General features: G+C 41.0%; 2 protein-coding genes across 7 annotated transcripts; one reads left to right on the top strand and one right to left on the bottom strand.

The window, feature by feature from the left end:
- Nucleotides 1-86853: 86853 nt before the first annotated feature.
- LOC137283766 (nucleolin-like) lies at nucleotides 86854-210611 on the bottom strand. Of its 5 annotated transcripts, XM_067815444.1 has the most exons (13): nucleotides 210464-210581; nucleotides 174006-174107; nucleotides 171258-171308; nucleotides 164504-164792; nucleotides 163750-163893; nucleotides 157891-158008; nucleotides 157352-157503; nucleotides 152377-152509; nucleotides 115743-115900; nucleotides 107021-107150; nucleotides 104907-105064; nucleotides 87548-87676; nucleotides 86854-87275 (listed from the first exon to the last, which is right to left on the bottom strand). In XM_067815444.1, the coding sequence occupies exons 1-12, from the start codon at nucleotides 210500-210502 to the stop codon at nucleotides 87582-87584; spliced, it is 1569 nt and encodes a 522-aa protein (XP_067671545.1). In that variant the 5' UTR covers nucleotides 210503-210581; the 3' UTR covers nucleotides 86854-87275; nucleotides 87548-87581. The 5 variants fall into 5 exon arrangements, with proteins under 5 accessions (XP_067671545.1, XP_067671544.1, XP_067671546.1 ...); XM_067815443.1 differs by lacking the exon at nucleotides 86854-87275 and having other exon boundaries at nucleotides 87513-87676; nucleotides 210464-210611; XM_067815445.1 differs by lacking the exon at nucleotides 86854-87275 and having other exon boundaries at nucleotides 87513-87676; nucleotides 210488-210558.
- A 25556-nt stretch (nucleotides 210612-236167) lies between these two features.
- On the top strand, nucleotides 236168-286906 carry LOC137283767 (nucleolin-like). 2 transcript variants are annotated; one of them, XM_067815448.1, is made up of 11 exons: nucleotides 236168-236526; nucleotides 244441-244542; nucleotides 251339-251624; nucleotides 263826-263900; nucleotides 269246-269357; nucleotides 271523-271650; nucleotides 273882-274020; nucleotides 274996-275171; nucleotides 275287-275419; nucleotides 276921-277057; nucleotides 283743-286906. In XM_067815448.1, exons 1-11 carry the CDS (start codon nucleotides 236497-236499, stop codon nucleotides 283847-283849), a joined length of 1425 nt encoding a protein of 474 aa, XP_067671549.1. In that variant the 5' UTR covers nucleotides 236168-236496; the 3' UTR covers nucleotides 283850-286906. The 2 variants fall into 2 exon arrangements, with proteins under 2 accessions (XP_067671549.1, XP_067671550.1); XM_067815449.1 differs by lacking the exon at nucleotides 236168-236526 and adding an exon at nucleotides 242138-242272.
- The last annotated feature ends 1452 nt before the right edge of the window (nucleotides 286907-288358 follow it).

Raw genomic sequence — 288358 nt, 5'->3', positions numbered from 1 at the left:
CATGGGGTGGCAACACCGGCATACATGAGCTGCCACCATCACATCCAACAAAGCATGGCAAACCGCCATTGGAATAGGGCTCCACCAACGGTATACATGAGTACACCACAACATCCAACAATACATGGCTCACCGCCTTCATACATGAACCACCACCATGACATCCACCAATGCATGGCTCAACGCCACTGGCATAGTTCACCACTAGCAGTATACATGAGTCCATCACAACATCCACCAATGCATGGGGCACCACTAGCGTTATACATGAGTGCATCACAACATCCACCAATGCATGGGGTGGCACCACCGGGACACATGAGCCACCACCATCACATCCATCAGTGCATGGCACACCACCACAGGCATACATGAGCCACCACCATCACATCCATCAATGCATGGCGAACCACCATTGGTATAGGGCACCATCACAGGTATACATGAGTACACCACAACATCCAACAATACATGGCGCACCGCCACAGACATACATGAGCCACCACCATCACATTCACCAATCCATGGCACACCGCCACTGGCATGTAGCACCACCACCAGTATACATAAGTGCATCACAACATCCACCAATGCATGGGGCAACTCCACCGGTATACATGAGTGCATCATAACATCCGCCAATGCATTGGGTGGCACCACCGGCATACATGAGCCACCACCATCACATCCACCAAAGCATGGCGAACCGCCATTGGTATAGGGCTCCACCAACGGTATACATGAGTACACCACAACATCCACCAATGCATGGGGTGGCACCACCGGCATACATGAGCTGTCACCATCACATCCATCAATGCATGGCGCACCGCCACAGGCATACATGAGCCACCACCATCAGATCTGGCAATACATGGCACACCGCCACCGGCATGAGGCACAACCACCGGTACACATGACTCCACCACAAGATCCAACAATGAATGGTTCACCACCACCGGCATACATGAGCCACCACTATTACATCCATGAATGCATGGTGAACCGCCATTGGTATAGGGCACCACCACCGGTATACATGAGTACACCACAACATCCAACAATACATGGAGCACCGCCACCGGCATACATGAACCAACACCATGACATCCACTAATGCATGGCACAATGCCACTAGCATAGGGCACCACTAGCGGTTTACATGAGTGCATCACAACATCCACCAATGCATGGGGCACCACTAGCGGTATACATGAGTGCATCACAACATCCACCGATGCATGGGGTGGCACCACCGGCATACATGAGCTACCACCATCACATCCATCAATGCATGGCGCACCGCCACAGGCATACATGAGCCACCACCATCACATTCACGAATCCATGGGACACCGCCTCTGGTATGTAGCACAACCACCGGTATACATAAGTGGATCACAAGATCCACCAATGCATGGGGCACAACTAGCGGAATACATGAGTGCATCACAACATCCGCCAATGCATCGGATGGTACCACCGGCATACATGAGCTACCACCATCACATCCATCAATGCATGGCGCACCGCCACCGGCATACATGAGCCACCACCATCACATTCACCAATCCATGGCACACCGCCACCGGCATGAGGCACAACCACCGGTACACATGAGTGCACCACAAGACTCACCAATGCATGGTTCACCACCACCGGCATACATCAGCCACCACCGTCACATCCACCATTGCATGGCGAACCGCCAATGGTATAGGGCACCACCACCGGTATACATAAGTACACCACAGCATTAAAAAAATACATGGCGCACTGCCACCGGCATACATGAGCCACCACCATGACATCCACTAATGCATGGCACACTGCCACTGGCATGGGGCACCTCCACCGGTACACATAAGTGCATCATAACATCCACCAATGGATGGGGTGACAGCACCGGCATACATGAGCCACCACCATCACATCCATCAATGAATGTCGCACCGCCACAGGCATACATGACCCACCACAATCAGATCCACCAATGCATAGCACACCGACACCGGCATGAGGCACAACCACCGGTACACATGAGTGCACCACAGGATCCACCAATGCATGGGGCACCACCACCGGCATACATGAGCCACCACTATCACATCCACCAATCCATGGCACACCGCCACTGGCGTGGGGCACCCCCATCGGTATAAATGACTGCATCACAAGATCCACCAATGCATGGGGCACCACCACCGGCATAAATGAGCCACCACCATCACATCCACCATTGCATGGCGCACCGCCACCGGCATACATGAAACACCACCATCACATCCACTAATGCATGGCACACATCCATTGGCATGGGCACCACCACCGGTATACCTGAGTGCATCACAACATCCACCTATGCATAGTTCACCACCAACGGTATACATGAGCCACCACCATTACATCAACCAATGCATGCAACAGCGCCACCAGCATGGGGCAAAACCACCGGTAGACTTGAGTGCATCACAACATCCACCAATGCATGGGGCACCTCCACCGGTATACATGAGTGCATCATAACATCCGCCAATGCATTTGGTGGCACCACCGGCATACATGAGCCACCACCATCAGATCCACCAAAGCATGGCGAACCGCCATTGGTATAGGGCACCACCACCGGTATACATGAGTACACCACAACATCCAACAATACATGGCGCACCGCCACCGGCATACATGAACCACCACCATGACATCCACTAATGCATGGCACAACGCCACTAACATAAGACACCACTAGCAGTATACATGAGTGCATCACAACATCCACCAATGCATGGGGTGGCACCACAGGCATACATGAGCTACCACCATCACATCCATCAATGCATGGCGCACCGCCACAGGCATACATGAGCCACCACCATCACATTCACCAATCCATGGCACATCGCCACTGGCATGTAGCACCACCACCAGTATACATAAGTGCATCACAACATCCACCAATGCATGGGGCATCTCCACTGGTATACATGAGTGCATCATAACATCCGCCAATGCATGGGGTGGCACCACTGGCATACATGAGCTGCCACCATCACATCCACCAAAGCATGGCGAACCGCCATTGGTATAGGGCTCCACCAACGGTATACATGAGTACACCACAACATCCAACAATAGATGGCGCACCGCCACCGGCATACATGAGCCACCACCATGACATCCACCAATGCATGGCACAACGCCACTGGTATAGGGCACCACTAGCAGTATACATGAGTGCATCACAACATCCACGAATGCATGGCCCAGCTGAAATAAGCATGAAAAAACCATGGTATACCATGGTATACCATGGTTCACAGACCATGGTTTCCATGGTCTAGCATGGCTTACCACATCCGGTAAATGGCACCACAGTTTACCATGGTAAAATAAGACCATGGTCTACCATGGTCAACCACGGCAGAATTAGACCATGGTAAGCCATGGTCTACCATGGTAGCAAGACCATGGTGGCGTTAAATGGCACCACAGTTCACCATGGTAAAATAACACCATGGTCTACCATGGTAAAAAGTGACTATGATGTACCATGGTAAACCATGGTAAAAGAAAAACCATGGCGTACCATGGTCTACCATCGTAAACCAGAATAAAATATGTCCATGGTGGACCATGATCATCCATGGCAAAAATAGGCCATGGTTAACCATGGTCTACCATGGTAACAAAACACCATGGTGGTAGTAAATGGCACCACAGTTTACCATGGTTGAGTAAAACCATGGTCTACCATTGCAGAAAGAGACCATGGTGTACCATGGTTTGCCATGGTAAAAAAAGGAGACCATGGTGTACCATGGATTACTACTGAAAAAATGAGACCATAGTAAGTACAGCATGTTCATTAGATTGCACAACAGTTTACCATCAGAATAACCTTTGGCTATTGAGACCATGTTGAAAACCAACCATATCACACAACCTACATAGAAAATTGATATAGCACAAACACCATGGCATAGAAATCAATTAGAATATCAAATATTGAAGAATTAACATAAAAAAGACCCATGCACTGAAAACAAACTGTTTACATTACGAAGACAAAGTTTATTACGAACATTGCCTCATATTTAAATGAAAGACAATTTGACAATAGCTGTTGGAAAGCTCACAGGGATTGTGGGATATCCTGTGCAGCTAGAATTATAAATCCAGTTACACTGCTGAGGACAAATGGTATGTGGACATGTTCATCTTTTTTCAGAAGACATTATTATTTATTATTTTAAAACAGAAATGGGATGTCCTTCAGTCTGTATCCAGGAAAATGAACTCTTTCGGGACAACATTTCAAGCAGTAATATACAACTTCAGAAATCCCATTAGACTATATGATTTAAAAGTAGACACAATGAGAGTCACGACCAACACAGAATTTACACGAGTGCCCCAAATCATCTACCTGGAAGTTGTACAGGGGGCATCACAATTTCTCTCAGAGGAGACAGGATTATACACACGTTGGAAGAACCTTCAGGAAGAGCTGTGGGGACATCACAGAAGATACTCACATTGCTTCAGGGATAGTGCGTGAGTGAGTGAGTGACTGAGTTTAGTTTTGCTCCACTTTTAGCAATGCTCCAGCAATAGCACGGCGACAGACACCAGAAAGGGGCTACACACACTGTACCCAGGAGAGGAATCGAATCTAAGTCTTCAGTTTGAAGAGCAAATGGCTCTGGAACATAACTTAATCTTCAGTGTTTCAACATTAGTACCATTTCTTCAGAACTGTCCAGTGGAAATCTGAAAAACACACAAACAACATTTAATAACAGTGTTTCCCCATTTCAAAGGTTCTTGTGTTGTTTAATTGTATATTTATAACTGCTGAAAAAATGTTAAGTATTTTCCCATACTTCGGATATTTTTTCACCTGAGTATTATACTAAATCATGTTATTTAAAAACATTTCTATACATTAATGACTTTGAATCACTTTCTTTTAATGTGAAGAGTGTATGCCAGTAGCAAAACATGCAATAGAAGTTAAAACACAAAACTGGCTTCCAAATCACTTGTCTACATTCATAACCAAATACAATATTCTGAAATGATACATAAAGTTTCATAATACTTATAATAATCAGCACTATCATAATATTGATAAACACGTATCTCAAAGTATTTGAACCTATTTCCACGTTAAATGAATGGCAAAATGTACTGACACATTCAGTATTGGTTTACAAACAGCAGTTATTACAAAGCTGAATACAAATTTATACGATAGAAAGAAAATGGAATGTCCATAAACGTGCCTATAGCAATTACCTCCCTTTTATGATCATTTGAGTGTATTTTATTGTGTGTGTAATCTGAGAACAAACGGAATCTTTCAGGCTGACCTTACAGGCACCGTGAACTTTGACACCTTGTGCTACACAATTTTTTAAGTCATAACGGTTTTTAAAGTACCGTTAGATACTGATCGTGCCTTAACATAAATGAATGGGAACATATTACATAAAAGCTCAAATTAACGTTCATCACACATAACTCCTTCCGTTTGAGAGATATTCACTGAGAATGTACGACATAAACACTTCATACATTGCTATATATGTTATTGTTACATTGTCTTACGTCATTCTAATCAAAGAGTGTTGCTTACCCCTTTACCTATGTTCGTATGCGAACCTTAAGGTACTCAAAACAAGTTAAATATCGGGGCACTCAAAACGATTTCAATATTGCTTTTGTTTACTTACCGCTCGTGCTCATCTCCATTGGAAATCAACCTTAGACGTATCCATCGGCATAAATCTAGTCTATTCCTTCTTCACGTATCCAGCATTGGATTATCCTCGAAATCCGTGAATCGCTAATACGTTAGGGTATTCTTCGCTTAGATCGTTGTCTGTTGGCAAAAGTTGTGTTTGGCGCCTCTCGCTCGCTTTGCGCGCTCACACAGGTCTACGTGTCACACAGCACTAGCAGCAATGGCATCGTGCCGCGAAGAGATCGTCCCCAATCGGCTTGTCCCGGAATGGTGCGAGTTAGAAGTGGAAACGTATTTTCTGAGAAAGAAATTAAAGCCAACACGTTTTCATAGATATATACACATAGATCTACTACGACCAGGAATATAATCGTAACTGCATGCGTAATAAATAAGCTGTACGGTTAGCGCTCATGAAGTCGCAATAGATTACGTAAGAGCGAAGGGCGTGGCCGTGTTTGGCGCGAAAATCGGAGCCATGTACCGCGCGATCGTGTTACTTCACAACAGTGGATAATTTCTAATCTTACGATGTAATAATGGCTAGAATTACAGTATTTCGGCATAAACATCGAAATTTGAATAAATATATATGTCGTATTATTTTCGACGGTGGGAATTGCGAAAACTTGATGTTCTGTGTGCACACGTCCCTTGATCGATTTGATCGATCTGTGGAAGGACAGTTTATGTACATATCCCCGCCCATAAATTTAATTTCATTAGTCAAAATTGACCTAATTTCTTCATGGTCGTATTTGCACGTGGTGAACAGAATGTGACAGTGAAATGTGTTCAAAAGTGGAGAGCACTGATTTTTTTTTCAACGGGTAGATCGACGTACGGGTTTGGAAAGCTGTAAAAAAACACATCGATATCAAAATACTTTTCAACATTTCTTTCTGTTTATAGTACCAAGTGAATTGTTTGTTGTTTTTACTGTTTTATGTTTTTGCTTCACCATAAACACTACGAAAGACGTACTTATAAGTATCTGCTCACTTGCGATCGAGAAAATCACGGGAGAAATTCAATGAAATGAGACGAATTTGACAGCGTACTTCAAAGTTTTACTTTATGGATGACTAACAACTAGTCTCTGAAATGAACATATTTTACTGAAAAAAGTTCGTATTGAAAATACTATAGTATAATACTATAATAATATAATGAAATAGAGCGCTGAGACTTTCTTCATTTGCAGCCTGAAGTTAAGTGAATCTACAATCCATATTTTCTAGACTTACATGGGTATTCTTGGATATATTTGCGTCAGGGTCTGTACTTTATGGATTAAATATCAATATTCAGGGCAATTAGAAAACCTCTACAGTATCAACTAGTTGCGTAGCTATTAACAAAAGGTGAGTTTTTCTTTGAACTGTCTATATTGCTGAGACAACTCGTGTTAGACAGAGCATTGTTTAGTTTTTCTGTGGTACAATGTTTGTTGTGTTTATTTTAAAACAAGAAGAAAAAGGCACCCACACACAAAAACTAGTATTAGAGAGAGACGAGATTTACACAGTTTAATGGACAACTTTAACAAAGGGATCGGGAGAAATAAACCATGCCTATTATATTTTCAGATGAACACAGGGTTAGTTTTGTTTTGCTTTTCCAGAGTATAAGACGTCAGTTGTTTTGTTTGTGTATCTCTGCAGCAATTATTAGTAAGTAAAATCAGTGAATAGTTCCGCTTATGAGTATTTTTATGACATCGTGTTCTATTTTTTTTTATTAAATCACACTACATTTTAACACTCACTGAGGTGTTAAGATTTAGTTGTTTAATGCACACAAATGTAAGAACAAGGACCTACAAGATTTGTTATTCATAAATGAAACACAGAGTCATGAAACCATCAGGTTTCCCCTTTTAAATTTTTTATTCATCACAGTTTAAAATGTAAAATTTTTCTGTGATGACCATGGTCTACCATGGACTTTCATGAGATGACCATGGTCAACCACTGCTTTGAACGAGAACACCATGTTTTACCATGGTTTTGTCTAGGATGACCATGGTAGGCCATGGCAAAAGGACAATGACCATGGTCTACCATGGTTTCTGGTGATCAAGAGTTGTGATGACCATGGTCTACCATGGCAAAATGGAAAAGACCATGGTCTACCATGGCTACTAGTGACCATGGTCTATAATGACCATGGTCTGCCATGATGACCATGTTACACCATGGTCTACCATGGTCTAGATATGTTGGTGACCACGGTTTAGCACGGTAAACCATGGTAATACCATGGTTTACTGTGGTAAGCCGTGGTGAACCATGGTCAACCATGGTGCCGTTTCAGCTGGGACATGAGCCACCACCATCAGATCTGCCAATACATGGCACACCGCCACCGGCATCAGGCACAACCACCGGTATACATGAGTACACCACAACATCCAACAATACATGGCGCACCACCACCAGCATACATGAGCCACCACCATCACATCAACCAATGCATGGAACACTGCCACTGTCATGGGGCACCACCACAGGTATACATAAGTGCATCACAAGATTCACCAATGCATGGGGCACCACTACCACTATGCATGAGCGCATCACAACATTCACCAATGCATGGTTCAGCACCACCGGCATAAATGAGCCATCACCATCACATCCACCAATGCATGGCGCACCTCCACCGGCATACATGAGCCACCACAATCACATCCACCAATGCATGGCACACCGCCACTGGCGTGGAGCACCACCAAAAGTATACATAAGTGCATCACATCATCCAGCAATACATTGGGCCACTGGCATGGGGCACCACCACCGGTATACATAAGTGCATGACAACATCCAGCAATGCAAGGGGCACCACCACCGGTATACATAAGGGTATCACAACATCCACCAATGCATGGGGCACCACCAAAGGTATACATTAGTGCATCACAACATCCACCAATGCATTAGGCACCACTACCGGTATACATGAGGGCATCACCATCACATTTACCAATGCATGGCGCACCGCCACCGCCATACATGAGACACCACCATGACATTAACCAATGCATGGCACACCTCCACTGGCATGGGGCACCACCACTAGTATACATGAGCCACCACCATGACATCCACCACTGCAAGGCGCACCGCCACTGACATGAGGCACCACCACCGTTATACATGAGTGCATCACAACATCCACCAATTCATGGGGCACCACCACCGGGATAAATGAGCCACTACCATAACATCCACGAATGCATAGCGCACCGCCACCGGCATACATGAAAAACCACCATCACATTGACCAATGCATGGTACACCGCCACTGACGTGGGGCACCGCCACTGGTATACATGAGTGCATCACAACATCCAAAAATGCATGGTTCAAACCCACCGCCATAAATGAGACATCACCATCACATCCACCAATGAATAGCACACTGCCAGTGGCATGGGGAACAACCACCGGCATACATGAGCCACCACCACCACATCCACCAATGCATGGCGCACCACCACCGGCATACATGAAACACCACCATCACATCCATTAATGCATGACACACTGCCAGTGGCATGGGGCTCCACCATCGGTATACATAAGTGCATCACAACATCCACCAGTGCATGGTTCACCACCACCGGCATACATGAGCCACAACCACTACATCCACCAATTCATGTAACACTGCCACTGGCATGGGGCACAACCACCGATAGACATGAGTACACCGCAAGATCCACCAATGCATGGCGCACCACCACCGCGCATACATGAGCACACCACAAGATCAACCAATGGATGGTCCACCAGCACCGGCATACATGAGCCTCAACCATCACATCTGCCAATGCATGGGGCACCATCACCAGTATACATGAGTGCATGACAACATCCACCAATGCATTCGGCACCACCACCGGCATATAAGAGCCACCACCATCAGATCCACCACTGCATGGCGCACTGCCACCAACATACATGAGACACCACTATCACATCAACCAATCCATGGCGCACCGCCATTGGTATGGGGCACCACCACCGGTACACAAAAGTACACCACAACATCCATCAATGCATGGCGCACCACCACCGGTATACATGAGTACACCACAAGATCAACCAATGGATGGTTCACCACCACCGGCATACATGAGCCTCAACCATCACATCTACCAATGCATGGGGCACCATCACCGGTATACATGAGTGCATGACAACATCCACCAATGCATTCGGCACCACCACCGGCATATAAGAGCCACTACCATCAGAACCACCACTGCATGGCGCACTGCCACTGATATACATGAGACAACACAATCACAACACAGCTTACATAAGTGCATGACAACATCCACAAATCCATGGGGCACCATCACCGGTATACATGAGTGCATCACAACATTCACCAATGCATGGAGCAGCACCACCTTCATACATGAACCACCACCATCACATCCTCCAATGGAAGGCACAAAGCGACTGGGATGGGGCACAACCACCGGTATAAAAGAGTGCATCACAAGATCCACCAATGCATGGTTCACCACCACCGGCATACATGAGCCACGACCATCACATCCAGCAATGCATGGCACACCGACACTGGCATGGGGCACACCCACAGGTATACATAAGTGCATCACAAGATCCACCAATGCATGGGGCACCACTACCGCTATACATCAGCGCATCACAACATTCACCAATGCATGGGGCAGCACCACCGTCAAACATGAGTGCATCACAACATCCACCAATGCATGGGGCAGCACCACCGGCATACATGAGCCACCATCACATTGACCAATGCATGGAGCACCGCCACCGGTATACATGAGTCACCAGCTTCACATCATCAATGCATGAAACACCGCCACTGGCAAAGAGTACCACAACCGGTATACATGAGTGCATCACAACATCCACCAATGCATGGGTCACCACCAGCGGTATACAACATCAACCAATGCATGGTGCACCTCCATTGGTATGGGGCACCACCACCGGTACACATAAGTACACCACAACATCCAACAATGCATAGCGCACCACCACCGGTATACATGAGTCCACCACAACATCCTCCAATCCATGGCGCACCGCAACAGGCATACATGAGTGCACAACAAGATCAACCAATGGATGGTTCACCACCACCGGCATACATGAGCCACAACCATCACATCTACCAATGCATGCGGCACCACCACCAGTCTACATAAGTGCATCACAACATCCACTAATGCATGGAGCACCATCACCGGTATACATGAGTGCATGACAACATCCACCAATCCATGGGACACCACCAGCGGCATACATGAAGCACCACCATGACATACACCAATACATGGCACAACGCCACTGGCATGGGGCACCACTACCAGTATACATGAGTGCATCACAACATCCACCAATGCAATGTTCAGCACTACCTGCATACATGAGCCAACACTATCACATCGACCAATACATGGCGCACCACCACTGGAATGGGGACCACCACAGGTATACATAAGTGCATAACAAGATCCACCAAATCATGGGGCACCACAACCGGTATACATGAGTGCATCACAACATCCACCAATGCATGAGGCGGTACTACCGGCATACATGAACCACCACCATCAAATCCACCAACACATGTCGCACCACCACCGGAAAACATGAGTCACCATCATCACATCAACCAATGCATGGGGCACCACTACCGCTATCCATGAGCGAATCACAACATTCACCAATGCATGGTTCTGCACCACCGGCATACATGAGCCATCACCATCACATCTACCAATGCATGGCGCACTGCCACCGGCATACATGAGCCACCACAATCACATCGACCAATGCATGGCACACCGCCACTGGCGTGGGGTACCACCAAAGGTATACATAAGTGCATCACAACATCCACCAATGCATGGGGCCAATATCATTTGGCACCACCACCGGTATACATAAGTGCATCACAACATCCACCAATGCATAGGGCACCACCACTGGTATACATAAGTGCATCACAAGATTCACCAATGCATGGGGCACCACCAAAGGTTTACATAAGTGCATCACAACATCCACCAATGCATTAGGCACCACTACCGGCATACATGAAACACCACCATCACATCCACCAATGCATGGTGCAACACCACCGGCATACATGAGACACCACCATGACATCCACCAATGCATGGAACACCTCCACTGGCATGGGGCACCCCCACACGCATACATGAGTGCATCACAAGATCCACCAATGCATAGGGCACCACTACCGCTATACATGAGCGAATCACAACATTCACCAATGCATGGGGCACCACCACCGGCATACATGAGCCACAACCATCACATCCACCAATGCATGGAGCACAGCCACCGGCACACATGAGACACCACCATGACATCATCCAATGCATAGCACACCGCCACTGAGATGGGGCACCACCAAAGGTATACATAAGTGCATTACAACATCCACTAATGCATGGGGCACCACTACCGGTATACATGAGGGCATCACATCATCCACCAATGCTTGGCTGAGCACCACCGACACACATGACCCACAACCGTCACATCCACCAATGCATGGAGCAACGCAACCGGCATACATGAAGCACCACCATTACATACACCAATGCATGGCACAACGCCACTGGCATGGGGCACCACTACCGGTATACATGAGTGCATCACAACATCCACCAACGCAATGTTCAGCACCACCTGCATACATGAGCCACCACTATCACATCGACCAATGCATGGCGCACCGCCACTGGAATGGGGACCACCACAGGTATAGATAAGTGCATCACAAGATCCACCAATGCATGGGTCACCACTTTCGGTATATATGAGTGCATCACAACATCCACCAATGCATGAGGCGGTACTACCGGCATACATGAACCACCACCATCAAATCCACAAACACATGGCGCACCACCACCAGCATACATGAGTCACCACCATCACATCAACCAATGCATGGAACACTGCCACTGTCATGGGGCACCACCACAGGTATACATAAGTGCATCACAAGATTCACCAATGCATGGGGCACCACTACCACTATGCATGAGCGCATCACAACATTCACCAATGCATGGTTCAGCACCACCGGCATAAATGAGCCATCACCATCACATCCACCAATGCATGGCGCACCGCCACCGGCATACATGAGCCACCACAATCACATCCTCCAATGCATGGCACACCGCCACTGGCATGGAGCACCACCAAAAGTATACATAAGTGCATCACATCATCCAGCAATACATTGGGCCACTGGCATGGGGCACCACCACCGGTATACATAAGGGTATCACAACATCCACCAATGCATGGGGCACCACCAAAGGTATACATTAGTGCATCACAACATCCACCAATGCACTAGGCACCACTACCGGTGTACATGATGGCATCACCATCACATTTACCAATGCATAGCGCACCGCCACCGCCATACATGAGACACCACCATGACATTAACCAATGCATGGCACACCTCCACTGGCATGGGGCACCACCACAGGTATACATAAGTGCATCACAACATCCACCAATGCATGGGGCACCACTACCGCTATGCATGAGCGCATCACAACATTCACCAATGCATGGTTCACACCACCGGCATAAATGAGCCATCACCATCACATCCACCAATGCATGGCGCACCGCCACCGGCATACATGAGCCAGCACAATAACATACACCAATGCATGGCACACCGCCACTGGCGTGGGGCACCACCAAAGGTATACATATGTGCATCACAACATCAACCAATGCATGGGGCCACTATCATGGGGCACCACCACCGGTATACATAAGTGCATCACAACATCCACCAATTCTTGGGGCACCACCACCGGTATACATAAGTGCATCACAAGATTCACAAATGCATGGGGCACCACCAAAGGTATACATAAGTGCATCACAACGTCCACCAATGCATTAGTCACCACTACCGGCATACATGAGACACCACCATCACATCCACCAATGCATGGTGCAACGCCACCGGCATACATGAGACACCACCATGACATCAACCAATGCATGGAACACCTCCACTGGCATGGGGCACCACCACAGGTATACATAAGTGCATCACAAGATCCACCAATGCATGGGGCATCACTATCGCTATGCATGAGGGCATCACAACATTCACCAATGCATGGTTCAGGACCACGGACATACATGAGCCACCACCATCACATCCACCAATGCATGGCACACCGACACTGGCATGGGGCACACCCACAGGTATACATAAGTGCATCACAACATCCACCAATGACATTAACCAATCCATGGAACACCTCCACTGGCATGGGGCACCACCACAGGTATACATAAGTGCAACACAAGATCCACCAATGCATGGGGCACCACAACCGCTATACATGAGCGCATCACAACATTAACCAATGCATGGGGCACCACCACCGGTAGACATGAGCCACAACCACCACATCCACCAATGCATGGCGCACCGCCACTGTCATGGGGCACCACTACTGGAACACATCATAACATCCACCAATGCATGGGGCATCATCACCTGCATACATGAGCAAAAACCATCACATCCATCAATGCATCTAGCACTGCCACCGGCATACATGAGACACCACCATGACATCAACCAATGCATACCACACCGCCACTGAGATGGTGCACCACCAAAGGTATGCATAAGTGCATCACAACATCCACCAATACATGGGGCACCACTTCCGTTATAGATGAGTGGATCACAACATCCACCAATGCATGGTTGAGCACCACCGACACACATGAACCACAACCGTCACATCCACCAATGCTCGGTGCACCGCCACCGGCATACATGAAGCACCACCATGACATACACCAATGCATGGCACAACGCCACTGGCATGGGGCACCACTACCGGTATACATGAGTGCATCACAAGATCCACCAATGCAATGTTCAGCACCACCTGCATACAAGAGCCACCACTATCACATCGACCAATGCATGGCGCACCACCACTGGAATGGGGACCACCACAGGTATACATAAGTGCATCACAAGATCAACCAATGCATGGGGCACCACTACCGCCATGCATGAGCGCATCACAACATTGGCCAATGCATAGTTCTGCACCACCGACATACAAGAGGCATCACCATCACATACACCAATGCATGGCACACCGCCACTGGCGTGGGGGACCACCAAAGGTATACATATGTGCATCACAACATCCACCAATGCATTAGGCACCACTACCGGCATACATGAGACACCACCATCACATCCACCAATACATGGCGCAACACCACCGGCATACATGAGACACCACCATGACATCAACCAATGCATGGAACACCACAGCTGGCGTGGGACACCCCCACAGGTATACATAAGTGCATCACAACATCCACCAATGAATGGGGCACCACTACCGCTATGCATGAGCTAATCACAACATTCACCAATGCATGGTTCAGCACCACCGGCATACATGAGCCACCACCATCACATCCACCAATGCATGGCACACCGACACTGGTATGGGGCACCCCCACAGGTATACATAAGTGCACCACAAGATCCACCAATGCATGGGGCACCACTACCGCTATACATGAGCGCATCACAACATTCACCAATGCATGGGGCAGCACCACCGGCATACATGAGCCTCAACCACCACATCCACCAATGCATGGCACAACGCCACTGGCATGGGGCACCACTACCGGTATACATGAGTGCATCACAACATCCACCAATGCATGGAGCACCGCCACCGGCACACATGAGTCACCACCATCACATCAACCAATGCATGGAACACCGCCACTGGGCATCACAACATCCACCAATGCATGGTTGAAAACCACCGGCATACATGAGACACCACCATCACATTCACCAATGCATGGCACACCGCCACTGGCATTGGACACCACCAAAGGTATGCATAAGTGCATCACAACATCCACCAATACATGGGGCACCACTACCGTTATAGATGAGTGGATCACAACATCCACCAATGCATGGGGCAGCACCACCAGCATACATGAGCCACCACCATCACATTCACCAATGCTCGGTGCACCGCCACCATGTACATGAGTCACCAGCATCACATCAACCAACGCAAGGATCACTGCCACTGGAATGATGCACCATTACCGGTATACATGAGTGCATCACAACATCCACCAATGCATGGGGCAGCACCACCGGCATACATGAGCCACAGCCATCACATCCACTATTGCATGGCGCACCGCCACTGTCATGCGGCACCACTACCGGTATTCATGAGTGCATCACAACATCTACCAATGCATGGGGCATCACCACCGGTATACATGAGTCACCAGCAGCACGTCAACCAATGCATGGCACACCGCCACTGGCATTGGGCACCACCAAAGGCATGCATGAGTCCATCACAACATTCACCAATTCATGTTCACCACTACCGGTATACATGAGGGCATCACAACATCCGCCAATGCATGGTTGAAAACCATCGGCATACATGAGACACCAACATCACATTCACCAATGCATGGCACACGGCCACTGGCATTGGGCACAACCAAAGGTATGCATAAGTGCATCACAACATGCACCAATGCATGGGGCACCACTACCGATATACATGAGTGGATCACAACATCCAACAATCCATGGGGTGGTAATACCGGCATACATGAGCAACCACCATCACATCCACCATTGCATGGCGCAACACCACCGGTATACATCAGACACCACCATCACATCCACCAATCTATGGCACAAAGCCACTGGTGTGGGCCACTACCACCGGTATACATGAGCGCATCACAAGATCCACCAATGCATGGGGCAGTACCACCGGCATACATCAACCACAACCATTACATCCACCAATGTATGTAACACCGCCACCGTCATGGGGCACTACCACCGGTATACTTGACTGTATCACAACATAACCAAATGCATGGGGCAGCACAACCGGCATACATGTGTGCATCACAACATCCACCACTGCATTTTTGAGCATGAGCATGGTAACACCGCCACCGGCATGGGGCACTACCATCGGTATACTTGACTGCATCACACCATCTACCAATGCATGGAGCACCACTACCGGTATACATGAGTGCATCACAACATGCACCAATGCAATGCTCAGCACCACCTGCATACATGAGCCACAACCACAACATCCACCAATGCATGGTGCATCGCCACCGGCATACATGAGACACCACCATCACATACACCAATGCATGGCACAACACCACTGGCATGGGGCACCACCACCGGCTTACATGAATCACCACCATGACATTCACTAATGCATGGCGCACCGCCACCGACATGGGGCACCACCACTAGTATGCATAAGTGCATCACAGGATCCTCCAATGCATGGAGCAGCACCACCTGCATACATGAGCCACCACCATCACATCCACCAATGCATGGCGCACCGCCACCGGCATGGGGCACCACCACAGGTATACATAAGTGCATCACAACATCCACCAATGCATGGGGCACCACAACCGGTATACATGAATGCATCACAACATCCACCAATGAATGGGGCGGTACTACCAGCATACATGAGCCACCACCATCACATCAACCAAAGCGTGACGCACCGCCACCGGTATACATGAGTGCATCACAACATCCACCAATGCATGAGGCGGTACTACCGGCATACATGAACCACCACCATCAAATCCACCAACACATGGCGCACCGTCACCGGCATACATGAATCACCACCATCACATCAACCAATGCATGGAACACCTCCACTGGGCATCACAACATCCACCAATGTATGGTTGAAAACCACCGGCATACATGAGCCACCACCATCACATTCACCAATGCATGGCACACCGCCACTGGAATTGGGCACCACCAAAGGTATGCATAAGTGCATCACAACATCCACCAATGCATGGGGCACCACAACCGGTATACATGAGTGCATCACAACATCCAACAATGCATGGGGCGGTACTACCGGCATACATGAACCACCACCATCACATCCACCGAAGCGTGACGCACCGCCACCGGTATATATGAGTGCATCACAACATCCACCAATGCATGAGGCGGTACTACCGGCATACATGAACCACCACCATCAAATCCACCAACACATGGCGCACCGTCACCGGCATACATGAGTCACCACCATCACATCAATCAATGCATGGAACACCACCACTGGGCATCACAACATCCACCAATGCATGGTTGAAAACCATCGGCATACATGAGACACCACCATCACATTCACCAATGCATGGCACACCGCCACTGGCATTGGGCACCACCAAAGGTATACATAAGTGCATCACAACAGCCAGCAATGCATGGGGCACCACTACCGATATACATGAGTGGATCACAACATCCACCAATGCATGGGGCAGCACCACCAGCATACATGAGCCACCACCATCACATTCACGAATGCTCGGCACACCGCCACCGTGTACATGAGTCACCAGTATCACATCAACCAATGCATGGAACACTGCCACTGGAATGGGGCACCATTACAGGCATACATGAGTGCATCACAACATCCACCAACGCATGGGGCAGCACCACCGGCATACATGAGCCACCACCATCACATCCACTATTGCATGGCGCACCGCCACTGTCATGCGGCACCACTACCAGTATATATGAGTGCATCACAACATCTACCAATGCATGGGCCCTCACCATCAGCATACATGAGCCACCACCATCACATCCACCAATGCATGGCGCACCACCACCGTATACATGAGTCACCACCATCACATCCACCAATGCATGGCGCACCGCCACCGGCATGGGGCACCACCACAGGTATACATAAGTGCATCACAACATCCACCAATGCATGGGGCACCACTACCGGTATACATGAATGCATCACAACATCCACCAATGCATGGGGCGGTACTACCAGCATACATGAGCCACCACCATCACATCAACCAAAGCGTGATGCACCGCCACCGGTATACATGAGTGCATCACAACATCCACCAATGCATGAGGCGGTACTACCGGCATACATGAACCACCACCATCAAATCCACCAACACATGGCGCACTGTCACCGGCATACATGAATCACCACCATCACATCAACCAATGCATGGAACACTGCCACTGGGCATCACAACATCCACCAATGTATGGTTGAAAACCACCGGCATACATGAGACACCACCATCACATTCACCAATGCATGGCACACGGCCACTGGCATTGGGCACCACCAAAGGCATACATAAGTGCATCACAACATCCACCATTGCATGGGGCACCACAACCGGTATACATGAGTGCATCACAACATCCAACAATGCATGGGGCGGTACTACCGGCATACATGAACCACCACCATCACATCCACTGAAGCGTGACGCACCGCCACCGGTATATATGAGTGCATCACAACATCCACCAATGCATGAGGCGGTACTACTGGCATACATGAACCACCACCATCAAATCCACCAACACATGGCGCACTGTCACCGGCATACATGAATCACCACCATCACATCAACCAATGCATGGAACACCGCCACTGGGCATCACAACATCCACCTATGCATGGTTGAAAACCACCGGCATACATGAGCCACCACCATCACATTCACCAATGCTCGGCGCACCGCCACCGTGTACATGAGTCACCAGCATCACATTAACCAATGCAAGGAACACTGCCACTGGAATGGGGCACCATTACCGGTATACATGAGTGCATCACAACATCCACTAATGCATGGGGCAGCACCACCGGCATACATGAGTCACCACCATCACATATATTAATGCATGGGGCAGCACCACCAGCATACATGAGCCACCACCATCACATACACCAACACATGGCACACCACCACCGGCATACATGAGTTACCAGCATCACATCAAGCAATGCATGGAACACCACCACTGTCATGGGGCACCAGTACCGGCATACATGAGTGCATCACAATATCCACCAATGCGTGGGTCATCACCACCGGCATACATGAGCCACCACCATCACATCCCCCAACACATGGCACACCGCCACCGTATACATTAGTCACCAGCATCACATCAACCAATGCATGGCACACCGCCACTGACATCGGGCACCACCAAAGGTATACATAAGTGCATCACAACATCCACCAATGCATGGGGCACCACTACCGATATACATGAGTGGATCACAACATCCACCAATGGATGGGGTGGTAATACCGGCATACATGAGCCACCACCATCACATCCACCATTGCAAAGCGCACCGCCACCGACATACATAAGAACACCACAGGATCCATCAATGCGTGGCGCACCACCACAAACATGCATGAGTACACTACAGCATCCACCAATGCATGGTGCACAACCAGCGTCATACATGAGTACATCACAACATCCACAAATGTATGGCGCACCAAAACCACCTTGATATATGAGTACACAACAACATCTACCAATGCATGGGGCACCACCACAGGTATACATAAGCAACAACCATCACATCCACAAATGCATGACACACCGGAACCGGCATACATGAGTACACCACATTATATACAAAATGCATGGGTCACCACCACAATGTTTTAAACAGATACTACCATCCCCCAATGCATGTCGCACCGCAACCGGCATATATGAGTACACAATAACATCCATCAATCCATGGTGCACTGCCACCTGCATATATGAGCACACCACTACATCCACCAATGCATGGTTCACCACCACCGGTATACATCAGCCACTACCATTACATCCACCAATGCATGGCGTCCCACTAATGGCATACATGAGTACACCTTAACATCCACCATTGCATGGGGTACCACCACCCTCATACAACAGACACTACGATCACATCCACCAATGAATGGCGCACCGCCATCAGCATACATGAGTACACCACAACATCCACCAATGCATGAGGCACCACCACCGACATACATAAGCCACCACCATCACATCCACCAATGCATGTCACACCACCAATGGCATACATGAGTACACCACAGCATGTCCCATGCATTGGTGGATGTTGTGGTGTACTCATGCATCCCAGTGGCGGTACACGATGCAATGGTGAATGCTGTTGTGTACTCATGTATGCCAGTGGTCATGGTGCGCCATACGTTTCTGGATGTTGTGGTGTACACATGTATACCATTGGCGGTGCGCCATGCATTGGTGGATGTGATGGTGGAGGCTTATGGATGCCTGTGGTGGTTCCGCATACATTGGTGGATGTTGTAGTGTGCTCATGTATGACGGTGTCGGTGTGCCCCGTCCATTGGTGAATGGTGTGGTGTACTGATATATGGCGGTGGCGGTGCGCCATGCATTCGTGTATGTGATCTTGGTGTCTCATGTATGAGGGTGGTGGTGCACCATTTATTGGTGGATGTTGTTTTGTGTTCATGTATGTGGATGGCGGAGGACGATGGATTGGTTGATGTTGTGGTGTACTCCTGTATATGCCAGTGGCTGTGCGCCATGTATTGGTGGAGGTGATGACGGTGTCTCATGTATTAAGGTGGTGGTGCCCCATGCATTGGTGGATGTTGTGGTGTACTCATGTGTACCGTTGCCGGTGCATCATGCATGGGTGGATGTGATGGTGGTGGCTTTTGGATGCCTGTGGTGGTGCCCCATTCATTGGTGGATGTTTTGGTGTCCTCATGTATGCTGTTGGCGGTGTACCATCCGTTGGTGAATGTTGTGGTGTACCTATGTATGACGGTATCCGTGTGACATGCTTTGGTGTATGTCATGGTGGTGCACCATGCATTGGTCAATATGATGGTTGTAGCTCATGTATGTCGGTGGTGGTGCCCCATGCATTGGTGGATGTTGTGATGCACTCATGTATACTGGTGGCGATGCCCCATGCCAGTGGCGGTGTGCCAGGCATTGATGGATGTGATGGTGGTGGCTCATGTATGTCGGTGGTGGTGCGCCATGCATTGGTGGATGTTGTGATGGACTCATGTATACTGGTGGCGATGCCCCATGCCATTGGCGGTGCGCAATGCATTGGTGGATGTGATGGTGGTTTCTCATGTATGCCTGTGGTGGTGCCCCATCCATTGGTGTATGTTGTGGTGTACTTATGTATGCGGGTGGCGGTGCCTCATGCAGTAGTGGTTGTGATGGTGGTGCCTCAGTAGGACGGTGGTAGTGCGCCATGCATTGGTTAATGTTGTGGTGTACTCATGTATGCCAGTTTTGGTGTTCCATGCATTGGTGGATGTAATGGTGGTGTCTCATGTATATGTATGAGGGTGGTGGTGACCATTGCATTGGTGGATGTTGTGGTCTACTCATGTATGAGGGTGGTGGTGCCCCATGCATTGGTGGATGTGATGGTGGTGCCTCATGTATGCCGGTGATGGTGCGCCATGCATTGGTGGATAAGGTAGTGTACTCATGTATCCCGGTGGTGGTGCCCCATGCATTGGTAGATGTGATGGTGGTGGCTTATTTATTCCGGTCGTTGTTCCCTATGCATTGTTGGATGTTGTGGTCTACTCATGTATCCCGGTGGTGGTGCCCCATGCATTGGTGGATGTGATGGTGGTGGCTCATGTATGCCGGTGATGGTGCGCCATGCATTGGTGGATAAGGTAGTGTACTCATGTATCCCGGTGGTGGTGCCCCATGCATTGGTAGATGTGATGGTGGTGGCTTATTTATGCCGGTCGTTGTTCCCTATGCATTGTTGGATGTTGTGGTGTACTCATGTATGCCGGTGGTGGTGCGCCATGCATTGGTGAATATGATGGTGGTGTCTCATTTACATGTATTGTGGTGTACGATATTGAGATGATTTTTTTTACTTCAAACAAAACGTAAACCAGACATAGTGAAATTAATATTTCGAATCCACGTCATTTTATCTTGCAGCTGAAAATTTAAATCTTAGAATTTTATCTAACTTAGGATAAAAGTTGTTTAACAAACGATTGTAGATTCAAATCGTTATTACTTTTTTGTATTGCAAGGAGGTAAGCGCAGCAGTTAGAACAGTGAAACAAGTGCACGCGCGGTACGTGATGAGCGTTAACTTAGACCAACCCAACTTCTCGACGTTTTATTTAATGTGCATCCCAAACCCCCTGTAATACAAACAAAGAAAGTGATTTGAAATTATGATCGTTTGTTTAACAACTTTCATCTTAATTTGAATAAAATTCTGAGAATTAAATGTTCAATTGGCAAGGTATAAAATTATAAGAACTTTGCCATCGTAATTTCATTTTATTCGATTTACGTTTTTGTTTAAAGAGACATTCATCGGTACGCTTTCACAGCAAACGGACTGTAATCGCAGAATAACACGAAGGAGTCACGATAGCGATGAGCAGTGATAAGCACATCACAATTTACAACATTCCCACCCACGGACGACAGTTTGTTTTAATTCATTTACATTGAATGTTCCATACACCTATGTCACTTTGGATTTAACTTGTAATTTTAAATTTACAATGGGTTATACCTGTATTGTATTAGCCGTTGATTATGTTTTAGCTATATTGTCTTACATAAATAAATCTGTAATTAATGAAAGAAAATTTTCTTTCGTTATGTTTGAATAATGAATATTAGCAGGTCTTACTTGGCTCACGCTAAGTAAGAAAACATGCCTCTGTGCAAACATTTGTGATTGATTGAGGTGCTTTCAATAGCTCTAATCCTTTGTTTCGGGTTCGGCGACTGGGATTAGGTTGCGTAAGCGAGCGACCCGAAGCGAGCGACTGAAGCCCGCTTGGAGTTTGAGCACCCACCTATTGACGTGAAATATTCGTCGTGGGTGCAGAAAGTCTTGAAATCCTCTAGAGGTAGGACGACTTCAAGGATTCTTCGGAAGGGCGACAGAGGACCAGACAGGTAGGTGTTTCCATATCTATTTGGAAGAAAATATGCATCTTCATGGATATTTGTTTAATATACAGTGCACACTCATTCTCTCATAGTACACAGCCATTTAGGTATAGATGGGAAAGGTTGATACTGGTTTCTGCATGTAAACGGAGTGGTAGTGTAGACTAGTTGTTCAAGTGTTGGCACGTCACGTTCAGTGTCAGTGTTCGAGTCCTTACTTAAATATTATGTCCTACGCCTACTTATGAGGCCCGTCGTTGGAATATTGCCCAAAGCGGCAGAAAACCACACTTACTCGCTGTTGTTAATCCAATCTACATCCGACAGAAATGTGATTACTGATGCTTATGCATGACTCATTTCTTTCAGACGAAGGAACCCTGGCACACTCTGGATTTGGTGTTGTGTCACTCTAAACCCTTCCACCTGGACTTTAGTACACTGACTTTCCGAGGGTCCGATGGGATGAGCTTTTGTCTCATGGTGGCTCCATTGTGCGTCTGCTCTCCGCGTAGCCCCCTGCCGAGCGTACATGGAGTAGGTTCGGTGCTAGGGCCTGACTGTACAGTCAGGATGGTTGCTACAGCAATCCAGCTAGTTTAGGGTTGGCACACTCTGTGGCCCCAGTCTTTTCAGCATCCCCAGTAGACCCAATGCTGACTGCACTTGACTGGTAGATTAGGGGTTAGTGTAGATAGGGCCCCCTTCGTGCATGCCCTGTACGATGCTATCTATAGATAGTATAACTTAGTGTTAACCCACCATTCCGTCCTTCAATAGGTAGTTCGAGACAAAGCAAGTCCCGGATGGTCACTTTGAAAGTCAGTGTACTGGCCACCTGCTGGTAAAGCATTCACTATTTCAGTTTAAAACTTAGATGAAATTTTGTTTTTCACGTCCCGATATATTTGCTTTCTATTTAAATGTAAGGGGATCGTCGAATAACCGAATGGTTAAAGCGTTCGCTCATGACGCTCCAAACAACCCTATTTCGATTTTCCATATCTGAATGATGTGTGAACCATCTATTTGTTGTTTCTCACCGTGATATAGCTAGTATATTGCTGAAAGCGGTGTAAAAGTACACTCATGCAGTCATAATCTGTGTGAGAAGCATCAATTATGTAAAGTGTTCTTTGCCTTTTGAAGTAGAACCGTTGCTTACGCATGCAACTGTTCCTTTCAAACAATCTTTTGAATAAACCATAACATGCCATGCATCCTTGTTTATCATGACGTCTACTGCAAAATTACAACTTGAGTTTCATGTTTGAGATTTTACGTGTAGGCATATAAGTTGCATTTATGCACACGGTAAGTGCCAGGGATGTAAACTATATTCTCTCTACTGTTATGAGCAGGGATGCCATCTACCTGGGGGCGGAAATGGACCCTGAAGTCCCCCAGAGGCAGGACGACTGCCAAGAAGATATTCCATGGATAGACGTGGACCATGGATTCTTCGGAAGGGTGACAGAGGACCAGACAGGCAGGTGTTTTCAACTCATTTTGGAAGAAAATATTTGTTTCATATATAGTGCACACTAATTCTCTCATAGTATACAGCCATTTAGGAGTGAGTGAGTTTAGATTTACGCCGCACTCAGCAATATTCAGCTATAAGGTGACGGTCTGTAAATAATCGAGTCTGGACAAGACAATCCAGTGATCAACAACACGAGCATCGATCTGCGCAAATGGGAACCGATGACATGTTTCAACCAAGAAGTCAGCGAGTCTGACCACCCGATCCCGTTAGTCGCCTCTTACGACAAGCATAGTCACAGCCATTTAGGTATAGATGGGAAAGGTTGATACTGGTTTCTGCATGTAAACGGAGTGGTAGTGTAGACTAGTTGTTCAAGTGTTGGCACGTCATGTTCAGTGCCAGTGTTCGAGTCCTCACTTAAATACTATGCCCCACGCCTACTTATGAGGCCCGTCGTTGGAAAATTGTCCAAAGCGGCAGAAAACATCCGAGAGAAATGTGATTACTGATGCTTATGCATGACTCATTTCTTTCAGACGCAGGAACCCTGGCACACTCTGGATTTGGTGTTGTGTCACTCTAAACCCTTCCACCTGGACTTTAGTACACTGACTTTCCGAGGGTCCGATGGGATGAGCTTTTGTCTCATGGTGGCTCCATTGTGCGTCTGCTCTCCGCGTAGCCCCCTGCCGAGCGTACATGGAGTAGGTTCGGTGCTAGGGCCTGACTGTACAGTCAGGATGGTTGCTACAGCAATCCAGCTAGCTGAGGGTTGGCACACTCTGTGGCCCCAGTCTTTTCAGCACCCCCAGTAGACCCAATGCTGACTGCACTTGACTGGTAGATTAGGGGTTAGTGTAGATAGGGCCCCCTTCGTGCATGCCCTGTACGATGCTATCTATAGATAGTATAACTTAGTGTTAACCCACCATTCCGTCCTTCAATAGGTAGTTCGAGACAAAGCAAGTCCCGGATGGTCACTTTGAAAGTCAGTGTACTGGCCACCTGCTGGTAAAGCATTCACTATTTCAGTTTAAAACTTAAATTAAATTTTGTTTTTCACGTCCCGACATATTTGCTTTGTATTTAAATGTAAGGGGATCGTCGAATGACCGAATGGTTAAAGCCTTCGCTCATGACGCTCCAAACAACCTATTTCGATTTCCCATATCTGAATGATGTGTGAAGCATCTATTTGTTTTTCTCACCTTGATATAGCTAGTATATTGCTGAAAGCGGTGTAAAAGTACACTCATGCAGTCATAATCTGTGTGAGAAGCATAAATTATGTAAAATGTTCTTTGCCTTTTGAAGTAGAACCGTTGCTTACGCATGCAACTGTTCCTTTCAAACAATCTTTTGAATAAACCATAACATGCCATGCATCCTTGTTTATCATGACGTCTACTGCAAAATTACAACTAGAGTTTCATGTTTGAGATTTTACGTGTAGGCATATAAGTTGCATTTATGCACACGGTAAGTGCCAGGGATGTAAACTATATTCTCTGTACTGTTATGAGCAGGGATGCCATCTACCTGGGGGCGGAAACGGACCCTGAAGTCCCCCAGGGGCAGGACGACTGCCAAGAAGATATTCCGTGGACAGAAGTGGATCAAGGTCTCTTCTGGCAGCAGGACAACGACCACGAAGCCGCCAGACTACCAGGAAGGCAAGTTCTCCAAACTATCTTTTGAAGACAACATACAATGCATTCCTGTTGACAATGACGTCATGAGCAAGTTACAACTTGTGTTTCAGGTTACAGCGTTTTCCTGACCAAAAAGCATATGCTTTTAATATTTATTATCTATGTAGTAAGTATCAGTGATATGAAACATTAACCTATTCGTTATCGTTACTATTAGGAACGTGGATGCCATCGTCCTGGGGGCGGAAATGGACCCTGAAGTCCCCCAGAGGCAGGACGACTGCCAAGAAGATATTCCATGGATAGACGTGGACCATGGATTCTTCGGAAAGGCGACAGAGGACCAGACAGGCAGGTGTTTTCAACTCATTTTGGAAGAAAATATTTGTTTCATATATAGTGCACACTAATTCTCTCATAGTATACAGTCATTTAGGAGTGAGTGAGTTTAGATTTACGCCGCACGCAGCAATATTCAGCTATAAGGTGACGGTCTGTAAATAATCGAGTCTGGACAAGACAATCCAGTGATCAACAACACGAGCATTGATCTGCGCAAATGGGAACCGATGACATGTTTCAACCAAGAAGTCAGCGAGTCTGACCACCCGATCCCGTTAGTCGCCTCTTACGACAAGCATAGTCACAGCCATTTAGGTATAGATGGGAAAGGTTGATACTGGTTTCTGCATGTAAACAGAGTGGTAGTGTAGCCTCGTTGTTCAAGTGTTGGCACGTCATGTTCAGTACCATTGTTCGAGTCCTCACTTAAATACTATGTCCCACGCCTACTTATGAGGCCCGTCGTTGGAAAATTGCCAAAAGCAGCAGAAAACCACACTTTCTCGCTGTTGTTAATCCAATCTACATCCGAGAGAAATGTGATTACTGATGCTTATGCATGACTCATTTCTTTCAGACGCAGGAACCCTGGAACACTCTGGATTTGGTGTTGTGTCACTCTAAACTCTTCCACCTGGACTTTAGTACACTGACTTTCCGAGGGTCCGATGGGATGAGCTTTTGTCTCATGGTGGCTCCATTGTGCGTCTGCTCTCCGCGTAGCCCCCTGCCGAGCGTACATGGAGTAGGTTCGGTGCTAGGGCCTGACTGTACAGTCAGGATGGTTGCTACAGCAACCCAGCTAGTTTAGGGTTGGCACACTCTGTGGCCCCAGTCTTTTCAGCACCCCCAGTAGACCCAATGCTGACTGCACTTGACTGGTAGAATAGGGGTTAGTGTAGATAGGGCCCCCTTCGTGCATGCCCTGTACGATGCTATCTATAGATAGTATAACTTAGTGTTAACCCACCATTCCGTCCTTCAATAGGTAGTTCGAGACAAAGCAAGTCCCGGATGATCACTTTGAAAGTCAGTGTACTGGCCACCTGCTGGTAAAGCATTCACTATTTCAGTTTAAAACTTAAATTAAATTTTGTTTTTCACGTCCCGACATATTTGCTTTGTATTTAAATGTAAGGGGATCGTCGAATGACCGAATGGTTAAAGCATTCGCTCATGACGCTCCAAACAACCTATTTCGATTTTCCATATCTGAATGATGTGTGGAGCCGATATTTGTTGTTTCTCCTCGTGATATAGCTGGTATGCTGGTAAAAGCAGTGTGAAAACGACTCTCATGCAGTCTTAATATGTACTGGAAGTATAAATTATGATACAGAATACTGTTTACTTTTATTAGCAGAAGCCACTGTGTTTTTCCAAACGATCTTTTAAAGAAAACATGAAGTGCCTCCTTGTGTACGATGACGTCTACTGCCAAGTCACAACTTGATTTTCGTGTTCGTGTTTCGAGATATGTTCTTGTGGAATCATATATTTTGCATTTATGCACACAGTACAAATGATGTAAAATCTGTTTACCTTTATTATCAGGAGCGTGGATGCCATCGTCCTGGGGGCGGAAATGGACTCTGAAGTTCCCCAGAGGCAGGACGACTGCCAAGAAGACATTCCATGGACAGAAGTGGATCAAGGTCTCTTCTGGAGCAGCATGTGGATGTTTTACTGTTCGGACATTTTGTGACAATGTACTCTGCGTGTCTACTACTGTAAACCCTCCAGTAGAATAGGTAGCGTTGCATACGTTGAGGGAACACGGTTCCGGAGTTTTTTTCTCAAAAATGTGTTTTATCTCTGGTTTTACGTGTCGGGCTTCAGTTACCTTTGACCTTGTTCAAATCTCAAATTTGATCAAGATCAATTTAGACACACATTCTGGGACAACAATGTTGGTGTTTATGTTCGAGGATTTGGTACTGTTCCATGTTGGGAATGATGACATTAATAAATCATAATCCGCACAGCTGGTCTAATTGTACTTGTTTGTTTTGCTGTTTTGTTTGTGAAACTTGTGAACTCGAGGAGAATTGTGTTTGTCCATGGAAATCGGATGTGCACGACTTTATCGCCTTGTAGGAGTGCTTGTTTTTAGCCATACACTGCCATGCACTGCTAAACACCGCCAACACAGAAACACATCATGAAACAAGTCCAACATTCAAACAATAGATCAATACACGGGGGTATTCTAATGTCTACAAACCAGAACTTACAATACAAAAGCCTATCAACATTACTAGATCACATCGCACAGACCTTTAGTTCAATGTATGTACTAAACAATCCAGTGGTGTCTGTAGATGAGACAAGACATTAAATGAAAAGCTCCCACCAACATCCAACAGTCTAGAATATTACATTGCGCAAGTAAACAACCAAGTGCATGTTTGCCAATCATATTCCTTAACCAGTTGACCATGGTTGGAGCATTTGTGATGGTCAGCGTATCCCTATTCTGGTGTTCTGATGTCGAGAGATGCTGCTCCCCATGGTTTGGTTGAACTGACACAGAGTAAATGCAATAAAGTCAGTATGCCATCAGACAGAGAGATCTATATCAAAGCAGATAAACTGAACAAATTGTAAGCTTGTGAATGTATCCAAAGTGAGTAACAGTTATCTGACAGACCATTTGAATAGCTACTACGAGAGCTTAGAAGCAGTTATCGATCGTGAAGCATAATTTTCTAATACTTTGGATACTGCTATTTCATCAAATAGTTTAGGAATGTATAGCTTTTATTAACCATAACATTGAAGTTTTTTTTTTCTAAACTGTGTTAAACATGTGACACCAAATGAATTGTTTCTTAGTTCTCTGCTATGTATAGGCACTAAAACTACAATGGTGGCCACCTTGGCAGCCATTTTTGAATTCTGGATAATATCAAGGTATTCCATGTAACATGTTGTCACTCTAGAAGTAAACAGGAAACAAAATCTCGTCTCAAAGAGTAAGCTGTAAAACATTATATTATCACGACCTGACCATACAAATTCACCTGTTTTGTGCCGGAGTCACCACTCTAGAAGATACAAGTGTCAAAAAACATAAAAACAAGTATCAACATTGGCCGTAAATGGACACATTCGGTGTTAATTTTTATGTAAATGTAACTGCCGAGAAGACAATTCAAAGTGGCGGTCATTTTCATTATTTTCCAAACCAAATATATGTCAAAAAATATATACACCCTTTAGCAATACACAAAAGTCAAAATGACAGTGATCAGATTGATATTAATAAAACTATCCATGATTAACTTTGAGATGTTGTCGGCCAGCAAACCAAATGTCATGAAAATGCTCACAGACCTCCACCACATAAAATGGCCTGTGAAAACCTGAGTATTAAAGGCCTTTTCATGCGCCAAAGACATCATACTAACTGAAGATAGTGTCAAACAAACTCAGTACTGGGGAGGCTACGACATCAGATTTTTCAGCTGCCTCCTCCTGTACTACTTCAATACCCTTGGATACAGCAAAGAGGGTCACCTTTTACGGTGTCTTGTCAGGAGTCTCGATCACAAGGAAAAGCGGCCAATACTCAATCGATGCAGAGGGTCTGTGATCAGTATCAATAGGGTCAATTTCAAGTGGACATTTTAGGCTTTTGGGTGGAATTTCATAGGTGTAAGCCATGGTTAGTATAATATGGTTCATCATCCGAGCCACCCACCCACCACGGAGTATCACAAGGACAACGCTAAAAGCAAGTAGGTCTCCAACTCACAGCACTAAGGATACCTGGATGATCTACTCCAGCAGAAGAATTAATATTAATATTTCTACCAGATTGGCCCGTGAGCTACGAGATCGAAAGTATCGGGGCTCATATTTTTCATACGATGACCTAGGGGAAAATATTACTTTGTCATGGTGAGGTGATGTCGTGAGCAATGCAAGGACGCCATTTAAATGTATGGGGATCGTCGAATAACCGAATGGTTAAAGCGTTCGCTCATGACGCTCAAAAAAGAAACTTTTTCGATTTTCCATATCTGAATGATGTGTGGAGCCGATATTTGTTGTTTCTCCCCGTGATATAACTGGTATGCTGGTAAAAGCAGTGTGAAAACGACACTCACGCAGTCTTAATATGTACTGGAAGTATAAATTATGATACAGAATACTGTTTACCCTTATTAGCAGAAGCCACTGTGTTTGTCGAAACGATCTTTTAAAGAAAACATGAAGTGCCTCCTTGTGTACGATGACGTCTACTGCCAAGTCACAACTTGATTTTCGTGTTTGAGATATGTTCTCGTGGAATCATATATTTTGCATTTATACACACAGTACAAATGATGTAAAATCTGTTTACCTTTATTATCAGGAGCGTGGATGCCATCGTCCTGGGGCGGAAATGGACTGAAGTCCCCAAGAAGCAGGACGACTGCCAAGAAGACATTCCATAGACAGAAGTGCATCAAGGTCTCTTCTGGAGCAGCATGTGGATGTTTTACTGTTCGGACATTTTGTGACAATGTACTCTGCGTGTCTACTACTGTAAACCCTCCAGTAGAATAGGTAGCGTTGCATACGTTGAGGGAACACGGTTTCAGAGTTTTTTTTCTCAAAAATGTGTTTTATCTCTGGTTTTACGTGTCGGGCTTCAGTTACCTTTGACCTTGTTCAAATCTCAAATTTGATCAAGATCAATTTAAACACACATTCTGGGACAACAATGTTGGTGTTTATGTTCGAGGATTTGGTACTGTTCCATGTTGGGAATGATGACATTAATAAAACATAATCCGCACAGCTGGTCCAATTGTACTTGTTTGTTTTGCTGTTTTGTTTGTGAAACTTGTGAACTCGAGAAGAATTGTTTTTGTCCATGGAAATCGGATGTGCACGACTTTATCGCCTTGTAGGAGTGCTTGTTTTTAGCCATACACTGCCATGCACTGCTAAACACCGCCAACACAGAAACACATCACGAAACAAGTCCAACATTCAAACAATAGATCAATACACGGGGGTATTCTAATGTCTACAAACCAGAACTTACAATACAAAAGCCTATCAACATTACTAGATCACATCGCACAGACCTTTAGTTCAATGTATGTACTAAACAATCCAGTGGTGTCTGTAGATGAGACAAGACATTAAATGAAAAGCTCCCACCAACATCCAACAGTCTAGAATATTACATTGCGCAAGTAAACAACCAAGTGCGTGTTTGCCAATCATATTCCTTAACCAGTTGACCATGGTTGGAGCATTTGTGATGGTCAGCGTATCCCTATTCTGGTGTTCTGATGTCGAGAGATGCTGCTCCCCATGGTTTGGTTGAACTGACACAGAGTAAATGCAATAAAGTCAGTATGCCATCAGACAGAGAGATCTATATCAAAGCAGATAAACTGAACAAATTGTAAGCTTGTGAATGTATCCAAAGTGAGTAACAGTTATCTGACAGACCATTTGAATAGCTACTACGAGAGCTTAGAGGCAGTTATCGATCGTGAAGCATAATTTTCTAATACTTTGGATACTGCTATTTCATCAAATAGTTTAGGAATGTACAGCTTTTATTAACCATAACATTGAAGTTTTTTTTTTCTAAACTGTGTTAAACATGTGACACCAAATGAATTGTTTCTTAGTTCTCTGCTATGTATAGGCACTAAAACTACAATGGTGGCCACCTTGGCAGCCATTTTTGAATTCTGGATAATATCAAGGTATTCCATGTAACATGTTGTCACTCTAGAAGTAAACAGGAAACAAAATCTCGTCTCAAAGAGTAAGCTGTAAAACATTATATTATCACGACCTGACCATACAAATTCACCTGTTTTGTGCCGGAGTCACCACTCTAGAAGATACAAGTGTCAAAAAACATAAAAACAAGTATCAACATTGGCCGTAAATGGACACATTCGTTGTTAATTTTTATGTACATGGAACTGCCGAGAAGACAATTCAAAATGGCGGTCATTTTCATTATTTTCCAAACCAAATATATGTCAAAAAACATATACACCCTTTAGCAATACACAAAAGTCAAAATGACAGTGATCAGATTGATATTAATAAAACTATCCATGATTAACTTTGAGATGTTGTCGGCCAGCAAACCAAATGTCATGAAAATGCTCACAGACCTCCACCATATACAATGGCCTGTGAAAACCTGAGTATTAAAGACCTTTTCATGAGCCAAAGACATCATACTAACTGAAGATAGTGTCAAACAAACTCAGTACTGGGGAGGCTACGACATCAGATTTTTCAGCTGCCTCCTCCTGTACTACTTCAATACCCTTGGATACAGCAAAGAGGGTCACCTTTTACGGTGTCTTGTCAGGAGTCTCGATCACAAGGAAAAGCGGCCAATACTCAATCGATACAGAAGGTCTGTGGTCGGTATCAATAGGGTCAATTTCAAGTGGACATTTTAGGCTTTTGGGTGGAATTTCATAGGTGTAAGCTATGGTTAGTGAAAGATGGTTCATCATCCGAGCCACCCACCCACCACGGAGTATCACAAGGACAGTGCTAAAAGCAAGTGGGTCTCCAACTTACAGCACTAAGGATACCTGGATGATCTACTCCAGCAGAAGAATTAATATTAATATTTCTACCAGATTGGCCCGTGAGCTACGAGATCGAAAATATCGGGGCTCATATTTTTCATACGATGACCTAGGGGAAAATATTACTTTGTCATGGTGAGGTGATGTCGTGAGCAATGCAAGGACGCCACGTCACCAATCCATGGGGCACCACCACAGGCATACATGAGACACCACAATCGCATCCACCAATGGATGGCACACCGCCACCGGCATAGGGCACCACCACCGGCATACATGAGTACACCACAACATCTACCAATGCATTTGGCACCACCATCGGCATACATGAGCCACCACCATCACATCCACCAATGCATGGCACACCGCCACTGGCATGGGGCACGGCCACCAGTATACATGAGTGCATCATAACATCCACCAATGCATGGGGCACCACCACCGGCATACATGAGCCACCACCATCACATCCACCAATGCATGTGGCACCGCCACTGTCATGGGACACCACCACCGGTATACATGAGTGCATCACAACATCCACCAATGCATGGGGCACCACCACCGGCATACATGAGTACACCACAACATCCACCAATGCATGGTTCAACACCACCGGCATACATGAGTTACAACCATCATATTCACCAATGCATGGCGCACCGCCACTGACTGGAAACATCCGGGTTCTTATTGACAGCATGGATCGACATTGTCAAGCCGTCACTGATGCAAGGGGAGGCCATATCCGGTATTGACACTTCATCGACTAAGTGTACTGATGGACTATCCCCCCAAAAAACTGTGTAATTCTTTCTCTGGTTTGCCGTTAACATTTTGTAATGAAATGTCTTTTGGTGTTGTTATCATATTTCAAGCATTCTGTATTGATAAAAGTTCATACCGTTCATGAATTTTCATTCATAACCTGAGTAAACACGTTTCTGAGTCAAACTTTTGTCTTTTGTTATGTTAGTGATAGATTACACACATATAACCTAGTGATCTTTATCAAATTTTGAGTAGCAGTTAAAATTATATTTTCATTAATATATATCATGTCTGAGGGAAAAACATTCATTGACGATGCATACCACTCATTAGTGGTTTCTTGATTAGCAGTAGGATACGCTCAGTTGCCTAAAATGATTATAAAATAACAGACTACAAAACTCGACTTCGACCTGCAAGAGTGAGTGAGTGAGTTAATATTTAACGTGACATCGGCAATATTTCAGCCATATCGTGACGGGAACAAAACACTGAAATGGAATGCATATGTAGTATAGAAACCTGTCAATAAAGGACAGTAAAACAACTAGAATATCACAGAAAAGAATGTAAAACTAGTAACTATGCCTAAAACAATTTATCTATAGAGGACAATAGTATATAAAAATGGGCAATAGATTGCTAACAACTGAAGGTAGATCACCATACTAGGGACCATGGGGACTTACAGTACTGTTGCTACCTGCATGGACCTAGCTGGATTTACATCATCCCCTCAGCCGTCAGCAGTTTGGGAAATCTACTCATACAATAAAAACACACTTATTCTCTGATTAAAAACCTGGAAATTTAGAATTTACTTTGAATGTTTGTGGACCTATGTACCCTCTCAGGAGGATACAGTACTTCAACCCCCTTTGAGGGTACAGTCACTAACAATTCTAGTTGCTAATCTAAACTACCAGTTATTAAAATACATCTATTTACAGAACCATAGTGCTCAAAATTCTACCATGAAATCGATTTCCTTTAAAACCCCAATGATTTAAATGAGAACTAACAGTTGTAAAAAAGATCCTAGATAGTTTTGACATTGAAATATTTATCCCATGTGATGGAGAATTCAACACAGTCAAGCAGGATATGCTTGACCGTGACTCTCTCATCACAAGGGATGCAGAATGGAGGATCATCACCTTTCAATAAGTATTCATGAGTATATCTTGTATGGCCAATACGACATTATCGCATGATGACCTCTTCAAATCGGGACTGACAGCCCAAGTAGGTGTAACCAATGTTGGGTTTTATTTCATGTAGTTTATTGATACCTACTTGGGTGTCCCACTTCTTCTGCATGAGATCACGGATGTAAGTTCTAATGCTACCCTTGTAATCAGAGTATGGAATAAGAAGTGGTGTCACAGATTTGTGCCGCCTTGGCAGCAAGATCGGCCATCATGTTACCAGAAATGCCTACCTGGCTGGTTAACCAACAAAAGACAATGTCGTACTGCCAGTAGCAAGATCATTATACAGTTCAATAATTTCTACTAAAAGTCGATGTTCATATGATAAATTTTTAATCGCCTGAACACAGGAATGAGACTCTGAATAGATTATGTATTGTTTACATTTAGGGTGTCTTTGAATATATTTAAGAGCTGTTAATATGGCGTTAGCTTCCACTGTAAAAAATAGAGCTGCTATCCGGTAGTGTAGAAGATATTGTTCTGGATCCATTGACCGTGGCACAAGTTACTGTGCCTCGACCTGCAAGATATTTTGATGCTTACTATGAACATTGGTATGGTGATGGCCACCAAAGGCCTTCTGGTAAAGCAAGGTATTATACCTGAAAATATTTAATATTTAATATATATAATATGGCCACGATAGCAATGATGGTTGGTGGAGCTCTTGTGAATGCCCTTGCACTTTCCAGGAGTAATTTTTTCTTTAATTAAGAGAGTCAAACGTGGCTGAGGTAGAAGCGGCGCGAAAACGACAAAATACAGCTGTAGAAAAACTACAGGTTGCACAGGCTGAATGCCCTATGAGACGAATGAAGAGACTAGATTTTATCAATGATCAACTCCAACGCGAAAATTATTCTGTTAGAACTTTCAAGGACGTTGATGAAGCAATGAAACAACTAGAACCATTAGGTAATGCACCAACGATGTCTCAGTATTACACTCCTTCAGAGGGTCAGAAAGATCGTGGGATGGCTTTCGTGGCACGTAGTTTAGCAGTGACAGTGTTAATTGTTAAACAATTAGACTAATTTCTCAAATTATTATATCGAAAATGAGATCAGCACCGTATATTTGTAAATGGGTTTTATGGGGAAAACTGAAATTTGTGGTAAAAAAGCCACATTGAGGGTTATTGTTTTCACCGTTAAGGTTATACTAACTATACATGCTCAGTGTGTGGTATAGGAGTTAAAGGACATTACTGACTATGTAAAGACCATGGCACAGATAAAGTACGATTTCAGCTAATTTGTGAGAAGAAGAAAGACTACATCTGCAAAGTTAAACATTTCTTAAAGATAAAGATATGAATTTTTTATCCCTGTGGTATGATTTGAAAATCCTCACGTATGAAGCCTCTATGTGGTCCATTTTCCAAGAAGTATAGGTTAGGTTCCCCGTCTTTGATATCCACTCGTTTGATATTGTATGTTTTCATAGACCAGATAGGATCTGTAGCACATTTACGGGTGTCTCATATTGTGTTTGGCTAGCAGTTGTGATGTGGATGAATTCCTGCCCTGGATTGACTTGCAGCTTCGAGGGCCACGTCAGCAGACTGCGTTTGTATATACGTTCGAATCTGTGGGCTACTTGAGTTGCATTATTTGCGGTCAAGGGTTCAGGGTGTACCGGCTGGCTATGCCAACAACTGTCAGAACGTACTTTTTCACCTCTGACCGTGTCCTGTGGAAGAAACAACAAGTCAGCCTGGTGAACTTGACTAGGTATATGAATACCAAATTTTCTCCTGGATATATATTTTGGTGCCAATAAGTATATTTGCCATATAGCTTGTTTTGTAACCAGGCTTTGGCTTTTTCTTCTGATATACGTGCAGTTTTAGCAAATTTTTTATTAGTGGCTACACCTTTCCAATATCCTCACCGGCTGTAGTAAATTTTCCCCATTATATATATATGTAATTTAAATATTTTTATGGCCTTAGGCAAACGTATTGACACCATCCGAAGCTATCTATTGTTTTGTATTATTGGTGATAGAGCCGTCTTATTCATAGTCAGCCCGTACATCTTATGCCCATCACTAAGAAGTGTGTTTATCTGGTGTTTGACCATTTTCTTCTCACGGTCTGTTTGTAGAGGGTATGCTTAATATGTCGTTTCACCTTGGTTCTTTTTTACACCTTTAGCCTTTCTTATTTCAGCGTCGTCTGTTCTTTGATAGAATACATCTTAGGTCTCAATCCAACGTATTCAGTGATTGGTATGCCCGCACATTCATCCTTCATCTTACCCAACACCTTTTTGTTGACTTCGCTATACATGGAGTGGTCTTTTGGGTAATCACTGGTATCATGTATTGTTTTTCATATCCTCGTACACGTCCTCAGTTTGAATATCCATCAGCAGGGAATCCATATCCGAGTACAACACTTCACACCTGTTGCCGTACTGTTTCTTGAGGTTGTTGTAGGAAAAATCATACATGAGGTGTTTAGGTAGGTCTAGAATGCTCATACCAACGTAGATTGGTTGATTTAGTTTAATGTGACTCTTTTTCATATGTATCGCTGCCAAGCCATCATGAAATATGGTACTTCTATTGTATGCAGGGCTCGCTCACCCTTACTAGCTTCATGTTAACACGTTTTTGTAAATCCTCTATAGTTTTGCTAAATACAGAGTTGTTCATTAATTTGTACAGATTTTTCTCGAAGTCATAAGTGGCCAGCATTCTCAGGTCCGTGTTCATCCTGATGTATAGCTCCATCCAGGGGCTTTGATCGAACTTCAGTATTCTATGTACTTTAGTCAGCTTCATACCCACTGATAGATAAAGCTGTAAATTATGATAGTGAATGATATACTTTGTTTTGTTCATCAAATTCGGTACCAGTTTTTCAACGGCGGGGGATACCCCCACACCTCTAAGCAAGTTACGCTGGTACTCGGACATTCAGTCTTGGGTAACCCTCAAATGTTTGGGGGCCAGGGGGTAGCTGTTGTGCGATGCGTGCCACTCCTCCGGATACTTTAAATCAACTTCGAGTATATAACCCTTGTTCTAATCTGGAGCTATGCTCATGACGTCCTCCAGACGGCCATCCCCAAACCTACACGTTTCGTGCTCTTGTACTTTTTGGTGAAACTTTTATCAGTGGATTGAGCTACTGTATCGATTGGTTTAATGATAGCTTCTAAGACAGCGTAGATAATGTATGATACTGGCATTTGATTTTTGTAGTTGATAAATTTCAAGATGTTGTTTTCTTTCGGTATATCTATTCGGACAGCTGTCTCACCTACACCTAGGCAATCATCCCTGTGCGAATCAAGGAGATCGGACCTAGAAAACATGTGAAGGCACCTTTCACAAAAGGGTTTCTTTTCCCTGTGTTTTGATTGATTGTACAACAGTCGGCTTAAATACTTTATCCATGTGTAGTGATATTTCTCACCTTGTTGTACCATAAATATAGTATATTGATCATTTTTCGGTCATCCTTATACAATAAAGGACTTATCCTGTGTACTATTACTTTTTTACCTTCATGTCCGAATAGGTTTATGGCTAAGTCTGGATTCTGTTTTTCTATTTTTTTAATCTGAGAGATGGGGATGGGTCCATCTATACCTTCCCAGCTGATTCCATCATCTTCTGGATAACTGGAAAGTCTATCAGAATTTTTTTCAGCTGGAAATTTATCAGGTCTTATCACTATCCTCATACAATTGTTGCCACGGTTTTTACCAGGCGTCTAATGAGGGGGGATATAGTCGACGCCTCGTCTGTCCATCTGTCCATCCGTCCGTTCATAATCATTTTGTTTCTGGGGCATAACTCAGAATAATATTGGTCAGTATTTTTATTGACCAAACTTGATACAGTAAGTACAAGGGACCACTGAAATTAGTTCGTTATACCCGTAGTTCGCTATTCACGAAAATCCACTGAAAGAACAACAAAATACACTCTACAGTACAATACATTCCTACTCAGTTTATTCATACATTCATTCATTTATATTACGTTCTTTTCACTAGAAAGTCAGTAATCTTACACAGGTCACTCGTCACTACGCACTCGTCATTGAATATATGGTGTTTTAAAAGTCTCACGAGTATCAAAAGCTTCTGTCCACATTTCCAATGTGTGTGGGAGGGATACACACAGGCTTTTCGAGGGGATTCACTTGTTGGTTTCTATTAAATCGCCAAAGACCGAGTTGATGTGCTGGAAGTATACAAAACTAGGTCGTCAGTGACTAGGTCATCAGCGACGGGCTTTAGGGTCTCTGGCAATCTGATTGGTTAATAATGCAAACTACAACTTCAAGTGGGTGTAAAAACTGGAGTGTGTTTTGTACACAAAGTCTCAGCCAATCAGATTGCCGGAGATCGGAAATCTCGGACACTCCTTTCAATTCATTCCACATACTCCTCAAGTCAACACAAGGGGCAAGTGTTGTATCCCACCATTTACATCTAACTTATTGGTCAGATTTCAAAGTGAGGGACGCTAACTGACACTGATTGAGTTTGCTCAATTGACTATTCACACCATTAATTAGTGTTACCTGCGACTCGCGGGGATTGCAAATCAGTTCGCTATAGTCGGTAAGTTCGTTATATCCGTGTTCGTCATGAAAGTATTCTATTGTATAATGATCTCAGCCGATACTTGCGCCTTTCGCTATTTAGAGAGCTTTGGCATTTTTATTATTGTTTTTTGTTTTTCCATGGAACATTTTGGTGTTAGTCTAATGGTGGGGTGTACAGGTTTTTGTGATTTATTATTTTCTCGGTTTCCATGGAAACGTCTCGGACATAGTCTCAGGAGTGAGGTGTGTGTTTCGTTTCCGGAGCAGAACTCAAAAACCGTTCAATATTTTTTGGCAAAACTTTGTAGATACATCAGTGAGAAGCTGAAGTGGTGCCTTTTGCTATGTGCAGGTTTTTGTGATTTATTATTTTCTTAGTTTCCATGGAAACGTTTTGGACTTAGTCTCAAAATGAAAGGATGGGCTTCGTTTCTGGAGCAGAACTAAAAAAAACATTCAATATTTTTCTTCAAAACTTCGTAGATATATCAATCTGAACCTATGGTGTTGCCTTTTGGTGTTTACAGTTTTTTGTGATTTATTATTTTCTCGGTTTCCATGGAAATGTTTCAGACATAATCTCAAAATTGACTGGTGTGTTTCATTTCCGGAGCAGAACTCCAAAATCGTTTAATACTTTTCTGCCAAATTTGGTAGATATATCAGTCAGAAGCTGAAGTGGTGCCTTTTGCTATTTACAAATGTTTGTGATTTATTGTTTTCTTGGTCTCCATGGAAACGTTTTGGACATAGTCTCAAAAGTGAGAGGTGTGTTTCGTTTCCGGAGCAGAACTCCAAAACCGTTTTATATTATTTTGCAAAACTTGGTAGATATTTCAATCAGAAGCTGAAGTGGTGCTTTTTGCTTTGTACAGGTTTTTGTGATTTCTTATTTTCTTGGTGTCCATGGAAACGTTTTGGACTTAGTCTCAAAATAGAGGGATGGGCCTCGTTTCCAGAGCACAAGTGGAAAACTTTATAATATCTTACAGTAACAGCTGGCAGATATTTGAGGCAGACCACAAAGTGGTGCCTTTTTGTCCCCCCGACATATAATGTCTGTGATCATGGATTCATGGAACATTTTGGTGTTAGTTTTATGGTGGGGTGGGCTTCATTTCCGGAGCAGAACTCAAAAACCGTTCAATATGCTGCTGCAAAACTTGGTAGATATATCAATCAGAATTTACAGGCTTTTGTGATTTATTATTTTCTTGGGTTCCATGGAAAGTTTTCGGACTTAGTCTCAAAATGGAAGGATGGGCTTCGTTTCAGGTGCAGAACTCGAAAACCGTTCAATATTTTTCTGCAAAACTTGGCAGATATTTGAGGCAGACTACAGAGTCATGCCTTTTGCTATTTGTAAAGTTTTGGCATATTTATCTTTCCTGGTTTCCATGGAAACAATTCAGACTTAGTCTCAAAATTGACGGATGGGTTTCATTTCTAAAAAGACATTAAGTGACTGTCAGATGATTTGCCCTTTCAAATATGTGGAGGCAGGGGGGATATGTCATCTTATGACTCTTGTTAATGTTAATCATGGATTGTTTTTTCTTAAAATACTCAGGTAGGGGTAAGTACGTTCCACCTCTCAGTTGTACATAGTTTACTATGTCCAGGTAGACCATATTAATCTTATCAACAACCCAACCAGACCACATAGTAGTGTAACGTTCTCGTGTTTCTCGAATTTTTTCTAGTGATCTGTCTGTAGAAGAGTTGATAGTATCTGGTTGTGTTGTAACTTCTTGATTACCTCTGAAGTAAACATTGGTGTATTCAGTTGCTCCATTTGCCTGTTGTTTCTCTAGTGCTGTCTTTAACATTAGTTGAAATTTAATACCTCTTAAAACTTTCAGTTCTTCGTTCACATTATCAAATACCAATTGTTTTACATCTCCAACATCTATATTTCTTTGAACTTCCATCTTCCCCAACCTCTCAAATATTTTCCTATAGCACGCTAAGTAGGGGTGCATTGTAATTCTATAGGTTTTTGTTCCTTTAGTAATTCGATTAGCTCAGATTTCCTCATACGAGAATAACCTTGCATTCCTTGTTCACGAGCTTCCTTTATAAGCTCTTTCACAGTAGGTGTTTTTAGATATTTTAAACCTAATAAATCTAGTAACTCATGTTTCCTCATATGAGAATAACCTCGCATTCCATGTTCATGTGCTTGCTTTTTCAACTCATGTACTGTAATCATGTTACCATGTTAATACTATATGTTAAACAATTCTCTAAATGTATGTAATAGGATTGTGTAATCTCAGAATATACCCGCTTCGGTCCTATGTAACTCAGTCGGTTGAGGCGCAGGCTTATCGAGTACAGATCAGCTGTGCATTGTGAGATCGTATCTGCCAGTCGTATCTGCTAGGGTATGCCAGTCGTATGATACTAGGGGAACTAGAAAAATACAACAAAATGAAAGAAGAGATTCAATCAAAGGTTCATAAAAAAAGTTCTTCTATAAGTGAGGATGAGAAAAAAATATATAAAACAAGAGATACAGCCGTACCACCATTGTTTATACTACTTATACTTTTCAAGCAAGAGTAAAGCAACACAGCACAGAACCAGCTTTTATACATATCATAACAGGGATTAAGTAAGACAACATAAAGGAATGTATGAAAGGGAGTAATAATAACAAGAATAAAAATACAGTAACAATGCGAGGAGGCCAATATTGAGGAGGCGGAGCAAGGTATACATCGGGGATACAGTAGGTAATAATGCAGTAACAATTGTGAGGCGTGGTCAGTAATACAATGATAATAGGAGGAGCCTGGGTATACATAACATGTGGGATGAAGCCATGCTATACAGAGCAGATAGGGATTAATTAGCAATGATGGCTGGAGTGTCCTGTCCTGTTGTTTTTATGAGTTCATTGTAAACGAAGGGAATGAGGTATCCTTGGTCTCTGTTGATTGAAGGCTTGTGTCGGCAGATTTGGACTGCTTCTGTCAGTTTTCTTTTGGTAAAGTCGCTGGGGTTTTTTGATAATATTTCCACATTGTACCATTCAATGTTGTGACCAGGGGAGCTGATTATGTGTTCTGAGGTGGCTGATGTTTGGTCTGATTTCCTGGTTGATATCTGGTGTTCCTTAATTCTGAGGATTATCGGGCGGGAAGTAAAACAAACATACGCCTCACCACAGTCACAAGTGATCTTGTAGATAACTCCTCTGGGTTTTAGGTGTTTGGAAGTGTTCCTGCCATTGGTTTGGAGTAGAGTTTTCAGTGGGGTGGAGCTGGTGAAAAGGGTTTCTATGCGTTTTAGGAGACGGGTGGTGTGGCAGGAGGTCTTTCCAATGAAGGGGAGAGAGAGATGCGGATGGGTGCTGGATCAGAATCGGTTGTGTATGATTTTCATGCTGGATGGACAGTGGTGCTGATGATTTTGTCAACTAGCTTGGGTGGGTAGTGGTTGAACAGGGTGGAGACATGGCGAAGGTGCTGGATTTCTGTATTGTCGGTAGAGCAAAGATTGATGATCGTTTGGTGAGGGTGGAGATGATGCCAGTTTTAATTCTCAGGGGGTGATTTGAGTCACAGTGTATGTACTGATCGGAGTGGGTGGGCTTTCTGTAGACACTGGTTTGGATGATGTTGGGTTCTAGTTAGGAAGAAAGACATCTAGAAAGGGAAGTTGGCCATTGGTCTCTTTGTCTGTGGTGAACTTGATGCGAGGACGCTGTTGGTTGAAGTGATGCAGGAGAGTTTCAGGATCTTGGTCTTGTTGTAGGATGACGAAGGTATCATCGACTTTCCTGGACCAGCAGATGGGTTTGGTTGGAGAAGTGCTGTTGTTCAAAGGCAGTCATGTAAATTTCGGTGAGGATTGGGGACAGAGGGAAGCCCATGGGCAGGCCGTGGATCTGCTCATAATAGTCTTCTCCTCAGGTGAAGTAGGTGGAGGTAATGCAGGCAGAGGTCAGGTTAGTGATGGAATCAGTGGAGAGGTTGGTATCAAGAGTGGTTTCTTGGTCGTCGATACGGCGGAGGATTTGGAGGGTTTCATCAAATGGGACGCTGGTGAAGAGGTCCACTACATAATAGCTAAGGATGTGGTCTGCTTCTGTGGTTTTCATGAGTTTGGTGCAGAAATCAGTGGAGTCAGAGATGAAGGAGTCATCTGTTTTCCCAAGTGGGACAAGGATTTTTGTGGGGTACTGAACGGTGCTGTAGAGCACTGTCTATGGAGCACACGAGCGGTCTGGCTTTGGGAGGGGTCTTGTGGATTTTTATTGTGGCTCTGGCATATGATGGCTGTGGGTTGGGAGTGGATAGCTTGTTATAGAGTTACTGGCTGATTTCACATTTGTCTTTTAATAGTTTTAGGTTGGTTTTATGTTGTCGGTTGAGTTTGGCAGTCGGATCTTTCTTGATCTTACGGTAGGTGGTAGGGTTGTGGGGTATCTTGTTGACCATGCTGTGAAAGTCTGATGTGTATAGGATTCCATCATAAACCTGGCCTGTGTTGTAGATTATCCCTGGTTTAAGCTGCTTTTGAGAGCCCGGACCCAGCCGGACCGAAAGCTAGTGATACCGTGTCTTTGTTGAGAATGTATAGAAAATAGAAAATAAATTTATCTGTTTAAATACGGTTCAAGATACATTTGAGAGATGTAAGGTGCTTCTGACGGAGCGTGCCATGCCGGACGGAACGCTTGTGATGCTGTGTCTCTGTTAAGAGTGTTGCACTTTGAGCAAACATGTTTGCACAGGAAAACTGCGTGACTTGGGCTCTACTAAGTGTTACATAGGTAGATATAATTTCATTTTGTTTGTCATGTGTACCAATAAATTTAGACATTTGCATACGCACACGCTGTCGGATTTGGGCTGGTGTCATATTTCAAAATACAATGGAAACACATTCGAATTTTTGTGTGTGGTTTAAACATATTTATTTCCAGAAGAGGAATCGGATTGGTAAACAAGCAATATATTGCTTATGTTAATACCGTTCCAGGATACAAATAACCTAAATACAACAGTCGTAACAAGACTGCATGCAAATATGAAACAATAAACAATAGCTCACTGAGAATGTAACAATCAAAACTTGATAACATACCCACCTATAACGTTACGATCATTAGTGTCGGAAGTGCAATTTCGTTTTACTATTACAACACAAATCTGCCTGAGAGTACAATGAAAGAATAGATAGATTCTAATAGTGCATTTTATGTCTTATGTCAGACTAATTAATGCACCAAAAGAAATAGCGAAATGGATAATCTGACAGAATCTTGTTCCAGTGTTTAAATTAAAGTAGTTTTGATTATTAGTATTTGACACATTATGTTTTTTCTTAAAACCACCCAAAGTAGCCGATTCTCTATGATCAGTAGACAAAGAATTCCACAATCTTACAGTATATGTATAACAGTTAACAGTTGCAAAATGTGTATATTTTTATCTAAAATTATTTAGATATTTCTCACTGAGGTCAATGCTATATTTCATACATTTTGTTAAAGCATTCATGCTGTAGCAGACTTGTTATCGGCAACTTGCGTAAGTGACAGCTGTATATGCTACTGGCATCGCCTAATGCCGCTAAAAGCCTCACTGAGCATACACTCCAGTGTTTGTAGTGACCTCTCCGACCACAACTTAATGGTCAAATATTCACGCCTGTACACGATGTAAAATTAGACAGATGCTTAACCACGTGCATTACTGGTTATTACTCAAGCTTTCCGACACGGTCAAAGCAATTATAATCTCTAAAGCTATCTGCCAAAATTGAATAATATCTCGATGCCACAACTTTTCAACAAATAGGCAAAACGCCGTCTCCGTTTTAGGGAAACTGGTTATACCATTCAAGCAGAGGGATCAGCTATATGAGCACCAGGGTCTGAAACACTTCAGTCTGACCCTGGAACCCTTCTGTTTGTATTAAAGGGGCACTGATGCGGAGCAATTTCCGTGGACTGGTTGTTTCTTTTGTTATCGCTTTTCTCCCTTCTCCCTTTCTTTCCCCCCTGGTGTATACATAAACTCTCTGGTCACCCAGGACAGCACACCTTTTCAACTAACTGTAGGATGCCCGTCATTAGTTAGCCAATAATGAGCAACAGTCAATCAGTCAAGGCAGTGGCAGTTAATTCTTTGTAGGAAGGCTGTTGTTTTTACACTTGTACTTTACGACAGGGTGTATTCAGTATAGATTAGTAAATCTACACTCATAAACACTGCCTTCTTGACAAATACGCTGTGGAAGTAATTAATCAATCAGTGTGTTATCGGTTAATCCTTTGATCGATGTTTGTTTTTGTAACGGAGCTGATAAACCCTCTTGTATCACTTACATGTACATATTACATAACATGCAATACATTTGCCACTACAGACCTTAATTTATAATGTTGAGTATTTACTCCAGACAGGAGAAATGCTAAATGAGAACCTTTGTCAAGTAATCTTAGTGGTGTTACCATTATTTATACCCGTTATACATTCATTAACTGACCATCAAGTGAATGATGACACATAACACGTGTAGGTTTATACAATTAAACATGAGTTACAGCAAGGAAGATGTAATCTCTGTGTCGCATGCAGCCTGAAAACACTTTTGAGCCGAAACTGTTTTGAGGATACCAACGGAACTTCGTTGTTACATAACAAATACACATAGGTATTTGCTGTGAACTTGGGTAAATGGGTATAATCAGTTTTTTTTACGTAAGAAACTTTTCAGATTTCTCTACCAATGGCAAAGTCGTTGTTTTTAGTTTACGAATTCAAATAAATTGCGTGTGATGGGCGTCCGGCCTCCTCTTTTTCCCAGGGTGAAGAAATTTTGCTAATGTGGACGGGAGCCCAGTCCCCGTGTCCGTCACGGTCGAGGGAGCGGGTGTTGACCAATTTGCTGCTTGGTTTCGTAATTAGACTGTTGGTGAGAAACATTATTCACTCCGCATCGGTCAGTGCCCCTTTAAGGTAAGCCATAGTTACTTAAAGAACGAATAAACTCATATTTTTTTGAAAAAAAAACAACAACTTGTGGTTAATTAATACCAAGCGCCCAAAAGTTGCTAAAAAGCCACCTGCTTGTGGAAGCATGTGGTGTATACTAAATCGGATATTTCTCCCCCTACCACACTTCCAGGATTGAAAATGGAGTTTAAGTTTCATCGAGTTTATAAAATCAAGACTGCTCACTACACGTTGCTGACAAAAGGATTTTGCATTAATATAAAGCTTTCTTCCTCGGAAGCAAGGTTATTGTCGAAGTGACAATATTATCGTAAGTAATATTATATCGACCCCAGCCTCGATTCCAAGAGTAAAATTGTTATGGTATAGGCAATGTCATGTAAAATCCTAATGTCCATCAGTAAAATACATATTTTACTACCAGTGAAAAGTAATTTTGATTTTGTAAGTTGGTGATAACAAACTTTTAACTAGTAGTTAAATATGTATTTGAATCATTGCCAAAAGGATTTTGCATGACACAACTTGTAACATAACGACTTCTTCCACGGAAGCAAGGAGGGGGTCGAAGTGACATTCATATTGCAAGTAATATTATATTGCCCTCCACCTCGCTTCCAAGAGTGAAATTGTAATGCTACAAGCAATGTCATGTAAAATCCTAATGTCCATCAATAAAATACCAGTGAAAAGTAATTTTGATTTTGTTAATCGGTGAAACCAAACTTAAACTGCATTCATTCTCAGACAGGGCGCCTCCATTTTGGAAAATCGTGAAGTCACGGGCTAAAAGTCCGTTAGAATTATTGAGATTATGGTTTGTTTTCATCAAGATAGAAAATCAAAACTACTTTCTACTAGTACTTAAACACGTATTTGAATCATGACCAAAAGGAGTTTGCATGACACAACTTGTAAGCGATCTGCGAATGTATAACAGGAATGTAATGTCTAGACATTTTATAGTTTGCCTATATGAATCATAATTCGCATGTATGTCGTCTGTATCATTACGTCATGACGAAAACAATGATTCTGTTGAAAGCTAAGACAACTTAATAAAAACACAATGCAAATATTAAAATTAAAACAAATTAAAGTTATAGGAGCAATGTCAGGCTCTTACCTTGTTCGAGGAATGTATCCATCAATATCCACAAAAACGAGTGATTTCCCAAGTGATGTGTCTTTTAACAAATATACGAAATGCAACATATGTGATATTTGGGATTTCACTTTCCCAGTAAAGTACAAATTCTAGTACTTTTTTGGTTGAGTCCCATCCGCGATTGGAGCCCGCACTCTCAGAGTCAGGCACCTAATCGGCAGCACACAAAGTCAGCCGCCTAACCCGCTCAGCCACCGAGACTCAACCAAAAAAAAGTACTAGAATGATGACAACTAACATGTAGATTTACAACCTAGCGACATCAAGTGATTTTGACAAAATCGTCCATGAAAACAAGGGTTTAACTCGGAAACTAGGCAAAGCAGGAGACAAAACTAAATGATAGTATATTTTGAGGACATAGAGCTTTCAGTTTTCACAACAGCTGTCGCGATTTCAGGCTTGTACAAGCCTGTAAACGAAATAGTTTACCCCCTGAAATGTAGATGAATTCTGCATAGACCTTCATATCTATACGTACTATTACGTCACGGAGACGCGCCGCTCTGATTCGTTGAAATTTCGTTTTCGGCTGAGAATTGTGCACTGTTGTCAAAAAGGTCGATTTCAGCAAAGATCATATTATATGGTCTCTGATTTAAGGTGATCGAATTGAGTAGTTTTAATGACGGGGTTTCATTTATAACGATGTCAATTAGTGATTTATGCATTTGCATCCCCTGGAGTATATGTGATCTTTAACTCTCTGTTCGGTCTGACTTGGCCCGGGTTCTAAAAACACTTAAACCTAACACACGTATACTGTTTTGCGTTTACAGTTACAGATTACTATTCTATCTACCTAAATACCTCTTTATTGAGTCTCAAAACGTAGTATTTGAAGCAAGCACGTTCCTTTACGTCATTTTCAACAAAGACACAGTATCACAAGCTTTCGGTCCGACTTGGTCCGAGATATCAAAAGCAGCTTAAACCTAACTCATGTATGTAGAAATGTATTTAAATCCTTAGATTGGTATCTTTACTTTATAATGTTATGCAACGCAAGATATAAAGAAATCTGGCCCCATAAATTGAAGCCCTTTTCTCACTCCATTCTCAACATAGGCTCAATCAAAAGTGTTAGGCCCGGGCTCTCAAACGCAACTTAAACCTGGCACATGTATGAAGAAATATGGTAAAATCTATCGATTGGTATAACATCTACCTAAATACAACTTTGTAATGCAATAAAATACGACATGTAAAGAAATTGATCCCTTAAAGTGAAATACATTTTTACGTTAAATGGTACAATTACTGACATTTCAAATGAATGTCTGTATCTTGGTGTACTTTTCACTGGTAATGGTCGGTCCCTAAGAGCTAATGAGGTAACGTTTGTTATCTTCAAAAGCATTCGTCAACTTGAAGTTCCGATAGACTGCCAATTGAAATCGTTTGATATTCTTGTTAAACCAATTCTTCTCTATGGCGCCAAAGTGTGAGGGTTTGAACATGTTGCCATCATCGAACGTGTCCATCTGAAATTTTGTAAATATATACACCTGGAAATTAATCAAGCAACACCCCAATTTTTTCTATTGGAGCAACTTTGAAGTGTTCTGACAATCAAAATATGCCGGGTTGATATAGTTTGACACTTTTTTATTCAACAGACGATCTCTGACAAACAACTTAAAGGGAAAAAGTATCAAGACTTTGCTTTATTGCAACGAAATCCAAATTCTTAAAACTGTCTTAAATTCATGAAAAAATGGACACAATTTACTATTCATCCACAGACGTTGTTGTCAGGTGTATTAACACAAATGTCACATGGAAAGAAAGAACAGTCATCTGAGAGTCTGCACACCGACTTTCATCAATATCTAGTGTGTCCTCCCTGCGCACGCACCACCGATTCCAGACGCCTCCTCATTCCTTGGATGAGTCTCCGGATCTGATTCTGGGGGATCCTGTTCCACTCCTCATGCAGGGCAGCCGTCAATTCGTTGAGATTATGGACTGGTGGGTCTCTCTGCCTCACACGACGGCCAATAAAGTCCCACAAATGTTCAATGGGGTTGAGGTCAGGGCTCATGGCAGGCCATGGAATTCTGTCAATTGCATTTTGCCGCAAAAAATCATTTACAGCATGCGCCCTGTGAGGTCTAGCATTGTCGTCCATAAATATGGGTCTCGTTGCCAGAGGATGGTTCTCAAAATGAGGTACCACAGCCCTGTCAAGAACCTCCTGTTGGTAACGAACACCGTTAAGGTTGCCACGGATGGTAATGATATCCAACTTGCAGTTCATGGAAATGCACCCCCATACCATAACGGAACCTCCCCCAAAGGCCACAGTCTCCTGGATGTTCCGTGGAGCCATTGCTGTGTTCCTCTGCCTCCAGACCCGAGTACGACCGTCCACCATGTGCAGCAAGAACCGGCTCTCATCTGAGAAATGGACCTTCCTCCAAGAGGCAATGTTCCAGTGCAAACGGTCATTACACCAGGCCAGTCGGGCTGCCTTATGGGCTGGAGACAGTCTGGGTCGCTTGATTGGCCTCCTTGCCCGGTATCCTGCAGCTTTCAGACGATTCCGAACAGTCCTGTTCGAGATGGGTCTCCCTGGAAGCCACTCCTGTCTCAACCGAGAGCTCGAGTCGAAGGACCTGCGCCGTACAAGTCTCAGTAAAGCTCTGTCCTCCCGGACTGTGGTCTTCCTGGGTCTTCCTGGTCTAGGCAGGTCTTTAACTTCATTAGTGGCCCGGTATTTTTTCAAAAGTTTTGAAATTATGGAATGATGTCGTCCGATTTGAGTCCCGATTTGTCTTAGAGACATACCAGCATTCCTCATGCCGATTATTTGCCAACGAGTGGCCTCTGATAATTTCCTACGTGCCATGACATTGAAATGAATGAAAAACCGAATGCAATCGACAACCTGCGCTTGTAAACACCCCAGGGAAAAAGTGCATTTTTCGAAAGTTGAGGTTAAAGCAATGCACGTGCGCTGTGCAAGCTTCACGCGCGTCATATCAACCCATGAAAAGCTCATGCTGTATGTCAATACATCAAAATTGAATAATCAATCATCAAAATTACTTCGTTAAACTTTGTTAAGTTTTTATGTGTCTTTGAATTTGGTGTTGCTTAATTAATTTCCATATGTATATTTTGAATGTGAAACAATCAACTCCAGATTTTATGATATAAGGTAGATACCCCATCAGTATCCCGTTAAAGCTAGAATTATATCAAACTGGGTCAAAATGTTATGTCGTAATGACAAATTAAATACCATTTTTTATAATGGCATGTACAATTTTTATTCTTCGAATGCTGATTTTAATTTTCCATTGTTATCAAGTGTCAAGCATATCATCCACGATACAGGATTGTATTATATTTGACTTAGCCAATCTGTACCTGGCATTGTTTGGCTTAAAAACGATTCTAGGACAAAATCCCTGGTGGACAATACCCCCAGGGACAAAAATCCCTAGGAAGACAATACCCCTGATGGTCTCGAAGATCTCGTCAATTACTTTGATGCGACATATGTAACTGGGACCTTCAAAAGAGTCCAGCCCCCACCATGCTCCCCTGATGCACCCCCACAACCCATGATAATGAGAAGAGTGCCTGAGGGGAGAAAGCAAAACCAATAATATCTGTGAATCATGGAATTGAGGTTTCAAGAAGCTAGTTGACCATGACAATCCATGGGTGTGGTCTGTTGTCCAGGGTTTCCTGAGAGACGAGTGCTTGGTATCAACTCTCCTCCACTAGTATGTCCGAGGAATACGCCCAATGAAGAAAATCATCAAGTCAAGAGACCATAGGGCTTCAAGGTTGTTGAAGCTATGTTCCGATCGAAGGAATGCTACGATCTCCATTAAAGACTTTCTCATCGGTGTCGGGCATAACATCAGGTTATGTTGAGAGTCAGTCATTGTTACTTACCATTGGTTTGCTAAGATCTCAATTATGCCAAATTACTGCATAGGTTTGTTTGATAAGTTTGTGCTACTGACCATATTAAAGACTCGGTGTCAAACTAGTGCTGGCTGAATAAATATGTGCTAAACAATCTTCATTATTCAATTGAAGTTTTGGGGGTTTTGTCCTACAAAGTAGGGGTATTGTCTTAGGGGTTTTTGTCCCAGGAGGTATTGTCCACAAGGGGTTTTGTCCGCACACCCTTACAAATAACGTACTTTTCAACTCTAATTCATCGGTTTATGCAGTTTTGGTGGCACTCTGTTGTCTACTCATCGAAGGGTTATTACTGTGTAATGTATTTGCATTCTTTATTTTTGATTTTATTACAATTACCTTAATACTACAGACGCTGCTTAACTAAATTTAGAACTTCAAACCACAGGTTGCCTAGTGAAACAGATCGTTGATACGGCATCGAACGATGTAATAGAACTTGCCAGCTTTGTACATCATCTGCCTGTGGTGAACTTCACTTTCTATTACACTGCCCAGCACTCAATGCCCTCAAACATCAGTTTCTTCCCTAATATTTCAGTAAGCATCCTACTATTGAAACATTTGTGTATGTAATGAAATGTGACTATTCACCACTTAACGCTGAAATTGCCAAATTCATCAAAATAATGCTCATTGTTTTAACATATATCAAATTGCTGTTTGTTCTGTGTGTCACGATATGTGATATTTGAGAATGAAATTTCAGCTCTGCCCAGTTCTTTGATGCTTCTAGTATCTGTATGTGTTCAGGTAAACAGGATTATCTGAAAGGCTTGAAGTTTAAAACACCAGGAAAAAGCATCTCCGAGTAGCCTTTTCGTGACAAAACTCATATTGTGAAAACAAATGTCTCCCGAACCTGTGCTGGACAACCCAGTAACATTGTCGTGGACGGGTTTTCACACGTATGTTCAAATTATGCAACCACAACATGTCATACGCCATTTCCGTAAGATGTCTCGTATTAGCTAACATCTTCTGATATTTGTTAAGATACTGATATGTTTAAATCATACCATGAATAACGCCAGTCGATTATCTTTATCTGTACTAGTAATCATTGAAGTCTATGCTATAGAAAATTGTACGGAAAACATCCTATTTTTGAACAACTACAAAAAAACAAAAATATCTCTTTCAAGTATTTCATGTAAATGGGTATAATATGTTCTGATACTTCTTATGTTCATTATATGTGTATATTATTTATACATTATTTATATATTCATTGCATGTCCATCTGTGGAGAAACTGTGGAGTTATCAATAACACTGAAGGCCCCTGACAGGTAAGGGGCACTGATGCGGAGCGAATGTTTCTTGCCAACGGTCGGAGAAAACGTGTTATGCTGAGCTCCCGACTTATGTCCAAAAATCTACGAAAATCTCAGCAATCCTGCTACTCAGGTACGGTATATTGAGTTTATTGTGATACTTGTGACACAAAAATCACACATTGGAAGGTATTGTGACGAACCTGTGTGAATTTCATTGACTTTGATAAGCTGAACATGTCAACATCTGAAAAACATCCACTCATGGATTCAGCCAATTATGCTGATGAAGTAATGTCACAAAACAATGTCACTAAACACACTGATGTCTCCTGTAAGCCTAGTGCGGCTAAAAAGGCAAAAACAGATAATGAACTTGACTTGGACTTGTCACACGATAATCCTCAGACACAAATTATTCTGGCGGCAGTAGAAAAACTGCAATGCTCATTCTCTGACAAACTAGACTACTTGGAGGCGCGGATAACCCGAAATGTAGACAATACTTTCAGAATGGGAATGTAAGAACTCAGGAAAGAGTTTGACGCACAACTGCACGGCTTAACTTCGAAAATTAAGCAGATCGAACAATCCTAAAAACTAGAATCTGAAAAATGCATAAGTTCAAATGATGAAATGAACAAGCAAATATTGAACCTGAAATCCAGAATGTCTGATGCCAAAAAAAGCAATGGGCAGTGCTAACGATCTCAGTAGCGAGGTAGTTGTACGCAGTCTCCCTGTTGTAAGGCGTGAAAAAGATGATAAGAACGTCATATGTAACCGTGTGAACCAGATGCTACGTGATGGTTAGAGGCAGCATTAATCGACGAGCAAAACGAGGATCTGGAGGTATGGGGGTGCTCATCAAACAATTAATATGTGATATGTATGACACTGAAGTGATAGATCGGGAAGTGGAAGACATAATCTGGCTATCCCTATCACCACGCGTCTCTTCATCAGATAACATCGTCCTGTGTGTCTGTTACCTTCCCCCATCGGCCTCATCTCGCCCTAACGACGCAGAGCACTTCGTTAACCTCTTGGAGAGAATTGGTGACACATGTGACACAGTCCAAGGAGTGGATATACTGTCCAAACGTGAGGTTATCGACTATAAAGAGAACTCACATGGACGGTCGTTCGTGGATTTTCTAATCGATGGAAGTATGTGCATTGTCAGTGGACGAAAAGGTAAGCAGGACTTCACTTACGTCAAAAATGGCAGCTCAGTTGTGGACTATGTAATCACCATTCATGAAAACCTGTATAACGTGACTGACTTCAATGTTCTTCGTATGTCATCTCTAATTGATGGGAATAATGTTCCGGAACATATCCCAGATCACTCCATCCTCTCCTGGGATATACAGGTCGGTAATGTTGCACCTAATGTAACTGATTCAAGGCTCCATAACGACATAGAATCTAACCTTGTAATTAAAAAGTTTAATAATAACATCATTGTCAACAACTGTCTTAAAGACGATGATTCTGTGGCTAAAATGAACAACCTCATTCAAAAGATTGAGATTGACACTCAACTCCAAACTGATGTGAATCAAATGTATGATGAATTTGTAACTGTAATGCATCAAGAGCTTGAAACCGTTGCTCCAGTGAAACATGCCATAAATATCAAGAAATCTAAACCATCTTACAAACCATATTGGTGTCAAAATCTGCAAAACCTGTGGATAAAAGTTTGTGAATCTGAAAAGTGTTGGCTTTCCTGTAAATCGGGTCGCAGAACAATATTAAAACAAAGGTTCTGTTCCTTGAGAAAAGACTTCGATAAGTCATTATCAGCGTAAGGAACAACCGCGCTTGCTCACTGACCACGACACAAACTCTTCACCTTGTTTGGTGAAGTAGAATCTCCCGAATACAACGAATCGCACTACAATCAACTCCGTGCTGACCTAGATACTGTCAACACAAACTGTGACCCGGATGTGGACACGACTGACCTACATTCCCCTATCACAGGTGCTGAGGTCGAAAGAGCTGTCACACGTGCTAAATGTGGCAAGGCGATGGGCCCCGACTTTATACCTGCTGAGGCTCTGGAGCATAGAAAATCTATAGACATTTTATATAAACTGTTTGCCTATTGTATTGAAAACGGTACATGCCCTGATGTTTGGTGTTCTAGTTTTATTTCTCCCATAAGAAAAGCAGATGGTGACGCTTGTGACCCCTTTGGGCCTTTGGGTATAGAGGTATATGTCTGCTCTCCATACCTTGTAAGATATATGCAAATATTGTAAATCTAAGGTTAAGTACTTGGCTTGAAACAAACAATATTTTGGCCGATGAGCAGAACAGCTTTCGTTCAAAACGTAGTACCAGTGAACATATCTATAGCCTTTTTTCGGAGTAGTATAGGGAATGGGGGTTTTAAAACACTTTCAAGAAAAGTCTCTACAAAGCCTTATTTACTAAATAAGGCTTTGGTTGGGTCCTTAGCTCTTGCTACTATTACCCCTACTACTTAACGTGTGTTGGAGGTAACACTGTGCCGTACGGTACGATCAATAATTCTTCTCTTACCCGGCCTATGTCACGTTTATATCGATGAAACAGTTTAACGTGAACCGCCTACGATCACTTTGGTGTTCGTAATAAAGGCTTGCTGGGCTTTTTGTATCCCCTGTTCTATGTACTTTTTTTTCTCGTCCTCGCTGATAGCAGACTTACGAGACTTGGACCGAATATCTTGTTTCATTCCGTTATATTTTGTGAGTTCAGAGAGGATTGAACGAAACTCCTCTTCTGAGATCTTACTATCAGAGAGTGCCGTGGAAATACGCTCACTCACTGTGTTCAGCTTTGCTTCGGCCAGAACCCTGATCTCGTCGTGTTTCAATGCCTTACGATGCAGTCTGCGTGATACTAACTTAAGCGCCAACCCTAACACCCCTGCCACCCCTGCCGTTATTTCAATACCTAGCACTATAGGTGCAGCCACGATGGTAGCCAACAACCCAACACCTGCCGCCCCTAGTCCCATGCTGGTTGCCATAAGGGTAGTGTCAGCCCCGTCCACGATATTGAAAGCTCTATGGTACTTTTTATATAGTGCTTTCCGCGTGTCACGGTCTTGTTCTAGTTGGCGTTTCACATCACATAACTGCCTCAAGTGGAACCCATCTACGGTTTCCAGCGTCTTCGCTACTTCCTCTACGACTGGGTACAGACCCATCCTATAATATATATTATGAAAGATATTTTAATTGGGGTTCAGTTAATAGTCTTTCAATGTATTTGAAGCTTACAAGGTGTAGATTATTATTCATGGTAATAGGTGAGAGTCTAATAGGATTTTTTGTTATAATAGAAACCCCACGGAGGCTTATTAAGTGGTTTATAGAACCCAGGGGGCCTATACCCGTGAGGGTTTTAGGGGGGGATTCCGTTGTATAACAATACGACAATATTTGCGTACGTGTTCGGTTTGCCAACGTATTGTCAACCCGGGTAAAATTTGGTGTCCTCTTGAGGTGTTTACCTTGTAGTCTGAAGACGCAAAGAAGACTTCTATGATGAGTGTGAAAGGGGAGGATATTCTATCATCATGATTTATGCCAAAAGGATTATTGCTGCTAAATGTTAATTTATTGTCTCCTTCAGATATTAAATTATTTTTTTTTGCGATATAAAAACCTGTATTGGCTGCTAATTTATTTAGCTCCGGAATGAAATCCCCGACCCAGATACCGTTGTTCCTAATCTTAGAGATCCACGCATCTGCGTCCATTGTGATATAAGGTGAGGCGAGTGTTAAGTTGATCAGCCATTTGGCTCTTTAAAACCTGATAACGACACCCGTCTGTACACGTTGTCTTTCAAGTGCAGGATGTATAATTCATCTTCCTCACCAGGCTGATCGAATCCCTCCGTATCTCCTAGGTCGTTAAGCGTCATGTTGGGACGATGACTGGTCATTATTATACTATTACGATATAATTTCCAACTGGTTTTCTGATAATAGTTCAGGGGTGAACTTCATACCCATGAAGTGTATGTTGTCAGGCAGGAAGATCTTGGTTAGTGATATCTTGTTTTCCACGATCACGTTGACCCCCTGCAGACTGGTGTTGGAGCCGACACCCACCCGCACGTAAACGTTGCAAACTTGATACTGGTGTCGTTTCACCCACCCGAGTTTGATCCCCTTCACGATCTCGACATCATTCACCGATGGTTCCCCTAGGTAGACTTTGATGATTAGTGTTGAGTTTGCCGGTAGACTCTCTAGTATCTTGACCACGCCTTCGAATTCAGACACCAACTGCAATGTCACGTTTTGTATGGCCGGTTTACTCGATAGCATGTGGGCTGCCATAGTGTCGAGTGGGCTGACGACTACGCTACGTCTCTGAGTTGGGACGTAAGCCACGAGTATGGTTCCATTGTTCACGACTTTGTTTAGGTGGTTGTCTTTGTTATCCGTGAACACGTAGGGGGAGCAGAGCCTAATATTGAGAAACCAGTCGTTATCGGGTAACAACACCCACTTGTCATCTTCGGTAAAGACGAGCATATATGGCTTGTTTCGGACGACGGTAGTGCTCTCAACATCGTCTAAGTCGAACAGTTTACCCCCGAACGATGGGTATATTATCCAGTTATTACCGGTGTTGACAAGGGCGTACTTAGTGTTGACTTTTGCTCTTGTGGTATCTACTATATCACTTAGGGTTCCACCGGAGGTGACTTCAACGCGTTTGTAAATGTTGTTTTTCAGTTGCAAGGCGTACGATTTACCATCTACTCCGGGAGCGTCGAAACCGCGCGTGTCTCCGAGGTCGGAGAGCCCGATATTGACGCATTTTTTCACTCCGGGCCCTTGTGCGCTGGTCATTTTACGTGAAGCGTTAAGCTGAGGTATCCTATATTTACAGGATTATGATTTATATCTAACACCGATATTATCAGCTCAGGTATGTTGCCCTGGGTTAATCTCTTATACTGCCGTGGTGAAAACGACTCGGTTCTACCGTCGTTGTATTTCTCAGTTTTCACCGGCACTGCTCTCAGTATAGTGGAAGGGTGACCTCCTTGAATGTTGTACGTTGTGCTCACCTGACCGAGATGAATGTACAGCTCTCGGTACGGTACTAGGTCGGGTAACTTCGTGCCTGTGACGGTTGTTGTTGGTTTTATCTCGTCAGGAGACATACCGAGTATCCTCGCTAATGGTCGGCCGAGCCTCAAGGAGGTTCTTCCGTTGTTGATTAACACCACTGTGCCGTTTGAGTCGTTCATCTTGAGTTCGGCTCCCAGGGGTTTGAAGACCTCGTCGTTTAGAGAGCACACGCTGTAGTAGCCGTCAGTTATCTGACTGCGAGCCCCACTGACGAACAGCTTATTGTTGCTGGCGTTGATGTTAGTCCATTGCGGTAGGTAGGTGATATCGCAGAGTGCGACTTCGAGTTGGCCTGACGTGTTATCGATCGCGTGCGTCAGCTGAACGACCTCACCGCTCGTTATTCCTGGAAGTGTTATGTACATGTTAGAGTATATATGCTCATTATATAATAGTTTTAAAATGTATTCCCCTGGTGTGTTTTACCCTAAACTGGACGTAGATTTCTCCCCCATGAAGATCGTGGTTGCTCCTGGGTTGTATTTCAATGCCCAGCTTTTAGATGTGTTCGATAAGTATAAGCTTTCGGTGACTAACGTCAAGGCAGTCCACGCTTGGTTCAACAACCCTATGCAGTTCTGGCAGAATCAATTCAACTTTGCCGTGTGGTGCGCTACAACGGGGTGTGGTGTGACATTGACCGACACTCGGCGTGGACCGCTGAGTCAGTCTGTGTTCAAGTTCCACGTGTACTACCAGGTCAGACGTATCCTTAAAGAGATCAGCGCCCCCCTCCCACAGGACAAAGCGTGGGACGCAACAAACAACCCGTACGATAGACGGGCCTACGAACGTATTTGCAATGAATTCGAAATAAACCCGAAGACGGATTGGCGTTTACCGGGCCAGAACCACGGGTTGGGTATTCCTTATGATGGGGGCCGACCAGTGAAAGAAGTCAGTGATGATTTACTGAAACGAGATATACTACGTCAGGATTTTGCTTTGTCGAGTAATGAATGGAGGGATGATCGTATGAATTTTAAAGGTGGTGTTGCTTTCACAGTCCAGAAAGTGGAGCAGTCAACCGCAGACGGGTGGAAAATGTTCATGCTGGACACGTCGAAAGGGTTTACTAATGCCGGGGTAGTCAGGTTGAACGACTCGATTCGAACGTACGTGTGGGCGCTGTTGGGTGCGCAGTCGATGATGCGTTCCAACATCATCGGTAAGGGAACTGCTTACGACGCTCAGAAACAGTTCGGTGTCAACGTTGAGGATGCTATCAATTCTCCAGTTGATCTCCCGCGGGCCATCGAACGCTACCAAAACGTGTTAGAATACGCCAGATCGAAAGTCAACTACGTGTTCGCCGTGGGGCTGTACATGGCTCCGAGTGATATGCAACTGAGAGTAAAAAAAGTGGTGGGTTATAACAACAAAATAGTCATAGCCACGGCGGATCAAAAGTTGGGTATCAACCCCGATATTAACAACCCATATATCCCACCACCCACGACCGGTGAAACGGGTATAGTGGCGCCACCCCCGGAGTCTAAAGTTCAATCAACACCACAGGAGGTGGTCCCCCATATTCAGGCCTCCAATCAGCAGTATATTGATAGTAAAACGGCCCTGGTGGTTGGTGGGGTAGCTTTGGGACTTATTTGGTTAAAAATTTCTTAGCCGCTACGTACACCAGACCCGCCACGGCGACGATGGCTGCCCACAGGTTTTGACTGAGCCACGTGGCAGTTTTAGCCAGAGCACCCAACAACCACGAGACGATGCTACCAAGGATGCCGGGAAGGACTTCGGCGGCTTTACCAGCCAGTTTAGCTAGGCCTTTCCCGAGTTTTTTTATCCAGTCTTTAACACCGCCGCCGCCGGCAGGTGTGGGGGGTGTGGGAGTTCCCCCCACAGTACCCCCTGTCAGTGACACCACCAGGGTTGATATGATGAAACCCAATGCAGTCAGAATGCTGGCGATGGTGATCCCTTGCTCCCGGAACAATATCCGAATCCTGTCTGCTAACGTGGTGTCTCGGTAGAGGACTTGATTGATGGTTTCCCGTATACGGCTGACCTGGGATCGAAGTTTTTCTTTGAAGGAGGATGCTGTCTCCAGCCAGGTCTGCCTTTCCTCTTCCAAATTACGTATTCGTTCCTCGATGGTGGCTTTCATAGACTCGTCCTCAGTTTCACCGAGTTTGGTCTTTTCATGGGCGATGTGGTCGTCTATCTCACCAATTTTGGCCGTGCTTTTCCAGAGCTGTCCATGAAGGGTTTGCATCAACCGGTCCAACCCCCGCAGTTCCCGAACGGTAAATTCGAGCCCCGGGAAGGGCTCGTTCTCGTAGTCGACCAACAACTTATTAATATCATAAGTCATGTTTTGATCTGATGTGGCGTCCCTGATGCCTTCCAGACTTTGAACTAACTTCGGAGGATACTGCTTAGGTCGCGCGCCACCGTAATCTATGAAGCCTAGTTCATCGCGGACAAAGTCACTCCCATGTTTACTACCCAATGTTGATAAGGCAAGCGGTTCTCTCGTGCATTTATTCATGAGATCGATCTCCGGGCGAGTCTTCAAACGCAGCGTGCCATTGCTATCGAGGGTAAACCTGTAATAGTCCCTTCCCAACGGCTTGAGTTTGGATTTATTTTCAACTGCGTTGTAATACTCGTTGACAGCCTGCTGTAGAAGGCCAGTACTGAATGAGGTCTCCTGGCCATCATTGGATGCCTGGGCACTATCGCCCCGCGTCTCCATAGGTATGTCTTCATCCATTAGTATTAAAAATATATTTCATTTATATAACAATGTACGGCAGAAAATTAGATCCTTTCAGAAGATTGAGAGAGCCATTAGGAGCCAGAGCCGTGCGCCAGTCGGTGACCATCACCAACAATCCCAGCAAGATAGACCAGAATCAAACTCTGCTGGTTAGATTTCCAAACCTTGGTGAGAATGACCTCATTGTACCAGGCACTGTTCGACTGGCGTTCAATATCACGTTGACCTCCGACAACAACAAACGCGAGCTAGTGCGGAACGTGGGTCGAGCTATCATCAAGAAAACGACCGTCAAGATCAGCGGTAACGAGGTGCTGAGCATTTGTGGGACTTTATTGGCCGTCGTGTGAGGCAGAGAGACCCACCAGTCCATAATCTCAACGAATTGACGGCTGCCCTGCATGAGGAGTGGAACAGGATCCCCCAGAATCAGATCCGGAGACTCATCCAAGGAATGAGGAGGCGTCTGGAATCGGTGGTGCGTGCGCAGGGAGGACACACTAGATATTGATGAAAGTCGGTGTGCAGACTCTCAGATGACTGTTCTTTCTTTCCATGTGACATTTGTGTTAATACACCTGACAACAACGTCTGTGGATGAATAGTAAATTGTGTCCATTTTTTCATGAATTTAAGACAGTTTTAAGAATTTGGATTTCGTTGCAATAAAGCAAAGTCTTGATACTTTTTCCCTTTAAGTTGTTTGTCAGAGATCGTCTGTTGAATAAAAAAGTGTCAAACTATATCAACCCGGCATATTTTGATTGTCAGAACACTTCAAAGTTGCTCCAATAGAAAAAATTGGGGTGTTGCTTGATTAATTTCCAGGTGTATAGTTAAAACTAAATCTTACTTGTTATATTATAAGATAGAGTGTGAGGAATTGCTCGAACAATTGTTGGTACCTGTGGATGATGACAAGCGAGAGAAACTGGTGGCGTTGGCTGTTGGCGGCAAAGCCAAACATTACTTTGGAGACTACACTCCGGATAAAATTCACAAAATGTCAGCCGAAGAAATCGATAAGCTGTACGCTAGATACGAGTCCCGGCTCGGAGCAGAAATGACAAAGACAATAGGATCGGCTATGACCCAGATATACACCGGTATTGTATCATACTTCCTTCCCATTCCACCAGAGCGCCGACTTTACCTGTGGGAGGACCTCGAGAAAGACCCTTTTATCGAACACGCCGTGAGCTCTATCAGCTGCGGGCTGTACCACAAATATGGCATGTTGTTGGCTCCAGTGACGGCAGCGATTATCATGGCAAAGCATTGTCAATTTGAGAGAAAAAATGATAATAATAATAGTATAGATGGATGCTGCTCCCGAGGTGACGGTGGGGGTACCCCCCACAGTGAGGGAAACCCCTCCCGAGGTGACGGTGGAGACCAGGGAACCAGTGGGGGAAGTGACCCCTTCACAGGAACCCCCAACAGTAACCAGGCAGAAGAATCCTAAGAGAGTAGCTGCCGGTAAAAAACGGTGGTGTAACCAACATAAAATTATTACAGTGACCAACCCAACCCGACTGTTGTTAGCTGTAGGCGTAACTGCTGCCGTGGTTATAACATGGTTATATCGTGGGGGTGTGGGAAACCCTGAGGGTACCCCCACTGTGGGAAACCCTGGGACCCCCACTGTGGGGGGTACCCCCACTGTCGACCCGCATATCATGTTATAATTTTAATATTTTTATATCATATACATAATGTCTGAGGGGAAAACGTTCGTCAACGACGCATACCACGCCACAGTGGTCGCCAGTCTAGCCGTAGGGTACGCTCGGTTGACTAAAATGGTGCTTAAACAACCAACTATCAAGCTAGATTTCAACCTGCAGGATATGGGTATGCTCATAATGAACCTTGGTATGGCGATGGCTACAAAAGACATCCTAGTAAAACAAGGGATAATACCTGAAAATATAATGAAATAAATATAGGGATGGCCACGATAGCTATGATGGTCGGTGGGGCGTTAGTGAATGCCCTGGCATTTTCCGGGAGTAATTTCCTCTTCTCGAAACTACGAGATGACCACGCGGCTGAAATACAGGAAGAAAGGAAGCGGCACGATCTCGCTACTGAGAAATTACAAAAGGCACAGGCCGAGTACGCTAAAAAACGCCTCGAGAGGAGAGATTTTATTAACGAACAACTCCAGCGTGAAAACCATGCCGTTCAAACATTCAACGATGTCGATGAAGCAATGAAAGAATACTACCTAATAACTGGTAAACGATTTGAACCGCTCAATAAACCCACACTCGCTCAGTTCTACACACCATCCAAGGGACAAATGAATCGTGAACTGGGCTTCATAGTGTTGGGTATAGCAGCTACTGCGTTGGTTGCGAAGCAATTAAATTAAATACCTATATAAGTAAACATGAGACCCGCTCCATACCGATGCGAATACATACTTATGGGGAAGACCGAGGCCTGTGGTAGGAAATGCAGGAATCAGGGATTCTGTTGTTTCCATATGGGAAGTCCTAACTACACGTCTTCTGTGTGTGGTATCGGGGTTAAAGGGCACTACTGTCTATGTAAAGCTCACGGAGCGAACGTAGTCAGACATCAACTCATCTACGAGAATAAAAAGGGCTACATAAAAGAACGTAGGCGACTGCTCAAGATAGACTCCAATTAGACATTGGTTCTCTTAGGTGTAAACACAACTATGACTACTGTACGCAAGCTTAAGCATATCGCAAAACAGAGAGGTGTGACCGGGTATTCTCGAATGCGGAACTTGAGATTACTAGGTTTAGAAGCTCAAGCGAAACAGCTTGGATACACGGGTACACATGATACCTCGCTGAAAGAAGACTTACGAGAATTGGTGACGAAAATCCTCACCTAGTTTTGATTGGCGGCTCTCTTAATACCAAATAAAATATTTACAATACTATATCCAACAGTGCGAGTACTGGATTCACTATATTTTTTATCAATGTGACCCAATTAGACATTGGTTCTCTTAGGTGTAAACACTATGACTACTGTACGCGAGCTTAAGCGGGTCGCAAAACAGAGAGGTGTGATCGGGTATTCTCGAATGCGGAAGTCAGCATTGTTGAGATTACTAGGTTTAGAAGCCCCTATGGTAAAACAATTAAAAGCTCAAGCAAAACAGCTTGGATACACGGGTTATTCAAAACTGGGGAGAGCCGGGTTAGTCGAATTGTTATCACATCCCCCCGTAGCACGTCCCACTGTAAAACAACTGAAAGCCGAGGCACACGATTTGGGTTTAGGCGGGTATTCCCGTATGAGGAAACCACAACTTTTAGAATTATTACGACAGAATAGAGCTATTGACCTACAGTTCGTGCGCACTGAGCGCGCTGTAGGCAACTATTTGAGAGGTTGGCACATGCACGTTGATAGAAACATAGACATTACAGATATCAAGCCTCTGATAGCTGTTAAGGTCAACCAGGAACTAAATAATCTAGGAAGTATCAAGTTTCAGATCACAGTGAAAATGTCGCTCGATAAGCAGGTTGGGGGCCCCACAGGGGCCACTGAGTATGTTCAGCCTTACTTCCGAGGTAAACAAGAGGTCGTCACACATACAGAGACCATTGACACATCAATCGATACCAGTTTTCAGCAGATACGAGAATACCTAGAACGCTACACACACTTGGGGTCCGGGTGGGCTGTAGATAAAATCGATAATGTCTATCTAGACATAGCTAACTACATGCCGTTCAGAGGCGGATCATACCTAGCCTTGCCCCCCTACTATAGGAACAAACATGCCATAGTAAACGTTAAGAATAGAGGAAACGATTGCCTGAGGTTAGCTATCAGGTCAGCCTTATTTCCATCTGACACTAATCCGAACAGGCCTTCTAATTATCCCCAAGACGATGGGCTCAACTGGGATGGTATAGATGAACCCACCCCCATATCCCAGATCACTAAAGTAGAAAAACAGAATAATCTGGCTATAAATGTCTTTGGACACGAAGGTAACACAACAATAGTACACAGGGTCAGCGAAGTGAAGGATCGCCAAGTTATCAATATATTCATGATCCAGCGAGGTGACAAGTATCACTACACATGGATAAAACACTTTAGCAGGCTGTTGTATGACCAATCGGCACACAGAGAAAAGACCCACTTCTGTGAACGATGCCTACATGGCTTCACACGAGCTGATTTATTAGAATCCCACCGGGAGGATTGCCAAGGTGTGGGGCAGACGGCCATACGAGTCGACATGCCTAAGGAAGGTGATAATATCCTAAAATTCAGTAACCACAAGAACCAAATGTCTGTGCCTTATATCATATACGCCGACTTCGAAGCCTTGGTGGTGGGGGATTCCCCCAGTGGTGCCACCGGCGAGGCTCCCAGTGGTAGCTTTACCCACAAAACACAAGAGCATAAAGCCTGTGGGTTTGGATACATTGTCGTCCGTTGTGACGGGGAAACGAAAGCTCCGGTAGTGTATAGGGGCCCTGACACGGCTGAAAGGTTTCTAAAGTGTTTGCAGGAGGAAGAAAAAATTATTAGGAATACATTGTATAGAATCGCTCCCATGCGTATGACCCGAGTCGACAGGCTAGCTCACGCTAGTAGCACTAACTGTCACGTGTGTGACTCACCACTTAACGGTGATTCGGTGAGAGATCACTGCCACATAACTGGTAAGTATAGAGGCGCCGCTCACAGCGCGTGCAACCTCAAGCTTAAAATCAACCCTAAGACAATAAACATCCCCGTTGTCTTTCACAACTTGAGAGGGTACGACTCACACTTGATCATGCAGGCCATCGCGAAAATCGATGGTAATATAACGTGTATCCCCAACAACATGGAGAGATACATCTCCTTCAGCTTAAACGGACTTAGGTTCATTGACTCATTTCAGTTCCTCCTGTCGTCACTCGACAGTCTGGTCAAGGCCAACAATACCTTCCCTATCACCGATCGATACACAGACGCCGAGACTAGACCCCTGCTTATGAGGAAGGGTGTGTACCCCTATGAGTACATGAATAGTTGGGTCAAGTTCACCGAGACCAGACTACCCCCCATCAGAGAATTTTACAGCAAGCTGAATGAGACGTCCGTCTCACGAGACGATTACTCGCACGCGACTAACGTATGGAATAAACTGGGTTGTAAGAACCTGGGTGATTATCACGACCTGTACTTGAGGACAGATGTACTGCTGTTAGCCGACGTGTTTGAGACGTTTAGGCGAACGTGTTTCAAGCAGTATAAACTCGACCCCGCATGGTATTACACCAGCCCAGGTCTGTCGTGGGACGCCTTGCTTAAAAAGACCGGAGTTAATTTGGAATTACTCACAGATTACGACATGCACCTATTCATTGAGAAAGGCTTGCGAGGTGGGATTTCCATGGCATCCAAACGATACGCGAAAGCAAATAATCAATACGTGAAAGGTTACGATCCTAACAAGCCAACCAATCACATTCTCTACCTCGACGCAAACAACCTGTACGGCTGGGCCATGAGTCAGTATCTACCTACAGGGGGATTCGAATGGGTACCCCACGTTGATGTTATGGGGGTTGCACCAGATTCGAACAAAGGGTATATCCTCGAGGTTGACTTAGAGTATACCAAGGAATTACACACATCGCACAACAGCTACCCCCTGGCCCCCGAACGTATGAGGGTTAACCCAGACTGGATGTCTGAGTACCAACATAACTTGTTAGGTGGGCGTGTGACAGACGTTGAAAAACTCGTGCCTAACTTAATGAATAAGACCAAGTACATCGTTCACTATCGCAACCTACAGCTGTACCTGTCGTTGGGTATGAGGCTGACCAAAATACACAGGGTGCTCATGTTCGACCAGAGCCCATGGATGGAGCCCTACATCAGAATGAACACAGACCTACGAAAAAAAGCCACCAGTGATTTTGAGAAAAATCTCTACAAGCTCATGAACAACTCGGTGTTTGGTAAGACTATGGAGAACCTGAGGAAACGCGTGACCGTGAAGCTGGTTCGGTCGAGTGAGGAAGACAAGCTCAGGAGATTGATAGCCAGTCCGGCATTCAACCGTAGTAAGATATTCACAGACAACCTGGTTGCCCTACACATGAAGAAAAGCCACATAAAATTCAACCGGCCTGTTTACGTGGGGATGAGCATCCTCGATTTATCCAAACACCTGATGTACGACTTTTACTACAACGAGCTCAAGAAACAGTACGGTGACAGGTGTGAAGTGCTGTACACTGACACGGATTCCCTGCTGATGGAGATTCGAACCGAGGACGTGTACGAGGACATGAAAAAACACCTCGATTTATACGACACCAGCGACTACCCTAAGACCCATACCATACACAGTACGGTAAATAAAAAGGTCCTAGGTAAGATGAAGGACGAGTGTGCTGGCACGCCCATAGCCGAGTACATAGGTTTGAGACCTAAGATGTACTCCATACTGAAAGCCGACAATAGTGAGATCCGGAAGGCTAAGGGGGTTAAGAAGTATGTGGTGAAACAACACATCAAACACGCCAGATTCAAGGAAGCCCTGTTCAAGACCCGTACCTTTAGACATAAAATGAACACACTTAGAAGTGATGGACATAAGATATACGGACTGACTATAAACAAGACGTCCCTGTCGCCTATGGACACGAAACGTTGGATAGCTATTGATGGGATAAACACATACGCGTATGGACATGAAAAAATTTGAGGCTATTTACTACAGCCCGCGTGGGTACTGGAAAGGAGCTAGCGCAGTAGATAAGCTAGCTAAAATAGCGCGAGTACCCCCGGAGGAAGCCAAAGCGTGGCTTGAAAAACAAGCCCTGTGGCAGATCTATTTGCCGGCACCACGCTACGTGCCTAGAAGGAGGTTCGGTATTAACATACCTAATAGCGTTCACCAGGCAGACCTACTGTTCCTACCCCACGACAAGAGGTACAAGTATGCCTTAACCGTAGTGGACGTAGCCAGTCGTTACAAGGAAGCCGAACCCTTGACCACGAAAGATTCGGCCCAGGTAGCCAGAGGATTCGAACGCATATACAAACGCAGCCCGCTGACGTGGCCAACAGAGCTGCAAGTTGACCCCGGACGGGAGTTCATGGGTGCCGTGTCACAACTGCTAGCCAAACACGATACAAAGGTCAGGCGTGGCACGGCCAGAGCCCATCGCAGCCAAGCCATAGTTGAGAGATTTAATAGGACTTTGGCTGAGCGCTTGTTCGGCTATCAGTATGCTAGGGAGATGGCCACCCCTGGAAAACGATCGACTGAATGGGTCACGAGGTTACCCAAGGTGGTGTCGGCAATCAACCATGAAGTCACCCGTCTCACCGGTAAGAAACCGGCAGACGCTATCAAACTAAAATCAATAGTTGCAGAGTCGGCCTCTCCATTGCGTGGGAAGGAGAAACAGATACCAGATAGGGCCCTAGTGAGGTATCTATACCAGCCGGGGGAACACGAGGGTGATAGCCGTAAGCGGGCCACCGATCCTATATGGTCAGTCAAAACTTACAACATAGATAAAGTGGATATGAAAGCCGATGAACCTAACTTATACTACTTGAGGGATGGGCCGGGTAGGGGGTTTGTAAGAGAAGAATTATTGATCGTACCGTACGGCACAGTGTTACCTCCAACACACGTTAAGTAGTAGGGGTAATAGTAGCAAGAGCTAAGGACCCAACCAAAGCCTTATTTAGTAAATAAGGCTTTGTAGAGACTTTTCTTGAAAGTGTTTTAAAACCCCCATTCCCTATACTACTTTCGGTTATAGAAAAAAAATACTAGACAAATCTACCTTTGTTTGTTATATTGATATTTTAAAGGCTTTTGATAAAATTAATCGCGACTGTCTTTGGTATAAACTTCACGCCTTAGGTATACATGGTAAGTTTACGAGGGCTGTCCGGTCTATGTACAGTAAAACATCTTCCAGAGTCCGCGTCAATAATTGTTATACTGACGAGGTCGACGTCCAGTCCGGAGTACGACAGGGATGCGTTTTATCCCCAACGTTGTTTTCTATATATATAAATGATCTCGTGGATGAAAATAATGCTCTGAGACTCGGTGTCGAGATTGACGGCTCCATGTTGAGGTGTTTATTATATGCAGACGACATCGCTCTGATATCCCCGAATGAGGAGACTTTACAGCGCCTGCTAAACTGTGTATCAAGTTGGTGTTCGCGCTGGCGTCTTTCCGTTAACATTAAGAAAACCAAGGTAGTTCATTTTAGACCTAAAAGTTTTCCTTGATCTGATTATCATTTCAACTTCAACGGCAGTACGGTTGAATATAGTCCCGCGTATAAATACCTTGGCATGTGGTTTCAGGAACATTTAGATCTAAATTATACTGCATCGGAACTCGCGAAATCGGCTAGTCGTGCACTCGGTATCATCATTTGTAAGTTCAAGGCTGTTGGTGGACTAACATATGATGTCTATCTATAACACCCTATATGAAAACACCGTTCAGCCGATTTTATAATGCCATATGGGGCACACGTGAGTTTTCCTGCATTATCGCTGTTCAAAACCGGGCCTGTCGTATCTCTCGGTTGGTAACAAAACCCCAAACCTAGCGGTAAGAGGCAAAATGGGCTGGTCATCGACGCTGACCAATGAATAGAAATTTTAAGATTTTGGCGTAAACTCCAACTTGTTAACCAAGGCAGAATCAGTAATATTATCAATATTTGGTCGCAGCGCTTTAATATATCGTGGTTCAATAAAATTACACGTTGTATTCAAGTTTGGCAGTTGCCTATATCGGACATATTTTATATCTGGGATACAGATTTTCGGCTATCGATTGACCATTTATTATCATTAGACCAACGGGACTGGTTAACCTAACTTTGGGACGATAAAGGACAGCAAAACGGCAATAAACTCCGCACGTACCGTCTGATCAAACGTACTCTTGAGGTTGAACCATATGTAAACAAAATTATAGACCGATATAATCGTAGCCATTTAAGTAAACTAAGATGTGGTACTCTTCCCTTGCAAGTTGAACTTGGTAGATTCGCCCGCCCCAAAGTTCACCTTGAAGATAGAATCTGTCAATTTTGTAATTTAAACGTAGTTGAAGAAGAAGTTAATTTTCTAACAACTTGCCCCTTGTATTCTGATTTGAGATATGAACTTTGGGTTACTATGATCTTCAAACATAATCGATTCATCCAATCAACCCCAGCAGACCAGTTCATCACACTTATGACCGATAAGGATATTTATAATCCGCTAAGTTCCCTAATTATAAAAATGTTCAAACGTAGACACCAGCACTCCCCTTTGCGATAATCGCCCTTTACGTATTTTAATGTCCTGTTAGTGGTGTCTAATAGGCCTACAAGGCCGGATACTCTATTTTAATGTCTTATTTTATATGTTATACCCGTATTTTATGAGCATGTGACACTTAAATAAAATATTTCTTCTTCTCCTTCTAATTACGAATCGAAACTGCAAACTGGTCAGCGCCTGCTCCCTCGGCCGCGGCGAACAAAGGGACTGGACTCCAGTCTACATTAGCAGAATTTCTTCACCCAAACAGTCAGGAGGCCGGATGCCCATCATGTGCCATTGTTTAAAAATATCCATGGTATTCCTGTCTGATTGTAACAAAATATCCCAGCAGTGTAGTTTTTTTCCCCCCTGATGCCTGGATGGTATAGTAACTGATCCAATTTGGTCCTATTTCTGTATTTTTCACCTCGATTTTTAATTATGTTATGTAAAAATATGATGCCTACAGGCACGTAGCAAGCAATTTGTTTCAGTACGAAAGATTGCAAAGCTTTATATTGAGATAGTTTTGAGTGTTGGCCCAGCTGTCGTAGCAAAAGTCATACGTAATTTATAAATTTTGTTTGGTAGTTATGGTAGCTACCGTGGTTTATTATCTATGATAATATAAACACACAGTTGATTTATTTGAATTCGTAAACTAAAATCAGTGACTGTGCCATTGGCAGACAAATCTGAAAATTTTCTTACGCAAAAAAACTGATTGTATTTACCCATGTACACAGAAAATGCCTGTATGCAATTTCTTATGTAACGAAGCATCCTCAAAACAGTTTCGGCCCAAAAGTGTTTTCAGGCTGCATGCGACATCTTCTTGCTGTAACTCGCTATTGTTGGTATAAACCTACAAGTGCAATTTGACACTATCCTCTTGATGGTCAGTTAATGAACTTATAACGTGTATAATTAGTGGTAACACCACTCAGGTTACTCAACAAAGGTTCCCATTTGGCATTTCTCCTCTCTGGAGTAAAACTCAACATCACAAATTGAGGTCTGCAGTGGCAAATGTATTGCGTGTTATGTAATATGTGCATGTAAGTGATGCCAGAGGGTTTATCAGCTGAGTTACAAAAACAAACATCGATCAAAGGATTAACCGATAACACACTGATTGATTAATTACTTTTATCTTCTACAGCGGATTTGTGAAAAGACAGTGTAACATATGTCATATTTGGGATTTCACTTTCTCAGTAAAGCACAAATTCTAGTACTTTTGTTGATTGAGTCGCGGTGGCTGGGCGGGCTATACGGCTGACTTTGTGTGCTGCCGATTAGTTGCCTGACTCTGAGGGTGCGGGTTTGAATCCCGGATGGGACTCAACCAAAAAAGTACTAGAATTTGTACTTTACTGGGAAAGTGAAATCCCAAATATGACATATGTTGCATTTACCTATTTCTAAATGGCATCGTGTAATCAAAAGGCAGTGTGTGTAAATGTACTAATCTATACTGACTATACCCTGCCGTAAAGTGCGAGTGTAAAAACAACGTCCTCCCTTAAGAGAATTAACCACCATTGCGTTGATTGATGATTGCTCATTATTGGTTAACTAAATTACTTAGAATGGCGGACATCATACAGTTAGTTGCCAGGTGTGCTATCTTGGGTGACCAATGAGAGGTTTATCAGGTTTTCACCGATGTGAGAGATGTGAAACGATGTGTTACATTTTAGCAAATCATACTGTTGTAAGACACGACACAAAGTAGGATTATTTACCAGCTGCAGATGAATGGAATATCGTTCTTTCATGTGGATATTGATGGATACATTCCTGAACAAGTTTGTAGCCTGACATTGTTGGTATAACTTCAGTCTGTTTTAAATTCATTATCTGCATTTTGTTTTAATCCATTTGTTGTAGCATTCAGCAGAATCTATATGACAGAAAACACACACTAGATCGCGTATATGGCATGTGTGAAATAGGACACTGGCAGTCTACAATGTTTAAATGTTACAGTCACGTTAGAAATTTACTATAACTATAAGCAGACCGGGTGTTCCTTTATCAATTTTCAAAATCACACAAATATGGCAATAAACTATTAGGATTATGAGGCAAAATATAAAGACGTACATTGTCTTCGTTATTTTTCCGTCCTAACAGTTTTTCACCATTTCTACCAGTGGCATATGATTAATGACTTGTTTCACTTGTTTTCATAATACATTTGTAATAAGTAAACATGACTTCACCTTAGTTGATCTGTCTATAATTAAACTCTCAACTGCGCATACGGGCTGCGCAGCAGAGGTCACGAACATGTCACGGAATTCTGGGATATCGTCCGGGTACTCACGGGAGAAAAACAATAACAAAAGGAACAAGTCCACGGAAATTGCTCCGCATCAGTGCCCCTTTAAGGGCAACAGTATGTTGATTTAATCACAACATCTAGCTGATTACAATTAGACAAGGGCCAATTAAGTCGAGCTGGATACCGGTGTAATTAGTGGTTTATTCCCACTGTGCAGGCAGCCTGTAGGAGATTAGGATTAGTGATGTTGTTTTAAGGAAAGGGGTTGTCTCATGACTATGACTGAACTTAACTCATGGCCCAGGGACAGCTTACGACACAGGCCCCTGATATCAACTCACCAATCAAACGTGTTCAATAGATGTCACTGAAAAAACTTGTTAACAGCCACCAATATATATTATGACATTAATAGCTCAGTTAATGTCACTGAATAAAATTCAACCTGTTAACAGCTATATATATTAAGGCAGAACAATTTTATGGCACTGTCATTTATGACCATGGCTAATGTTCAAGTAAATCTAGACTTCATCCCCAACACGCAAGGAGGGCGTAACCTTGTTTACCAAGGTTACAAGTTCAGAATCCAGAAGAGACGCAACACCAGTGTACATTGGAGATGTTGCAAGGCAGGTTGTCCTGCAACCATCAACACCGCCAATGATCTTACTACGACATATCGAAACATCCACAACCATCCGGCAAACCATAACAAGATTATAGAGGACAAGTTCCTTGCCAGCTTGAAAGATATGGTCAAGACTGACACTACACCCATGCCAGCTCTCTACCAAGAAGGTCTTCAACGTAAGTTTTACTTTTTATCATTATTTTTGTATCTTCGCATGAATATGTAAATTGCTAATACAAGTGAGATTTTAAGACAAGTTCATATTGCATGATTATGTAAATTCTTCAAAATGTAAAAGTGAAATTTTAAGACAAGTATGTAAACGAAATATGATATAATGCATTATTATCATACCAATGAAATTGACAATAATCATTTGCGTTTTAGGTCTTACTTCTGAGAAGCCAGAAGCTGCTGCTGTTCCTCCGAATTCTACAGCACCCACACCAGCCTGTACAGATCACGAGCCAAAGAATTGCCACCTCTTCCCAGACAGCGAGCAGATGTCAACATTCCACACAACTACGCCCAGACATTGTCTGGTGACAACTTCATTCTCCACGCTGACAACAAGATGACCATCTTCACCACGACGTCAGAGCCGACACCTTCTACTGCGATGACACCTTCAGTATCAGCCCCAGTATTTACCACCAGCTCAACACAATGCACGCCATGGTCAACAACAAGATGTTTCCACTTACTTACAGACTTCTCCCAGACAAGAAACAACCCACCTACCATAGGTAAAAAAAATCGGCCGACCAGAATATCCACCTTCAGGCAGCATTCGCAGCCCAGAATGCCATCAAAGACGTGTTTCAGTGCCAACTGAAAGGTTGTTTGTTTCATTTCAGACAAGCCATCTGGAGCAATGTCCAGAAATATGGTCTACAGATGAGATTTGTGACTGACCCAGAAGTAGCTAACTTCGTGGGAATTGCTTCTGCTTTGCCACTAGTGAAACCAGAGGACGTGGATGATGTGTGGCTCAGTGCTGTGAACAATATGAACTGTCTCAATGACCCAAGTGTGCTGACTATGTGACACTGCAGTGGATTGAGGGTCCTGGTAGACAGATGTGGAATCACTTCCATACTGTTGGTTCCAGGACCACAAATCATCTTGAAGGTTGGCATGCAAGACTTAGCAAACTTGACCAGAAACATCCCAACATCTATCGGTTCGTTGACATCACCCGAAAAGAGCAGAGCTACACCGAGACGACAATACTTCAGATGGTGCATGGTGGTAAACAGGCCCCCAAGAAGAAGAAATACCGACACATCGACGATGAAATCCAACGTCAGACGGCTCTACTTGAAAATGGTACAAAAACTCCAAATGGGTTTGCTGACTGCATGTCGCATTTGGTTGGACTTTAACTATGCTGACATTAAATGTAAAAGTTATATTAATGTTATATCAATTACGTTGTAAGCCTGTAATACTTTAATTTTGTATTGCTGGTTATGTACATGACACCAAATATTATATTGGACTATTGGATTGTCACGGTTGTCATGAATGTTATAAATGTTTATAAATAGCATGCAAAGAATAGTGTTGGCTGTTGAGATATACGTCCCCTACTAATCCCATTGTTTACTTGTTTAACATACCTGACTGCTTCAGTAATTACAGACAAAAGGTGCCTGCACAGTGGGAAGACCCCTAATTAGCAGGTGTATCAATTTCATTAGACCGCGCAATGCCAGACAGAACTCCGGGCTTCTTTCTAAGCAACGCGTTTGTTTCAAATACTATGTTTTGAGACTCTATCAATAACTAGTTAGGTAGATATAATACCATTCTATGGATAAAACACTAATCAGTATACATGTGTGGGGTTTAAGCTGTTTTTGATAGCTCGGGACAAGACACATTTGGTCGAGGCTATGTTGAGAATGGACAGCGAAAAGAGCTTCACTTTTAGGGACCGGGTATCTTTACATGTTGCATTTTGTAAAGGTGATGTTTAGGTACATATAGTTCTAATCTACAGATTTCATTATTATTCAAGATGCATGGGTTAAGTTTAAGCTGCTTTTGAGAGCTTGGGTCGAAAACTTGTGACATTGTGCCTTATTGAGAATGTGTAGAGACAAAAGAATTCACTTTAAGCAACGTGTTTGTTTCAAACACAACACTTTGAAACTCTGTAAAGGCGTATTTAGGTAGATATGATACCAAACTATGGATTTAAATAGAATTTAAGATACATCTGTGAGACGTAAGGTGCTTTTGAGGGTTCGGGCCAAGTCGGATCGAACAGAGACTTAATACTTTTGATTGAGGCTATGTTGATAATGTAAAGCGAAAAGGGCTTCACTTTTACCGGACCTGTTATCTTTACATGCTGCATTTCGTAACATTAAAAGGTGACGTTTAGGTACACATAGCTCTAATCGATTACAAATCAATATACATGGGTTAAGTTTCAGCTGCTTTTGAGAGTTCGGGCGAAGCCGGGCCGAAAACTTGTGATATTATTTGAGAATGACTTGTGCCTTATTGAGAATGTATAGGCAAAAGGGTTCACTTTAAGCAACGTGTTTGTTTCAAATACACTTTGAAACTCTATAATACCGTATTTAGGTAGATGATACTAAACTACGGATTTAAATAGAATTTAAGATACATCTGTGAGGCGTAAGGTGCTTTTGAGAGCTCGGGCCAAGTCAGGCCCAACAGACGCTTACCACTTTTGATAGAGGCTTTGTTGGAAATTGTGAAAAACAGGTTATCTATATATGTGGCATTTTGTAACATTACAAAGTGATGTTTAGGTAGATATGGTACCAATCTATGGATTTAAATACAGTTCAAGATGCATTTTAGAGGCGAAAAAAGCTTCTGACGGAACGTGCAAAGCCGGACCGAAAGCTTGTGATACAGTGTCTCTGTTGATAATATATAGAAAAGTGCTGCGCTTTGAACAAACGTGTTTGCACATGCTTTACTACGTGTTATTTAGGCAGATATAATTGCGTACTAGTAAATGCGTACTAGTAAATTTAAGCATTTGTTTTAAGATTCGGGCTGGCGTTCTATGCTTCTCAGAATACAATGGAAATACGATTTTTTTGTGTGTGTGCGTGCGAATGCATACTTGGTTTGATCCTTTATACCATATCACAAAATGTTGTGGTTTAATATAGTCTTTTAACACGTATTTATAATCATGTCATAGTTGCCCGCTGCTTTTCGCCGATAGTCACTCTGTAACATAAACATCCTGTGCTGGTTCTTTCAATAAAGGTTAATTAGGAAACCCCGACTGTTTTAATTAAGGAAAGAAAAGTTGTCAAAACACTGTCACTTCCTGCCCAGGACCCCAGGACACCTCTTAAGCTAAGGGAAGTAAGTAACTGTCTCACATAGACATATCAAGGATAAGACATAACAACAAGACAATCACGGTACGTTGTCAATGTTGGGTTTTTCACCGGTAACTATACATTTTCAACCAAACCATATATGGAATTTTATCTACCCAAATGTGCAGATTTCGTTTTAATTTTCTGCAATCCATTTTTAGTAATACCCGGTGGCCCGGCCTGGCCTGACTTTTCTTGTCCCGAGTTTTAGGCCATCTCATTCTCGACCTTTATGGGTTGCCATGTGCTGGACTTCTACTCAACCAATCGTGGACAAACATAAATTTATTGAAAATACAAAGATTGCATGCCTGAGGGTGATGTATTTTACAAACAAGCCTAAGGAAGATAAAAGATCATTTTGAAGTCATTATCAGGGGTGTCGCTTTACACTTTTTTTTTCGTTTCAGTCTCATCTGTAAAAAGGTATGCGGTGTTGTAAACAGTTGTAGTCATCCTGGCAGCTGCGGCACTGTGAACTATGTCTTCAGCACAGAAAGAGTTGACTTTATGTGGACTCTGCAGATGTTGAACACGTCCACATGACACCCTGCCTAAAAGAACGATTTAGGCCATGTAGACCTTTTTGATTCATTTGATCAAACAACGGGTTGAAAACACTGTGAATAGAAGAGATTCTTGACAGACGACCAAAGAGGAACTTTATCTATCACCTGTCACCACCAAGAAGACTATTACCATTTTCAATCCATAAAGATCAACTGTGCAGTAACTAACACATTTATAAAATCAACAACCACATTGCATGTAAAACTAAACTTGAAACTCACACTGTGCATCTGCATGTATGTTAAGGCTACCAGGGTTTTCCGAAAGCAAACCCAGGGCTTCCAAACGGTTTTGACAAGTGAACTTTGACACCAGATAAAAGCCCGGACTTATATTTGGAAACACGGGCTTTTATTCGGATTAAAGTGACGATCATATGGAACAAGAGTCCTCAGAAGATGACATATCCCCCCGCCCCCACACACTTTAAAGGACAAATCATCTGAAGGTTATGTGATGCTTTTTTAAGATTAATTTTGAATAGTTTCCATGGAAATCATGAAAAACAGAAATGCTATATATATCTGTAAACAGCAAAAGGCATATTTTTTGAGAGATATCAATGGTTTTCGAGTTATGCTCCGGAAGCGAAGCCCATCCATCCATTTTGAGACTAAGTCCGAATTGCTTCCATGGAACCCAGGAAAAATAAAAATGCCAAACCTTTGTAAATAGCAAAAGGGACCACTTTGTGGTCTGCCTCACATTTCTCCCAAGATTTGCTGAAAGTTTTCGAGTTGTGCTCCAGAAACGAAGCACATCCCTCCATTTTGAGAACAAGCGAGAATCGTTTCTGTGAAACTGGGAAAATGATCAATCACAAAAATCTGCAAATGGCAAAAGGCACCACCTTGAAGGTCACATGCAACCAAAAAATCAAACATAAATAAAACACATTTTATCACTTATTCATGACATAATTTATTATAATATACAGTGCTGCTTTAAAAAAACCCAAATAAACAAAGTTATAAGCGTACAATCGCGATTCAAAAGTGCAATATTTTGTACTTGGGCTTACTTCCCCAAAACGAAGCCCTCGGGAGACCGAACCCAGTAATAGCGGGTGGATGTGCACTCAAGTGCAACGGCGGCTTCTGATTGGCTGGTTCATTTGCTGACATGTTGCGGGGTCATTGTGTGTACAGAAAGATGATCTGTTTGATAGGTATTTTAGAAGTACGGAGAGTCATAAGAAAGATTCTTTATGGATAACAACTTCTTTTTTTGTATTTGATGGGTCGCTTCAGTATGGATTCATATACTGTTGTCAAACACAATCATATATACTAAAAGAAGTCGTTATCCATGAAGAATGTATATAGAGATGTTAGGTTTTGAAAATACATGTTCTCTGAATTTGCGCTCGATCCAATCAAAAATCATCTCAGTAGAGATGGTAAACTGCTGCGTGGCTGGAATCTGTTATTCGTCCAAGTAAAAAGCAAGACTTGAAAGAGTTTGCACCAGTTTCCGTCAGATCCAATCATCCGAAAAAATGTAGTTTGTTTGTAACCCACAGACATAAAAAAACATGTCATGTGTATCACACCTGCCTCATTACATAATGTGGCAGACACGGGACGCGGGTGCATGAGTCATATATCAATTTATTTTCTTTATGTGGTATAGTCTGATAGGTGTTAAGTTCAAATTGCACGAGTGTACTGCATGTTGTCTTTAGCAGACTGGCAGGCAGACATACAGGTGTGAATAAAGCAGACACTGAGCTTTCTCTGTGACAGAGACTGCTTACCACAACCAACAGGGTTTTTTTACGTAACGAGTAGATTATTTACGTGTTTGTGTACACAACCAAGATTAGACTGCTGCTCACGACCTCAGACGCTGGGCATGCATACCCTTTCAAGCTCCGCGAACCTATTCACTGTGCATGCGTTATGGACAGGTGTTGAAACCAGTCTGAATTCTGCTCTGGAAATGGAACTCATCCCTCCATTTTGGGACAAAGTCCAAATCGTCTCAATGGAACCCAGATAATGATAAATCACAAAAACCTGTAAGTAGCAAAAGGCACCACTCTAGGGTCTGTCACACATATCTACCAAGTTCTACTGACAGATATTAAGTTTTTGAGCTCTGCTCCGGAAACGAAACGCACCTCTTACTGAGGCAAGTCCGAAACATTTCCATGGAAACTCAGAAAACAGGAAATCACAAAAACTTGTACATAACAAAAGGCACCACTTTCGGTTCTGATTGGTATATCTACCAAGTGTTGCAGAAAAATAATGAACGGTTTTTGAGTTAAGCTCCGGAAATGAAGCCCATCCCTCCATTTTGAAACTAAGCCTAAAACATATCCAAGGAAACCAAGAAAATGATAAATCACGACTATATCCTCTATATATGACATGCCTGGGGGATAAAAATTGGAACAAACCTGTAGAGGTTGCAGATTCTTTGAATAGAGTCATCCTTGGGGTACTTATAAGCATTTAAATGGTCTTTAAATTCTTGCGACAGTTGTAACCATATTTTGAATAAAAACAAAAACAACATTTTTGTCTTGTGAGACCACCCCTACCTGGCTCCCTGAACCCGTGACAGCCAAGAGCGGGTAACCCTTTGGCTATAGCCTCAAGCCAAACACTTCCGTTCTGTAACCAATACAGACAGAATGTGGGGAGGCGGGTGGCCGTACCCCAAGGAGGACTCTATTCAAAGAATCTGTAACCTCTACAGGTTTGTTCGATTCTTTTTCATAGAGATCCTCCTTTGGGTACTTATAAGCATAAGACAGACTCCTAAAGACTGATCGTAGGGAGAGGCATTCTGTCTGCTCATAAACCTGACATAAGATGATAGCCTTTATTAATAAGGAATCTGGTCACGTGACGTTTTCTGCCTTGCGGCGGGGTGCGGACCAGGGCCAGGACAACATATGGTCTATTAACCTTACCTATACCTACTATACCCGAGGATATATGCGTAAGGCGCCCACAAAATCCCCCCCAGAGACTGCTTACCACAATCAACAAGTTTTTTTCTTGCCGAAAAACGGGAGCCAGGACAGACGACTGATAATGCAGAGTACTGTCTCTCTGGCACTGGCTAAGGTGCTAGGGAAGTCTCAAACAGTCTAGACCAAAAGAAAACACCACCAATGCTAGGTGTGCTTGTTGATAGCGGGTGTGTACCTAGCTATGGATAGCCTTAGCCGGCGCAAACGCATGACGGCCCCCATAATCTGGCTGGCACAACACCAAATGCTGTCCCGTGCCATATGAGAGTGCACGTCCCTGAGCTGCTTCCCCAACACTGCCGATGGTGAGTTGTCGACAGTGCTCCCTTGGTCCATCAGCTGACCCTGCAAGGCAGACTGGTACGCCGAATGGACTGGACTGCAACTCTCAACTGCTGGGTCGCACACCTATAAGTTTCCTCGAAGGAACGATAGGCGGACCTCAGTGCTGGAGCGGACGTGGAGAAGGGAGGCAGCTGCCGGCCAAGGAAGGGGAGGAGCACCCCCCCCCCCCCCCCCCCCCCAGTGAGACCGAGGCGTACACACACTCGTCCACCACCAGTGGTTCCAAAAGTGTATCGCCATCCATTTAGCACCACTGGCTGATCTCTGGGAGATCGAAGCGTGTACGGGTTCCAGACAGGAGAGGATTCACAATCTCCCCAACCAGCGACTGAAGAATGCATAGATGGGCCTCGGCGACCTTAGAAGGCGCGAAGGCCTCCTCTGGGAGCCGAAACTCCAAGTGGTCAGGCTCGGCGACAGGGATAGCCACCTCAGGCAGGATTTCACCGATCTTCTCTCGCACCTGCCTCAGGGACGAGCCAAATGAGTACGGGACCTCCGTCTCAAATTCATCCCCGACCCCTTCCTCCTCCCTGTCTACCTCATCTCACTCCTCGGACAGGGAGCTATCACCAAACAGTGAACCTGCCGAGGGGGAAACTGAGGTTGAGCACGCTTGCCTTGCCCCTGCCGGAGCCCGAACCAGGTCGTCTGGGCACCTGTGAAGAGCCCTGAACCAGGCGCCTGTGCCCCGCTTGCCCCATGAGTCAAGCTGGGGCTGACTGCCCTGGGCACATCCGACGATGTGGCCAACCCACTTGACCGTTGCCTTCAGGGAGGAGCGTTCTCCAAGCTGAAGCCTGGGCCACGGCCTCCCCCAACTGAACTACCATGTCTGCCAGACGCCATCAGGGTGTAGAGGTCCTTACCGAACCCAACAACGCTTAGTCGATCATCGTTTGGACTGACGACTTCTGTTGCTGAAACAAGGCGTTAATTGCGTCCATACACGTTAACGGTGCTTGAGGAACAGAGGGTGGTGTAGGGGGTACAGATATGGGAGAAGGGGAAGGGTCCCTAGCAACCTTGGCCCTTTTGGTAAAGCGCTCCAAAGAGGAAGTGGTGCCCTTGTTTTTGTGGGACGTTTTGGATGCCTGTCCTGAGCCCAAATGTCCCCCACCGCCTTAAGAAGGTTGGAGTAAAACAAGAAATCCGCATGTCTGGATTTTCTTGTTTGAGGTGTGAACCCCACACACACATCACAAGCCTGGTCGTCATGGTGACATTTAACAAGACACCGTGAACAGGTGTCGTGCAGATCCTTAGTAGGGATTGACGATATGCAAGTAGAGCAGATTTTAAACTGCAAAACAACAGATATCCCCTATTAATGTGCGCAATGTAACATAATATGAAACAAAGACACATGGGCAACAAGCTAACTAATACTACCTATGTAGACTAGTGAAAGCTAAGTGCCAACAACAACCTAATACGTAAAAGGTTGAAGAAATTATATATATACAAGAACGTATTAACCAGTTTCTATCACTGTACAATATATATATATATATATATAAAAGAACGTATTAACCAGTTTCTACCACTGTACAATATGCTTACTTATAAAGACGGCCACTTATAGCACATGGCATTGGCGGGAAAAAATTCCCGTCCGTCATCTTGCAAGCCACGTGGCGACAAGAAATGGTTACAACATATTTAGACAAATAGCACTGTAAAAACGATTTCTAGAGCGCCCACGCGTCTAATAAAGAAACCATACATACTCATCTTAACTTTTCTTCTGGCAAGAATACAACTGTATAAAAACACCTCTGAGCACGTCTGAACAGGCGGGTGACAGAAAAGAAAGTGTTTGGCTTGAGGCTATAGCCTAAGGGTTACCTGCTCTTGGCTGTCACGGGTCCAGGGGCCCCAGTAGGGGTGGTCTCACAAGACAAAAATGTTTTTTGTTTTGTACATATTTTGTATTCAAAATATGGTTACAACTGTCGCGAGAATTTAAAGGACTTTTAAATGCTTATAAGTACCCCCAAGGAGGATCTCTATGAAAAAGAATGGTCATGTGAACTTTGGGGTTCAAATAAGTCAATCCATTGCACAAAGGGTCATCGCAATTGAAAACAAGAGTCATCAGAGGATGATATATCCCCCAGGTCCCGACATATTTGAAAGGACAAATCATCTGAGAGTTACTTCAGGTACAAGAGCCATATATCTGTAAACAGCAAAAGGGACCACTTCAAGATCTGTCTCCTATATCTGCCAAGATCTGTTGAAAGATATGAAATGCTTTTCGAGTTGTCCTCCGGAAATGATGCCCATCCCTCCATTTTGAGATTAAGTCAGAAGTGTTTCCATGGAAATCGGGAAAAATAAACATGCCAAAACTTTGTAGATAGCAAAAGGCACCACTTTGTGGTCTGCCTCAAATGTCTACCACGTTTAGGTGAAAGACACTAAATAGTTTTTGAGTTATGCTCAGGGAATGAGGCCCATGCCTCCATTTTGAGATTTCATCAGAATCGTTTCAATGGAAACCCAGAAAATGATAAATCACAAAAACCTGCAAATACCAAAAAGGCACCACACATATCTACCACGTTTTGGAGAAAAATATTAATTGTTTTTTTAGTTCTGCACCTCTCACAGTCCGAAACGTTTGTCACTGAAACCGAGAAAATAATTGATCACAAAAACCTGTACATAGCAAAAGGCACCACTTTAGGTTCTGATTGATATATCTACTAAGTTTTGCAGAAAAATATTAAATGGTTTTTGAGTTCTGCTCCGGAAACAAAACACACATGTCACTTGTGAGACTATGTCTGAAACATTTCCATAGAAACCAAGAAAATATAAATCACAAAAACCTGTAAATAGAGAAAGGCACCTCCATGGGTTCAGATTTATATATCTACCAAGTTTTACAGAAAAATATTGAACGGTTTTTGACTTCTGCTCCGGATCTTCCACACATATCTACCAACTTTTGCTGACAGATATTACAAAGTTTTTGAGTTTTTGCTCCAGAAACAAAACACATCTGTCACTTTTGAGACTATGTCCGAATAGTTTCCATGGAAACCGAGAAAATAAGAAATCACCAAAACCTGTAAATAGCAAAAAGCACCACTCTAGGTTCTGACTGATATATCTACCAAGTTCCGCAGAAAAATATTGAACAGTTTTTGTGTTCTGCTACGGAAACGAAGCCCACCTGACCATTAGACTAACACCAAAATGTTCCATCGAAAAAGAAACAAAAGTAAATTAAATAAATTTTGTAAATAGCAAAAGGCACAACCATAGGTTCAGATTATTGTATCTATCAATTTTGGTCTACAAATATTGAACGGTTTTTGAGTTATGCGTCAGAAACATTGATTACGGACGGACGGACAAGGTGTCGACTATATCCCCTCGGCATGTAACTCACGGGGGATAAAATATGATCAACGTCCCTTGTGTCATCATCATCTACATCCATGTTACACTCATCCAAACCGACACTGAATCAAAAGGCCCCGTCGCAGTTGGCCGTTCAGATCCGTTATAGCCACCTTTTCTCCATCCAGAGATATTTCAGAAAAGTGGAATGATTTTGCCACAGTTGACCTTTTGCAAGAGATAACCACCTTGGACACCATTTGCAACACAACATCTTAAACTTTGTCCGTCCATTGAAGCATCAGGACTTCATTCATGCTGCCACCACACGAAACAGCCAGGTGAATGTTTGAAGATACATCACATTTTGGCAAATTCTTAAGTCCTTTCAGAATCACCACTAATTTGAGAGAATTGCCACGGACAGTTACACAAAGTATGGTTGTAAACTAATGCGTGTCATTGCCAGTATGCACAGCATCGACATATTTGTTGCCAATGAAATACATTGTTGTTCCTGTCATCACATTTACATGGTACCATGCCGAGGATATGAGCAGCATCGTAACCCAACATAAGCTGTTCTATGCTGCAAAGGTGATCCCGTATGTCTGTCTTGGTAAGATGTTCTTGGTTATCTTCTTGACGCTGATGTGTGAAACGTCTGCTTTTGATGTTGTGTTAACAGAAATTGAAGATCTACTTGTCACTAAAACTGAACGAACTAGTGCCAAGTTCAAGTTCGGGTGTAAGTCGGAGAGGTTGTTCCTGAATTCTCTTACAATTCATGATCATTCTCTCTTTTCTTTGTTTCTTGAACCATGCATAGAGGAATTGTTCCAGTTCATGGCGTGTTCAATTATGTCCGACGTCAAGAAATCGGATTGATGACAGTGCTGACTCAATAAATTTTTACTCTTCTGTTTCTTTTAGACTATTCTCTAATCTGTCTGTTTCCCCTTAATTCCCAGACTCCTTGATGCAGAGGTAAGATTACCCCCATACTCAAGCTCCAGCTTCTTCACATCATCTTTGATAGTGTAGGACCTCTGCTGGAATTTACTGACTAAAGAGATGAGACAAAGGGCAAAGTATGAGACAGTTTTCCAACGTGACTAGTAACACCAGTGATAATATATAGCACTTATATTTCAAGACCACCTTGTCAAGGGCATTACGTTTCACATTCATTCTACTGGTCAGGCCTATGTAGCAAAGGGGAGAGCACTGCATGTTAAAATAATGTTTCCACGTGCCACAAGTCACGTGACCTATTGATACACGTGCAATTGATCTCATGGTAGCAGAGTAGAGGGTCATCTCAGAAAAACACGGTTTTATGGTTAATTATTCCCTAATTATTCCTTAATTTGCAATGCCATGACTGTCAAACATTTAGCGTGAATGTGCCATTGGCATGCTGGATACGGGAATGTCCGTCACTGATGTTGCGAGGGTTATGGGATGGCGTCGACAGAACATCTATCATCTTCAGACACGTGTCCATCAACCTGGCACCACAGCTGATAGCCCCCATCCTGGTCGACCACGTGCGACGTCACACGCAGAAGACAGATTGTCTTACGTCATTTGCGTAATCGGTTTGTCACTGCCTCATCCACTGGGAATGTATTGTTTGGAGGTCAAGTGACTGCCCAAAGCAATTCTAACCCATTTCCATCGACGCCAACGTCTTCTCTGGGCACGACAGCACCTGAGATGGACCCAGCGAGATTGGAATAGGGTTGTGTTTAGTGTTGAATCAAGGTTCACATTAACCTTTGCTGATGGAAGGGTTAGAGTTTGGAGAGTACGAGGAGAACGCAATGCCCAGGAAATGGATCGATTTGGGAGCGGTAGCATGATGGTTTGGGGTGCTATCGACGGTCATGCTCGATCCTCACTCATTGTTATCCAGTGAAACCTTCATGTGGCAGTATACAGGAATCAGGTGCTTGTTCCAGAGCTTTTGCCATTCATGGCAGCTCATGGCCCAGGCCTGACTTTCCAACAGGATAACGCCAGACCTCATATGGCCAATTTAAGAACGAATTTCCTCAGGAACGCTGGCATCAATATGATGGAGTGGCCGTCAACCCCATAGAGCATGTGTGGAATGTATTAGGCAGACGGCTCCGTCAAGTAAGGAACCCTCCACAGAACTTGCAGGAGCTTGATGCCATGTTGGTACAAATATGGCGGCGCATTCCCCAAGCTGTGTTCAGACGCATCATCCAATCCATGAGGAGACGTTGTATCACAGTTGTGATGAAGCACACACCCAATACTGACATGATTTCATTAAGTTGTGACTCACAGGTTTTGATCATGGACATTGTAGTCGCATTTCCGATGGAACCGATTCCATGACAAACATGATCTGTATGCTAAACCATTTTTAATGACAAGAGAATTGACTGCAATCGTTATTTCAAACCCCTTTCCCAAAATGTTCAAATTATTGACTTTGATACAAGTGTAAAGTTTTTATTTTTGTTGAGTTTAGATCAGTTACTTTATTTCTTTTTACAGGTCATAGGGGCTTGTGATACTAAAAACAGCAATCAAGGTGTGTACTGTCACTGATGGCAGTTTTTACCCCAAATGACCGATAAAAAGTGATAAATAAGTCCCTCAATTCTGTGAATTTAAGTTCACTGATTACTCATTCTCTAATGTCTAGATGTAATGTTCACTCGACCAACAGCTATCTGATGACTCCCACAATTCACCCCAGTCAACCATCAGCTCTCATCTGGCAGAATAGAGGGGAAGTCAAACTTCTCCAATGACTGCATGACTTAACTGAAAAAAAATGATTATAATGGTATACTATTTACATTTGAGTGTGTACTATTTTACAAACTTTTTGCAATATACCTGCAATAACCATGGCCAAAGAAAGAATGGGTTTTATGAACAATGCCAATGAAGTGATCAAACGGTATTTCTCCACTTGTACTTACACCCATATTTATTGTACATTATTTATTATCAGACCAATTAAATGTGGCTTAGTACCAACAGAAACAAACACACAACTCAGAACTAATCTTTATTTAATGTCATACACTCACATGTAATTTGACATTGGACCCATATCTAATTGTTTCATTCATCACTATTACTGCTGTCACTGTTGTCATCACTGCCACCAGTCTTATTGCTGCTGATTTCAGGTTGCTTTTCTCTTTTCGCCACAGGATCTGAAACCACATCAAAGTCATAAATTTTGTAAGTTCATATGTTTTGTTGAGATTTTGTCCATATGCTTTTGCTATGTCTTGCAATGAAAGACAGACTCTACTCTGATACTCAGAGATTACAGATTGAAAGAAAATTCTGCTTTTCACACGTTCACCAGTATTTATATTGAAAAGCACAAAGATACCAACACTGTGCAGCCTTTGCTTGCATACATGGAAACTGCGAGGGGCAGTGGAATGTTTTGGTGGGGATTGTTGGGCACAGTACAACATTCAGTTCAGACAGCGCATGGAACGCAACCCTACATGGCCTTGAGGCACCATTGATGGTAAGTTGTGGCTGGAGTTAATGCTCCCCAATCAGAGACAAACCCAGCAATCCCTCAACAGGCTCCATAGCTCCATGACTACACCACCGCATCCATATGTTGTGATTTCAACAAGCAGGGCTGCAGACGGCAGAACTGCAACTATGTGCACAAGTGCATGTCTTCTGATAGCACTGGGCATGGTGCCAGTACATGATTTTAGCACAAGGGCATTATTTCTAGGGCATGCCAACAAGAACCCCACCAGAAAAATGATTACGGGTGGACGGGTGGACGGATGGACAGACAAACGATGTGTCAACTATATCGCCCCGCATTTCAAGCCGGGAGAGGGGGGGGGAAAGGTAAAAATCTGCAAATACCAAAAGGCACCACTTTAGGGTCTGCCTCACTTATTTGCCATGTTTTGCACAGACATTAAGAAGTTTTTGAGTTCTGCTCTGGAAACAAAGCCCATCCCTCCATTTTGAGACAAAATCGTTTCAATGGAACCCAGAAAATGATAAATCACATAGACCTGTAAATAGAAAAAGGCACCACTTTGGGATCTGTCACACATATCTACTAAGTTTTACAGACCAAGTTTTTGAGCTCTGCTCCGGAAACGAAACACACCTCTCATTTTTGAGAAATGTTTCCATGGAAACCCAGAAAACAATAAATCACAAAAAACCTGTACATAGCAAAAGGCATCACCTCAGGTTCTGATTGTTATATAGTTCTGCAGAAAAATATTGAACGTTTTTAGAGTTCTGCTCTGGAAACAAAGCCCACCTTATCTTTAGACTAACACCAAAATGTTCCATGGAAAAACAAAAAAAAGGTAAAAATGCCAAAAATCTGTAAATAGCAAAAGACACATCCAAATGTTGAGATGATTATATCTATCAATTTTGGTCTAAAAAAATTGAATGGATTTGGGGTTATGCTCTGGAAACAAAATGATTACGGACGAACAGTCCAGGCATCGAATATTTCCCCCTGCATTACATGCTGGGGGGATAAAAATTATCATCCACGTTCGCTCATTCCCATAAGAGCATAAGCTGATTAAGAAAATAGAAACAGGTCGTATTGCTGGTCTATTCTCAGCACCTCCTCTGCAGTCCGAGCAAAACATCGTTTGAACAAATCCGCGCTACATTTGGTTTACTGTCTCTTTGGCCTATACCACTGGACCAATGGCTGCAGTTCAATGCTTATTTGTCGGTGTCGGGTAGGTCGCCTACCACAGCCAGCTCATATATGTCTGTGCTGGCAGCACTCCATAAACTGCATAATGTCTACGATGTGTCGCACCCTTTTCTGGTTCAGAAATCCCTTTCAGGTAAGTCTAGATTGTCTCATTGACAGGATACACAACCACCAATCACAACCCACCTGCTTGCAGAGAAACTTTGTGCCTTGCCTCTGGTTTGCAGACAGTCGTTCTAGGTAACTTTGTTTGCTGCCGCATATTTGTTGACTTTCTTTGGTTTGACTTTCTTCCAGGGAGTTGGTAGTAGCCTCAGCAAAGGACACAACTAATAGAGCTTGCCTTTTTTCAGACATAACTGTTGCAGTTGACTTATCAGCCATACAGGTACATTTATGGAGCTCCAAAACAGATCAGGATGGTTAGGGAACATATTCACGCTTTGCCAAACTCACAACTATGTCCTGTTGCAGCTGTGCAGCATTTCCTGCTTCAGACCTACCGGTGAAAGGTATTTTTTCACTTTTGACGGCTCCCCACTAACTAAATTTCAAATTCAGGTGGTGCTCAAAAAGGCATTGGTATCAATCCTGGAGCCCATCAACCCTAGTTTCTACTCAGCACATTCACTTTGTATAGGGGCCACCACCACAGTAGCATTATAGGGGGGTCAGCTTGCAGATCCAGGAACGGGGCTGTTGGAAGTCCGATGCTTACCAGACATACATCCCCATACCTTCCTTTCTATGATCTGTACAGGTGTCATGTCATAATGCATGGGTGCAATCCTATAAGTATCTTCATGAGTTTCAGATGCAGCCTGGTTGATTACTAGGTGCATTTAGGTTTACTTAACAGTCATCTCATAATGACATTTAGCAATATTTAGCTAAATGGTGTTATAGGCTGCATTACCACTTTCTCACCGTCCATTGTTTACATTTTGTTCACCAGGTAATTCCCGCGCTTGAATTCACTTCCGCTTGTGTCAGGAGCTTGCCTCTCGGGCAGCAAAACTTAATATCTGTTGGCTTTATGTCAAGTGTTTTAATAGCATATCTTCACATGCTCAGGTTAATCCATGGACGAAAGTGTGTTTCCCAAACTCCAGTCCCCAATCCCTTTCTCCATGGTTCCTTCAATGAGTTATTCTATTAATATTTCTTGTCTTGCCCATTTTCACTTGTTTGGTGGCAATATGGATGACATAGTGCCAGTGCGATGGAAAATCATTACATCAGGTCAGTTCATTTGACTGCAGACTATGTTGCTTTCGTTTGTTTCTTAATTTACTTTGCTTGCAGTGTGGTGCCGCTCAAACAATAAGGCGGTAATCACCTGGTAAGACTTTGCACGGTAAGATTTCTGTTGTGTCAATTGCTGTGTGACTTTTCATTGTTGGGAACTGGTGCAGGGTGGCATGGTACCAGCGGGACTCAGCACCTCTTCATTACACCCTGCTTGCTTGACCTACCTGGATACTTGGTACCCACTGCTACAGGGGGAGCCCAAAGCTCCCATCTGACTGCTTCTGCAGGGTACAGTGTTGAGTTTTTCCATAATTTGGGCTGCCATGACATGGTGGACCAACTTGTGCACATCCATGAGGGTCTGTAAATGTTTTGCTAGCCTGTGTGGGCTTTACATGCTTCGGTGAGGTTCTCGCCATCCACACTGCGCCCATTTAACTCCACACTGGCATTTGTCTTTTTTGTGTTGGTGCATTCAGGTTTATTTAACAGTCAGCTCATAACACTGATCATAGCATATGCATTATTGAAAGTTGATTCCAAACTGTGCTTGAAGTAATATGACTATTTAGAGATAACCATTAATGCACACCGAGAAGCATGTGCATCCTTGTGTGATAATGTGACCTACAATTTGCTTAGTCATATGAAAATGCATAAAAAGTTCCACAACACATTGAAAGCTGAACCAAAATCACATCTGATTTTTGAACAGCACTATTTTGTTGCGTCTAAATACATAATGCCAGCTGTTCAGAGAGAAAGAGCTGGACTGGTTTGTCTACAAGATATGTTGCTAGAAGGTTTAACAATCACTACTAAAAAATTGTCAGGTCATTAGAGCCTATGATTAACTGGCATAACGTGTGATCAAGCACACCCAGGGTAGCCATGTGTCATGACCTTGGCCTGAGATTGTCACATAATCCTCACTCATTTGAGCAATTGTTGCATTCAGCAAATGAACCACTAGGGTCCTAGCAACATTATCTTTGGGAGGGATTAATAGTCATGGAAGGACACATCTCTTGTAGTCGTAACACTCAGACGCAAATGACCACACTCATTGTATCACTGACATTCAGTTCTTGACAGTTGTGCGTGCATGTAAAACATGACAAGCATTGTCACTAAAGTGACATAATCCCCCACCACAAATTATCAAATTAAAGATTGTAGTTTAAGATGATGTTAAATGTAAACAAAAAAATAAACGTCAACCTTCACCTTCTGAAGATGACGCCTTGTGTCAAGTATGTAGAAATACAGTGAATCGTTTGTGAGAAGTCTTGCTAACAACATATGTCATATTTGGGATTTCACTTCCTCAGTAAAGTACAAATTCTAGTACAAATTCTAGTTCAGCCACGGTGACTTCCACAAAAATGAAAGTCGGACAACTAGTAGTCTAGACTGCATACTTTGTGTACCCCTCTGATAAGTGTAAATTGGCACGGCTCCCACGACCGAAAGCTATGATTACACGATGCCATTTAGGAAGTGGTCAAATTGTCCCCGTGCAGTCCGAGCTCCTGTGGGTGCGCCATAATGAAGAGTAAGTTCAATATTTGGGCTTTCTTCATGTGAGGATATCCCACCAATCCACATTCTCTAGTGGATTGTCCAAAAGGCTCTTATGAACATGAGTGAAACTCAATGTCCAACAGGTTGATATGACTTTTGAGTGAAACAATTTTCAAATAGGTTGATATGCCTTTGACTAAAACCAACCTCTAATAGGTTGTATATACATGTGGAAATTGTTTTTAGAAATGTAATTTCCTAAATAAAATTGATATTTTATACTTATCCTGATTCATGTTTAATTGCTTATCTCCTCTTCCTGGCGAAGGTAGCAGAAACCTGAAATCCCTTGAAGTTCCCTTCTAAAAGAAGCGGACGTAAAAATACACTCACCCACAACTAGCCTCCCTTTATCCACGCACATGGTAAGCTGATCGGCCATGATTGTCACCCTCTTCTTAATAATCGCCCGACATGAGAATTATAGGAATTCAGCATGCCTGTGAGGGGTGGTTGGGAGGGCTTTCGTCACGAGTCAGGATAAGTATAAAATATCAATTTTATTCAGAAAATTACATAATTTTCCCTATCCCGACTCATGCTTAATTGCTTACAGAATCTGATGGAAATGGCTGTGGGTCAGGCTACGATGGATTCTATCGGCTGTCAAAATTATGTCCAATAATTTCCCTCCTTAACGGGAACTTGTAATGGTGACAATTCGGTCCTGTTCTTCTAATATTCATCCTAGATTCTGGTGTAGAGGCCAAGGCTATGACTTCATGTGGGTTGGGGGCTTGCAGAGGTTCCAATCCTGCTGCTTTGTAGGCTCTCAGTATAACAGCTCTGATCTGAGTGATGCAGAATACATCGGTAGGTGTCTCAGTAAATATAGGGATGAACAGGCACTTGAAATGTTGTCTTCTAGACTTGGTACATGGGTGTATATCTTCAATCCTCTGACTGGACATAATGATAAGTCTTGCGTATCATGAGGTCCAAGTACCGAAGACGTGGCCAGTTTGCGGAACTGTCTGTCCGGTTGACCTGGCAGTTGATTTTTCTCAATAAAATCCCATCATAGATCCAGATGAGCTTTCTCTTGGTGAGTAGCATTAAATCTTGTTCGATTGAAGTCTAGAACATGAATTTCTGACATTCGTGCAGCTGTAGCCAAGGTAAGTAAAAAACAGCGTCTTCTGAATTAGCAGTTCATTTGAGGTCTGGTTGAACGGCTGATGTGCATCACTTGTGAGATGTTGGAATACAACTTTTAGATCCCATGCTGGAGCTATAAATCAGCGTTGTTGACCTTCCAACTTGAAGGAGTGTAGTAAGGCCAGTAACTCGGGTACTTTAGTCAGCTTGGTCCCAGTCTCCATGGTGACGAGTGAGCTGGGAGCTGCAAAGTACGTAGATAATGTAGAACCTTTCAGACATCTGGAAAGGTGTAGATGGCATAGATAATCTGCTATCTGTTGACTTTATTTCCTTGAGTCCTTTCTTCCTGGAGTATGCCTAAAAATCATTTCCACTTGTCATCATACAGAGTGCCAGTGGAATTCTGTAAGGCTAAAGTAACTCCTTTAGCAGCTCTCGCCGAGTATCCTCTGTGCTATAAACTGGTCTTGATACGTTCCATACGTGAAGTTGGAATGCAGATGGTTTGCCATACGCTTGTTTTGTGTGAGGATGGAGGAAAAGATTCTTTCAATCTGGTAATTGTAGCACTGGTTGTCCTAACTCTTCTATAAGTGTTGGAAACCAATGTCTCGTTGGCCAGTAAGGCGCAACCAAGATCAGTTGTAGCCCCTTCGTCTGATTTTCTTGATGACATTTTGGTAGCAGCACTGGAGTGAGTGAGTGAGTTAAAATTTAAAGTCACATCGGCAATATCTCAGCCATATCGTGACGAGAACATCTAATATCAAAATTAATTATATGTCTACTATAAAACGTGTCATCTAGAATATCACAAATGGAATTAAAACTAGCATGGAAAGTTAAAAACAACATCACCATTAGGACAATACACTATAAAATCAGGCTATAGATCGCCAACAACTGAAGGTAGATCACCAAACTAGGGACCATGGGGACTTACAGTACCTTTGCTACCTGCATGGACCCTAGTTGGATTTACACCATCCCCATGTACAATATGCTAGCCAAAATTAAAACAACAAGAATACTACGATTAAAAGCCTGGTAGATTTAAATTTACATCGAATGTTTGTGGACTTACGTACCCTCTCAGGAGGACAATAATTTTACAATACTTCAACCCCCTTTGAGGGTACAGCCACTAACAATTCTAGTTACTAACTTAAACTACCAATCATTAAAATACATTTATATACAGAACATATAACTCAAAATTCAACCAAGAAATCAATTTCCTTTAAAAAGGCAATAATTAAATGAGCGCTGACTGTGTTAAAAAGATCCTTAACAGTTTTTACAGAAAAATACTTATCCCTTATGATGGAGAATTCAACACAGTCAAGCAGGATATGCTTGACCGTGACTCTCTCATCACAAGGGATACAAAACGGAGGATCCTCACCTATTAAAAGGTATGCGTGAGTGTATCTTGTATGGCCAATGCGACATCGTCACAAAATGACTTCTTCAAATCTGGACTGACAACCCAAGTATGTATAACCAATGTAGGGTTTTATTTCATGTAATTTATTTATACCTACTTGGGTGTCCCACTTCTTCTGCATCAGTTCACGAGTGTAAGCTCTAATGCTAGCTTTGTAGTCAGAATAAGGAATAAGAAGTGGTGTCACAGATTTGTTGAGTGCTGCCTTAGCAGCAAGATCGGCCATTGCGTTACCGGAAATGCCAACGTGGCTGGGTAACCAACAGAAGACGATGTCGTGCTGGCCAGTAGCAAGATAATTATATAATTCAATAATTTCAATTAAAAGTGGATGTTTACAAGAAAGATTTTTAATCGCCTGAAGGCAAGAAAGAGAGTCAGAATAGATTATATATTGTTTATGTTTATGGCGTCTTTGAATATATTTAAGAGCTGTTAATATGGCGTTAGCCTCAGCGGTAAAAATAGAACTGTTGTCTGGTAATCTAGAAGATATTGTTCTGGATCCAATGACAGTGGCACAAGCTACTGCGCCACCGTCCTTGGACCCATCTGTAAATAAGGATTTATAACTGCTATATTTATGTTTCAATTGATTATATTCTTGTTTATACTGTAATTCATTAGTTTCTGATTTTTTAAATGTGGTCAATGTTAGGTCCACTTGGGGCCTAACCAACTGCCAAGGAGGAGAAGAAAGAAGACGGGAAGGAGCTATATTTTCCAGCCCAATGCCGGCAGCAGCAAGAAATGGTTTAATTCTTGAACCAAGAGGCGGTACAAGCGAAGATTTCATATTGTATAAGTCCTCACACAGAGGACTGAAAACACAGTTATATGCAGGGTTTGAGTCAATGGAATATAATTTTGTTACATACTGTAAAGCTAATTTGATACGTTGCTGCTCAAGAGATGGCTCATCAGCCTCAACGTACATGCTGTCAACAGGTGAAGTTCGAAAGGAGCCAAGACAAAGTCTTAGCCCTTGATGGTGAACAGAATCTAAAAGTTTCAGGTTGCTTTTACAGGCTCCACCGTATACAATGGAGCCATAATCAAGTTTTGACCAGATCAGTGATCGATAAAGTTGCAGGAGGGTAGCTTGGTCCCCTCCCCATTTAGAATTTGAAACGACTTTCAACAAGTCAAGTGCCTTCAGGCATTTAGTTTTGAGGGATTTGATATGTGGTAGAAACGTTAAATGTGAGTCAAAAATTAATCCCAAGAACTTGGCCTCCTTTACAACTTTGATGGGAGTGCCATCTAGAGATAGTTCAGGGTCATTATGAGGCTTATATGTTCTGCAAAAATGTATACAATTAGTTTTGGACTTCGAAAATTTGAAGCCGTTTTCAAGACACCATATGCATTTATTTATTTTGTTTAAACACAACTGCAGTTGCTGTTCAATAGTATGCATATTTTTACCTCGGCAAGAAATATTAAAATCATCCACGAAAAGCGATCCATCAATTGAATCGTTTAAAACTTTTGATAAACTGTTGATCTTGATGCTAAAAAGAGTGACAGATAAAATACTGCCTCGTGGAACACCCTGATCCTGATTGTAATGATCAGACAGGGTAGAACCCACACGGACCTGGAATTGTCTGTCATTTAAAAAGTTGGCAATAAATTGAGGCAAACGACCTCGCAAACCAAAGTCATGTAAATCCCTCAAAATACCATGTTTCCAGGTTGTGTCATATGCTTTTTCAAGATAAAAAAAAATAGACACAGCATGTTGTTTATTAATTAGTGCATTTTTAACAAATGACTCCAGTCGCACTGAGTGATCGACAGTACTTCTGTTTTTACGGAAACCACACTGTATATCTGTGATAAGATTATTTGTTTCCAAGTACCAAACAAGTCGATTATTTATCATGCGTTCTATGGTCTTGCAAACACAGCTAGTTAGTGAAATAGGTCGATAATTGGACGGATCCGTATGATCACGTCCAGGTTTAGGTATTGGTACTACTATGGCGTCACGCCATGACGGAGGAAAGTTACCCGATGTCCAAATATCATCAAAAATATTGAGAAGCGTTTCTAGGCAGGATTCTGGTAAGTGCTTCAGGAGTTGATAATGTATGTTATCAGCTCCTGTAGCAGTGTCATGAGCTTGATCAAGAGCAGTATGGAGTTCATGAATAGAAAACGTTTCATTATAATCTTCCCCATTATCAGAATTGAAATTAATAGTTTTCTTTTCTTGTTGTTTTTGATATTGCTGAAATTTAGGTACATAATTTGAAGAGGAAGAGTGTTTAGCAAGGGTTTCACCCAGTTTATTAGCAATATCTGATTTATCAGTAAGCAATTGATCTCCATGTTTAAGATGATGGACAGTAGATTTAGTACCTTTACCTTTGATTTTCTGGACCATGTTCCATACCTTGGACATGGGTGTCCAAGAATTTATTTTGGATACATAATTTTGCCAAGATTGGCGTTTGTTCTGTTTAAAAGTACGCCATGCTTTAGCATTTAAAATCTTAAATTTGTTGAAATTATGCACCATAGGATGGCGACGGAAATAATGTTCTGCTTTTTTCCTTGCCTTCCTAGCTTGTTTGCACTCATCGTTGAACCATAGTTTTCTTATGTGTGGAACTGCAGAGGACTTTGGTATACACTCATCAGCTATGGAATTCAGTTCATCAGAAAAAGATTTGATAGCATCAGAAACGTCAATAAAACGTTCGGGTTTAAGTTTTTCAGCACACAGTGTTTCATATAAAGCCCAGTTAGCCTTTTTAAAATTTCGCCTTGATGATGGAGGAAGATCAGATGGAGTTACAGCTTTTAATATAGTAGGAAAATGGTCACTTCCACACAGGTCATCGTGGACTGACCATTCGAATTCATTTAATAGTTCGGAATTTGTCAATGACAAGTCAATGAGCAGAATACGTCCCTGTACCAGGGTGTAAATATGTGTTGGAACCATCATTATAAATACATAAGTCATTGTCAGAACAAAAGTCCTCCAACAATTTACCTCTAGTGTTTGTATTTAAACTACCCCAGAGTGGGTTGTGCCCATTTAAATCTCCCATTATAATACAGGGCTTCGGGACTTGGTCATATAGAGCTTGAAGATCAGTTTTAGTGAACGTCAAAGACGGCGAAATATAAAGAGAGCATAGCGTAAACGCTACGTGTAAGGTAATTCTCACTGCAACAGCCTGCATATTAGTATTAAGTGAAACAGGGCTTTGAATAACGTTTTGTCTGACTAAAACGGATGACCCGCCAGTAGCTCTATCACCCGGAGGTGAAAAAGAATGATATGCATTAAAATGACGAAGGTCAAATGTATCTGTTTGCTTTAAATACGTCTCTTGGAGACATATCGCTGAAGGTGTGAAATCTTGGACTAATAGCTGTAATTCATGTAAATTAGTCCTCAATCCTCTGCAGTTCCACTGTACAATATTATTGGAATAAACTATCTTTTGGGGGGATATATTGGGGATCTACCCCACACTCTTTTGGAGGGCGACAAGCTATGTGCCCTAGAATGGACGTTTTCAGAAACGTCCATATCTTCAAGAGACCCGTATTTATTAAACAATTGAACTTTATTTTGTGACCCCTTGGGAGCTCTGCCACTTTGTTGTTTTGAAACATCAGGCTTAGGCTTAGATTTACCTTTAGCAGTTTGTTGTCTATCAGTTGTAGATTGAGACTCAGTGCGTGACTGCGAAGATGATTTATGATCAGAAGAAGACTTTGATGTTCCAGGAAGTGATTCTTCAGTCTGTGATGACATAGCTGGGTATAGAAGTTGTGGAGAGTCACTGTTGACCCAAGTCAAGGTAGTTTGGCAGCTTGTAGATGACTTTGTTATTTTAGAGCTGCGCACAGATGATGCGTTTGCTACTGTAGCATAACTTTCTGGAAGATCAGATCTCTTCACCAGTTTTTTTGCTTCAGAAAAAGAGATGTTTTGGGTATACTTTATTCTGTTTATTTCCATTTGCTCTCTCCAGATTGGACACTGTTTCGATGAAGATGAATGGTCACATGAGCAGTTGGTGCATTTTTTAAAATCACTGTCACAATCTTCTGTTGTGTGTGTTTTCTCACCACAGTGAGCGCACACAACAGACAATGTGCAAGTATTTACACCATGCCCATACTTTTGGCACTTGAAGCATCTCAATGGATTTGGAATGTACGTTTCCACTTTGAGTTGACAGTAACCAGCCTTTATTGATGTGGGAGCAGTCGGAGTAGAAAAAGAGAACAAATATGTGTTTGTTTGTTGGATCTCATTGTTTTTCCGGGTAGTGAAACGTTTTACATATAGCACACCTTGTTCCTTCATTTCTGAGGCAATATCAATCTCCTGCATATCAGCAAAAAGGCACTCTCGGTCTCTCACTATGCCTTTGCTGGTGTTAAGTGTTCGGTGAGCAGAGACTGATACGGGAATGCCGACAAAAGATTTAGTTGACAGGAGATTAGTTGCTTGTTGTCTCTTACTGCATTCAATGAGAAGAGACCCTGAACGCAAACGTCTAACGTTTTTAACATCTCCTGCTATGCCTTGTATGCCTTTTGAAATGGCAAAAGGGTTCAGCTTCAGGGGTGTCTTGTCAACGGTCTCAAGTACTATGAAACGTGGCCAATGGTCAATAGATGTGGAGGGTCTGAGTTCATTAATATCAGGTTCTGTGTCAAGAGGACGTTTTTTCTTGGTGACAGGGGTTTCGTAAGCCATGGCTAGTGCTTTAAGGTTCATCATCCGAGCTCCCCACCCACCACGGAGTATCACAAGGACAATGCTAATAACAAGTGGGTCTCCAACTTGCAGCACCAAGGATACTCGGATGATATACTCCAGCAGAAGAGTTATAAATAACAAATCCACCAGATTGGCCCATGAGCCACCGCCTTCTGGGCATAAGACTCTAGGCAAAGTTCAAAACATCAGTGTGAAAAATCGTGAACATTTGATATAAACAAATGTACCAAGTCCAAAAGTAAAACATTTGCAAATTAAATGTGTGTAATGACATACAAGTCCATACACAGGGCTTGGCGTGACCAGCCGATTGATAGAATCGGGCCGATTCTACCACCCGTCTAGGTGAAGTAAGGGCCAAAGTGGTGTGTTGAGCAGCAGGAACAAGGTTCAGGCTCCTACTGCCCTCAACCACCAGACTACCGTCCTCCACCGACACGGGACGCAACCCATGGGCAAACAGGTTGCCCAATTCGGTCACTCCTTGCGACCAGCAATGGGGTGCTATGGACCTAGTTGACCCGGGTCCACACGGGGGTTTGAACGGCTCTTGGCGTGACCCAGCACCCACCACGAGGAGGTGGCCGTTCACGGGTGCCCAGCACTGGAGGGGAAACGCAAATGCGTTTAGTTTTCCCACAAGATGGTAAGAGCATCTGTTGCCCAGACTAAGGGATCTGGTACTGGTGACAGAAAGGCTGTTGTCTGTTTTGGAACCTTGTTGCAAATAAGCTATTTGTGGTGATCCGAATGTCTGGTGATCCAAACGTCGATGCAGCATCCACTCTGTTGGTGATGAACGAAGCGGACGAGATAAGGCGTCTGCCATGATGTTGAAGACTCCTGGTATGTGACATGCTTTTATTTGGAGATTTGTAACATATAAGTTCCTGCGCAGACATTCGACTGGTGAGTCATAAACCAGTCAGGACGTGAAGCCGTGACTCAGGAACCGCTGTCATAGACATAGTTGTAGGCATCTTCGTCTGGTCATAACCTGAGGTGACGTGAGCAGACCGAGTAGACATTGTCACTGACGTGGTAATGGAGAGAGTAGAACTTGTTCTAACATCGACTTGAACTTTGACCCACAGATCCTCTGGGACAGCGATGTATTTCAATGCAGTGATGAATCAAATCCTGAGGAATTTAGATTTACAAGTCATGCAAGCTGGGTTAGTAGCCTGATAGTGACACTTGTATGACGTCTTCAAATCGTCAACACCGCTCATTATGAGTGAGCCGACATGTGAAGGAAGTCTATTTATAGCTGGCTGCCTGTCCAATCAGAAACTGTCATTCATTGCTACAAGCCTTGTAATTGGCAACCTTGAATCTGCTGTTAGAAGATCTCTATGCTGTCCGAAGAATCAAATGATACTGTAATCTGCTAATCTAGTGTGTAATCAACATTTTTCTAATGTTGAAACTCTGCAACCGCATGTAAACCAATTCCTAACACTGGAACAATAACACCATATTCTGCGCAGGGCATTGTCTCTCAGAGACCAATGAGATTGTAGACGTGATGTCACCGGTGTAGTAGTGAACTGATCATCCTGAAATCTTGTTCAGACGGTGATACCCTTGCTAGCATTCGGGCTTGTCCGTAACCATGCTGTTTGGCGAGCATGTGTCTAGATGAGTAAAAGCGAGTGAAAAAAACTCCCGCCGCTTAAACCTGATATAGACAGACTGTCTTCGAGGTAGATATGTCGGAATTTTTCTACTGCAGATAATACTGTCATCTCTTGAGATCGGAGGTGTAATTTGCAGTGATATTTTGTAGTCGTCTTGAAGAATCTTTTGACGTATTCATCATTGAGAATTCCCAAAGTCTTCCAGTAGAGTTGAAGATGACCACCCACTTGAGACGGTTGTATGGGAATGGCTGGGGGCAGAAGACTCCAGTGGTTCCGAACCTGATCTTCAATGTTCAATGTCCCTAAAAGAATAGTCGGACGTCTGAGGGCGCTTGTTTCCTCCATAGGGGTGACGAAAGGAAGAAGATGACTTCTCCAATCGAAAGTTAAACTTCTTATCCCTCGCTCTCTGTAGCCTGGAGAACTTGGACTTGCTAGTGTAATGCTGATTTGTCTGCTTAAGTGCTGAAGTCAGAGTGTCGATGGATTTGATCATCATGACTTTCCTGAAATCTTGAACAACTGTCTTTGCTACCTCTTCAATCTTCCCAGCAAACACAGTAGGTGCAGACCATTGGGCTGGATACAAAGACTTCATGAAGTTCACTCCATGACAAGGCAGACAGGAGCCCTTGTCAACACAGTAGATTTAGACCTGCAGGAGTAGAGGCTAGGTGTTTGGACATAAACCATTGATCCTTTCTCTGAGTGATAAGTGCTGACAGGATCATTCTCTCTTCCTCACTGGCAGGATTGCTGAACTTTGTTGTCTCGTTGGCTATAGATCGAGCTAGTCCAAAGAATGTTCATCTCGTAGTAGTGTCGAGCCTCTTATCTTCTACTTTGTAGGATCTGCTGCAGACTCTGCTGATTACCTTGTCACCTTCGTTTACATCAGGTGCTTTGATGAACGGCCCCATGTGATGAAGAGGGAAATGACGCGCGTTTCCGAATCCGAGAAAAGGGCTCCCTCTGACGACGACTCTCAGTGGTGTCTAGCGTCATCCCTCCTAGAGTGAGACGCATTCACTGAACGCTGATGATCCTGACTGTGAGTCCAAGTCTGAAGGGGAGGATGACTGCAGACAAGATGACAGGGACCTCAATCTTCTGGAGCATGTGCGTGCATAAACCTCTTCTTCGTCTTCGGACTTGAGTGCAGGTCTAGAAGAGTGATCTCGGGGAGTTGCAGTCAACATTGCTGATGAGTAAAAGTCTTCTCTCTTCTTCCAACCGTCGCTCGATAAGGCTCATCACCTGCGTCGTGAATTGCTGCACGAAAGCACATGCGCTGAATGGTTGCATTGAGTGCAGTGACAGGTAAGTTGTAGAGTTGACTGCTGCGATGCCTGAGGTTGCTAATGAAGTATGTGATGTCTGATGATCATCATAAGGGTTCTGAGGAGTTGATGATGCCGTTGGTGTCGATCTAGCTGACAACACACGTTGACTATGTCGGTTGATATCTTGTTCACTGCGTATCATCAACGGAGGCCTGTCAAATATGTGTCGTTCTTGTAGGGGGACGATCTGTTCCCCAAACAATTTCTTCATCGACGAATGTTAATTCTGCGATGATCTGGAAGATGAGGACTTTGACTTTGACGATGTAGATCTATGTGACTGTGACGGCCCTGCCTCTGTAGACTGTCTCTTCTGAGTTTTAGGACGACTCGTCTAACCCTGGACATAACCTCAGAGATATGGCTGAGATTCATTCCAGTGATATGTCCGTTACCCAAATTTATCTCACCAGATTTAGGCATGGCTAAAGTAAACCGACGTTCCCTGTCTATCACATGTCTGTGAACAGACCATATGTCTAAAATAAATTCTGAATCAGATAAATGTATACAAAATTTACAACAAGTATCAGAAGAACATAAGAGCTGACAAAGTAAGTGCGGGTCAACCGCCGACAGCCATACTCTACACTGTAGACACAATTTCATCAACTGAGACTAAGTCTCAGTTGATGAAATATGTGCTAAATAAAGACACTATAATCACAAAATTTATAATAATGATGCATATATAAAAGCCAAATACCACATACAACATAAATTTAGTTAAAGAACCAAAGGAATGAAAAACTTAACAGGACCCAGGTGCCTCAAGCAGCCCTCGTCGGGCGATAGGGATAAAGTGACAATCATGGCCGATCAGCCGACCATGTGCGTGGGTGAAAGGAAGCTACTCGTGGGTGAGTGTATTTTCACGTCCGCTTCTTTTAGGAGGGAACTTCAAGGGATTTCAGGCGTTCCACTACATTCGCCAGGAAGAGGAGATTAGCAATTAAGCGTGAGTCAGGATATGGAATAAATAAAAATTAATTAACTAGTTTGTGGAGTTGCTGGCAATCATGCTTTTAATCATTTTTTCATTTGGTTTATGAGTTAGAACCTGAAGGCCATAATGGGCCTTGCAGAAACAATAGTGACAAGTCACTCCTGGCACAGAACACATGCAGTTGACCGCATTACTTTGCATGTGTATGCCGAAATACTCACTACTACCTACCACATGTTTCGACTATTACCAAATGCATCAACTTGCAATGATGTGGTGCATGTTGTCCCAAAGTCAGACACATATAATTGTTTTTATTCTAATTGTTTGACAGTTACCAGAGCATTGAATTGTTTCCAAGGAAATCATGAAAAATACAAATGCCATATATCTGTAAACAGCAAAAGGCACCACTTCAAGATCTGTCTCCTATATCTGCCAAGATCTGTTGAAAGATATCAAATGGTTTTCGAGTTGTGCTCCGGAAAGGAAGTCCATCCCTCCAGTTTGAGACTAAGTCCAAAATGTTTCCATGGAAACCGATAAAATAATAAATCACAAAAACCTATACATAGCAAAAGGCACCACTTTAAGTTCTGATTGATCTACCAAGTTTTGCAGAAAAATATTGAACGGTTTTTGAGTTATGCTCCAAAATCCCAGAAACTAATAACAAGAGTCAGCAGAAGATGACATTCCCCCGGCCCCAACATATTTGAAAGGACAAATCATCTGACAAGTTACTTGATGTTTTTTTTGGACTAAGTTTGAATCGTTTCCATGGAAGTCGTGAAAAATATAAATGCCACATATCTGTAAACATCAAAAGGCACCACTTGAAGATCTGTCTCCTATATCTGCCAAGATCTGTTAAAAGATGTGAAATGGTTTTTGGATTGTGCTCTGGAACAAAGCCCACCCCTCCATTTTGAGACTAAGTCCGAAACATTTCCATGGAAACCAAGAAAAATTATACATCCCAAAAACCTTTAAAAACCAAAAGGTACCACTTTGGGGTCTGAAACACACATCCAGAAAGTTTTACTAACAGATATTAAGAAGTTTTTGAGTTCTGCTCTGGATATGAAACACACCTCTCACTTTTCAGACAAGTAATTTTGGTCTAAAAATATTGACCGGTTTTTGAGTTCTGCTCTGGAAACATATCACGGACAGATGGACAGAGAGACAGACAAAGTGTCGACTATAGCCCCCCGGATTACATGCCAGGAGGATAAATAAACCAGATGGTCGTCGTGAATTCAATAGTGCTTTTCACTTTGTAGAACCCAACACTAAATTCAATGACAATTTTTCTAAATTTACTAAGAATTGTTTCCAAAGTGAATACTTAGAAGAATGTTCACCCTTATCACTGATATACTCTTGCATTATCATTCAAACTGCACAAAAAATGGACTAATCTCTAGGGGAGTTTTGTAACTTCTGAAAGTTAGAGAGTATTTTTTCAAACCAAATTATCGAGGAATGGGCTTCACAAATTGTACCCACTTAGTGATTCAAACTTGTCCTCGGTGTGATTAGTGAATGCTTTACCCACTGGGCTAAGTCACCTTCCCTTCTACATGAAGAGGAATACCATTGCAAATTAAATGAAATGATTTCCACAAACCATCCCCTCTCCTGTCTGCTTTCCTCTTCAATGTAGCAATCTCCTTCTTCTTGTTAGCATATACCACTTTGATAAGATGTCCTCCTATCTTCATACCCTTTGTTTTGGAAAAGCTTGACTTTGCATCTTTTTCACTGAGAAATGTCACAAATCCATACCTGAAACAACTTTTATACATTATTTCAAACAAGAGTTATCAGAAGATGACACATCCCCTCGGCCCCCACATGTTTGAAAGGACAAATAATCTGAGAGTTACTCATTGTGTTTTAGACAAAGTCTGAATTGTTTCCATAGAATTCATGGAAAATATAAATGCCATATATCTGTCATTAGAAAAAGTCACCATTTTAAGATCTGTCTCGTAAATCTGCCAAGATCTTTTGAAAGATATGAAATGGTTTTCGAGTTGTGCTCCGGAAATGAAGTCAGCAACATGTTAAAAAATACTGAAAAATATTGAATGGTTTTTGAGTTCTGCTCTGGAAACGAAGCCCGTACCTCCATTTTGAGACTAAGTCCGAAATGTTTCCATGGAAACCAAGAAAATGATAAATCACAAAAACCTGTACATAGCAAAAGGCAACACTCTGGGGTCTGCCACACATACCTACCATGTTTTACTGACAGATACTTAAAAGTTTAAGAGTTCTGCTTGGAAACGAACCACACCTCTCACTTTTGAGACTAAGTCCAAATGTTTCCATGGAAACCAAGAAAATAATAAATCACAAAAACCTGTAAGTAGCAAAAGGCACCACTTTAGGTTCCGATTGATAAATCTACCAAGTTTTGCTGAAAAATATTGAACGGTTTTTCGAGTTCTGCTCCGGAAATGAAGCACATCCCTCCATTTTGAGACTATGTCCTAAACGTTTCCATGGAAACCGAGAAAGTAATTAATCACAAAAATCTGTAAATAGCAAAAGGCACCACTTCAGCTTCTGACTCATATATCCGTAGAGTTTTGAAGAAAAATATTTAACGGCTTTTGAGTACTGCTCTGGAAATGAAACACACCTCTCACTTTTGAGACTATGTCCGAAACATTTCGATGGAAACCGAAAAAATGATAAATCACAAAAACCTGTACATTCCAAAAGACACCACTTTAGGTTCTGATTGATATATCTTCCAAGTTTTGCAGGAAAATATTGAACGGTTTTTTAGTTCTGCCCCGGAAACGAAGCCCATCCCACCATTAGGCTAATACCAAAATGTTCCATGGAAAAACAAAAACAAAAAAAATAAAAATGCCAAAACTGTGTATATAGCAAAAGGCACGATGATAAGTTGAGATTATTATATCTATCAAGTTTGGTCTAAAAATATCGAACGGTTTCTGAGTTCAGCTCCGGAAATAAAATGATTGCGGACAGACGGACGGACAGATAAACGGACAGATGATGGACAGACAGATGAGGCGACGACTATGTCCCCCCACATTACATGCAGGGAGGATAAAATATGCCGAAAATGTGTAAACAGCAAAAGGCATAACCATAGGTTCAGATTATTATATGTATCAATATTGGTCTAAAAATATTGGACGTTTTCTGAGTTCTGCTCCAGAAACAAAATGATTAGAGACGGACGGGCGGACGGGAAGATGGATGAGGCATCGACTATATCCCCCCGCATTACATGACAAAAAAGACCAATACACCACTAGGTCTATCAATGTGCCAAGTTTGGTGAAGAAACATTGAACGGTTTTACAGTGTTGCTCTGGAAAAGAGCACTACCAGCAATGTCAGTCAAAGTCAAACTTGTTGCCATGGAAACGCCAAAAATATTTTATTCAGAAATCAAGAACTACCAAAAGGCAACAGTATAGCACTAGGTATATCTACGTGCCAAGTTTGGTGAAGAAACATTGAATGACTTGAAAGTTATGCTCTGAAAAAGTGTGCACGGACGGATTGACGGATGGATGGAGTGTATTTTAAAACGTATTGCGGGCGATAATAAACAAGGAGTTGTAATCCATGAAGTCCCATGTTTCATTTTTGACTCACCAACTTCTGGAATTCCCATTAAACATGTAGCACTATTCTGATATGTAGAAATTGTGACATGAGGATTTGTGAAGGTGTTGCTGTAAGAATACATACGATGGTCGGTCTCTCTTGGAGCTGATGACATCCACATTTACTGATTTTGGGAAGGCCTCCTCTATATCAGCTCGACTCACTTTAGGCCCCAAACCAGACAAATACAGCCTCTTCATGTCCAAGTCAGGTCCTGTAAATGATCAATTACACATTGGCAACATACTGATATTGATTACATACTAACTAACTCTCAATTTTCGGTACTTTCCACTTTAGGAAAGATGACATATCTCCCTGGCCCCAACATATTTGAAAAGGCATCTGACGGTTACATGATGTTGGTACTAAATTTGAATCATTTCCATGCAAATCAAAAACAAGTGGTATCAGAAGATGACATATCCCCCCGGCCCCTACATATTTGAAAGGACAAATCATCTGACAGTTACCTATTGTGTTTTTAGATCAAGTCAGAATTGTTTCCATAGAGTTCATGAAAGATACAAATGCCATATATCTGTAAACAGCAAAAGGCACCACTTCAAGATCTGTCTCATATATCTGCCAAGATCTGTTAAAAGATATCGAATGGTTTTCGAGTTGTGCTCCGGAAATGAAGTCCATCCCTCCATTTTGAGACTAAGTCCAAAACGTTTCCATGGAAACTGACAAAATAAGAAATCACAAATACCTGTAATTACCAAAAGGCACCACTTTGGGGTCTGAAACACATATCTACTGAGTTTTACGGACAGATATTAAAAAGTTTTTGACTTGTGCTCCGGGAACGAAACACATCTCTCACTTTTCAGACTAAGTCCGAAACGTTTCCATGGAAACCAAGGAAATAATAAATCACAAAAACCTGTACATAGCAAAAGGCACCACTTTGTGGTCTGCCACACATATCTAACAAGTTTTACTGACAGATATTAAGAAGCTTTTGAGATGTGCTCTGGAAATGAAACACACCTCTCACTTTTGAGTCCAAAACGTTTCTGTCCTCTGTGACAGGTATCTCATGATATGATTGATCATAACAAATCAGCCACTATATTGAACAGTTGAGATACAAAACGTTCCATTCGGCAAGTTTGATGACCCCCCGTCCCATGACCCTTTGTCTTATATACGTGCGAGGAGAGTATTATACAATATGTATATATGTATCTTGATATGATAACGTATGTTTTCTGTGCTAAATCAAGATGAACCAAAGTGACAAACTGTGAATCTGCTCCATGTAACTCACAGACTAGCGTATTAGTACTTTCCTTAAAATATTCAGTATACACTGGCAATGTATCAGTGAAATTGCTTTTTTCATAGAAGATTATTAAGCATGTACGTAAATTCTTCTTTACTGCCACTGACATAGATGTTACAGTTAAACAAACAAATGGGTTCATTTTGATTCTTGTACACGATGTTTACTTCCATCTCATCATCATTACATACACCACAGTGTTCACCAATTCTTGTGTTCCTCCACATTTCATCATCATCATCATCATCATCATCATCATCATCATCATCATCATCATCATCATCATCGCGGCTGTCGGTTCAAGCTAAAACATGATGTTTTCTACTTCATAGTACATACTACCTACTGACAAATGTTCCCCCCAATTACATAATCATGGTAAATAAAGTATCCTCGGATAATGTTTTGTAGATGAAATACACTTACTCTAGTTGCCAGAAACAAACATTACAAATACTGGCTGGTGTAATGCAACACATTAAACATGGAACATTATGATTCATAAATTCATGACATAGTGTGAAATTATTTCTGCAAGAACAACTGTAATTCCTACACATCCAAAGACCCTAAATGTGAGGGTACTGTTCACATGTAGCATTCAAGAAAAAAAGTAAACTCATGAAAAACATGACACTAAGTTTGATTAACCCATGTGTTCCTAACCTGAAATAACTGCACATTTGTGGCAAAATGAAGCAGGAATATGGATATAACTTTAATAGATACAAACTGCGTATTACATGACTTGTAATTAAAAAATCATACTTACAAAATTTGTAAACCCATAAACTGACAGCTTCCCTGCAGCGAAGCACATGGTCAACTCTCATTCCCATCTTTCGAGTTACCTCCCTTGCCCCTTGGGCATAAAAATATGCATCGCAATCCGAAATGATTACATTTTTCCGTTGCAAAGTTTGTATCGCAATCCGAAACGATTAAATGTTTCAACTACAGATGTTTTGTACAATTTAACCTCACACAATGATATGAGAGGGACCATTTGTTCACGTATGATACCAGGGATATCAGGCATGAATAGCCTTAACTCATTAAGCCCGAGAGCCACTTCACTGCTCAACACCTGGAGCCCCGTGCTGATTGCCTGGCTGGCTGTGGCGAGGCTAATTGGGGCTAATAGACTGCTAGAACATCAAACATAATAGCTTGCTGAACATTTAAATATGATCTTCACATTGTTACGAATGAATATCTTCATTCAAGGACATGTTTTACAGAATTCAAAAAGTGACACGATACTGATTTATTATAACGTATACACTTGCAGTTGAATCTCCCTAAATATTTGTGAAGATGGACATGCCTGTATTTATATTGAATGCAAATGAGGTTCAGAAGATTGATAATGGGCTCCATATAAAACATGTTGTCCAATGATGTAACAGTGCATTACTTCGTTTTACACTTGTCATGGGACAGAATTTTAATTGAGGGCGTGGACATGCATTCTGCCAGAGGCTCTTATTTTGAGGCTGAAAGAGGTGTTCAGATATCTCATTACTGTTGTCTGACTGAATGATTATACGTATGTGTATCAATTCCGTAACTGATATACTGTCCTGCTTTTATTGACGATGGATGAATAGATTTAATTCATTGATGCACTTGATAAATTCACTGGATCAGATAATTACAGAGATCAAATTCAAACATTTCTTACTCAATGCTTATGCATATTGCATTGAAAAATCACATTTCAAATTAACATGAACCTTTCAACAGCTTGAACAAAATGCTTCAGTTACCTTTGTATGGCTTATGTGTAATGTATATTATGAGTCGATGCAAGAGTTATCACTTCGTATTCGTTTATGTAACATTATCAACTTTAGAAGTATAAAAAATCAATAGTCGCAATTGAGTTAGGTCTAAATCAGTAACTTGGTTTATTTCACATCCATGTTAACATGGGTGTAATACAGTATTGCTATTTATGTGTACGATTCATTAAATAAACTATTACAAAGAATGATTTAATTCAGAAGGGTTTGTAACCTTGTCACAGTTAATACAATCAATGTGCAAAAATAGTATTTTAGCATTCATTCCCAATGATGAGTAACAAACACTTACCACCTGTAACAACATCTCATAATCCCCTTTCTCGCAGACGTGTTCATTTACCTATATAAGCCTGTGACATTGCTAGCAATTATTATCTGAACACTCCATAATACATCTACTGATTCACACAGAAGATAACCTCTCTCATAAGAAAAGCTAATCTTAGATCAGTACTACTAAATTGACTGAAATAATAGGTACAGTAGGAATTTAAAATGTAAACGCACATGTGAGTCTCTCGCTGAATGAGAGGTGTTTTTTGCTGACGAACGTGTGCAGCTCTCGCTGAATAAGACATGCTTTTTATTACCGCCCATACGCGTCTCGCTGTGAGAAGCTAATTAATTTGCCGCACCAACAAACAGTGCTATGTGGTTACTTTGTGATTGCATACTTGGGTTTCCTTGTCATTTTCATACATGCAGATATCATAGACTTTGTAAATTATTGACATTACGTTGGGAGAAAATTACAATTTCTCTCAAATTGTCGATTGGCAGTAATCACATGTCGCTGATGTCACTAATACATGTGCATCTCGTTTTTCAGACTCTTCCTTCAGTTGGCACCATGCCTTTGTATCATTTGTCTCCTACAAACTCTACATCGCAGTTGAAATAAAAATACAAATGACAGAAATCCAAGAACAGCAAAAGCCACCACTTTGGGTTCTGGCTCATACGTACTCTTCAAAAACAAAAGTAGGGGAACTGTACTTTCAATGTATGACTGTCGAATTTGGGAGATATATGGATTGAATCAATGTTGATGCAATAATAATGGATGTTTTGAGAATGCATCAAAACATGGAATTCATTAAAAGCAAAGCTGTTCATTCAGTTATCCCCCTTGTTAGGTGACTGAAGTATGACATGAAAATTTCAGGTTTACAATTTTCAGTCAGTAGTGTGTGATTTGACCCTGAAAACCCTGAACATGCACTGATGCAAGAAAATTATCTGAAAAATGGTCTACAGTTATTTATCGACCTGCCTGAAAAACGTCAAGATTCATTATGACACCCCATGCACGTGTGGGAGGCTCCCATGTTGTGCACATGCTTCCCATGTGTGTGGTGATAACGTGAAATGATGCTGCATACACAAGGTGAATGTCATTGTAACATTACTCAATGGGTTTTCTTTCTACCAGACTTCAAAGTTCCGGTTCCCCTACCTATTTTGAAGAATATATGTGCCAAGTTTTGTTGATAGATATTGAATGTTTATTGTCTTATGCTGGTTGAAAACAATTGAATAGTTTTTGAGTTATGCTCCAGAAATGAAATGACAACAGACAGATAGGTGGGCAGATGAGCAATTGACTATATGATAATATAAATACAAGTGTCACATAAATAGCTCTATTACAGGTACAGCTATAATCATCAGGAGTGGTTAGCTCAAACACAGCCAAGAGTGGCTCACTCAAACCCACCGTCTGAGGGATGTTGATGCATGTGCTGCATGGAGAAAACATATGTTGTTCTGTATTTAAGGAGTGATTTAGAAATGAATGTTGAGCAGATGATTATTTCGCTTCAAGATGATGCATGGGCTATTGTGAGCTGTGAGCATGTTTTTTTTTTTTATTATTTCAACATTTGTGTTTTGAATGTAATTTGCACTAATTTGGTACCTTCTGATAACAGGTGACCAGTGAAATATTTTTATGTTGAATCTGGTAAAGATTCAGGTGGTTCATTTTGGTAATGTAATTATGCAGCTAATATTGCAGCTATATACATTAACAATTTGCAGTTAAGCCATATTTTGTATTAAATAGATACTATACTAGTGTCTTTATTCCAGTGTTGATGTTGAACATCGGGTAGCTGATAAGGGGGAAAATGATGCAAGTCAAGAATGTCTGGTCTGAGCAACACCTACATATATTCATGTGCCATGTCAGAATTAAGACACTGTTGTTAGCTGTGTGGAATGTTATGGAATGGCATCGGCAGTTCAGTACATCTTGATTTTTGGAATGACATCATAGTGACGTCATATCATGTAACTGAGAGACTTAGAAGTTGTTCCTTTGACGGTGTAATGCCACTTTTCGTTTTGTGTAGATCGTTAGTTCATCTCAAGTCATGGTAGTGCATTAAATGCACACTGACATAAACTCTTCACACAAGTGTATGACTTGAATTCCATCTCGTGGTATGGTTAGACATTGGTGTTAAAAATGCCTACGCTCATTCAAGCTTCACTATTATTATCCAGTCCCGTGTTATTAATGGCCACTAGTGCTTTACAGTCCGTTTGATTCCATTTGAGACCGATGAATTGCTCACTAACACAAAATCTAATAATTGCAACAAAACCAAATTTTGCACACCCACATGAAATCGACAGACCAACGCATAATTTGGGACACCTGAATAAAAAAGTTGTTTAACAAACGATCATCATTTTCTTGTCACCTTTCGCTATTTTGTATGAGGGGGGCCTCTTGCTGGTAGAACAGCCAGGTAATCAACAAGTGTGTGTTGTGAAGATGGGGTCATCTCAAAAGCCGTTATCTGGTTACCACTTGAGATGTTCAATGGCAGTCAGTGTTGCCACTTTCAGAAGACGCTGTTGTCTGAATCGGTGTCGCTGTCGTCAAAGTCTACCCTGATAATGACTGGCTTGATGGTGGCATGGTCCAGTCCACTTTGTTCCCAATAATGTCTATTTCATTCTCTACTTTCTCAACGCACTTTTCCCATGTTTCCTGCGTGATGGTGTCTATTGACTGTTGAACAATCCTCTGTACATCCCGAAGTTTGAATGTTATGTTTTGCCTGCCCACATTGGATTTCATGATGCTCCAAATGAGTTCTATAGGGTTTAAATCGCAATGATAGGGTGGCAATCGCAAAACTGAATGCCCATGTTCTGTAAGGTACTCATCAACCTTAACGACAGGTGTGGTTTTATTTGACTTTATGATGTCATACAGAACAGGTTTGGTTGCTTTTTCTGGATACGATATTGCCTTCTTTTGCAACCATTCTATCATGTCCCCCTTCTTACTGTTAGATGTTGGGGCCTTTGTATTAGGTACTTGAACGCCATGTTATGGAGCGTTATCCATGACAATCAGACTTTTGAGGGGGCAGTGCTGGTATCAATTGATTTTGTACCCATTCTAAGAAAACCATCCTGTTCATTTTGGTATGATAGTCTCAGTTCTCTTCAGACTCCCTGACTCTTGCAACCACCATGGAGCACAATTAGTCGTTCCATATGCTTTTTCAGAATACTCAGAGACGGAGGTATTTTGTTTATATAGAGACTTAATGGCGTTTCTAACCACCTGTTGTTGAAATGAATCGACTTTCTCACATCGTGTGGGTTTGAGATGGTCCCCTCAGTTGTGTCTGTGCACGTTGAATTGGTACAGTTTTTCAAGATAGTTTTAACTTCCCTTCCATCATCCCAAGAGCACGTGCAGTTGGTAAACGATACTTAGCCAAAGCATATTGAGGCCTACCCCTTTCACCTTCATTTATAGGAAAAGTTATTTACTTTGCAAATAATTTACTTGATGTTGTGTGATAATCAGGTACTGCAATCACGAGTGTCTGGTTTGCCAAGCAAATGACACGTGTCAATTTCACATGTGCACCTTGACCACCTGGCTGTTCTACCAGCAAGAGGCCCCCCTCATACAAAATGGCGAAAGGTGACAAGAAAATGATGACAGTTTGTTACAGAACTTTTTTATTCGGGTGTCCCAAATTATGAGAAATCATCAGAGTTGGTCTGTCACTTTCATGTGGCTGTGCAAAATTTGGTTTTGTTGTAATTATTAGATTTGTATTAGTGAGCAATTCATCGGTCTCAAATGGAATCAAACGGACTGTAACTGTATATGAACTGTCAAATAAACTCAACAAAAATAAAAATTTTACACTCTTTTCAATGCCAACAGTTTGAACATTTTGGAAAATGGGTTTGAAATAATGATTGCAGTCAATTCTCTTGTCATTAAAAATGCTTTAGCATACAGATCATGTTTGTCATGGAATCGGTTCCATCGGAAATGCGACTACAATGTCCATGATCAAAACCTGTGAGTCACAACTTAATGAAATCATGTCAATATTGGGTGTGTCCTCCATGGGCGTTTACAACTGCGATACAACATCTCCTCATGGTTTGGATGATGCATCTGACCACATCCCACACATGCTCTATGGGATTGACGGCCACTCCATCATATTGATGCCAGCGTTCCTGAGGAAATTCGTTCTTAAATTGGCCATATGAGGTCTGGCGTTATCCTGTTGGAAAGTCAGGCCTGGGCCATGAGCTGCCATGAATGGCAAAAGCTCTGGAACAAGCACCTGATTCCTGTATACTGCCACATGAAGGTTTCACTGGATAACAATGAGTGAGGTTCGAGCATGACCGTCGATAGCACCCCAAACCATCATGCTACCGCTCCCAAATCGATCCACTTCCTGTACACAAAACTGGGCATTGCGTTCTCCTTGTCCTCTCCAAACTCTAACCCTTCCATCAGCAAACCACAACCCTATTCCAATCTTGCTGGGTCCATCTCAGGTGCTGTCGTGCCCAGAGAAGACGTTGGCGTCGATGGAAACGGGTTAGAATATTGAGGCCTTGTGGGGACCGTTTTACCAATACCCACCAGTTATCTCCCCTTGTGGATCTTTACAAACTGTAAATGTCTTGTAAACATCATCTTTACAAAAGATTTACAAGCTTGTAAATGTGAACTTTTTTTCCCAGTGAATTGGTTTGGGCAGTCACTCGACCTCCAAACAATACATTCCCAATGGATGAGGCATTGACAAAAAGATTACGCAAATGACGTAAGACAATCTGCCGGTCTTCTGCGTGTGACGTCGCACGTGGTCGACCAGGATTGGGGTGATCAGCTGTGGTGCCAGGCTGATGGACACGTGTCTGGAGATGATAGGTGGTCTGTCTACGTGTATCATAAGTCATGTGACTTGTGGCATGTGGAAACATGATTTTTAACGTGCAGGGCTAATTAGGCCCAACCAGTAGTATGAATGTGTGACGTAATGCCCTTGACAATGGATTTAACCATAATCACAACAAGAACACGTTCAAGAAAAATGTCAAAACACTATTTGAAAAATGAGTGTCAAGTTTTTATTTTTGCTTGTCCTATATTAGTACTTGTATTTTGCCGAAACATTCATTTGTGCTCAATATTTTTTTGCGTGAATGTTTGTGTTTTAAATGCTTGGGTGAATAGGGTTTGCACATGTTCAGGTTGATTGAGGGATGACAGTTACTAACACTTGAATACATGAAGTACATTTGTCAATAAACCTTTTTTTTTTTGTTTAAAATTTCCTGCTTCTCATTTAAAGCCGAGCAAGCACGTGACAACAAGGAACATTTAACAACTCAAGTTTTATCACATAACAATAGATACCTGACTTCTCTTGTAGATTTCTTTTGTGATTTGATGCTTTCTCTTTTATCTTTGCATGTGTGGCAAGAATCATCTGTTCCTTGAAAATTTTGCCACTTTTATATTTGATGAGATTCTTCTGTGTAAGTTCTTCATTGTCAAATGACACAAAACCATACCTGAAATGACAGACATGGATAAATCAATAACTGAAAGGCAGTTATATATACAGTGGAACCCTGTTTATCCGGACATTTTGGTTTCACTCGAATCGTCCGGTTAAGTGGACCAAACAAGCAAATCGTGATAATTAAGTGAAAGCAAAACAAATTTCATGTACGTATATCTATAGTTAATAGTATTAACAATGAATCATCATAACATATACATGGAAGGTGGAACGCAGGTCACAATTTGTCAGTGTAATCATGTAGCGTGTGGAGTTTTAGGTGGTAAGTTAGATGAAAAACGTAAATCGATGACAAAAAGTCATTTTAAACACCCTAAAAACATATGACATCATGTCAAACTTATGCTGTCCGCACAAAGTAAACTTCTGGACGGGATCACATGACTTAAATCATGTGGCAGGCTATTTTTAACTTGCATCGAGAGAAATAGGAGTCAATTTATAAGTGTTATACACTTGTACAGTACAATTACAGTGTAGTTTACCTTAATCTTAATTAACACGTTTTTTCGTTACTGATGAGATGTTCTCACACTCGCAAAATCCTAATGATCAACGTGAGTGAAATACATCCCTAGTGTTTTGATGGTTAATTAATCAATTCAAATCAAATGCCTTCCGAAAGGATTAAGAATGAAATCACATAGTCGTGCGGTAAACAGTATTAACGTGACAAATACACATGCACGTTGCACAGAAATGAGACAAAAATAAGTTTACTGCCTGCTTTTTAGAATATGAATTGCTTAATATCACTTAATATACTAAAACACATAGCATAGCAAATAAAGCTTTGGATAACCACTAGAAAAACATCTTAACCCGTAAATATTTGCAGAAAACTCAACATCAAACATTATTCTGTCAGAATAGAAGCTTATATTCTAGCTTGTAAGGTGCAGTCAATGTCAGGAACACAGGGCTATTCCCCTTTGACTGATAGTTCACAGTTCTGTCAATGTGTGCCTTGAGTGACTTCACTGGTTCAGGTTTTATTGAACATCCTCTGGGTATTTGAACCTCCAAAAGCTTGAACAGTGTCACAGTAACAGATTCATCTCGGTTAATTTCAAACTGATCTGTAGTAAAAACAGGTATGCTAGACTGAGATTCTGATTCACAGTGCATAGATTTCAGAGCTAGATCAGTGGGGAGGGTGCTCCTTTCACAAAGCAATGATTACTAAGGTTAACAGAGGGCAAACTGAGTAGTCCTTTAGTCTCAAGTCCTTAGTTGACAGGTTGTCATTATGAGGCCAAGATCCAGATAAACATCTGAATTACACACATGGCATTGCAGGGGTTCTGTAACACGGATTAGATGTACACAGTGATCGAAATAACGGCCTGCCCGACTGCCTGTGGCCGGTAAATTTTGAGTCGGGCTGCCTGGAAATTCTCTCCACCAGCCCGAAACATGGTTCAAGAAAAACCAATCAAAGAGAGGGTTACTTAAAGGTGGGCAGGCAACTTTATGCGCCACCAGCCCCGGTGTCAGTTTGAGTTGAAAAATTATATCAATCACTGGATGTACCTGACTTTTATCGGTGCCCTGGACATTTTGTTGAGGTCTCCTAGAGTCACAGGTGATGGTTTGCAAAGTCTTGTAGAGACATGACATTGCAGACGTTAACTGTGATGGTGGCAGATCAATGGAGTCTGGTAAAGTACACATAAACCTCACATGTCATATATGCATCCTTTTGGAGGTTGTTTTGAAAGCAGATTTTCAAGAAATGTATTCTTTCAACATTCAATTGTTTAATCTTTGACATTTTTCAATTTCAACATTGCAAATTGGAAGAGCAAATGTTTTCCCTCTAAGGATTAGAACCACATCTGTCAGATTATGAATCAGACACTCTACCTCACCACTACTGAGCTGATAAAGACATTGATGTTAAATTATAATTTACAGTTAGGCCTACAGTCAATTTGAGTGAGAAACGGACTGATGAATTGCAAATTTTATCATTGTACAAAATGGCCACATAAATATAAATTGTACACGTATTATTTACTAATACCCAACACCTTTCTTATATTTGAACACTTTCCAGACTCCACAAAAAAAGTTGTTTTAAGAAACTAACTCATTGTAAACACACAATTTGTTACCTGTTGGAACAGCCACTATTTCATCATGCACAGGCTAGACATTCCTGATGAAAAATGATGTTGAATGCTGACGCGAAACAGTTGATGATAAAAGTGTATAATTTTTTTTTTCTGTGCTGAAGCCGAAAAGAGAAAACCATTTTATGCCATTAATAGATTCCGTAAGCGGGCATCAAAAGCTTTAAGAGTATCAGCATGGGTACTGACAAATGTTCTGGAACACAAACATTGAGGGTGATGCGAAGCAGGTAGGGGTTGTGTCAAAATCACACATATTAAAACATTTGGACAACTTTCAAAAGAACCTTGTAAGGTAGTCTATCCACAAGCACTATTCTGAAAACAAATACATCTCATTGAAAAATTTTTAAAAAAGAGCATTTGGATCAAGGATACAACCTCAGAGTATCAAAGTACACAGTCTGGCGACTCTAACACTCTTTCGAGTATGGCTATAAGGAAATTTGGGGGGAAGAACAGGTCAGTACTCTGTGAACGCCCTGATTTTGTTCGCTTGAGAAATAATTTTCGTAGGGTAATAAAGAACAAGTGCAAAGAAGGGTTCGAGCAAGTGTACTTGGACGAGACCTGGGTCAGTGCCTTGCACATTGCCAGCAGTCAGTGGGTACCCGATGGGGGTGATAAGGGGTCATGTGGAAAGCTGGCTCTAGGAAAAGGAGAGAGACTAATCATTCTCCATGCTGGTTGCTCCAGCAAAGGCTTTCTCCCAGGCTGCAACTTGGTATAACAGAGACTACCATTTCAAGATGAATGATGTGGTTTTTGATTAGGTAAAAATCAACTTGGTACCAGCTCTACCAGAGAAGTCTTTTATCATAATGGACAATGCCCCATACGACAGCATGCAGAACTCCGACAGTAAAGCCCCGACATCAAACAGTGGAAAAGGTGATGTGATATCATGGTTCGATAAATTTCAGATCGCACAGTCTTCAAAGGCAACGAAGCTTCAGCTATAGGAGATCATAAAAACCCACAAAGGTGAACCTTTTATCATGAAATGATAATTCATACCAAAATTCTTTATTAATTGTAACCTGTACAAGCAATATATTAGCATTCAAGTATTAGGAAAATATGAATATAGAATATTAGTTTCATCATGTATCAGTTATAGCTTAGACAAGAGTCCTCTCAAAAGTAGTAAAGCTCATCTCACAGACGTTCTATTGAAAAAGGTATAAGTTATGATCACACAATTTCATGGTTAAAAGCCTAGCCTGAGGTAATCAGAACACCACTGTAAGACAAACCATTCACTAAGACAAGGGTTATGTCTAGACAGGTTAATAAACTGCTTTGATGAGGTAAACATGCCATCACCTACAGTAAAATAGTGTTATGCAAACACCAATTAATCCAGCCCAGAGTAACAAATCAAGCATCCAGTAAATGTGCCAACAAGATTAATGCCACTTAGAATAGGATTAAAAGATTAAGTACTCCCCATGTCTGGTCACTGAAGTTGTAATGGTAGGACACACCCCATTTTGTTTATTCTGTATTTCATTGGCTGTTGTAGGTTACACCCATTTTTGTATCAGTCAGCAAATCAGAATTTTTGTATTGTTTAAATTGTAGTTAAATAGTCTCCAACTTCATTTGTCCATCAGTAGGGTTTAGACTCCAAACACAGGTCAGCTCTAGCCCTCAGCCCAGAGAGTTGTACCGACTCTCTGTGGCCACCCTTGTCACTCCATCTCTTGTAAATAAAATTGTAATTAGCTTCTTGTGACTTCGGACTCTTTGCTGAGTTAATTCCCCCAAGCAAACCAGCACGCCAGTTAGATAAGGGAGCTCACTGGTACCCTCACTTGGACCCGAGATCCATATCATAACACTTTCTACAAAGCTGACAGTTACATAAAAAGTAAGGGTCTTGATATTCTACGACCTCCACCCTATCACTGTGACCTTAACCCCATTGAAATATGGGGTATTGTCAACGTAGATGTTGCCAGATCAAACACAACTTGTAGATTACGTGACGTAGAGGTTTTGGTTCAGGAATCCCTTAAAAAAATCATGAATGAAGGTAGCTAATGTCATTGAACAAGGTTACTGGTGTCGGGATGGCAACTATGGCACCACTTGTCATCCCTTTAAGTCCTGACTATGACACTACAACAGATGAGGAATCGACAGTTCTCCAGGAACAGATTTTGAGATGTCCCCAGCCATGACTGGCTGTTCTGTTTCTGTGGTTTCACCCCTCCACGACAGATAACAACTTTCAATGATGATAGTTTCTTAACTCATTAAGCCCAAGGGCCACTTCACTGCTCAACACCTGGAACCTCGTGCTGATTGCCTGGCCGGCTATGGCGAGACTAATTAGCGCTTTTCACGCCTGATATCCCTGGCAGGTTTCGGAGATTACAGGAAACTGTCTCGTCATATGAGCAAGTCCTGATTGTTTAATTGTTTAATTGCGTTGTAAAGGTACATGTTGAAAGAAAGCAGGAGTGAATACAAGTCATACATGTAACGTTTTACGTAATTTTATTACACTTTCTGCATATACATTTTGCACACATTACTTGTACATCAAACATAATGGCTTGCTGAACATTTAAATATAATCTGCACATTGTTACGAATAAATATCACAATTCAAATACATGTATTATAGAATTTTAAAAAGTTACACGATACTGATTGTGATGTATACACTTGCAGTTCAATCTCCCCAAATATTTATGAAGATGGGCATACTTATATTTGTTTTGAAAGCCAACGAATTTCAGAAGATTGACAATGGACTCCACTAAACGAATGAATGATTTAATTTAGAAGGTTTTGTAACCTTTAATTTAATCAATGTGCAAACAGAGTATCTTAGTATTCACTCCCAGTGACGAGTAACAAACACTTACCTCCTGTAACAACATCTCATAATCCCCTTTCTTGCAGACATGTGTTCATTTGCCTGTATAAGCCCCCGACATTGCAAGCAATTGTTATCAAAACACATTAATAGTTCTTCTGATTAACACAGAAAGTAACTTCTCTCGTAAGAAAAGCTAATCTTTGATCATTACTGCTAGATTGATTGAAATAATAGGTACAATACGAATTTAAAATTTAAAACCCCAATACGTGGCTCTCGCTGAATGGGAGGTGCATTTTATCACCCCCAATACGCGGCTCTCGCTGTGAGAAGCTAATTAATTTGCCCCACATATGCGTCTCTCGGCCTTAATGAGTTAAACAACATTTTTGGTGGAGTCTGGAAAATGTTCACTTAAAGGTGAGTGAGTGAGTTTAGTTTTACGTCGCACTTAGCAATATTCCAGCTATATGGCGACGGTCTGTAAATAATCGAGTCTGGACCAGACAATCCAGTGATCAACAACATGAGCATCGATCTGTGCAATTGGGAACCGATGACATGTGTCAACCAAGTCAGCTAGTCTGACCACCCGATCCCGTTAGTCGCCTCTTACGACAAGCATAGTCACCTTTTATGGCAAGCATGGGTTGCTGAAGGCCTATTCTACCCCGGGACCTTCACGGGTTTTCACATAAAGGAAAGATGTTGGGAATTAGTAAATGATAAACATGTGTACTATTTATATTTATGTGGCAATTTTGTACAATGATAAAATTTGCAATTCATCAGTCCGTTTCTAACTCAATGGACTGTAAGGTCATTACCATGATTTTACTACTGCTTCAGTTACTGCTATGTACCTTCCTTACTTGATTATCTAATTATCCATCGTTGACGGTTTATATGCCCTATTTTGATGTGTTTGTTGTCTTTTCTTTCTATTTACATGACAGATAGAACATTTTCCCTATGTTTTGGTTGAAAATGTAAACACAAGGGTGAGGGAAAAACCTCAGGATTGTGTTACATCATTTACATAGAAAACTACCAGTTGCCCCTGTGGCCTTATAATATGGCGGAAAGCATATATCCACAATCTAAAACTATAAGTTCGATTTTTATAATTATTTGTTGTATAAAGATAATGCTGATTTTGCTCAAGTAAATTGAAACTGTTGTCTGTGACCATCCAAGATTAGTTAATTTCTCACGTCAGACAGTCGCCAGGCATATATCTGACATTGTTGATTTTCAAGGTGTCCTGGTTCTGGACCTATTGATCAAAAAGTCTGTTTGTGCTTTTGGTAATAGACTTGGCAGTTATAATGACATTACTAACAGCTGTTGACACTTTGGTTGTCCCCTTGAATGTGGGGCGATGACTGTTGCGACTGCATTTTGCTGAAGTTTGTGTAATAACAGTGACTGCAGCTGACACACCTCCTCACTCGGCATGCAGTCTAAGGGAGGTAACTCTGAATTAAAGTCTCTCTAGTAAGTTAAGCGCTTGTCGTGTTGTCTTTAAGCGAGGCTTGTGAGCATGCTGATGACACTAATGAAATTACATCGGTGACGAGTGTAAAAAATGGTCAGATAAGTGGCTAAGAATACCCTTAGACAGAACTGTGCAAGTTTTAATGGACAGAAGGTCATAATTTATGACTTTAGCTGTCGGTGATAGAGGGCAGGTCCACAACATGTGTATTGGAAAATGGAGGATGCAGACCAAGAAGCAGCACTGGTGCCAGCTACTATCATAGTTCCGTCTAAAACCCTGAAGAGTTCACTTTTCATACCAGGTAACAACCAAATAACCAATGGCAGAGCCTGGGATGAAGGGTTAGAGGGAATTTGAATGGGAAATTCAGTACTTTCGCATCACGAGTGTCAAGATAAGAAAGATGCTCTTATTATGTATGGTGGGAAAGAAATTGCAAGACTAGAGAAGAGTCTATTGGATTCTGAAGAGTGAGTGAGTGAGTGAGTGAGTAACTTTAGTTTGACGCCGCACACTGCAATATTCCAGCTATATGGCAGCGGATTCTGAAGATGCAGCGCTGTATGTGTATGAGAGACTCCGGAAGATGCTGAATTACTTCACCCCAAGGAAAAACAAGCACCAAGGTATTTATTTTAAAAAATGAAACCTCACTCTCAAAAAAGCACCACATCTTATGCAGATAGATTAAGAGAGAAAGCACAGGATTGTGAATTTGGTGATATGAAAGATGCACAAATTCTTGAACATTTACTCCAAACCAGTGAGAACCAATATTTGAAACAAAGAACAATCAAGAATTCCTCGTGGACATAAGGTTACAAGTACAGGAAATGAGGCCTGAGAGTACTAGTGTGTTCATGGTCAAGAATACAGGACGGGGAAGATGATTCCAGAATCAAGGATTTCAAGGACAGCAATGTAAGCACTGTCGACTGACACGCGTACACAAACCAGGAACGAATTGCCCAGCATTCGGGGAAACATGCAACAAGTGTGGCAGGAAAAAACGTTTCAAGAAAATGTGCAGAGCAAACAAGACAACCCTCAAATCAAGACAAATACAAGCTATGAAGAAACACAACACCGTAAAAAAAAAAACAGGCTGCAGATTCTCGAACAGATTCATCAGATGAAGAATGTTTCCAGACTCAACTGTCCATCAAAGTAATCAAGAAGGTGGAAAGTCACAATTTCAAACCACAGGCGCTCGACTCAGATATATATTTCGAACCATGACCTAAATACATAAGATACAGAAAGGTTTGACAGCAATATGGCAGTCTGGCTCGCCTCAGCTCGTTTTCGTCAGTATTACAAATGCTTCTGTCACTTTGATCGCTGAAATAACTGTGGCAGATATTTGATACTGTATTTGTTTGTATGTTTGTATATTAACAGTTTACTGCAGTTGCAATGATATCACTTCACATTTGGATATTTATGCATAATTGTACAACAATCACTTTGCATTCCAGGTATAACATTTCTTATTCATAGTAATGAATGCTTTACTATCAACAGACCTTGTCATTTTGAAACTGACTATACTCAGTATTGTCAGTCAGAAACATATCTATTAATAGCCATGAGGTCAGTGTTATTCTAGTTTCATTAAGGGTGGTTAGATAGGGTCATTACATTATTATGTGCCCTTAATTGATCCAATCTGATTGGATCATTCAAACTCTTGTCCTCTTTTACGAACTCAAGTCTTCACTCCACTCTCATTGCCTGCACTGACAAGACATTTATACTGTGCTGGAGAATAACATCTTATAGCATCACCAAAGGTTAGTTTAATCTTTATATCAATTAATCAGTGGGTATACCTTTAAATGCTATAATTTTATTGTTGATGTTTGTGTGTTAATACAAGCTGTAATTTATGTGTAAATATAAACTGTTACTTGTGTGTATCTGTACAAGTTAGTCTCAGCTTGTTAGGGTCACAAAGCTTACTAATAATTCAATAATGTTTTAGTGTGTATTATTTATTATGAATTCAAATAAGTTATCTATTTCACTTAAGGGTTTTCAGTCTTCCATGAGTAAAGGTTGCACTTTTGGATGGTTGATTGATTGATTTTACATACAAGAGAAAGTAAAGTGTGTGTGTGAATGTAAGTATGAATGTGATAGAAGTTTCAACTAGTTATATTATATCCTAGGCGTTGTAGAGTGTATATGTATAGTTTACGTTATCCTAACTTAAACATTGATCATTGTTTATACAGATTATACGTGCGATTGACTGGCTTGGTGGCTTGACAGGGATGTACTTTGTACCCTAGGGCCATACACCGGGTAGAAATTGCATGTAGAATGATTGTATATATATTTATGTTGTATTGTGTACTGTATACACTTTATCGGGGCATGTTTACTGTATTTATATGCCTCACTAATTTAATATTCATGGCAATTACGCAAGGATTGATTGCCCCTTGTAGTTTATACATAACAATAGTATTTCATCCAAACGTAGTGATAGCTGATTTTACATCTTCTGTATATATTATGACTTATGTACTTTTTGAATCATGTATTGTTTCAGGGGGATGTTATTAGAAAGGGAATAAAGATTCTCACACCCGTAACCAGTGTCCTGGATTCATTAACATCCACTCACAAACCCAGTTACATAACTACACAATTTATACTCCATTGGCCTCTGCAAAGTCAACGATTATGATATTCCAAGTTGTACATATGTACATGCATATGGACAGACGAAGACTAATACCATATCCAAGATTTAATGGCTATTTTGCACACTGTTCACAGCCAAGAAACCTTGTTCGAAAGCTATGAACACATTACAAGTACGGGTATGCTTGTGTGTGTGATAGATTTGAGGCCACTGAATATTATACAGGGTTTGAGTTAGTGAGTAAGTGAGTGAGTTAGTTTAGTTTTAAGCTGCTTTTAGCAATATTCAAGCAATATTGGGGGGACACCAGAAAATGGGCTTCACACATTGTACCCATGTAGGGAACTGATCCTGGATTTTCAGTGTGACGAACAAACGCTTTCACCAATAGGTTACCCCACCACCCATACAGGGATTGAAGGTTTCCGTGATTTTTGCACTGTATTACACTCTAACCATCAAGTTCTTTGCCATGAAACAATGAAAATATTTGAAAATGCTAAAAATGTTCTGACCAAAACACTGAAGTCCATTGAGGTTGCTCTGACCACATAGGTGGGCGAGGAAATGCACCACAAATGGTTACATTGCGGTAACAGATCATTATTTGTCAAGTGATTGGTAGCTGAAATCGTGGTTATCGCCATAAGGCTTGTAGAAGAACATGATACTGGAGCAAACATACTGGAAATCCTGATAGAAATTCAATTAGGATTGAAAATGTAAACGGTTTTGGGTTTGACAACAGACAACACCAGCATTACGACAGCTGTAGACTCAATGACTGAATATCCCTACATGTGATGTTTCATACATGCACAAGAAGATTTGTCTCCTCAAGTTTGAGCAGTTGGGTGAAATGCAAGAGATTACAGTACTTCATGAAGACAAGAAACATAAGACCCTGATCCCCAAAGATGTTCACTGAACCCTGATGGAGTAACTTGTTCATTGTCTGAAACCCTTGGTATCAGCAACTGAACTTCACTGTAGCGAGCAATATCCTTTAGCTGCAGGTGTGAATCCTCTTGTCTTTGCTCTGATGATGAAACACCTGATGCCATCAGATCAAACAGGTCAACAAGCAGTAGTCACTAAGGTGACGATTCCCCATTGCAAATTATCAAATCAAGCTTAAAATGTAATGAAAAGGAAGTTAAATGTAAGCAAGAGTCATCAGAAGATGACATATCGCCCCCAACCCCAACATATTTGAAAGGACAAATCATCTGACAGTTACTTGATTTTTTAGACTAAGTTTGCATCCTTTCCATGGAAATCATGAAAAATATAAATGCCATATATGTGTAAAGAGCAAAAGGCAGCACTTCAACATCTGTCTCATATATCTGCCAAGATCTGTTGAAAAATATCAAACGAAGCCCATCCCTCCCTTTTCAGACTAAGTATCAATTGCTTCCATGGAAACCTGGAAAAATAAACATGCAAAAACTTTGTAAATAGCCAAAGGCACCACTTTGTGGTCTACGTCACATATCTGCCAAGTTTTGCTGACAGATATTAAATAGTTTTGTGCTCCGGAAACGAAGTCCATCCCTCCATTTTGAGAATAAGTCAGAATCGTTTCCATTAAAACCCAGAAAATGATTAATAAAAAAAACCCTGTAAACAGCAAAAGGCACCACTTTCGGGTCTGCTACATATGTCTAACAAGTTTTGCTGACAGATATTAGAAAGTTTTTGAGTTCTGCCCCGGAAATGGAAACCCATCCCTCCATTTTGAGATAAGTCTGAAAAGTTTCTACGGAAACCGAGAAAATAGGAAATTGCAAAACCTATAAATAGCAAAAGACATCACTTTGGGGTCTGCCTAAGATATCTGCCAAGTTTTGCTGACAGATATTGAATAGTTTTTGAGTTCTGCTCCGAAAACGAAGCCCATCCCTCCATTTTGAGACAAAGTCCGAATTGTTTACATGGAAACCCAGAAAATGATAAATTACATAAACCTGTAAATAGCAAACAGCACCACTTTAGGGTCTGTCACACATATTTAGCAGGTTCTGCTGACAGATATTAGGAAGTTCTTGAGTTCTGCTCTGGAAACAAAACACACCTCTCACCAATGAGACTAAGTCTGAAACATTTCCATGGAAAGAGAAAAAATAATAAATCACAAAAACCTGTACATAGCAAAAGGCACCACTTTAGGGTATGACTGGTATATCTACCAAGTTTTGTAGAGACCAAAACCTGTAAACAGCAAAGGCACAACCATAGGTTCAGATTATTATATCTACCAATTTTGGTCTAAAAATATTGAACATTTTTTTATTTATGGTCTGGAAACAAAATGATTAGACGGATGGATGGACAGGCAGACGTGGCATCGACTATATCCCCCCCGTATTACATGCCTGGGTGATAAAAAGGATAAGATCAGGAAGTAGTCTGAGGCTGTATATGGACCTAATGCATAGAAGTTTGAAAGCATAATTTTCCATGACGCCTTGGACATGTTGAGGGTCATACCATGGATGGATGTCGGAGTCAAAGCCACAGGCAGTACTTGAAACAGTGTGCCACAGCAGGGCAGCCACAGCAGGGCAGCCACTGACAAGGTGTTGGACAGTTTCTGAAAGTTCATTGCATAAGCGACATTTCATGGAAATACTTTCTTTTAGAACCACATCTAGGCGATTGTGAGTGGGAAGTAACTGGTTCTGAGCAATAAAAGGGAAGCCCTCAGTTTCATATTTGAGACCAGCCAACTTCATCCAGAACTGCTGTTCTGCTGCACATACTGCATGTACACACGATGCAATGACTTCTCAGAGAGCTTTTCCACAAAGGACAGACTCTGAGCAGACCTGGTGAGTAAATTCACCTAGTTTACTCCCAACACTGTACCATCCAACAGTATATCACCATGAACAAAATCAACCTCAAATTTCTGATTCTGTCCAACAACCTTGGCATGCTTAAAATAGCTGTGGTACTTCTTCCTTTCATCGTGAGTCTTGACATGCATCACCAGAGGAACATATGATAAATAAATGTGTCCAAAAGTACACATTAAAATTCGATCATGAAGAGTCTCCACATTAATCAAACCCCAACCTCCAGAACTGACTTTTGGGAGGGAGTATTGTGCGACCTGTGCAGAACCATGAAGCATCATCAACTGTGTCCATGAAAGAACTGAAACAGTGAAGTAATAGTGTTTGGACAGAAGGGAACAGTTTCCAGTACTGGTTTAAAATGCCATCAAGCCCTAGAGCTGTATTAGACTTGGACTTTTTGATGACACTTTTCAGGCAATCTGGTGAGATGTGACAGGTCAACAACCAAGTTACATTCTCATGCATTGCGAGGTCATCGTCACAGACCCAGGTTACAGACACCTAGTATAGACCACAAATGTTTCCAGAACCTTTCATTGGCATCCATGGGAGGTCGTTCATCACGCTCACTATCACCATTTGTTCTAAGCTGCCTCTAGAGGTGCTTTTCATTACTTCTAAAAAGTTTATTTTGTTTGATAAATTTGTTCATCCTTTCCCATTTTTTCTTTCTTTCTGTCCAAACTTCTATTTCTGCCTTTAGGGAATCGACAATTTGGAGAAGGTACCTTTTCTTTTGTTGTTTTCTACTGAAACATTAATTTTCTCCAGGGGCAGTGGGGTAGCCTTGCCGTTAAAGTGTTCACTCACCACACTGAAGACCCGTGGGTTCTATTCTCCACATGGGTACAATGTGTGAAGCCCATTTTGGTCTCCCCAGCCGTGATATTGCTGGAATATTGCTTAAAAAGGCCTAAAACTAAACTCACTCACTCACTAATTTTCACCAACTTGCCTTTTGTCATTTAGACATGGGATTCCCTGACTATCTTACCTTCAGTCATTGCTCTATCCAGGAAATGTATTTTCTAGTTTCTGTTAGTCTTACGTGAAATAGTTTTTTCTTTGGTTTGTTGTTTTTGGTATCACAACATTTTTCTTTAAACCATGTGAAGTTCCTCCAAGGTTCGACTAGCAGGAAAGACACCGCAATTAACTTTCCCTGGTGAAATTTGTTCATGAAGTATTTGGTGTTCATGAACACTTGGTGAACTAATCGTGAAATGTCATGAAGTCTTCACCAAAAGTTCATCAAGTGGTGAAGAAGAAAGTTCATAAATTAACTTCACCAACTCTTTGGAAAAAATTCATGAACGGCTGTCGTTTGTGAACTCTAATATCAATGAAGAGTTCATGAACTAATTTTCATGAAGAGTCCATGAATAAGTATAGTATGATGAACAGAAGTGGAGCCCCTGTTGACATGACAAACAATCTTATGTTTTAACAGTTCTTACAAATCACACAAAAATTCAATTTTGTAATCACAACTATTACGCTATTTCACAATAACCTACTGCTAGACACATATTAGATGATCCTGTGCACTAAACGCATTTGTGACAAGTGAGGTGGTACAACGAAATGGGCGAGTACACTTGGCTGCTACAGGTAGCTTGACGATTATGCACGTGCAATATGCTAACCGTGACATGAAATCAACACCACTTCTGATTAACACTTGTCTCACTACTGTTTTACACCTGTCTCAAAACAGATTTCAGTTGTAGTAAAAAATGTCCACGTTAGGAAAACAAGGGCAAATAGTTCATTCTCAGGCAAGGGAGATAACAAACAATGTTATCATGTATATGGACAAAAATTGTGCAACCAAAGCAGATTCTCTTTTACAAAGTAGCCTTGCTACTGGACTCTCAACAGCAACTTTAAAGCGCATTAAGGCAGAAGGTGGTAGGAGTGCGAGTGGACCTACATTTATCAGTCTCACCACGCTGCGCAAACCCAAAACTTGCAGTTACAAACTTGATGATTTCGACCAGTGTGCAGTCCGTCAATTTGTACAAATTTATATGGTGTAAAAAAAAAAACTACCCACTCTGGATACGATGTATGATATGGCAAAGTGCCAGTTGAACTACAAGGGTTCTAAGGAAAGTTTTCGAAAAAATCTCAAAGACATGGGGTTTAGGTGGCGAAAAAAACGTAAACTTTTAATGGAACGTAAAGACATTGTTTCCAAGCATTTGCAATACTTGCGTGCAATAAAGAAATACAGAGAAGAAAATCGAACACTCATCTTTATCAATGAAACATGGTTGCACGCAGACCACATTGTCCCAAAGTGTTGGCAACTTGAGGGTGAAGTCGTAATAAATGGGGTTCAACCTCCGTCTGGCACCGGACCCCGGCTTATTGTGGTTCATGCAGGGGGTGAAAACGGTTTTGTTTTCAATGCTTTGCTTGTTTTTGATTCCAAACTCAAACACGTCTTTTAACTTCGATTCACTAGTAGTGCCTTGGGATCAATAATATACTCTATCGCCCGCTTCTCCAGTAATGCGTCTGTGGTGACTTGCAACAATTGTAACTGTTGAGTTGGTAAGACCTTTGCACCGATGACCTGGTCAAGGGAGGCTTCCCTACAATCGGCAACTGATGCCAAATTGGTCAGAATGGACATCATGAATGGATCTTCGAAAAGCGTCCAATTCGCTGCATAAATCCCCAATCTTCCTCCCATGTGAAAAGAATGGATGGGTACAACTGGAGGCAAAAACCCAGTCTGGCTCTGATGTCCTTGAGTCACTGCTTGGCAGTCTTCCTGGGGTCAGCCAGGCCAGATCCCCCATTGGGTCTAGGTGCATGATCTGATCGTCTCTGTTGATTTGTATGGCCCCTGTACAAAATCTGTCCTCCCACGATAATACCGGCAACATGGCTGTCAAGTACGAAAAGAAATGTGGAATCAACTCCAAAATGCAGTTGAATTGTTCCTGTATCAAACCCACCGCTGCCCTGATATAAGCTTGTTGGTACGTAGAAGCATGATGCAGCGCCATGACTACTCCCTCAGAAGTCGTGAGTACCATGTTCAAGGGTGCCAAAATCTTCCTCATCGTCCCACCTAAGTGACACAGCTCTCAGTCTTCTACCATAAAGGAGGAAAGGAACCTCTGCTTTGAACACAGAAGTGAAATATGATCATCGATCCCCGGGGATGTAATCAACGACGAGAAACCGTGGACATGCACTGCAGACAGGTTGAAACGAGTCAAAACCATCCTTAATTTTCCTTAAATTGGTGAATGCTGCATCCAATGAAATAACCAACTGAGAAATGCATGGTCTAGGAGGGAATGTAATTGAACCAAAATCTCCAGACTTTATGATAAAAGTAGACAATGTATCATCCGAAGACATACTACCCTGTAATTGTAGTTTGTCAGCGATCCACACAAGCAGTGAGGATGCATCAACCACATCAAAACATCCATCAGAACTCAAAGAACCATCTGATGAAAGAGACAGTCTAGCTGATCGCCGAAGTCTGGCCAACTCATGAGACGCTGTAGTCTGTGACGTGGTTACAAGCAACGAGACGGGAGTCACCAGATCCTGACGTCGAAGTGCTGCAGCAACTCGCAATACAAAATCATCAAAGTTCATGGACTGCTTCCGATCCCGGAACCCATGAAACTGCCAAGCTAGGGGCAGCAGTCGAATGCGGTACACCATATGTTGCTCCCGTAACACCTGACTACCCCTTCGAACAGGTAACTAAAGGTGCCCTCACCGCTGAAGTAAGTACATGTGGAACTGACATAGAAACAAGAGGTGCACTTCCGCACCCCACACTCCTGAAACCACTTCCACTCAACCCAGCATGTTGAGTCACTACCCTGTGAATCGGCATGGAACCGAAGCCACTCTGAGGAATCGAAGCAGTGATTCCACTCGGCACACCCATAAACAAAGTACTACTTGCCATCGGTGAATTAAAACAAGCCGATGCACTGGAACGAATCGATTGGGGAATCACTGGAGTACGATTGACGCAAGGAAGCGCTGAACCATGCTGGTGAATAAAAAATGCGCAATAGCAGGTTGTCGATTCACCCACCGGAGGTAAGGTGAATGCTGTCGCATTGCGAATCGCTGCATCGATTCCAAGAGGTTCAGTGAATGCTACATCATGTTGTTTAAGCACTTCCCCGTGAATCGAATCGCTACCACTCAGAGGATTGGAAAACGCTCTCGAACGATTCCCTTTGTCCGACTCACTCAAACGCTCTGGGATGTCACGATCTCGTGAAGACGATCGAAGCACATTCGAAGTGGTAAAAGAATGCCGAGCCATCTGCTGAATCGACGAGTGATCCAGAATCGTAATGACCGACATCGGGCGGTCTTTTTAGAAGTATTCAATCACTAAATCAAGCTATCAACTCTCTCGCAAAACAACACGTCCAGCCCGAGATGCGACAAGAAAGAGAAATGACAAGTAGAGGACGTCATGTGATCGACTGAGTGCACAGGATGATTGACAGGCGTCTATTGTGGGGGCAGAGGTCGGGTGGTCAGAGGCCACGAAGATTTGATTCAACTAAGCTGACAGCACATTTCCACACTGGGTCGAAGAGAGGAAGAGAGATGCATAACGTGAGATAGGAAATGTTTAAAAACTATATTTCTCATTTGTAAATCCAGATATGACAATCCCAAATCAGTCAGGTGGCCAGATGATGCGCGTTTCCATAGAAGCCCATGAATGGGGATATGTTTCACTCAGGGTTTCATATTTCACTTAGGCTTTGAAAATGGCCCGTTCCCCTATTCCCATTACATCATGTGGTGTGGGGCTAGGGTTGTATGCTTATCTGATGTTAACATCTCTTTGCTGAAGATTAGGTATTCAACAAAGAAGTAAAATTTGATGTTTCATATATGCTGATAAAATATTTCACTTCAGTTATTCGGTCTTTGGAAGGGGCTGTTCGACATTTACTATATGGCACATGTTCAGTCCACAGTAGTAAATTCCAAGGTTAACCTTTGACACTGCCAGGTCCTTACCATGCACCAAACGCTCTTACAGTCCTGTCACTCTTCGGCAGATAACATGTACACTGTTGAAGAGTAGCCAATGGAAGGCAAATAGGAGACCCATGGGGTTTTTTGGAGGTTTGCACACCAGTCTTGAACAAATAATAATCAGCAAAAAGTTATTTGAGTGAAGAAATACAATAATGACTCTGATTTAAATTTAGAATGTTGAAATAACAATAGTTACTTTCATTTAAATATGATAACATACCATCTTCCTATGATTTAAGGACTTACAAGGCCTTTTCACATTTCCAAATGAAGAGTTGACTGGCAATGGGTTGCTAATAGAGTGAGTGAGTGAGTTTAGTTTTACGTCGCACTTAGCAATATTCCAGCTATATGGCGACGGTTTGTAAATAATCGAGTCTGGACCAGGCAATCCAGTGATCAACAACATGAGCATCGATCTGCGCAATGGGGAACCGATGACATGTGTCAACCAAGTCAGCTAGTCTGACCACCCGATCCCGTTAGTCGCCTCTTACGACAAGCATAGTCACCTTTTATGGCAAGCATGGGTTGCTGAAGGCCTATTCTACCCCGGGACCTTCGAGGGTCGGGTTGCTAATAGAACATGTGCCTCATCTCTGTTAACAAAAGTTATGCAGATTATCATCCCTCATCAACAGAGTAAATTGGCCTGCAAGATTTACTAGAAGGGACAGGAAATCAAGACTGCCTTTGTCTGTCTTGATAGCACTAGATAGTATTTATGGCTATCACCATCTTAATGGTTGATGGATCATCCGCGGTATTAACTTCCTTACTGAATTCCCAAGACAAACAGTTTAAGATACTTTCCAATACTTTTTGAACTCCCTGGGGACTTAGGCGCAATGAACTAACACTCACACTACCAGCACATCTTCATGGGTACCCATTTCAGAGCTGGGTAAATTGAAACAATGTGGATGTAACTTGTCCCAGAATCTCTGTAATTGTGCCCACCTCCAGACCAGAACCTATGTGCCTCAACTGGGGACTGAACATGGGCCTTCAGCATAATACACCTTCCATGATGGATAAAGTTTAAGGTATTTAAATGTAAATCCTATGATCCAACATCAAAGGAACACCCTTTTTTGGTATTTCTTACACACAGAAACCCTTTCCTTGAACAGGAGAATGTCATAAATGGCCTGATACTTGAGTAAGGAAATTTCCTCTTAAATATATATGATGATGTCAGACTGGATGGATGACTGAGATACCTTGCACTCTGTGCTGATGTAGAAGAATGAGTGCAGTGTATCTATCTCTGAAACTGGATTTCAAATTGTGACATGACAAAACAAGAGTCATCAAAAGATGACATATCGCCCCAGGATATGGACAAATCATCTGACAGTTACTTATTGTTTTTTCAGACTTTGTTTTTTTTTTACAGTTACATATTGTTTTTTCAGATTTTTTTCAAACTTTGAATTCTTTCCATGGAATTCATGAAAAATATAAATGCCATATAGCTGTAATCAGCAAAAGTCACTATTTCAAGATGTCTGTCTCATATATCTGCCAAGATCTTTTGAAAGATATGAAACGGTTTTCAAACTGTGCTCCAGAAACAAAGCCAATCCCTCCATTTGGAAACTAAGTGCGAAACGTTTCCATGGAAACCAAGAAAATCATAAATCACAAAAACCTGTAAAAACCAAAAGTCACCACCTTGGGATCTGCCACACATATCTACCAAGTGTTGCAGAAAAATATTGAACGGGTTTTGAGTTGTGCTCCTGAAACGAAGCCCATCCCTCCATTTTGAGACTAAGTCAGAAACATTTCCATGGAAACCAAGAAACAAAGAAATCACAAAAACCTTATTTTGCAAAAGGCACCATTTTAGCTTCTGATTGGTGTATCTACCAAGTTTTGCAGAAAAACAAGGATCGGATTTTGAGGTTTGCTCCGGGAATGAAGCCCATCCCTCCATTTTGAGATGAAATCCAAAACATCTCCATGGAAACCATGAAAATCATAAATCACTGAAGTCTGTAAATAGCAAAAGGCACCACTTTGTGTTCTGCATCAAATATCTGCCAAGTTTTGCTGTAAGATATTAAATGGTTTTCAACTTGAGCTCCGGAACTTGTGCTTTAGATAGCAAAAGGCACAACTATAGGTTGAGATTATTATATCTATCAAGTTTGGTCTAAAAATATTGAACGGTTTCAAAGTTCTGCTTTCACATTGCTGTATAATCTCATTGGTCACCCAAGATAGCACACCCGGCAACTGATTGCATAATGTGCGTCATTCTTTTTAAAAAGTAATTTAGTTTGACAATAATGACAATAATGACACGACAGAGTGTATACAGTATAGATTAGTAAATGTACATTCATAAACACTACCTGTTGACAAATCCTCATTTAAATCCGCATAAAAGTAATTAACCAATCAGTGTGTTATCAGTTAATCCTTTGATTGATCAAGATATTATTAATAGTAGTTTTGGGCCATATCTTATATAAGCCTTATACTTATCAATAACATAGATCTAGACCCCCTTTCAAAAAACTCCAAGACACAACCTGTCTCCCTTCACACAAGCCCACAGTGAGACTAAACAAATGTCTAAATGTGAAATCGATCGATACTGTCTGGTTGAGAGCTGGATCACACAGTGCGTGCGTGATTGATAATGTGACAACCAATTAGAGAAATGGTTCACATATGGTATGAACCCTGTATCATGGCCACAGTTAGTGAGCTGAAATGGCTGGCGCATGAACGTGGCATTCGTGGGTAATCTCGTATGAGGAAGTCTGAATTACTACCTTTATTAGGGATAAAATATCAAAAACTTCCTACTACAAAAGATTTAAAAAGGCAAGTGTGCGAGCGTGGTATGATAGGCTATTCACGTATGAGGAAGGCTGAGCTTATTGAATTACTAAAGGAACAAGCTCCTTATAGAATTACAATTCACATCTGAGTGTGCTATAGGAAAATATTTGAGAGGGTGGAAGATGGAAGTTCAAAGAAATATAGAGTTTCAAGATATAAAACAATTGCTGTTTGACAAAGTGAATGAAGAACTGAATGATTTAAGAGGTATTAAATTTCAACTCACATTAAAGATGACACTAGAGAAACAACAGGCAGATGGTGCTACTGAATACACTATTGTTTACTTAAGAGGTAATCAGGAAGTTACAACGCAATCAGATACCATCAACTCTTCTACTGACAGGTCATTTAAAAAAATTCGAGAATCACGTTTCACTATTTTTAATATGGGGTCTGGTTGGGTTGTTGAGATGATAAATATGGTCTACCTGGATATAGCAAACTATAAACCATTGACAGGTGGATCATACTTACCCATCCCTAAACATTTTGCTGCCAAACACTCTGTAGTTAACGGTGTAAATCATGGTGATTATTGTGAAAGGGTATCAGTAAGAGTCGCTAAGTTTCCTACTAAAAACCACCCCAACAGAATTTCCAGCTATCCGGTAGATGATGGTATTATTTGGGATGGTATAGATGACCCAACCCCTATCTCTCAGTGGTCAAAAGTAGAAAAACAGAACCCAGACTTAGCTGTAAATATATATGGGCATGAGGGTAATGCCTTAATAATACACAGGATACGTCCTTTATTGAATCAGGAGGGTCGTCAAACAATAAATCTATTTCTAGTACAGGAGGGTGAAAAATATCACTATACAACATTTCAGTCGGACAGTCAGTCGAAACACGGGTGGAATAAACACTTGTGTGAAACGGGCCTTCACGTCTTTTCTAGAGCCAATCTGCTCAATTCACACAGGAATGATCATCAAGGTGTAGGGGAGAGAGCAATACGGGTAGATATGCTGAGAGAAAATAACAATATCTTGAAATTTATCAACCACAAAAATCAGATGCCAGTACCATACATTATCTACATCGACTTCGAAGCTATCATTAAACCAATCGATACAGTGGCTCCATCCCCTAATCAAAGTTACACTCAGAAAAATCAAGAACACAAGGCGTGTGGGTTTGGGTATGTGGTCGTCCATTGTGATGGGCGAACTAACCCTCCCGTTATTTACAGAAGCCCAGACACGGCTGAAAACTTTCTGCAATGTTTACAACATGAGGAGGGAGAGATCAAGAGAAAATTACACAACATAACACCAATGTATATGACCCAAGCAGATCGTATGGCACACATCAAAAGCACACACTGTCATGTATGCTGTAAACCTCTGAATGGTGATTCAGTGCAAGACCACTGTCACGTGACAGGGCAATACAGAGGTGTGGCTCACAATGAGTGTAATCTGAAGTTGAGAATAAACCCTAAGCTGATTCATATCCCAGTGGTGTTTCACAATTTACAACGGTATGATTCACACTTGATTATGCAAGCTAATTCAAAGGTAGAAGGCAACATATCCTGTATCCCGAACAATATGGTGAGATATATATCCTTTTCGCTCTATAGGTTGAGATTCATAGATAGCAGAGATGCCAACCCTATCTGCTTCAAAATAGTATTCATCACAAATAAAAATAGTATTTCAGAGAAAAAAATAGTAACACACTCATCACAAATACTTTTATGTGTCCAACTGTTTGACTAACCTGAAACAAATTATAATGTTATTGTAACTTAAACAGGCCTTAACATACCTTAGGCTTAATTTATCTACTGTTGTCTGCAATGTTTTCTGTCCCTTATCAAGTGCCCCCCATCTTGTTTGATTAGTCAGTGTTCTTAAGGCTGAGATATGTTGCACTTATTACTGTCTTCAACATATCACTGGACAGGGCAACATCTGAACTGTTAAATGCCATGAATTGAGATTTCTGAATCATCATGGATTACAACAGGTTATTACTCAGATTGGGTCTGAAACGCCCTGTTCTTTCTCACAGTGCTAAAGATTCTCTCACTATCAGAGTTTGCATGAGGAATAACCAAAACAGCTTTCACAACAGTTGCTAGTCTTGAGAACTTGAGATTCCCATCTCCATCCTCCATCTTTCCTATGAGTGACCAAGCACAGTCAATTCTATCTGCAGATAGCATTTCTTCATTCTTGATACCTGTTGAATTCCAGCTCAAACTGATCTCTCACACCAGCAACAACATCTTTATCTTCAGGAAGAAATGTAAACCTTTCAGTGAAGTAAACAACAGATTCAAACTTCACTGAACTTCTGATAGAGATATCTGCTATCTCAGCATGTCCTTAAAGCTCATGCAGCAGAGTAAAAATTCTTCACACTTTTGAAAAAAGTATCCTCATCACTCTGAGAAATGGCTCCTTGTCGCTTTGATACCAGAGATAATTATTTGCCTCTGCTCTTATAAAAACAGTTTCTCTGTGTCTTTGGTTCTTCTTATCACTAAAATTCATATCCATGAGAGTTTTAGCACTTGTTACAGCCTCAGGTTTCACAAATCTGATAAACAGTTCAGACAGCAAACCAGTCAATTTCCTTTTCAGAATGTGAATGCATGGCATGTCATTTTGCAGACATGTGTTCACAGTGTCAAACACTGGCAAGGCTGGGGTAAGGAAAAGGCAGTACAATAAAGTAAGTGGGTTCTGAAAACCTACAAGTATTCTCTCCAATCTGTCAACTCCAGTATATTTGTCACTACTACTTTCCCCACCTCTAATTGTGTCAGCTGTCTGTTTCTTACTATCCTCAGAATCTATTTTGCCTGAAACTATTATGCTTTCTTTCCCTCTTTTAGAAGTTTCACTTTGTTTCTGTTTCTCTAGTTTCTTTCCTCTTGACTTGGCTGCTATTGGTGCTGCTACATATTGCTAATGACACCTTTGTCATTCCTCTATCTTTCCGATTTCTGTCATCAACAGTCTTTCTAACTTTCTCACTGCTACAAGACATCTGAATATCTGTACTCTTCCTCTTTAGAGCTGTCTCTTTTGCTGAAGAGGAAGTACTATGCATCTCCTTCCCTTTCCTCTTTGATGTCTTGGGTTGTGAAGGCAAAGGTTGTGATTTGAAGAAACTGTGAAGGGGTGTCCATTGCTCAATAAGTCTTCTTACACACTGACCTAGTGACAACCAACGTGTAGAAATATGATTCAATACTTTGTGGGCCTTGACACCAAACATGTCTTGAAAACACTTAAGTTCTTTATGACGTTTAGAGCTTTTGTCTAAAAAGAAATACACATCAGTCAGGAAATCTTCAACTGATATAGGCAATTCTTTTCCAGCATTCCTTGAAGCAATGTGTATCAAATGGTAGGCACATCCTAGAAATAAACAAATCAAGTTGCTTCTGTTTAACGTATGCTGCTATCCCCTTATGAACTCCAACCATAACAGAAGCATTATCACTTCCAAAAGACATACACTTCTGCCAAGAAATATTCCTAGTTTCAAGTTCAGTGTTCAACACATGAAAGATATTTTCCCCTGTACATGATTTCATCAAAACATCTCACAACTATAGGGTACAGTTGTGATTTTCCTCCATCATCATTACTGCCATCAGTTGAAAGAGAATAAGCTCCATTAATCATGTTTCACTACAGTCTGCCAAAGAATTGATGACTGCAGATATTGTGAGGCTATTCTAGAATCTGGGAACATTTTCTTGAACAGACGAGTAGCATGGTCTGCAGTTGAAATAGGCAAATTATTTTCCACAATAAAGTCAGTGAATAAAGCTTCGGCATGTGTAACATCATTACAGTTCTCGTGGGATTTTCCAAAATACGATAAGGTTTTGGAAGATTTTATAGAATCATATTCCTTGTGCTTTTTCGTAGAAACATGTTTCTTGCAATCATCATGTCCGCCATGAGAGATTGAAAAGTCAATGCAACGTTTTGCAAAATGGGTACATTTCCCCCTTAACAGACTTACTTAAGTTTGCATACTCAACACGAAACTTCTGTTCAAGTTTTTTTGTTTGAAAAATGCCTTCCACCTTACTCAGTTTGTTGGATTACTATGATTAGGCACAGCAGTGTGCGTGACCTAGATAGTCGATCATCTATTGAAACAATATGGCGACTGCCACTCAAACCCGGATTGACGTATTTACATTTGGAACAACTTGTGTAATCTTTTCTACCACGAAGTCATATCGCCTAACAAAGCACCTACGATGTTTAACGATGTATTCCATATGGTTTTGACAAACTGGTTGCAAAAGTTATATATGCAAGTCAATCTACTGATAAACGAAGCTGTAATTTTGTCTTTATTTACGAGGCAAAAAACCCAGTGTAGACAAATAATTAAAAATCGTCCATATTTACTACATGGTCGTAACATTGTATTTTCACCCCAGAATTTGTAACAAATACGATTTTTTTCGTAATGGTTGGCATCTCTGTTCAGTCTCTGTTGTCGTCTCTGGACAGTTTGGTCAAGGCTAATAACCCAGACGACTTAGCTATAACTAATCGATATACAGAGGACAAAAACGAGAGCCTTATTGCTATGTGAGGGTATTTACCCACATGAACTGGTCTACATTTAATGAAACAGAGTTACCTGCCATTGACTGCTTCTATAGCAAGCTGTCAGACGCATCTGTCTCACAAGATGATTACAAACATGCAAAAAATGTATGGGAATAACTTGGCTGTAAGAATCTAGGTGATTACCATGATTTATATTTGAAAATGGATGTATTTTTGGCAGATGTGTTTGAGATATTCAGGAAAACGTGTTCAAAGCAATATGGGTTGGACCCGGCGTGGTATTACTGGTATTCAAGCCATGGGCTATCGTGGGATGCCTTACTGAAGAAAACAGTTGTGGAGTTAAAATTATTCAGAGATTACGATATGCACCTGTTTGTTGAGAAAGGGTTACGCGGTGGTATTTCTATGGTATCAAAACGTTATACTAAAGCTAACAACAAGTGTGTGGAAGGATACACCCTAATAAGCCTTCGAACCACCTACTCTATCTCGATGCTAACAATCTATATGGTTGGGCTATGAGTCACTATCTACCAATTAGCGGATTCGAATGGGTGTCTGACCAGAAGGTGGACATGATGAGTATAGCTCCGGATTCACCCACTGGCTATATACTCGAAGTGGACTTAGAATACCCGGTAGAATTACATTAGTCTCACAATAGTTACCAACTAGCACCTGAACGTTTGAGGGTTAATCCCAAATGGATGTCTGAGTACCAACATAACCTGCTTGGGGGTATGGGGGTATCCCCCATTGAAAAATTGGTACCGAATCTGATGAATAAAACAAAGTATATAGTTAACTATCATAATTTACAGCTGTATCTATCACTGGGTATGAAGTTGACTTAAGTACATAGAATACTGAAGTTCAGTCAAAGCCCATGGATGGAACCATACATCAGGATGAACATGGACTTGAGAAAGCTGACCACTAACGACTTCGAGAAAAATCTGTACAAACTCATGAACAACTCTGTAGTCGGTAAAACGATGGAGAATTTACGGAAATGTGTCAACGTGAAGCTAGTCAGGTTGAATGAGGAAGACAAGCTCTGGAAACTGATAGCCAGCCTAGAGTACAATAGGGGTACTATATTCAATGATGACCTGGCAGCGATACATACAAAAAAGAGTCACAATAAACTTAATTGACAGGTCTATGTCGGCATGAGTATTCTAGCCCTAACAAAACACTTGATATACGACGTCTACTTTAACGAACTTAAGAAACAGTATGGTGACAGGTGTGATGTGCTGTACATGGATACTGACTCCTTGCTGATGGAAATTCAAACAGAGGATGTGTACGAGGATAAGAAAAACAATATACACATTTACGATAGCAGTGATTACCGGAGAGACTACCCCATGCACAGTCAAACCAATAAGAAATCATTAGGCAAGATAAAAGATGAATGTGCAGGCACACCAATTGCTGAATACCCTCTACAAACAGGCACTCAAACACCAGATGAACATACTCCGTAGTGACAGGCATAAGATATACGGATTGACTTTGAATAAGACGTCTCTATCACCCATGGATACAAAACGATGGATAGCCACGGTTGGTGTCAATACATACGCTTACGGTCACTGTGGGTGTTCCCCCCACACCCCCAAGTAAATGGTAATAGCTGTCCACAGGACGCCCCACTAAATATTTAAGTAATAGAAATATAATGGAGAAAGTTTACTACAGCCTACAGGGATATTGGAAAGGGGCAGACACTATTAAAAAATTAGCTAAAGCCGCACACGTTTCGGAAGAAAAAGCCAAAGGATACTTACCTGCACCGAGATATATACCCAGGAGAAAATTCGGTATTCATATCCCTAATCAAGTTCACCAGGCCGACCTGTTATTTCTTCCACATGACACCATCAGAGGTAATGCCTTCAAGTACGCCCTGACAGTTGCAGACGTAGCCAGTCGCTACAAGGCCTTCTGAGTTGCAAGTCGACCCAGGTAGAGAATTCATGGTGCCGTGACACAACTGCTAACCAAACACAAAGTTGAGATAAGGAGGGGTGTGGCAGGAGGAATCGTTAGCGAGGAATTACGAATCATGCCCCGATCTTTAACAGGCGTTTAACTTCCCTGAGGTAGTCTTTTTTTTCTCGTAAATAAGCTGAAATCGTTTTTTATCTGCACCATGGGCTTTACATAAATGATAATGACCTTTCACCCCTATACCACACACCGAGCACGTATAGTTGATGTTATCTTTAATAAGAACAATAACCCACGCTGTGGCTCATTTTACCACAAATTGCGTTTTCCCCCATAAGTACTCATTGACAAATATGTGGAATTATTCCCATTTTGTGATTTATTAATTTGTGTGATTAGTCTAATTGTTTAACAATTAACACTGTCGCTGCTAAACCAAGCACCACGAAGATCAATTCACAATCTTTCTGTTCCTCTGAAGAAGTGTAATACTGAGACATCGTTGGTTCATTTAATGGTTCCAGTTGTTTACCCATTAATACGTAGTATTCTTTCACAGCTTCGTCAGTTCTAACGGCATAATTTTCGTGTTGGAGTTGATCATTGATAAAATCTAGTCGCTTCAACCTTCTCTCAGCGTATTCAGCCTGTGCGACTTGTAGCTTTTCTACAGCTATATTGTGTCGTTTACGTTCTTCCTTTATCTCAGCCTTGTTTGACTCTCTCAGTTAAGAAAATAAAAATTATTCCCAGAAAATGCTGGGGCATTCACGACAGCCCCACCAACCATCATTGCTACAGTAGACATTTTATATATATATTACTTTAAAATATTTTTGGGCATAATACCTTGCTTTATCAGAATATCCTTGGTGGCCATCGCATTACCAATATTCATAGTAAGCATAAAGATATCTTGCGTGTCAAAGTCAAGTTTTATAGTCAGTTGTTTTATAATTATTCTATTCAACCAAGCGTATCCTACTGCTAACCCAGCAACCACCAATGCGTGGTATGCATCATTAACAAATGTTTTCCCTTCAGACATAATATGTTATTGGAAATATATAATTTTAATTATAACATGATATGAGGGTTGATGGGGGTTCTCCTCACACCCCCAATGGGGGCACTTGCAGTCCGCTGTCCACAGGATTCCACTCGGCTGTCCGCAACTGCTTGGGGTGACTTGCTGTCAGCTGTCTGCAAGACCATGTATAATGAAACAACAGCAGTGGCTACCACACCATCTATGGCTATCCACATGGGCATGGAAACTGCCTGACCGGCAGGTCCCCAATGGTGTTTATTGTGCCTGGCTAAGGCGTTTTTTCTACCAGCTTCAACTCTTTTTTGGTTCTTCTTCTTGGTGACTTGCATCACTAGGGTGACTTGCAGTCAGGACTCTCCACCATCTGGTTGTCCACTGAGCTGTCAGCGGAACCTTCCATCTATTATAATATTGTTATTATTATTTGTTTTATTAAATTTACAATGCTTTGCCGTGTTGATCACTGCTGTCATCGGGGCTAGATACATACCATATTTGTGGTATAAAGCACAACTTATATAACTCAAGGCATTATCGATAAAGGGATCCTTCTCGAAGTCCTCCCACAAATAACGACGACGTTCCGGTGGGATTGGTAAAAGGTGTGACGCTATGTCTGTGTAAATCTGGGTAATAGGGCCCTGAGCTGTGCCTCATACCTAGAGTATAATTCATTGATTTCCTCGTCCGACATTTTCTGAATCTTATCAGTAGTGATGTTGTCGCCAAAATATTGCTTTCCCTTACCACCCACGACTAGCATCATCAGTCTGTCTCACTGTTTGTTGTCCTTTGTTCCTCTAGAAACAACCTCTGCTCTAGTACTCCATTTTATAATATAGTACTCCAGTTTTTATTTTTAAAAAATAAAATCCAACATGCGCTAAATACATAGAGATAAAGGTTAGATTACACATGACTAGAACTTCAAAAACAGATATTTTACTAAAACATTACTAATATTTTATTAAAAACAAAGGCCGACTGCAGGTAATTACTAACATTTACTAAAACATTGCTAAACTATTACTAACTTTTACTAACAAAAAGCTGTGGTAATCCACTGGCTGATTGGTTTTCAACACGAGCTTGGTGTGTTTAGTTTCTGCGAGTTGTTTTTTCACCCGTTCCCATTCTGATTTACTCATCACATCGTTCTCTCTCAAACATTCCTCGAACAAATGCCTGTTCTTGCAGTGAAATAGTGTCACCCAACGTGTCTGCTCTCTCAAGTCTTTCAACACACAGATACTGTGATTTGCATGCTGGCCAGAGAAGGTTAAATACGACAGCATGTCTCTCTTTTTTGTTATCTCTCTGTTAGCGCTACAGTCATCCAGGATGAACAACATCAGTTTCCCTTTAAATTGGTCGTGAAACAATGTTAAATACTCTTGCAGACATGTACCCAGGTCGACTCTGTGTACGTCTGGGTCCGTCATCACCCAAACTCTTTCCTTGTACGTCTTATTCATGTCTATGGTAGGGCACAAGTTTAAACTGGTCCTTGTTTAAACCTCCAAATGTGGTAATCCTTGCTGTCGTCAAAAGCCATGTAATGGTCATCTCACACATTTGTTTTAAAATACTGATACGACTTGTAACCCCATTTTTTAACCACATAGTAGCTGGCCTCCGCGAGCCATTGTGAACGATAGGAATTCCTAATCCATGATTCGCTCCCGACAAACACCAGTCCTTATTTGGATCAACACCGAATACATTGCAAACTTGTTCGTATGCCCATCTATCGTACAGATTGTTTATTGCATTCCATGCCTTATCCTGAGGTATTGGAGTCTTTATTTCTTTGAAAAAACGTCTGATATGGTAGTACACGTGAAATGTAAACACAGATTTACTCTGTTCATCCCACCTAGTGTCTGTCAACGTTAAAGGACCACTAAACTCAATTTTTTGGTACTTTTTTTATCACTGCATGTGAAACACTTCTGGTTACTCATAAATGAAACACCATTCTTTTTTTAAAAAGACTTGTGCTTAATTAATACCATGCGCTTAAAAATTGCTAAAAAGCCATCTGCTTCTCTCTCGCCCGCAAATGAAACCACAGACATGGTTATGTAACACTGTCGCCAGAGAAACGGACGTGGCGTAATAGAAGGAACGATTTCCAATTAATTGTATAGAAAATGTGTAGCAAGCTCATCATTTTGCTGATTTCTCGACGTCACCAAAGACATGCCGAATTGTTGTGTAGCCGTTGTAAATGACAGGAAGTCACTTTTCTTTATTTGCAGTAGGCAGTTGAATTGCTTAGTTCTGTTCAGGAGCGGTAACTGTGGGTGGTGTGTATGAGGCAAGAAAAGCGTGCAGTGGGGCACGGTAGACGAACATGTGCATCACTGGTGGAGAAAAAGATGATGAACGGTTTGGTTGTTTGAGGTGCACTGATTCTGCCTTGAAATTTGTAAGTAATATATTTATTGGCATATGCATGTGTGGTGTATGTACACTTAATAGCCAAATGTTGATAGCTACCACCATTATGTGACACCTGCATGTTTTTACTGCATCTTGAATGACATGTAATAATAAGGTAATAAGTAAGTAAGGTATTTTGTACATAAGGGCATCATCCAAATAAACCTCTGTTTTGAATGGTTTCAGCTTGAACCTGCTACACATGATTTACTGTACAATGCAAATCTACTAATGTGCACTACGTAACTGTCACAGAATAAAGCAGTGTTTATGAGCCTGACAGAATCGACTATTGATGACTTTTGAAACTGACAGTTGTCAATTACTCGTTGGGGTTGGGTGATGGTGTCACTATGCACAGATTTCCATCGGACCCTGTAGTTTGAGCTTAAATTGGTTGTCTGTGTGTGTGAAGCGAGCATGTGGAAGCATGTGGTATATACTAAATCAGATGCTTCGCCCCCTACCACGCTTCCAGGATAAAAAATGGGAGTTCAAGTTTCATCGAGTTTATAAATGAAGACTGCTTACTACAGATTGCTGACCAAAAGGATTTTGCATGAAAATAACACTTTCTTCCTCGGATGCGAGGTTGTCGTCAAAGTGCCAATATTATTGTAAATAATATTACATCGGCCCCCACCTTGATTCACTCGAAGAGTGAAATTGTTATGTTATAAGCAATGTCATGTAAAATCCTACTGTCCATCAATAAAATACATATTTTACTACCAGTGAAAAGTAATTTTGATTTTGTAAGTCGGTGAAATGAAACTTAAATAGCATTCAGACAGGGCGCCGCCATTTTTGAAAATGGTACAGGTTAAAAAAGTAGGTTAGAATTATTGAGATTATGGTTTGATTTCATCAAGTTAGAAAATCCAAACTACTTTTCACCAGTAGTTAAATGTGTTTCTGAATCATGGCCAAAAGGATTTTGCATGACACAACTTGTAACATAACGATTTCTTCCACGGAAGCAGGGTAGGGGTCGAAGTGACATTAATATTACTAATTATCTTGCCCTCCACCTCGCTTCCAAGAGTGAAATTGTTATGTTATAAGCAATGTCATGCAAAATCCTATTGTCCATCAATAAAATACATATTTTACTTCCAGTAAGTCGATGAAAACAAACTTAAATAGCATTCATTCTCAGATAGGGAGCCGACATTTTTGAAAATTGTGAAGTCATGGACTAAAGTCCTTTTGAATTAATTGAATTGTTTTCATCAAGTTAGAAAATCAAAACTACTTTCTACTAGTAGTTAAATATGTATTTGAATCATGGACAATAGGAGTTTGCATGACACAACCAGTAACATAACAAAAGCGAGGTCGGGGTCGAAGTGAAAAAAACTGTGCGATAAATTTCCTCACTTGCTAAATTTACTTGGTTTGTAAACGTTCACTCACCAGTATGTAGACACTTGTCAATATACGTCTTTATCTTTGGTCTCATGATCCTAATTACTCTATAATCATACTTGTATGGATTTTGAAACTTAACAGAAAGAAGCGATCTGCGAATGTATAACAGGAATGTAATATGTAGACATTTTATAGTTTGCCTATATGAATCATAATTCGCATGCACGCCCTAGTGTATGTCGTCTGTATGATTCTGTTGAAAATTACGACAACTTAATACAAACAAAATGCAATATTAAAATTAAAGTTATACCACCTAAGTCGGATTAGCGACACCAAGTGATTTTGACAGAAAACAAGGGTTGTAACTCGAAAACCAGGCAAAGCAGGAGACAAAACTAAGTCATAGTAGATTGTGAGAACATATAGCTTTCATTTTTCACAACAGCTTTCACAATTTCAGGTTTGTACAAGCCTGTAAACGAAATAGTTTACCCCAGGAAATGTAGATGAATTCTGCACAGACCCTCATTTCTATACCTACTATTACATCATGGAGACGTGCTGCTTTGATTGGTTGAAATTTCGTTTGCGGCTGAGAATTGTGCACTGTTGACAAAAAGGTCGATTTAAGGTAATTAAAGATGAGCAGTTTTAATGACGGGGTTTCATTTATAACGATGTCAGCAAGTGATTTTGCATTTGTACCCTATTAGAGAATATGTGACCTTTCGGGTTGTTAAAACGTGTGTACCATTTTCATGTTTGTGACAGAAAACCCATTGTGTTCAAACACATCTATGAATCTGGCTATAAAATACAAACTATCTGAGTGGGGACTTCTAGTCGGCTGTCCGCAGGACACCACGATTTTCATATGTGTGAAGTCGGAGGCATTTATGTTGTCGGGTTTTTTGTATAACGTACTTCAGGCTTATGCATATTATTATATATAATTTATATCATAACATGTACATTACGCTTCCGGATATCCGGATATATCGAATGGTGAGTCCATTCAACATACACATGCCATTGATAACACGTCTGGGCAACTCGAAATAGCACTATGCAATATCACCTACTACCCATGATGGATAAACGTCAACCCCATAACTCATGGGTTGTTCATCAATGGAGTGCGAAACAATAACTGTGTGTGTAACTACAGTGTGTGTTCTCTCAACGATGAAGTTATCAAACCCATAGGAGCTACTCTTGAAATAACTGACTCAAACGGAAGAGTAAGGTCATACAGTGGAAAAAACACACTGAGATTCAATTATGAGTTTTCAAACTTACTAGGGCTTCTTCCAAGTGATGAAGCATTACCTCATAATTCCGTCACTAGCAGTTTTGTGCCACAGTTGCTTTGAGCTATGCATTCATCTGGATCAGCTTAGCACAACGGATAATATACAAAATGATCATCCTTCCACGTTGTTGAGGACCATCCCGGTTAAACCAGAAAAATACAATGAGGGTCGCACCGAGTCATTTTCATCACGTCAGTATAAAAAATTAACAAGTGGTAATGTTTCTGAATTAAAAGGTATCAATTTTAGATACAAAAAACAGTACTGTAAATGTAGGATACCTAAGCACAACACTACATGGCCAGTAATCAAGGGCTGGGAATACGAATAAGATGTGTTAATACAAGTTTATCAGACCTCGGTGGTACTGGAGGGTTTGATGACACAGGAATAGATGGTAAAATATACGCTTAAGCATTTACAAACGAGTTGCAGTTCCAACTGGAGGTAGTAATTTTAACCTAGATACATCAGGATCTGACATCAACACATGATACGATATAGTTCGCAACGATGCGGATGAATGGATAATATACCCTTCATTTGGTGGTAAATTATTTGATTTAGAAGACTTTGATAGGCCTACAGATATTTATCGAAACAAACCGTACAATCTAATGTGCACTGACAACAACAGGTGGATGATGCTACCAGCTCAAATCAACTGTCTTCTCAACATAACACTAATTTCTCCATATGTTTTCATGTAAAACAAAGACCACTTCCTAAACCAAGTCGTAAACAACGGAATCCTCCTCGTCACTTATGTCCCATCTCAAAGACGCAGTGTAACCATCACAACATTCTCGAGTAGAGCAGCCCACATGCTGCTGTGTAAACCCGGAGATAGCGTGGTATTACAGCTGGTTACTGTATTTGATGGTGTGACTACCATCATAGTAAGCCTCTCGGGGAATTCCACGCTAGTCATTCAGGTGTACCTTGGTGAACCATCGCAGGGCAATATTGAGATTGTGAAAGGGATCAAACTCAGGTGGGCTAAAAAACACCAAGGTCGCGTTTGCTCACTTTACGTGTGGTTGGGAGGTGATTCACGCACCAGTTTGCAAGGTGTCACAGTGATAGTGGAAGACACTGTATCTCTAACCAAGATTTTTCTAACTGAGAACATCAATTGTATTAGTTTACAGTTCATGCTTGAGACATTATCAGAGAAAAAATTGGAAATTGTTTTCTAACAGTTTCATAAACGATGGTAAGCTCTAATGTAACACTCAGTGATTTGGGAGACAAAAAGAGATTCAATTTACCTGGTGAGGAAGCCACCCCATACCTCTTTTACTTTAAAGATAACGTATACAAATGAATGCCACTAGAAGAATTTACAGAACTTGAATGGTTAATTAAAATAACACTAACCAACCCTTACATCGTTTTTAATCAAAATGACCTCATTTCCAAAATTACTAACAACGGCATACTTCTCACATCATTTAATCCCTTAAAAGATAATTCTATACAAGTGTTACGAATACCAGGTTACACTGGCAACATGCTAGCACCAGTCGACTCGAATGCCAGTTTAGCCGTTGACAGTATATACGATTACCAACATGATTTTTTTCTGGATTCATATGGTATGAAACCACACACAACACAATTTATAGATGTATATCTCACAAAAATTTCTGAGCCAAGAATACTTTTAGATGGTCTTAGAATATTTTGGTTTAAAAAGCATGAGAATAAACGATGTCGAATCATAATAAGGCAAGGTTATCCACAATCAATAAGCCTCGATGGTGTTCGTATTATGGATGAAAACACATCTATTAATATCTCCCCCATTTACCTGTACGATAATTTAAACCTAATAAGCTTAAAATATATCAATCAAAATTACATGACATATAATAAAAACTAATTTATAAACTATATTATAGGCAAACAGAATGGGGCTGTATCCAGCCGTAGATGAAGAAGGAAACATTAAAGGAAGTGCAGATGGATTTTGACTGAAACAGATATGCGAAATAAAACACTGACGAGAACAAGAGCGTGATACTTGGGCATCACCACATAAAAAATACAACAGAGCTTTAAACTACATAGATGGCACTGATACCACCCTAATGACAGCTAGCATGGGGTTAGGAGCAGTAGGAGTTGGGTTGTTAACAACAGTTGTAGCCACGACGGAGGTGTTAGGACTTGAATTAGCAGCCATAGTGGCAGGAACATTTGGATCACAGTATAAATTTGTATCCTGCAAATTTCATCGTAACGCAAAGAAACACATTTGTTTAGTCTAGTGAAGATATGGCCCAAAACCACCATCAATAATACTACTCCAGACAAAAGAAATGGCAAGAGGGGACATTTGTCAGGTAATCTAAGTGGCGTTACCACTTATTATACTTGTTATAAATTCATTAACTGATCATCAAGTGAATTATGACAAATAACGTGTAGATTTATACCACCTAACACAGATTACAACCTAGTGACATCAATGATTTTGACAGAATCGTCTATGAAAAGAAGGGTTGTAACTCGGAAACTAGGGAAAGCAGGAGACAAAACTAAATGATAGCAGATTGTGAGAACATATAGTTTTCATTTTTCACAACAGCTTTCATGATTTCAGGCCTGTAAATGAAATGTCAATAAATTCTGCATAGACCTTCATATCTATATGTACTATATGTCACGGAGACGCACCGCTCTGATTGGTTGAAATTTCGTTTGCGGCTGAGAATTATGCACTGTTGTCAAAAAGGTTGATTTAAGGTAATCAAAGATTGAAATGAGGGGTTTTAATGACAGGGTTTCATTCAAAACGATGTCAGAGCATCCCCTAGAGTATATGTGATCTTTAAAGTACATTTGCTTCCTGCATGGGCCCCAGCTTCATTTACATCATCCCTTCAGCAATTCAGACAAATCTATCTATGATTTGATCCACTAGGCATTTATCAAATCTCCAAAATGCTTTGGAGCTACCAACAAGGCTTTCTAAGAAACAAATTTGGGTTTACCAGCCTGTGGGGCCAATGGATAGGGTGTGCCATGATCAGATGGTCAGACTGAATATCAATGGGTATATCAGCATCTGCACCTTGGCTGGAGTCCTCAAGTACGGTTTCATTGTCATCTTTTTAATCCTGACCTATTTGAACAACCAGAGGCAACTTCTCAGAAGCTGACTGAGATAATGTCAGAAAAACACCTCACAACAGGCGAAGAAGGAGCAAGTGTCAACACAGAGTCACCGATTTCCATGCAGATCCTGAGGAGACACTTATGGGGGAATGGTGGGCGAGGGCCAGGCTAGTAATCCAGTGAGGTTGAGGTATCAGAGTCAAGCCCACGTGTGACTGGGTGAAAAAACCTTGGAGTTAGTTTTGTGTGTTGACCATCGCCAACACTGTAGAAATGTCTAGCAGTCTCCCGGAAGAAACAAATAGAAAACTAAGGGCAGATAATTTCCGGAGAGCCTGCTGCCAAAATCTTAAAAATGCGGACCATCTATTATACAAAATGTGACCCATCATAATTATTATTTAAAACACTAAACGTTGTGACCCAATAATAATTATTACTTAATAACAAATTATACAGAAAATATACACTCATAACAATAAAGTACATTTTGGAGAAAGGAACAGCTTTGAAATGCTGTGCTTTTCACAATGAAGAGACTGACTCCCATAAATTTTGTTTTTCTCATGGAAATTTATTCATGCTGAACCTGTGGATTCAGAAAAAGGCAATGAAATCTTTGAGGGACCAATTTGTAGGAATTTAATGTGATACACTGTTACACAGCTCTGAAACTGTGACATTGCTGTGGACGTTCGCAACCATTAAAGGTAATTATAATGCAAGTGTTACCCTAAGGAGTTCCCATTCCGGCGGCGAATAACCACAGTTTCAGTTGCATCAGGGAAGAGCTGATTAAGATCACTGTCTGTAAAGGTCCTCCCTAAGCCTGTGACAAATAGACGCTTCAAGTCCTGAATGCCACCTACAAATTGATGAAATAAGATTAATGATTAATGAGTGCAGATACCCTTGAAATTTTGTGTGAGCTTTATGAAATACAGATGTGGTTTAAGCAATGTTGTGCCTTATTCTGTCATGACGTGAAGCTTATCAAAGGTGCAACACAGACAGGGAAAAAGTCTTGTCAAAAAAAAAACCAACACTGTACATTAAGTCAAAATGTTGCAAGCAGACTCACATCAAGTAAACATTGATCAATTTTGAGGTTGAGAATGTGACTGGATATAATGTGAAACAAATTAAACTTCTGTTGCAAATAAAAGAATCATGCTGACACAAATTGTCAAAAGTGAAAAACTAGGCAAGGAAGAAAACAGCAAAATTTAATTCCATCAAGTTATTTTTGATAGCAATATAGATGTCAAAAGTACTCTCTTTTGTAAAAACATACACCACAACAATGCTACTTAAAGCTGTAAATGTAAGTGAATCTTACAGCCCATGTCCGAACAGATATAGCAAAGAAACATAAATGTAAAACTTCTGAAAGTTTGGTTTTGTCTCAACTAAGTATTTTTCACACCAAACAGTCTGCCATCAAAATATTTTGACTTATTAACGCATACAGGTGAAATGGTACACTCTTCCCATGGTGCGCTACATATTGCGGTACAAGGCCTTTGGTTCAGTGTGTTTCAGTTTAGTATTTGAGATATCTTTACGCTGAAAATTGAAAAGAGGCAAACCTTACACTGTCTAATAACATGGAAAAAATAACCGTTATTTTAAATAAGCAAACTGATGAACAAAAGTGACACTGAATACATGGAACTCAAAGCTGTGTAGCTAGATGGCAAAGAGCCAAGTATGACAACATTTATGTCTCAGAAATGACCAGGATTTAAAACAAGAGTCATCAGATGATGAAACATCACCCCCAGCCCCCACATATTTGAAAGGACAAATCATTTGACAGTTACTTGATGTTTTTTTAGATTAAGTTTGAATCGTTTCCATTGAAGTCATGGAAAAATATAAATGCCATATATCTGTAATCAGAAACAAGAGTCATCAGAAGATGACATATCCCCCCAGCCCCTGCATGTTTGAAAGGACAAATAATCTGACAAGTTACTTGATGTTTTTTTTATTCATTGTCTTTTTAGACTTTAGGAGTTTGAATTGTTTCCATGGAATTCATGAAAATTATAAATGCCATATATCTGTAACCAGCAAAGTCACAATTTCAAGATCTGTCTCATATATCTGCCAAGATCATTTGGAAAATATGAAATGGTTTTCGAGTTGTGCTCTGGGAATGAAGCCCATCCCTCCAAAACGTTTCCATGGAAACCAAGAAAATAATAAATCACAAAAACCTTTAAAAACCAAAAGACACCACTTTGGGGTCTGAAACACATATCTGCCAAGTTTACTAACAGATATTAAGAAGTTTTGGAGTTCTGCTCTGGAAATGAAACACACCTCTCACTTTTCAGACTAGGTCCAAAACGTTTCCATGGAAACGGAGAAAATATTAAATCACAAGATGCTGTACATAGCAAAAGGCACCACTATAGGTTCTGATTGATATATCTACCAAGTTTTGTAGAAAAACATTGAATTGTTTTTGAGTTCTGCTCCAGAAACGGAAGCCCATCCCTCCATTTTGAGACAAAGTCCGAAACGTTTCCATGGAAACCGAGAAAATAATAAATCACAAAAACCTGTAAGTAGCAAAAGGCACCACTTTGGGGTCTGCCACACATATCTGCCAAGTTTTACGGACAGATATTAAGAAGGTTTTCAGTTCTGCTCCGGAAACGAAACACACCTCTCACTTTTCAGACTATGTCCGAAACGTTTCCATGGAAACCAAGAAAATAATACATCACAAGTGAGTGAGTGAGTGAGTTTAGTTTTACGCCACACTCAGCAATATTCCAGCTATATGGCGGCGGTCTGTAAATTATCAAGTCTGGACAGGCAATCCAGTGATCAACAACATGAGCATTGATCTGCGCAATTGGGCAGCATTGCAGCTTCTGATCGGTATATCTACCAAGTTTTGCAGAAAGGTATTGAACGGTTTTTGAAATCTGCTCTGGAAAATGAAGCCCATCCCTCCATTTTGAGACTAAGTACGAAATGTTTCCATACGAAAATGGAGAAAATAATAAATCAGAAAAACATGTCAATAGCAAAAGGCACCATGCTGGGGTCTGCTTAGTTCTGCTCCGCAAACGGAACACACCTCTCACTTTTGAGACTAAGTCTGAATTGTTTCCATGGAAACCGAGAAACTAAGAAGTCACAAAAACCTGTAACTAGCAAAAGGCACCAATGCAGGTTCTGATTGGTATATCTACCAAGTTTTGCAGAAAAATATTGAACGATTTTTGAGTTCTGCTCCGCAAACGGAACACACCTCTCACTTTTGAGACCAAGTCTGAACATTAGTCGCCTCTTACGACAAGCACAGTCACCTTTTATCGCAAGCATGGGTTGCTGAAGTTTTTGAGTTCTGCTCTGGAAACAAAACACACCTCTCACTTTTGAGACTAAGTATGAAACGCTTCCGTGGAAACAGAAACTAAGAATACACAAAAACCTGTAAGCAGCAAAAGGCACCAATGCAGCTTCTGATTGGTATATCTACCAAGTTTTGCAGAAAAATATTGAATGATTTTTGAGTTCTGCTCTGCAAACGGAACACACCTCTCACTTTTGAGACTAAGTCTGAAACATTTCCACAGAAACCGAGAAAATAATAAATCATAAAAACCTGTAAATACCAAGAGGCACCACTTTGGGGTCTGCAACACCTATCTACCAAGTTCTGCAGAAAAATATTGAACGGTTCTTGAGTTCTGTTCAGGAAATGAAGCCTGTCCCACCATTAGACTAACACCAAAATGTTCCATGGAAAAACAACAACAAAAAATAAAAATGCCAAAACTCTGTAAATAGCAAAAGGCACAACTACAGGTTGAGATCATCATAACTATCAAGTTTGGTCTAAAACTATTGAACGGTATCTGAGTTATGCTCCGGAAACAAAACGATTAACGGACGGACGAGGCGTCGACTATATCCCCCCGCATTACATGTCGAGGGGATAAAAAAAATAAAAATTGCAAAAAATCTGTGAACACCAGAAGGCACAATCATAACTTGAGATTATTATATCTATCAAGTTTGGTCTAAAAATATTGAACGGTTTCTGAGTACTGCACAAGAAACAAAATGATTACGGACGGACGGACGGACGGACGTACAGATTGAGAGGCTAAGCATCGACTATAATAATTGAAAACGGAACCCAGTTACTGATTCGTAGGTAGATGACTAAAGACAATGACAAACTTACTTACGAGTAAATTGCAACTGTCTAGCAAAGAAATGCATAGATTTCAACAAAATGACTCAGATTCTAGACATTCTATTTAAGGTTTATATGATGGTACAAAACCGATAAAACCAACTTTTTGGATTGTATTACAGAATAATGAAGCAAAGGCATAATACTGCATTTCTACTAACAGCATGGTATACTGGTTCACCCGAATTAACTTATTCACCAAATAATTGTAACTGATGAATATTTCATAGCATTACAGAGGTCTGTCAAAATCAAACATATGTTTGCCATGTGAATGTAACAACATTCAGAAAAATATATGTTTGGAAAAGTATCATGACAACTGTTATCAGAAATTAACTTTTCACAACATAATGACTATGCTTTAGAAATTTGGCGAGGCTGAAGAAATTAAGTTTAATCAGTAGATTTCCATGTCACTGGTAGTGCAGTGGCTTAGGGTCCATTTATGGGGTCCATTTCCAAAAACGATCCAAGATGACCGCCAAAAATAAAGGATTTTAAATTCTAACACTATTTGACTTTTCCCTGCTGGATCACGGCAGAAAACCTTGCACAGTGCTGGGCAACATCATGATAAAGCATATCTTGGTGGTGTCATTGCTTGTTTTCTTCCAATTTACTGAAAAATCTAAGATGGCATCCAAAATGGCAACCAAAAATCAAAAATTTCAAATTCTCACACTATTTGACTTTCCTTTAATGGATTACAGTGAAAAAACCTTTTTTGTTGGGGAACATCATGATTAAAAAAATTTTTAGTTGAAATATCCTAATTAATGGTTAGTGTCAAAAATTTTCTTGGTTATGTTTGTTAATGCGCACAAAGTAATGAAAAACATGTCAGTCTTTTTTCAAATTGCACAAAATGCATTTGCAAATTTAATATATTCAAAGGATGATGATGTTTTAAAATCTATGTTCCCTAATACTGTGCAAGGCTTCCTGCTTTTTTTAACACAGTGGGGAAAAGTCAAATAGTGATCAAGCTGGAAATTCTCGATTTTTGGCAGTCGTTTTGGACAACATGTTGGGTTTTTCGGAAAATGGACTCAAAACAATGGGCACACACCAAAAATATCTTTTATCATGATAATCCCCAGCACGGTGCAGTCACACAGTGTTGGAATCAAAAATCTTTCTTTTTGGCATCTGTCTTTGAAGCCATTTTGGATTTTTTCATAAAATTGGATCCAAAAATTGTTCACCCCAAAAATTTGTTCTATCAGGTTTGACTTAGAAAAGTCTCATGCTTTAGCCACCCTTAGCCACTGCACTATTGGGTATCATCAGCCACTGAACTGCAACTGATTACACAAACATGGAACATATTAAATAATGAAGGTCATAAACAAGCCCTTAACAAGCCTAATAAGCAAATCTACATGTTGTGGACAGAATCCATGTTGAAGTAGTTGAATTCCGACAAAACCATTAAAATTCATGGGGAAGCGGTGTATGCTCTTTAATTCTATACAGTACCTGATTGCTTTGATGCAGACATCTTCTTGTTGACCATACTTTTCTTGCCCACAAAGTCAACTATGACATTCTTGCCATTCAAAGTCTTGTGCTGAAGTAACTTGTAGTGCTTCTCCGCAATGGCCTCTGATGGGAACACTAAGTAGGCATACCTAAAAGTTCAGTAATAATAAACCTTAAACGGAAACATATCACAGACTCAGTTCCAAAATAACATTTTTATGACAATGATTTCCATTGTTTTTTTCCAAATGTTTTGGCAATATTGAACATGATTCTGTTGAACAAATTAGGGTCCTTTGAGTATTTGCAGTTATCATGATCCGCAAAGTGATTTCCCATTTTTCATGAGTAAGTAGACAATTTACAGTGAATAATGTCAGTGTGTTCATGGACGTATCAGTGACAAAATGCCTACAGAAAATTGTTCTGATGTTACATAATGTCTTCAATTCTTTCAGGCAAATTAGCAAAAGTATTAGCAAATTTACTATGTAGGTAAACATACAAGCACACAGAATGTCTACTTTAAAACTTACGAACGTTTCCCTGAGAGAGCAATTCTGAGCCTGATTTCAATGATGTCCTTTGATAGTTTTTTCAAATCCTTCTCTGTAGTATCTGCTGGAAGGTTCTTTACAAATATTGTCTGCTCATCTATTAAAGAAACCAGTGCATCATACGAAGATACCTTAGTAGTCATACAGTCACAAACAACTCTCATTAAATGTTATTTGAAGTGTAAACAAAGTTCTTGGCTAGAATAAGCACGTAAGGCTTAATCTAGTGAGGTGATTTGAGTCAAGATATGTTTCAAACAATCATAACTTTCAAATTCAAAAAGTTGGCATGTTGTGCTGTATTTCAGCTGTCATCCCACAATAAAATCTTAAGATTAGACCAGACCAATTTTATTTCTTGTTTTAAGAATCCGCCTGCCTTATCTTTCCAAGAATAATAAAAAGAAATAAAAATTAACATTCCTCAATCAAAAAATAAAATCATGTGTAGCCTCCCTTTTCCTGCGCCCTAGGCCATGCTTGTTACTCTTTGTATATCGCCCAACATGCGAATATAGGAATTTGCCCATGCTGGGTGGCTGGGAGGGCTTTTGTCATGAGTCAGGATAAGTATAAAATATCAATTTTATTCAGAAAAATTACATATTTCTCGTTATCCTGACTCATGCTAATTGCTTACAGAATCCGACGGAAACAGCGGTGGGTCAGGCCATGCTGGATTCTGCTGGCTGTCAAAATTACATCCAATAATTCCCCCCCCCCACCCCCCCCCACCAAAACGGGAACTTGTAATGGCGATAATATGGTCCTGCTCTTCCAGTATTCATTATAGATTCTAGGGGGATCACATCCAGTCGAACTTATCTTCAGCTGAAGGTTTTGCTGACTGGAATGTGTGACATCGAAAGTAAGTAGCATCCTGCTAGTTTCTGACACAACTACTTGTCGAGATATTGTAATCAAGACTAGTTGCTACCCTTCTTCATGTACAAGTATCTTCATTATAAGTACAGGGTCACAATCACTCATGCTAGTCTGTTTAAGACGTGTGCATGGACTTTACACATTATACTCTGCAGAGAACTGGCTTCCACAAGTCATGTGATAAAACGGGTGAGTGAACTCACGGCCTTTGTAGAACTGTTAGTTGCTGAACAACAATAAGAAGCCCACACTGATGAATGCTAGAGACATCCTCCATGTCTATGTCTCATAGGTAGTGGTTGGCAAACATCGTGTTTGACTTCCTTAAGCAGCCCTCCATCAAAGTTGATAGCGAGCTAGTGCTAGAGTGGAGGCCAAGGCTCTGACTTTATGTAGGTTGGAGATTTGCGGAGGTTCCAATCCTGCTGCTTTATTGGCTCTCAAAGTAACAGCTCTGATTCACACTGAGATAATGATGCAGGGTACTTCTGTAAGTGTCTCAGTAGATATAGTGGGGAGTGAGTGAGTTGAGTTTTACGCCGCACTCAGCAATATTACAGCTATATGGCGGCGGTCTGTAAATAATCGAGTCTGGACCAGACAATCCAGTGATCAACAACATGAGCATCGATCTGCGCAATTGGGAACCGATGACATGCGTCAACCAAGTCAGTGAGCCTGACCACCCGATCCCGTTACAACGTTGCCTTCTAGACTTGGTACGTGCGATGTATATCTTCAATGATCTGACTGGACATAATGATAAATCTTGAGTTTCATGGGGTCCAGGGATTGAAGATAGTACCAGTATGTGGAATTGTCAATCCAGTTGACGTGGCAGTTGATTTCTTGCAAGAAAATCCCATCGCAGAACCAGATGAGCTGTGCATATGTTGTCTTCATCCCCGTGAAGCTTTTCTTCTTGGTATATGTCTCAAACCGCTTCTACTTGTCATCATAAAGGGTGCAAGTGAATTTCTGTAAGGCTAAGGTAACTGCTTTCGCTGCACTCATCGAGTATGCTCTGTATTTTAAACAGATTTTGATACGTTCCACACATTACGTCGGAATGCAGATGGGTTGCTGTGTGCCTGTTTCGCGTGGGGATGGAAGAGAAAATTTCCCAATCTGGTAGTTGTAGTGTTGGGTGTCCTAACTCCTCTATGAGTGCTGGAAACCAATGTCTCGTTGGCCAGTAAGGCGCGACCAAATCCGTTGTAGCCTCCCGATCTGTTTTCTTTTCTACATGACTTTTGGTTGCAGCACCGGCGGGAGGGAAACGTGAATGCGTTTAGTCCTTTCCACGTGATGCTGACAGTGTCTGTTACCCGGACTAACGGATCTGATACCGGTGATACAAAGGTTGTTGTCTGTTTGTTGAACCTTGTTGCAAAAAAGTCTATTTGCAGTGATCCTAAAGTCTGGCTGATTAGTTGAAACGCATCTCGATGCAGTATCCACTCTGTTGCTGATGGACAAAGAGGACGAGATAAGGCATCTGCCATGATGTTGCAGACTCTTGGTACTGCAAAAAAAGCGACATGCTTTCATTTGGACAATCAGACTGTCAACCATGTCAAAAAGTTGAAATGCCAGGTGTAGTAGAGATGGCGATCTCATTGACCCTTGCTTGTTTATGTAGAAAGCCATTGGTGAGTTGTCTGTGTAGATCATCAGTAGCTTGTCTTTCAGTGTTGTCGACCAGTGATGGATAACGTGCATCACCACTTTCATCTGAAACTGGTTGATGGGAAGAGCAATCTTCCTTCTTTCAGATTCCTGCTGCAACCTTCTTGTTTAGATGGGCACCTAATCCTTTGAGAGACGTGTCTACAAAGAGATGGTTGTTGAATGCTGACTGCAATTGCCATAGATAACATCTCAGGAATCGTAGATATCGGAGGTAACAGCGAGAACATAAGTGCATCAATGTCGTCATCCTTCATCATGTAAGTATTAGCTTCATTAGAGTCCTTGGATGGTGAAGCTAAGTCAAGTCCATTTGTGATCCATGAAGTAACTTCAGAGTCCGAAAATAGGGCTTCCTCCGATGACGATGCTCAATAATGTCTATCTTCATGCCTCCATGAGTGAAACGTTCATTCCGTGTTGACAATACCTCCTATAAGAGTCCACGGCTAAGAGGAATGCGAGTGCACTCACTCGACATAGGTGGATCTCTCTGTCGGGACTGGAGCTAGGGAGACTGAAAAAGATCCTCTTCATTGACGAGTAGACCTGTGAGTGCACTCACCCAAACAGGTGCACCCACTTGGCATGGTTGGATCTCTCTCTCGACTGCGACGTGAAGAGGGGGGCGCTGACGACGATCTTCCTCGAGTGTGTGCATACACGTCATCTTCATCCTCTGGCTTGAGTGCCGCTCTACGTGAGTGCTCATGCCGAGCTGTAGTCAACGATGATGATGAGTCTCTCCTTTTTAAAAGTAGCTTGTAGTGACGGTTGAGCTGTAAAGTTGTCTACTGTTGACGAAGTCTGTGTTGTCTGACGATTTTCCTCCGGGTTTAGAGGTGTAGAAGATGCCGTTGGGGTATGCCGTTCAATGACTGTGTTGGTTGGTATCTACCTGTAGAATCAACAGTGGATAAATCATTCATGTAGAGGGATGATTTCTTCTCTGAACGATTTCTGCGATGATTTTGAAGAAGATGATGTCCTCTTTGATGACCTAGACTTCTTCGGTTGAGACGGCCCTGCTTCTGAGGAAGATCTCTACTGAGATACAGGGGACGACACACCGGACCCCAAACATAGCCCCGGAGAAACGCCAGACATTTCACTGGAATGAATCTCAGTAGATGTAGTTAACAAATTATCCGAATTAAAATCACTTGTTTTAGACATGACCAATGCAACCGCTGTTGCTTGTCCCTAGCACGTCTATAAACAGACCGTGTATAGAGAGTAAATTCTGAATCAGGCAAGTCTATGCAAAGTTTACAACGATTATTAGAAGAACATATGGGTTTGCTCGTTGGGCAATTAAATGAGGATCAACCGTCGACAGCCGCAAACTACATAGTAGACATGATTTCATCAATCGGGACTGAGTCTCAAGTTAAGAAATACATGCTTAATATGACATAACTATGACAAATTTGATAACACATAATTCATATAAAAATCCAAATACCGTATACAAGCAGAATTTAGCTTAAAGGCCCAAGTATCTGGACCGTATCTGGACCCTCAGGTTCCTCCAGCCGCCCACGACGGGCGAAAAGAGAGAGTGACAAGCATGGCCGGTCATGTGGCCTAGAGCGCGGGAAAGGGGAGGCTACGCATGGGTGAGTGTATTTTATGTCAGCTTCTATCTAGAAGGGAACTTCAAGGGATTTCAGGTGTTCCACTACCTTCACCAGGGAAGAAGAGATAAGCAATTAGCATGGTCAGGATAAGAAAAAATATAAAATATAATACTCAGCTATGAGTGCAGGGTTTTTAAAATGTATCACAAAGTTATTGATACCTCCCCAGTTGACTGGATGTGATGGTTACTGTGGAGTTCTCTTTCTCTCTATCACACACGCACGCATGCATGGGTCGGCCTGTCACTTGGGTAGGGTATGTAGGTCAATCAGTGTTATGCAAACGTTTGGCCAAGTCTGCTTGTGACAACCTGTGATCATCTACAGTGACAGACAGCTGTGCTTTTGGATTGCCAGCATGTGAACATGGTACACAGAATCAGGGAACAGGAACTTCCACCTCATCAATACAAGAGTCATCAGAAGATGACATATCCCCCCAGCCCCAACATATTTAAAGGACAAATCAGCTGACAGTTACTAATTGTGTTTTTAGACCAAGTCTGAATTGTTCCCATGGAATTCATGAAAAATATATATGCCATATATCTGTAATCACAAAAAATCACCATTTCAAGATTTGTCTCATATATCTGCGAAGATATTTTGAAAAATATCAAATGGTTTTAGAGTTGTGCTCCGGAAACGAAGTCAGCAACGTGTTCATGGAACTGAGAAAATAATACATCATAAAAACCTGTACATAGCAAAAGGCACCACTTCAGCTTCTGACTGATATATCTACCAAGTTTTACAGAAAAACATTGAACAGTTCTGCTCCGGAAACGAAGCCCATCCCTCCATTTTGAGACTATGTCCGAAACGTTTCCATGGAAACCAAGAAAATAATAAATCACAAAAACTTGTACATAGCAAAAGGCACCAGCTCCAGAAACGAAGCCCATCCCTCCATTTTGAGACTATGTCCGAAACGTTTCCATGGAAACCAACAAAACAATAAATCACAAAAACCTGTACATAGCAAAAGGCACCACTTCAGCTCATGACTGATATATCTACCAAGTTTTACAGAAAAATATTGAATGGCTTTTGAGTTCTGCTCCAGAAACAAAGCCCACCGCACCAGACTAACACCAAAATGTTCCATGGAAAAACAAAAAAACATAAATGCCAAAAATCAGTAAATAGCAAAAGGCACAACCATAGGCTGAGATTACTATATCTATCAAGTTTGGTCTAAAAATAGTGAACGGTTTCTGAGTTATGCTACGGAAACAAAATGATTGCAGACGGACTGACAGACGAGGCGTCGACCTTATCCCCCGGGATGTAATGCCGGGGGGATAATAATGGACAGTCACTTGTTGAGACTGGATTAGCTACTCAAAATCACTAAAGGAAACTGCTGAATTTCTATTATCTTGGTCTAGGAGGAAACTGGTGGAAACCCATAGAACCCATCTCTGAGTAATCACAGCCATAAAACAAAACTAGAGTCTAAACTATAATTAGGAATAAATTTTGTGTAGGGAGTGTGCTGATATGTTTTAATTTTATTAAGTTCTTTAGGGCAGTGTGGCTGTCGATTTGACGCTGCTGCAACAGTGCATGTGTTTAAACTGATCGACCATATTACAGTTTCTAATGCCTTGTGTTTACTGACCTGTATACTGAGACGTATTACTTGTCTTCATTATGGTCAGTAGCTGTTTTTGCTGTTTCTCCACTTTGCTCCCTACTTGTTCCAAAGTAGAGTTATTTCTTTTTTTTCCTTTTTGGATGTTCACATTGACATGATGACTGACATCTGTCAGAAAAAAAACAAAAACTACCTATAGTCAACCCTGCCATTAAAGCAGAATCAGTTCTTCATTTTCTTCAATGCCTCGAAACTTTCTCACTGTCCCTCTTAACAGCTCCCTCCAAATACTGGCATGAGTGATTTTTATGTCACTCAGCAATATTTCAGCAATTTGACGCTGACCTTCAAATAACTGAGTCTGGACCACACATTCAAGTGATCAACAGCATGAGCATTAGATCTATGCACATAGGATACAATAATATGTTGCCTTTTGTGGCAAGAATGTGTTGCTGAAAAACCAATTCCATTCCGAATCTTCATGGGTACTAGTCAAAATGTAATAATCAGTTTATAGCTATGACTCAACAAGCAGATATTTACCAAAACTGGAAGAGCATGCATATGGCACTAACAAACCCAGAAACTTAACAGGGACAAACCAGGAATCAAGCCCCCAGTTTTCTGGTAAGCACACAGGTACAACCCCTAAGCCTGAATCGCAAATTACAGCAACTGTGCAACCCCTGTAAGTTTAAGGGTAAAGTGTTTCCTTGGATTATAACCTCCAAAGCATTGTAAAACCACAAATCAGAGCTAAAAAAAATTTCATTACCTTCGTCACTAATGTCATCGTCATTATTGTTACCATCACCACCACCATTATCATCATCATCACCATCATCATCATCATCATCGCTATCGTCATTGAAATCTTTTAATCTGTCATCACTGTCCAGATCATCTTCATTAATGTCAACTCTTCTTTCATCATCATCATCATCATCATCATCATCATCATCATCATCTTGTGGAGGAGAAAGAAAATGTTTCAATTTTGACAACTGTCCATTTTCATCCACAGTCTCATTTGTTTTTTTTGTGGAACTCCCATTATTCCTTTCCTGCATAAATAAAAACACAAAGCAGTGTTACATGAATTGAAAATGTTGTTTTAATACTTTCAATGCTGCTGCTGCTGTCAAATGCATTTGACAGGAGAGTAACATGATAACATACCCAAATACAACTTCCAATAGCAACTTACCAAACAGGAACTACAGGTGTGTGAACATAAGTATTCACACACAAAAATAACCAGGTTTCCAGATTTCCGGAAACCTGCAAGAAACTGGGTAATGTCAGAATCATCTTCCATTGACGGAAACTATTATTGTTGGTCTCCGACAATTTCCTGTTGGTGAAACAATCAAAATTAGTTTCAGCATCTGGACACTGATGAAAACCAACAAGGTTAGTTTCCAGAAACAGAAACTGACAGGAAAGTATCATTCTTCCAGTGCATACAACAACTGTTTTCCATCATTGATGGTTTCTACTAGTCAGATCTTGAATGAAATGACTGTAGAAAAGTAAATGTGACCCCATACGCATATATCCAGAAACCTCCATTAACATACATTAAACTGCCTATGTGCTATTTTCAACTTTGTGATCTCAGACTTTCTGTACACCAGAATTCAAATAGACGATACTGTAACATAAAACAATATTAATTTCAGGGCAACAGAAATGAAATCATATGGAAACTTAAGATTCTACTCAGTCTCTTTTGGGTTTTGTTTGGGAAACTTGAAGAAACCGTAAACATATGAATTACTGAGTAAGGCTCCATTGGGTTTCAGTTTCCATTTGTTGTATTTCTCAACGTGGTACATACTGATACAAGTAACAGGAAGTGGGTAGGCACATTGCACATAACTGTACCAAAAATACAATATGTTCGTGAACTTTCTGGGGCAGAATTATATTTGTCACAGCAACATAATACAAGCCACAACAAATCTGTTTTTAGCTAATTTATACAATTATACTAAATATGTTCTAGAGTACATAAAATTTAAGTAAATAATATTTCACACACATTTGCCCCAGCTGTGACTTGTCCTTCATGCCTAGAAGAATTTCATAGTGAAAAGAAAATTGAAATGCATTGAAATTTTTTAATGTTACAAGAAAAATAAAAAAAGCAAAATGTAGATATCAAATTTAAAACAAACTAACGTTATAGCCAAACCATTAGGCTTTCTCTTTGTTTGAGGAACGTATTCATCAACATTCACAAGATGGAATCCAACGATATGCTATTCACCTGCAGCTGACAAAAAACCTGTTCTGTTACATGTCTTTCCTTAGTGGGTTTTTATCAAAGTGGCAGATCTTCAAATTGGACACCTGACGAATTTTTACATGCTGTCCACAATTCTTTTTTCAAAATACAATCAACATTTTTTCAGTTAATCTTCAATGTATTTACACAAAATCACAGAATGTGGGTGTATTCAGTATGCGTCAGTTGCTCTACAAATATAAGCCCTACCTTTTGACAAATCCACTGTGCAAGATAAAAGTAATATATAATTAGCGTGTTATCGGTTGATTTTTTCATCTATGACCCAAACATGGGTCAAAGCAATGGAGTAGTGATCGCTGTATTGCATGCTATTGTGATTGCCTAAAACACTTAGGAGTCGATGTTGTTTGCGGATGTGAATGGAACTTCACTGTTGCATTAGTAACATAGCATTTGCAGTATACTTAAGTTAAAAAGTGTGGGTACCTAAATACCTTTAGTAAAATGTGCAATGGTAAAGTGTGGATGGTTTAGTTTACAGATTCCAACATATCAAATATGTGGTTTAAATATAACAGATTACGAGACATCACACTCTTTCTTGACATAATAACTGAATATTGAGGTAAAAAACACAGGTATGGGATCAAACTGGATCAGTCGTCATACCATCGATGCATCAGAAAATCTGAAAAAAAAAAGATAGTAATTTGCTTTATTTACTGTTGCATGCACAACTAAGGCATGATTACTACCAGACTAGAACTACATCCACCAGTGCTATTATTTCCTTGTTTAGTCTTAAAAAAATATGCCAATGAAGAAAGCTGCCTAGCTGGCAGCCAGACAATGTAACCGGAAGTGCTTGATTAGGAATGAATAAGGCCTTCCGACACGTAATGGCCACTGTGAAAACAAACAATTTGCATAAACACATATTTCAGGTATCTGTGTTGTTCTAAAACTGTGAATGATAAGCAAACCAGTGGCACTGTTTAAAATAGAATTAAAAAAAACATATGATCACCCATAACTGTTTGTTTGAAATGCTGCAATCTTTGTTTAAACTTTGTACTTGTTGTTTTGAAGAAAGGTCTGTGAGAGCGAGGTAGTAGAAATGGCAGTCTGTATACTTGATACAATTTTTTTGAGACATATTAACATATTTCAGAATCAAAGATTTGGAACTGAGCATCTGGAACTTGAGTGATGGCAACAGACACACAGGGCAGAGAAACTAACAGTACTCCGTCCTTGTCATGTAGGTATCAGATGAAATTGGAAGTCAGTTTGTATCAAAGAGATGTTTGGGGAAAATGTCATCAGGGAATCACTTGTACACATTTTCAACTGCTTTATAGATTGCCAACCATCGTACAGAATGAACTTCATTCATTTTAAGTGTTGACTCTTCCAAAAGGATCTGTATCTCTCTCTCAAGGACTCCTTCCTGTTGGAAGAATGCTTGAAATAATAAAACATGGAGGTTAATGTTTCACTATAATCCTTCACAGCTGGAATATTTTCTGCAGCTTGAGAAGAAACCAATCCTAAACAGTGCGCTATGCAGTGGTAATTTACCAACATGGGATTTTTGTGCAACAGTCCAGTAACTCCTTTGTCCACACCAGTCACGACAGATGCCCCGTCACTTCCAAAACCCATACATTTAACTAGGGGGATACATTCTTTTCATCAATTATGTTTGTAAGTGTCTCTGCTATTGCAGATCCTGTACCCTGTTGAAGTTTGACATTAGTAATGAAATGTGTAGGTGCAGTAAATGTCTCTGGGTCAATCACAGTTGCATACACCTTTACCTTTTAGTGAAAGGTGATGTCCATACTTTCATCTGTCAATACGCTAACAAACGCAGAACGGACAAGCTTATTGTCCAAGTCTCTCCTTATAACCGATGCCAGAGCCGACACCATTTTGTTAGCTGTTGGTGTGCTGGTGTATGTTGTATATCCTGACCCACTGCCTTCCTTAATCTTTAAATTTTCAATGAAAAGACAACACAGTTCTTTCAAAAGATTCATCAAACTGGGATACTTTTGCATGGGCAAGGCTTCCTTTGCCATTCAAAGAACTACTTTCATAGACTGAATTGCTGCCTTTCCTTTTTTACTGAGCACATTTTTCACTGCCATTTTCATTTGTCCCTTCAACGATTCAGCTTGCATGGCAGGTTTATGGTCGGCACTATCAGCGTCTCTTGAGCGTGGAAGTACAGAAATTATCAGTTCCATCAGTGAGAACATTATGTTTTTCATTTTTCAGACAAAGTGTACAAGTCAGTTTGTTTTGACACTCATTATTACTGAACCCAAGGATTCAGACCTTGCCACTTTGTTTGGAATGAACGGACTGATGTTTTGCTGTCAGTTTCAACATCGGTCGGTGTCTCATTGGCTTTAGATGCTTCCGTTTCATTTAGTGAATTAGAACTGTCATCACTTGACTTCACAATGGTTTCGGCATTTTGTCTGTCATTTTTCGATCTTTTTATTTCGAAAAACGAATAAATTCATGCCTGCTGTTTGACAGCAGCAGACGACTTTTCACCTGACATTTTGTTTCGATAACTGAACCCTGTCTTTTCAACTTCAGTCACCTCCCTTCAATATAGACAGAAATAGACTGGTAAGGGATGCAACTCATAATGAAATTTGAAAAAAGCATGACTATAGGCACCGCATCAGATGCGGGAAAGCACGTACAGCACTGCAGGGATTACGAATGCTGACTGATCACTCGAAATTGAGAAAATAAGTTGTAAATATTAAAACGCTTGGAGAGGTATGTTTTGATTGATATGAGTCAAATTATTTTACAGTGCGCCAATCAGACCCACAAGCTTAAGGAACAGTGTGTCAGTTTTAACTATCATGGCGCAAGGGCGCAATAGACTCTGTTCATTACACCTTGCATGCTCGATCTACCTGGATACTTGGTACCCAATGCTACAGGGGGAGAACAAAGCTCCCACCTGCTGCTTCTGCAGGGGGAAAGTGTTGAGTTTTTCCATCATTTGGGCTGCCATGCCAAGGGGGAGCAACTTGTGCACACCTGTGCGGGTCTGTAAATGCTTTGTTAGACCTTGCAGGCTTTACATGCTTTGGTGCGGTTTCCTGTCCTCGCCATCCACACTGCACCCATTTAACTCCACACTGACTTTTGTCTTCATTTTTTGTGTTGGTGCATTTAGGTTTACTTAACAGTCACCTCATAATATAACTTGATTTTCTGCGGCAGCTCATTTCGTTACTAGGCATTACCAACATCATAACGAACCTATTTATTATTCAATGATTTGTGTGTTATTTTGTCTCAGTATTATTTTTTTTTTTTTGTCAAATTCTTCCAATTATGTATTTAGCTATTGGAACAATGTACTGAAACAGCATTTATATAAGACACTTGGCTTGTTCACCTATCAAGGTTTCTGTTTTGATGCATTAAAAGTATGTTTAAACCATATTAAAGTCCCAGAGTTTCATTGAGCTGATTGTGGACCAATCAGAGTGTTTACAAAGTCTGTGTCATTTGTACTGCAAACAGTACAAAACACTCTTTTGACTAGCAATGCAACTTCATGTGTGCAAAAGGCACCACTTTAGGTTCTGATTGATATATTTACCAAGTTTTGCAGAAAATATTGAACGTTTTTTTAGCTCTCCTCTGGAAACGAAGCCTACCCCACCATTAGACTAACACCAAAATGTTCCATGGAAAAACAAAAGCAATAAAAATGCCAAAAATCTGTAAAAATCTGTAATAGCAAAAGGCACAACCATAGGTTCAGATTATTATGTCTATCAAGTTTGGTCTAAAAATATTGAACGTTTTTTTAGTTATGCTCCGGGAAACAAAATGATTACGGACGGACAGGCGGGTGAAGACCATCCCTCCATTTTAAGACAAAGTCCGAAAGGTGTCCATGGAACCAAGAAAATAATAAATCACAAAAACCTGTAAATTCCAAACGGCTCCGGAAACAAAACACACCTATCACTTTTGAGACTAAGTGAGAAATGTTTCCATGGAAACCGAGAAAATAAGAAATCACAAAAACCTGTAAATACCTACAGGCACCACTTCAGTTTCTGATTGATATATCTACCACGTCTTGCAGAAAAATATTGAATGGTTTTTCAGTTCTGTTTCATTTTGAGGCTAAGTCTGAAACCATAGAAACGTATTCTCTTCCCACAGAGGTTACTTGTCATATCTTCCTACGTAACCTTTGTTCTAATACGACCCTTTCATGGTGCAAGTATTCAAGACTTGTGATTAGAGGCAATCAGATTTAGTAGTGCAATCAGCGACCTTGTTTCAAAAGTGATCGTTCACAAGATCTCGGTAATTTCCGGATGCATCGTGAAAACTAGAACCTCTTCCTGAGCGCGATACTCAAATGTTTCTTCTAGACAAAACTCGTGTCATGTCATATTTGTTTCTCCACATTGCTTGCATTTGTCAAGTTGAATCTAGGTCGATGTAACATGTGTTCTGATTGGAAAGAAAATAAGGGAGATAAATCTGCTGCCATTTTTTGCCTCTAGTGTATTTTATGAGAACCCCGAAGTATGGCCGTATTAGAACAGATGTTCGTAGGAAGATATGACAAGTAACCTCTGTGGGAAGAGAATGATGGAAACCAAGAAAAAAACTAAATCACAAAAACCTATAAATACCAAAAGGCACCACTTAAGGTTCTGATTCATATATCTACCATGTCTTGCAGAAAAATATTGAATGGTTTTTTAGTTCTGCTCCGGAAACGAAGCCCATCCCTCCATCTTGAGGCTAAGGCTGAAACGTTTCCATGGAAACCGAGAAAATAAGAAATCACAAAAACCTGTATACACCAAAAGGCACCACTTTGGGTGCTATCATATCTACCAAGTTTTGCAGACAGATACTTTTTTGCAGACAGAAGTTTTTGAGTTCTGCTCCGGAAATGAAACACATCTCTCACTTTTGAGTCTGAAACGTTTCCATGGAAATCGAGAAAAATATAAATCACAAAAACCTGTACATAGCAAAAGGCACCACTTCAGGTTCCGATTGATATATCTACCAAGTTTTGCAGAAAAATATTGAATGGTTTTTGAGTTTTGCTCCGGAAACGAAGCCAATCCCTCCATTTTGAGACCAAGCCTGAAACATTTTCATGATAAATGAGAAAATGATAAATAACCTGTTCACAGCAAAAGGCACCACTTACGGATCTCCCACACATATCTAACAATTTACAAAAATTACTTACAATTTCCTGATTTCTAAATAGCGCTCCTTTCAACTCCAAAACTTTAGGCATCTGTAATAGAGAAATGTTTAGAGATTTAAAATGGTTTTGAATGGTTTTTGAGTTCTGGTCCGGAAACAAAGCCCATTTAAGTTCTGATTGATATAGCTACCGAGCTTTGCAGAAAAATACTGAATGGTTTTCGAGTTGTGCACTGGAAACGAAGCCTATAGTTCTATTTTGAGACTAAATCAGAATTTTTTCAATGGAATAAGGGGAAAATAAATACGCCAAAACTCTGTAAATAGCAAAAGTCAGCACTTTGTGGTCTGCCTCAAATATCTGCCAAGTTTTGCTATAAGATCTTGAATAGTTTTTGAGTTGTGCTCAAGAAACAAAGCCCATCCCTCCATTTTGAGACTAAGTCCGAAACGTTTCCATGGAAACTGGGAAAATGATAAATCACAAAACTCTGTAAATAGCAAAAGACACCATGTTGGGGTCTGACACATATATCTACTAAGTTTTGCTGACAGATACTGGGAACTTTTTGAGATGTGCTCCAGAAATGAAACACTCTTCTCGCTTTTGAGACTATGCCCAAAACGTTTCCATGGAAACCAAGAAAATAATAAATAACAAAAACCACTACATAGCAAAAGGCACCAATATAAGTTCTGATTGATATAGCTACCAAGTTTTGCAGAAAAATACTGAATAGTTTTCGAGTTGTGCACTGGAAACGAAGCCTATAGTTCCATTTTGAGACTAAATCAGAATTTTTTCAATGGAATAAGGGAAATATAAATATGCCAAAACTCTGTAAATAGCAAAACGCACCACGTTGGGGTCATATATCTACTAAGTTTTGCTGACAGATATTAGGAACTTTTTGAGATGTGCTCCAGAAATGAAACACTCATCTCGCTTATGAGACTATGTCCGAAATGTTTCCATGGAAATCGAGAAAAGAATAAATTACAAAAACCTGTAAGCACCAAAAGGCACCACTTTAGGTTCTGACTGATGTATGTAACAAGTTTTGCAGAAAAATCTTGAATAGTTTTTGAGTTCTGTCCCAGAAAAGAAGCCCATCCCTCCATTTTGAGATTAAGTCCGAAACATTTCCATGGAAACCGGGAAAATAATAAATAAAAAAAAACTGTAAATAGCAAAAGGCACCATGTTGGGGTCTGCCACACATATCTAACAACTTTTGCTGATATTATAAAGTTTTTGAGATGAGCTCCAGAAACGAAACACACCTCTCACATTTCAGACTGTCCGAAACGTTTCCATGGACACAGAGAAAATAATAAATCACAAAAACCTGTACATAGCAAAAGGCACCACTTCTGGTTGTGACTGATATATGTACCAAGTTTTGCAGAAAAATATAGAATGGTTTTTGAGTTGTGCTCCGGAAACACACCTCTCACTTTTGAGACTATGTCCGAAACGTTTCCATGGACACCAAAAAAATACTATATCACAAAAACTTGTAAATAGCAAAAGGCACCACTTTAGGTTCTGATCGATATATCTTCCAAATTTTACAGAAAAAATACTGAGCGGTTTTTGAGTTAACTACCATTAGACTAACACCAAAATGTTCCATGGAAAAAAAAAAAAAAATGCCAAAACTCTGTAAATGGCAAATGCCACCAACATAGGTAAAGATAATTATATCTATCAATTTTGGTCTAAAAATAATGAACGGTTTTGACTTATGCTCCGGAAACAAAAAGATTACGGACAGATGGACGGATGGACAGAAAGACAGACATGGTGTCGACTATATAACCCGCACTACATGAATGGGGGATAAAAAATAAAATTAAAAGCGTAGATTTGGAAATAGAGAAATGGAACATTTTGTACTTAGGTCAGAGATAATCTACAACAGGGATAAGTCACTCGCTTGCTCTCTTTACCATTTGTTCTAATTAGTGTGTGTGCCTTGTCATGCTCCAAAGCACAACTTCAGCTGCATTTAACAGCAGCTCAGCCATTTTATTGTATAAGTTGGAACTTTGCAATGAATGAATTAATGAATAAATGGATGAATTGTAGCAATTAGAAGCAAAAATTATTTGTGAACAAGAGTCATCAGATGTTTGAAAGGACAAATCATCCGACAGTTACTTATTGTGTTTTTAGACAAAGTTTGAATTGATTCCATGGAGTTCATGAAAAATATAAATGCCATATATCTGTAATCAGAAAAAGTCACCATTTCAAGACCTGTCTCGCATATCTGCCACGATCTTTTGAAAGATATGAAATGGTTTTCAAGTTGTGCTCCAGAAATGAAGTCCAAAACGTGTCCATGGAAACTGAGAAAATAATAAATCACAAACACCTGTAAAATACCAAAAGGCACCACTATAGGTTCAGACTCATATATCTACCAAGTTTTGCAGAAAAATATTGAATGGTTTTTGAGTTCTGCTCCGGAAATGAAGCCCTTCCCACTATTTGACTAACACCAAAATGTTCCATGGAAAAACAAAAATATATATATATATAAATGCCAAAACTCTGTAAATAGGCACAAAAGGCACAATCATAGCTTCAGATTATTATATCTATCAAGTTTGGTAAAAAAAACATTTCTGAGTTATGCTCTGGGAAAAAAAATAAATTACATATGGACGGACGAATGGATGGATGGACAGATGGACAGACAGAGAGAGGAGGCGTGAACTATATACCCCCGCATTACATGCCGGGGGGATAACAAAATGCTTTTGTGCGTGATGTCCATACCTTGTCTTTTTCTGTCTTAGAATGTGGCTTTCTCTCTGAAGCTGGAGCCGATTTAGGGGCTGCTTTCAAAACACCTCCTTTAAGTCTGTGAGGTTGAGGTGTCTACAATGACAGAATAGTTTGAAGAGTAACAGTGAGCCTCTGAGAGCTTGAAATGTTTCGGAGAAAAACATAAAACAATGTCAAAGTTAATACTATGCCAGCTGTAATCCATGATATTTGATATATTTGAAATATCAATGAAGACGCATGTATAAAATATTGCACATGCTTAGAACGAAACCTCTTCTATCTAGTACTTAGAAGTCGTGTTTCTTTGTGATGATTTTTCTTAAAATCCAAAACCATCAATAGGCTCCAATTTTCACCATTAGATCTATACATGTGGCCAGTGTGGTGAAAAAAATGATGGATGGACAAACTACTTTCATATTCTCCTCCAAACTGGAAAGACAAGATTGAAATTTTTCCTGACTGTCAGACAAGGTAAACATTTTTCAAAGGCATTTAGGGACTGGTGTAGTAATATGAGACAAATATATGGATAACAACTTCTTTATCTGTTTCTCTTGACGCTTCTGAGCTAGTTCTTGCCCCTTCTTTAGGTGGATAATGACAAGAGTCATCAGAAGATGACATATCCACCTGGCCCCCACACGTTTGAAGGGACAAATAATCTGAGAGGTACTCATTGTTTTTCAGACTAAGTTTGAATTGTTTCCATGGAGTTCATGAAAAATATAAATGCCATATATCTGTAATCAGAAAAAGTCACCATTTCAAGATCTGTCTCATATATCTGCCAAGATCTGTTGAAAGATATGAAATGGTTCGAAACATTTCCATTGAAACCAAGGAAATAATACATCACAAAAAACTTTTAAAACCAAAAGGCACAACTTTGGGGTCTGCCACACATATCTAGAAAGTTTTACGGACAGATATTCAGAAGTTTTGGAGTTCTGCCCTGGAAATGAAACACACCTCTCACTTTTCAGATTAGGTCCAAAACGTTTCCATGGGAAGAAAATAATCACAAATCACAAGATCCTGTACATAGCAAAAGGCACCACTTCAGCTTCTGACTGATATATCTACCAAGTTCTGCAGAAAAATATTGAACGGCTTTTGAGTTCTGCTCCCGAAAAGAAACACACCTCTCACTTTTGAAACGTCTGTAACGTTTCCATGGAAACCGAGAAAATAATAGATAAAAAAAACTTGTAAATAGCAAAAGGCACCACTTTAGGTTCTGATTCATATATCTACCAAGTTTTGCAGAAAAATATAAAACGGTTTTGGAGTTCTGCTCCGGAAACGAAGCCCACCCCACCATAAGACTAACACCTAAATGTTCCATGGAAAAACAAAAAAATCAATTAATGCCAAAAATCTGTAAATAGCAAAAGGCACAACTATAGGCTGAGATTACTATATCTATCAAGTTTGGTAAAAAAATATTGAAGACAAGGCGTCGACTATATCCCCCGGCAAGTAATGGATAACAATAGTGAACAATACAGCATATATACTGATGTATAGGAAGCATGAGATGAAATTAAGTATACATGAACAAATGAAAAGAGATGTCAATGTGCTATGTACAACAAATAAAGTGAGAGAAAAAAGAATGCAGTGACTTGATATGTTTTTACAATGAGGACAAGCTGAGTGGTAAAACACATTTCAGAGTTGGAGAGTCTATGATTTCTTGGTGATACACCAGGCCGCTGAGGCATTAGGGAGATTAACTCCTTGACGCCTGTTAATCCAAGGCACAAATTTTCTTATGCCAATCAACTCTCAAAGTTTTCTTTTGCCAATGGAAGCAAGGATTTCAGTGTGTTGTCAGCTGATAGAGTGTTTTGGTTTGTTGTCAATGTGTTCTGAGAAGGCAGATTTGAGATCACATTACTTAAGTGAAATTTTATGTTCTTCACAATCACAACAAATTTTGTAGATGCCAGATTTTTGTATTGACAACAGCAGCTGTATTTTTCTGAGCCAATAATCTAGGAATGTTAGAGCAAAAAGAATCTTATCCACACCCTGTAGAATTGTTCATAATGACAGCATGTTATGAGTGTGTGGTGAGAATAGCTTATATATTATTATATACATATTTATATATAATCTGTAAATATGTTTATACATCTGAAGTTAATCTACAATACTTTAAATACCTGCTCACCATAAAGCTAAGAAGCTCTGCTAACCACTGACCACTTGCCATTGTATGTAATTAAGCTGGGGTAAGGAAAATACAATAAGATTATATAACTGCAGCTTGGGTTTGACTTGTTAAGCAGGGTAACACAAACAAGTCATCAGAAGATGACATATCCCCCCGGCCCCAACATATTTGAAAGGACAAATCATATGACAGTTACTTGATGTTTTCTTAGATTAAGTTTGAATTGTTTTCCATGGAATACATGAAAAATATAAATGCCATATATCTGTAAACAGCAAAAGGCAAGACTTCAAGATCTGTCTCATATATCTGCCACGATCTGTTGAAAGATATCAAATGGTTTTCGAGTTGTCCTCTGGAAACGAAGTTTATCCCACCATTTTGAGACTAAGTCAGAATTGTTTCAATGGAAACCAGGAAAAATTAAAATGCCGAAACATTGTAAATACAAAAAGGCACCACTCTGTGGTCTGATTCAAATATCTACTGAGTTTTGTTGTAAGATCTTGAATAGTTTTCGAGTTCTGTTTCGGAAACGACGCCCACCTCTCCATTTTGAGTAAGTCAGAATTCTTTCCATGGAAACTGGGAAAATGATAAATCAGTAATAAGTCTGTAATAGAAAAAGGCAGCACTTTAGGGTCTCCCCTACATATCTGCCAAGTTTTGCAGAATGATATTTAGAAGTTTTTGAACTGTGCTCCGGAAACTAAGTCCATCCCTCCAATTTGAGAAACATTTCCAAGGAAACCCAGAAAAACCTGTAAATAGCAAAAGGCACCAATTTTTTGGTCTGCTACACATATCTTACAAGTTTTGCTGACAGATATTAGGAACTTTTTGAGATGTGCTACGGAAACGAAACACACCTCGCACTTCTGAGACAAAGTCTGAACCGTTTCCACGGAAACTGAGAAATCACAAAAACCTGTAAATAACAAAAGGCACCATTTTAGCTTTTGATTAATACATCTACTAAGTTTTGCTGAATAACAAAGAATGGATTTTGAGGTCTGCTCTGGAAATGAAGCCCATCCCTCCATTTTGAGACGAAGTCCGAAACGTTTCCATGGAAACCTAGAGAATGATAAATTACAAAAACCTGTAAATAGCAAAAGGCAAAGGTTTGGGGTCTGCCACACATATCTACCAAGTTTTGCAGTAAAATATTCCATGGTTTTTGAGTTGTGCTCCGGAAACGAAGCCCGCCTCCCCATTAGAGAAAAGCACAGATGCTGGAACTGTGGACGAACTCATACTGCTAAACAGTATAACCTAAAGAAGTTGTGCATGAAATGTAACAAACTTCACTTCACCACACTACAAGATGCAAATGATCACATCAGAGAGAGTTTCCAGCACACCAAAGTCAAGCAACTGTTTCTGGATCAGCCAACCAATCCAGCAGGCATCATGCTGAAAATAGTGCCAGTCATTCTCCTACCTGTAGTTTTCAGACTTACGCTATTTCAGACGATGGCTCCATGAGGACAATGATTATTTCATCTACAGCAAAGCAACTTGGGTTATTGAAGAAACCAGCCAGCATTCTCCTGTCTACAATCAGACGTGGAAATTTTCACTGCCATGGCCATTCTGTGAATTTTGACATTTGAGAGAGATTCACAATTCCAGATGTGTTTACTTCTGATCACATTGCCCTGTCTGAATACTCCTATGATGTTGATTCCCTTCAGTGAAAGTACCCTCATCTTGAGTGAGTGAGTGAGTGAGTGAGTGAGTGAGTGAGTTTAGTTTGACATGAAGTGTACAGCAAATAGGAGTGTGTGTCTGTGGGTTTGCAGTAGAGAGAAAACTCCTTTGCGAAAAGTTCAATACACAGGCATGATGTGTGCCGGTAGATGTACCGCTTTGGGCTCGGTGGGCGTTTTGCCAGTGGTAGTCTCCAGGTCAAAAGTGAGTTTTCGTTGTTTGGAGCTGGGTTCAGGTATCCACATTGTGACGTCACCAGCACGTCACTCTCACCCCACCAACAGCCGCTCGCTTATGACGTCACAATGACTGATGTCATGCCCCTACTCATCTATACTAGACACAACAGTCAGTTCAACAGTAACCCCGTCCATTTTGGCAGACCATCGCTATACTTGCACCATCTGTGGGACAAGCCTGTCCCACAAGGCCGCAATACTTACACACCAGGGTTATTCATGGCGACACTGCTTTTGGGTGCACCAAATGTAGAAAGTCGTATAATCGTCCCGACGACTGTCGGAAACACCTTTCGACTAAACACATTTTTACTGATGAACCCAACTCATTCATCAAACGCACCTCATGCTGAAGACTCAGCTACACCATGGTGTCTGTCTCTAATAAAGAAGACAACTTCGCACCTCATGCTGAAGACTCAGCTACACCATGGTGTCTGTCTCTAATAAAGAAGACAACTTCCCCACGGCGGGCAGCCTAATCGACTTTGCCACCAAGGTTATCAACCTGGATACCGATGTGGAGTACCCATCCAGGGACCCACGCAACCACAGAGCAAACATCCCGCCATTAGACACCTGGAGTACATCTCCACACATTGGACTCCTCACCCAGGTAACCACCTATGTCGAAGGACATCAAAAATGTCCTTATATGCTGTTCTGAGGTAGCATCCCGATTCTACCCTTGTCGAATTGGTATGTGGACATAAACCCAACCACGGTCACAGAGTAACTCTTGAGCAAAGACGATGAAACCACGAAACACCAAGTCTCCCTTGTTATCAACTTTAACTTGTAAATTGATAAATAAACTGCTTAAAATAAGCGTTGTTTATTGTAACTGAAATGCAGTCGTGCTTAGGTCAGTGTGTCACATTATCCATTAAAGTTTCAAAATTTGATCAGTTTGGTTCATTTGTCATTTCTACACTTTTCTCTGTTGAAAGCACAAAATTGTCTCTTTGTGACTAAGATACCTCACGTGATGTCTGTCTGTGATTCAGAGACCTTGAAGGAGGTCCGTAAATCACAGATAGACCTCATATGAGGTTTTTAAGTCACAGATAGACCTATCTTGGTGACGTCCAGGTCTTACTGAAAGGTTAAGGTGTAGTCATTGTAACTCAGATCACATGGAGAGAATTTGCTATGGATACAGACATTATATTTTCATTATGTTTTGTTCACAGTAAACCAAACTATTGCAATACAAAGTTCCCCAATGTGAGGATACCTTTTGGTAGTTACACAATATGTAAGAAAAGATGCCTATTTTGATTAATTTTGCATCATTATTAACAGAGTAACAGACACATCTTCAAATTAATGAAATAACTGAAAATAATGCAAAATTTTAGTTGACCTCATGCCAAGTTTTGTGCATTTTGTGACGTTGGAAAAAGACGACACTGCTTTGCTGATGAGTATATATCTAACCTAATTTCCACTCAATGTGTAAGAGATCTCAGCTACTGTGTCAGAATTCAACACTTTTTAGACAAAACATAAAATGAATGGCTTTACCAGTGAAATAGTGTCCTGAATATATCAACAATTACTACGTATCTTATTGTGAGCAACATACACACCTGTCTGGCATCAATTTTGCGTAAATGAAAATTTCACAACACCCGAATATTCATTTAAAATTCATCTAGGATATAGACTTTTCTTCCGATGATTATGTAATTATTTCACTTTATAAGTATGCAACGAAAGGTACAAAGAGATTACTTTTTCAGTATGGAACAAATAGAATATGGACACAAAGTTTGGCCAAATTAAGACATGACCTGGTTTATATATTTTTAAACAATTTTCAAATAAATATTGTTTGAGTTAGATATTCTGCCATCAAAATATGTTTAAATCGAATCTGAAATGACTTTATTACCTAAAACAATGATATTGAATCATAAAAGATTTTGTTAAATTCTTATCCTGTCTTAACGGTTTTGTCTATAAAAAAGACACAAATCAATGCAATAAACAAGACAATTGTGCCTATACATTTCATAAAATGTACAAATCATTTTCATTAATATTATCAGTTTTTCTTATAAGGCTGAATTAAGTCACTGATTATTAAACTGTTCATATGAAACTGCAATATTTGTCCCAACATACCGAGCATTGTACATCACAGGAACTATTACACATGTTGCAGTAATGGCTACATGTGATCTTCTAACACTTGTGTAGAGGCTTAAAATGTGATATAGTACATTTGCTGAGTCAATTTGTAAAAATTATTCAAACAACCAAAAGCTTTCAAAGAGTAAAAACACATACCCTATATCCACCCATGATATGATGTTGAACATTGATATGTGTAGATACTGAAATCAGTTTCATGAAAAAATATCTGAACAATACGCAAAATATACATCAGGATACTGAAAGTGCAATCGGACTGATATAGCCATTGTGCACTCTCTTGTTCAACCGACCTTCACATCAAAGAAATCTTTTGTCCATAAATGTGAGATGTAAGTAATCAGAACTATTCTGACTATCTCTGTATTGTTATAAGTTTTTATCGTTTACATTGTAAATGAAGGAAGAAGCCAGAAATGATGACAAGTACTGCTGTCGTTCTGCATTATTTTGTGTTAGGCATGGCATCACGCTGCACTGAAAGTTTGACAGTTTCTTATTAATTATCAAATGATTGCATTGTATCTATTTCTAATTTGCTATTTCTTGCTGCGATACTCTTCCCCTGAATATTCTAAGCACACTGAGCCATTGTAAGCAATGATTACACAGCTGGATGTTGAAAAATCCAGCTCTGCAGTGTAAAATCAGAATTTTTCTTTGTTTACATTTCAAACAAGCTCAGTCTTTCGAATACAGCGTTCATTTTCATACCCAGTATCTTTCGTTTCGTTTTATCCTGACAGTTGGTATTGGTGACAAAGACCATCTGTAATTTGATTCCAAGATGTGTGGGGAATTCAATGATGCATTTGTCACAGCTGACTATGAAATATACGTGATGTAATAGGCATCTCAATACTGGCCTTCTCAAAACGTTATTTTGTAAACACTATCCAATATGGTAGAAAGCGCACTTTGGCGGTCCTGTTAGTGTATTTTTGAAAACATCACAACCAATTCTGGGTTCATTGTCGATATTTCAGAATTATTGCTGGACTTGCGTTTTAAATGAAAAGGAAGATATTATCTTGGGAGTAATGGCCAATATGTGTGGATGGCTACGGGGGTGAGAAGGAGCAGCAGCAGCGAGCGAGAGCATAGTATTAATGCATAATCACCTTTCCGCTGTGACAAGCAGACGAGGTGAGCGTAGCGAGCGATGAGTTCCACCTACTGTGAAGCAGGCTGGAATTACGATTTTTTGGTTTCTGCTGTGAAAGCGGACAACCAGCAGCATAGCGATTGATAGCTTCTCACCCCAAGCAGGCCATACACACTATGACGTTTTAATTCAGCAAAGTGAATAAAGGTACAATGAATATCAATGTTAATACTTCTAGATTTAATGTACACCCAATCAAATAACGGAAATAAGTGAGCACGGGAAGGGAGGGAGGGTTAATATGGTAGTGAGCGACGGTAAGTAGTGTTCGGCGGAGACGCGAGAAGTGAAGCACCGTTATCTGTCGCGTGTTGTGATGATGTAACAACTGATGACGTCATGATTTGACGTAATGTTTGCAGCTGCGCGAGCCAAGGTAATGTTTATAAACAAAGGCACGTGGTATAGCCACGCCATCAATAACACAATTTAGCGGTTAACGCTAAATGCGATTATTGCTGGACTTGCGTTTTAAATGAAAAGGAAGATATTATCTTGGGAGTAATGGCCAATATGTGTGGATGGCTACGAGGGTGAGAAGGAGCAGCAGCAGCGAGCGAGAGCATAGTATTAATGCATAATCACCTTTCCGCTGTGACAAGCAGACGAGGTGAGCGTAGCGAGCGATGAGTTCCACCTACTGTGAAGCAGGCTGGAATTACGATTTTTTGGTTTCTGCTGTGAAAGCGGACAACCAGCAGCATAGCGATTGATAGCTTCTCACCCCAAGCAGGCCACCGCGATATAAATCGCCGGCCATCCACACAGCAACATATAGATATTAGAAAATAGTGGATACGCGAACAGCATAAACGACTTACACTGTGCTGGGAAATAATGGAAGCGCGTGCTCACTTATTGCCGTTATTTTTATTTATCCGAGTTAACTAGCAGTTAAAGCACTAACAATATTGTGCACAAAAATGTCCATTGCAGTGGTTGACAGGTGCACCCCGTCAGCCAAGTAATGTTCCGGGCCACATTTGACCGGATCAAACTGGTCGTGGCGGACGCTGATCCCATGAAGCTCATAGATTCTGTTTGAGAGTCTTCGATTTAGCTTTTTACGAGAAAGTTCAAGCTTTTTGATGTCCATAGCAGCCGGCCACGCAACCCGTGGCAACATGAATGACCACACCAGCCTCGTATCAGGCATACGTAGCTTGGCATACAGCAAATCACACATAATGTCTTCATATAAGGACCTGGCGGACGTTTGGGACAAGTCGTTCGAGCCTAAGTGGATCACGAGCCATTTGGGACTGGTGTTAGACGCGGAAGCCAAAAGACTGTTAAGCGAAGCTCGGAAGAGGCTCCATCGCCTCCCGCCTCGGACCTGCCACCGTGTACGGCCGAGACATTGCAAGCGTTGTTCCAAGCTCCCCTTTGCCCTGGCCATGTAGCTGTCACCAATCACCCAGGCCAGATCTGTAACATAGAGATCGGACAGCAGAAAAAATTGCTACAATGTAATTGGTAAGAGCAAAGCTAGTAAATATTAAGTAGAATCAGTTAATTATGCGTGGTTACTTTATTAGATCCTAATATAACCCTGGTATGCACAAGATGTCCATCTACCATACTGCTGAATTATACTTTCATCCAAACCATTAATCGCCGCAGTTGTAGCAGCGCCTATTCTGAAAGAATGTGATGTATACTGGGTCGCGTCATAACCGACATGTGATAGCGACTTATTGAGAATGGACAAACAGCTGTGAGCTAGTGCGTGGTCTGGACGCGAGATACAGAGAGAGAGCTCTAACGGGGGCATAGCTCTGAGGCAGTAGGAGAAATTGAAAGCAGAGTTCCTCTACCGAACTGGTCGGTTTTAGAAAATCTTATGCGCAAGGTTAATCCCACGCCTGAAAATGAAACATCATTAATTTGTAGTGAAGTTTTTGAATCGTCGGCTTGTGAACTGCAAACCAACTCGCTGACCCTCAGGAAACCAAAAAAGGCTAAGGTAAATGCTGACTTAAAAACCTGAGCCTCGTAAGAAGAGCTGCAGATAGCAGGCAAAACACCTACGATGCGCTGAAGAATTGGAAATGTGATGGGCTTTCGTATGTCCCTCCTAACTTTAATCTTGTGCATCCCAATGATGGCTTTTCTAACCAAAAAAATGTTCACAGTGATTGATAAGGTTATTTAGTCTATTCCAGGTGGATAAGGCTGAAATGTAAGCCCTTACAGTACGAGGGGATTTACCTTGAATTGACATGTAGCCTATGAATTGCAGAAGTTGGTCTAGGCAAATGGGTCCTCGTAATGGTAGACTAAACGCGCGCCTAAACGTTTCGAGACATTGCAGCGCCGTGTAATAAGTGCGTCTAGTGTTGCGTGATAAAGAAGACACGATAAGTATATGAGATTCTGTCATACAATCTCCCAAATGTCTCTTGGTAAGCTGGTCTGTGTCGGGTCCGCGTCTGGAGCCATTTGGTGAAATCGGTGCCACTGAAAACGCGAAAGAGCGTCAGCTATAGCATTATCATGCGTGCTAATGTACTTGGCGTGAAATATTATGTTGTGCTGCAAGGAGAGTAATACTAAGCACCTTACTAGTGCCATGACCCTCTTGTTCTTGGATGATTGCTTGTTGATAATATGTACGACTGCTTGGTTGTCACATGTGAACATAACCTTTTTGTTGCTAAAACAATTTCCCCACAGTTTTAACGCTACCACAATAGGAAATAATTCAAGGAGTGTCATATCCTTGGTGTAGCCTTTTTGTATCCACGTTTGGGGCCAGGACGCACATGTCCAGCTGCCCTGGAAATACGCCCCGAAGCCGTGTGTGCTAGATGCATCCGTGAAAAGACGTAAATGCTGACCAGACAGCCAAATAGAATCATGAAACACAGATACACCATTGTAATGCTGCAGGAACTGTAACCATACTTGCAGGTCCTGTTTCATACCGTTAGTGAGTCTTATTCTATGATAGGGGTAGACGTTTCCGCAAAGGGCATCAGTCAAGCGTCTACAAAAAGCCCTCCCGCACCTAACTGCGCGACACACAAAATACAGCTTGCCTAACAAAGATTGTAACTGGTGAACTTTTAGTTTACGCTTTTGTGACTGCAGGAAGGCGACAATTTCTTGACACAAGTGATTGATTTTTTCAGGTGGTATCCTAATCTCCATAGAGATAGTGTCTATGGTTATGCCTAGGAATTTGATGGTCGTGGTTGGTTGAACTGTTTTTTCCTGGGCTATGGGAATACCGAAATGTCGAAAAAGCTGAATGCTTGAATCTAACAGGTATTTACATTTGCCTGATTGGGCGCGACCTCCCACCAGGAAATCGTCTAGGTAATGCATGATGGATGCACTGTGTGTGTGTTTGGTTATGCACCACTGCAAGAAACGGCTAAATGTTTCAAAAAGAGCGCATGATATCGAACAACCGAAAGGGAGACATTTGTCAAAATAGTAATTTCCTTCAAAGTACATACCTAACAGGTGGAAATCTTCCGGACGGACTGGTAGTAAACGGAAGGCTGACTTAACATCAAATTTTGCTAACTGAGCTCCCTTGCCTAATTGCTGCACTAAACTAACCGCCTCATCGAATCGTGAGTACTGAACGGAGCAAAATTCCGCGGAAATTCCATCGTTTACGGACGATCCCCGGGGATGGGAGAGGTGGTGTATAAGACGGTAGTTATCCGCGATTGTGGTGACACTTGATGTGTCTGATTTCTTTTTGACTAAACCAACGGGAGAAACCTTGAGGTTTTGAATCGGGCATGAGGGGAAAGGCCCGGCGATACGACCAAGAGAGATTTCTTTTTGTAGCTTGGTGTTGACAATTTGAGGAAACTGCCTTGCTGATCTAAGGTTGGGAGCGTTGTTAGGAGTGAACGAACCAGTGAACTGTAAATTAAAACCTGAGGTAAAACCTACCCGTAATAGATCGGCATCTTTTGAGCACACTGCATAGTACGCATCGATCCATGGAATCAGTGTGTTATATTTTATGGGTACCGGAGCTAACGACATCGGGAGATGGGGGTAAGCTGGCCCTGTTTCGGAGTTGCACTTGTGCATTGTTTGTTGGTTTGCTACGAAAAGAATTGCACTGACGGGCACTATGGTTTGAACTTTTGCATTTGGAACATTTGTGGGGGTACTTGCAAGATTATCTTGAACATTGGGAAAAATTGAAATCCCAGCAGACTTGCTTATCAGTGACAGCAGTGACGGAACCAGCAGTGCTGGACTTAGTGTCTGTGAGATTGTAGGACTGCCTACCGTGAACCATGTAACGGAGCCACAGATCGCCGTCGATGGCTCCCCAGGAACGCGTGGGATCTCTAGCCATTTTATGGCGGAAATAATAATCATAGGTGTACCACGAGTCATTACCGTACTTGTGTGCGGCGCCCCGAAATGCGTCAACGTATCCTAACAGTTCTTGAACTGCACCTTTGTGTTTTTGCAGGTAAATACTCATAAAAATATGGAAGGCCGTAGTCCAGGAGGCAATACTGAGGGGTTTAGAAGATTGTTTACTTGCCGGTTTAAACATGACCTGACCTGCCTGGTTAAAAACCATTTGTAACGGTACATCGCCATCCTGCGCAACGTTTTGAGAAGGGAGGAGTGTTTGGAAGTCTACGAACTCGCCGTTCCATATTTTTTGCCTGACCGAATCTTTAACATGAGCACCGATGTGGTCCGTTTTGTAGGAAAGCTGAGGCAAACCCGCATTAACCGCAGTGGCATCGGGTACCTGCCTGTACGTGGGGAGGCTTAGCTGTGAAGATCCCCCACCCGAAGCTAGATTAGAAAGCCATTGTATCGTGGCCTGAATGCTTTATGCAGAAGGAACTGTGCATGCATCTAAATCCGGATTAAACCCTGTGCGTGTGTCTACCGCCTGCTGACTACTGGGGTGCGCGTCTGCCGCCGGCTGCGCTGCCATGGATTGGGTAACCGGCGCGGGTGTTAGGGACGGTGTAGCTAATAATAAGTTTGGGTCTATCTGAATGGGATTGTTCATTCCCTGATGCAATTCTGAAGCTAAGCTAAACCTACCTTGCATTGGAGCGTTCCTAGGAGGATCGAAGGTCGTCCCCAAGGTCGTCCCTTGAATATCCACCGGCGGACTTGATGTGCTGATGGTACTGCTACCCCTTGTTGATCTGCGTTTCTTTCCAGCTGCAGGTGCCGGGACTAGCCTGTGCTGTAATGCTGCTCTTCTTTTTGGTCCCATTACAGATTGGCGACGTTAACCTGCTTATCGATGTTAATATGGTAGTGAGCGACGGTAAGTAGTGTTCGGCGGAGACGCGAGAAGTGAAGCACCGTTATCTGTCGCGTGTTGTGATGATGTAACAACTGATGACGTCATGATTTGACATAATGTTTGCAGCTGCGCGAGCCAAGGTAATGTTTATAAACAAAGGCACGTGGTATAGCCACGCCATCAATAACACAATTTAGCGGTTAACGCTAAATGCGATTATCATTACTGGTTACATGAAAACTTGATATCAGTGATCATTAATACGCTATTTTTTAAAATTCAGTACTCACAGTATTTATCCGATTTTCACATTTCAAAACATACAGCAAACAACGCTCTGAATAGCGATTTTGTATAGTGTGAACAAGAGTCATCAGAAGATGACATATCCCACCGGCCCCCACATATTTGAAAGGACAAATCATCCGACAGCTACGCATTGTGTTTTTAGACCAAGTCTGAATTCTTTCCATGGAATTCAAGAAAAATATAAACGCCATATATCTGTAATCAGAAAAAGTCATCATTTCAAGATCTCTCTCATATATCTACCAAGATCTTTCGAAAGATAATGAAATGGTTTTTGAGTTGTGCTCTGGAAACGAAGTCAGCAACGTGTTCATGGAACCGAGAAAATAATACATCATAAAAACCTGTAAATAGCAAAAGGCACCACTTTGGGGTCTGCCACACATATCTACCAAGTTTTATTGACAGACATTAAGAAGTTTTAGAGTTCTGCTCCAGAAATGGAACACACCTCTCACTTTTGAGTCCGAAACGTTTCCATGGAGTGAGTGAGTGAGTTAATATTTAATGTTACATCGGCAATATTTCAGCCATATCGTGACGGGAACGTAACATTAAAATGGAATATATGAGTATTATAAAAATCTGTCAACAAAGGACAGTAAAACAACTAGAACATCACAGAAAAGAATGTAAAACTAGTAATAATGCCAAAAACAATTTATCTATAGAGGACAATACAATATAAAACTGGGCTATAGATTGCCAACAACTGAAGGTACATCACCATACTAGGGACCATGGGGACTTACAGTACCTTTGCTACCTGCATGGACCCTAGCTAGATTTACATCATCCCCTCAGCCGTCAGCAATTTCGGAAATCTAGCCATCCAATAAAAAAACACTTATACTACGATCAAAAACCTGGAAATTTAGAATTTACTTTGAATGTTTGTGGACTTACGTACCCTCTCAGGAGGACAACAATTTTACGGTACTTCAACCCCCTTTGAGGGTACAGCCACTAACAATGCAAGTCACGAATCTAAATTACCAATAATTAAAATACATCTATTTATAGATCATATTATTCAAAATTCAATCAAGAAATCAATATCCTTTAAGAAACCAATGATTAAATGAGAATTAACAGTGTTAAAAAGATCCTTGACAGTTTTGACATTGAAATATTTGTCCCTTGTGATGGAGAATTCAACACAGTCAAGCAGGATATGCTTGACCGTGACTCTCTCATCACAAGGGATACAAAACGGAGGATCCTCACCTTTCAATAGGTATGCATGAGTATATCTAGTATGGCCAATATGACATCGTCTTAAAATACCCTCTTCAAATCTGGACTGACAGCCCAAGTAGGTGTAACCAATATACGGTTTTATTTCATGTAATTTATTTATACCTACTTGGATGTCCCACTTCTGCATCAGATCACGGACGTAGGTTCTAATGCTTGCTTTGTAATCAGAGTGTGGAAGAAGAAGCGGTGTCACAGATTTGTTGAGTGCTGCTTTTGCAGCAAGATCGGCCATCACATTCCCAGAAATACCTACGTGACTGGGTAACCAACAAAAGACGATGTCGTATTGGCCAGTAGCATGATCATTATACAATTCAATAATTTCAATTAAAAGTGGATGGTTACAAGAAATATTTTTAATAGCCTGAAGGCAAGAAAGAGAGTCGGAATATATTATATACTGTTTACGTTTCGGGTGTTTTTGAATATATTTAAGAGCTGTTAATATGGCGTTAGCTTCTGCTGTAAAAATAGAACTATTGTCTGGTAATCTAGAAGATATTGTTCTGGATCCAATGACAGTAGCACAAGCAACTGCGCCACCGTCCTTGGATCCATCTGTAAATAAGGATTTGTAATTGTTATATGTATGTTTCAATTGATTATATTCTTGTTTATACTGTAACTCATTTGTTTCTGATTTTTTAAATGTAGTTAATGTAAGGTCAACCTGTGGTCTAACCAACTGCCAAGGGCGAGAGGAAAGAAGACGGAAGGGAGCTATGTTGTCCAGCTCAATACCAGCAGCAAACAATAAACGGCTTTATTCTGAGCCCAAGAGGTGGAACAAGAGAAGACTTTTTGCTATATAAATCCTCATACAGAGGATTGAAGACACAGTTATACGCAGGGTTAGATTCGTTAGAGTATAGTTTTGTGATATATTGTAAAGATAATTTGATACGGCGTTGAGATGGTTCATCGGCCTCAACGTAAAGACTGTCAATAGGTGAAGTTCTGAAGGACCGAAGACAAAGTCTTAGACCTAGGTGATGGACAGGATCAAGAAGTTTAAGATTGCTTTTGCAGGCTCCACCATAGACAATGGAGCCATAATCAAGTTTAGAACGAACGAGCGAGCGATATAGATGGAGAAGGGTAGCTTGTTCCCCTCCCCATTTTGAATTTGAAACCACTTTCAACAAGTCAAGTGCTTTCAGGCATTTAGTTTTAAGGGATTTAATATGCAGTAAAAATGTTAAGTGTGATATGTTTGAGTTCTGCTCCGAAAACGAAACACACCTCTCACTTTTGAGACTATGTTCGAAACATTTCCATGGTAGTCAAGAAAATAATAAATCACAAATACCTGTAAATAGCAAAAGGCACCTCTTTGGGGTCTGCCACACATATCTACTAAGTAACCCTTTCCATGGAAACCGAGAAACTAAGAAATCACAAATACCTGAAAATACCAAAAGGCACCACTTTGGGGCCCGCCACACATATCTACCAGGTTTTGCAGAAAAATATTGAACAGTTTTTGAGTTATGCTCCGGAAACGAAGCACATCCCTCTATTTTGAGACTAAGTCCGAAACGTTTCCATACAAACGGAGAAAATAATCAATCACAAATACCTGTACATAGCAAAAGGCACCACTTTGGGGTCTGCCACACATATCTACTAAGTAACACTGACAGAAGTAGTATAGGGAATAGTGATTCTAAAACACTTTCAAGAAATGCCTCTACAAAGCCTTATTTAGTAAATAAGGCTTTGGCTGGGCCATTAGCTCTTGCTACTATTACCCCTACTACAAAATTACTGTGCCTTGGTAGGAGGTAATACTGTGCCGTACGGTACGATCAATAATTCTTCTCTTACAAATCCCCTACCCGGCCCATCCCTCAAGTAGTACAAGTTAGGTTCGTCGGCTTTCATATCCACTTTATCTATGTTGTAAGTTTTGACTGACCATATAGGATCGGTGGCTCGCTTACGGCTGTCGCCCTCGTGTTCCCCCGGCTGGTATAGATACCTCACTAAGGCCCTATCTGGTATTTGTTTCTCCTTCCCACGCAATGGAGCGGCCGACTCTGCAACTATTGATTTTAATTTGATAGCGTCTGCCGGTTTCTTACCGGTGAGACGGGTGACTTCATGGTTGATTGCCGACACCACCTTGGGTAACCTCGTGACCCATTCAGTCGATCGTTTTCCAGGGGTGGCCATCTCCCTAGCATACTGATAGCCGAACAAGCGCTCAGCCAAAGTCCTATTAAATCTCTCAACTATGGCTTGGCTGCGATGGGCTCCGGCCGTGCCACGCCTGACCTTTGTATCGTGTTTGGCTAGCAGTTGTGACACGGCACCCATGAACTCCCGTCCGGGGTCAACTTGCAGCTCTGTTGGCCACGTCAGTGGGCTGCGTTTGTATATGCGTTCAAATCCTCTGGCTACCTGGGCCGAATCTTTCGTGGTCAAGGGTTCGGCTTCCTTGTAACGACTGGCTACGTCCACTACGGTTAAGGCATACTTGTACCTCTTGTCGTGGGGTAGGAACAGTAGGTCTGCCTGGTGAATGCTATTAGGTATGTTAATAACGAACCTCCTTCTAGGCACGTAGCGTGGTGCCGGCAAATAGATCTGCCACAGGGCTTGTTTTTCAAGCCACGCTTTGGCTTCCTCCGGGGGTACTCGCGCTATTTTAGCTAGCTTATCTACTGCGCTAGCTCCTTTCCAGTACCCACGCGGGCTGTAGTAAATAGCCTCAAATTTTTTCATGTCCATACGCGTATGTGTTTATACCATCAATAGCTATCCAACGTTTCGTGTCCATAGGCGATAGGGACGTCTTGTTTATAGTCAGTCCGTATATCTTATGCCCATCACTTCTAAGTGTGTTCATTTTATGTCTAAAGGTACGGGTCTTGAACAGGGCTTCACCACATACTTCTTAACCCCCTTAGCCTTCCGGATTTCACTATTGTCGGCTTTCAGTATGGAGTACATCTTAGGTCTCAAACCTATGTACTCGGCTATGGGCGTGCCAGCACACTCGTCCTTCATCTTACCTAGGACCTTTTTATTTACCGTGCTGTGTAGGGTATGGGCCTTAGGGTAGTCGCTGGTGTCGTATAAATCGAGGTGTTTTTTCATGTCCTCGTACACGTCCTCGGTTCGAATCTCCATCAGCAGGGAATCCGTGTCAGTGTACAGCACTTCACACCTGTCGCCGTACTGTTTCTTGAGCTCGTTGTAGTAAAAGTCGTACATCAGGTGTTTGGATAAATCGAGGATGCTCATCCCCACGTAAACAGGCCGGTTGAATTTTATGTGGCTTTTCTTCATGTGTATGGCAACCAGGTTGTCTGTAAATATTTTATTACGGTTGAATGCCGGACTGGCTATCAATTTCCTGAGCTTGTCTTCCTCACTCGACCGAACCAGCTTCACGGTCACGCGTTTCCTCAGGTTCTCCATAGTCTTACCAAACACCGAGTTGTTCATGAGCTTGTAGAGATTTTTCTCAAAATCACTGGTTGCTTTTTTTCGTAGGTCTGTGTTCATTCTGATGTAGGGCTCCATCCATGGACTCTGGTCGAACATGAGCACCCTGTGTATTTTGGTCAGCCTCATACCCAACGACAGGTACAGCTGTAGGTTGCGATAGTGAACGATGTACTTGGTCTTATTCATTAAGTTAGGCACGAGTTTTTCAACGTCTGTCACACGCCCACCTGACAAGTTATGTTGGTACTCAGACATCCAGTCTGGGTTAACCCTCATACGTTCGGGGGCCAGGGGGTAGCTGTTGTGCGATGTGTGTAATTCCTTGGGATACTCTAAGTCAACTTCGAGGATATAACCTTTGTTCGAATCTGGTGCAACCTCCATAACATCAACATGGGGTACCCATTCGAATCCCCCTGTAGGTAGATACTGACTCATGGCCCAGCCGTACAGGTTGTTTGCGTCGAGGTAGAGAATGTGATTGGTTGGTTTGTTAGGATCGTAACCTTTCACGTATTGATTATTTGCTTTCGCGTATCGTTTGGATGCCATGGAAATCCCACCTCGCAAGCCTTTCTCAATGAATAGGTGCATGTCGTAATCTGTGAGCAATTCCAAATTAACTCCGGTCTTTTTAAGCAAGGCGTCCCACGACAGACCTGGGCTGGTGTAATACCATGCGGGGTCGAGTTTATACTGCTTTAAACAGGTCCGCCTGAACGTTTCAAACACGTCGGCTAACAGCAGTACATCTGTCCTCAAGTATAGGTCGTGATAATCACCCAGGTTCTTACAACCCAGTTTATTCCATACGTTAGTCGCGTGCGAGTAATCATCTCGTGAGACGGACGCCTCATTCAGCTTGCTATAAAAGCAGTCAATAGTGGGTAGTCTGGTCTCGGTGAACTTGGCCCAACTATCCATGTACTCATAGGGGTACACACCCTTCCTCATAAGCAGGGGTCTAGTCTCGGCGTCTGTGTATCGATCGGTGATAGGGAAGGTATTGTTGGCCTTGACCAGACTGTCGAGTGACGACAGGAGGAACTGAAACGAGTCAATGAACCTAAGTCCGTTTAAGCTGAAGGAGATGTATCTCTCCATGTTGTTGGGGATGCATGTTATATTACCATCGATTTTCGCGATGGCCTGCATGATCAAGTGTGAGTCGTACCCTCTCAAGTTGTGAAAGACAACGGGGATGTTTATTGTCTTAGGGTTGATTTTAAGCTTGAGGTTGCACGCGTTGTGAGCGGCGCCTCTATACTTACCAGTTATGTGACAGTGATCTCTCACCGAATCACCGTTAAGTGGTGAGTCGCACACGTGACAGTTAGTGCTACTAGCGTGAGCTAGCCTGTCGGCTCGGGTCATACGCATGGGAGCGATTCTATACAATGCATTCCTAATAATTTTTTCTTCCTCCTGCAAACACTTTAGAAACCTTTCAGCCGCGTCAGGGCCTCTATACACTACCGGAGCTTTAGTTTCCCCGTCACAACGGACGACAATGTATCCAAAACCGCAGGCCTTATGTTCCTGGGTTTTGTGGGTGAAGCTACCCCCACTAGGGGGTGTGGGGGATTCCCCAACCACTAAGGCTTCGAAGTCGGCGTATATAATATAAGGCACAGACATTTGGTTCTTGTGGTTATTGAATTTTAGGATATTGTCACCTTCCTTAGGCATGTCGACTCGTATAGCCGTCTGCCCCACACCTTGGCAATCCTCCCGGTGGGATTCTAATAAATCAGCTCGTGTGAAGCCGTGTAGGCATCGCTCACAGAAGTGTTTTTTCCCTCTGTATGCCGATTGGTCACACAACAGCCTGCTAAAGTGTTTTATCCATGTGTAGTGATACTTGTCACCTTTCTGGATCATGAATATATTGATAACTTGGCGATCCTTCACCGGGCTGACCCTGTGTACTATTGTTGTGTTACCTTCGTGCCCAAAGACATTTATAGCCAGATTATTCTGTTTTTCTACTTTAGTGATCTGAGATATGGGGGTGGGTTCATCTATACCATCCCAGTTGAGCCCATCGTCCTGTGGATAATTAGAAGCCCTGTTCGGATTAGTGTCAGCTGGAAATAAAGCTGACCTGATAGCTAACCTCAGGCAATCGTTTCCTCTATTCTTAACGTTTACTATGGCTTGTTTGTTCTTATAGTAGGGGGGTAAGGCTAGGTATGACCCGCCTCTGAACGGCACGTAGTTAGCTATGTCTAGATAGACGTTATCGATTTTATCTACAGCCCACCCGGACCCCAAGTGTGTGTAGCGTTCTAGGGATTCTCGTATCTGCTGAAAACTTGTATCGATTGATGCGTCAATGGTCTCTGCATGTGTGACGACCTCTTGTTGACCTCGGAAGTAAGGCTGAACATACTCAGTGGTACTCCCAACCTGCTTATCGAGCGACATTTTCACTGTGATCTGAAACTTGATACTTCCTAGATTATTTAGTTCCTGGTTGACCTTATCAGCTATCAGAGGCTTGATATCTGTAATGTCTATGTTTCTATCAACGTGCATGCGCCAACCTCTCAAATAGTTACCTACAGCGCGCTCAGTGCGCACGAACTGTAGGTCAGTAGCTCTATTCTGTCGTAATAATTCTAAAAGCTGTGGTTTTCTCATACGGGAATACCCGCCTAAACCCAAATCGTGTGCCTCGGCTTTCAGTTGTTTTACAGTGGGACGTGCTACGGGGGCATGTGATAACAATGCGGTTAACCCGGCTCTCCCCAGGTTTGAATAACCCGTGTGTCCAAGCTGTTTTGCTTGAGCTTTTAATTGTTTTACCGTAGGAGGGGCTTCTAAACCTAGTAATCTCAACAATGCTGACTTCCGCATTCTAGAATACCCGATAACACCTCTCTGTTTTGCGACCCTCTTGAGCTCGCTTACAGTAGACATCGTGTTTACACCTAAGAGAACTAATGTCTAATTGGTTCACAGTAAGGGGAGGTAACTCTTAAGTGGCTATCTTGAGCAGTCGCCTACGTTCTTTTATGTAGCCTTTTTTATTCTCGTAGATGAGTTGATGTCTGACTACGTTCGCTCCGTGAGCTTTACATAGACAGTAATGTCCTTTAACCCCGATACCACACACAGAACACGTGTAGTTAGGACTTCCCATATGGAAACAACAGAACCCCTGATTCCTGCATTTCCTACCACAGGCCTCGGTCTTCCCCATAAGTATGTATTCGCATCGGTATGGAGCGGGTCTCATGTTTACTTATATAGGTGTTTTAGTTTAATTGCTTCGCAACCAACGCAGTAGCTGCTATACCTAAAACTATGAAGCCCAGTTCACGATTCATTTGTCCCTTGGATGGTGTGTAGTATTGAGCGAGTGTGGGTTTATTGAGCGGTTCCAATTGTTTACCAGTTAGTAGGTAGTATTCTTTCATTGCTTCATCGACATCGTTGAATGTTTGAACGGCATGGTTTTCACGCTTGAGTTGTTCGTTAATGAAATCGATCCTCTGGAGACGTTTTTTAGCGTACTCGTCCTGTGCCTTTTGTAAGTTCTCAATAGCGAGATCGTGCCGCTTCCTTTCTTCCTGTATTTCAGCCCCATCTCGTAGTTTCGAGAAGAGGTAATTACTCCCGGAAAATGCCAGGGCATTCACTAACGCCCCACCGACCATCATAGCTATCGTGGCCATCCCTATATTTATTTCATTATATTATCAGGTATTATTCCTTGTTTTACTAGGATGTCTTTCGTGGCCATCGCCATACCAAGGTTCATTATGAGCATACCCATATCCTGCAGGTTGAAATCTAGCTTGATAGTTGGTTGTTTAAGCACCATTTTAGTCAACCGAGCGTACCCTACGGCTAGACTAGCGACCACTGTGGCGTGGTATGCGTCGTTGACGAACGTTTTCCCCTCAGACATTATGTATATGACATAAAATATTAAAATTATAACATGATATGCGGGTCTACCATGGGGGATACCCCCACACCCCCACTGTTGTTGGTGGGTGGTGGCTCACTGTGGGAGGCGTATAACCATGTTATAACCACGGCAGCAGTTACACCTACAGCCAACAACAGTCGGGTTGGGTTGGTCACTTTATGTTGGTTACACCACCGTTTTTTACCGGCAGCTACTCTCTTAGGATTCTTCTGTCTGGTTACTGTTGAAGTGGTCTCCACCGTCACTGGTTCCTGTGAAGGGGGTACCACCACTGGGGTCTCCTCCACTGGGGTTTCCTGTGCAGCATCCATCTATACTATTATTATTATTCTTTCTCTCAAATTGACAATGTTTTGCCGTGATAATCGCCGCCGTCACTGGAGCCAACAACATACCATATTTGTGGTACAGCCCGCAGCTGATAGAGCTCACGGCGTGTTCGATAAAAGGGTCTTTCTCGAGGTCCTCCCACAGGTAAAGTCGGCGCTCTGGTGGAATGGGAAGGAAATGTGACACAATACCGGTGTATATCTGGGTCATAGCCGATCCTATTGTCTTTGTCATTTCTGCTCCGAGCCGGGACTCATATCTAGCGTACAGCTTATCGATTTCTTCGGCTGACATTTTTTGAATTTTATCCGGAGTGTAGTCTCCAAAGTAATGTTTGGCTTTGCCGCCAACAGCCAACGCCACCAGTTTCTCTCGCTTGGGGGAATCCCCAGTGGGTGTACCCCCCAACTGTTCGAGCAATTCCTCACACTCCATCTTATAATATAACAAGTAAGATTTAGTTTTAACTATATAATACCCGATACAAACAAAACACAGAGAAATGAAGGTTAAGTTGCACACGACAAATACTTCAAATATCATAGCTATGCTTAGCATTTGCTTAGCTTTGCTTAGCTGCTTAGCAAAGCTAAGCAAAGCTAAGCAAATGCTAAGCATAGCTATGATATTTGAAGTATTTGTCGTGTGCAACTTAACCTTCATTTCTCTGTGTTTTGTTTGTATCGGGTATTATATAGTTAAAACTAAATCTTACTTGTTATATTATAAGATGGAGTGTGAGGAATTGCTCGAACAGTTGGGGGGTACACCCACTGGGGATTCCCCCAAGCGAGAGAAACTGGTGGCGTTGGCTGTTGGCGGCAAAGCCAAACATTACTTTGGAGACTACACTCCGGATAAAATTCAAAAAATGTCAGCCGAAGAAATCGATAAGCTGTACGCTAGATACGAGTCCCGGCTCGGAGCAGAAATGACAAAGACAATAGGATCGGCTATGACCCAGATATACACCGGTATTGTGTCACATTTCCTTCCCATTCCACCAGAGCGCCGACTTTACCTGTGGGAGGACCTCGAGAAAGACCCTTTTATCGAACACGCCGTGAGCTCTATCAGCTGCGGGCTGTACCACAAATATGGTATGTTGTTGGCTCCAGTGACGGCGGCGATTATCACGGCAAAACATTGTCAATTTGAGAGAAAGAATAATAATAATAGTATAGATGGATGCTGCACAGGAAACCCCAGTGGAGGAGACCCCAGTGGTGGTACCCCCTTCACAGGAACCAGTGACGGTGGAGACCACTTCAACAGTAACCAGACAGAAGAATCCTAAGAGAGTAGCTGCCGGTAAAAAACGGTGGTGTAACCAACATAAAGTGACCAACCCAACCCGACTGTTGTTGGCTGTAGGTGTAACTGCTGCCGTGGTTATAACATGGTTATACGCCTCCCACAGTGAGCCACCACCCACCAACAACAGTGGGGGTGTGGGGGTATCCCCCATGGTAGACCCGCATATCATGTTATAATTTTAATATTTTATATCATATACATAATGTCTGAGGGGAAAACGTTCGTCAACGACGCATACCACGCCACAGTGGTCGCTAGTCTAGCCGTAGGGTACGCTCGGTTGACTAAAATGGTGCTTAAACAACCAACTATCAAGCTAGATTTCAACCTGCAGGATATGGGTATGCTCATAATGAACCTTGGTATGGCGATGGCCACGAAAGACATCCTAGTAAAACAAGGAATAATACCTGATAATATAATGAAATAAATATAGGGATGGCCACGATAGCTATGATGGTCGGTGGGGCGTTAGTGAATGCCCTGGCATTTTCCGGGAGTAATTACCTCTTCTCGAAACTACGAGATGGGGCTGAAATACAGGAAGAAAGGAAGCGGCACGATCTCGCTATTGAGAACTTACAAAAGGCACAGGACGAGTACGCTAAAAAACGTCTCCAGAGGATCGATTTCATTAACGAACAACTCAAGCGTGAAAACCATGCCGTTCAAACATTCAACGATGTCGATGAAGCAATGAAAGAATACTACCTACTAACTGGTAAACAATTGGAACCGCTCAATAAACCCACACTCGCTCAATACTACACACCATCCAAGGGACAAATGAATCGTGAACTGGGCTTCATAGTTTTAGGTATAGCAGCTACTGCGTTGGTTGCGAAGCAATTAAACTAAAACACCTATATAAGTAAACATGAGACCCGCTCCATACCGATGCGAATACATACTTATGGGGAAGACCGAGGCCTGTGGTAGGAAATGCAGGAATCAGGGGTTCTGTTGTTTCCATATGGGAAGTCCTAACTACACGTGTTCTGTGTGTGGTATCGGGGTTAAAGGACATTACTGTCTATGTAAAGCTCACGGAGCGAACGTAGTCAGACATCAACTCATCTACGAGAATAAAAAAGGCTACATAAAAGAACGTAGGCGACTGCTCAAGATAGCCACTTAAGAGTTACCTCCCCTTACTGTGAACCAATTAGACATTAGTTCTCTTAGGTGTAAACACGATGTCTACTGTAAGCGAGCTCAAGAGGGTCGCAAAACAGAGAGGTGTTATCGGGTATTCTAGAATGCGGAAGTCAGCATTGTTGAGATTACTAGGTTTAGAAGCCCCTCCTACGGTAAAACAATTAAAAGCTCAAGCAAAACAGCTTGGACACACGGGTTATTCAAACCTGGGGAGAGCCGGGTTAACCGCATTGTTATCACATGCCCCCGTAGCACGTCCCACTGTAAAACAACTGAAAGCCGAGGCACACGATTTGGGTTTAGGCGGGTATTCCCGTATGAGAAAACCACAGCTTTTAGAATTATTACGACAGAATAGAGCTATTGACCTACAGTTCGTGCGCACTGAGCGCGCTGTAGGTAACTATTTGAGAGGTTGGCGCATGCACGTTGATAGAAACATAGACATTACAGATATCAAGCCTCTGATAGCTGATAAGGTCAACCAGGAACTAAATAATCTAGGAAGTATCAAGTTTCAGATCACAGTGAAAATGTCGCTCGATAAGCAGGTTGGGAGTACCACTGAGTATGTTCAGCCTTACTTCCGAGGTCAACAAGAGGTCGTCACACATGCAGAGACCATTGACGCATCAATCGATACAAGTTTTCAGCAGATACGAGAATCCCTAGAACGCTACACACACTTGGGGTCCGGGTGGGCTGTAGATAAAATCGATAACGTCTATCTAGACATAGCTAACTACGTGCCGTTCAGAGGCGGGTCATACCTAGCCTTACCCCCCTACTATAAGAACAAACAAGCCATAGTAAACGTTAAGAATAGAGGAAACGATTGCCTGAGGTTAGCTATCAGGTCAGCTTTATTTCCAGCTGACACTAATCCGAACAGGGCTTCTAATTATCCACAGGACGATGGGCTCAACTGGGATGGTATAGATGAACCCACCCCCATATCTCAGATCACTAAAGTAGAAAAACAGAATAATCTGGCTATAAATGTCTTTGGGCACGAAGGTAACACAACAATAGTACACAGGGTCAGCCCGGTGAAGGATCGCCAAGTTATCAATATATTCATGATCCAGAAAGGTGACAAGTATCACTACACATGGATAAAACACTTTAGCAGGCTGTTGTGTGACCAATCGGCATACAGAGGGAAAAAACACTTCTGTGAGCGATGCCTACACGGCTTCACACGAGCTGATTTATTAGAATCCCACCGGGAGGATTGCCAAGGTGTGGGGCAGACGGCTATACGAGTCGACATGCCTAAGGAAGGTGACAATATCCTAAAATTCAATAACCACAAGAACCAAATGTCTGTGCCTTATATTATATACGCCGACTTCGAAGCCTTAGTGGTTGGGGAATCCCCCACACCCCCTAGTGGGGGTAGCTTCACCCACAAAACCCAGGAACATAAGGCCTGCGGTTTTGGATATATTGTCGTCCGTTGTGACGGGGAAACTAAAGCTCCGGTAGTGTATAGAGGCCCTGACGCAGCTGAAAGGTTTCTAAAGTGTTTGCAGGAGGAAGAAAAAATTATTAGGAATGCATTGTATAGAATCGCTCCCATGCGTATGACCCGAGCCGACAGGCTAGCTCACGCTAGTAGCACTAACTGTCACGTGTGCGACTCACCACTTAACGGTGATTCGGTGAGAGATCACTGTCACATAACTGGTAAGTATAGAGGCGCCGCTCACAACGCGTGCAACCTCAAGCTTAAAATCAACCCTAAGACAATAAACATCCCCGTTGTCTTTCACAACTTGAGAGGGTACGACTCACACTTGATCATGCAGGCCATCGCGAAAATCGATGGTAATATAACATGCATCCCCAACAACATGGAGAGATACATCTCCTTCAGCTTAAAAACGGACTTAGGTTCATTGACTCGTTTCAGTTCCTCCTGTCGTCACTCGACAGTCTGGTCAAGGCCAACAATACCTTCCCTATCACCGATCGATACACAGACGCCGAGACTAGACCCCTGCTTATGAGGAAGGGTGTGTACCCCTATGAGTACATGGATAGTTGGGCCAAGTTCACCGAGACCAGACTACCCACTATTGACTGCTTTTATAGCAAGCTGAATGAGGCATCCGTCTCACGAGATGATTACTCGCACGCGACTAACGTATGGAATAAACTGGGTTGTAAGAACCTGGGTGATTATCACGACCTATACTTGAGGACAGATGTACTGCTGTTAGCCGACGTGTTTGAAACGTTCAGGCGGACCTGTTTAAAGCAGTATAAACTCGACCCCGCATGGTATTACACCAGCCCAGGTCTGTCGTGGGACGCCTTGCTTAAAAAGACCGGAGTTAATTTGGAATTGCTCACAGATTACGACATGCACCTATTCATTGAGAAAGGCTTGCGAGGTGGGATTTCCATGGCATCCAAACGATACGCGAAAGCAAATAATCAATACGTGAAAGGTTACGATCCTAACAAACCAACCAATCACATTCTCTACCTCGACGCAAACAACCTGTACGGCTGGGCCATGAGTCAGTATCTACCTACAGGGGGATTCGAATGGGTACCCCATGTTGATGTTATGGAGGTTGCACCAGATTCGAACAAAGGTTATATCCTCGAAGTTGACTTAGAGTATCCCAAGGAATTACACACATCGCACAACAGCTACCCCCTGGCCCCCGAACGTATGAGGGTTAACCCAGACTGGATGTCTGAGTACCAACATAACTTGTCAGGTGGGCGTGTGACAGACGTTGAAAAACTCGTGCCTAACTTAATGAATAAGACCAAGTACATCGTTCACTATCGCAACCTACAGCTGTACCTGTCGTTGGGTATGAGGCTGACCAAAATACACAGGGTGCTCATGTTCGACCAGAGTCCATGGATGGAGCCCTACATCAGAATGAACACAGACCTACGAAAAAAAGCAACCAGTGATTTTGAGAAAAATCTCTACAAGCTCATGAACAACTCGGTGTTTGGTAAGACTATGGAGAACCTGAGGAAACGCGTGACCGTGAAGCTGGTTCGGTCGAGTGAGGAAGACAAGCTCAGGAAATTGATAGCCAGTCCGGCATTCAACCGTAATAAAATATTTACAGACAACCTGGTTGCCATACACATGAAGAAAAGCCACATAAAATTCAACCGGCCTGTTTACGTGGGGATGAGCATCCTCGATTTATCCAAACACCTGATGTACGACTTTTACTACAACGAGCTCAAGAAACAGTACGGCGACAGGTGTGAAGTGCTGTACACTGACACGGATTCCCTGCTGATGGAGATTCGAACCGAGGACGTGTACGAGGACATGAAAAAACACCTCGATTTATACGACACCAGCGACTACCCTAAGGCCCATACCCTACACAGCACGGTAAATAAAAAGGTCCTAGGTAAGATGAAGGACGAGTGTGCTGGCACGCCCATAGCCGAGTACATAGGTTTGAGACCTAAGATGTACTCCATACTGAAAGCCGACAATAGTGAGATCCGGAAGGCTAAGGGGGTTAAGAAGTATGTGGTGAAACAACACATCAAACACGCCAGATTCAAGGAAGCCCTGTTCAAGACCCGTACCTTTAGACATAAAATGAACACACTTAGAAGTGATGGGCATAAGATATACGGACTGACTATAAACAAGACGTCCCTATCGCCTATGGACACGAAACGTTGGATAGCTATTGATGGTATAAACACATACGCGTATGGACATGAAAAAATTTGAGGCTATTTACTACAGCCCGCGTGGGTACTGGAAAGGAGCTAGCGCAGTAGATAAGCTAGCTAAAATAGCGCGAGTACCCCCGGAGGAAGCCAAAGCGTGGCTTGAAAAACAAGCCCTGTGGCAGATCTATTTGCCGGCACCACGCTACGTGCCTAGAAGGAGGTTCGTTATTAACATACCTAATAGCATTCACCAGGCAGACCTACTGTTCCTACCCCACGACAAGAGGTACAAGTATGCCTTAACCGTAGTGGACGTAGCCAGTCGTTACAAGGAAGCCGAACCCTTGACCACGAAAGATTCGGCCCAGGTAGCCAGAGGATTTGAACGCATATACAAACGCAGCCCACTGACGTGGCCAACAGAGCTGCAAGTTGACCCCGGACGGGAGTTCATGGGTGCCGTGTCACAACTGCTAGCCAAACACGATACAAAGGTCAGGCGTGGCACGGCCGGAGCCCATCGCAGCCAAGCCATAGTTGAGAGATTTAATAGGACTTTGGCTGAGCGCTTGTTCGGCTATCAGTATGCTAGGGAGATGGCCACCCCTGGAAAACGATCGACTGAATGGGTCACGAGGTTACCCAAGGTGGTGTCGGCAATCAACCATGAAGTCACCCGTCTCACCGGTAAGAAACCGGCAGACGCTATCAAATTAAAATCAATAGTTGCAGAGTCGGCCGCTCCATTGCGTGGGAAGGAGAAACAAATACCAGATAGGGCCTTAGTGAGGTATCTATACCAGCCGGGGGAACACGAGGGCGATAGCCGTAAGCGAGCCACCGATCCTATATGGTCAGTCAAAACTTACAACATAGATAAAGTGGATATGAAAGCCGACGAACCTAACTTGTACTACTTGAGGGATGGGCCGGGTAGGGGATTTGTAAGAGAAGAATTATTGATCGTACCGTACGGCACAGTATTACCTCCTACCAAGGCACAGTAATTTTGTAGTAGGGGTAATAGTAGCAAGAGCTAATGGCCCAACCAAAGCCTTATTTACTAAATAAGGCTTTGTAGAGGCATTTCTTGAAAGTGTTTTAGAATCACTATTCCCTATACTACTACAGATATTAAGAAGTTTTTGAGTTCTGCTCCAGAAACGAAACACACCTCTCACTTTTCAGACTAGGTCTAAAACATTTCCATGGAGACCAAGGAAAAAGAGAAATCACAAAATCCTGTACATAGCAAAAGGCACCACTTCAGGTTCTGGCTGATATATCTACCAAGTTTTGCAGAAACATATTGAACAGATTTTGAGTTCTGCTCCGGAAACGACGCCCACCCCACCATAAGACTAACACCAAAATGTTCTATGGAAAAACAAAAAAAATATAAATGCTAAAAATCTGTAAATAGCAAAAGGCACAACCATAGGCTGAGATTACTATATCTATAAAGTTTGGTCTAAAAGTATTGAACGATTTCTGAGTTCTGCTCTGGAAACAAAATGATAACAGACGAGGCGTCGACTATATCTCCCTGCATTACATGCCGGGGGGGGGATAAAAATCTACTTTAAGACATTTTTGTTGACATTAATAATTAATTCAGATATCTTATTGCATGTGGGGAAAGGAATGGACATTAACAAAATGTTACGTGACACAGTCACACTGCCCTCAAAAATAATGTGTAAAACAGTCACAAAGCATTCTAAACACCTTTCCAGTTTTGTCAAATAATAAGATCAACAAGAAAGAAAGTTATGGAATTATATAACCCTCAAGCATGTCGGCTAAAGAGATCAGAGCAGCAATATGTCATATTTTTCACACACCTCAAATACACCCCAACATTTTGTTTTAGATTATGGAACTGTCACTATTACTTGCAAACACATTTCACCTGAAAGTATATTCCCTTCATATGAATTAAAGGTGTATGTCAAAGATGTTTTTGAAGTATTAACTAGAAACACTCAAACAATGGTGTGTAGTGTTTCAACGGCGAATCAGAGCAGATTGGCGATATGTCACATTTTTCACACACCTCAAATACACCCTAACATTCATTTTTTAGATTATGAAACTATCACTATTACTTGCAAACACATTTCACCCGATAGTATATTCCCTTCATATGAATAAAGGTGTATGTGAAAGATGATTTTGAGGAATTAACTAGGAATACTCAAACAATGGTGTATAGCATTTTAATGGCGGCTCAGAATAGATCGGCGATACGTCATATTTTTCACACATCTCAAATACACCCTAACATTCTTTCTTAGATTATGAAACTATCACTATTACTTGCAAACACATTTCACCTCATAGTATATTCCCCTCATATGAATTACAGGTGTATGTGAAAGATGTTTTTGAAGAAATAACTAGAAACATTCAAACTATGGCGTGTAGCATTTCAATGGCAGATGGGCGAAATGTCATATTTTTCGCACACCTCAATTACACCCTAACACTTATTTAAGTCATAAAACTGTCAGTATTACTTGCAAATAACTTTCAACTAAAGGTATGTTTTCCTTCTAAAAATTAGACGAATGTGTGAAAGAAGTTTTTATCAGCACAATTTAGTCTATCTTTGCAGAGAAGCGGTAATAGAAGCCAGTGAGCTATAACATACCGACTTGAAACTTAACTACAAATCTACTGTCCAAATATTGACACTAATACCAATTATTTGACTTCAACTGAAGTGATAAGATAGTTAACCTATCTTCTACATGTAGGATTTCAGTTGTTACAACACTCAGCGAACATAATCAGCTGTTGAAAATAAACCGGGCTCAATCTTAAATACTACGCTGCCACCATATTGGCTACACTGGTTACGTAATACGTTCAGCGCACAGGCGTCAGCGCACCGCAGGTCCGAAAGATCGATAAACTAAGTCCCTGTTTACTATCCAACCCCCTTACTATAGAAACTATAAAGGTGCATCACGGGAGGCATGTACATAGGCCTTCCGAGGGGATGCACTTGTTTTTTATCCCCTGGCATGAAATGCGGAGGCATATAGTCGACGCCTCGTCTGTCCGTCCGTCCGTCTGTAATCATTTTGTTTCCAGAGCACAACTCAGAAACTGTTCAATATGTTTAGACCAAACTTTATAGATATAGTAATCTCAGCCTATGGTTGTGCCTTTAGCTATTTTCTGATTTTTGGCATTTATATTTTTTTTGTTTTTCCATGGTACATTTTGGTGTTATGGTGGGGTGGGCTTCGTTTCCAGAGCAGAACTCAAAATCCGTTCTATATTCTTCTGCGAAACTTGGTAGATATATCAATCAGAACCTAAGGTGGTGCCTTTTGCTATTTACAGGATTTTGTGATCTATTATTTTCTCATTTTCCATGGAAACGTTTCAGACACAGTCTCAAAATGGAGGGATAAGCGTCATTTCTGGAGCAGAACTCAAAAACCATTCAATGTTTTTCTGCAAAACTTGGTAGATATATCAATCTGAACCTATAGTGGTGCCTTTTGGTATTAACAGGTTTTTGTGATTTATTATTTTCTTGGTTTCCATGGAAACATTTCAGACTTAGTCTCAAAAGTGAGAGGTGTGTTTCGTTTCTGGAGGAGAACTCAAAATCTTCTTAATATCTGTCATTGTTACTTAGTAGATATGTGTGGCAGAACCCAAAGTGGTGCCTTTTGGTAGTTACATGCTTTTCTGATTTATTATTTTCTCTGTTTCTATGGAAACGTTTCGGACTTAGTCTCAAAATAGAGGGATGAGTTCGTTTCTGGAGCAGAACTCAAAAACCGTTCAATATTTTTCTTCAAAACTTGGTAGATATATCAATCGAAACTGAAAGTGGTGCCTTTAGCTGCTTACAGGTTTTTGTGATTTACTATTTTATCGGTTTCCATGGAAACATTTCGGACTTCCTCTCAAAAGTGAGAGGTGTGTTCTGTTTCCGGAGCAGAACTCAAAAACTTCTTAATATCTGTCAGTGTTACTTGGTAGCAGAGTCCCAGCTAACAAAAGTACGTTGAGGACGTTGTCTCAACGTTACGTTTACGTCCACAGAACGTAAGCATATAACGTCCCACTTACGTCTTTTTTGTAGAGTCGAAAACACGTCCTCACAACATTATTTTCTACGTTCATACGACCCAAAAATAACGTCCCCGTGATGTTATAAACATAACGTTGTCACAACGTTACTTTCTACGTTCATACAATCCAAAAAATATTTGTATTAGGTTTCTTGGTTGTTGTCACCATGATTGTAACACTATCCAGGGCTAAAAGTCATAGTTTCCATTGTTTTTGTTAGATTTAAATTACGAATGCTGAAAAAAGGTAAAGTGATCAACAGTTCGAAAACTCATTTCGGCAATTATAAATGTGTGGTTTGGATTTTTCGAAACTGTCCACTTTGAGCCCTGGTAACAAATAACAGAGATTCTTCTTTTGTTTACACTGAACCATTTATTCCAGTATAATACATTGCTAAGAAACGTTTCATTCTAGACTTGCACTTCCTCATCTTTCCCAGCGGCAGCGTGCATCTGAAAAAAGAATGGTTTAGCTTTAAGACTAAATATTATTCAAAAGCACAAGATCAGAACATGCCGTTACATTTTTAACACCCTGAATGCCAAGGTTTTTTTTGTTGTTGTCTGCATACGGTTATAAAATTACACAGAAAATGTACAAATCATGTTCATTAATATTATCAGTTTTACTTATAACCTTGAATTAAATTGCTGTTTATTAGCCTGTTCATATGAAACTGCAATATGTGTCACAGCATACTGAATATTGTACATCACATGAACTAAACCACATGTTGCAGTAATGGCTACGTGTGATCCTCTAACAGTTGTGTAGAGGCTTAAACTGTGATAGATCCTATAGTACACTACTGAGTCAATTTCCCGTGTAAATATTCAAACAATCAAAAGCTTTCAACGAATGAAAACGCATACCCTATATCCACATATGATATGATGATGATGAACAAGTATATATGAAGATACTGAAATTAGTTTCATGAAAAAGTATCTGAACGAAAAATACTAATCACAATGCTGAAAGTGCAGTCGGAATGATATGGCCATTGTGTTTACTCTTGTTCAACCGAGTTTCACCTCCAAGAAATTGCCTAACATGTGCAACGATGTTTACGTGTGACATCACTATCGAGGGCCGATTTCTTTCAAAATAGCGGCCTCGCTGACATGGGTACACAGGATTTTGCGTGCACTGTTTCCTTGATTTAGGGATGTTTTGTACATGAAAGTGAGATGTAAGTAATCAGAATTATTCTGACTCTCTGTGTATTTATATGTATTTATCGTTTACATTGTAAATGACGGAAGAAGCCAGAAATGCCAATAATTACCGCTGTCGTTCTGCGTGATTTTGCGTCAGTCATGGTGTCATGCTGCACTGACACGAGAGTTTTTTATGAATGATAAAATGATTGCATCGTATCTATTTTTAATTTTCTATTTCCTGCTACGATACTCTTCCCCTGAATATTCAAATCGTATTGAGCCATTGTAAGCAATGATTAGATGGCTAGATGTCTGAAAATTTCCGAAAACGCTACGTGGTGTAAAATCGGATTTTTTTCATTTCAAAAAGATAACCACGTGGTTCAGTTGAGGGAAGGGAATGGTATTTCACAAGGCAGAAATGTCCTCTTATCTAGACTTGCCTCTTTGAAGGATAGAATTACATCCATGGACCTAGCCATGGGCCTCAGTACCGCCTTGGAGCATGCGACAGTTATGCCTACGTTTAATAACACTTGTGTAACAACTAACGGTTTCAGATGTGGTATACTACACTCAATATGACTATATTTATGTAAATATTATTCAAACAAACAGAAACACTCAAAGAATAAAATCACTTACCCTGAATCAATGTACGATATAGTATGTAAACACTACTCAGCATCCAAAATGGCGGAACTTTTAAACGCACTTAGTGTTAGCATGTACTTTCGAAAACATCCCAGCCAATTCTAGGTTCATCGGCAAAGTTTCAGAATTATCATTGGTGATTTCATGCAAAACTGATGTCAGTGAGCATTAATATGTTATTTAGAAATTCAGAACTCCGAGTAATTATCCGATTTTTACATTTCAAAAAATATATCAAATATATCAAATGACGCTGTAAATTTCGGATGTGTAAAAAGTAGGACAAGTAAATAGATCTAATCAAGAGTCAGTTTCATATTCTTAATGAGTACATTCTGAATTAATACATATAATTTACTAATCTAAACAAAACAATAAACAAAATACTCACTGTTATGGCGATGAGCCCGTTTTGAAAGTGAGGAACAGACACAGAACCCTGTACACGTAGACGTGGCAGCCGCGCGAGAAGTGTGATGTCAGCGAGCGGGAAAGTGCTCGCACAGGCAATGACGTCACATGAAGAAGTCATGTGTGATGTGCCTCAATCTGAATCTTGTGGGTTAAAAGATCTAGAAGGAAACATGTTTCATAACTTCCCTGAAATGAGTGAAGTCAAGAGCACAACAATAAGTGTATAATATAATAATAAATTGTATGCAACAAAAATAAGGTAAATACAATGAATAAACTTCATTATATACTGAAGAGATAGATCTATATGGTAATTTAAATAGAAAATATCACATGCTTCGATCCTGTTAAATATGATATTCCATCAAGTAAGCTCCGGAATGAGGAGAATAAGATGTAACGATGTTCCAATGTGTCAGTGCTGGCAAGCCGTGGACAGAACGTCCTCACAACGTTATACGAACGTTGCACCTTGGTCTGAAATACACGCTGTTAGGACGTCCTGGTTACGTAAACCGTAACGTTGTGACAACGTCTGTAAATGACATTCTTATAACCTTCAAACGTGAAGTTATATATTTGCTTCAGTTGAACGCATTTAACAAAGCAAACAAAACAAACTTATTCAAAAGTTGTTCTAGATTCAATATCGTCTTGATAAATAATTAGATGGTCAACTGCAAATACAAACACCTTCTAACAGGTCAAATAAACAAAATATATGAAACGAACGTCCTGACAACGTTACAAGTACGTTACACCAAAGTATGAAAAATATGTTGCAAGGACGTGGCGAGAAAGTAATGTGTAACGTTGTGGTAAGGTTGTGATATGACGTTATCCTAGGACGTTCTAATAACGTCCTAGTTACGTCATTTCCCGACGTAACCAAACCCTGACGTAAACATAATGTTGTGGGACCGTCGCGTGCTAGCTGGGGTGGTGCCTTTTGCCATTTACAGGTTTTTATGATGTATTATTTTCTCGGTTCCATGAACATGCTGCTGACTTCGTTTCTGGAGCACAACTCGAAAACCATAGTGATATCTTTCAAAAGACCTTGGCAGATATATGAGACAAATCTTGAAATGGTGACTTTTTCAGATTACAGATATGGCATATATACTTTTCATGAATTCCATGGGAACAATTCAGACTTGGTCTAAAAACACAATAAGTAACTGTCAGATGATTTGTCCTTTCAAATATGTGGGGGCCAGGGGGATATGTCATCTTCTGATGACTCTTGTTATTGAATTGCCAAAGATCGAGTTGCTGTGCCAGAAGTATACAAATGCAAACTGCCACTTCAGGTGGGTGGGTGTGTTTTGTACACAATAGTGTCAGCCAATCTGATCCTCGGACCTAGTTTTGACCACCTAGTTTTATAGCAACTCGGTCTTTGGCGATTTAAGAAAAAACAACAAGTGCATCCCCTCGGAAGGCCTGTGTACAATGTACAGTACATGCCTCCCACACACATCAGATATGTGGACAGAAGCTTCTGATACTAGTGAGACTTTTAAAATACTATATATTCAATGACGAGTGCGAAATTGTTCTGTTTTCGATCACGTCGCCGTGATTTGGTGATGCACCTTCATAGTTTATACAGTAAGGAGGTTGGATAGTAAACCGGGACTTAGTTTATCGATCTTTCGGACCCGCGGTGGGTGCCTGTGGTTCAGTGGCTTTTCGAGGAGTTTCTTCTCCCCCTCTATATAGGCTCCCTGATGTATATAAGTCTTTTTTGTGCTGTATTACTTCACTCTTGCTTGACAACGGTATAAGGATCCAAACCGAAACGTCGCATTTGTAATATAGAAGTTGTTATCCATAACGAATCTTCATTTCTTCAGGATATGAGTATTTCATACCTGTTTTAATTTACATTTTATAGACACAAATTGATCACACTGTCTGGTCAAGAAAAATAAATTTACTAACCTTTGACTTGGCAAGAATACCTACTTTGCCCCTCGCCATACTAATTGTCCTTATTGGTGATCGCTGCTGGTGTCACACCGTTACTACCACACGTGTTGGGCAACTTCCGGTTGGGTTCGCGCGAATGATTTCAACTCTGTGTGAAGACAATGAGCTAGCTGGGCCCCGTCTCGTATACCATTCTGCACAATCTTTGCGCACGTGGCGCGCGCCCAGACAGCCGGAAACCATCCTTACGCAATGCCATTTAATAAGTGTACTAGGGAAAAAAGTACTAGAATTCGTACTTCACTAAGAAGGTGTAATCCCAAATATAAGCATCTGACCACTTTCTAAATGGCATTTTGTAATCAGCTTTATATTCGGCCGTGGAAGACGTGCCGTGCAGTGAACCCTTATCAGAGGGATAAAGCAGTAGTAGAGTTGAAGATTAAAGATCACAACAATGTCGCTTTTTCGTATCAAATGCAATGACTGCCAGTGTAACATACAGTAGAGACTAGTATAACGAGTGTCTGTCAGATACCATTTATCTTACAATAGGGCTGGGACGGGTCTAAATTCCTACCCGGGTACCCGACCCGCTTTAGAAAACAAATTGCGAGCAATTCCCTTGAAATAAGAGCACCGTCTGGATATATTTTGAATCAGGCACATAACCAACATGCATTATGTGCTCAGTGCAGACTCAAAGGAGGGGGCACGTCATCGATGTGGAAACATCTAAACACCAAACATCCTTCCCTGGGAAACAAAGAGCTACAAACAACCGTTCCAACAACCTACCATCATAATAATGATACCATGTCATATCTTATTCTTTGAAAAGTATATACTGGATTAAAGACAGTAAAAATGTTGACATTAGATTCACAATCTCATCTATCGAATAATTTATATATGCAAAGTTACGGCTTTTAAACCATATTTCGAATTAGAAGATGTGTCGCTGTCTTTGATAAAGGTTACTGAGCACTTAAAGGAATTACCTTTCACAGAATATTCTTATATAGAGAGATCTAATAGTAGTCTTCATCTCATTGTCCTAAAGTTGCACTGTGATTAAACAGGCCAAAGTTATTATGGACAGCGACTATTCTTGCCAGCTGTCAATGGTCATTCTTACAAATGGTGAACATTGCGAAAAGTTTCCAGAGAACTCGGGAAAAATAGTGATTTTAACTCTTAAAAAATAATTCACTGATATTCCTGTACACTTTCAAAAACAGAAGATAACCTCATTAATTTCGAATAGAAGGAAAGTAACTTCAATGGACTCCCTAAAATTCATAAAAGTGCGGATATAAACTCTGGATGTAAAAATCTATCATTCCCTAACCACCTGAGAATGATTTAGAATTATTGCGGGGCCACAGTGTCCAACACATAGGTTAAGCAATTTTGTAGATATACTAGTAAAACCTTTCACCCAAAATGTGAAAAGCTATTTGCGGGATTCTACTGATTTTCTCAATAGTCTCCCCGAATCAGTAGAGGAAGGTACAAAATTGTAAGTCTTGATGTTGTTAATCTCTGCTCAAATATACCTCATGATCTATAGGAACTGAAGCTATCAGCTATTGGCTTGAAACACACCCGCCTGTGAATCCACTTCGAATACTTAAAGAGGCACTAATGCGAAGCAATTTCCGTGGACTGGTGTAAACTTTTGTTATTGTTTTTCTCCCGTGAGTACCCGGATGATATCCCAGAATTCGTGACTTGTTCGTGACCTCTGCTGCGCAGTCCTTGCGCGCAATTGATAGTTTAATTATAGACAGATCAACTAAAGTGAAGTCATTTTTACTTCATTACAAATGTATTGTGAAAACAAATGAAACACTTTGAAGGTTAATCAACTGCCAGTGGTAGAAATAGTAAAAAACTATTAGGACGGAAAAATAGCGAAGCCAATGTACGTCTCTATATTTTGTCTTATAACCCTAATTAGTTTATTGTATATTTGTATGATTTTGAAAATTACTAAAAGAACACACGGTCTGCTTACTTATAGTACATTTCTAACGTGACAGCAACATTTATACATTGTATCAGGGATACCCTACCTCTATATAGGCTCCCTGATTGTATAGATTGCCAATGTGGATCCTATTTCACATACATACGCGATCTAGTGTATGTTTTCTGTCATATAGATTCTGCTGAATGCTACAACAAATAAATTAAAACAAAATGCAAAAAATGAATGTAAAACAGACTAATTTTATAGCAACAATGTCAGGATACTACCTTGTTCAGGAATGTATCAATCAATATCCACGTAAAAGAAATCGTATTCCATTCATCTGCAGCTGGTAAATAATCCTGTTTTGTGTCGTGCGTCTTACAACAGTCTAATTTGCGAAAAAGTAACACATCGTTTCACATTGGTGAAAAACTGATAAACCTCTCAGTGGTCACCCAAGATAGCACACCTGGCAACTAATTGTATGATGTCCGCCATTCTAAGTAATTTAGTTAACCAATAATGTGCAATCAATCAATCAACGCAAGGGTGGTTAATTCTTTGAAGGGAGGATGTTGTTTTTACACTCGCACTTTACGACAGGGTGTAGTCAGTATGAATTAATATATCTACACACACTGCCTTTTGACAAATCCGCTAGAAGATAAAAGTAATTAATTAATCAGTGTGTTATCGGTTAATCCTTTGATCGATGTTTGTTTTTGTAAATCAGCTGATAAATCCTCTTGCATCACATACATGCACATATTACATAACATACAATACATTTGCCATTACAGACCTTAATTTATAATGTTGAGTATTTACACCAGACAGGAGAACTGCCAAATGGGAACCTTTGTTGAGTAACCGAAGTGATGGTACTACTAATTATACCTGTTATAAATTCATTAACTGTCCATCCAAAGAATGATGACAAATAACACGTGTAGGTTTACACCATCAAACGCGAGTTACAGCAAGGAAGATGTGATCTCTGTGTCGCATTCAGCCTGAAAACACTTATGGGGCGAAAGTGTTTTGAGGATACCAACGGAACTTCGTTACATACGGAATACATACTGGCATTTGCTCTGTACTTGGGTAAATAGGTGTAATAAGCTGGGGTTTTTACGTACGAAAATGTTCAGATTTCTCCACCAAAGGCAAAGTCATCGTTTTTAGTTTACGAATTCAAATAAATCAACTGTGTGTTTTTCAACATATGTCATATTTGGGATTTCACTTTCTTAGTAAAGTACAAATTCTAGTACTTTGTCGGTTGAGTCCCATCCGGGATTCGAACCCGCACCCTCAGAGTCAGGCACCTAATCGCCAGCACACAAAGTCAGCCGCCTAGCCTGCTCAGCCACCGCGACTTCCACAAAATTGAAAGTCGGACAACTGGTAGTCTAGATTGCGTACTTTGTGTACCTCTCTGATAAGTGTAAATTGGCACGGCTCCCACGGCCGAAGGCTATGATTACACGATGCCATTTAGAAAGTGGTCAAATGCAACATATGTCATATTTGGGATTTCATTTTTGTGGAAGTCGCGGTGGCTGAGCAGGCTAGGCGGCTGACTTTGTGTGCTGGCGATTAGGTGCCTGACTCTGAGGACGCGGGTTCGAATCCCGGATGGTACTCAACCGACAAAGTACTAGAATTTGTACTTTACTAAGAAAGTGAAATCCCAAATATGACATATGTTGCATTTGACCACTTTCTAAATGGCATCGTGTAATCATAGCTTTCGGCCGTGGGAGCCGTGCCAATTTACACTTATCAGAGGGGTACACAAAGTACGCAATCTAGACTACCAGTTGTCCGACTTTCATATTTGTGGAAGTCGCGGTGGCTGAGCAGGCTAGGCGGCTGACTTTGTGTGCTGGCGATTAGGTGCCTGACTCTGAGGGTGCGGGTTCGAATCCCGGATGGGACTCAACCGACAAAGTACTAGAATTTGTACTTTACTAAGAAAGTGAAATCCCAAATATGACATATGTTGCATTTGACCACTTTCTAAATGGCATCGTGTAATGTGTGTTTTTATTATCATAAATAATAAACCAGGGTAGCTACCTACCATAGCTACCAAAATTTACGTATGATATTTGCTATCACAGCTGAACTAACACTCAAAACTACCTAAATATAAAGCTTTGCAATCTTTCGGACTGAAACAAATGGCTTGCTACGTGCCTGTAGACATCACATTTTCACCTAACATAATTAATTATCGAGGATAGAAATAGGATCAAATTGGATCAGTCACTATACCATCCAAGCACTCGAAAAAAACTTCACTGCTGGGATATTTTGTTACGATCAGACAAGGAATAACGTGGATATTTTTAACTAATGGCATATGATGGTCATCCGGCCTCTTGACTGTTTAGGTGAAGAAATTCTGCTAATATGGACATGAGCCCAGTCCCTTTGTCCGTCACGGTCTAGGGAGCGGGCGCTGACCAATTTGCAGTTTGGTTTCGTAATTAGACCGTTGGCGAGAAACACTATTCGCTCCGCATCAGTGCCCCTTTAAGGAATTCATTACCGAAAACATAAAATTCATCCTGAGCAATAACACTTTTCATTTTGATGATTCTCATTATAAACAAGTTAAAGATACTGCAACGGGCACAGAAACGGATTCAAAGATACGAGCTTGTCCGTTCCAACTTCAAACACACAATATATGACCAGATTATGTTCGGAACACTTTCAAGGCTGAGAGGGATCAAGTAAGCTTCAACCTTTACCAACTGTATTTCCAGGCAAGACTTTCAAACTTTCGGTAAGATTGCTTGCGAGAAAATAAAGCTTATAAGCAAAGGCATTTCGCAATCTCCACCAAAGTGACAAACTAACAAGCAAGTCATTCCATCATCATATAAACCTAGGGTGTGCTTCTCACTATACATTAGGTGATCTCTTGTTTTCCAAGAATAACCGCGTTTGAAGTTTTTACTTTGAAGGGACAGGTTTTACTTTTCGTTAGTAAGACCAGGGATTCTGTACAACCTCTATATCGTCTCCTTGGTAAGACCACTTCCCAGGGTTTACTTTTCCTAACTTTATGTGAACATCAACACTCGATTTCATATGGCCTTGGGGCATAGTCTTTTACTGTTTAGAAATATTTGAAGTAGTATAAACAATGGGGGTACGGGCTCACCAAGTAAAACCCATGGAATAAGAAACTATCCTCCCCTCACTCATATTAATTTATACACCCTATAACACGACTACTTTTCATCAATCCTGTAAAAACAGCCTCAAACAAACTAGATAGAGGTGATTGGAGCAACTGAATACACCAATGTTTACTTCAGAGGTAATCAGCAAGTTACAACGCAACCAGATACTATCAACTCTTCTACAGACAGATCATTAGAAAAAATTCTAGAAATTCTAGAACGTTACACTACTATGGGGTCTGGTTGGGTTGTTGATAAGATTAACATGGTCTACCTGGATATAGCAAACTATGTACCATTGAGAGGCGGAACATACCCACCCCTGCCTGAGTATTTTAAGAAAATAAACCTTAAAACGTTTAACGGTTAACGTTAAAAACCGAGGCAACAATGGTATGAGGATAGTGTTAAGATCTGCCATATATCCGACTGAAAAAATTCTGATAGACTTTCCAGTTATCCAGAAGATGATGGAATAAATTGGGAAGGTATAAGTGAACCAACCCTCATCTCTCAGATAAAAAAAATAGGAAAAGAGAATCCAGATGTAGCCATAAACGTATTCAGATACAAAGGTAAAAGTGTAATAGTGCACAGGATAAGCCCTTTATTGTATAAGGATGACTGAAAAATGATCAATATATTTATGGTACAGTTATGATACAAGTCTTGGTCCAAGTGAGTGTACCAGTGAGGTCCCTTATCTAACTGGCGTGCCGGTTTGCTTGGGGGAATTAACTCAGCAAAGAGTCCGAAGTCACAAGAAGTTAATTACAATTTTATTTACAAGAGATAGAATAACAAGGGGGTCCACAGAGAGTCGGTACAACCCTCTGGGCTGAGGGCTAGAGCTGACCTGTGTTTGGAGTCTAAACCCTACTGATGGGCAAATGAAGGTGGAGACTAATTAACTACAATTGAAACAATACAAAGATTCTGATTTGCTGACTGATGCAAAAATGGGTGTAACCTACAATAGCCAATGAAATACAGAATAAACTAAATGGGGTGTGTCCTACCATAACAACTTCAGTGACCAGACATAGGGAGTACTTAATCTTTTAATCCTATTCTAAGTGGCATTAATCTTGTTGGCACATTTACTGGATGCTCGATTGCTTACTCTGGGCTGGATTAATTGGTGTTTGCATAACACTATTTTACTGTAGGTGATGGCATGTTTACCTCATCAAAGCAGTTTATTAACCTGTCTAGACATAACCCTTGTCTTAGTAAATGGTTTGTCTTACAGTGGTGTTCTGATAACCTAAGACTAGGATTTTAACTCTATGAAATTGTGTGGTCTTAACTTATACCTTTTTCAATAGAACGTCTGCGAGATAAGTTTTACTGCTTTTGACAGGAGTCTTGTCTAAGCTATTACTGAAACATGAGGAAAACTAATATTCTATATTTGCTTTTTCCTAATATTTGAATACTAATGTATTGCTTGTACTTGTTACAATTAATGATGAATTTTGGTATGAATTATCATTTCATGATAGTACAACAAGGTGAGAAATATCACTACACATGGATAAAGTATTTTAGCCGACTGTTGTACAATCAATCGAAACACAGGGAAAAGAAACACTTTTGTAAAAGGTGTCTTCACAGGTTTTCTAGATCCGATCTGCTCGATTTGCACAGGGATGATTGCCTAGGTGTAGGTGAGACAGCTATACAGCTAGAGATGCAGAGAGAAAACAACAATATCTTGAATTTTATCAACCACAAAAATCAAATGCCAGAACAATACATTATCTACGCCAACTTCAAAGCCATCATTTATCCAATGGAGACAGTAGCTCAATCCACTGATAAAAGTTTCATACAAAAAGAGCATGAAGTGTGTGAGTTCAGGTATGTGGTCGGTCATTGTGATGGTCAAAATACCCCTCCCATTATTTATAGAGGCCCAGACGCAGATGAAAAATTTATGAAGTGTTTACAAAACGAAGAGGAGGCGATCAAGAAAAAATTGTACGACAAAACACCAGTGCATATGACCAAAGCAGAACGGAAAACCCCCAACAAAAGCATGCATTGTCATGTATGTTGTAAACCTCTGAATGGTGATTCAGTTAGAGATTTTAGGTAAATACAGAGGGGTGACTCACAATGAATGTAACGTGAAGTTAAGAATATATCCTAAACTTATTCATATCCCAGTGGTGTTTCACAATCTTCATGGATATGATTCACACTTGATTATGCAAGCTATTTCAAAGGTTAAAGGCAACATATCCTGTATCCCAAACAATATGAAAAGCTATATATCCTTTTCGCTAAATGGGTTGAGATTCATAGATAGTGTTCAGTTTCTGTTGTCATCTCTAGACAGTTTTGTAAAAGCTAATAACCCAAACTACTCAGCTATAACTAATCGTTACATAGAAAAGGAAACTAAAGCTTTGCTATTACGTAAGGGTATCTATCCATATGAATATATGGAAGTTTAATGAGACACAGTTACCTCCCACTGACTGCTTCTATAGCAAGCTGTCTGTTGTGTCTATCACACAAGATGATTACGAGCAAGCGAAAAACGTATGTGAAAAACTGGGCTTTAAGAATCTAGGCGACTACCCTGATTCATATTTGGACTGATGTTTTCAAGAAATTCAGAAAAACGTGGTCGAAGTGATATGGGTTGGACCCAGCATGGTATTATTCAAGTCCTTGGCTCTTGCCTTACTGAAGAAAACAGGTGTGAAATTAGAATTATTAACCGATTACCATATGCATCTGTTTATCGAGAAAGGGTTACGTGGTTGTATTTCTATGGTATCAAAACGTTATGCCAAAGCTAACAATGAGTATGTGAAAGGCTACAACCCTAAGAAACCTTCAAACCACGACTCTACTTCGATACCAACAACCTGTATGGCTGGGCTGTGAGTCAATATCTAACCACATGTGGGTGCCTGAGTGTAATTATCAATCACTGATATACCAATTTGGGTGTGTGGATGTATCCCCCACTTCGAAAACAAGGTTTATATACTTGAAGTAGACTTAGAATATCCAGAGGAGTTGCACACATTGCACAACAGCTAGCCCCTGGTCCCCGAAAGGTTGAGGGTTAACCAAGACTGGATGTCCAAGTATCAACATAACCTGCTTGGGGGTGTGGGAGTATCCACCAACGTTGAAAAACTGGTACTGAATTTGATGAACAAAAACAAAGTATAGAGTTCACTATCATAATCTACAGCTGTATCTATCGCTGGGTATGAAGCTGACTGAAGTAAATACAATACTGAAGTTTGACCAGAGTCCCTGGATTGAGCCATACATCAGGATGAACACGGACCTGCAAAAGCTGAACACCAACCTGTACAAACTAATCAACAACTCTGTATTCGTTAAAACGATGGAGAATTTACGAGAATGTGTCCAGTCAAATGAGGAAGAAAAGCTCAGGAGACTGATAGCAAGCCTGGCGTGCAATAGAAGTACTATATTCAATGATGACTTGGCAGCGACACACATCAAAAAGAGTCACATTAAACTTAATTGATCGGTTTCTGTTGGTATGAGCATTCTAGACCTATCCCAAAATCTGATGTATGATTTTTACTTCAATATCGAGTGTGACCACCGTGTGCAGCAACACAAGCACGACACCTAGCGGGCAAACTGGAGATGATACGACGAATCGTAGCTCTTGTAATCTGCTGCCACTCATACTGAAGAGCTACACCAAGTTCCTGGAGGTTTGCTGGTCCTGGGCACCATGCACAAACTCTCCTACCCAAAACATCCCACAAATGCTCTATTGGCAACAGGTCAGGAGATGTGGCAGGCCATGGAAGTGTCACAATGCCTTCTTGTGCCAAAAGGTCAATCACAACACGAGCTCTGTGGAGTCGGGCATTAAAAGATGAAGTTACGGGCCATTGGAACAACAATGGGGCGTACAATTTCATTGACGTAACGTTGACCAGTAAGATTACCAGGAACAACAATCAAATCTGTCCTGCTCTCGTAAGAAACCCCACCCAGACCATGATGCTTCCACTCCAAAAGGAATCATGCTCCATGATAGTGCTGCGACTGTACCTCTCACCACGTTCTCAACAAACACGTTTGCGACCGTCTGTGAATCTCAAACAGAACCTGGACTCGTCAGAGAACATGACGTGACGCCATTGACGTACTGGCCAACCCTGGCGTTGGCAAGACCACTGTAAACGAGCCTGTCTGTTAGCTCGTGACATGATGACACCACGAATAGGATGCCTTGATTTCAGAGCACCTTCACGCAGTCTGTTACGCACTGTACTGTGCAAAAGTCGTATTCCCGTGGCAGCATGGAACTCCATCTTCAGTTCAGGTGCTGTTACGAAGCGGTTAGGCAGTGCAATTACGCGTACAAGGTGATCTTGTCTGGCTGTTGTTTTGCGATGACGTCCACGACCAGGCCTCATTTTAACGTCACAAGTCTGACGGTGGAGAGCAACAAGACGGGAGATGATGCTTTTGGATTTGCCAAAGAACCTGGCTGCATGGTTCTGAGAATCTCCAGACTGTAGCATCCCTATGCATTGCCATTTTTGTGCTGACGTTAAGTACTGCCGTGGTGACATTTTGTCAGCTCTTACACTTGCATGCATGTCATGGCTTAAGTACTCTTCAAAACATGCAATGCACGTGTGCTCGTGATGTGCCAGTTTAAGTAAACTTATCCTCAGTACTTTTCGTTACACTACACTACTGAGTCTAACAAAACCTTACGGGATGTCACGTCAGGTAACCTTTGAGATTGACAGAACACAGCTTACCAAATCGTGAAAGTGCACATACCTTTTGAAGTTTTTATCTCGAAGAGGTTCGTGCCCGAACGATTCCGAGTGCTATTTAGCGTACGCTCGCTTTTGGGTGATGCACAGGGCGTACGTACAACCAATGGCAACGGTGAGTAAACAGTTGCTGAAAATGGTGTTTTGGGCAATATTCAAGGATGTCATTTTGCGGAAATATTAGCTTATGGTAACCATGTCAACAGAAACTCCAAAGCGTATATACTGCAGGTCAAATAATTGTGTTATATGTTATAAAGTGACGGGATACTTTGAAAGTCCCTCCGATTCCTAAATAGTAGCCGTTGTCTGATTGGTTAAATCTATTTTCCGTCTCGCATTTGATTGGACGGTCATTGATCGCTCAAAGGTTACCTGATGCGACCTTCTACTAAGTTTTGTTAGACTCAGTAGTGGAGTGCAACGAAATACACTGAGACTAAGGTTACTTAGATGTGCATGCATTTAACAATACCGTGTTCTGTGTGTTCAATTGCTCTGGGTTTGGGGTTCAGGTTTTAGAGTTATTGCGATGCAAAGTTACCCTGTCGTATCGGGTCAGAGAAAATAAATTCCTTTAATTTTGGGGCCACGTATATATGTTAATGGAAATACAATTTTAATTATAACATAATTTGAGGCTCGATCTCCTCTGGGGGTGGTGTTTGTGGTTGGGGTTGTTTTGGTTTAAATAACATATATAATGAAAAAACAGCAGCTATTACAGCACCTACGGTCGCCCACAATGTGTAATTATATTTTTGTGTCTGGCTAAGGCATTCTTTTCTACCAGTTTCAACTCTCTTTTGGTTCTTCTTCTTGGTGACATGCGTCAGTGGCTCCTGGACTTGCAGTCTGTTGTCAACAGGACTCGGCTTCTCCTCCAGAATCTTTGTTATCTCTTCCTGGGCAGCATCCATCTTGTATAATATTATAACATTTTCTTTTGTCAAATTTACAATGCTTTGCCATGATGATCGCTGCTGTCATCGGGGCTAGATACATACCGTATTTATGATATAAAGCGCAACTGATTATCGATAAACGGGTCCTTCTCTAAGTCCTCCCACAAATAGAGTCGACGTTCCGGTGGGATTGGTAAAAAGTGTGACGCTATGACGGTGTAAATCTGGGTAAGAGTAGAACCTATGACTTTTGTCATCTCAGCCCTGAGTTGTGCCTCATACCTAGAGTATAATTTACTTATTTCCTCATCTGACATTTTCTGAATTTTATCAGCAGTTATGTTGTCTTCCCTTACCACCCACACCTAGTGTTACCAGTCTGTCTTGCTGTTTGTTGTCCTCTGAAACTAACATCTGTTCTAGTAATTCATCACACTCCATTTTATAATAGTAATAATTTTATAATGTATAGTAATCTTGCTTCACATTTTATAAAAATAATAACCAACACACTCTAAATACATAGCGATAAAGGTTAGGTTACACACGACTAGAACTTCAAAAAGCAACATTTACTAAAACGTTTACTAAAATTTACTAAAACATTACTAAAATTTACTACACTATTACTTGGTAATCCACTGGTTTCAACACGAGCTTGGCATGCTTAGTTTCAGCGAGCTGTTTCTTCACCCGTTCCGTTTCTGCAGTGAAATAATGCCACCCATCGCGTCTGCCCCCTCAAATCTTTCAACATCAAGTTGAATTTTTGTGTCAGCACCCAGATGCTGTGATTTGCGTGTCGACCAGCAAACGCTAAATGCGATAGCATATCTGTCTCCTTTTGGTTATCTCTCTATTAGCGCTGCAGTCATCCAGGATGAACAAAGTCGTTACCTGTCGACTCTGCGTTACCGACGGGTCTGTCATCATCCAGGATCTATCCTTGTAAGTCTTGTTCATGTCTATAGTAGGACATAAGATAATGATCTTGTCAAATATGTATTTATAGTACCCCTCCAACAACAAATCCAGTACAAAAACGGTCTCACCACAACCCGTCTGCCCACATATTATGGCGCAATGCGGATTGCATGGTAAATTAATAGATAGCTTGCACGAATCTCCCAGTGTCTATATTAAGTTGCACGTCCATAATTACACATAAATATCATTTTAATTTACCAAATGGTTGAGCCTTCTTCATTATTTGAATGGTTATACCCTCGCTTCCGTTGTCGATTCGACAGCCACTACTGTGTAGACTGTTATCATCTGTCGATCTCAAATCCAACCATAACGCGTACTTCGTGGTTAAGTAATCACCGATATGAACAGAGCATAGACCCAGGTCACTGACCACGTTATTGACTCTTGAGTTTTCTTTGATTGCCGGTAGCTTAATTATTTCACCCCACTGCTGTTATGCTCTCATTCCATGGCTGAATAAATGATTGGGCACTCCCTCTTTGGTCACTTCTACTTTGGTGATCTCTGGGCTGACAAATTTCTACCTGTCTCTTTGTCTCTTTCGAATGAATCCTATACCTCCGCGAGCATGATCAATATACCTTTCATCGATCGCGCCGGCACGTTCATGTTGATATTCCATACCCTGTTGCTCTTGACACGTACTATCATTCTGTGTCGCAGTATCCTATTGTACCGGATTGTCATTTTGCCAGAGTACTGATTTCGAATCTGCCAGGCAAGATCCGGACTAGTGTCACGGTGCTGGCAAGACTAATGACCCCTGCGTTAAGGGTCATTGGCTCAACCACATGTGGTCGTCTAAGAGTGCCATATTGACCGCACCAGTGAACTTGATTAAATTCGTATATATGAAAGAGAGCACAACCCAACTGCAACAATAGTACCTTTTATTAGGACTATACACATGAACATACGAATCACCAAAATCAGATAGGTGATATGGAAAAACAATGAACTAGTATTCGAGGACTTTAACACATTAATCCTCAACCAGAATGAAGATAATGAAACTGTGACATAACCATTGTTTTAGTAGGTGGGAAACATTTCATCTACCCAAAGAAATAACAATACCAATCTATACCTGTCAAGACAAATAGTCTAAAAGTTACAAGTGGAACGCCAGACTGAAGGTAAGAATGCAAGGAACTTACAAGCATATCCCTGTGTCCAGCGTCCCAAGGGATCTAGTTGGTGTGAGTCCACCGTGGGAACTGCCACCAACTAGAATGGTTCCTGAATTTATAGGTGCCTGGTGGACGTCGGAGGGGACAGCCTCCGACTTCACCAAGAAATATTAAAACTGATGATTGGAATTCAGTAATTGTGGTTCTCAAGCATCAGGTTTTAATCCATAGCAAAACTATTAATTGATCTTATGATTTGGTAACTGAACAGGTGATAGCAGACGCTGCTGGCTACTTATAATTTTAATTGTCCTGGAGTAAATAATATTGACGATATAGTTTAAATAAAGATGGTAACAATAGTCTTCCACTGAGTTTTATGGAAGGAAATACTGTATCCCTTCCAAAATAATCCAGTTAACAGAAGTTAGACCATAAGGTCTGAAAACTAGTTACTATGGGCTCAATTACATGACAAAACATTTAAGTTAAATTAAAATGTCGACAGTAAATCTTGACATGAATTTTCCGTGACAAACACAGACACCTTATTATAGGGCTTCGTCACACTAGTCACCATGTGGAACTCCAACGACATGTTGTCGATCTTGTAACTACCCTCATCGCCGTTTGACATACGCACGACTTTGCTGTAATCATTGAAGTTGATCGAGTCCTTGTCCCAGCCTGTCATCCAGGGCGTCTTGGTAAAACAGCGCATGCCCAGTTAGAAACTCAAAGTCTAGTGGGATGCAGAACCTGTTCCCATATGCATTAGCGATTGCCCCTTCAATATCTGGTAGTTTTGTTAACTCCTCTGCTGAGAGGCCGCACATGACGTACGACCTGGTCACATAAGCTCCGCCCACTAATGATTATTCATGTTCAGTCGGTTATCACTTATTCATGACATACACTTTACATTGTTGCGTGTGAAAAAGCAAATAAACAAAATTATAAGAGTACAATCGAGAATCAAAAGTGCAATATTTTAAGTCCATAGCGGAGCGGGTGGGTGTGCACTCAAGTGTAACTACGGCTTCCAATTTGGTGATTATTTGCTGATACACTGAGGGCTCATTGTGTGTACAGAAAGATGATCTGTTTGATGGTCATTTTAGAAGTATGGAGACTCACAAGAAAGTAAGATTCTTCATGGATAACAACTTGTTTTGTTATACATCGTTTCAGTATGGATTTATATACCGTTGCCAAACAAAATCATACACACTAGAAGGAGTTGTTATCCATAGAGAATGCATATAGAGATGTTGGGTTTTATAAATACATGTTCTCTGAATCTGCGCTCGATCCGATCAAAAATCATCTCAGTAGAGATGGTGAACTACTGCGTGGCTGGAAACTGTCATGTGTCCATGTACAAAGCAGGGTTAGGGTTTGCACTAGTTTCCGTCAGATCCAGTCATCCGAGAAAACTGGATGAAATTTGTTTGCAACCCACAGACATAGAAACACGTCATGTGTACAAGTATCGCACATGCCTAATTACATCATGTGGCAGAGACAGGACTCGGGTGCACAAGTCATGAATCAGTTTATTCTGTTTATGGCGTATAGCCTGATAGGTGTTCTGTTCAGATTGCAAGTGGTCAATGATTGAAGCTGTCTATTGTATATTGTCTTTAGCAGACAGGCAAGCAGACATATAGGTGTCAATTAACCAGACATTGAGCTTTTTCTGTGACAGAGGTTGCTCACTACAATCAACAAGTTTTTTATGTAACGAGGAGATTATTTACTTGTTTGTGTACACAACCATGTTTAGACTACTGTTCACGGCCTCATACTCCGGGCATGCTTACTGTTTCAAGCTCTTCACTGCGCATGCGTTATGGGCGCAGCGCAGCACAGCTGTTCAAACCACTTTTCTCCCAACGCTGGGGGAAATGTAGTAAATCGTTTAAACTCTGATTTCGCGGGCTTTTTTCATCGCCTTTTTTCAACTTTATAGGTTGAATCAGGGAGACTATATATATTTATTCTTTTTCATTTATTCTTTCTTTCATTCATTCACATAATTCTTGCTCTTAATTCTTACTGTAATTCATTCATTCATTCATTCATTCATTCATTGTAAAAATCCGACTGATACAATAAACCGGCTCAAGTCTGATGCGCTCGGAACGAGCCAAGTCACTGTCTGCGTTGGAACATGACGAGGCACACGTTTATTAGTACAAATGGTAAAGAAAGCAAGCGGGTGACCTATCCCTGGTGTAGAGTATCCCTATTTGTAGTAAAGTTTCAAGTCGCTATATGTTATAGCTCACTGGCTCCTATTCTCGATTCACAGGGGAAGGCAAACAATCTTTCACGCATTCGTTTAAGTTTTAGAAAGGAAACATACGTTTAATTGAAAGGTATTTGCAAGTAATAGTAATAGTTTTATGACTTAAAAAATTGTTGGGGTGTAACTGAGGTGTGTGAAAAGTATGACATATTGCCGATCTGTTCTGATCCGCCATTGAAATGCTACACGCCGTTGTTTGACTGTTTCAAGTTATTTCTTCAGAAGCATCTTTCACATACACTTTTAATTCTTGTGAGGGGAATATACTTTCAGGTGAAATGTGTTTGCAAGTAAGTGCAAGTAACAGTGATAGTTTCATAATCTAATAAAGAATGTTAGGGTGTGTTCGGGGTGTGTGAAAAATCTGTCATATCGCTTATCTGATCTGATCTGCCATTGAAATACTACTCGCCGTTGTTTGAGTGTTTCTAGTTATTTCTTCAAAAACATCTTTCACATACACCTTTATTTCTTATGAGGGGAATATACTATCAGGTGAAATGTGTTTGCAAGTAATATAGTGATACTTTCATAATCTGAAATAAAATGTTAGGGTGTATTTGAGGTGTGTGAAAAATGTGACATATCGCCAATCTGTTCTCATCCGACGTTTATGCTTGCAAAGATTGAAGGTTATAGTTCCATAACGTCATGTTGATTTTATTATTTGGACATCCAGTTATCCAGACAGCGTGTGACCAGACGACTCCGCATTCGTGGTCTTCTGTGACGATCGACCTTTCAAGGGTGTGACGTTCACGTGCCAACACCGACGTGCCAGATTGAGATGAACCAGGACTGTGCCATACTGGCATCAGCGAAACTGGCGAAGAGTGAACTTTGGTGACGAAAGAAAGTTCCAACTCTTCACGATCTGTCCCCAGGTGAGCACCTTCGGGAATAACTGACATGTCGTAGTCGGGAATGCCCAAATCAGCCACCGAGGAACACTTTAGCAGCTGCTCTGTTGAAGGACTGCCGTCTGATCCCTAATCAAGAAGCAAGAAGACTCATCTACTCAGACCGACCCCGAGTTCGGGCCTAATTTCCGGGTGTTATTGAGTATTTGAAGCCCGCGAATACATTTGGAGCCGACGGCGTCAGCCGGAGGTTTCAAATGAAATATTCAAATGAAAGCTTCAAATACTCAATAACACTCGGAAATTGGCCGACGCATGATATTTATCGACATTGTAAACAAAAAAGCAAACCAAAGGGTTTTTCTGTCTTAACTTGTTTGAGTGGCATTTTAGAAATTGAGGTGTACAAATAGGACAAATTGTTATGGATAACAACTTCTTTTTTGCGTGATTGCAACGTTTCGATACATATTCTTGTACCGTTGTGGAGCAGATTCTTGTACCGTTGTCTGCAGTCCTTTACATCGTGTACGGGTACAGCGGTGAAGTGTCATCAGCTGGCCGTTTCAGCTGGTTCCCATGGTAGCATCTGGAGCTGCTCATTTGTGACGTCATTCTGACTTTGCGACACAATATGATTTGAATGACGTCACCACCAATTGTTTGCGATGTTTCTACGTGTCTGTACTGTGTCAATCTCATCCGAGATGGTATAACAGTAAGTTAACCCATGGAATGTTGACTTTATTCCTTGTAGCGGTAAAAAAACTGCAAAACAATACAAGTTCTGTAATTCTAAGATGCTTCGGTGAAAGATCAAAGGCGCCGACAATACTTTATCAGACGATAACGTGCACTTTTTGCATTACGTCACAATGTAACCGACGTCACGATGGATGTCAGTTGTCATCGCCTCGTACAGCCTCCCACAGTAAACTGCTTCGTTTACATAATTGTTGTGAACTGAAAGGCATACGCAACTCAGTAAAAGTGACGGTGATGGCCAAACAATAATAAACATATATTGCTCATTTAGGACGGGTAAATTGTACTTTCATGAGTATGGTCATTGGAATGCTTTACTTACTCTATGCAAGCCATAAGTTTCGCATTTTTGACATGCGTTTGGGAGAACTGGCTCCCAAACAGAAACCCGATGAGACCATGCGGTCAGGCCGATCACTTTTTATCTCTCACTTGGAGAGTCTCAAAACATTAACATGCGGGAAAAAAAGAAAGAAAAGAAGCGTAAGTAAAATGCAAAAAGATCAGAGACTAGAATGGGCAACAGAAGCCCCTCTACATTTACAACGTTGACGCCAAGAATGTCTGTGGCACGAATAAAGTTGGTTCCTCTATCCGACCTGAACTGCCTTACATTTCCTCTGATTGCCACGAATCGACGTAGTGCATTGATAAATGCATTAGTGCTAAGGTCCTCAACAACTTCGATGTGCACAGCACGGCACACCAAGCAAGTGAAAAGCGCAGCCCAACGTTTGCTACTGATGTTCCAAGGTCCAAACAAATCAGCTCCAACGTATGTGAATGGAGGTGAAAGTTCAAATCTATCAGATGGAAGATCTGGCATCTTCTGGGATGCTGTAACTTCCTACATGTGACACATCGATGGATGATGGATGATGGATGACACAAGTCTCTTCATTCCAATTATCCAGTAACCTGCAGAGCGTATGGCTCCTTCTGTCAATTGTCTTCCCTGGTGCTTCACTGCATTATGATAATGAAATATCAGCAACTGTGAAATGTGACGCTTTCTGGTTATTATCAGAGGACGCTTAGCACAGATGTAGAAGTTGGTTTTTAGCAAGCCTTCATCATCAAGGAAAGGGTCCAACGATGCAAAAGCACTAGTTTTGGGAAGTTTGTTTCTTTTTCTAAGACGCTCTACTTCCATTTGGTAGACGTCATGCTGTGTTTCCTTAACAATGAAGTTATCTGCTTCAGTGTAAACTGAAACTCTGATGTCCTTTCTAGGACTCTTGTTAATTTTGCACTTGACAAAATGTAACAACTGAGCCATGCTATTTACCAAACTCCTCCATGTCGAAATGCGTTCAAACCACTTTATACCAAGAACTCTGCTTTGTGTCCTAATACAAGTTGTCTGGACTCTAATTTCTGGTAACTGTTCAAAGTCGGTAAGAAATCTCCCTTCAGATTCAGTTTCATCTTCAGCATTGTCAGTGCTGAGTCCTTGAGGTCCTTTAATCAAAGTACTGTATGGCATCTGAGAAGAAGGGATTGATCTAGTACCTTCATCAGCTGGATTGATTTCGGTTCTCACATATCTCCACTGGTCTGTAGAAAAAGAACGTAATATTTTGGAAACTCTATTGGAGATGTACACAGTGAATCTCTTTGTTACATTTCGAATATATCCAAGAATGATTTTGGTGTCAGTGTGATAAACTACTGCCGTTTGTGAAATGTCTAAATTTTCACATACGAGATCTGCCAGCTGCTCCTTTGAATGACAAGGACGTAAATGCCCGTGACACTCGAAAGTCTTTCAAATTTCGAAGTGAATGCAACCACTCGCTCCACTCCTTATGAAGATCATTTGATAAGACATCATCCCATCCAATATTACTGGAAACAGCATCACGAAGAATCAAGCGACCTCTGATGGTCACTTGTGCCAGAAAGCCCATAGGGTCATATATGCTATGAACCATAGACAGAATTCCTCGTTTTGTGTATGGCTTAGATACTTGGAGAACAAATGAATCAGTCTTGATGTCCCAAGATATTCCCAGACTGCGTTGAATAGGAACACACTGTCTTTGAGATCACTGGCTCTGTCGTCAGATGGAAAAGCATTCATAACTTCTGGGCTGTTTGACGCTATCTTATGAAAACGCATGTTTCCATGTGTTGTCAAAGCTGCTTGAGGCCACTTAACCATGTCAATAGCTTCTCCTGTAGAAGGTAGAGAAGGAATCCCATCATTTACATAGAAATTTCTGTCGACGAATTCCTTCACATCCTATCCAAAATCTGAGCTTGAAGATGCAGCAGCCTTCCTTAGCCCATATGTTGCTATTGCTGGAGACGACTTGTTACCAAAGACATGGACTCGCATACAGTACTCCATAAGTTCATTCCCTGCCATGGGTCGTTTTCGTCATGCCACAAGAACCGAAGATAATCTCTGTATCTCTCTGGGACATGAAAGCAATGAAACATCTTTTCAATATCTCCCATGACTGCTATAGCTTCCTTTCGGAATCTCAGTAAGATACCTATTAGTCTATTGGCAATGTCTGGTCCTTTCAAAAGTACACTATTCAGAGAAGTCACATGGTAAGCAGCAGATGAATCTAACACTCCTCGTATCTGATCCGTTTTTTTTCGGAGGGTGAACTCCAAACAGCGGTAAGTACCAAACTTCTGCACCTTCAGTGGATGGGGGAGCCCATTCAGCATGATTCGCAGAGAGTATCTTCGCCATAAAATCAACCATCTGTTGGCGCTTCACTGGATCTTTGTCCTTGCTCTTTTCCAAAGACTTGGTTCGCTTTACAGCTTGATCCTTATTGTTCGGTAGAACTGGCCTTGGGTCCTTAAATGGTAATGGTGCGACCCAGTTACCGTCTGGGCCTCTATGCATTTCCTTGTGCATGAGACTTAGAAACAGTCGGTCTTCCTGTGATAAGCCTCACTTATCATCATCCTTGGTCACTGTCAACAGGGAATCCTCTGGAACCTCATCAAGAACATCTTTCATCAGAAAGTCATTTTGACATGGCTTAAGAATGACGGGCCTTCCGTGAGGCAAGAAGTGAGTTTTCATCACAGTTACCTCATCCACGTGGTCTGGAGCATGCACTCTACCTAGACACGTTTCACCAATTAATACCCAACCTAAGGGTAACTTCTGAGCACATGGGGACCTTCCAGGCCCTACACGTTGATCTAGCATGTGATGTGTTTCTGTCATGTCTGTGCCTATGAGAAGAAGTATCTTCGCCGAATCATTAACAGGTGGTATCTCCTCCACCAAATCTGACAGATGGAGATACTGCCTAGCTACAGCTGGTGTAGGGATTTCCTCTCGCGTATCTGGTATCTCACTGCACTCTGTGAGTGGTGGCAGATTGAGTCTACACTTCCCATCCAAAGATTCAACCACAAATCCACTGGCTCTGCGTCCTGACATTTTCACAACGCCTGAACATGATGTGAGAGTATAAGCCACTCTTTGTCCTTTTATATTCATATGATCAAAGAATTCTGATTTTGCCAGTGAGGAATTGCTCTGGTCATCCAAGACTGCATACGGTTTTATTGCATCCTGAGGTTGTCCACTAGGGTAGACCTTTACCGGCACAGTTTTTGCGTATGATTTACCATGGAATTCCCCATTACAGATTTGTGTACACTTTGATGTAGCAGATGTCTTACGTGGAAGTCCATTACTGCTTGTATTGTCTGCAACGGCCTTGCTAGAAGTTTGGGTGGACCCCAGCTGTCTGTCATAGTTTTCATTGTGCATTGCGGTGGATCGCCCATTATGCACCCCAGTGTCAGGCAAGTGATCTTAGATCACGAGATGCGTCGTGTTTCTTCCTGTTATCCATTAAATATTGATGCTGAATGTTTGCTTTTTGCAATACAACTTTTAATGTTACCATATTTAGCTTAATTTTTGTTTTAGACCAGGAAAATATTTGGTGGTGTTTGTTTTGGGCGCGAAGGTTTTTAACACTCAAGCCAAAATGCGGACCAGAACACATCTGCGATATTTCACATTTTTCACACATCTCAAATACACCCTAACAATTCCTCTAAAATTATAAAACTATCATCATTACTTGCACACACCTTTCACCCGGTGTTATATACCCCTCATAAAAATTTAAGGTGTATGTGAAAGAAGTTTTTAAAAAAATGACTTGAAACACTCAAACATCGCTGTGTATTGTTTGAATGGTGGATCAGATAAGATCAACGATATGTCACATTTTTCACACACCCCAAACACATCCTAACAATTTTTCTAAAATTATGAAACGATCACTATTACTTGCAAACATGTTTCACCTGATGGCATATTCTCCTGATAAAATGAGGAAGACGTTTTTTAGAATTATTATCATGGTGGAAATGCAGAATATTTTATAAAGATTCTATGACAGAATATTTTATTGAAATATCGAAATGCTACACGTTCCACATCTTCAATCTGCCAAGGGTCACAATGATAACGAAGGTCCAAGACCAATATCTTGTCAGTGTCAACAGATAGAGATAGGCTAATCCAATTTATCGTGAACTTCACTCGTGGTCCAAGACCAATATCTTGTATGAGTCAGCAGATGCATCGTGTCTTTCGCTTGTCAACGCCGTTGTCGTCAAATACGTTATGAAAATCTTTATGTAATTCTGACAGATAGAGCTTCGCAGTAGGCACGTTATCGGTAATCGAATTAGGCAATAGGATTTAGATACAACAGCTTATCAGCACTATTATCAGTAAACCCGATTACCTGTGACAACTGGAAAAGGTCACAAATCATCCTGTGACTGTGGCATAATAAACTCCTTGTTTATTTACTCAGGTAAGACCCTTTACTTTCTTCTACCATGGCAAATCGTTACCATGACTATTCAATGTTTTCTGCAATACAGTTTTGCTATCATAGCCACATGTTAAGATCCTTGGCAAGGTCGTTATGTTTATGTGGAACGTGGACCGTTTATATATTTTAGACTGTATTACTCTCTATTGCGCTGTTCAGGAGCGGTACCATTGGTACCATAGTGGTTAGAGCGTTTGCTCATCACGCTGAAGGCCCGGGTTCGATTCCCCACGTGGGCACAATGTGATAAGCCCATTTTTGGTGTCCCAAACTATTGCTGAAATATTATTAAAAGCGCTGTAAAACCCAACTCGCTCCCTGTATTGCTGTTCATGTTTTGTTTATTTGATAATAGTGGTTTCGTGGATGTAGTGGAGCGTGTCGTGTATTGTTTCAATTAATGTATTATGAGTGAATATCTTCCCGTGTTGAATGGTACCGGTATAATGTATAGAGTGTGTTCGACACTGTGTATTTCATTATGTACTGCGTAACGTTGTTTTGGATATGCCAGTATTATAAGATGTATGAACGAAATTGGGTTGATGTTATGTGTAAGAAAATGTATCTTGATTTATGTAGTATGTGTCGTGTAAATCGATGTATGATGATTATGTACTTTATATATCAGCATATAATGATAATGTTTTTGGCAACTGATTACTGATTGTCAATATGTTTTAATAATTATTTGTACCCTATATTATCGTGATTAATTATGTAAAGATCATCCTGTGACTGTGGCATAATAAACTCCTTGTTTATTTGCTCAGGTTCTCGTGTTATGTGTGGGTTAGTATAGTTACACCTCCTAGCTGCCAAGCGAGCTGATTCCCCAAACTCGCGAGTTAACAGAATTATAACAACTCTAAAAACAGTCAAACTTCGCCCTGCAGTGTTTCAGCAGCGGATCAGAACAGATTGGAGATATGTCGCATTTTTCACACGCCTCAAATACACCCTAACATTTTTTTAAAGTTCTAAAACTATCACTATTACTTGCAAACACCTGTCAAATAAAGATTCATTTTCCTTCTAAAAATTAACAAAATAAGTGAAAGTTTTTTATCGAATCTTGCATACACCGTTCAACTAAAGGTACGTTTCCCTTCCAGCAATTAAACGAATATGTGAACGTTTTTATCAATAGAATCAGAGACCATGAATGAATGAATGAATGAATGAATGAATGAACTTCTCTATTTCCTCCAGAAATTATATCCGAAGATTTACAGTATCTCTGATGTTATTCAGAGCAAACACAGAATGTTATTATATACAGGAATAGATATATGAATGCTAATGTCACAAGCTGTGTAAGTAATATATGTACACAAACTGCCGGCTATTGCTGCACAGAAAAGAGAGGATTGCCCAACATATTCTTAAGATGAAATACATATTTACAAAATAATAGTTACACATTTTCCCATGTGGTCTGGCTAACAATTCTTACCCACTTAACAATTCCAGGTAATGTTTGAACCGCTCCATACAATAGTGCAAGCACTTCATTTTCATCCAAAAGTTCAATTTGAACATAACTGTCAACATCCAGTTGGTCAATGAGGGTGGAGAAGAATTCATTTCGTTCCGTTACATAGTACTCACAGTGCAAAAGTACATGTCTGTCATAATCAAAGGCATGTCTACCACGTTTGGAACATTCGCGAGATGTAATTGGTCTAGATGGTATCTATAGAGAGTATTGGATGCAATATCTAAGATGTGGATATGCTAGCGCTAATCTCCATAGTATATGAAACCAGGGAGCCTATATAGAGGGGGAGAAGAAACTCCCCGAAAAGCCGCTAAACGTATGTCTACCAGTGTAGCCAATATGGTGGCAGCGTAGTACTTAAGATTGAGCCCGGTTTATTTTCAAAAGCTGATTAAGTTCGCTGAATGTTGTAACAACTGAAATCCAACATGTAGAAGATAGGTTAACTATTTTGTCGCTTCAGTTTAAGTCAAATAATTGGTATTAGTGCCCGTATTAGGACAGTAGATTTGTAGTAAAGTTTCAAGTCGGTATGTTATAGCTCACTGGCTTCTATTCTCGATTCACCGCGAAGATAGACTACATTGTGCCGATAAAAACTTCTTTCACACATTCGTTTAATTTTTAGAAGGAGAACATACCTTTAGTTGAAAGGTATTCGCAAGTAATAGTGACGGTTTTATGACTTAAAAAATTGTTAGGATGTGATTGAGGTGTGTGAAAAAATGACATTTCGCCATTGAAATGCTATACGCCGTTGTTTTAGTATTCCTAGTTACTTCCTCAAAAACATCTTTCACATACACCTTTAATTCATATGAGGGGAACATACTATCAGGTGAAATGTGTTTGCAAGTAATAGTGATAGTTTCATAATCTAAAAAAGAATGCTAGGGTGTATTTGATATGGTGGCTGATTCGGGGGAATTTGAGATGTGTGAAAAATCTGACATATCGGCGGTCTGCTCTGCTCTTTGAAATACTATACGCCATAGTTTGAATGTTTCTAGTTATTACTTCAAATACATCTTTCACATACACCTTTAATTCTTATGAGGGGAATATACTATCAGGTGAAATGTGTTTGCAAGTAATAGGGACAGTTCCATAATCAAAAACAAAATGTTAGGGTGTATCTGAGGTGTGTGAAAAATGACAAATTGCCGCTCTGATCTGACTCGCCATAGATGCTTGAGGGTTATAGTTGCACAACTTCTTTCTTTCTTGTTGATCTTATTATTTGACAAAACTGGAAAGGTGTTTTAGAACGCTTTGTGAGAGTTTTACACTTTATTTTTGAGGGCAGTGTGACTGTGTCACGTAACATTTTGATAATGTCCATTCCTTTCCCCACATGCAATAAGATATCTGAATTAATTATTAATGTAAACAAAAATGTTTCAAAGTAGATTTTTTTAAAAGGACAGCTGATGTTAACACGTGTTCAGGCGATACTTTTACCTTCTTTAACATGTTTTGAGAGGGAAGGCCGCAGTGTATGATTTATTCTTTCATTCATTCACATATGGACTTTTCTTTTATTCTTTTTCTTTATTTCTTTCATTCATTCACATAATTCTTGCTCTTAATTCCTATTATAATTCGTGCATTCATTCATTGTAGAATTCCGACTGATACAATAAACTGGCTGTAGTTCTGTTAAACCGGGGATAATCTACAAAGTATATACTCTATATAGTCTCCCTGGTTAAAAACAACTAAGGTTGCACTGGGAACGAGCCAAGTCACCGTGTGCGTTGGAGCATGACGAGGCACACATTAATTAGTACAAATACAAATGGTAAAGAAAGCAAGCGAGTGACCTATCCCTGTTGTAGAGTATCCCTGATGAAAGTTAAGTTTTGAATGTGTTGACCTGTATCTGACCAGATCTTCTCTTCGTAATAATCTGCTTTTCCGCCTGTTTTCCTCATACATGGATATTGCGTCATACCATTCTTCTCCATTCGGTTTGGCAGGTGAATGTTCCAGTACTGATAAAGATCAAAGTGACATTATGAAGGTTGTATTTACGGGAAGTTGAAATCATGGTATCACATATACTGGTGCAAGTATTTGTATTATTAACATTGACTGTCGCTAAATACGAACATATTATATGTTTCATGGTAGAAAAACATGAATTTGTGCAAAGCCTTCCGAGGAGCAGGAGTCTGCTCTTGTCGATGAATCCTGTTAGTAACCACACGCCTATAGTTCCTATAGCTACTCCTAGGTTAACTACAAATCTACTGCACTAATCCTGACACAATTACAATTATTAGACTTAAAATGAGAGCGACAGAATAGGTAACTACATGTTGGATTTCAGTTATCAGAACACTCAGGAAAATGAATTCAGCTGTTGAAACTAAACCCGGCTCAATCGTGAAAACTGGGCTGCGGCCATATGGCTAAACTGGTCGCGTTACGAGCCGAGCCTTTTCGAGGAATGACCAGTCCCCGTGTTATAGAGTACAACCCAAGAGCCGAGACGTTTTGAATTTTGCTCAAAATCTAATGCCGTTTCAGCAGAGTTCCCTTAACATATCAGAAAAAAACATTCGTGACCCACTCGTGTCATTCCGGGACAAGCCGAATACTGTTACGGAAAGAAGCAAGTGGTGACGAGTGTAAACGGCGTTCTTTGTGCCAAAGTTCCGCTTCCGGCTCACACGAACGCAACATTAACCAGCGTGCAGGAAGGCAGTTAACTGTTTATTTGTACATAAAACCTCGAAAGAACCCCATCAGCAGCTATGGCTCCTCAACAAACAAAGAAAACAAAGGTAATGATTATGGGCTTTTTACGTGAGCTAACGTTTCCAAGTGCTCCTCAAAATATTCTGAATATAGGCAAGGAGTTTTTAACTTCATGGGGAAACCCACGTGGTCGTGCCTTGGTTGATCTGTTAATAGTGTTATGAAGGATCCTAGACGAATCTTCGTAGTTGCTTGCTAATGCATTATCACGGAAACCCGATGTAAAGGTCCAAATCATGCCCCACTTTTAATGTGTAAAAAATGCTTTCATTAGTACAGTGTTTTGTAGGGGAGGTTTCTCACTAGATTAATTTTAAACAAGGGCAATACATAATTTACAGAATGCACGAGTCAAGGAGTGTGTATCACTTAGTGCTGTAAGGTATAATATATCAGACTGTAATAATGTTTTGAAAGTCAATTAATTCTTTAAAAATGTAGATGTATACAGTGAGTGGTGCCAAACCTAGGAATACATACCATGGATTCTTTGTGAATAAGTGCTGTTAAATCTTTGTATTTCCTGCATTATGCTCTATCCAAACATGTGAAAAACCAGTTGTGAAAAGTAAGTGATGGACATCTGAAACCCATGTGTGTTTATCGTTTTCAGCAAGTTTTCTTGAGGAATAAATAACACAAGTGAGGATGGCCATTCTTAATATTTTCAACCAAAACTTTGTAACATGTATTTGAGTAGACACGTACGCGTATATACCACACCCACCCATTATTGTCTTGTTTGATGCACACTTGCAAACATTTCAAAATAATTTTAAGTATGTAGTTTGTACCTTTTCTCTGCACCTATAATACCTAGCTCCTCCCCACCAAATTCTTGAACCACATAGTAATATAGGCATGATTTTACTATAAAATGTTTTTCATGCTACTGTGAAGGAAATGTGCTTACTATTTATGAAATAATCTAGACATGGAGGAGATAACTTTACTAACTTTGAGTGAGATGCAATCAGTTGCCAGGTGTGCTAGCTTGGGTGACCAATGAGACTATACACCAATGTGAAAAACCTCAAATGATACATCACATTTTTGTATATTAGGCTGTTAAAAGACACATCACTTGGGAAATCTGCAGATGAATTACATATCACTCGTTTTTGTGGATATTGAGGATACATTCCTTGAACAAGGTGATAGCCTGACATTGCTCCTATAACTTTAATTTTAATATTTGCATTTTGTTTTTATTAAGTTGTCATAGCTTTCAACAGAATCATTGTTTTTGTTGTGAAGTGTAATGATGCAGACGACATACACTAGGGCGTGCATGCGAATTTTAATTCATATAGGCAAACTTTAAAAGGTCTACATATGATATTCCTGTTATACATTCGCAGATTGCTTCTTTTTATTAAGTTTCAAAATGCATGCAAGAATGATTATAAAGTAATTAAGATTATGATACCAAGTATAAAGACGTATATTGACAAGTGTCTACATACTGGTGAGTGAACATTACAAACCATGTAAATTTAGCTAGTGAAGAAATCTATCATGCAGTATTTTCACTTCTACCTCGACCTTGCTTAGGTTATGTTACAGGTTGTGTCATGCAAACTCCTTTTGGTAATGATTCAAATACATATTTAACTACTAGTAGAAAGTAGTTTCGATTTTCTAACTTGATGAAAACAAACCATAATCTCATTAATTCAAATGGACTTCACGATTTTCAAAAATGGTGGCGCCCTGTCTGAGGATAAATGCCATTTAAGACTGTTTTTCACCGACTTGCAATATCAAAATTACTTTTCATTGGTAGTAAAATATGTGTTATATTGATGGACAATAGGATTTTGCATGACATTGCTTATAACAACAATTTCACTCTAAGAAGCGAGGTGGGGATCGATATAATACTACTTACGATTAAAAAAAAATGTGTTCCGTTTATGACTAACCAGAAGTCTTTCATATGCAGTGGTAAAAATAGTACCAGAAAATTGAGTTTAGTCATTCTTTAAGATGCCAAGTTATGATATATAAACTTTATCCATGAAGTACTGATTGCTGTCTCAGGGCTCTAGATAAGGGCATATCGGTGAATGTACGGATAAAAAATATGCACTATACAGTAGGAAAAATATCAGAAAATGTAGCAGATACGCACTTCAACAATGGTGTACGGTCTTAGTATCATTCACGGACTTATTTATCTGAAAAAGTATTGCTTTATTGTTTATTTACCTGTTTACACAAGAGTAGCAATGTTGTGTATATATGAAACGAAACACGTGATAACTTGCACACCATTAAATTCCATTCAGTGCTCTAACTTTTCCCAGTACTCTTATATTGAAAAAATAAGGCATACATACTCTTCATGTTAAAAAATTGTCAGGAGCCCTATGTCTAAGAGCAGTTTTGTTCATCCTAAGTTTTTACCTGTTGGCACCTTTTCACATCTTACAATCCATGCAATAGGTACAAGTTTATTCAAATTATGTTCATCAAAATATGTTTTGTTGTACCAAATTGTTTTGTAAAATACACAGCTTATGATATATTTGTTTATAGTAACATTAGAAGCAATAAGCAAGTTTTATGCTTGATGGGTAAAGTTGATTTGATTCTCATTCTGAAGAAGAAAATTGTTCATCACACCCTGGTAAAGAGTCCTTCCTCTTGAGGCCTATGAGACATAAGAACAAAAACCATGATGATTTAAAATGGCACACCTCTAGTCAACACACATTCTGTGAAATAGTGTAACAACCATCATACAGTTGCACAAACAGCCCTCAAGCACATGCAGTTGTGGATCTGAACATAATACCTTATTGCGTAACATCCCTCCATTCCTTCAACAGTCAGACTGCTTAAACAAATAAAATACATAAATAATCATCTCTCTCTCTCTCTCTCATTCACTCACTCTCTCTTTTACACACACACACACACACACGCACACACACTGACCCCATCTGCTCCTTGACCCTTGCATGTCAATGTCGCCTCATTTACCTGCTTGTACAAAAAACAGATTGTTTAAACATATGAATTAAGTGAATGATGGTATTACAGTTCATACACACACACATGCACTGATCAAAAACATTTTCTTGGCTAAACCTCTCTTTTAACTTGGAAAATGGATGAAGTGGTGGATCTTTACATTTTCCTATGATTCCGTGCATCCAGGTTCAGCAGAATAAACCATTGTACCATTTACAAAGACGACAGAAACAACACGATTTGTATTACTGTAGCTCAGAATGTGCATAATGGCCATAGCTCAGATAACAGAAACTGTTTTCGGGATTGAGATGTAATTATGCATAATTTGTAAGTGAAACTTTGGGTATATGTTTCTTATGACCATAGACCCGTGAAGGTCCTTGGTTAGAATAGTGCTTCAGCAACCCATGCTTGCCATAAAAGGCGACTATGCTTGTCGTAAGAGGCGAGGTGGTCCCGCTTGCTGACTTGGTTGACACGTGTCATTGGTTCCCAGTTGCGCAGATCGAATCTCATGTTTTTGGTCACTGGATTGTCTAGTGCCGACTTGATTTTTACAACCCCTTGCCTTATAGCTAAAATATTGCTGAGTGCGTCGTAAAACTAAACTCACTCGCTCTGATGACCGTATCTTTCACCCAGTAAATTATTGCAGGTCTCTCATATTCTTTAAAGTTCCCATGCAACACAACTTTGCAGATTCTGATACCTTTTGGTATGGACTTAACAAATCATAAGAAATGCAAATTCAACTCAAATTCTGGTGAAATCAGAGTTCAAATGATTCACTAATTTCTTCCTAGCGCTGGAGTTAAAAGTGGTTTCAACACCTGTGCTGTGCTAAGCCTATAGTATGTGCAGTGATAAGTTTGTGCGACTTGAACGGGTGAGGCGACTTGTAAAAGCACAGCAAGTGATGCATGCAAGGATTATTAAAATGGAATCCATCAGAGCATGCGTCAGTGCACATTTGTCTTTGGAGCAGATCTTTGAAACTGTTCTTTATTCCTTCACCAAAATTGGCACATAGATTGATCAGGTAGTGTACTCTGTTTTGGTAGTTTGGGGTTTCTAAATAAAATATTTTTGTATTTCCATGGCAAGAAGTTTGACTTTGGTGGTAATGCTTTGTGGGGTAGATTGATGACTAACTGAAGAAAATGGTTCTGGGCGAGCTGGGCTAAAGGGCCAGACTTATGATCCAACAAGGTTGAGTTGTCGGGTGACAAATGTAGATGTATTTTGACTACTTTTGCATCATTATTATCCCCCCCCAGCTTGTAATGTAGCGGGATATAGTTGACGCTTTGTCCGTCCATCCATAATCATTTTGTTTCCGGAGCATTACTCAAAAACCATTCAATATTTTGAGTCCAAAATTGGTAGATATAATAAACTAAAACCTATGGTTGTGCCTTTTGCTATTTACAGTTTTTCCATGGAACATTTTGGTGTTAGTCCAATGGTGGGATGGGCTTCGTTTCCGGATCATAACTCAAAAACCGTTCAATATTTTTCTGCAAAAGTTGGTAGTGCCTTTTGCTATATACAGGTTTTAGTGATTTATTATTTTCTTGGTTCATTGAACACGTTGCGGACTTCATTTCTGGAGTACAACTCGAAAACCATTTCATATCTGTCAAATGATCTTGGCAGATATGAGACAGATCTTGAAATGGTGACTTTTTCTGATTACAGATATATGGCATTTATATTTTTCATGACTTACATGGAAACGATTCAAACTTAATCAAGAAAACATCAAGTAACTGTCAGATGATTTGTCCTTTCAAATATGTGGGGGCCGGAGGGGGATATGTCATCTTCTGATGACTCTTGTTGAGATTTCTTATTTTATTGGTTTCCATAAAAACGTTTTGGACTTTTTGTTTCCGGAGTAGAACTCAAAAAACTTCTTAATATCTGTCTGTAAAACTTGGTAGATATCTATGGCAGACCCCAAAGTGGTGCCTTTTGCTATGTACAGGTTTTTGTGATTTATTATTTTCTCGGTTTCCATGGAAACATTTCTGACTAAGTTTCAAAAACTGAGGGATGGGCTTCGATGGGCTTCGTTTCCGGAGCACAACTCAAAAACCTTTTGATATCTGTCAACAGATCTTGACAGATATATGAGACAGATCTTGAAGTGGTGCCTTTTGCTGTTTACAGATATATGACATTTATATTTTTGATGACTTCCATGGAAAACGGTTCCAACTTCGTCCTTTCAAATATGTGGGGGCCGGGGGGATATGCCATCTTCTGATGACTCTTGTTTTACATCTATGACCACTGGCATCTATGACCACAGTGCCAGTTGGGATGTTGTTTGTTCAGATCTTAGATCCCCTGTCAATGGGGATGTACTTCGTAGATCCCCTGTCGATGGGGATGTACTTCGTAGATCCCCTGTCGATGGGGATGTACATCATAGATCCCCTGTCGATGGGGATGGGGATTGTTTAGAGCTTAGATCCCCTGTTAGTAGAGCAATGGATTGTTCAGAGTTAAGATCCCCTGTCGATGGGGATTTGCGTGTACAGAACTTAGATCCCCTGTCGATGGGGATATGGAGATGTGTATTGTTCAGATCTCAGATCCCCTGTCGATGGGGTTGTGGAATTTTTAGAGCCTAGATCCCCTGTCGATGGGGATGTGGATTGTTCAGATCTTAGATCCCCTGTCGATGGGGATCGTGAGTGTGTACAGACCCCTTGATGGTGGAAGCAAATGAAGTGTTGTGAATCAGGACAAGCATAGCTGGAGACTTTAGGAGCTTTGTGAAAGGTAAATTACTGCAGTAAAGTTTGCCTATTGTGGCGTGCAAGTTGTAGAATATCTTCAAAATATGTGTGATATAAGTGTTGTCATGTAAATTATCTTTCAAGATTTAAAATGACATTATGAAAAGTGGGCAAGGATAAGGTGTACAGGCCAGACTGACGGCTACTCATCAATGTCTTTTCAAAGTATGACGGCGTAAATAAAAAAAAAATTCACACCTACCATTATTATCCCCCTGGCATGTAATGCGGGGAGATATGGTCGATTCCTCATCTGTTTGTGTGTCCCTCCGTCTGTCCATCCGTCTGTAATCATTTTGTTTCCGGATCATAACTCAAAAACCGTTCTATATTTTTCTCCAAAACTTGGTAGATGTACCAATAAGAACCTAAAGTGGTGCGTTTTGCCATTTACAGGTTTTTATCCCCCATGCATATATTGCCGGGGGATATAGTCGACGCCTCGTCCACCTCTCTGTCTGTAGTCTTTTTGTTTCCGGAGCATAACTCCGAAACCGTTCAGTATTTTTAGACCAAACTTGATAGATGTAATAATCTCAACCTGTAGTTGTGCCTTTTCCTATTTACAGAGTTTTGGCATTTTTAATTTTTTTGTTTTTCCATGGAATAGTTTGGTGTTAGTCTAATGGTGCGGCAGGCTTCGTATCCAGAGAAGATCTCAAAAACCATTCAATATTTTTCTGCAAGTCTTGGTAGATATGTGTGGCAGACCTCAAAGAGGTGCCTTTTGCTATTTACAGGTTTTAGTGATTTTTATTTTCTTGGTTTCCATGGAAACGTTTTTGACTTACTCTCAAAAGTGAGAGGTGTGTTTGGTATCCGGAGCAGAACTCAAAAACTTCTTAATATGTTGGTAAAACTTGTAAGAAATGTGTTGCAGACCCCAAAGTGGTGCATGTTTGTTTTTAAAGTTTTTTGTGATGTATTATTTTCTTGGTTCCCATGGAAACGTTTGGGACTTAGTTTCAAAATGCAGGGGTGGGCTTCATTCCCAGAGCACAACTCGAAAACCATTTCATATCTTGGCAGATATATGAGACATATTGAAATTGTGACTTTGCTGGTTACAGATATATGGCATTTATAATTTTCATGAATTCCATGGAAACAATTCAAACTCAAAAAATTCAATGAGTAACTCTCAGTTGATTTGTCCATTCAAACATTTGGGCGCTGGGGGTATATGTCATCTTCTGATGACTCTTGTTTAAAAGTTTTTGTGATTTATTATTTTCTTGATTTCCATGGAAATCTCGAAATGGAGGGATGGGCTTCATTCCCAGATTTATCATTTCCCCATTTTCAATGGAAGCAATTCTGACTTAGTCTCAAAATGGTTGCATGAGCTTCCGGATCAGAACTCAAAAAATTTCTGAATATCTTTAAACAGAACTTGGCAAATATGTGAGGCAGACCTTGAAGTGCCTTTTGCTATTTGCAGATTTTTATGATTTATCATTTTGCCAGTGTCCATGGAAACAATTCGGACTTAGTCTCAAAATGAAGGGATGGGCTTCATTACTTGAGCACAACCATTTCTTATCCTTCAGCATACTATGAGACAGATCTTGAAGTATTGCCTTTTGCTTTTTACAGATATGTGTCATTTATATTTTTCATGATTTCATGATTTCCATGGAAACAACTCAAAAAAACATCCAGTAACTATCAAATGATTTGTCCTTTCAAATATGTGGGGACCAGGTGGGAATATGCCATCGTCTGATGATGATTGTGATTTATTATTTTCTCGTTTTCCATGGAAATGTTTGTTCCTTTCTCGTTTTCCATGGAAATGTTTGTTCCTCAATCTGAAAAGTGAGAGATGTGTTTTGTTTCTGGAGCAACTTGAAAACCATTTCATATCTTTCAGCAGATCTTGGCAGATATTTGAGACAGATCTTGAAGTGTGGTGCCTTTTGCTGTTTACAGATATATGCCATTTATGTGATTTCCATGGAAACGATCAAGTATCTGTCATATGATTGTCTTTTCAAATATTTGGGGGCCGGGGATATGTCATCACCTGATGACTCTTGTTCAGAATAAGGAAGAGATTTCCCTCAGTGCCCATTTGCTCCAAGTGATCCAAGACATATGTTGACAAGTATATCCATTGTATCTCATTTAAGTAACCCTTCATGTACTCAGGGAACTGCAACAAAGGTGAAGCCAGGCAAAGGCAAAAAGGTCACACCTCCAACACCAGCATCAGATGAAGATTCTAACAGCTCCCATGAGGAAAGTGAGGAGGTATGTAAGCAGTTGAGTTTTAATGAGTGCAGATAATTCCTTAAAAGAATATCCTGGTTATACCTTAAAAACAAAAGTTTTAGCTTTAACACACGTAATTAGCGGTAAATGTATTTCTTGCAAAATGTCATGTTTCAAGTTCATCATTGCCATAGCTCCAGGCCTACAGATTTTCTGACCTGTAAAGATCCAGGTTAGATTGGTCTTTATACCTGAAATGTTTTAATTCAGGTCTATGGGAACCTGTAAAAAACAAGTTGATTGTGATAAGCATCCTCAGTCACAGACTGAACTCATTACCTATGTGTCTGCTTGCCTGTCTGTCTGCTTGCTATACACCGATCGGCTATACACCATAAACAATATACATTTATGATTTATGTCTGTCTCTGTCACCTTGCATATTAACACAGACAAGCAGGGGTGACATGTTGTGATGTCTGTTGATAGCAAATGAACTGCATCCATTTTTCTCGGATGACTAGATCAGATGGAAACAGGTGCAAACTCAAATGTCAGTTTCAAATCCTGCTTTGTACTTGGACAAACGACAACTTCCAACCATGTAGTGGTTTTTGATTGGGTTGCAAATGCAGGAAAAATTAGCAGGCATTTACAAAACCCAACATCTCTATAGACACAAAGAGCCCTGATGATATCAGCAAATGAAACAAGGAAAGTTTTTCTTACACTTATGTGAAGGCTCACCCTAGTTTACAATTATAAGTTTCTTTATTTTTAATGTTTGTTTTGTTGGTTCATGAGGACGATTTCCATTGCTTGCAATGTCATTGACTGCAATAGGTCATATGCATGATTCTGACCAATGACAAACCTTATAGCAGACTGGTATCATGAAATAATAAGTCATTAATTATAACCAATGCAAGCAATACATTAGCATTCATATATTAGGAAAATATAAATATAGAATATTGGTTTAATCATTTGTCAGTAATAGCTTAGAGAGACTCCAGTCAAAAGAAGTAAAACTCATCTCACAGACATACTATTGAAAAAGGTATAAGTTATGACTACAAAATTTCGCAGATGTTCTAGATAAATCTTAGCCCGAGGTTATTCCATTCTTGTAAATAAAATTATGATTAACATCTTGTGAATTTGGACTCCTTGCTGTGTTAATTCCCCAAAGCAGATCAGCATGCCAGTTAGATAAGGGATTGCATCAGAACCCTCACTTGGACACAAGACTCTTGTCATAACATGCTGCTGGTGTGCTGGTCTGCTTGGGGGAATTAAATTGATTCTCAGGGTGATGTTGTCATGCCAGAGACTTGCACAATATAGCTAATTGAAGAGGAAGTCCCCTGTGGGGGAAGGTCCCTGTCTGCAGATGTTAGCAAAGTTAAGGACCTCTAAGAAGCCTGCAGTGAACGCATCCATTACAACCTCTTTGGGAGCACGATCAGCTCTAGAAGAGATTGAAGCCTGCATACAGGCTCCTCTGAACACTACAGATTATGAAGCAGAATATCTCCTTCACGCAGCCTCCTCTAAACCTGAAGTAGTGAGACTACAGACACCTTCAAATGCAGTCCTCAGCGTGAAGTTGATACATCAGCATTCTAAGGGTCAGCCACAATCCTTATGCAGCCTCATGCTCAGGTCTTTGTGCAGGGACAACTCATCCCTTTTTGGTCAGACTTTTGTGCAAGCTCAACCTTTGGCGCAGATGCAAGCCTTCAAGCAGACCAAACCACACTTTCACTCCACAATCTGATATTGTGGTGACCATTACTCAACAAGTACTCATGCCAATGAAACAACTGCAACTACCATCTGCTATGGAGACTGACAGACCTCTTGTGCAATCTGTGCTTGTGCCATCAGTGTATGAGGAGCCTCAGGAAGATAATTTCGCCTGTCAGCTGTGGAGGGTACAGAGATTGTTGGCAGTGGAAAGAGAAATGGGCATCAATACCAGAAATATTGACACCCCATGCATTCTTTTCATTGCCTTTCATTGCATTTAACAGGGGATAACTGTACTCTGTGAAATAATGGAGAGAGCAGTGAAGTGTGACCTAGGTGGCGTTATTCGTCAGACATTGATCCCTCAAAAACGCGATATTAGTCTGCATGGGCATCGGCTGATAAACTGCATTCTCACCACCTAAAGGAAGTTTAGAATTTCAGGTGTTCCACCAGCATAAGAACAAATCTAAGCTGCCATTGTAGATGTAGAGGAGAAAACATGTCTTCAAGGAGGGGGAGAGCAGACAGATGAGACAGATCTTCAAGTGGTTACTTTTTTATCCCCCTGGCATGTAATGCGGGGGGATATAGTCGATGCCTCGTCTGTCCGTCCGTCCATCTTCGCTATGTACAGGTTTTTGTGGTGTATTATTTTCTCGGTTTCCATGGAACCGTTTAGGACATAGTTTCAAAATTGAGAGATATGTTTCGTTTCCGGAGCAGAACTCAAAAACCGTTCAATTTTCTTCTGCAAAACATGGTAGATATATCAATCGGAGCGTAAAGTGGTTCCTTCTGCTATTTCCAGGTTATGGTGATTTATCATTTTCTCAGTTTCCATGGAAACGTTTTTAACATACTCTCAAAAGTGAGAGGTGTGTTTGGTTTCCGAAGCTTCGGAACTCCAAAACTTCTTAATATCTGTCCGTAAAACTTGGCAGATATGTTGCAGATCCCCAAGTGGTGCCTTTTGCTATTTACAGGTTTTTGTGATGTATTATTTTCTTGGTTTCCATGGAAACGTTTCAGACTTAGTCTCAAAATTGAGGGATGGGCTTCGTTTCCTGAGCAAAACTCAAAACCCATTCAATATTTTTCTGCAAAACTTGGTTGATATATCAATCAGAACCTATAGTGGTGCCATTCTGCTATGTACAGGATCTTGTGATTTATTATTTTCTTGGTTTCCATGGAAACGTTTCGGACTTAGTCTGAAAAATGGGAAGTGTGTTTCATTTCCAGAGCAGAACTCAAAAACTTCTTAATATCTGTCTGTAAAACTTGGCAGATACATGTGGCAGACCCCAAAGTGGTACTGTTTGGTTTTTAAAGGTTTAAGTGATTTATTTTCTTCTTGCTTTCCATGGACTTAGTCTCAAAACGGAGGGATGGGCTTCGTTCCCAGAGCTCAACTCGAAAACCATTTCATATCTTTCAACAGATCTTGGCAGATATATGAGACAGAACTTGAAATTGTGACTTTGCTGATTACAGATAAATGGCATTTATAATTTTCATGAATTCCATGGAAACAATTCAAACTTAGTCTAAAAAAAACCAGTGAGTAACTGTGAGATGATTTGTCCTTTCAAACTTATGGGCCGGGGGATATGTCATCTTCTGATGACTCTTGTTTCTGATTGTTTTGATTTTGACTTATGATACTGTAACCACTAACAGCATTGTGTCATTAGTAAATATATCATTTAAAACACCCAAAGATATCATAAAGATTGTATTAGCCAAGTTATAGTTCTGCCATGATATGTATAGTGTTTGTTTGCTGTGTTGTGCCTTAAAATCATATATATTGGATATGTCAATCTATTGAATGATTATTGATAACTGATTAGATTATCTATTTTATTCCCTCTCCATGTATACTAAAAGACACAAGATTCTTAAACGATTAGCAAAAACAGTTTTGTAGTTAAAAGAATTGTCCATGTTTATAACACTTGCAAACTGCTGTTTATTCTCATCTTTTGATAATGATTTTGCACATGTGCAAAAGTGTTAAAATTCCTGCCGAGTCTTAGTAGACAAAGGTTTGGTGAACAATGGAGACATTTAACTGATAAAGACGCTATTGCACTCCTTGGTCCACCTCAAATCATTTGTCCCGTTTGTAATTGTTTTGTTGAAGGGACATATCAAATCACAGCAATAGATACAAACTTGCAGCAAAACATCGGTAAACATTTACCTACCTAGTAAATGGTTTATTTGTTCCGTTTCGAATGGGAAATTCACAATATAGCTGTCTGGCGAAACACCAAATTTATGCCACTCGTACTTCATGTCCAGTTGCATCATTCACAAAGTATGTGTGAAAATGCCAGGGTAGACACGCGTATGTGAGATCAAGATCAACACTTGCCAGCAATAAAAATCAAGTCTTTGCTGAGTTATAGATCCTAGGTCGATCAGAAAAGGATCTTTTCTTTGATTCTGCTGGGTTCAGATTCGACAGTCACTCAAATATTTTCCACTGCCATTTCAGTTTTCAAACTTTCACAAAATGTAAACACTGGCTCGTCCACCATTTCAAACTGTTGCATTTCTCTACTTATAAGTAGGTCAGACGATTCCATTATAGTCTGTCAAGGGGATACAGTAACATGGCGCAAAAACAGTAGGTTTTCAGTTGTGTGGAGTTGGGATTAAAAAAAACAAGCTCTTAGTTATTACATTAGTGCAGTGACTAAACAGTAGTTTGCTTTCTTTGGTCAGAATATTCTTTTATGTGGAAATGTTGAAAACCTATGAACGACCCCAGCCACTCCCTTCACAGACGAGTTCACATTGCTACTCGTCCCATGTGGGATTACGGAGTGTCTTCCGCAGAACAAGGAAGTTTGATTTTAAATTAGTCATGGTAGGATCAGTTCAGTAAAACATGTCGCTGATTTTCAAACACACTAGGTGTATCTCCTAAGCAACAGATGTTCATTCAGTGGACTAGTGTTTTAGAAGCTTAGTCCGGACAGCAAAGCATTGTTCTCATAGCAGATTGAATTTTTGGACAGCTTTTTTTTTTTTTGTCCGTATTCTGTAATTGAGAGAGTGTGTGGATTATAATGCAAGCTTTAATGAAGAACACTTTTAAGTGGGATTTAGAGGGTAGTCTAGATTGTTGTTAAAACCGGACTCACTGTAACATTAAAAGGTTCATCACAGAAATACAGTGACATGATCAAAAACTGGACAATTGCATAGACATCAGTCAATAAAATCTTTTGACCATATCTCTCGTGTGTTGGAAGCATTTACACATGCTTTCTGTGGGGATGCATTTGTTGGTTTTATTAAATCGCCAAAGACAGAATTGCTGTACCAGAAGCAATTGGCTTTAATACATCCAGCCATCAAATGGGTTATGATAAAAATACAACAAATGCATGTGTGAAAATGACAGGGATATTTTAGTGTCGTTCTTCTAAGATGTCTGATGTTTTATCATGATAAAAATAATTTTAGAAACAAGTGAAAATATTGTTTAAAGAAACACCTAATATTTCATTCCTTTGCTGTAATGTGTTGCCAATCATTTTTAAGCACTGATAAATTAGATTCGTACGCTTCTGGCACAGCACCTCTGTCTTTGGTGATTTAAAGGGGCACTGATGCGGAGCAGTTTCCGTGGACTGGTGGTTTCTTTTGTTATTGTTTTTCTCCCAAGAGTACCCGGATGATATCCCAGAATTTGTGACTGGTTCGTGATCTCTGCTGCGCCTCTCATATGCGCAATTAATAGTTTATGTGTAGACTGATCAACACAAATGAAGTCAATTTACTTAGTTATTATGAAAACAAATCAAACACCTTGAAGTTTACTCTTCTGCCAGTGTAAAACACGTTAGGACTGAAAAATAACGAAGTCAGTGTATGTCTTTATATTTTGTCTTATAAACCTAATTAAAAAGAAGGATATTCCATTCATCTGCAGCTGGTAATAATCCAGCTCTATGTCTTGTGTCTTTCAACAGTCTAATATACGAAAAAGTGACATATCGTTTGAAAAATTTTCATACTTGTGTATACACTCAGGACAGCACACCTGGCAACTACGTGTGTGATGTCTGCCATTAGTTAGCCAGTAATGAGCAACAATCAATCAATCAAGGTGGTGGCGGTTAATTCTTTGTAGGAAGGATGTTGTTTTTACACTCGTACTTTACGACAGGGTGTATTCAGTGTAGATTATGTTAATTATGTAGATTATGTAAATCTACACTCAAAAACACTGCCTTTTTGACAAATCCGCTGTGGAAGTAATAAATCAATCAGTCTGTTATCGGTTAATCCTTTGATCGATGTTTGTTTTTGTAACTCAGCAGATAAACCCTCTTGCATCACTTACATGCACATGTTCTTATTGCGTAACATGAATGACACGTGTAGGTTTATACCATCAAACATGAGTTGCAGCAAGGAAGATGTAATCTCTGTATCGCATGCAGCCTGGAAACACTTTTGGCCCGAATCTGTTTTGAGGATACCAACGGAACTTACACTTGTTACATAAGAAATGCACATAGGCATTTGCTGTGGGTAAATGGGTATTTACTTGGGTAAATATGTATAATCAGAGGGGTTTTTTTACGTAAGAAAATTTTCAGATTTCTCTACCAATGGCAAAGTCAATGTTATTAGTTTACAAATTCAGTTAAATCAACTGTGTGTTTTTAATTATCATAGATTATTAAACCAGGGTCATAGCTAACAAAACTTACGTAAGATGTTTGCTATGACAGCTGGACCAACCCTATAAACTATCTAAATATAAAGAGGTAGTCAAAAGATTTTGATGCTTGTGAGACCTTTTAAAATATATAATTGTCCAATTTTCAAGCATGTCACCATATTTCTGTGATGAACCTATGCATATTAAATGGTAAAGGTGTCTGGATACTACACTGGGCCTTGTTTATTGATTTTCTGACATGCAGTAGTGGCCTATGCTTACAGTCATGCTTACCACTTACATATGAATCAGGATTTCATTTCTTATGACTGGGTTTGTTTGGACCTTAAAAAAAAAATATCGCACTGTAAATAATCATCTTTATCACCACAGGAGAAGCCAAAACCACTCACAAAAAAGCAGAAAAAATCCATTGTCGAGTCATCAATGAAAGTAAAACAAATATCAAATGATGATGAAGACAGTGATGATGACAGTGATGACAGTGATGATGACAGTATTCAGGATGACACTGACAGTGAAGAAGAAAACACTGTAATAACCAAGGAACAGGATGAGGACAGTGATGAAGAGAGCATGCCAGTCACAAACAAGATGCCTGAATCTTCTGAGAGTGATGAGAATGACAGTGAGGATGGCAGTGAAGAGGAAGTTGAAGGTAAATGTTTTCATATATTCTTTCTTCTAAATCCAGATCTCAGTGCCTTTTAAAATAATAGATTAAATGTTGCATTTTGGAAAATTGGTTATACAGCATAATATTCTAGAGTTTTTATCCCCAGTTGTGCATTTAGTGCAAAGCATGGAATATAGCATTAACCTCTGTCTGTACATAGATACGAATTGGAATATCTTCAAAGCCATTTGACAAGGTTCTTTTCATACTTTGTACCAAGATTCATCACAGTATGTGAAAGGTCCCAATCAGGTTTGATAACCTTGACCTTTGTTTCAAGGTCAGAAGTGGACTTTAAGATTTCACCTTTGTCTGCAAGATATCTCAAGAACCAGTGGCTGGATTTTTTTCCATATGTGACACCAAGTTTTATCTGGGGAAGGCATGTGACCCAGTTGAATTTGGTGACCTTCATGAAATTTTCAAGGTCACAAGAACACTTTGAAGATTTCATCATATTAACCTGCATATTTTGGAGGTGTGGTGGGCGAGCTGGCTAAGGCACCAGGCTAATAATCCAGCAAGCATTTAGGTGCCGGGATCGAGCCCACCTATGACCAGGTGAAAAAGCGTTGGAGTCAACTATGTGTGCAGACTCAAGTGTTGTCACATTCCTAGTTACACAAACCTGTGCACTTGAAAGAACCCATGAATGCCTTGGTGTATGACCAGATGGCCGCATGACTACGTGCAAACACATTGTTGCGGGTTACCCATAAAGGTCCCAGGGTAGAATAGGCCTTCAGCAACCCATGCTTGCCATAGAAGTCAACTGTGCTTGTCTTAGAGGCAGCTAACGGGATCCGGTGGTCAGACTCACTGACTTGGTTGATACATGTCATCAGTTCCCAATTGTGCAGATCGATGCTCATGTAGTTGATCACTGGATTGTCTGGTCCAGACTCGATTATTTACAGACCGTCGCCATATAGCTGGAATATTGCTGAGTGTGGCATAAAACTAAACTCATTCACCCACTCGCTCACTCCTTGTTGCGGATACAGCAATGTGTAGTAAACTTTCATAAAGCACTGTGACTGTGTGTCCCCCCAGTCCACCCAGCTGTGATTGAGTACCTCATAAGGATTGGAAAGCTGCTATAACTTGATGCATCTCGTAGGCAGTTGTTTGATCCCCAAGGAGTTGAAATTGATAGCAAGATGTGTCATTGAGATTAACATCCAGTCATCAAGGAGATAAAATACCAGCACCTTGGGTATGCACAACTGCATTGATGTGTGTGCTAAATAAATATCCATCAATAGAGGTTCTTTATATGAAACACCAAGCTTCACCAAGGCCCAGTAGATTTTGGCAAACTTCATGTAACTTTCAAGGCCACAGAAACACTTTGAAGAATTCAGCAGGTAAAATGGCATGTTAAGCCAGCAAGCTACCTCAAGAATCATTCACTGTATTTTCTTCATATTTACAACCAAGCCTCATTTCAGGAGTGTGCAGGGCCCAGTTGATTTTAGTGGCCTTCACATAATTTTGAAAAGGCAACGCTTTGTACATTTCAACATGTTAAGATTGGCAGCAAGTACGGTTCACTGGATTGCCCCCGCCACAATGTGAAATAGAGGACTGTACTCAGCAGCGTCTGTACGTCCCGATTCTTGTTAACATGCTATCTTCGGAACTGTTGTACCCAATGTCTTCAAATTTGGTGATTGCTTGCAGATGACTGTGTAGACACAAGCTGATTTTTGAAGACCTTGACATTATCTTCAAGGTCACACAACACTTTGACCACTTATCATACTTTTGTAGCCATGATATAATTAGACAGCTATAATGAAATACTAATTGCTACCAAAATTCATTATTACTTATAACCAGCATTAGCTTTCAGGTATTAGGAAAATATAGATACTGAAGATTAGTTTCTTCATATACCAGTAATAGCTTTGAGAAAGACACCAGTCAAAAGTAGTGAACCTCATCTCAGACATTCTATTGAAAAAGTATGACCACACAATTTCACAGATGTTCAAGTTAAAATCCTAGTCTGAGGTTATCAGAACTCCACTGTAAGACAAACCATTCTCTAAGACAAGGGTTATGTCTAGACAGTTTGATAAACTGCTTTGATGAGGTAAACATGCCATCACCTACATTAAAATAACATTATGCAAACACCAATTAAGGGGCATTAAGATCCAGCGATCCAGCATCCATTATGAGCTGACTGTTAAGTAAACCTAAATGCACCAACACAAGAAATGAAGACAAATGCCAGTGTGGAGTTAAATGGGCACAGTGTAGATGGCGAGGACGAGAAACTGCACTGAAGCATGTAAGGCTAGCAAAGCTTTTACAGACCCCTACGGGTGTGCACAAGTTGGTCCGCCGTGACATGGCAGCCCAAATGATGGAAAAACTCAACACTGTCTCCTGCGGAAGCAGGATTTGGGAGCTTTGTTCTCCCGCTGTAACAGCGGGTACCAAGTATCCAGGTAGATCGAGCAAGCATGGTGTAATGAAGAGGTGCGGAGTCCAGCTGGTACCATGCTATGCACCACGGATGGGTGAGGGCTGCCGTGGCGCATGGCTGCCATCCACACCACTGAGGGGGAAAAAGAAAGGGTGGGTGGATGGGAGAGGAAGAGAGACAATGCGCTTGAACAGCAATCGCCAATGGTTAAGAAATATATAAATGAGACATGTAGGGATTGGGAAAGAGAGCTTTGAATGGGCCATTTTAGGATTATTAACCATTTCCTGAATTTGAATGGACCACTGCCCCTGTATCAATTGTAAACTTCCAACTTTTAATGGGCTATTTTTAATTCTAATGTGCAAAATAGACCGTGGTCCCTGCCTCTCCCAATCCCTTTGCCAGTTTGCTACCGTGCTCAGACATATTCAGGCTGTATGTGATAGGTGTCTGCAAATGATGAGAATGGCGAGACTAATGAGGGCTATTCATGCCTGATATCCCTGGTAGGTTTCGGAGATTACAAGAAACTGTCTCCTCTTATGAGCAAGTCCTGATTGTTTAATTGTTTAAATGCGTTGTAAACTAAATGTTGAAAGAAAGCAGGTGTGAATACATGTCATATATGTATTGTTTTCATGTAATTTTATTGTACTTTCTCTTGTAGAGTATAGGTGTGGCATGTACATATGTATTTTCTTAACACATGTTTCTATTCTTTGTATGTAGGACATACTTAAACAAATTGCCCCCTCATATCATTGTGTGAGGTTAAATAGTTCAAAACATCTATGTCATTTACAGTAAAGAAGAATTTACGCACATGCTTAGTAATCTTCTATGAAAGAAGCGTTTTTGCTCATACGTTGCTAGTGTATACTGAATGTTTGAAGGAAAGTACTAATAAGCTAGTCTGTGACTTGCATGGAGCAGATTCACAATTTGTCACTTTGGTTCATCTAGATTTAACGCAGAAAATATATGTTATCATATGAACGTACATGTATACATATTATATAATACTATTCCTTGCACATACATAAGACAAAGGGTCATGGGATGGGGCGTTATCAAAGTTCCAGAATAGAACGGTTTGTATCTCAACTGTTCAATATAGTGGCTGATTTGTTATCTGTGACCAATTGTATCATGAGATACGTGCCACATGGGAAATGACAGGTGATAGGGCATGGGCTAAATTTCTGAAGAGCATGTTTGGTCACCAGACAGCTTGGATACAGATTGATTATTGGCTAGATTGTTGACCAGCCGATATGCTGGATTATCAACTCTAGCTATCATTAAAAAGTTTGTGTATCGTGAACATACATAATCGTATGGATGCCTGCAATGTACACTCAGGACCAACAAGCACTTTGGCAAATTTATTTTGTAAGTGCTCAAAGCGCTACAATCCGATTATTATTACCCCAGATAACCCAGTCCAGCCACTGAGTAGAGATAGCATTTATTTGCATATACATTTTGCGCACCCTAGTTGTGCATCAAACATAATGGCTTGCTAAACATTTCAATGTAATCTGTCCATTATTATGAGTGAATATCATAATTCAAGTACATGTATTATAGAATTCAAAAAGTGACATTCTGATTTATTGTGATGTATACACTTGTAGTTGAATCCCCCCAAATATTTATGAAGATGGGCATGCCTGTATTTGTTTTGAATGCAAACGAGGTTGAGAAGATTGACAGTGGGCATGACTTAATAAAATAAGTTGTCCAATGATGTAACAGCGCATAAGTTTGTTTTACACTTGTCACAGGACAAAACTTTACCTGGACATGCATTCTGGCAGAGGCTGTTACTTTGAGGTTGAAAGGGGGGTACAAATATCTCATTAATGTTGTCTGACTGAATGATTATACACATGTGTATCAATTCCGTAGCTGATATATTTTCCTCCTCCTATTGACGATACACGTGATACAAACGTTTCTTACTCAATGCTTATGTAAATTGCATTGAAAAACCACATTTCAAATCAACATTAAACTTTCAACAGCTTGAACAAAATGCTTCAGTTACCTTTGTATGGTTTATGTGTAATATGTATATTATGAGTTGATGCAAGAGTTATCACTTCATATTCAATTATGTATTATTATCAACTTAAGAATTATGAAAAATCAATAGTCGCAATTGAGTTAGGTCTAAATTAGTAAGTTGGTTTATTTAAAATATATACGAACATGGGTGTAATACAGTTTTGTTATTTATGTCTACGATTCATTATATAAACTATTACAATGAATGAATGAGTGATTTAATTTAGTTGAAGGTTTTGCAACCTTGTCACTGTTAATTCAATCAATGTGCAAACATAGTATTTTAGTATTGACTCCCAATGACCAGTAACAAACACTTTCCTCCTGTAACAACATCTCATAATCCCCTTTCTTGGAGAGATGCGTTCACCTCTATAAGCCCATGACATTGCTAGTAACTGGTATCAAAACACATTAATACGTCTTCTGATTAACACAGAAAGTAACCTCTCTCGTAAGAAAAGCTAATCTATGATTACAGCTAAATTGATGGGCTTCGTTTCTGGAGCAAAGCTCAAAAACATCATAATATCATTGTGAAAACTTGGCAGATATGTGGGGCAGACCCTAAAGTGATGCCTTTTGCTGTTTGCAGACATTTGTGATTTGTCATTTTCCTGGTTTCCATGGAAATGATTCGGACTTAATCTCAAAATTGAGGCATTTGCTTTGTTTCTGAAGCATAACTCAAAAACCATTAAATATTTTTTCTGCAAAACTTGGTAGATAAATCAGTCAGAACCTAAAGTAGTGCCTTTTGCTTTTTACAGACTTTGGTGATTTATCACTTTCCCATTTTCCGTGGAAGCGATTGTGACATAGTCTCAAGCGGAATGGAAGAGCTTTGTTTCTGTAGCACAACTCAGAAACTTTTAAAAATCTTTCAACAAAACTTTGCAGATATGTGAGGCAGACCACAAATTGGTGCCCTTTGCTATCTGCAATGTTTTGATATTTTTATTTTGCCCGGTTTCCATGGAAATAATTTAGACTTAGTCTGAACATGGAGGGATCGGCTTTGTTTCTGGAACACAACTCAAAATCCATTTCTTATCTTTCAGCAGATCTTTACAGATATATGTGACAGATCTTGAAACAGTGCCTTTCGCTGTTTACAGATATATTGCATTTATATTTTTCATGCTTTCCATGAAAATGATTCCAACTTTGTCTGAAAAACATCAAGTAACTGTCAGATGCCGGAATTGCAAATGTGTCCAGTCGCGTGGCCCCTGCCATCTTAAGAGATATATACAGGATGCCTATTTGTGCGTCCTATACACATAAAAAAGTACAATGGATGCAACAATATTTATCACTGCATCCACAAGGACACAAAAAATGTCCAAATATGTTTTGTAAACAATTTGATTAGTAAGTTATCACTGTGTCTGCTACTAGCTGGGTTATGGTATCAGTTTAATTTTCAATTTAATTACTGTAACAATGTGATGATCATGATACAAGTACAATTACAGTAACTAAATTACGACACTATTACAAGATTGTATTAATAATAACTAATCAGTGTCTGTCACCCCCGTTTTGTTGTCCAGGACATGTCCAATTTAGGAGTACGAGTTCTAGGGACCCTCAAATATAGGACTTTGGTTAAATCCCTGCATCTGTCCCTCGGAATAAGCCATTGATAGCTAATTATCCCTTGTAACAATAAAGTTACGAGGCATATGGAAACAAGTTCCATCTGACTGTCCGTCTGTTCGTTCATGCGTCCGTCTGTCCACAGTATTTTCTCTGAAGGGTATTTCCTAAACTATTCATGATAACTTAATCAAACTTGGTACATATGTCAAGAATGATCCACAGATGTGCCTTTTAGGGATTAGACCCAGAGTGCTCCTCTCTGGAGCAGAACTGAAAAACCTTTCAGTGCTCTCCTTCCACTTTGCCATACACACAGCAAAACATTTGACATCATCATAACTAGTTGACATATTTATGGAGAATATTTTAACCATTGTGAGGGATATTAGTTGTTTTGCCTTGTTGGCATTAGACCCAGATATGAATTTTATTTTTGACGGTTTCCATGGAAACATGACTTAGGCTGTGGTTTTGAGGATGTTGTCTGGTCCAGAGCAGATCCCCCCAAGCTTTAGCTGTATCACAGTTTGCACACATGCTCACCATATTCCCCTTGATCCCTAGATGTGCCTTTTGATGGTTACACCAGTGTGTAATGGTTTCCATGACAAGTGTGACATTGACTGAATTGATGGTTGTGCTCTTTTCACTATGTCTTCACTAAGCTTGGTACATAGATAAGTCTGGTGCTTCCTTTTGGTAGGTTTGGATATGTGATTAAAATACTTCTTGCATTTCCATGGCAACAAGTTTGTCCTTGTTTGAGTTTGGTGCTAGTGTTTTTTCCTGAACAGAACTGTGAAACTCTTTTTCTACGCTGCCATGCGAAACATTGACATCGTGTAATCATAATTAGTAGACATATTCAAGATGATTATTTTGCTGTTGTCGGGGATATTAATGACTTGTCCTTCTTTCAAGAGGCCAGCGGTCCAGAGATGCAGGAGCAAAATAGTGCAGACCCAGTGGGCTGCAGTGTTCGTGTTAACGCAGAGACATGAATTTTTCACACAAAAAAAATAATAAAACCATGCAAAAAATATTTTGTGCGCATGTTTTGGACGCATAGATTCTGATCTACATAATTTCACAAAGTACCTTAAAACCGCAACATAAAGACTAACAATAAATTTTAACATGATTCAGGATTGTACTAAAAATTTCACAAGCAAAAGATTTGGACTACGTATTCATAATTTTATTTCTGCACACACTCCTACTAAACCTACCGCGATCACTGGGACTCTACGCAGGCCACACGATGGGTGTCTCTCTCAGGTCTGTCATTGCATGGAATAGAGACACAGATTGACTGCAGGTTTGCTTTGGGTGGTCCAGATGATAGATCGGCTAGTGTAATGGTGCCATTTGTTGGAGACTACATTGACAATGCCAGTTATTCAGTCCGGGACTCGGAGGGTCATAGTGTTTTATCCATCCAGCTGCTCTTTATTATGAGCCAGGGCAATTGCACAGTTGATAAGCCTGGGTATCAGGCTAACTGCCCCCTGGACAACTGTCCCCTAGGCTAATTGCCTCCTGGGACAAGTGCCCCCTATAATAACAACACAGATAGCCAGGGGGCAGTAAGCCTGATACCCGGACTTATCAAGTGTACAGCCTCTGGATACTTCTGCCACGGATTTGTTTCTGGGTTGGTCCGTCCTTGAGAAGATGGAATTACTCTCTGGTCTTGATCCAAGCACAGTGACTCCACGCTTTGAAGAGCTGGAACAAGAAATTCCAATTGATTTGTGATCTTCAGGTTACCTCCCTCCAGAGCGGATTCCTTTCCAAAGAGATTTAAGATACAGACATCATTGCCAGCATATGAATGTTTCATCTGTACAAGGAATTGCAAGATTGTGGAAGTTTAATTTTGATATATATGTTTCTTTTCATTTTGTTTTTATTTGTTCAAAATTACGATTCTTTTTCATAGAGATCCTCCTTGGGGTACTTATATGCATTTAAATGTTCTTTAAATTCTTGCGACAGCCAAGAGCAGGTAACTCTTCAGACTATAGCCTCCAACAAAACACTTCCTTTTCTGTCGCCCGCCTGTAAAGACGTGCTACAGCGTTCAGAGATTCTTGCTTCCAAGATTCACACGACAAGTACTAAGATGAGTAACTCGGAGGCTCAAACTGTATGTATGGTTTCTTTATTAGACGCATGGGCGCATGAGGAATCATTTTTACAGTTTACTTTTTTGCTGTCCCTGTTGGTAGCCACGTGGTTAGCATAATGGTGGAAAGCAAGCTTTTTTCTCGCCCAAACTTTTAAGTTTCATGGCGGTCTTTTAAAAGTAAACTTGTGTCAGCTATACTTTTTATGTACTTTATTCATATTATCTCCATATTTACTACAATTTGTTTAAATATGTTGTAAATTATGGTATAGTGGCACTTAGCTTTTACCTTAACTACGTGGGTAGTTTTAGTTATTTAGCTTTGCGCCCATGCGTGTCTCGTTTCATTTATTGTTTCATTACACAACACTAGGGGTTATTTGTTGTTTTGCAGTTTAAATCCTGCTCCACATGCAAATCCTCTATTCCAGCCAAAGACCTTCACGATGTTTGTCTAAGGTGCCTGGTTGAATGTCATCATGACGACCAGTCATGTGATGTGTGTGCGGGTTTTACACCCCAGAAAAGAAAGTCAAGACACGCTGACTTTTTGGATATTTGCGTTCCCACAAAAAGAAAGGCGCAGCTTCCTCTTCGGAGGGGTCGGCTAAGAAGGCCACGGTGTCTAGGGACCCTTCCCCTTCTCCTGCCACTGTATCCCCTGCACCTACCCCCTTTTCGCAAGCACCATTAATCTCTGTTGATTCAATTAATGCCTTGTTTCAGCAACAGATGTCTTCGGTCCAATCAATGATAGATTCGGCGCTGTCGGGTTTCCGAAAGGAACTTGACACCCGATCTTCATTGAGCGGCCATGGTGGTTCACTTGAGGGAGGCCTCGGCCCGAGCTAAAGCTCGGAGAACGCTCCTCCCTCTGGGCACCCATCCTGCACTTCGGGCGCACAGTCGGATTTGCCTTGGGCAGTCGGCCCCAGCTTGTCCCGTGGGGCAAGTGGGGCAATGACGCCCAGTGTCGGCGGCTCGACCTCGCTAGTGCTGCCCAGCCGCTGGGGGCATCGACACCCCTTCCATTTCCTGGGCTCTCGAGTCGCCCTCCAGTGGGGGGCTTGCCTCAGTTGCCCAGGCGACCTAGTTCGGGCTCTGGCAGGGGCGAACCTAGTGGCTCGGCCCTTCTCAGTCTTTCGGTTCCTTCGAGTTCTCTCTCGGTAGTGTCCTCGACAGGCTCGCTTTACGGCGAGGGTTCCCTGTCTGAGGAGCGTGAGGAGATGGATATCGAGGAGGAGGGGATTGGGGAGGAGTGCGAGTCGGAGGACACGTACTCGTTCGGTTCGTCCCTCAAACAGGTAAGAGAGGAAATTGCCGAGGTCTTACCTCAGGTTTCTATTCCTGTGTCGGAGCCCGACCCCTGGGGGGGTCCTCCTCCTTTTCCTTGGCCTCGGCCAGGCAGGGCCGGCGGCTGCCGCCCTTCTCCACGGCCGCTCCAGCGCTGAGGTCCGCCTATCGTTCCATTTGTGGTCCATTCAGCTTACCTTTCTGCTTTGCAGGGGCAGCTGTTGGACCATGGGAGCGCTGCCGACGACTCTCCGTCGGCAGTGTTGGGCCGGCAGCTTACGGACGTGCACTCTCATCTGGTGCGGGACAGCATTAGGTTCTGTGCCAGCCAGATGATGGGGGCCGTCATGGGGTTGCATCGGCTATGGTTATCCGTAGCCAGGTACTCCCCCGCTACCCAGCAGGCACTTCTAGCTCTGCCCTACAGGTTGGGATCTTCCCTCTTCCCTGGGGCACTGCAGGTTGTGCGGGAGGCCGCGGAGGCTGTTAGCACTTTCAAGGACTCTAAGCCCTTGTTAGAGCAACCCTCCTCGTCTCGCCAACGGCCTCCCACTCTTGCTTCGGAGAACTGCCGAATGTGGGGGTACATTGCCTTGCGCCAGAAGTCCCTGTAGGCGGCAGTCTGTCTCTATTCCTTTCGGAATGGCAGGCAGCCACTTCAAATCCCTGGATCCTGGCGCTGTCCGGAATCGCCTCCACGCGAGAGGAATTCCTGCACCAGTTGCATACACAATTCTGGCTTCGCGGAGGGATTCGACGAACGTTCAATATGAGGATAGATCTAAACTGGAAGCCGGTCTGGCCGCTTCTAAAGTTAGAGGTTACTCCACGGCAATCTCTGCCTTCCACATTCCTGTCGATGGTGCATTATTGGGCCAGCACCCTCTACGTCAGCACTTCCTCGCAGGCGTGGACAGAATCCGTCCGTCTGTCCGGCGGATTTGTCCCCCCTGGGACTTGCCAGTCGTTCTTGATTGGCTGTCCGGTCCTCTTTTTCACTGTCGGCTCTGTTCTCCAGCTGCTGACATGGAAGACTGCTTTTCTTGTGGCGGTAACTTCTGGCAGGCAGGTAGGCGACATACAGGCTATGTCCGCCAACCCTGATTTAATGGTGTTTCACAAAGACAGAGTGAGGATTCGATTGCCAGATACTTACCATCCTAAGAGAGATAGCACCTTTCACGTAACGGCGCCTATTGAGCTCCCTGCTTTCAAGCAGCCTTCGCCGCCCGGTACCTCTCTTCGACATGCTCACGTCTTAGATGTCCGTAAGACCCTTAAGGCTTATATCAAACGAACAAAAGACATTAGGAAGAATGATCAATTGTTCTGCTGTTATGGTGGCGGCAAGGCTGGCCTTCCGGCGAACAAGCAGACCATATCTAGGTGGCTTGTCTCTGCCATTTGTATGGGATACACCTCGAAAGGTCGTACGTCCCCCTGAGGGTTTGAAAGCTCATTCGGTTAGGGCTGAGGCGACGTCTAAGGCATATGCGTCTGCTTTGCCCATTGAGGAGATCTGCTCAGCGGCTATTTGGAGCCGACCGAGCACGTTCACCCGTCATTACCAGTTAGACAGACTGTCAAGCGAGCGTGCCCGGTTTGGCCAGTCAGTTCTCACCAGTGGGCAGTGCACGAGTGCCCTAGCCGATTGAGCTACCCTTGGATTTGACGAACGATCATTTGACATTGTAGCTGCAACAAGTAGACTGGTGGTGGTGTCATACTGTATACTTTCCATCTTTTATCCCGGTGGTGGGCTCTATTATGGTGGTGGTTTTTTTTTTTTGCTTTACCGGTCTAGACTGTCTGAGTCCTTCCCTAGCACCCTGGCTGGTGTATGAGAATGGACCTTGATATATCGGTCGCCTGTCTCGGCTCCCGTTTTTTGAGAAAAAAGGGGGGGGGGGGGGGGGCAATTTTTTAGGCACCCTACGGCTTTCTCGTAGAATGGTAGGGTTAAACCGTGTAATAACCTGGCCCTGGTCCGCACCCCTGCCGCAAGGCACAGAAGGTCACATGACCAGGTAAGTTTGATTCCTTGTTACTTTCAGTTCGTAATAAAGGTTATCATCTTATGTCAGGTTTATGAGCAGACAGAATGCCTCTCCCTAAGATCAGTCTTTAGGAGTCTGTCTTATGCTTATAAGTACCCAAAGGAGGATCTCTATGAAAAAGAATCGAACAAACCTGTAGAGGTTGCAGATTCTTTGAATAGAGTCCTCCTTGGAGTACGGCCACCCACCTCCCCACATTCTGTCTGTATTGGTTACAGAACGGAAGTGTTTTGCTGGAGGCTATAGTCTGAAGAGTTACCTGCTCTTGGCTGTCACGGGGCCAGGGGCCCTGTAGGGGTGGTCTCACAAGACAAAAACGATGTTTTTTGTTTAGTATATATTTTATTGAAAAAATATAGTTACAACTGTCGCAAGAATTTAAAGAACATTTAAATGCTTATAAGTACTCCAAGGAGGACTCTATTCAAAGAATCTGCAACCTCTACAGGTTTGTTCGAATTTTTGTTATGTTTTGGTTCTCAGCTTTCACGAAGAATACTTTGAATGGAACACCTAACCTATCAGTTGTTAAGTTGGTTTTCGTCTTTTTGAGATGAGCTACAGTGAAGTGTTTTTATGTGTTGCAGATGAAGAAGTGAATGGGAAAAGGAAAAAGGCACAGAAAGAAATGCCAGTAAAGAAAAGTAAAACAGAGACTATTGGTAAGAGTATGTTAATCTTACAGGTAGCTTTCAGATTCATGTAATTTTTTCTGTCGTAAATCTTCACTTGGAATATCAATGTAGGAAGGAGTATAGACAATAGTTGTTTTGGACCACGTCCTTCCCATGGGCCAAATTTAAAAAATTGGCACCTTGGGATGGACCTGATCCAGAACACACTATTGTCTATTCTACCTTGGGAGTGGATGCAAAAATTTGAGTAAAATCAGCAGAATAGTTTTTGAGCTGTGGACATGGAAAGGAGCACAGGGTTAGTCTGGGAAAAGGCAAAATGTTCTTGTCATAATTAAATCTTAATTAATCGAATGGAGTCAGTAGGAGTTTTCTCAATACTGTTTTGCTATATCATAACCCTTCTGCCGAGATACATGCAAAACTTCACGACAATTGGTTTAGGAAATAATCACTTTTTATTGAGCATGTGGTTTGTCTGGCGAAAGGCTAACAATCCAGTGTATTTTTGTGTTTGTGATATATTAGCGAGGTTATAGGTGTTTTCACCCGTATGAAACAGCTCTCGGTGTTCACCCAGTTGCTCTGTCACTGCCTCTTTGGGGATGTGCTTATAGTGATGTGAGAGCTGTCTGAATGGTGAACGATATTTAGGTCTCAGTTGTCGTGGCCTTGATACTGTCTTGATATGCTCTGAGTGGGTATGGCTGGCCAACTAGCAAGGCAATAGCTGTATGAAGGGTGAATGAAACACAGGTCTTGGGATGCTATGAGCGAGAGCTGTGCGTGTCTCTCTCAGCTGATCATGTACGTCCAGCTGAGTAACAAGGCAACGGCTGCCTGAAGGTGAATGAAACTGCAGCTCTCAGCAATCCTCTAGGGGAGGTCGTCTCTTAGAAGTTGACTAGGCTATGTTGATGTCTGCGAAGCAATTTATTGTGAATTTTCAATAATAATTTGTTTGTTTTTCATGAGGAAGGCTTCTCAGGCCTGTACCCTCTCTTGTTGTATGAGCTTTTTATCCCCCGGCATGTAATGTGGGAGGATACAGTCGACACCTTGTCTGTCTGTCCGGAACCATTTTGTTTCTGGAGCATAACTCAAAAACCATTCAATATTTTTAGACCAAAATTGATAGATACAATAATCTGAACCAATGGTTGCCATTTACAGATTTTGGCATTTTGATGATTTTTTGTTTTTCCATGGAACGTTTTGGTTTTAGTCTAATGGTGGAGTGTGCTTCTCTTCTGGAGCATATCTCAAAAACTGTTCATTATTTTTCTGCAAACTTGGTAGAGATATCAGTGAGAACCTAAAGTGGTGCCTTTTGCTATTGACAGGTTTCTGTGATTTATTATTTTTCCATGGTAACATTTCGGTCTCAAAAGTGAGAGGCATGTTTCGTTTCCGGGGCACATCTCAAAAACTATGTAATACAGTCAGGCCGCGTTAATCCGGACACTTTTCATCAAAAATGTTTGGATAGTGAAACATACGGACTACTGAAACGAACTTTTATGAACACAACTACAGTAGAGTTACTTCCCTTTGACATGGCAATTCAAAAACATATACGAACGTATACAAGTTACAAAGGACTTTATTACAGTTTGTAGACATAGCAACTTGAATATTCATATAACAACTAATTATTGACCACAATGTTTACACATAAGACTGAAACTGGCTTTAGGGTTTTCTCTCTTTCGTTCGGCAGTAATTTCACATCTTTTCCGCGTAGGGGTGGGACTTGCCGTTATGACTGACAAGCATCATGTGCAGCTAATCTCCTTTTGACACGATCAGTGTTTTATACAGCAAATAAGCATGACAGGCGGCATTACTCAAACTAACCAAAATTGAGACCTACTAATTGATCAAAATCACAAACTAACGACATGTTTAACTCGGAAGTGTCACTTAACAATTGCCACTGAATGGGGCGAACGGTGTGAAGGGATTATCCGAACCTTTTTGATGTATCGCCAGTGTAATGAAGCAAAACTGTAATTAGCTGATCTGTTACTGCTAATTAACGTCCGGATACGGAGAGTGAAGCACCCTGTTAATGAATCAACAGGTAATGAGTTTACATGGTAAACAAGATTGGTTACAGCTAGTTATTGTTCGGCTATTGCTGGAATTGGATTGTTGGTGGCCGAACTAATGTGGCCGGACTGTATCTTACAGCAAAATGTGGTAGACTTGTGTTGCACATTCCAAACTAGTGCCTTTTGCCCTTTACAGGTTTTATAATTTATAATTTTATGATTTATAATTTTCCATGTTTTGGACTTACTCTCAAAATGGAGGGATGGGCTTCGTTTCCGGAGCACAACTCAAAAACTTATAAATGTCTTTCTGCAAAACTTGATCAGATATGTAGAGGAGACCCTAAAGTGGTTCCTTTTGCTATTTACAGATTTTTGTGATTTATCATTTTCCCAGTTTCCATGGAAAAGATTCTGACTTAGTCTCAAAATGGAGAGATGGGCTTCATTTCCGGAGCAGAACTCAAAAACTATTCAATATTTTACAGCAAAACTTGGCAGATATTTGAGGCAGACCCCAAAGTGGTGCCTTATGTTATTTACAATGTTTTGGCATTTTAATTTTTCCCAGTTTCCATTGAAACAATTCTGTCTCAAAATGGAGGGATAGCACAACTTGAAAACCATTTCATATCTTTCAGCAGATCTTGGCATATACATGAGACAGATCTTGAAGTATGCCTTTTGCTGTTTACAGATATATGGCATTTATATTTTTCAAACTTAATGTAAGAAAACATCAAGTAACTGTGAGATGATTGTCCTTTCAAAGGAGGAGAGAGCTTGGCGCTTCAAAGTTGGACGCTCATGGCACTCCAGATGATCTCGGTCAAGATCTCCAAGACGTCAATAGTATCATAGCCCCCATTGAAGCCAATGCTGGCGCTCCAGGTCTAGATCCTTTTTGCAACGTCGAACTTCTGAAGAGGAAAGTCGGTCAAGGCCGCTCACTTGGGGGAAGCATCACCACAGGTCCAGGTTGAGATGGCCGCGGCGCTCTCCTCGACATCATTCCTGCTCTCCGGATGCGACTCTTGTCTCCAGGAAGGACTCTACACAGGGTGTTTCTTTGCCCTCATCTTCCCAACACCTAGCTTCTCATGCTATCTTGTGGGAGGATTCGCAGGAGTGATTCTTCTCTCCTGATAATGATGAGAATATGTTACATGATACTGACAAAGACGGCACCTATTTACCACCTTCGACACTTTACCACTGACTGCCCTCACGACCACGAGTTATTTGTCGACACATCTCTTCAAGGAAGGGGTGCCAATCTTGACGGCCAGACCACCTCAAGGCTGTGGTAATGCGCCGAATGATACTGGCATATAAACAACCTAGAATTTCATTGGACGTCCCTTCTGAGGAATTTCATTCAGTTGATTTCATCCGACATTTCCACAGTGGTATGGATGATTCGCAATCAGGACATAACCAGATCACAGCAGTTATTGAACCAGATGTTTCAGTTAGCCAGTCATCTGGATGACAGCAACATTGTAGTAAGGACTCAACATATCCCGGGGTGCAGGAATGTCCTTGGTTCTGATCGCCAGAGGAAATCTGCTACCCTTACTGGATTGGCCGCATCTTCTATGCCATCGTCACAGCCATCAATTGCTCCCCAACCCTAGTTGGATTCATCTCCAGACAGCTTTGAAGGCAAAGGGCTATTCTACGTGCATAGCTAAGGTCAAAGCTGTGGCTCAACGGGTGTTGACTAGATTCTTATATGGCGATAAATGGTCCTCTTTTGAGAAGTTTTGTCATCTGAAGTCTATAAATCTGTTAAAAGTCTGTCCTCAGATGATAGCTGAGTTTCTTCTGTATCTTCGGAAGTCCAGATGCCTTAAAGGCAGTACTGCTGGGTCATACCTATCGGCCTTTAATTCACTTCTGTCAGTGAAATGTGACATGCAAGTTTTCAAGGTGCCAGAACTTACTGCTATGCTGAAGGCTTTCAAGTTGGAAGACCAGAAATTCAAGCTCTGCCCACCAGCTTGGGACTTAAATATTGTTCTACGGCATCTTAGAGGTTCTCCCTATGAGCCTTTGGACAAGGCCTCCTTTGATGCCCCTTCTAGGAAGACAGTGTTTCTCTTAGCCCTGGCCATGGCCGCAAGAGTAAGTGAACTTCATGCTGTGGATGTCACCCGTATTCATTTCAAGCAATCTCGACATGGCTGTGTGCATCTAGGATTATTGTTGGACTTCATTGCTAAGAATCAACTTCCTGGTCAGCCAAACAGGACATTCTCTCTTGCTCCTCTTTCTTTGATCTTGAGGCCTCATGACCTGGAGGAAGAAGTTCTTTGTCCAGTCAGAACACTAAAGTTGTATATTGCAAGATCAGCTTCCAGGAGGCACTCTAGAAAAAGGCTATTTATCCCTTTCTTCTTCTGCTAAAGGGGAGGTCAACAAGAACACGGTGGCACTTTGGCTTCGTCAGACCATTTTGGCGAATCTCCCTCACCCTTCAGCTAATAACGTGCTTGAGATTAGAGCGTTAGCTTCCACCATAGCTTTACAAAGGAATTGTACTGTCCCCGCCATAATGGAAGGCTGCTGTTGGAAGTCGATTACAGTCTTCCCCAGTCATTACCTGATGGACTTGGCTGTTGAAGATGCAGAGGGTCTACAGTCTTTTGGCCCATTGGTAGTTGCTCAGCAACTCACTCGGCCAGCCGCCCATTAGGTAATTACTGGTATTTGCCATTGGTCTTGTGGATAACTTTCACCTTTTAGGTGTCTTGGTTGTCCTTGGGGTTCCTTGAGTTACTTGCTGTCTCATGTTTCAGGATGAGCCTGGGACTGCTTGTGGCTTACTTTTGGATCCCTTATGGCATGTGGACAGAGTTTCTGGGGATGGTCCTTATGGAGCCTGACACCACCATCCATCTGTTGAATCCATATGCTTAAGACCTTTGGTAAGGAAAGTTAAAATTTTATTAAAATCTAAATATTTTAGATATTTAAATACTTACCTTACCATAGGACAGTAACTCCCTCCCCACGCTGGACGCTCCTCCCTACTCTGGGCTCTAAGGTCCAAGTTTTCAGTAAAAGTGAATTTTGGATGGTGCTGGTACAGAGATCACGTCAATTCCGTACCTATACATTTGTCGATACATGAGGTAGCCATTCATGGGAATGACGAATCGACTGTTTGTCTTGTTTTGCGAAGCTTGAGGTAATATGCATAAGACCTATGGTAAGGTAAGTATTTACATATCTAAAATATTTAGATTTTGATAATTCTTGCAATACACAGCCCTGCTTAAAATCGTAATGTCAATGTTTTCTTTATGATTTCAGTGACACTCTTTATTTCAAACCTTGGCCGTGAAACAGAAGCAAAGAAACTTGCCAAACTTTTCAAGAAAAATAACATTAAGGTGAAAGATGCCAGGAAGCTGCCCAATAAAACGTGAGTTAACGTAAATCTACCATACTCAAGTACCTTAACCCTGTTTTGGTCCAGTGAATGTTTAGTAGTCACAGCACTTGTTACCGCAAAGTCACAGCGGAGGGTCCCTATTGATAGGTTGTCTCCAACGCCCCAAATTGCTTGTTCTGAAGGGCAACTGAACCAGGCGACCTATTTGCCATTGGTTGCACTACAGCCAGAGTTGGAAGGCAATGGAATAGCAATGGTTCCATTACCTACTTCCTATGCCCAACATACTACTAGGACCATGAATTCACCAAGATTGGTGTTCATGCTGAGCCCTGTGCAGACTATTTGGCTTGGACTTTGGCTTTGTGATGGATTGATTGTTTTGTTATTGATATAGATGGATGTACGCTTTACATTTTCAATAGGGAAAATAATGTTAGTACTTAAGTCACAGGTAAGGATCAATAACCAATACAGGTAACAGACAAGACCTAATATAAGTTATCACATCTGCTCGAGGGAAATACAGGGTTTTATCAGTCCCGAGTAAGGAATACAACCTTACAAGGGACTGATAAAACTGATAACGCATTTATCTAGCTGAATGTTTTCACTAAATAACAACAAAACAACACGCATCGAATCGACTTGCTACCATGTTGACACCAGCTGATCGTTTGACCTCAGTGCACCTCACGTTACTAAAGGCTTGTCAATGCACGCTTTTCTCACTTCGCATCGTCACCGAGGCATAGCGGGGTGATATGACTTTCGCAGCGGGAGTATACAACTTTTATACTCACGCTGGCGTATCGTGATGGATGTACATGGTATTTTATCAGTCACGTGGACTAATCAAAACTCGACATTCTTACATGAGGCTAGATAATGCATGTTAACTTTGAACTTTTGGAATTTATTTTGAATTATCTTCTCTTTGCTTTTGGGTCTAGAGGTATTTTTAGGGGAATATCTTCACCCCGGTGATTCTTTTTTGTAAGCAATTCAAAGATTTGGTGTAGAAGCTATGTTTGGTTAAAAAATCGGATAACAATAGGTTTTGTCTAACAAGAAAGAGCCCTTGCCCATTTATGGAGCCCTAACAAGAAAAATACAACTTGGTATGGGAGAAATAATCATAACAATAATCATACAATGATGATTCAACTGCATGTTTAATACACAGAACTCAGATTCTGAACAAAGTTACATATCTATGTTGCTGAATTAGCTGTATCCAAACGTTTTTATCCCCTTGTCATGTAAACGTTTCGGCCTTAATCTCAAAATGGAGGATGGGCTTCATTTCCAGAGCAGAACTCAAAAACGTTCAATATTTCTCTGCAAAACTTCATAGATATATCAGTCAGAACCTAAAGTGGTGCCTTTTGCTGTTTACAGGTTTTTGTAATTTATTATTTTCTCGGTGTACATGGACATATTTCGGACTTAGTCTTGAAAGTGAGAGGTGTGTTTCGTTTCCGGAGCACAGCTCGAAAACTTCTTAATATCTTTTTGCAAAACTTGGCAGATATGTGAGGCAGACCTTAAAGTGGTGCCTTTTCTATTTACAGTTTTTTGTAATTTATTATTTTTTTGGTTTACATGGAAATATTTCGGACTTAGTCTTGAAAGTGAGAGGTGTGTTTCGTTTCCGGAGCACAGCTTGAAAACTTCTTAATATCTTTTGGCAAAACTTGGCAGATATGTGAAGCAGACCTTAAAGTGGTGCCTTTTGCTATTTACAAGGTTTCATGGTTAATCATTTGCTCGGTTTTCATGGAAATGTTTTGGACTTGGTCTCATACTGGAGGAATCGGCTTTGTTTCCTGTCTTTGTTTCCAGAGCACAACTCAAAAAACATTTCATATCTTTCAGCAGCTCTTGGCAGATGAATGAGACAGATCTTGAAGTGGTGCCATTTGATGTTTATGACATTTATATTTTTCATGATTTCCATGGAACCGATGTGAACTTAGTCAAAGAAAACATCAAGTAACTGGCACATGATTTGTCCTTTCAAATGTGTGGGGCTCGGGGGGATATGTCATCTTCTGATGACTCTTGTTTTTGTTGACGTTTCACAAGTTACGTCATGAGGTATTGTGATGTAATTTTTAATGTTTGTGATGCTGTATTCTCAGGTCCAGTGTTCAAACTGATGGATTGTTTCTTTGTTCCATTGTATTTTTTAGGTTTGGATATGTTGACTTGGCAGATCCTTCTGATTTTGATGCTGCTGTAGCTCTTAGTGGGAACAGTATTGAGGGACAAGAGATCAGAATTGAGAAGGCCAAGGAGAAACAAAAGTCTGGATCTACAGGTATGTATCTTATGTCACACTATCCCAACTGCTTGTCGTCTTGTAGATTAGTTTTGAGATATTGGTCTGGTATGTACCATCCAGATAGCATTTTTGGTTAGTGGATAATGTTCAGGGCCCCTGATAATTACTCCGTCTCTCTCCCCCCAATCGTTAAATTTGCTGAGACCAGAATTGATAGATACAATAATCTGAACCTATTGCTGTGCCTTTTGCTATTGACAGAGTTTTGGCATTTTTTTCTTTTTTGTTTTTCCATGGAACATTTTGATGTTAGTCTAATGGTGGGTGTTCTTCATTCCCGGAGCAGAACTCAAAAACCCTTCAATATTGTTTTGCAAAACTTGGTAGATATGTGTGGCAGATCCCAAAGTGGTGACTTTTGCTAATACATTTTCTCGGTTTCCGTGGAAACGCTTTGGACATAGTCTCAAAATGGAGGGATGGACATGGTTTCCGGAGCAGAACTCAAAAACTCAAATATTTTTATCCCACCGGCATGTAATGCGGGAGGATATAGTCGATGCCTCGTCTGTCCGTCCATCCGCCCGTCCGTTCCCCGTCAGTAATCATTTAGTTTCTGGAGCATAACTCAGAAACCGTTCAATATTTTTAGACCAAACTTGATAGATTCAGTAATCTCAGCCTATGGTTGTGCCTTTTGCTATTTACTGATTTGTGGCATTTATATTTTGTTTTTAGATTTGTTTTTCCATGGAACATTTTGGTGTTAGTCTTCTGGTGGGGTGGGCTTCGTTTCAGGAGCAGAACTCAAAATCCTTTCAATATTTTTCTTCGAAACTTAGTAGATATATCAATCAAAATCTAAAGTGGTGACTTTTGCAAATACATGTTTTTGTTATTTAATATTTTCTCGGTTTCCGTGGAAATGCTTTGGACATAGTCTCAAAATGGAGGGATGGACATGGTTTCCGGAGCAGAACTCAAAAACTCAAATATTTTTATCCCACCAGCATGTAATGCGGGAGGATATAGTCGATGCCTCGTCTGTCCATCCATCCGCCCGTCCGTTCCCCATCAGTAATCATTTAGTTTCTGGAGCATAACTCAGAAACCGTTCAATATTTTTAGACCAAACTTGATAGATTCAGTAATCTCAGCCTATGGTTGTGCCTTTTGCTATTTACTGATTTGTGGCATTTATATTTTGTTTTTAGATTTGTTTTTCCATGGAACATTTTGGTGTTAGTCTTCTGGTGGGGTGGGCTTCGTTTCAGGAGCAGAACTCAAAATCCTTTCAATATTTTTCTTCGAAACTTAGTAGATATATCAATCAAAACCTAAAGTGGTGCCTTTTGCTATGTACAGGTTTTTGTGATTTATTATTTTCTCATTTTCCATGGAAACGTTTCGGACATAGTCTCAAAATTGAGGGATAAGCTTCGTTTCCGGAGCAGAACTCAAAAACCTTTGAATATTTTTGTGCAAAACTTGGTAGATATATCAGTCAGAAGCTGCATTGGTGCCTTTTGCTATGTACAGGCTTTTGTGATATATTATTTTCTTGGTTTCCATGGAAACATTTTGGACATAGTCTGAAAAGTGAGAGGTTTGTTTCGTTTCCGGAGCAACTCAAAATCTTCTTATATGTCAGTGCTACTTGGTAGATATGTGTGGCAGACCCCAAAGTGGTGCCTTTTGCTATTTACAGGTTTTTATGATGTATTATTTTCTTGGTTTCATGAACACGTTGCTGACTTCGTTTCCGGAGCACAACTAGAAAACCATTTCATATCTTATAAAAGATCTTGGCAGATATCTGAGACAAATCTTGAAATGGTGACTTTTTTTATTACAGATATATGGCATATATATTTTTCATGAATTCCATGGGAACAATTCAGACTTGGTCTAAAAACACAATAAGTAACTGTTGGATGATTTGTCCTTTCAAATATGTTGGTGCCGGGGGAATATGTCATCTTCTGATGACTCTTGTCTTTATTTTGCTTTCAATGCAATAAAACAAAACAAGCTCAAAATACTGTTGAAACACCTGTGAATTTTAATTAAGAAAAGAATTCCATGTACACATTCTTTATTTCCTCTTTATTTCGACAGCTACCAACTTATTGGTAATATGCATGCGTTCAGGCACATACTGATGTCTTTGATTTACAACTAAAATTTGTATGTTACAAACATGTACCAATTTTGTGTTGGGTAAAATAGGACACAGAATTGTCAACTGCAGATTATTTCTATTTCAGGGTCAAGGCAAGATGAGGACAGACGCACATTGTTTGTGAAGAATCTAGCGGACAGTGTTACAGAGGCCATGTTGAAAGACATGTTTGAAGATATTGATTCAATTCGCATGCCGTCAAACGAAGACGGTTCACATAGAGGGTAATATATTGCTAATACTAATTGACTTATTGAAACTTTTCGTTTAAGTGAGTGTTAAAGGCATGGAGCATTGTCCATCTATCAGTCTTTAAATGTTTTAACTTCAGTTGACTATATTGAGTATGGTCTGCCTATAGTTATGTATGTAGTTATAGTCATGTATCTCTTCAGGACAACAAAGCTAATACTTTCTATGAATGGTTTTAGCCAGTATGTGTCAAACCCTACAGTTTCCCGTTGAGTCAACAGGAATCATACTCACCTCAGAATTTGACAGTCGTTGATAACCTTTCTACATTTTGAACCTGAGGGGAAAAAGTTGACGCCTCGTTTGTCCGTCCGTCCGTAATCATTTTGTTTGAGGATCATAACTCAGAAACCGTTCAATATTTTTAGACCAAAGTTGATAGATATAGTAATCGCAACCTATGGTTGTGCCTTTTGCTATTTACAGATTTTTGGCATTTATAATTTTTTTGTTTTTCCATGAAAAGTTTTGGTATTAGTCTTTTGGTTTCCAGAGCAGAACTCAAAAACTGTTCAATATTTTTCTGCAAAACTTGGTAGATATATCATTCAGAACCTAAAGTGGTGCCTTTGTCTATTTACAGGTTTTGGTTATATTTGTTATTTTCTTGGTTTCCATGGAAATCTTTTGGACTTGGTTAATACCATACCAGCAATGTCATGGACATTGGATCTGCTATTCTGCCATCTTTTTCAGGATCTCAATATTCAACAGTTGAACTTTACCTGGAAACAGTTTTATGTTTTCATATTTAAAAAGACTTCATAATGCACAGTTTTGTTTTTCAGAGTGGTATTGGAAACTTGACAAGCTTTGACATATATATTGAAACTGTTATTTGCATATGCAGTAGACACCATTCGCAATAAAAAGCACACACCTTACCCACATAGTCATTTTGTATATGATCTGATTTCTTTGAAACATAATTGTGACTTTTTTTTCAGATTTGCTTACATTGTGTTTGACACTGCTGAACAAGCCACCACAGCCTTAGAAGAAAAGCAAGGGGAGGACCTAGAAGGGCAGGCAATTTATCTTGATAGACCACGACAGAAAGGAAACAGTTTTAAATCCCCATCAGGAGGCCAGAATAGGGGCAACAACAGACGGAAATCTGCGGGTTAGTAAGATTTCAACTCAAAATACCTTGAATTGTGCCCAGGTCAGAGACCCGTTGAAGTTCTGCCAAAGAATTATTTGGTGTTACTTAACTTATGTTGCTGTTATCATTCCAGAACGTGGTACTTCAAAGATCCTCTTCGTGAGAAATTTGTCATTCCAATTGGATGAAAGTTCTTTGAAACAGGAGTTTGAGAATTCCACATCAGCAAGAATAATGACCCATGCAGATTCTGGAAAACCAAGAGGGTATGTCCTGACACACTGGTATCACTTGCCCTGACACACTTGTATCAACTCCACACAACCTATTTAATACATTTGGGAAAAAAAACAGAAATAGTGATAAGCACATTTATCATACACTTGCTCCCAAACCATTTGCTTCTCCAGAAATTGGTTCACATCATTAATAGTGGCAGTGCATATCTGTATATTAAAGAATTAACTGGGAAATCCTGCTCAATTTCTTGAATGTAGGACCAGTTTTATTTGCTGACCTGGTACAATTAATATCAGCATCCAGTGAATATACAATTAGCTGTTATTATTCCCCCGGCATGTAATGCGGGGGAATATAGTCGACGCCTTTTTAGACCAAACTTAATATATATAATAATCTGGTTGTGCCTTTTGCTATTTACATTTTTTTGGCATTTTTATTTATTTTTTTTCCCTGGAATATTTTGCTGTTGGTCTAATGGTGGGGTCTGCTTCGTTTCCGGAACAGAGCTCAAAAAAGTTCAATATATATCTGCAAAACTTGGTAGATATACCAGTCAGAACCTAAAGTGGTGCCTTTTCATTTATCATTTTCTCAGTCTTTATCCCCCCGGCATGTAATGCGGGGGATATAGTTGACGCCTCGTCTGTCCGTCTGTGCGTCCGTAATCATTTTGTTTCCGGAGCATAACTCAGAAACCGTTCAATATTTTTAGACCAAAGTTGATAGATATAGTAATCTCAGCCTATAGTTGTGCCTTTTGCTATTTACAGAGTTCTGGCATTTTTTTTTTGTTTGTTTGTTTTTCCATGGAACATTTTGGTATTAGTCTTTTGGTGGGGTGGGCTTCGTTTCCGGAGCAGACCTGAAAAACCGTTCTATATTGTTTTGCAAAACAAGGCAGATATATCAATCAAAACCTAAAGTGGTGCCTTTTGCTATGTACAGGGTTTTGTGATTTATCATTTTCTCAGTTTCGGATATGTCATCTTCTGATGACTCTTGTTCCTGGTTCGGACTTAGTGTCAAAATGGAGGGATGGGCTTCCCAGAGCACAACTCGAAACCCATTTCATATCTTTCAAAGGATCTTGGCAGATATATGAAATTGTGACTTTGCTGTTTACAAATATATGGCATTTATAATTTTCATGAATTCCCTGGAAACAATTCAAACTTAATCTAAAAAGACAATGAGTAACTGTGAGATGATTTGTCCTTTCAGACATATGGAGGCTTGGGGGATATGTCATCTTCTGATGACTCTTGTTCTAAGTATATATTCTACTGCAAATGCATTCAACGTCTCTACGGTTTTGAAAGGAGTTGAGAGTCATCTGTATTTGATCAAAAAAAAAAAAACAACCTTTAAATGGAACATAATTCCAGATATGTATATTTGGGTGAAAAAAATATATAGTCTTGTTGGTGATATTGGTTGTTTTTATTCATATGTTAGTGCTTGTAAAAGACCTGTATTTACTTATTACTTTTAACATGAGTAATGTAATGTGTTTTGTCCATGCAGGTTTGGTTTTGTGGAGTTCAGCAGTACAGAAGATGCAGCTAAGGCATATGACAGCATGCAGGGTCAGAAAATCATGGGCAGAGAGGTGTTTGTTGACTTTGCTACAGAGAAGTCTGATGGGGGACGCAGGAGCTTTGGTAAGCCTGTTTGCCTTATCTAAAGGCGTCATCCTAAGGATGTAACTGCAGCCATTGATGTTGTCAATGGAAATGTGGTATTAGTAGTTTTGCTTTTAGCTCACCTGCCCTGAAAGCTTCTTGTCAGAACCCTCCTGTCATCTCAAAACATTTTCAGAAATGGCTAGATCAATACAGATGAAACTCTGTAAATGTTTGTTTTTGTTGGGTTCCAAGTTTGCTCAGTGCCTGAATGTCAGCATTTTGATAGGAATGTGAAGTAGAAGTCATTGATGAAAAGATAACTGGATGTCTCACTTTGTACGGGAGATGCAAAATATACTGAACTACGAAAGAAACATCAGACAAAAGAGGTTTCCTTAAGCATACACTTTTATTTGTTTTAATTAGAAATCAAAACAGAGGATTGACTTTCAACTTGATGGTTATGGTTAACCCATTTTCAGGAATAACATGGAGTTCAGAAAAATACAATTACCAACAATGGTACCATAAAGATATGTCTGAGCCAGTATTGTGTGTAGCCTATGTTGACATCGATGACGGCATTGCATCATCTGTACATGGAATGAATTAGCCAGTTGATGAAGATCACAGGCACTTGGGTCTCATTGTTTTTGACCTAGGTTGAAGGCCTTTCAGTCTTCTATGAATTCAGCCCATGAAGATCCCAGGTAGAATAGGTCTTTGTCACCTTTGCTTGCCACAAAAGGCGACTATGCTTATCGTAAGAGGCAACTAACGGGTTCAAAGTTATGCAGATCGATGCTCATGCTGTTAATCAAGGATTGTCTGGTCCAGACTCTATTATTTACAGACTGCTGCCACATAGCTGCCACATGCTGTGCGGCATAAAACTCACCTTCCTACATCCCCATCCTCGATATCTCCAGGGTATACGCTCCGATAAGTCTCCACTATACCCTGGACGCATCTACAGCTCTGTCAGATAAATTTATTACCTCCCTTTGCTGGCTCTGCCTTCTCACAGTAGCCAATCAGCTAGGCCGCCGTTACAACAGAGCTTGTCAGTGTCAACAAAGGTAGCGGTCACAACTGCGAAGGTTTGCCCACAGTGCGTCCCAGATTTTAGGGAATTCATACAAACAAATTGACAGGTCCGAAACTTTAAAACAACATATGAAAGAACTCCTTCTACCTCTTCCAGAGAACCTCTGCATGGGTTGTGTTGCCTTGTCTAATCGGTTAGATAATTCAAAAAACGAAAGTGAGTTGTGCTTGGTTCGCTCAACTTCCCAGCGTAGACACCTGACTGGATGAAAAGACAGTCAAGGGAGGTAATAAATTTATCTGGCAGAGCCGTAGATGCGTCCAGGGTATAGTGGAGACTTATCGGAACGTATACCCTGGAGATACCGAGGATGCTACTTCCCATGCTCCCATTGGACTTAAATCAGGACTGAGTGCAAACCATATCTAGCAGCTGTCACGCCATCTGTTCTTCCAGGACCGAGATTCTGGAACACCATGGGACCAACTCTGGTTCAGACCTGTTTCACCTCACATAGTGATGTTTGACCTTGCCATAAGACTCTCTCAACAATACACCCATTGGAAAACAGTTCCCATGCCTTCACCATACTCTCACTCTGCCATAGGCTGTCAAACAGAAAAGGATGCAGTTGTCCATTGCAGTGAGTTTGAGCAGTGATGAGCAGTAAGGAGAGAACAATGATTTTGTCTGTACAGCAGACATTTCTTCTGCACAAATTTAGACACATTGCATTGGAACAAATGGGTATGTTGTGTATGTTGCTTTTGTGTGCTGTTTCCGCCACTCTTGATGGAGCAGTCCTGCAGGTTCTTGGGCACAAGCTGCCGGTTTTGATGTTGTGGTGTTACAGAAGGTCACCCATTGTGTGGACGGTGTTGGATGCTGTTAGTGGCCTGGTACCACTCCTTGAGTTGGTAGATTCTTCCAGTATGAACGTTAAAATGATAGGCTACCCTGCAGTCTGGTTAACTTGCAATCGTTGTATGGCTCCTTGGTTCTCATGGCATTTGCAGCTTGGTTTCACTGGTAGGTTTGTGAAGGATGTGTATTTTCATTTTGCACAAATGCTATATGGAACCTTTTCACAATGTCAGCCTTTTTAGGTGTGTTTGGTTGATATGCTTTTTCATCAGAACACACTGATGATAATAACTGTCAGTTTGGATTGAAGAACATGTTAACAATAATAATAAAAAACCCACTTAAAAGAACAAAATTTTAGATTTGGTTTTGAAAAGATAAGTTGTTTTTGCTGTTGAGTTTATTATTCCCCCGGCATGTAATGTGGCGGGGATATAGTCGATGTCTGGTCTGTCCATCCGTCCGTCCGTCCCCCATCCGTCCGTCCGTAATCATTTTGTTTCCGGAGCATAACTCAGAAACCGTTCAATATTTTTAGACCAAACTTGATAGATGTAATGAGCTCAACCTATAGTTGTGCCTTTTGCTATTTGCAGTTTTGGCATTTTTATTTTTTTTGTTTTTCCGTGGAACATTTTGGTGTTAGTCTGGTGGTGGGGCAGGCTTCATTTCCGGAGCATAACTCAAAAACCGTTCAATATTGTTTTGCAAAAGTTGGTGTATATATATCAATCGGAACCTAAAGTGGTGCCTTTTACTATTTCCAGGTTTTAGTGATTTATCATTTTCTCAGTTCCCATGGAAACGCTTTTGACTTACTCTAAAAAGTGAGAGGTGTGTTTCGTTTTCGGAGCAGAACTGAAAAACTTCTTAATATCTGTCAGTAAAACTTGGTAGATATGTGTGACAGACCCCAATATATTTTTGTGGTTGACATCATTTAGGTCGTTTGGCATGCTCTGATGCAAGTTCACTCTTCATAGGCTCCTCTTTTTTCTTGCCAGGAATTTGGCCACACACTTCCTCAAGGCAATGTCAGCAGAAGATTTAGCATTCATGCTGCCCAAAAATAGCTTGGTGCAGTTATCAATTTTCAGCCTATTCCTATGGTCTGTCACAATGACTTTCACGTGGGAGAAGACTCTCTCAACCTCTGATGTTGAAAGGATCACAGTAGCATGAATACTCGGGAGCTTCACAATGTTTGGGTAGAGGTCTCCCATTTGGGGCTTGAGGCTGGTCAGAGTCTTTAGGATGGTGGATGGTGAACAAGTGTCAACGTCTTCAGCAAAGAGTTCCTTGACCTGGCTCCACTCAAGCTGTGTCTTCTCAACATCAAGACCAAAGTGCTGTGTCAGTTCTGTAATCTGCAAAATTTGAATATGAAATTAGTATGTGAAAATGTGACAAAAGTTTTGAATAATTCTAATTTGTTTTCATTCTTGTTTTCATCCCTTACATTTACATCTTCAATTACAAAATTGTTATATTTTACAAAATCAGTTTGATAGAATTAATTTCCAGTACATCAGCATCACCATGGAATCTCAGGAATGATGAATCTCCAGCCTTCCTCAGATCAAGTGCAGATAAACTTGTCAGGATGTGGACCTTCAGTCTTTGCTCCAGATTCTCCATCAGTTTATCCAAGAACAGAGTCTTTGACCTTGAGACATCTGTTCTCCTGCTACCAACTTTCTCCAGGTTATACTGCTCTCCAAGTTTATCCACACGGCTCAGGTATGGACCAGGTTTCTCCTTCATCTTTTTCAAAGATGCCAAGCTACTTTTCATCTGAGGCTCAACAATACTAAGGTCGAGATCTCTCCTCTCAAACATCTTTGTCAATCCTGATAGGAGTGAACAAACGTCACACTGAAGCAAGATGAAATAAAAGTTCTGGTAGGACATCATCTGTTTGTAAAGACCTTCAGCAGTCACACTCTGTTTGTCACCAGCCTGCTTGTCATTCCCCATACCAACTGCATTCTCTAGGTCAGCAAGGATAGCAGGATAGCTTCTCCTGACAGCATGAACAGCCTTTTCATGGCTCAGCCAACGTGTGTGCACAGCCTTTTTGATAGTCACATTACATGTGTCTGTGTCATCTGCAGTGTTTTCCATTTCTCTGATGAGTGTCTGCATCTGTTCAAGGCTCTTGGATCTTACAGTACTGTAATGATAGTACTTAAGAAGTCCTATTAGCATTTCATCAACAGACTCGATTTCAGTCACTGATTTGAAAGCTGAACTAACAGCCAGTTGCAGTCTATGATTCACACAGTGGACATCAATCAAAGCTGGATTGTCTCTCTTCAGTTGTGCAACACCATTCCTTTTGCCTATCATAACAGCTGGACCATCACTTGTAAAACAGGTCATGTTATTCTGGTCCAGATCAATCTCATGCAGATAGTCCTTTACGTTCTTCACAATAGTGTCTGCAGTCCCATTAGGAATTTCAGCATCCTGGGAAATGCAAGTTTTGACTCTCCATTTTCCAGATAACGGCCCACAAATGCAATGCGTTTTCTGGTTGAAACATCTGTATACAGTCAGGCCGCGTTAGTCCGGACCCCGACAATCCGATTCCCGCGATATCCGAACGATAGCTAACTGTAACCAATCTTGTTTACTATGTAAACTCATTACCTGTTGATTCAGTAATCCGGTGCTTCACTCTCCGTATCCGAATGTTAATCAGCAGTAACAGATTAGCTAATTACACATAGTTTTGCTTCATTAATCCGGCGGTACATCAAAAAGGTTGGGATGATCCCTTCACACCATGAGCCCCATTCAGTGGTAATTGTTACGTGACACTTGCGAGTTGAAGATGTCGTTAGTTTGCCCCAAACACCACATCGCACATTCAGACAACTTGTATGTTTTTGTATTGCCATGTCAAAGGGAAGTAACCCTACTGTAGTTGTGTTCATAAAAGTTCGTTTCAGTAGTCCGCACGTTTCACTATCCGAACGTTTTTGATGAAAAACGGACGTGTTCGGATTAACACGGCCTGACTGTATTCATCAAGCATCAAGCCAAATGAATTGCTCTCTCTCATCTTCTGCAGGACTTGCTCTTCCACTACCTCAGCCTGACATTCAAGAAATTCCTGGACTGTACCTTGTCCAGTGTACGTGGCATTCTTTCCATGGCCCAGTTTGGCTATATTATTAGCACCAAGTTCAACACACAACTCTGAGAGGTCCAAACAATGTTGTATTTGGCAAATTTTGCTTGATCAAGAAGAACAAAACTTTCTGTGCATCTACCAGTGATGAAGTTTCCTGCTAGGAATAACTATGAAACATGTCATGAATGGACATAGCATCATCCTTTTCAAGTTTGACTGCTTCCTGATGCATTTGAGAGTTCTTGTGCAGAGTAATTTTGTCCAGTCTTACGGTCTGACATCCAACTTGTGTCCAAACCATGGATCCATTTCGTCCTTTCATATTCCATTTAGTGCAAAGAGAACAGAACATCATGCCGCTTCTTTCGCCCTCATTATTTGCATCCTCAACATATTTTAGCCATGGACAATCTGGTTTCCACTTGGTATCGAAAACAAGCTTGTGGCCTGCATCTTTCCTCTTCTGAGTTGGTTGAGGGTGTGGGTCACGCTTCTCAAAGCAAACAAGTTCCGAATCTTCCGCATCAGGTTTAAAATACACATTCAAGTGAGTTTAAGTTTGAGACAAAATTCATCTTATCAACCACAAAATCTGCCATCTTCAAATTAAATAAACACATATAATTAACTTATCAGTTCTATCGATATTATGCAAAATAAAAACTTGCATGAAAGTGGTGCAGTAAATAAACCTGGATACGTTCAGAAATAGACATGTTTGATATATCTTTCATTTGGAATCATTGCCTCGGTAATTCTTACATTTACAAAAAGATATACCCAGATATACATTTCAACAGATATACCCTGTAACCTAGTTGTTGATATCAACTATAGCAAACAAGATGGTTTTGCCTTCATCAAGGAAATCAAAATGAAAAATATGTGCTTCCAAAAAAAAATCTTTCAGAGTGAGGTCGTCTGAACACAAGGAGAAATAAAAGTGAAAATAAATTCTAAAATCTAACCATAATATTAGAAAGGATAATAATCCCCGGTATAATTTAAATACTTGAGACAAGCTATGAAAAGGAAATGAAAAAAAATCGGAAACAATCTGATGTGATCGTGTCCAGTATGGCTTCCCTTTGTTTCAATCGCTTTTTTTTTCTTCTCACTAAAATACTAAAATCATAAACGTACAGTATTTACAGCTAAGATTGTTAAAAATCATAAACAAAGAATGGGCATGTTTAATTAGCTATAAAGAGATCACGGAAACGTGTATTATATGTTTTCTAATTTTGCTGCTATCGGTTCAAAATGGAGGAAGTCACTGTCAAGTCTTTGGTTGGCATGGTGTTTCAGAATGAAAATGAACAAAGCCGAAATCACCATGACTTTAATAGGTACTTTTATTGCACAACAAAAACTTCAGGGAAGGGAGATAACTCATGCTTTCGTTAAAATCCGGAAAATACAGGATTTTTCAAAGGGCAGATAATGCGGTGCTTCGAAAGGGCAGGGCGCTGAATGAAAAGGGCAGGGCGCACGTACAGTGTATGAAGCAAATTTCTGGTGTCCCCTGCTGTGAATATTGACCAAATGCTTCATAATACCACCATCACTCACTCTTACATATTTCTTTCGGAATATATTTTTGTCTGGAAATGTTATGTCAGCTGGAGAATAGGTGCATACAGTAACAAATGATATTTTACTGTTTGAAGGTGGAGGCCGAGGCCGAGGAGGTTTCGGAGGTGGGCGTGGTGGACAAGGAAGAGGTGGTGGTTTCAGAGGTGGAAGAGGAGGCAGAGGAACACACAAGAAATTTTAAATAACTTTTTTTTGTCTCTCGGGCTTCACTTCTAAAATGTGATCAGGACCCAGGGAATTGGCATAGCAACTGAAGCTGTAGACAGTTTGTGTTATTTCTAGAAATGAAAACTGGACACATGTCCATTGCCCGATAGATTTTACATGTTGCATTCCAGTCAGTTTTGTTACTTTTTGTGGCTGCCAGTGGATTAAAGTTATCCATCAGTATATGATTCAGTCAAGATGCTAAACTGTTGTATTCTAATCTCAACCTACACCTCTTCACATTATAAAAGGTTAGGTCAGTCAGTATCGATCATCAGTCACTAAGACGAGGCGTTTTCAGTATTCTTACACTGAAAATGTTGGTGTTCTAAGCTTTGTTGATAGTGATCTCATTCTTTGTTTCCTGTCAGATAAAGTTATAAAATTACAGAACTACAAACCACAAAATATCGTCATTTCCCATCACATTGTTATCAGCCATTGTTCTCCTAACTGTTTTATTTAGCTATGAAGAATGACCCTCACAAATTTATTTTGGATTTTTGTTTTCAAATTTATTACACCTGAATTTGATGTTAAGTTTTGGCAAGTATTCCATTGAATTTCTTTGGCTACTAGAGAACATGGCAAAATTGTCACTGAAGTACAAGTATGCTACAAACAAAAAGTATGGGAACAGCCTAAAATTTGTTTGTCATATGTGAACTTAAACATGATGAGGTCCTTTATACCCAATGGTAAATGCAACTTTTTGAGTGTTTAATGGGAATGACATTTAGAGCATGCAGTGAAGCGACTGATTCAATATTTATTGAGTTTGAGTGAAATGAAACATTGAGGCCTGTCCTGTCCTCTACCAATGGACACAGGTCTGTGAAGGTCAGAGGGAGACACTTGAAGACGGTGAGCATCAGATCACATCTTACAGATTCACCATCCCTAAACCATTCAATGGCCCTGCTTCTGTCGTGGGCACTTGACGGCCTGCACTGTGGCACGATGAAGTTGTGGGGCTTCAATACAGTGTGTATCTTCTTGCAAAGGAAACATTGCCACGAGCTGCACGGGGCATCTGTCATGCACATGCAATAGACTGTTGTGTTTGGGCGTTTGAATCAAACATGGCACTGGTGCATTGAATCAGTTGCTTCACTGCATGTTCTATCATTTTGTTTAAAGTGTCCATTTAGCATACAAAAAGTAGCATTTACCTTGGAATATAAATGAACTCACTGCGTTTAAGATTAGGATTGACTATAAACTTGGTTTTGCTTTTTCAGCCATGAATTTGGGATATCAAAGTGACAGTTTATCCAACAGTAAAGTACAGAATACAGTATTTATGATGACTAATTTATGCATGGGTGTCCCTATGTTTGATACATGTAAAAACATGCAAAACCTTGGAAGAACTTAAAGTGGTGACTTTTGTTATTTACAGGTTTTGTGATTTCTTATTTACTTGGTTTTCATGGAAATATTTCTGACTTCATCTCAAAATGGTTTGATGGGCTTCATTTCTGGAGCAGCACTCAAAATCCGTTCTTTATTTTTCTGTAAAACTTGGTAGATATATCAATCAGAAGCTAAAATAGTGCCTTTTGCTATTTACAGGTTTTTGTGATTTCTTTGTTTCCGGATTACATCTCAAAAAGTCCCTAATGCCTGTCAGAAAAACTTGGTAGATCTTTGAGGCAGACCACAGGGTGGTGCCTTTCGCCATTTACAATGTTTTGGCATTGTTATTTTTCCTGGTTTCCATTGAAACAGTTCAGACTCAGTCTCAAAATGGAGGGATAGGCTTCGTTTCCAGAGGACAGCTCGAAAACCATTTGATCTTTCAACAGATCTTGGCAGATATATGAGACAGATCTTGAAGTGGTGCCTTTTTCTGTTTACAGATATATGACATTTATGTTTTTCATGAATTCCATGGAAACGATTCAAACTTAATCTAAGAAAACATCTAGTAACCTTCAGATGATTTGTCCTTTCAAATATGTTGGGGCCGGGGGGATATGTCATCTTCTGATGACTCTTGTTGTGGTTTATTATTTCTGGGTTTGCTTTGAAAAGTTTTGTACTTACCCTCAAAAGTGAGAGGTGAGTTTCATTTAGGGAGCAGAACTCTCAAACTATGTAAGCAAAACTTGGTAGATGTGTCAGTCTCAAACATAGGTGTATTTCGTTTCCTGAGCACAGCTCAAAAACTTCCCAATATCTGTCTGCAAAATTTGGTAGATATGTGTAGCACACCCTAAAGTGATGCCTTTTGCTATTTACAGGCTTTTGTGATTTATCATTTTCTGGGTTCCCATGGAAACTGTTTGGGCTTAGTCTCGAAAGTGGAGGGATGGGCTTCGTTTCTTGAACACAACTTGAAAACTTCAACAGATCTTGGCAGATGTATGTGACAGATCTTGAAGTTGTGCCTTTTGCTGTTTACAGATATATGGCATTTATATTTTTAATGATTTCCGTGGAAGCAATTCAAACAGAATCTAGGAATGCATCAAGTAAGTGTCAGATGATTTGTCCTTTGAAATACATGGGGACAGGGGGCATATGTCATCTTCTGATGACTCTTGTTTATTTAACCTCATCTTCTGTACTGTACTATGGTTTAATGGATCAGCTTTGAAATCAAGGGTAACATTTAATAAATTAGCTCATAAATGGTCAGTTGATAGGCAGTCAATTTTGCTTGGATTATGTAGAAATGATGTTGAGATTCCATTGTTTCCTTATTTTTGTGGTGGTAGAACTTAGCATTTCATTTCTTATGTGATTTCTTGAATGCCAAAGTGTGTACAGTAAGCATGCAGGCATTGAAGTGCCTGATTGAAGCTAATCTGAATGATCTTGTCACGATGTTTTAGGGGATGTATATTTGTAGTCAAGTGCTAAAATCATGTGTATGGTTTGGCAGATAGTGTTTGTCTTGAAAATGATACCAGTGACCATGAAATGCATTAACTCCCTGAATTTAGAGTCTAAGAGCTCATAAATGATGTATGTCTAGGATAATTGTACAAGAGTGTATGGAGGAAAATAAAGAATGTCCTGAATAATTTTTACATGTTGCTTTTTCCCCTCAGCAAATAGTATACATTTATACATCACTGCAATATATCTTGTATTTTGGGTGCCGTGGCACAACAGAAGCACCTTTAGCCATCCACTATCCAAGAACTTCTCTTGTTTTGCTGTGTCCTAGCTGGACAGTGCTTAAGTGAAAAAATTGGAAGTTTGATATACAAATGAGTATGCTATAACCAGGGGTAGGCACAATCTGTTGAAAATGTATAAAATTATGAGCCATTAGCTGTAATCGGATTATAGTTGGATGATTCACACACTATAGTTGCATGCAAAGATGGGTACCACGTGTAGAGTATCCCAGATCAAACCAAAGTTAAAGAATCTTCAAAAGTATGGTGTCTTGAACTGGAGAAGGAACTTGCAGACTAAAGAAGGGCTCCTCCTAAGAAAGTTATGGTATTGAACCATGGCCGGTCAGTGTGAGACACTGAAATGTATGTCATTTTGTTTCCGGGGCACAACTCGAAAACCATTCAGTATTTTACTGCAAAACTTGTTAGATATATCAATCAGAACCTAAAGTGGTGCCTTTTCCTATGTACAAGTTTTAAGGATTTCTCATTTTGTTGTTTTTTATGGAAACATTTCGGACTTAGTCTCAAAAGTGAGAGGTGTGTTTCGTTTCTGGAGCAGAAATCAAAACCTTAATATCTGTCAGAAAGACTTGGCAGATGTGTGTGGCAGACCCCAAAGTAGTGCCTTTTGCTATTTACAGTTTTTTTATGATGTATTATTTTACAGGTTTTTGTGATTTATAGTCAAGCAGGAGGCAGGTGAAAAATCTGATGTCGTAGCCTCCCAAGTACTGACACTTTTTTGAAACTTTTTTCACTTAGTATCATGTCTTGGGCTCATGAAAATGCCTGTAATACTCTTAGATTGTGGTATCATTATTTTTCATATGCCATTTTATGTGATGGGGGTCAGTGAGCATTTTCATGACATTTGGTTTGCTGCCCGACATCTCAAAGTTAATAATGGATAGTTTTACTAGTATCAATCTGATCACTGACATTTTGACGTTTGTGTCTTGGTAAAGAATGTATGAATTTATTTTTTTACTTATTTTTGTTTTTAAAATAGTGAAAATGGCTGCCATTTTGGCCGCCATCTTGAATTGTCGTGTGTTGCCTTCTCGGCAGTTAAATTTACATACAAAATTAACACAGAATGTGTCCATTTGCATCCAGTGTTGATACTTTTGATGTTTTGACACTTGTCTCTTCTAGTGTGGTGGCTTGGGCACAAAACAAGTAATTTTGTATGGTCATGTCGTGGCAATATAATGCTTATTCAGCTGATAAAATATACAGCATATTCTTTGAGACGGGATTTTAGCGATTCTCCGACTTTTCATGTTAATGTGTGGTGCTGATTTATTTATTGAAAGTTTACATTATTCAGTTGTTTCTGTTCCCAG

Source organism: Haliotis asinina, chromosome 5 (assembly GCF_037392515.1).
Source record: "Haliotis asinina isolate JCU_RB_2024 chromosome 5, JCU_Hal_asi_v2, whole genome shotgun sequence".
NCBI classification, from domain to species: domain Eukaryota; kingdom Metazoa; phylum Mollusca; class Gastropoda; order Lepetellida; family Haliotidae; genus Haliotis; species Haliotis asinina.
Note: the sequence above shows the minus strand (reverse complement) of the source record. Positions and strands in the feature narration are given on the sequence as shown.

Bases quoted from the DNA above. Each gene is read 5' to 3' on its own strand.
- LOC137283766 (XM_067815443.1), bottom strand. From the start codon at position 210,502: ATGGCGAGGGGCAAAGTAGGTATTCTTGCCAAGTCAAAG. The intron at 164,793-171,257 runs GTAAGTAATTTT...TTATTTATGCAG, and splicing joins TATTTAGAAATCAGGAAATT to GAAAGGAATAATGGGAGTTC. The intron at 163,894-164,503 runs GTAATGAAATTT...TTTTTCTGACAG, and splicing joins CGATGACATTAGTGACGAAG to ATGTCAGTCATCATGTCAAT.
- LOC137283767 (XM_067815448.1), top strand. From the start codon at position 236,497: ATGGCTCCTCAACAAACAAAGAAAACAAAG. The intron at 244,543-251,338 runs GTATGTAAGCAG...TTATCACCACAG, and splicing joins CCCATGAGGAAAGTGAGGAG to GAGAAGCCAAAACCACTCAC. The intron at 269,358-271,522 runs GTGAGTTAACGT...TGTATTTTTTAG, and splicing joins AGGAAGCTGCCCAATAAAAC to GTTTGGATATGTTGACTTGG.